A 266004-nucleotide genomic window follows, 5' to 3' on the forward strand; every position below is an offset into this window, starting at 1 on the left:
ATTAAAGCAAAATCATTGACTCTTCATTTTTATACAATAAAAAGAACATTATGAGCATTCGTGAATGAACTCTTAACAGTTTTCTTGTGAAGTATTACTAAACACAAAGAAAGATGCCCAAGAATGAACAGACAGTATTTAAAAAAAAAATTAAATAAAACCAGGAATCAATTATGGTGACTTATTTTGGAGACCTTTATTTCCAGGATTCCATAAGTGCTTAGCATACACAACAACTCTGTGCTGACAATGACAATTATGGATGCACAGCATCCATCACAACTCTTTTTTTACAGATCTATATGTAAATGCTGGACACTGGAAAAGTTCAGCTTGGCTTCATTTTACTGGGACCAGTAGTGGGCCAGTAGCAGAACCTGTGAATTTTCTGAGGAATGTTTTAGATCAATTAGAAGATATTAGTATTCGTGTTATTTCCTTTCATGTAGATGTTACTAAAAGAAGTACAATTTCACCTATGCTGAGCTCACTAAATAAGGCTCTCCAAGGGAATATATGAAAACAACCATAGGCCTATTTCAAAAGACTCATGTCTGCATTCAACAGACACTAAATAAGGTTAACAACTAATAAAAGACAGAAACAGGTCAGTGGCCCTCATATTCCACCACAGTGAACATGAGCCACGTTCTCCAGCAAAGAGAACAGTGAAAACCTACTGCACTATCAAAGAGAGCTGCAAGAGATCAGTAAGTCATTAAAGAAAAACCAAGTCACCATGGACCTTCTATAGGAACTAGAGAGGCAATTATCAAAAGGAAAATTTGAATACTCGGGTACTTCACCTTGATGGAGGCTCAACTCTGCTTGTTAACAATCTCCAAAGACAACACAGTCACCCCCTCCCCACCAAATAGAAAATGAGAACAAAAATAAAATGGAGAAATAGGAGACACTTAATATACAGATGACTTCAATGAAAAAGACGTTTATGTGTATACAACTGGTTTTTAGCCTAGAAAATAAAAGCACCCACCTGACTGTAAATCAATTTAAGAAATATTTACTGGGCAATATTTATTTGTAATATTTGTGCAATTATAAAATAATTGGTCATAAGATTTCAGCCAAAAATTAATAACAGATATAACAAGAAGCCAATGTCACCAATACTGTACTTGATCACCTAATACAACAGGATTTCAGAAAGATAAAAAAAAAACAAAAAAAACCACATTATCTCATAGGCACATTCCACAAAGCATTATTTTCATCAATCATTTGCCTTTGTTATTATTCATCTTCATGGAAAAAGTCAACATACAAGGCATAATAAAAACCTTCAGGATACAACAAAATTTACTAAGATCTTTTTATTTGACTTCTGTTCCATAGAAAAAATATAAATAACTTTATCACCAACTGACAACTTACTTAAATCACTGAAATAACTTGTAACATTTTTTTGTGAAACACTTCTGACTGAAAGTAGCCAGTCTCAACAGCCAGCTTTTTTTTACGAAGTGACAGAAAATACCCACCCTCTTATTACATCCTGATTAGATATCTGCCAGTGCAAATGCCAGGTTTCTTCTGCATAAACAGAATAAAAACTAGTCCTAGAAGTCTTGTTTGTGATGTCTCATATTTAAACACTTACAATTTCATGAGTCACATATGCAAAATTGTGTTCCAAAGTCTTGAAGTTTCCAGATGACGTGGTAAACATGCTTGTTCAGAAAAATTAAATATTCTGAGGAGCTAACATGAATGACATCTACCCACTTACCTGTACTTTGCCAAACTTTCAAACAAAGCATCTCACAGCTTCTTCTGTAAACTACAGGATAAATGTAGTAGGTTCTATTTTCTTTGCCCTATTCTAGTCACTCAGACTGCACCCCTCTCCCTCCAGCAAAACTCTGGGGGTGAAAGGCAGTGTCCTCACACCTGCTACTCTGCCTGGTCACATCTACACTTCTACAATACATGACTTCCCAACAAAGTGGAAAAACAGTGCAGAGGCATGACTTCTGAAAACCTTTCATTTAAAGTATTTTGATGTCAAAATTATAACCCATATAGAAAAAAAAAAACAAAACCAAAACAACCCCTACGACTGTCTGAATCAGTCCTTCAGTTTCACCTTTTGAAAACAGTAATTCCTTTCTTTTTGGCTGATGCAGTGAACAACGTCACGACACCAAAACAGCAGCCTTCAAAGACATTCCCCCTGCATCATTCCATTCAGCTCTGGGCTCCTCAGCACAAGGAACACATAGACCTGCTGGAGTAAGTCCACGGGAGGCCATGAAGATGCTTAGAGGGCTGGCACACTTTTCCTCTGCAGACAGGCTGGGAGAACTGGGGCTGTTCAGCCCAGAAAAGTCTTCAGGGAAACCTTAAAGCACCATCCAGCACCTGAAAGGGGCCTCCAGGAAAGCTGGAGAGGGACTTTTCACAAGGACATGTAGGGGCAGGATGAGGAGCAATGAATTTAAATTGATGGAGGGTGGGTTTAGATCAGATATAACAAAGAAATCTTTCACTGTGAGGGTGGCAAGGCACTGGAATGGGTTAGCCAGAGAATCTGTAGCTGCCCAATGCCTGGAAGTGTTCAAGGTCAGGCTGAACGGGGCTTTGAGCAATTTGGACAATTTATGGTAGTGGAAGGTGTCTCCACCCAGCATAACTGGGGGAATTGGGACTAGATAATCTTTGAGGTCCATTCCAACCCAAACTACTCCGTTACTCCACAAACATTATGCTTGGAAGCAGCAAGGTAACTACCCATATAGCACCCAGTCAGCTGCAGGTAGGTAGAATGTCTAACCAGGTATTAAACACAATCTCTCTCACATCGTAAGTGCAGATGCCTCTTACTTGAGATCCTTCATGTTCAGGTCAGCCGCAGTTCTTGGGGGACAGATTAAAGACATTCTCTCTGGCCTGAATGTTAAGCCAGTTTACTATAAACAGATTATAATTTAGATGTGAAAACATACACCTTTGTGTATGTAAACTCACACTTAATTGCCTTATCAGGGCCTAGACAAAGATTAACCCAGCTGTTTAAAATAACCGTTCTAAATGACTGAAACACTCTCAGTTTCACTATGTTTTGTTCTCTTGAAAGCCAAACAGGTAAGAAAAAGGTTCTGGGAGCCCTACCTTCAAATAATAATTTGAATGTTTCCTTAGGATTTATCAAGTCAACAAATCCCTACACTCCCTCTTAACATGAAAATGATGCAAATCCAGAGTCAGTAACATGATTTAAACCCCAAAATGACACAGAAAAATAGACCCTAGCACTAACTGTGTGACCTTTCACTGGCCTCTTCCCTTACTGCTCCAGTTTCTAAGCAGCTTTCCCATTTGCATCAGATAGTGAGATTACATCTGCCTCAAGTAGCTTTGTTCATTCTCTCATTATATGAGCTGCATCATGGGTCAGAGATTGCCACCTTTCTCATTTGAAGATGACCAGATTAAAACTGTTTTGTGGAAGTTCATGTTATTATAGATGCCTGCTTCCTGTATAAGCTCCAGTTCCCACAAACTGTACTGCAAACTAAAATCTACAATTAAAAAATACCCAAACACCTGCAGACCACATTCAAGCACAGCAGTCTCCACCCTGGAGATCGTCTGAAGTTTTTCAGACAATAGGGCACAGGAAGCTAGACATTTCAATTCACGGTATTTATAAGTGTGAAAATTCAAAGGTCAGTGAAGAAACTTCATTTAGCTCCTAGTGCAACAGGAAAACATAAAATCCAGCTAAACTTGCCCAAACCCACACAACTATACCTTCTGAGAGTAAGTGTGTGATGCGTGTGCATATGCATACATATTCATTTCTCCTCACAGCAGGTCACCTGCCATTGTGAAAGGTTTAAATAGGGAGAAAAAGAGAAAAAAACCTAGGAAGCCATATATACACATACAGGAGATGACAGTGTTACATCGAACAACCAAGCAAACCTAATAGCAGGTACTTTGCACCACTCCTACTCCTTAATAACCAAATTATACAAGGTTCAAGTGGCACAGCTGGAAGAACGATTTATTGTATTCTGAATATTTGTTCTAAAGCTTCAAAAAGAGCAGCCATGTAAAATGAGAACAACATAATTAATGTAGGAATGCTGTAATCCTTGAACAAGAATTCTCATTTCTCTTATCGCAATCATTTGATTTCAGAGCTCTTCCCTGTTATTCTCCCACATTCACTGTGTCTTTTAAAAAGCAGGATACATTTCCCTACCCAGCTGTTTCCAGCCCCCCTGATTTCTGAAGGGTATAGATCCTCCCCTTCTCTTCAACTTTCCAGCCTGAATTTTAAGCATGAGGTGAACCCACATTCTCTTTGACACCAGTATCCAATCCAATCCCTACAAACTTGGAATGGGACTTCTCCCTATTACTTTTCTGCACACAAACATGATCTTTATCACACAGTTCACTGCACCTGATAGCTGAAATCAGTGTTACGGATGTTCTTCCATGAGGAAATTAATTTAAACCATCTCTTATTTTATGACATGTTTTACATCATCCTGTTCTCACCTTTGAAGGCTGGGATTCACAAAGCAAGCCTCATAGTGGGAAACTCAACTACTACACTTCAACTTACTTGATAAAGTAAAAGAACAGTTTTTCCTGAAAGTTTTCTAGCAGAGTGCTTTTATTCTTTAACTTGGCTTTCTCTGGAATTTACCTGTTAAAAATAAACTTCTTTAACAGGACACTGAATGAAAGTAATTAAATTCAGTGTGGTTATGCTCTTAGCCTGTTTATTTTGCTTACTAAAAATAGAGAGGAGTAAGGATGAAAATTAAGCCAAGACATGTCTCTTTCATATAGTTTAAGTATATTTTTACTACATCAGGGCTATAAAGTGTGGCAGACGATCTCATTATAGAGAACTATATTTTTAGGAACAGCACCAAATTTTCAGAATTCCTGTAGTTACTATGAAGTACTGAGGTAGAAACAGTAACTGCTGTACTATGCAGACAATGTGTTTTACCTGCTGTTGCTTCCTTTAGGTGACAACTATCCATCCTTGAGCCTCAGTCTCCCACTCTTTGCAAAACACAATCTGTATTTGTATAGGGACAACTGTTTCAGAGATTTGCATTTCCCAAACAGAGAGGCTGGGAAAAGGTATTGTGCAATGAACTCTTTGGGTTGCTGGGTCAGGGCTTGCAGCAGGACAAGAGCTGCTGAGATTATTCTGGCTGGAGGCCAGAGCAAGATCTGCTCTGACAGAGCAGAGATACCAATCCAAGCTGCTCAATTTCAACCTTTCACCACTGCAGCCCCTTGGAAATCAGGATGCTGCCCACCCCTTTCAATGCACAGCCTTTGCACCTTGCTTCTGGCCACCTCTTGACTTCAACTAGCTCCTCATTTCCCTTGAGCCCAATTATTCTGTCCAGAGCACAAAACATTTAATTCAAAGTAAGAGACATATTCTGTACTATACAAAGTAAATAGAACTCAAATATTAAGGGAACATCATGCATACTTTCACCTGCAATATTGGCATAGATATTTTCAGGACAAATAGGAAAGAAAAACATGTTCAAAAATGCAAAAAGTTATTAACTCGTTCATGTTAACACAAAGCCCCATCAACTATGTTATTTTGAAGGGATTTTAACTCAGTAATGAAATAGATTGAAATTTGCCCTTAAATGCCAAAATGTTTACTACTATTTATTCTCCCAACTATGCTTTCAATACCTGGGGGTGTAGGGAGCTGTTTTAAGGAAACAACACTCAATTTCCGCAAAAGAGGCATAAGGAAGTTGCAATTTTTTTCACATTCCTTCAGGTGTTTCAAAGACGTGTAATCTCTCAATAAAGATTTGAGTGTAATTTCTCAGTGTACAAGAGCGAGAAAGTTTGTGCAGAGAGGCATTTTGATTAAAGATTATAATTTCCTCTCCAGAGTTTTTGTCATCCACACACTGTTGCAGCTGCAATAAAAACAATATAACCCTAGATGACACTGTTTGTTTTTCTAATATAACATCCCAAATTGCCTCCTCTTGTGACTAATTAAGCCTGTTTATTATTTCCTGTTGGGTGGGACCTGGCAGTTGTGTTTACATATTTTTAAAATTTTAAAATTATTGAAGTTAAAATTGTCAAGTATTTTCAGTTATAAGCAGATGCATTACTTGACAGCAGTATGAAAATGACAGAATGTTTAGGAAATTGAATCAATCTCTAGTACTTGAGATTTCACAAGTGTGGTCCTCTAAATCAGAATTGTTGGGTGCATAATTATTTTATGAAATCTAGAACCAAATTTATTACAGCAGGTAACTACCAGATCCGAAGAAAAAAAAAATTATAGCATAAGAAAATTTCCTTAGCAAAGAGTAACTGGACTACCGAAAATATATTGTATTAACTACATTTACAAACAGAATTTTTGTTTTATTCCTTTCCCAAGTATCAAAGCAGTGAACTAATATGTCAAGAGGAAATATTAAAATGCCATAAACATATAAACTGTTTTTCCACTATATTGTTGGAATAAAGTTAGAATGTTTTTGTTAAAACACATTCAAAGCAACTTAAACCAAAGGAATAAACACTATTCAAATATATTGCAAACATATTCTGGTACATTTATAATGCTAAGTAGATGCAAAAATACTGAGGTTCAACACATAAAAACAGCTGTAGTAACTGCATTGTATTTTAGCCATGTAGGGTGCTAATGTTACTTGAACTAACCTGAATATGGTGTTCAAATGCTGTTATTCTTTCCTCCAGATTAAGATGAATCACTGAATATTCTTTACAAATAGCTCTAGTTCATATAAATGCAGTTCACTGAAGTCAAATTTTAACTTAGGAAGCCACATACACCCATTTCATAAGCCTGAAGTGTAATGAATCATTAATATTAGACTACAACCTTTTTTTTTTTCCTTTAACACCAGGTAAAGTCACACAGGCTCTGGGCTCCTACCGTAGACACAGTCCCTCACTTCATGAACAGAAAATAGCAAGGGCTGTTACCAATGCTACCACAAAGGTGAACTAAGGGATTCTCAGATTCTCAGTGTCCTTTTGGTTCTGAACAACCCCTGAAATCATAACATGACAGAAACAATTGCTTAAACAGCACTAGTAAGAGGAACCAAACAGATAAAGCTGAGTCCAGCACCCTCACAGTTACACCCAGTTGTCAAATCTAGAGATGCAAAGTGGCTAACTAAGGTTTGATTTTTTTTTTTTTTTTTGCTTTTTCCGAAGAAACTGTAAAACTCCTGCAGTCTCAATGTTGTACAGTAACCTATGACACAACAAAACTCATTTGGACTAAACTAACAAGATCAAAAAACCCACCTGCTTCCTCTGTTTATACTTTGTGTGCTAAAATCCGTCATGTTTAGGCGGATGGAAACATGATCTCTAGAAGAAACAAAAAAAATAAAGCCAAAGCCAAGCAAAAAAACCCCAAACAAACCCAAACCATACAACTCAGACATACTCTACTCTTGACCCACTGACAGTTTGCTTGGAGGACACAATGAAACAGGGGAGTATTTCAGCTTAGTATTCTAAATGAAGAGAAAAAAATGTGCATCTATTTGTCACTACTTTTCAAAAGAACACAGAAGTTGAAAGGGGGAAATAATGCTTGGAGTAGCAGCAGTAGCTTCCTCCCCACACATGATCTGTCAGCTCCACCTAAATGCTAAACAAAGGATTTTACCTTGAGACTACAATAAACTTGAAACATCTTTTAAGGCCTTACTTTTCAAACTGTCAACAGTGCTTCATCAAAATACATGTTTAAATGAAAGCACTGAAGAAGATTCACCAAATTCTTTCTATGCTCAAAGTTAGATGCAAACTTAGTGCCTGACTGACCTAAGGGCACAGTTAATGACAACCATAATTATGATCTTATCAACATAGAACTTCATAAAATGTTCACAGCTTATTTAAAGGACATCAAATTACAACTTCCACTTCTAAAGTACCTCTAAGGAGCTAAAAATGACCAAAGCCAGGAATGGCTTTTTTCATTACCTGCCTGAAACATTCATTATCTTCTCTCTGTTTTACAACAGCTGCATTATTTTGTCAGAGAACCAAAGGAAAGCTATCAGCATGTTAAAAAAAAAAGGATTTTTAACTGTAGAGTTTTCATAAGTTGCTTACATAAACGAGCAACAATTTTCTTTATGAGTGATACTTTTGAACTTAGAATTTGCAAACACAGGACTGAAATGTAAAAGTATTTTAGCAAGTACAGTTGGAAGCAATCTATGAAAACACAGAAGAATTAACCAGCACCTCTGAAGACCACAGGTGAATTTTCTCAACACTAGCTACATCAAAAAGCCAACTGTAAGTTAGTAAAAGATATGTCTTTCACTGTATCTTTGCAACTTCAAAAATGAACATCTACTTTGCATTACAAGCACCTTCAATAGTAAGGACTCACAGGCCTTCAAACTTAGTTCCTGTCCTTCCAGAGACAGCAATATGCACAATATGAATTCCTAACTGAACATATTTCTGGAGTATGAATGTATTTGTGAGAAAAGGGCATAGGAAGGTTTCGGAAAAGAGAGCACTGAAAAGGAAACTCAAAAATCTATTAATTAGGAAATTTGTGTCAATTATATTCATTTGTATGTATCTACTATTGAAGTCGCATAATGCCACCTCAAGGAAAAAAAAACAAATTAAATTTATTATTGAATTTTTAGAAGTAAAATTTGAAAGTAAACTTACATTTATTATTAATTTTCAAAAGTAAAATACATAGTAACAGAAACAACCATAACTGCTATTTTTTAACAAATGAAGCAGGAAATTTTCAAATGTGCACAAAAAGGAAACACCACAGTCTGCTTTCCACCCTCTCTCCCTCTTCCAAGATACTCCTTTTCTCTGTCCCAGCACTTTTATCCAGCAAATTTTTCTGATTTTGAAATAAAAACTACAAAAACATTACCAAGGTGTTGCCGGAACAAAGTGAGTATAAATAGAAACTTTATCTGCTACAACACTGTTTTTTAGACACACACAACACAAAGTGATATAAAGCTGCTCTGTTTTAGAACCTTAACACTAAATGTATTCATTTCTTTCACGAGAAAATAACTACATTTTTTGATGACTCTACCACTGATATTTCTTTTTAAAGGGTGGAAAGAAAAAAAAGCTTTTTCTGTTTAGTATTTCAAATTAAGCTCTAACATATCTTTCACAGATTTCAGCACTGAGATTCCCCGAAATCTCCACACTCTGTGGCATATCCTGACAACAGTATTTCAGCATAACTGTTAGTTAAATTCTTGGGCCAGGGAAAATTACAGGACAGAGCATCTGCTTCTGGATGGTTACAGGCTGCTTTTTTCTCTTTCATTTTCTCATAAACTGTAGTCATTTCTGAAGATTACAAAACACTGCAGGCAGGATGCTATCTTAGAATGATGTCTTGGTTAACGCTTTCCTAGAACGGGCAGCTACTTTCTTTCATGAAAGAATACAAACGCTTTGACTGAAATACTATTTCAAAAGTTGATACTACACAGTACATAGCAGAGAGAGTCCAGAAGTCAATAAAATCGAAGTGCTCTATTTTCAACCCTGTTCTGTGAGCTTGACAGTGCTGGTGGTAGCACCCTGCAGCATGTAAGGCACAAGGCAAAGAGCAAAGAATTCATCCACTTTCCTCTGTGAACAGAGTAAGTGAAAAGAAGAGTTCTGAAGCACAAAACATGCCAAATATAATTAGTACTTCAAAACAATTTTTAAAAATCATAGCAACAATAATCCGTATTTCCTTAAGCAAAGATTTTGAGCATTTTAAGACAGGAAGTTGAAATGCAGCAGATGATCCCTTGCCTCCAAAGTCTAATTCCCCAAATGCTCACAGGCACTCCGATTTACTTATTTGAATGAAAATACGCAGCAGTAGACACATGATGATAACAGCCCATAAGCACATACCTCACGTCACAGAAACAATATTTCGATTCACGTAAAATAAGTCAGTAGCACTCCTTTACCAAAGTTACCATCAAAGCAGAAAGCACCAGTAGATGAAAACAAAAAAATTGCGATGATGATAAGTTCGATATTCTTGGGTATCAAGGTCAAAAGTAATCGAGCAACCAGCGCAGTAATACTCCTCGTCGCGACGAGAACTTTTCGGTTTCATCACTTACAACAAATTACTTTTAAAAACCTCACTGTTTCGTACCTTTCAATACAGTCTGCGGCACTCTGGGGCCGCACCCAAGACGAGGAAACCCGGAGCTGCCAGTGCCAGCCCGCGTTCCCGTGGGGACCACCTGCACCCCGAGCCCGGCCGGCGAACGTGCCGCGGCCGAGTCTCAGAGGCTCAGCACGTACGTGTGCCACCTTCGAAACCAAAAGCGACACAAGCAGCACCTCCTTTACCTACGAGCACCCGCTATGAGAGCCGCAGAAGCTGGTATTTTTTTCCACTTTGCTGTCCCGGACACCCCTTCCCTCGCTAGGAAGGGCCCTGTAGCACACCACCAGCACAGCCGTCCCCGGCATCCCGCCCGCTCCCCTGGCCGGCTGCAGGCGAATCCCGCGGCAATCCCGCCCGGCGCTCCAGCGGGAGCTCCGCGCCCGGGCCGAGGTCACAGCGCGGGGCTGGAGCCGGGCACAGCCTCCCGCGGCAAACCTGCGCTGCCCCCGCCCAGAGAAATGCCCGCTCCCGCTCGGCTCCCGCGGGACAGAGGGAGCGCAGCCAGGCGGGCACCGCGGTGAGGACAGGGGGACAGCGGAGACAGAAGGCAGAGAGCGACGGGCCAGGGGCCGCCTGGGGCTCACCGGGGCGAGAGCTGGCGGCGCCTCCTCCTCCTCCTCCTCCTCGTCGTGCTGTGCCGCCGGCGGTCCCTCAGCGCCGCGCCATGTAACCCGGCGTGCCGCCGCCCGCCTCCCGGCTCCGCACGGACTTTCCCCCTGCTTCCCTCCCGCCCGCCCCACCGGCGAGGGTACCCGCCCGGCACCGGCCTGCACAGCTTCCGCCCCTGCCCCCGGCCGGCCGCACTTCCTGGCTGGAAATTCCCGCTGACGCTCCGGCAGCGCGGAGGGCCGGGCCGGGCCGGGCGGGGCGGGGCGGGGCGGGAGCCGCGGCCGGCGGGGCAGGAGGAGGCGCGGGCCCGGTGCCCCGGGCGCGCTCCCCAAGAGGCGGCGGGGAAGGAGCCGGGGAGCGCCTGCCGCCAACCACCCGCTGGCCACGAAATCCCCGGGTCGGGGACAGGCCCTCCCGCCCGGCTGAAACCGCGTAAACGTAAACGCGCGGGTGCTTTCATCCCGGGGCAGCTGTCACCGCCGCGGGAGTAATCCTGTCCTTGCCCGCATTCCTCGGACCACGGCGGCATTCGCGACACCTCTGTGGAGACGGGCCCGACCCGGTGGCTGCCAATGTTTGTTTTTATTTTTTTTTATTTTTTTTTTTAACCTCTAAACACAAAGTTTGGAAGGGGAGTAGCTCTGCATAGAGTGAATTTAGCCCCCCTCACGCAGTGCCTGGCTGCTGGCTGGCTTTCCCCGTCACCTCATTAAAGGAGATTTGCCGATTGCTCGATGCCTGATGCTTGGAAGCATCGCCGAGCAGGGAGTACAGGCTGCACAGCACCATTTTCTGTAGATTTACACAGCTGCTGACAGAGCAGGCTCCCAGGTAACTGGACTTGTGCCAACCATCAATAATACGCTTCTTGATACCTGGACCCAGGTTTGCAGCGCAGTAACCAAGTGTCCCAGACCCATTTAACCAAGGCTGAAGCAAGTCAGCTAGTGCCACGTTTAATTGGCACAAATGCTATGTAAACCAGGTTCGGATATCTCTGTGCTGAATCTTCAGAGCTTGGTTTGCTAAGGGTGAAGAGTGCCTCAGATGATAATCCAGCATAACTCCACCGAATGTATGTTTGCACTGACAGTCAGCAGCACGCCTAGGGGGAATTTTGTTATGCTAAGGCCAGCCACATGACATGGGGCTTCACGAATGAGAAAATTTGTAATTTAAAAGAAGGATTTAAAAACTAAACAAATAAAGGAACCAAAGTTTATGACTATTCCTTTTTTGGTGTTGAAGCAAGGAATTGTAACCTAGAGCAAAAATACGTTCAAAGGGAATAGAGTCAAATCATAAGCTACCTGTTGACTGCAACAAAATGGAAGGGAGTAGATCCAGATGTTATGTTTTTTGCCACATCCCTGGGCTGGAGCAGAGACACTCTATTTAAAATGAGGATTGAGAGTGCAAATGAGATCTTGGGAATGCAAAGGATTTTCTCTGCTTTCTTGAGAATTGAAATATCATCCATGTTACACATACATATGTGTGAAGAGAGAGTAATTTTCTTGTTTTGAATTGCCACTCATGCTCTGTGATGCAATTCTAAAAATGCACTTTGCCAGTATAAACTGGGAGTTGAAAATGACTCAACAATTCCGAATAAAATATGTTTTCCTTATTATATGGGAGTATTCCCAGATATTCAAGACTTTTTTTTTATAATAGAAGAATATACACAGAATTAATAGGACAAGTGAACAAACAATTGTTGTCCCAAAGCCTTTGAAGGAGGAAGTCTAGCTGAATTTTAAATACAAAGAAGTTTCGAAATAAGATTCATTTGAAAGGAAAGGTGCCATGTCATAGCTAATCAAAGGTGTGCTCACAGGGCAAAACATGTATGAACAAGTACCAGGATATGAGATGAGGTGGATACGTTCCAAAACTTAAGGAGACTTACCTGGTGGCTTTATTTTAAAAGTACACATATTGGAGTATTCAGACTCAGCTTTCCCTGCGAAATCTTAAGCAGCTTCCACAAAGATCTAGGTTTTACAATAAAACCCTCTTCTCAATTATATTTAAAGCATCAATGTGCCTTTTTTGGAGCTTAATACCATAACTGAAATGTTATTTCTGCTGAAACCCACAGTAGTTCCAGGCTGTAAGCCCACACTTTGGTAAAATTATCTTCACAGGACACTCCAGATAAATGAACAGCTTTATAGCACAGGATTCCCACTTGAAGAGCCAAATTATCCCATTCCAACCACTGAGGAAATCAGGCAGATAATACAGGCTCAGTGGTTTGCAGTGATGAAGTGCTGCCTGTTTCCTGAATAGCACTGGTTTCCACTATTACCATCAAGTAACTTCAGTACCTGGACAAGATCAGCCCAGATGAAGAGCAGATGATCAGACCTGAACCCTAAGGAGCAAATGCCTGCTGTTGAGCTGCGGGGAGCGTTGTGAAATGGCTGTAGCCATGTCTTTGGTAGCTGGCCAGGTGCACTGAAGGAAAGGCTTTCTAGCTGTACACCTAAACAGGCTGTTTCACCTCAGTCAGGTGGGGTACATTTAAGTTTCCTCATATGCAGATGTAATTTAGAAGCTGAGTCTCTTCTTTGCTAGGTTTGCTCTGGGAATACAGATATACAGATCCCTTTCCAAGGTCAGAAATCTTTGGCCTCAGTATTTTTTAATTCTGTAACTAATGATAGATAAACATGTAAGACAAGCAGAGAGTTTTTAAATAAACAATTTTTAATTGATATGCCTGGATTGGAAAAATTCATGAAAGTTTCTTACATTATTTTTCTTCTGTTTCTGAGGTATGTGTTAGAATCAGGATAGTCTCTTTCCATTCCCTTTGACATAGTGGGTTTGATGCTAAAGCAGGAAAAGATAAAGGGAAGTCTAAAATAGCTACTGAGAGACACTCCTTTTTAAAGCTTTCAGCTGCCCATCTTAATTGAACTACTATGCCATACTATCCAAATCTACTTCTGATCAATCCATTATTTGTTTCTCATCCACATAATCCAGAAGTTCTAACTTAAAAACGGTTTTGCTTTACGTAGTGGCCAGTGATCATCTTAACACACTCCAGTCTCAAAGAGGTTGTCAGTGTTCAGCCAATATTTGCTGTTGGCATTGCCATTGTTTCCTATAGCTTGAATCCACCACTAACTCAGGAAGACAATATGTTTAAAAAAAAAGTTGTATTTTTAAGATGTTGTCATCATTCTGAGAATATATATGAAGCCCTAATGAAGTTGACATTAGAAACTATATTTTAAAAAACATTGTAAATAGCCAAAGTGCAAGTGCAAAGCCAACCATTTCACCTGCAGCTAGAAGGGTGTAGAGTTCAATAATTCTGCTGAATCCTCAGGCTGCAGCATTCATGAGAAGTACTTTCTGTCATCTCTGTCAGTTTTGGTGGATTATGAACTGACCTCAATTCATCACATATTTAATCAGATTTAGATGGACACGGCAACACCCTGCAAGGCTCCAAACAGTAATAACAGGAGCCACATCCCAAATCCAGCTCTTGCTCGCTTCCTCCAGAGCCACAAATGAGACATGGGATCTCATGTTACCTCCACTGTGGTTCAGGCATGTAACTTTGGTGAAAGACTAAATTTCTGGTGTTTTGGGTAAGAGTACCAGAGCTGAAGCAGGAGGTTCCAGGACTGAATAGCTTTTGGGGAGCAGGTGCAGGGGAGTTAATTTAGTAAACTTACATAAGAGAACCATGAAGCTGTCAACATGGCTGATGTGTGTAATTAATAGAGAAAGGGGAACCTTTGGAGAGAGCCAGAAGTCAACAAGAAAGGGAACACTGCCCAACATTTACTTATAGCTGTGATATGCTATTGGGTATCACTTCCTAAAAGACATGGAAAGAACCAAGCAAAGAAGGCAATTTGATGTATATAATCTTTGGAATTATTAGCTTAGCCTTCCCTCAGTTTGTCTGTGTAATACTAGGCCTTCTTCCTTCTTTTCTTTTACAGTGGCAGAAACTAAGGAGAGTTGCAAAGCAAACCTCTCAGTTACACCAAAAAAGGTGGTTTATAGATCTCTGGGAACTTGTTGCAAGGTAGCTGCTCTCAGTGGAGCCCAGACCACTGGGAGAAGTTATGAGCTAACCAGCTCATCAGAGCCTTGAAGCTGCTTGATGCAGAACATACATTCCAAAAGTGTTACCTTAGGCTGGTCCTACTCAGCAGCCCAGGTTTAGTGGCCGAGCTGTGTAACACTGTACAGCAGTAAGTGCATGTATTGGCAGAATAGAAACGGTTGTGCTTGTAGAAACTATTTAGAGAACCATTAGTGTAGCACTGTAGCAATGTGGAGTTTGTGCAGCTCGGAGCCCAAAGCAAACTGCTCCATCAAGGGGTGTTACAGTCGACAGTTGTGCTGTCTGGCAATAAATCTAATGAACTACCAGTCAGTTCTCCAGAATCTGAGTCTAATTCAGATTGTGAGTGATTCACTCATCTGTCACTCTGTTCTATAATACCTTGATCATCCACCGAAGCTGGAGGGATGGGTTTTTTGCCATTTGATCAGCATTTTGGCAGCAGGCTCTTACCAGTCCACTGCATTCACTCCCTTCTCATCCCACCTCCCTGTGTTATGGTTAATATCCTGTGATGTAGTCAGTATTTAATATATGAGTTATTTTCATAGTATTTTACATATCTGAATGATCCATACTTTTAACTTCTATCTGATTACATCCATCAGAACATAGTTCAGGGGCCCAGTTGTTTTCCCAAGGGACCCATGTTCTTCCCATTACATAACTGTGACTTTAGAGCCTCAGCAATGTTTCACCCAGATAGCTAATGCAAACAAAAGCAGTTGTTTGTTGCCTTTGACGCTTTCTTTTGTCACTTTCACTAAATACATGCTCAGTTCAATTTATGAGGTCATTTTGGGTCAGAGGTACTGAGTAGGACCAATATTAACACGGTATAGGTAGTGGGATTTAGCTAACTTGATTTATATTGCTGCTATTTTATTGCTGCAGCGCAAGGAAAATTCCAGATATCTAAGTGTTATACAAATATATAGGGAAGAGATTTCTTCTGCTACAGAAATTTCAACATCTAAATATATAATGGAAAATACTATGGAAACTGAAAGTGGCATTCACTACTGTTTGAACTCATGCAGTGATTAAGTCTTCTGCTTAGTCGTTGGTAGAAGTAAGTTCTGGTTTCCCAAACTGTTTCTGTTTCAAGTTTTAAGCTTTTAACACAATTAGTGATATTCCACTTGAAAGTCCAGTCCTGGAATACCTGTATACACCTAGTTTTTTTCTCAGGTTTTGATGAAAACTTAAACTTTATGTTTAAAAAAACTGAAAGTGTCAATGTTCAAAAGGGTTTTTTTTAACTGATGTGATTCTCTTTAGGCAAATTCTGTGGGTTTAGAGGACTTTATAATTTTATAATGATGGGGGATTAACAACAGTGAGTGATAAAATGAGACAAATCACTAGTGTAATGGATCAAGCCTTCCAAAAAAATACAAGATTATGAAAGGATTATTTGGAGGGCACTATGAAAGGCAGGTTGTCTCCTAGATTTGATTTCTCAAAAGTTCATGGTTTTTTTTAACCTTTGCTACAAAACCATGAGGATTTGAAATTTTTTTTTAGCAAAGTGTTCTAGACTTAAAGCTGCAACACCCAACACAATACAAGCACTATCTAAGGTTGTGATAAGATGCAACAGGCCGATGAAAAGCCAGACAGCATGCAGTGCAATGACAGAAAGAGCCCTGTGATAGAGCAGGGTCTCAGGAGTGGAGAGGGACCTCAATCTGTTTTTTACTCTACACAAGAAGTAGGTGGAGGAAGCAGGGTGTTCTCCTTATTCTAGTTTCTTTCTCAGTTCCCTTTGTGATTTACTGTTTGGAAGCGGAAGCCTGGCTGATGGTGGAACAGTCTTTGATTCTTTGTCTCCCTGATGAAAGAGCACGGTACAGAAACTTTTAAGCTATAAAGATCCCAGCATCAAAGCCAGGAGTGTTATGACGATGTGATTCTGTGTTCCCAAGCCTATTGTTTCGGGTGTTGTCATGCTTCTGCGTCCCACCTTGCTTTCAAGGCTAAGGAGCCCCACACAATACCTCAAACATTCAGTATGTGAACTTGTATGGGCTCAGGGTCTCTGCCCTGCTGAGACCTGACCTGAAAGTGCACGTGACTTTTCTCACCTGAGGGCAGGGAAATGGAATTGCAAAGACTTCAAATGTTGCTGTTTACCTAGACGTCCAAATAAGAATATGAGACTACGGTTTAAGCCCTTGGGTGTATTTACAACAGCTCTTCCCAGCTTTAAGCACTGTGCTGCCAACAACTGGCTGCACCCAAGACACTCCCTTTGATAGCACAGTGAGAACTGTGCTGCTTGTGTTCAGATCAACAGCAAACTCTTGTTGACCTACCTGGGTGTAGGGCTGGCGGCTGAGGGAGGATCCCTGCCTTCTCTACAGACTTGGAAAGTGTTCTGACAGTGGGCTCACCAGGCTGCGAGTAGCAAGGCATCTGCAAAACTAGTATTTTCTTGAGGCAGCATTTAGCTTTGCCAGGTGTGTGTTGCTCTGAAAGAAAGCGTGTGTCACGGTGACTTCATGAGTGCATCTGGGTAGGTCCAGCTGGGTCTGCTGGAATTCTGATGGTGCTCTAGATAGGTTAGAATGATGTTCTTGTGACAAAAATGCTGTTCTTATTCTAAGGATAGGGAACAAAAGCCCCCCAAAAAAATGAAGTTTGAAAAGATGAATGGTAGAATGAATTTGAAACATGGAGATTCATTTTCCTCACAGGTTTTGTCACTACATAGATTAATATGTCCACCCTATCTTGATTTCTGTGTGCCACATTCAGACTGTTCACTTGGCTCTGAGGCTCCCTGTGTCTTGTCCCATCCCATGAGAGTACTTGGAGGATGTGATTGTGCCATTAGAAGAAATTAATTTGTCATTCTGTGATACTACAGGACCTGCCTGACTAGAAAGTTTGGACACACTGGTATAGTACTTGCTATTTTTAAAACAATTACCCCAATGACTTCATTTTCAGATTTGAGTGATTTTAGTACTTCTGTGATCAGACTTTAGCGTCTTAAGTAAAGCACCTAGAAAATGAGGAACACTGACTACCTGTAAGAAGTTTGGATTATGTGATGTGACAGTTTTTAATGTGCAGTTCTTCTCTAGAGTAGCCCTATCCTAACAATTCTGCTTGACACAGGTGCCCTGGAGTAGCAACTTTCACACAGAGGAAAGAAGTTTTTCTAAAATTATAAATGGAAAATAATCTCCTCTTAATAAAAAGTTCCTAATGATGGTTTAATGGTGCTGGAAGTATAATCAACTTCATTCATAATATGAAGACAGACTTGTGGTTAGAGCAAAAGTCTCAGAATGGGGTTGTCTATGTTATCTTCGAGTATAACTTCAGGGAAGAGCAATTTGGCCTTATGTTAAAGGCTGGAGGGCGAGGGAAGGGCTAAAATAAAGGTAATAGCCAGTGACCAATTCCTATTTAGTATTGCATGTAACCTTTAAGTTATTTCCATTTTCCAAACAAATCTCCAGATCCTGATTTTGCTCACTTGGATAGCAAAAACTTACTTTGATTCTACACTGGCATGCAGTAGTGTGATTTTTCTGGTTCCATGAAACACCCATAGTGAGTAGCTGCCACAGGTCAGTCTTCTGGTCTGCCAATAGTTTTGCTAAGCTGTGCCTTTAAGAAGAGCAGCTTTGAAACCTTGAAACAAGTCTTACCTAAACTTGAAAGTGGAAGAGACAAGGCCAGTTTTAATCGAAGTATGTATGACTCATCTTTCAAACTTTATCAATGTTTTGTGTGACAAGGTCTCATAAGCAGCATCTCTAGCTGAAAAATCCATTCTCCCTGAAAATGGAGCTATTGATTTCCTCTCTAGAACATGCTCTGCTTAAGAACAGCAAGCTGAAACAAAACACTAAGAACAAGCTGAAACAAAACTGTTGTGAAGGAAGGTAAATCTGAAAACTGGACTACAGAGCTATAAACTCCTGATGCCTTTTATCACAATAACCTGCATAAAAAGTCTGGCCCCACTAACTTCCCTCCAGTACAACCTGAAACTGTCAGGCACTATTGCATCCCAGGCATTTGTTAGGTTTCTGATGTTACTGAAATTGAAGAATTCTCATCCTCCTCACCCATTTTAGAACAGAAATATTTCTTTTGAAATATGTTGAGAGATCATAGATGATCTCTCCCCACAGTATGAGGTATACATACATTTACTTATTTGTCATAAAATACATGAAAAAAATAATTAAATAGTCAAGCAGCACTGCAAATGAGAATGCTGTCATCTCAAACTCTCAGGAGCCTCCTGGTTTTGCAAGGATTCCTGCAGTGTTTCTCAGAATGTGATTCATGTCTTTAACTGAACAGGACAGAGATTCCAGTAGAAAAGCCTGATTGCATGCACCGCATGCCCAAACCTGTTACAGTTCTTTAACCAGGGGCCAAAACGAACCACAAGTGTTTCTGTTTCATCACCTGACCCCTTAACAGAAAAAAACAGCTATTTCATTTTATTATGCTTGTTGTTAAGTTCTTCTAATAGCTATGCAAAGTGCCTCTTTTTCCATGTGCATATCAAAGCCATATCAACATGAAAAAAAATTTAAAAATCAGTTTTGACTCCTTTTAACTTTTAACACAGAATCATGTGCTTCTGTGCCAGGACTGCTATAAGGGCCTGAACTAGACTCTCTGTAGAAAGTGTGTCATCAATAGAATACTTTGCCAGATTATCACTGGCCATTTGTAGAAATGAAAGCTCACATTGATTTTGAGTTCTGATATTTTTTTACTTTGATTTGCATGGAAACGCTTGAAAGATGGATTAGAGAGCCAACACAATGGAAATAAAATATATACGTACATAAAAGTAACATCTCATTAATGGAGACCACCCAAAATGTAGTCCTGCCCTGAAATATGTAGAAAAAATAGACATACTGTGCTTTTAAGATCAACCTTAAAAGGCATTTGGCAATCTGAACAATCTCCAAAATTTCCCAATTTGTTAATATTCACATCAAGCATTAATTTGTTAGGTAAGTATTTCTGAGCTATGAACAGCAGCTCTGGAATCTCCAGACTTGCTGAGGTAGATCTGGAAAAACCTAGGCAGCATGTCAGACTTCCTACATCTAAACTTGTTTAACAGAGACCAGAGAGAAAAAAAAGAGAGGGAAATTCTGAGTAAGTGGAGTCAGTATTTATCAGTGTCTGTCTTGGCCACACAAGAAAGGAGACATACTTGACACAGAACAAACAAAAAAAATCCCCACTGGATTTCCACCTAATCCATGGCGTTAAACAGACACCTGGGTGCAGTACCATGCCTGTCACTGCATGAAGGTTTTCCATAGAAAAACTGGATGTCAAAGAATCATAGTACCAGTAGAAGGTCATGAAGCTAAGGAAATTGCTATTAAAAGAATAGCTTTCTAAACATTAAGTAGATTAGCACAGAGAGGAAACAGTATTTTTGGGGATGTCAGTAAAGACATACTGGCACTCAAGTCACCTAATGAAGATCTATCTCATCACCTGGTAGGAGGCTACTTCAGTCATATGACAGAAAGCCTGAAGAGCTCTAACAGGACTTGAAAAGGTAGTGTTCTCTAGCAGTTAAAGTATGTGGTGTATCAGGAGGACAGTAATATCAGAAAATATCTGTGTTTTTTTCTTCATTGTATGTGGAATGTCTGACAAGATTAACAACAGGATGCGTCTGGATGAAAATTCTTTGGTTTATGGGCTGTGAACCTTTTTTTTTCTTTAACTTTCTTTTTATTTTTTCCTGGAGAACTATAAATGTCTTTTTCTTTTCAGAGAAAAAGTGTGCTTTGATGAGAAATATTTTTCAGAACCATTCTGTTTCTGAAGAACTCATGTACTTTGTGATTCTGTGGGAAGGAATGTGTTTAAGCTCCTGAGGGATTTAGGGCTGTGCACTGTGGAGCGAACACAAAATTGTGAGCCTGGCTCCTAGAAGACAACATCTGTACCCTGTGAGGGGTTTTAGGCTGTGTCTCAACAGGATTCACCAGAAATGAAGGATGGATGACGAGCAGAGCCAGCTCATGTCCAAGAAAATCTTCTGCACAGAAAATGAGCAGAGCAGTTCAACTAAGTGAGCCTAGAGGATATTTAGTGATAGCAGGAGCAATGTGAAGCAGGCTGAGGTGATAGTCTTTTGTCAGGGCAAACAGACTCTGAGAGTCTGGAAAAGACTATTATGAGTTGTCTGTAAGATCGAAGGCAGGAGTCCTGTGTCCAGCTATATGGACAGACTTTTGAAAAAATGTTAGAGGGGAACTGATTCTTGTGGTAAAATGGGTCACAGTGACACAGGGAGGTTATGGCATCAAATTTAGACTCTGATGTAGAAAACCAGAAAGCAGAACTTCCATATGTGATTTTCTGAAATGTGCCTGGTACTATATATAGCGCTAATCAGATTTGCAGAGCAAATATCCAGCTGAGAAAATGACATCAGAAGGAAAGTTTGAAAGGCTTTGGGAAGTGGTCATGTGAAAATAGAGTGTTGTAGCAAGTGCATGCCCTGTAATGCGCAGGGGTCCTTGTCCTCCAGTTGCTTCAACAAAGGATGTGCCCAAGCTCTGCCTTCCCACAGAAACAAGCATGCCAGAAGCTGACAGATTTTGATCCTTCAATTGGTGTTGGGTCAGGATACTATAGGATGTGATCCACCATCCACAAATTGGGCAGTGAATCACTGTTTCTACCATTGTGTTTCTTTATAAAGCTTATACTCCTAAAGCCTTACTTTAAGAAGATGAAGGCAACAGAGTTATTCCTTTAAAACTCTTACAACTAAATTCACTTATTTTTACTGATCTGTAAAAAATCAGTGTATTTTTTTCAAATGGTATAATATTGTTAAGGGACCTAAAATTACTCCATAACTTTAGTTATTTTTTACAGAACATGAAATGCCATAGGCTTATGAGAGTTGCAATTCACTGATTTGACTTGTAAGTTGTTGCACAGTTTCTGCAGTTTCTACAGGGTTCATTACAATTTGATGCAAACCATTTAATTTCTGCCATTGTTGTTTTATTTATGGCAATGGCAGGTTATTTTTATTTGCTGTGTTGCTTTTTTTGTGTTTTAATATAAAACTAGTTTTGACAGCAAAATGGTCCCCAAAACACTGCCCTGAAGATTAGTTGCAATTGTTAATAAATCAATGGTGTCTTCATAACAGACACTAATACCAAACCTAACACTTAAAAACATCTTCAAATATTTAGGCAAGAGCATGGTGTATATGTGTGGGAGAAAGGGAAACGGTCCACTGGTGTAGGATTAGAGGTTCATTGAGCTGGGTTGCAGCTTTCAACCTTTCTGTGCCTTGACTTCATACTCTGTTTGGCAGGGGAGAACTGACTCAAAAGGTGATTTTGAGGTTATATCCAATAATTCTACTATTTGGGGGTTTTTTATTTATTGTAGAATTGAGGAACATAAATCAGAAAAAAAATAGAGAGAGCTATGGATAAATCAATACTGCCTCCAGCCCAAATTCTAATACATTTCACTGAAAAAGGCATGGGAATAGATGGAGGTAGTGCAAGGAAAATGGAACAATGTATGATTGCTCATTTAGTGAACAGTGGATTGGAGTGGGAGCAGCAAAAACCATGGTATCATATAGATAAAGGTAGGTACAGTGTATTTGGATAAAGTACAAGCATTGGTACATGAAATAAGGACATGCAGACTACCCAAATACTGACATCCTTGTGGCTGACCCTTGATATCACAACCACAATGTTCTCTATAGAACTACATGTAAAAAAGTGTACCTTAACTGTATTAAACTCATAAAGTGAAATATAAAGGATTTCATATAAGTTTAGTTGGCTCTTACTAGCTCCAACCTGGTGGCAGCCAGGCTAAACCTGGGTAACTCAGCAGAGAATCAACCTCCTATTTCTAGTGTCCTTACCACTAATCTGGGCTTCTCACTGTTTTTATCCTGAATGTGTAATCACAATCCATAAAAGTGACTTTAAAGATTTTAAGTTATTTTTTGGGGTTAAAAAAATGACTATTTTAGCCCTTGCTACTTGGCGAATATTAAAAAAATTACAAAGTCTGATGATTTAAAGGAAAACTGTACAGTATTGCTTATAGACATCAAAATAATTTCCTGAAAAGATTATAACACATCTCCCTTACTTCCCTCCAACATGCTCTCTTAGACCAGGAACCTGATTGAATCTGGGAGAGGGAAGAGGAATCTTTGGAAATGAGCACATTTTTGCATCCTAGAATTTTGACAAACACCAGAGGGGGAAATTTTTTTCATTTTGTTTTTCTTTTTTTTTTTTTTTTTTTGTTTTGTTTTTTTATTTGGTTTGGTTTTTTTGGGGGGTGTGTGTGTGTGTGTGTTTTTCTTGTTTCTTGTGTTTTGGGTATTTTGTTTTGTTTTTTGTTCTTGACTCTGACTGTCCTCCCACGACCTGTTTCACAAAAAAGGAAGAAAGAATTATTTTACGAGAAGTGTTTGCACGAGGGACTCAGGCAAATAACTAACTGTATAACTACTGCCACCTACAGTCTTACTGAAAAATGGTTTCAGGAGAAATAGAAGCCTAGCATTAATTGGGTCTCAAATGTCCAGCCAGAGGATACTACAATATAATGCAAAAGATGTAAAGTACATTTAGGATTCACCTGTTATCCTGAAATGTCTTTCTGAAGGAGAATCTTAATCAGGTCCTGTTTACCTAGCTTTCATTATGTGATAGTTAGTTTTTCTTGCAAATACTAGTCACAGGATAATAGAATAGTTTGGATTGGAAGGGGCCTTTAAATGTCACCTAATCTGAACCTCCTGCAATAAATGGGAACCTCTTCAACTAGATCAGGTTGCTCAAAGCCCCATCCAGCCTGGACTTGAATGCTTCCAGGGATGGGGCATCCACAGTTTCTCTGGGCATCCTGTTCAGGGTCTCATCACACTCACATTAATTATTTTCTTCCAATGTCCAATCCAATAGCCAATCTAAACCTACCCTGTGTCAGTTTGAAGACATTCCCTCCCTCCACTGCCTGGTGAATGAACTGCTTTAAGAGACACCAGGTGTAAAGAGAAATGACTTACTGCTGATACCACAGAGATAAATGCTGTTTTACAGGTAGGTGAGCAGGTGTGATGTGTGTCCCAAGAAGCATGAGGGTTCCAAAAAGCTTGAAAATGGATCATGATCAGTTCTGCAGTAGCTGTCCCTGATCTTCCTAACACTGGGGGAGCAAAAGTTTGAAGCAAGAGATTAACCAGAAGTACTCTTAATAGATAATGAAAAAACAACTTGCTAAGAGTAAGAATTTACAGCTGTGATCTTTATTCAAGTGCTCGGTTACTGCCAGTAAGAGACAGGGTTTTTTCTTCTCCCCCTGCTCCATTATCTTCCCGAGGATGACAGCTAGATTTCAAAGGATTTACTCTAAAAATTGGCAGAAACCAGCATATGTTTTGGGAAACACACTCATTTTTATGGAGAAGAAGATGCTGAAAATCACTCAGACCAGCTGCATTATCTATTTTTGCCCTCACCCTCATCTTTAACCAGCCAACGTGCTGCAGATGTGTCCAGTGGTGGTGTTCGTATTACCCTGTACTGGAAGTAAGACATGCTCTTGGACCTGTGTCTCATTGGTAATCTGACACCAAATGTAACTTTCTGCAATACCTTTTTATTAAACATGTATTTAACAGTCTGAGAATTTTGTTAGGCTTTAGGCTATAGTAGTAGGATGCTTAATTCTATTTAATAGCACCATTAAAAGTACAGGCTAGTTTTCTATTAATTATAGGAGCTCCAGCTTCAGCTTTTAAAAATGTTTATTGTCACACCATAGCTTTCATTCGTGTCTTAAAGATAGTAATCAATCAAGTCCAACTCACATGGGCCTAACTGGTCTTTCAGGCTTGAATTTGTCACTGGATTTGGACAATGATTACTTGTATGTGTATATTCTTTGCAAAATGAAGAAGGCCTCCAACATAACCTGAGCATACAAATTGGAAATCAAAAATCAACAGGACCATGTTGGCAGCAGTGGCTGTGGCCATCATCTAGAACCACATGCTGCAGGTTTGTGACTGACTGTAGATGGAAGAAATTAAAGCCATGAGCAATACTAGTAGCAACAGCTGAACCATGTGTGACACTGAAATATCTTGTGGCTATGGATTTTTTAGGAAGTCAGGAACTTAGAAAATATTGTATTAGTTTTGGGGTGCTGCAGGAATGGGTTCAACCCATGTCTCTAGCCTTATTTTATGGCAATGAGATAATAATCATTGTAGTTATACAGAGAAACACAAGGATGATTCTGTGATGCTAATGTGCTACAGAAGGATTGGGATAGTTCAGCTCCTAACTTTGGGATGGTCTGTGTGACCTGGAGTGTGCAGCCCAAGGCTAATAAAAGGGCTTAGACACAGCTCCTGTTAGAGTTTAATGAGTATGAGACACTTGCATTTTGTTGCAGATTTGTTCTTTAATCTGTCTGTGCCTAATTATATAATCTGAGATGAAGTTGGTATTTCTCTCCCATGCTGCAGAATTGCCTTTTTTAGTTGTGTAAGCTTTTCATTTAGGACTGTTTTTCACTAAAATGTGAAGATAGCAGTAGCAGCCCCATCTGAATGGACAGTGAGATAATGCAGAACAATCTGTAGGAGTAGTGATAGTAACCACACCCAGACACAGAAGAGTGTTAAGAGCTTTCTGTTCTCTGCTTGAAACATATTTATTTCTCTGACAAGGAGTGAAGGGGGAACTATACTGACATGCTTTTCTTGGAAAGGGGGGCATTACTGTTAAAAAACTGTTACAGCTTTTCATGGTGTCTTAATTGTCTAAGATCTCTCGTGTTTCTATCAATTGATAAATGATTTCTAGAAGACAATGAAGCCAGGAATGCTTTTTTGAATTCTTATGATGCCAAGTGAATAATTCCTGAAAAATAATTTCAGGAGGCTGGATTTTGGTGTTCCATACTGTGCATAAGTCAGTGAGGACATTTTATTGCATCAGTTGTATCTAAAAAAAAAAAAAGTCTTACCCTTGCCATATCACTTTGTTTTCTCTGCTGAGTGAAAAGTCAAGTAGGTCTTGCAGAAAGCTTAAATCTCAGTTAAGTTTGGGGGTTTTTTTTTTTGAACATCCATTTAAGCCCTGCTTATTTTTAATGGTGTCGTCAGTGATAGAGAGCTTCTGTGGTTGGTAGCAAGGCAGAGTGTGACTTGTTCCAGTGGCACTCTCTCACTGAGACCTGCACACGTCAATGCCACGTTGTTTCCTTTCCTCTGTAGATGATCACTGTGTCCTTTGAGTGGCAGTAGTTCCTGCCAAAATTGACAAATACTATACAATTTAATGACATCATATTTTGACATTTGAGAAGAATCAAATAGAATCAGACTTTATTACTACTGAATTTTATATTCTTCATTAGACATACACTGTAAATAGATGCAAGCTGCAAAACACCATCTGTGGGTTGATTGGTTAAATTCTGATCTCATGTGTCTGTGAATTTAAGGCATGGTTTTTGGCTTTTTTTCTTTGTTTGTTTGTTGTTTTCTTCTTTGTTGTTGTTGTTTTGGGTTTTTTCTTGTGCTTTTTATGGTACCAGAAAGACGCACTAAAGGGAAAAAAAGCCCAGTGTTTGAATGTGATGTATTTGTATTTGGGTTCAGAATGCAGCCTTGCCATAAACCTGTAAATGGGTGGCAGTGCATGGTGAGTTTTGCTGAGCAGGTTCTGAACCTGACCTGCTGTTTCATGGGAACATGGTGTGCTGTGCCTGCTAGGAACTCCTTAAGAAGGAAGGAAGGGGTCTCTGTTTCAGGTAGAACTGTTAGGAACCTAGAAATGGCACCTGCCACACCTTCCCAGTTACTGATAGAGCCAATATTTCACACTCAGACTCCATTGCCTTTAATTTTAATGTATTATTATTTTAATGAAGAAAAGGAGGCTCAGAAGAGACCTCATCATCACTCTCTACAAATTCCTGAAAGGATGTGGACATCAGCCACTTCTCCCAGGCAACCAGTGACAGAATGAGAGGAAATGGCCTCACACTGTGCTAGAGGCTGTTCAGGTTGGGCATCAGGAAGAAATGTTTTCACTGGAAGGGTGGTCAAGCGTTGGAACAGACTGCCTAGGGAGGTGGTGGAATCACTGTCCCTGGAGGTATGCTAGAACTCACTAGACAGCACTTTGTTCTGTGGTCTGGTTGACAAGGTGATGATTGATCAAAGGTTGACTCCATGATTATGAAGGTTTTTTCCAACCTTAATGATTCTATGATTCTGTGATAATAGGTTATAGGCTAGTAACCTTTTACAGAGGAGTATGCCTTAATGCCACTCCCAGATCTACATCATAAAGAGGATTCTGCTAAAAAGGAATTTTACTGCCTCGGCCCAGCCGAGTTGCTTAGGAAAGAATGTATGAGGTATTTCACCTCTTTTAGTGTGCTTCAAAACCTGAATTTACTGTACAGCTGTGAAACTGTTGTAGCTCCACCATGATAAGTCACACTGACTTAGATCAACTACAGAAGTCATAGAGTCTTCTCTCAGTGGCAAAGCTTTATGCAGACAACTGGGCTAGTGTCAGATCCTTGATGACTATTTAATGCACTAATTGACTAGAGTACTTAAAACCAGGGCAGAGCTGTGGGCTTACATGGAGGGGCTCCTGGATTTTCTTCACTTTCATTTTTAGGAAGTAAATAACAAAATATAATTACTATAAATTAGATACAACAGGAGCTTTGTACTTTTTTAAGGAAGTCCAGAAATGTTGGACTGAATTTTACCATAAATAGGAGTCTTCCAGAAGGAACTTTGCATTCATTTAGTCCACAGGCTTTTCTTTTTGAGATGTTTTCTTGTATGTTCAGAAAACATGTGACACATAAACCAAATCTTTCCGTCTCAGGAGGGTGATTTGAAAAAAAGGTCAAACGTATGACAAAAGTAGAAATTCACCACAGGACTTCAGCTCATATCTCATTTCTTTTATTTCCTGGATGTGTGAAAGCCAATCACTTGAGGCATTCTTTCACCGTCTTCAAGCTTAGACAGTAGCAGGTTTGCAACACTGCAAACACTTCAGTAATGTCACAGTTGCAAGTGAATACTGGGAAGTGAGCAAGCAGTGCTGCTAACTTGTTAGCGGTGTTTTCTCTTTACAAAGGAATGTTGGCACAGTGCTTGGACACAGGGGTCCTCTCTGAACTGCAGTCATCTGAATATCTCCTAACTGAATGGCTGCAAGTGATCGTATTTCTTAGTATTGTATGTCTAATGGATTAAAAAAAACACATAAAAAAGGACAAAAAAGACATATGCCAGTGTTCCTCTTGCACTGCGGAGTGATACAGGACTTGTTGGAAGTTAGAGTTGGACACAAATAAAGTAAACCAAACGTGGTGCTGATTTATTTTCACAAGCTGTCTCTAAACTGCAGTAGCTCACATTGCTGTTTTGTGAGCAGCTCAGCACTGTGCATAAGGGTAAGGTGTTTGGGGGCAAGATTAAGAGCTGGGCCAGGGGACTGCTGCTATCTCACCATGCCTCCTTATCAGCCAGAGCCCTCTGTGCCTGCTCACGATTGCTGCTGGTGGCTCTAAACACTGAGACTCGAATCTGGGGTCTGTATGGGATGACTCAGGCAAGAGTGTGCTGATGTTAGGGGCTATTTTTACACTGCAAGTGCAGCTGTGACTCAGATTTGATTTTTGGGGTAGGAGCTGGTCTTGCTCTGTCCAGCTTTTAGCACAATGGGGTTGTAGTCTGGGGTTTACGTTTTGCTATCAGAGGACAGCTTTGAGCAATCTGGTCTAGTTGAAAGTGTCCCAGCCCATGGCAGAGGGGTTGGAGCAAGATAAGCTTTAAGGACCCTCCCAACCCAAACAATTCCATGCTTCTGTGATGAAATTCTCATAGTGGGTAATAAGAAAAAACATGTGGGCATGCTGCAATGAGATGTGGAAGGTAAAGTACTTTCAGTCAGTAAAACAATGGTAGTATAAAAATAGGCTAAGAGCACCCTCAGCAGAAATGATAATTATCCAAAGTATTTCCTACCTCCTAACTATTTTCCTTATTTTCAGCAAGTATAAACAAATGTCGTGCACCAGAAGTTTGCTAAAATCCTCAGTGTGGTAAAAGAACTTGAGGATCTTGCAAGGGTTACCATAAGGGAGTGGTAAACCTGCTTTTGAGAGGTCTCTTCAACACCTGACACATTTTGGAACACGTGGCGTTTCCACAATTAAAACATCAATTTTCAACATGGTTTTTAAAACATTATGTCTAACTTTAAGGAAAATCAAGATTTTTGATAAAGAATTCTCAGTGTTAGTTACTTGAATAATACTTTCTCTGCAATATCTATCCAAGAATCACAAGTAATAAACTCTGAACCACAGTAATGACCATCAAAGGTTGGTGGGGTTTTTTTAAGTAATGACTGAATTTTAAAACCTGAATATGTATCTAGATGGAGCATGTGTTCTGCAGATGTCTTTGCTTAATTGTTTATAAAATAGGAAGCTTGAAATCTTTTTAAAATTTGCTAACGTAGAGATTGGCTCAGCTGAAGACCTTCCATGTTTTAGGTAATTTCTTGAAAACTGCCTCGTGAACAGAAACCAAACTATTTCACTTACAGAAAGAAGAAATTAGCTAACGATGGCTGATTAAATCCAACTGTACTGTGCTTTATAGGAAGCCAAAAGTAACACTCCTGATACAAAAAAAAACAATGTAAAAATTCCTAGAGGGGTGAAAAAGGTGTGATGAAAAAACAGTAACAGAAATAGTATTGCTCATAGCAGATATATTTTCAGAGTATATTGCATAGACTTGGATTTGCTCCCAATTATGTTTGGAAACATCAGTGAATCTTCAAAACTTCTGCTAAATAGGATTTTGCATGTATTTGTTATTAAGAGCAAAAGGTCTTATAGTCCAGTTTTCAATAGCTCATAAAAATTGCATGCTTTTTATGCTTCTATTACAAGCACATCAAAGTAATCTTAGAAATTAATGGATTGCATTTTTTTTTTTACTTATGTTGTGCATTCACTTGCAGTCTTTCTTTTAAGTTCAAGGTGAACAAAAGAGACCACTTCTTGCCAGAAAGTGTCTTCCCAATTTGCTTTTCAGAAAACCTTTGATTACATGTCCTGTTGAAGGGCACTGTTGGACAAGACAACTACTTCAGTCATCGAACAGACTCATATTTGAACAGGTCAAAGAGTTCTAGTGGAGGAAGCTGTTTTTCTGACATCTTCATAGACAAACCATTAGTTTCACAAGCAGGCATAAATTAGTGCATTCAGAAAGAAAATGGGAATGAAGAGACACTGGTCTTTCAAATACATGCCTAGGTAAAAATAATATAATATGGTAGCACAAAATCTTCCCCCATGACCTCATGTGTTCTTATCTCTGCTAATTGACTGGATTATGAGGGTTCACTGTTCTTGAGGGTCTTGTACTAAAAACATTATTTATGCAGTAAATGCATAGCAATCAACAAAGTCTAAATACTTAGTGGATTCTCAGTCTAAACTTCTGAACTATCTCATAGCTGTTTGATTGTATTTTCCATCTGGGAAGACACAACAAAATAGTCCAGTTATTCGAGTAAAAACTTTGCTGTTTACTGCTAAAGGAGCCAGCTGTGTGCCTCATAGCATATTAGATTGCTTTGTTACTGAATTTCCTGTTAATTTCCAAAACCAGGTCAGGTTAAATGCATCTGAAACTTGAAGAAGTAAAAGGCTTGAGGGACAGTATTAGTGGTAGCAGAAAAAGAGAAATACAGATTAAGACCTCTCTTACTTCTGCTACTTCACTGATGCTGCTTTCTAGATTTAAGTACATGCATCTCTTTCCTTCCCCAGGTTAAACACTGGATAGCTTTCTGGTCCTTTAAAGCAGGACTAGAGGAAAATCAGGCATTGGGATCCAGTATTCTAAATCTAGGGCAATGGCTTTAGCAGGATAATTTAAGAATCAATCCTTGAACTGGGAGAGATAGTTAAAAAAGCAGCCAGGCCTCTAAGCTGTCTGGTGATGGTGACCCTCTTCAGTGAAACAGTGAAATTGTTTGGAAAGCCTCTTACCAGTAATTGCAGCTGTTTTGTTTATTGCACAAAAGAACTGGTTTGTTCTGTCTGTCCTCTTGAGTCTTTACTGGTACTTAGCAGCTGATCTGATAATATTTACTTTTAAGCAACCATTCTGTAGTTAAGGGCAATATTGCTTGCAATATCTAGATATTGGGAAGAGGGAAAACAATAAAATTGTATTGTGTTTGCAGACAAGTCCATTGTGACCCTATGATATAAACTCAGGAGCACAGCCTGACCCTTAGGGTAGGAAGACAGTGCTGAGGTAAGAAGTGTATGGATTTCTCTCTCTTGCTGTAGAGAAGAAAGGTCTGAAAACCAACTTGGTAATTTGGCCCCTGCTGCCTACTTTACTTTGTGTTTTGTAATTACCTAGTTGCGTTAGTTGCCTACTTTGTCAACAGCATGACATACAGAAAAGTACTGTTCTATATGTCTATATCATGTATCATTCTAGCTAATTGTCATAATCACTTACAAAAAAAGCCTGGAAACACCCTCCCACCCTGCCAATGGTATTGCTCTGCAGCAAAATTTCCACCGAGGTTTAATTTGAGTGCAGTTCTGTAGTGACAGAATGGCTGATGACAGCATAAGGATGAAGTGCTAAATTTTTGTTTAAGCCTGCAATACTATATACCACAGTAGGTACCTGTACTTGAAAGTTCAGAAGCCAAATCTCAGATTAATTTACTTTAACCTAGAAGAAATGCTTTCTAAACTTAGGCATTCATAAAATGTGTCTGAAAGTTTTTATATTTATACAAACTTTAAAGTATCTCCATGTGATTTAGACATAATTGTGTCATAGGTGAGGTGGTTGTGACTTGGAGCCACATGCACACGTCCTGGCATATCTTTGCTGGCTTCTGGAGTGAGGAGTGTAGCTTAAGGACACCTGAGAAACTGCAGACTGAGTCAGCTTGGGTTGTCAGTTTGGTTTCAGTGCCCTCAGTTAGGAGCTGGAGAACTGAAACAGCAGCAGAAGAGAGGAGGTGATGATGGTATGAATTAGAAATCCTGTTTAAGTTGGAAAAGGATGCAGAAGAGGTGTCAGGAGGAGGAGATGGGCTGGAAAAAAAGTATGCTGGGAAATAGACTCAAGGAACCACATCACAGTGCCTAATTTCTCAAGTAAACCCTCACAATAAAACTGAAAAGCCTGATTTATAATGTGGAAAAAATTTTCTTCTCCCCAGAGTTGCTGTTTGTGCAGAGAAGGGCACAACAGGGACAGCCAAGTTTTCAGTTGTGCAAATAAATAAAAAAGTTTCAAATAGTCCTTTTAACAGCATGTTTCTTATAAAACATCCAGCACAGTCAGATTATATTACTAAAATAAATATACAGTCAGGCATAAAGCCAGAGGATTAGTTACAGTTCTGGTTTATCAAGAACAACAGTTCTTGTTTTGGAGCAGAAGGAACTGAAATACTCTAGCACTTGAAGACATGGTAATTAATGGCTCCTTAATAAGTACTTGGTGAAAGGCTGATGTACTGGGTGTTCCCTGTAAGTGGCTGAAAGACACATTGTTGGTGTGGCAGAAACTCAGATCTGGGTTTGTAGCTGAATACTTCCATTAGGTCCGGTTTCTTAGCAAATATGGTTGCCTTTGTGCCTCTACTTTACTGCTAGCACTCATGTGCATTCTTAACTGTGTCTGATATGGGATAAAATGGCCATGCAAAGGCCTTGTCTGCCCTGCCAGTCCTTCCCCAAGGGGTTTTAGAAATGCATATTTTTTCACTAACACACTGGCATGAGTAATCCTTTGCATGGTGTACATATGCTTTTAGAATCTGGATTAGGATGAACTTCTTAAAATGAGTCCTGTAGACTACACTGAAAATAAACTAATGTTCCATTCACATTTGAAGGCTTTTAGACCCTGGAATCTAATGTAACTTTGTGGCATGGTTGCTTTCTAATTAAGGATAGCTTCTGTGGGTTAGAAAGTGTGCTGTGTCTAACCCCAATGTAAATTAGATGTATTAGCTCTTTGCCCAGCAAGTGTTGAGTAACTGTTTTCAGTGTATTTTTAAAAAACAACCCTATCTGTATCTATTTGGTATCAATACTGTAAAAAAAGAACAACTTTGCCAGAATGTACTTCATCTTATCATTGTAAGGATAGATGTTATTAACTTCCATAACAGATTTTCAGTTTTATGAATGAGTCCATCAGTGTTTGACAAACTGTGTCTTGCAAATACATCAAATATACATTGATAAAAGGCTTCCATTATTTGTTATAAGTTGTGGCTTTAATTTGCATAGCTAAGGACAAATATTTCAGATCCTACCAATTTGTCTGTGTTTACCCTGATTTCTTTTACACTTCTGTGCTGTATGTAGCTCTGCGCCTTTAAAGTAACTGAAGAGTTACAATATATTCAGGTTTACAAGTCAACAAGTTCCATGTTCATACTGTCCTAAACCTCATGTAGTTTTAACATTTGTGCAAAGTACACGTACAATTTTGGAAGAAAAGTATCTGTGCTGATCTGTATGAATTAGGACAAAATTGTTTTGCTTTGATGAACCTTAGAATTTTCAAGTAGCTGCAAATAATTTAGTGTGGTTCCAACCTAAGAAGTATAAAATGCCTTTCCTGACAGCAGTGTGCCATGTCATTACAATGCCTATTTTCTGTGGTGAAACCCTGCCCAAAAAAAACCCCAAAACTGCAGCTTGAGGTAGGGTGATAGCATCATGATATTTTTAAAGCTGATTTTTGAATAGGCTTTTATGGAGAATCAATCTCTGGTTTGGTAGGTTACATGCATAGGTCTCCTGACAATGTAACCGTTTAGTGTAAGGTGAATAAGCAGGAGTAGCATCAGTCCAGGGGAAGGTGGTGTGCTAAAAGTAGATGAAGTTGGCTGAGAAGATGTTAAGTAATTTCTCATGACCTCTTTCCCTGATTATGGTAACCATGCTTTGAGCATCGCTGCTAATGTGTAATTAAGAACATCAGTTTAGTAAGCTGAGGTACAAAGCAATTTTAATTGACAACAATCCTTTCTAAAGTTTAGTGGAGACTTACTAATTGAAGACTGCCCTTGTACTGATGTTTTGGAAATGTGTGATCAGGGGAGGGAGAGAAAAGGGAAAATAATTTGCCCTTTTTCTCTGTGTGTTCCTTGTAGAGGAATTCTTTGCATTTAAACACAATTAATTGAAAACAACCTCTGTGCAAGTGGAATGACTTTAGCAGATTTAAGGGAGTCCTACCTGTTGGTATAGCACTAAAGCTGTAGGGTCGCAGTTATTAAACAGTGGAAGCAAGTTCCAGAAGAAGGTGGAGGCATCGTGTCTGATGTTGGAGGATGGAGAGACTGGACTTCATTCAGAAGAAAAACAGTAGGTATACAGCTTCAAACCAGATCTGAAGCTGCAACTAAGCCAGACAGCATGATCTGAACACCTCAAATAATTTAGTGTGTCATGACCTGGAGGATGATGAAGAGCTTAAGGGACATCCTCTAAATTTTCTGGTAAATATTTGTCTATGCTTAATTTCAAATTATTTTTTCTTGTTAGTGTTCTAGTTTCTGAAAAAACTGCCTGCGACTGCTGGCAGTCAGCATAGTTTAGAGCAGTCTTTGGCTGTTCAAGGACAGAAGGGATTTAACACCTTTGTATCCTTTGTGTCTTTCCATGCTTTCCATGAGCTTGGCTTTCTGACTTACAGCCAAGTCTTCCTGTCTGATAACTGCCTGCTTGCTGGGAATGCTGCCAAATGCCAGCACCTGTCAGAGCAGGACACACTGCAGGGACACGACCCCTGCTGTTGATCCACGGGTGCTGGGATTCAGGGCTGGGGGCAGGCCAAGAGGACAGCTGTGAATCTCCTCCTCTTGGCAAGAGCTGAGCCATGTATTCTCTGATATTGTGGGTTTGCTATAATAGGACTAAAAGGCAAATGCCCTAAAGAAGCAAGTCAGTGCTTTAATCATAGAGATGAAAATAAAAATGCAATATAGTTCGTTATGAGCCTTTAATGCATGAAAGGAATTTAATTTTCTACAACTTTATAAGAAGCAGTATAACGTCAGTTTCCTGCTCAGCAGCACACTTGATTATCCCATCCCCTGTTGAGATTTGTCTCTGAGGTTTCCTCTCCACCCTTTGTGTCTTCTAACAGCCCTCTGTGACTGCTCTGTTGTCCAGATCCATGCCTGCTTGCTGTGTCTGTGCATCTGCAAGAAATGATGGAACTGATTTAGGCCTTACACAGCAGCTCTCTTGCTTTGTTATCTAAACAATTTTATTTCTCCTTACAAACTTCAGAGTAGAGGGTGAGTACCCTGTCCTTGTCCAGTCCATTCCCTGTGAGATAAGCTACAAAATCATGGGTCTTTATAAGGTAGGAAGAGGGGTTTTTTTGTTTTAGTAATGCAAAACCCTTAGTTCTGTTCAGTGTTAAACATAGTAGTACTAAGTGATATTAAATTAAAATAATGTGAATTCTGAAGTTTCAATTCAAGAATGTGAAATGGTTTTAAGACCAGAGCAATTGTTCATTTTTAAGAGTTAAGATGAATAAGTATTTGTGATAGTTTTCTGATGGAAGTTTATTTTGGATAAATAATTTGAGAGTGTTTGATCTGTTTAGCACAAGTTTTCTTGATTGTTGACAGTTGTTTTCACATACTGGAGTATGAGAATGACTCCACAGGAAACATTGAGTTGTTTGTTCCTTATATCTTGCAAAAGGACATGAAGATATTTATCCTTCAGTATGGCATTATGATCCCCCCAGTCTGCTTCCAGTTTGTGTAATAGGACCTTATCCTTGCCAGGTATTTCATGAATCAAATGCTATTGCTTCAATAAAAAGACCAAAGGGGAACTTGTTTATATGTGCAGCCTTTGTCTGGCAACATTAAGTCACCATTTAATGTGGGCTATGTTAGGGCAGGTGTCAGCCATTGCATTTTCCCATTATTTGGAAAGAATAAAAACATAACAAAGTATGGAGAAGGAGCTGGAGACAAGTGACCCAGGTACAGTTGCCCTGGAATGACCTCTTTAGTGTCCTGTCCTTTGATTTTTATTAAAGGGGGTGGTGTAAAGCTCTAAGAGCTACCTATTGCTCCAACTGCATCTTCCTCCATCCCTTGTACACCCAAGACAAGGAGGTTTTGTTCAAATTTCAAACATTCTCATATTACCAAGTCAAATGAAGGACACAGAGGAGAGAGGTTTACTTTATAAACAGTAAGAAAATAGTGTGTCTGAGAAGATGGAAGCATAGAGAACTGTTTGAGTACATGGTCACAGTATATATTGGCTGACACTGTGGCAGAACCTCGTCTGCATAAACAAAGGTATGTATACTCACCACTGAATTACTTATTTTCCTGATGTTATTTTCAGTCTACCAAATGGCTATAGGAAAATCAATTTTGAATTTATGCTGTATGTTTAATAACTAAAAGATAAAGCAAGCACTATTATTCATCGCAACAAAAATGTTAAACATTTCAGCAAAAACAACCCCAGGAATGCCATAAAATACTCACAGGATGTGGCACGGGTAATGTCGCACTTCAAAGGTTTTGGCTTGGATATTCCTAAATTGTCACATTTCTTTAAGTGTTACTATGCAAAACCTGTGTGTGTTGTTGGGTCTTGAGTGCTATAATATGGGATACTTTAGCAATACTGTTCAAAGTGCTGGAGGATGTGCCAATACACAGAAATAAATTTATTCTTAATAATATTCTCTAGACATCAGAGCAGAGTAAGGTAGTGCCTGATGCTGAGCTTACTAGGCCTGAGCTGTAATCACCTGCACTGGACACTGCAGGAATAAATTGGCTGGTTCTGCTCTTTTAAACACTTCTGGTTTTGACAGCTTCTGATGTTATCATTCTCTGGGAGATGACTTCAGATTTCTCAAGCACTGTATCAGTGGTTATGTCAGGACGTGGGATTGTTATGTTTCTCACTGTCATATGTATGTTGGCAATGACAAAAGTGTGAAGATTAAAATGCAGGAGCACAGTTGATATCCTTTATTTAATGTTAGATTCTTCTGCCAATGTAGTTCCAGATTCAGCGCTCCCTTCCCAGCCCCTCCCTTCCCCAATAGTTTCTTGATGTTTTCCAAATACTCCCCTTCCTATTGCTTCTGGGCTGTACAACAAAAAGGTCATGGTTAAAGACCATGGTTTACCTCAACTGGTCTTTGGGAGAAAACTTGTCTGATCTCCTAGATCTCCCAAGTGGCAGTGGCCACTTGACCTGATTGCAGATATTTTACTGATGGCAGATATTTCACTGATGAAAGATATTTCAGGGTCATGGCATCTTTGCCTCACATAAAATCATTTACCTATCCTTTATTCACAAGTGTTAGTGATTAATGCTTTTCTTACTTAAGAGATCAGTTGAAAGTTTGGATCATTAAGGGAGGGTAATCTCTTTCCACAGTTAAGTAATGTATTGCTAGAAATAGAAGTGCTTTTCTCATGTTATTTTGAACTAATGTTTAACTTTGCTTCTTCACTCCCAAACAATACAATTACAGAATTTCCTTAAATACTGTTATTTTCTCTGTCCTGAGGTGTATTTACTTTAAAAAAATCAAAAGTAGTTGGTAAAGTGCTTAACATGCCTCTCAAATTTGGAGCTAACAACTGCTTCTCTTGTTTAGGCATTTAATCCTATACAGAGCCTTGCCTTTGTTGAAATATTTGCAGAAGACCTGCTCTGAAAAGCATCAGGGAGTGATGTCCATTAAGAGTTAAAAAAGTGGATTCCATGCACTTGTTTGCATTTAAGTCACTGAACTACACTGTTTGTAAGCTTGCCAGTCAGGACAAACTAATACAGTGCTCCCTTCAGTCACAGGTTTCGGGAAGATGATCTCATCAAATTCAATGTTCTTGAGATTATCAGATGGATGTCACGCTTGAGGTGCTTAGTGCTATTAAACTATTGCTTTCTTGCTGTTTAGTGAGGACTGAACTGTCATTATTTACCGGGATTAGATGGTGAATCTTTCTTTCCTAAGGGATCCCAATTAACTACCAGCAACTATGCTAGGAATCTCAACAACTTGTGGTGTTGAGCACTAGACTGATAATTGCTTACTTATGAAGCTTTCTCACTGGTTGTGGTGTGCTCTTCTGTCCTGTGGTGGTCTGCACTCACCCCCAAAATGAGCCATTTTTAGGGCAGTTGCTTAAGGCCATTTTTTCAATTTGTTCTCTTATAGTTACAAGCATTTGTTTGCAAGGCTTTTCAGTTCAGCTGAAAATAAGAATTACTTTTGAATAAGTTTATAATCTGTTCACAGTGGTATACTCTGACAGCTATACAAATGGATATAGAGAGGTCAGTTCCTCATCTGTAGCAATTTATTATCTGTTTCTACAGACTAGGGCTTAGAAAACTGTGTTCACAGACTAGCTTCACAAGCTCACAAAAAAGGGAATGAGCTGACCTGAACTCTTATGTTCTTTTCCTCCTTTTTAGGCGTGCTTAAGGAAACTCCTTTTGTTGGCCAAACAAATAGAGACAGAGACTCTTAATTTTTAACATAAATCATGATTCTACTTCATCCTCTATTGTTCTTTGCCAGAGAGATTCTACTCTGACTTCTTATACTTGAGGAGCACAAATGGACACAAATGACTTATTGTAGTATATTTACTCTTGAAAGACCTTTCAAAGTGTTAATTGTGTAAATCCTCTACAGCATTTAAGGGTTAGGATGTTTAGAATCCAGTGTGGGAATTGAGCTGTAAAGTAATTGAACACTTCTACAGACAGCTTAAATTAATGGTATTGAACTAGTTCTCTGATTTTTTTTTTTTTTATTTTTTGTGATCTTTTTCATGGGACCTGCTGTTGGAAATCTGTAACTTTTTAAATCTGTAACCTATTCAGGGAGTATTCTTTGTCATATGTTTGTACTGTGTTATCCTTTAGTCAATTTAACACTTTCCACAGTTTTCCACACTGGTAGTAAATACACGTTGGAAGGTTGTGGTGCTTTTTATTTCTGGAGTTTCTTCCTCATTCTTTAAATTATTTTTTGAGGTTTCAGTCACACACTTCCATGTTTGAGTTGTGGTAAACAAAAGTGGTGGTTCTTTAGAGTTTTTTTTTTAGTACTTTGACCTGATGATATGTTAATGTACATATTCCAAAATATTTTTGTAGCATATTTTTTTAGTCTTAGAACCTTTTTGTTTCTGTAGACTCACAACTCCTCTAATATCAGTGCTCTGCTACATTCATTACTCCAGCCTTGGCCTTCTGTACACATTGTGTACAGATATTGTAAAGACTCAGCAGAGCTGGCTGTACTCCTGCCTCAGCAGGTTTTAATCATGTTAGGCTTAAAAGAGAGTGCAAGGTTTTAAAACCAAAACAGTTGAATATGATAATCTGCTGTGACTTAAAAATAGTTTTCCTCAACATCTCCCACTCCCAAAAACACCTGAAAGCACACACACACACACACACACACACACACTCTCACACTGTAAAATCCAACACCATCACTAAATAAAATTCTTAAAATGAGTGTGCCATGCCAATTACAAATGGCATTAGAAATTCTTACATAAAGAGAAAGTGCTCAGATCTGAAAATTGTCTCGCTGGATACACATTAAACACCAGCTTGTCAGGAATAACTATTCCATTAATGTTTTGTAACTTTGTGTACCAGTGAGAGAAGGTTCAGACTTTTATACTTCATTTTACTCTTGCTGTTGCAGACAAATCAGTTGAATAACACTGAAATGCCACTGTGCATGTACACAATTTTCCTTTACTGCTAAGTAAGAATGCCAAGGGAATATATGAATTCTCCATATCCTCTCATACTTTGCTTAACAGAGTGACTTATCTTGGAAAACAGGGCACTGTGGGTAGATGAAATAGCTGAAATATTTTACTTGCTAGGAAATTTGTTGGGGACAGAAAGGAAAAAACAGTGAATGAACACTGATGAACAGCTGCTTGCTAGAAGTCCTGCTTCCTTCTGCAGGTGAGGAACCCTCACAGAGGGGCCCATAAATTCTACAGAGCTCTAGAACATGTTGTTACATACATTGAATTTATTTATTGATTTAAACATATAACCAAAATCATTATTTGTCTGGTGCTTCAGCTCTAACTCCTGAAAGAAGACCTAGTGTCAGGATTACCCTTTTGGTAGGGCTTGTTTTACTCCATAATTTTTAGCATATAAGCATCATCTGAATTAAACTTCTGAAGTCAGATGTATCCATGACCTTTGTGAAAGTGTAGAGAACATCAAAACAATAATAACTTTCTGTTTCACTGAATTGTGTATATTTAAGAGACAAGCATTCTGAAAATCCTTGAACTCCATAAGTTATTAACAGTTTTCAGATTCCTAAGATAACTTCTGGAAAATTTGAAGATTCCAATTATGATAACGCTGAATATAATATTATTTTCTTCTTTCTCTACAAGACCCTTCAGAACCTAGGTTTCAAGGGCTGAGTGTAGCCTACAGGTGTCCTTGTACCTCTGTCTGGATATATTAAAGATTTTCCTATAAATTGCTTAGTGGTAGAATATGCTTAAAAACCTCTCTTATTTGTGTTTATTTATGCACAGTCATGTTTTGTGAAATGGTGCTTCATTGTGATCATGTTGCTGGTCTTGCAGCAGAATGATACTAAATATCTTTGAAGTCAAGTTAACTTTGATTATTTGCAGATTCCTGCAGGTATATAAAAAAGTATACTCAGGATGGAGTTAAAACTGAGATGTTTTCTGTGTTCAAGTAATAGATTCAACAGATACTTGATTAAAAGCCATGTCTCAAATTTAGATACTTTGTAATTTGTGCCCTATTATTTGTACAGGTTAAAGCACCACAGTTTATGTATATCTTCAATTGTAACTTGACATGGTGACAGTACTTAAGAACTCATGCAGGCTTGAAGTACTGTCTGCTAATTAGAATTTTTAAAATGTCAGTGTTAATTGTGAAGAAGAGAATTGACTGAAGGGCCTGATGCTCTATGCTAACCACTGCATCCCAAAATAGGAAGGTTTGGGCTGCAATTGTGGTTTTCCTCTGAAGTAAAATATCTTGTACCTTGTAGCCCCTTTTCTGCCTTCTCATTTTAGTTTTTACTGAAAACTTAAGTTGGATTCAATTCACAGTTGCCAATCCTGGGAACTGGTATAGCACCTGTTTTGTAGATGTGCTAAGCATACTGACATGAACTCAGAGCTCTGTGTTCATGTTTTCAGTAAGGATTTGCTATTTCAAGCACATTTAGCAGCTGTATTTCCAAGAAACAAAGGGAGGGACTGATGTTTTGAAGGCCAGTTATCTAGAGAATTGTCCCAAACCATTGTTTTCTGCCTGGATCCTGTGATGGAAGCTGAAAAGGCTGCTCTGGTCCCTCCCCAGAAATTCTACTTACTCTTTCATCCTACTGGATTATGAAGGAAAGCGTAGAGGAGTCCTGCAGCTGGTTTGCTGTCTCACAGGAATCATCTTGATCCCTGTGGAATCCAACCTGTGAAAGACTACACCAGCATGTTATGTCTCAGATGTCCTGCTGACACCACTGCACTTATCTAATCAAACTAATATTGACAAATGGCTGCTTCTCCTTTATTCTGGGGTAACCCTTGTTCTTTGGATACATACAATTCCATGCAGATATGTCAATAGAATCTGAGCTTGTAGCTTTCAGTCATGTACCGACCATCCCCTGGGGTCCTCTGGTGGATTTAAAGGTCATCAGCAGGTAAGAGGTCACTACTAGGCATGTTCCTACAAAACATGTATTGTTTCATCGGTGTTTTTGAGGCTTTCTGGTTGTTAAACCTAATTTTAGAACAATAGTAAATTTAAATTTAAAAGTGTGTTTGCAAGACTTGGGGAAGCTAGGCTGAAATCCTATTAAAATTCACTTTGAATTTGTAAATGTAAAAATTCTTTTCTAGAATGGTACGGTTTTAAATAAGGTTTGAAAAAGAACTCCAAACTGTTGAACTTCCCTCTCCCCACAAGATGAAGTTTAACTGATAAAAATGTGAAGTGTCTATTTGCTTTTTTCCCAACATTGCAGAAGACCTGTATTTTTTTCCAGAAGATGACTCTTTGGTAAAGGTTATTTGAGCAATGCGAGGCAAAATTAGCAGTGTTCATCTTCGTGGTGAATACTGTTATATTTTTAAGACAGTTTATTACTTCTTATCTCTTTGCACACTTATCTAGGATGCTTTGAGGCTGGCTCAGTTCTCCAGGCACTATCTCACTCCATACCATCCAAAGCTGTAGCCCCACAGTTTCTGGCTTTGGGAGTCAGATGCCTGTTTTACCAACTGAAAATTAGAGATGGCCCTTGGCTAAAACTTCCAGTTTCAAACATCTTTAAGCCTTGACATTAGCAACAGGGTCTAAATAATCTTGACCCTATGCTAACAAAGTGAGTAAAGATAAAAAAGTGTCAGTGGAATTTTACAAGCTTAGTTTTCTAATGAGCAGCTATGAACCAAAGATAATTACATCTGTATATCTCCATTAAAAACAATTCTTATCCTTGTGGTTGAAGATCCTTAAATATATCTATAAACTGAAAATGTAAATAGTGAAGGATTTAAGAGAATCATTACAGAGATTTTTTTTTAAATATTTTTTTAAACAATAATTAGTCCTAAGGAGCAAATGTATCATGTTTCTTGTCAAAAGCAGTGTATTTTATAGTTTCACAGAGAGAGCTAATGAACTGGCTAGTGTAGGTTGCAGAACAAGTAATACCTCTTGCTGGTTGAAATCCTGCATCATGTTAACCTCTTGTGGGAGCCAAGCTTCTCATGGTAGTGAACAGCAGAAAAATGGTACCATAGTGCAACCTAAGGAAAGAAGCAGGTTATGGTTGATTTACCATAGCAATGCCATTATACCTCTTGCACTGCAAGGTCCATATCAGGTGCTTGTAATTCACTATTAAATGATTTGAGTTACAGAGTCAAAATATTTCATGGAAGTTGTGATCCCACTTTTTCCTTTGAAAGTTGTACAGTACAAGTATGAGGTATTTTGTGCCTCAAAGATCCCTTCTAATTCTCTACCTTCAGAAACTTTTCTACTGCGGTTGATAACACCTTTCCAGTGCCAGTCCATGTACCCAAGCTTTCAAAAATGAGTCAAGATCTGCAGACCAATGAGATTCAGGCTTTTATATGTTAAGAATTTTAAGCCAAAGAATGTTTTTTGTTTGGCTTTGGTGTCTCTGAGTATTCTCAGTACACTTGGACTGTGTTTCTAGACCTCCGATCTCAGAATTCCCTTTCGGTATTTAGAAGAGTAAATAACTGAGGAGAACTGCAGGATTCCTGAGGTGGCAATACTGGAGTATCTATTTTAGCATAGTGTTCATCTGTAATTCATGACTGTGAGTCTCTGGAAGTTAAAGTATAGTGGCTATGAGAGTTTGAGTCTCTCTGGTCAAGTTAAAAATGAACTGCTGGGAATTCACTCCCCCCAGTGAGTGAATTATTTAGAGATAATATGTGAAAAAGGGTTTCAGTCTTATCTACCTGGGTACTTCCCCCAAAATATCCATTGCTATATGCCATTTCATTCAACAGTGTTTAGTTACAGGATATAAGTTTTTAATCCTATTTAAATACTTAATTCAAATAAGACTTGAGAGAAAAAAGGTGAAAATATTAGCACAAAAGATGGTTGTGTCTTTTATCTGCCAAATGACAGCATTATAATATGATTTCTATTTTCAAATAGATTTTTTCAGTAGTTTGAATGACAATAAGCAGGGTTCTTCTGACTTTGTGGTAAGTAAATAACAAGTATGATTAAAAATCATGCTAGCTTTGATGTAATTAGCTACAGCTTCAGTGAATTTCTTACAAGAAACCCACCTCAGAGAGGTTTTGGCCCTGTATAAGATTGGAGAAGCTGATTAATTTGTCATCTTGCCCACTGCCTGTCACCATCTGGTGCCCTAGCACTTTGTGGCAGTTTAAATGTAACAGCAACATCTCACAGGTGTAAGAAAAGCAGGAATGAAACAATAGTGAATCAGGAGCGTGAAGTACTGCTGGGCAATACCCATTTGCAGTGTACAAACAGATTGTTCTTTCCATTTTAGAAAGAGAATTTGGCTCTGTTAGTGTTTGCCTAAGATTTATCAGACTTGACATAACAAAGATCTGACTTTCTGATTAGGTCTGTACATCACAAAAATATACACAAAAGCTGGAGTTATTCTTCAAGTGCTGTACATACAGTTTGAAAGGTGTATGACCTTTTGTCTTACTGTTAGTGCGCCCTTCTAGTTCTTGCAGGCTTTCTCAGTGACAGAAAGCTTGGAAACTTTGTATTTCTTTTAAACTAGAGTAATATGAATGCATCACTCCTTGAGGAAAAGTTTTGGCTGTATCTCAAAAATACAGCAGGATTTTCATTCTGCCAAGGATTGCCAACAGAGAATAAATCTTAATGGAATTATCCAGAAATTCCTTGAACTTTTCAGCATTATGCAAATATGGGCCTAAGAATGAATGCAAGTATGAGTTTAATTATACTAATTTAAATGATCTTTGATATTTCTGCTAAAAAAGGGAAGTCTTAATCAATTTTGAGATGAACTCTCTGGCTATGTCCAACAGAGCACTGATAAATCTTGATCCAACCTGTTTTGATTTACCTGTTATAGCCAGGTTGCAGTTACTTCCAATCTATCTGCTGGTCATAAGGCACTTTTCAAATCTGCTTTTAACATTTCAGAATTAATGCAGCAATCAACTGTTACTAGAGCTGCGTTTAGAAACAGACGCACTGAAGAAGAAACTACAGGAGGTGCCAGTTTTGCTACTGGCGTAGCTGCTGCCCAATGAATGTTGCAATTCCCTTAGCAGCAAGGGAATGTTGTGTTGATTTCTCTGGAAGAGAGCCAAAATGCACATGCAAATCGAGAAGTGGGTAGGGTGGAGCATCTTCGGCCTCGGCTGGTGGTAGAACCAGTACAGATGGGGACATTTGGAACAAGGTGTTGCTGAGTTGTACCTGGGCTGTTTCAGCTGCCTCCGACCAAGGAAGATGGAAGTGTAAAATTGTATCAGTGATTCAGGCTTTAATTCAGAAACATTGACAGGTTTTTCAGTGTTAGAATTAATATTATTGTAGATTTTCTTCCCCTCTGCCCAGTAGTAGGTTATGCTGCTGTTTTCCCCTGCAAATGCTTTGTGGATTGTGGCACAGAAGTTTTTAATGAAGGATTTATCTAAATCAGTTCTGCTGCTCATGAACTCTCTTTTTAACCATGCCTTTTTCTACTGATGTTACTCAGACTAGTTGGCACAGACAGTACAAAATTCTGTTTTCGGAGAATTTGAAATCTGGAACTGTGCCTCAGCTCATGTAATTCAGCATAGTTCCACAGTGATCTAAATGAGAATGTTAAAAAAATCAAACCAAACTCTTTGAAAACACGCTGTCTCTGCCCACTACATGGATACGTAAGAAATTCTGTAAAAGGCAGTTACAGGATAACTTAATAGTACAGATCTTTGCTGAGCTGGAGCTGCTGTCCTGCAGCATGAGCATTTTTACCTAAACCACTTGAGCAATAGACCTGTGACCAGTCACAATTTTCTCTGTTTGTTTAAAAGTGCGCACGAAATCACATGCTTTTTTGTGCATGTGTCTAAAAAGGTAGTCTAGAAAGCCTAAAAAGGTAGGCTAGACACAAATCCACGTCTCAGCCTGTGGGAGGGAGGGAGGGAGCTTGAGAGAAGTAGGTTGCCTAGTTGGCTGGTAACCCAAGGACTCATTCCAAGGTCCAGGAGCCTCGGCTCTGGAGATAGTGTTGGTGAGGTGTGTACGACGGGGCCATACCTGTGTGTGGCTGGGCGTGGACCTTGGCCTCCATTATCCCTTCTGCCATCCAGTGGGTCAGGACAGCTGGGTGCGGGGCAGGGTGCCGCATGGCAGGTGGGGCAGGCGGGCAAGCTGGGGCTACGTCTGGAAAGGGCAGCGTGGACAACGACCACGTTGTTTGTGTGACCCTTGGCCCCCGGACCGCGGCTGGTGGCAACCGGGAGTGTCGCATCCTCCCATTCGCCCGCGCGTTGGGCGATCTCGGACACCTTCGGTGGTGGCCCAGGCCGGCGGGGAGCCTGCCCGCTGCCCTCAGCTCCCGAACGGCGGGGCTCAGCCGGCTCCGGGTCAGCGCCCCGCCGGCCGGGAGCTCCGCGCCGCTGCCGCCCGCCCCGCGTCCCCAGTACGCCCCCCGGGGAGGGGCCGAGCGGGCGGGCCCCGCTCCCGCCCCGCAGAGCCCGTGGGCAGGGGCGAGGGCGGCGCGGCGGGGCCGTGCCATCCGCCGCACTCGCCGCGTCCCGCCGGGATGGAGGGGCAGCTCCCGGGCGCGCCCAGCGCCACGAGCTTCGCAGACGATGTGCTGCGCGTCTTCGGGGCCAACCACAGCCTGTCGGCGAGGCAGCTCTCCGCGCTGCTGCAGCGCCTGGGAGCCGCGCCCGCCCTGGGCTCGGCGCTGCCGCTCGCACACCTGCACCACAACCAGGTACCGGCGCTGGAAACGGCCAGGGGCGAGGGAGCCGCGCCGGCGGGGCAGCTCCGAGCTGTCCTACGTCTCGCCGGCCTCGTGTTTCCTCACGGTGAAGCCGGGAAGGAGGGAGGGAGGGAACGAGCAGAAGTCTGCTGGGGCTCTGCGCTCGGGTTGCGGGCAGAGGTACCGGCGCGCCGGTGAGAGCAGCCTGCGGTACGGGAGAATCCTGCCGCTCCTCAGCGAGGAGCTGCAGCTGCTGCTGCTGCTGCTGCCCCGGGACTGGCTCTCCGTCCTCGCTGCTCGGCTCTTAATCTGTCACTTTTCCCGGTTAAATAGCATCTGTCCCCCAGCAAGGAGTGTATGGGAGCCAGCTGGCGTTTCCCTCTGAGACCTGAATAAGCAAATCTTAAGGGCTTGTTAAAATACAGTTGTTACTAGACAGCAAAAACTTGATTATACAAACAGGTCTGCTTGTGTAAAGAAACTTTTTCAGAAATTTTCACGTCTTTAATCTAAGTTGAGTGGAAAATGTACATCCATCGATTAATCTACCAAAAGCTTTTTTTTTAACAGATGTTTTATTTACTGACTGGATCTCACTGGAATATTTATTCTTAAAACATTTGTAATCTGTTTAATGTCTCCATAAGAAATTCAGATCTCATTGCTACTTTTAAAGTCTGTAATTTCAATCACCCGGACCATCCTGGACTGAATTTGTTTCCTTGAAGGGAAATTTTGGGATTGGTGGCTATTTCCATATGTTTAGAAGTCAGAGACACAAAGTTACTCACAAAAACCAAAGGAAAGCCAGAATGACTGTTTTCTCTGGTTTGCTTCCACTCCCTAAGAAACAGAAGAGGGATGGCTCTAGGGACCTTGAGAACTTTTTTTAACATTGAGTAGTAGCTCTCCTGCTTTTTCTGTGAAGGAGACAAACCTTGAATAAGCTCTCTTTGTTTAAGAAAGGTTTAATTGGCACTTCCCTGAAATCAAGGTAGTATTCAGTATAAGCACTGCAGTGTTTGCAGGAGTCGCTGTTTTCAAATCTCACAAATTGAACAGTGTTCCAACTCAATGTGTTACAAATACAAACATTCCCAGCCACACATGCTAAATACAAGTCTGCAGTGTTGAGTATGGCCATGAAAAGCAGCTTTCTTTAAAAGGGCATAGAAAGGAGTAGTTTCTTCAGTCCTTCAGGTTTTCCATCTGCAAGAGCACGTAGGTCTCATACACAGATTTTGGCACAGGCTACAGAAAGGAAAAAAAGTAATGCTCTTTCTCATTACTATCAATGCATGTTCCTCATAAGTAACTTCAAGTTTAACTGAAACAATTTTTTACAGGCCTGTTCTAATTGTGTTCATGTTGAATAATATCTAGGGTATCACACTGAAATCTTTTTTGAAATGAAAACTACTTTTTTTGCTGAGTTACTTGTATTCTTTTTTAAAATTTGCCTTATGGCTGCTCCATCAGCTTGAACCATTAAAGCAAGTGCATTTTGATCCCTCATAGGTGTCAGGTATGTCCCTGACTTGGGGCAGGTGGCTCGTGCAAATGCACACTCACACCACGTAAACCCCGAGTGAGTGATTTTAAACACTGTGAATCTTTGTGCTTACAAGTTGATAATTCAGTGTCTTCTGGTTATGACAGAAGACATGAAGTGGCCTAATACAAGTTTGGGTGTTGGAAGGCACCAGAGGCCTAAGGTCTAGTGATCCTTGATAGAGGAAAGTGAATACCTCTGGAGAGTGAGTCAGTTCTTCCTTAAGGCAGCTGAACCCATTCAGGCTGCATAAGTGCCTGATTGTAGCAGGGCGCAAGGTTTATCTTAGACTTTCAGTTCTTAACTTCTGTGTCCAGAGCTAGTGGGATGACTTGCAGGCCTTTCTTTGAATCAAGATAACATACCCCTGCTCTTCAAAGAGTCCCTCATCTCAAGCCTGAAGGAATTTTTAGTGGAGGGCTTGTCTGTTGGGGACAGGTGATACAGCACCTGGCAGGAAGGAACAGTCTCTGTGATTTTATCCCAGTATTTGTGTTTAGTTTTAATGTCTCATTCACAACAATTTTGGTAAACTTACTAATCTCATGAGAAGATCCACAAGAAGCTCATCCATTTTCTTAGCAATTAAAAGTCTGGATGTGTAAGCCAAAAGAAAATGGATTGATTTCTGTTTTCCTTTGATACCACATTGACTTGAAAAGAGAGAGTAAAAAATTATTTAATTTGTTGGTGATAGTGTTTGAGTGTATACTTGTGTCCTATGATGTCTGTAAAGGTGCTAATTTTTTAATGTAGAAGAAAAGAATCTGGATATTTTGAGCATTATTTTGGATTGAACTGTTGTTAATTTCTTCTGGTTTTGATCTCTTTTTGCTTTCATCATGCACTTTAATAATTATTTTTATTTTGTGTTTGTATTTTCTTCACTCTTCAATTTTTCTGTAATTACCTTTTCGTAATATGTAAGCTGAGACTCCTTGTCAGAGACATAAGAGGTAATTGAGCAAGCACAAATACTGATCAGTACTGTTTTTTCACATCTTACTGTGGAATTGCCATATGTTTCAGTCCTACTAATAGGGGTATAATTAGCAACTGCAGTCTAATAAACATGATGACTTGTTACTTGCTCTGTATTTTGCATTATTATCAAGATGGAAAAGCCATTAAGCCATACTTGATCTTCTGATCACTGAATTCATTGCAGTATGGCAGCTGAACGCATGTGTGCCAAAGGACTAAATTATATGCTCAAAATTTTTGGTCAAAAAATACCTGGAAGGTAAATGAGTATAGGAAAGAAGGCTTGTTAATGTCACCTTTTTTAATGCTTTGATGTAATCAGCAGGTGCTAAAGTCATGCTCCTATTTCCTTTTTTGGCTTTCCTAAATCTATATTTATGCCAGTCTAGATCCTATACCTGAATACTGTGTTTGAATGTAATGAATTTTTTTTTAAACAAAATATTTGGACAAAATTAAATCAATTTTTAAATTAATAATTGTAATCTTTCATCTCAGGATGAGTAAAAATCAAGTAAGTTTAACAGACAATCTGGAACCAGGCTAGTATATTCTTTGATTTGAGGATTTTTTTTTGGTAGTTTTTCACTATTTACAACTTGTCCTTTTGAAAGAATGGAGACAAGAGTGACAGAGTGTGGCTTAGGGTCTTGATCCAACACCATGACCTGATGTTGCCTGGCCACTGGGATGTTAAATAGGCTTAGTTGTTGTACCCTCTAAGTGTCTTATTTCTACAATATTTTCAGCAAATTTCAGTATGTGTGGACAGTTCTCAGCTCCCAGCATGGACAGCTGCCTTGCACATGCTGTGGGGTGTGTGAAATCCCTAAAGCACAGAAATGAATTTGAGCTGCTTCATCTGACTCTTCCTCATGCAGTGCTGCCTATTGAAGGAATGATCATTTTATAATCCAGTTTTTACCTGTCCTAAGTGACACAATGATGTTACCACATTAACATTAGATGTTTTCATTTCTTACAAGTAAGTTTAGGAAGGCACAGCTGTATGTCTCTATTTTTTCTTATCCATGCTCAGACTAAATTAAAAAAAAAATAGAGGCAGAGAGAGGAAAAAAAAAAACCTTGTTGAATAGGCATTCTCTGCATTTATTGTTTGCTGTTGCTACTGTGGGACCCACTGCTCAGCCCTGGGGTGGGCTGGGCTGGTATTTAATCTGGCAACATCTAGAAATTGCAGTGTAGGATGCTGTTCAGTATTTTAGTGCTTCACTTGTGGAATGCTGCAGATAAAACAGGTAGAGCAACAATAATAGCACAGCAGAAGATCAGAGAAGGAACTGATGTATTTAGAAGGTGGTTGTTATGTAGCATTTTTTATTAATTTCTCCAGTTAGAAGAAGCCCATATTGTTTGATCATTTTTGGGAGAGGCTTACCAGGGTAAAGGTAAATATCTATTTGAATAACCTAGTTGATAGTTTAAGTTTTTCTAAGTCTCAATATTCTGTAACCGTGTAAAAAATCTATGATTCAAATCCTCCCCAGTTTTGAGGAAAGCATTTTAAAAATTATTTTTTAACAGTTCAGGGAGGATCAGTTATGTTATATATTTTTTACAATTGTTTATTAAACACTCAGTGACAGTCACATTAGAGGAAACCCTCTCACCTTATCACTGTGATAAGGTCTTGCTGCACGGCAGGGGACAGACATGACAGCAGACTTGGTGAGTCAGGACATCATTTTCAGTCCCCTGTTCCACGAGGCTAAATTTTCTCTCTGATGAGATGGTGCATCAGTCTTACAAAGTAAATATCTTACGTTTTAACAGCAGTGTGGCTGGGTTAATGTATTTACTTATCCTGAAAATATAAATGCAGAGTTTTGCAGTGTGCAAACATGCCTTGTTCCAGTCCAAGGCTTCTAATAGATCCAGTCTTTTAATTAATCCTTTAATTGTGCTGGTGAACTCATGCAAGCTTGTTTTTTAGCTCTTGGGTGTATGTAGGAATTTACTGAGAGTATGAGGTGACTTATAACAATGAATCATTTATAAGAATCATTATCCTCTGGGTTTTATCCCTGATCAAAAATAATAATAGTAATTAAATACAATGCTGTTTCTCAATTTCACATGGAAGAGCTCTTCTCTGATGGTATTTCTCACTTCCATACTTGTGTGTAGGCAAAGTTACAAGTGTCAGGTTTATTTGTTAATGCTGTGTCTGATTTAGTTTCTCTCCATTATCTGTTTTCCTACCTACAGTGTTGTTTAGATCTTTGTGAATTAATGTTAATACTAATGTATTGGTATTTCAACATGCTAGTAATCTATTGTGTATTTTAGGAATGAAATAGTTAAAGGTGATTTCTTTCAGAGATAGTTATGGTATAAATTCTCAGCTCTTACTGGGTCATTTTTCTAACCACAGATGTCCAGAAACAGCTCTGTGAGCTGGAAATAAGCACCATACAGGAACTATTTCTGTAGATCACGACTATCCTTCCTTCTTTTGCTGTGGGCATATTAGCCATGTATTTTGTATTATTCCAAAATGCAGAGTTAACAGTAAAATGATTAGACAACATAACCAGTTTAGAAAGCTCCAGTGGTTTGTGTATTGGTCTGTTAAAGACTGTATTTTCAGTGATAATTTCTTTACTCACTACTTTCATGTAGATTAAATGGAGCAATATGTTTTAAAGAAAAAAAACATCTTCTGTCATAAGCTCTATTTATTTTATACACGATACTTCTTTGACATTAGCATTGGCATTGAAAGATGAAATTATATGCCCTTTGCTTCTATATATTTGAGTCTTCAGGGTCTCATGGCCTTAAAATTTGCAGTGAGGTTTAAGTTCAAGCATGTACCTGAGTACTCTGCTAGATTAGCTTGTTAAAGAGGAAGGACAGAAACATTCTGGATGTAATTTAGCTGAAGTCATTTGAATTGGCCTGCATGTTCTCTTCCTCCAAGTAAATCAAAGAGAGTTCCATTCAGGTGATGAGTTTATGCCTTTCGCCTTTTGGACAGTAACAAAAATATTTATTAAAAGGAGTGGAAGCAGCTCTGATGAAATAAATGACTTGCAATCACTCTGGCTTATCTCTAGGAGTTAATTGCCTTATAAATAATAATGTTGAATTATTGGAGATGTGCTGTGGAATCTGAAGGTTGGCAAATCTGAGAAGAGCAGGGAGTGACCATTTGTGTTTATTTTGCTAAGGCTTCCAGTGCTCTCTGCTTGCAACCACACTGAGATTTGCTACAGGGAAAGTTATGCTGTAATTGATGTCTCAAATAGAAGAAAACATTTGATATTTTTTGTCTTGAGACTCAACCCTGGTATGTGTTTGTTGTGCAGCAATAACTGCACAAAACTATTGTTTACACAGAGAAAAAGAACACTTTCCCTTATTGTAGGAGATAAAGTATGTAAATGAACAGAAAGTGTTACAGGAAGATTTCAGCAGTTTGGAACATTTCACATAAAAAACACCCCCTTTTTCTGTAGATTTATCTTTTATGATACTTTGTGGCTTGTATTTTATCTTTTTGGTTGAAAATGATAAACAGAGGAACCAGCCTTGCCTTGCCCCTGGCCTGGTTTAGCACTGCCAAATACATTTGTTGTTGACCCATCAGACAATGTTATGTCTTAATCTAAAGGTAAAGTGAAGATCCCAAGCAGGCATTTATCGCATGGTTTTACATGACAATGTTTGCCCTTAAGAGTTACTGCTATAAGACAATTGAAAAAGTTTAGATTTAGACCATTTTTAAGGAGTTAATTTGGGGAGATAATGAAGAAGCATTGTTGTGAAGTAGAAGTGGCCACTTACATGAATAAGCTGTCACTGAATTACCAGTCATTTTCTGGCATACTTTGTTACTGAGATTTTAACTGTACCTAGTCTGCTCTTAAATTTAATTATTTTGTAAGTATATTAGGTTTTAAGTACTTTGAAGTTATTTTTCCAAATATATTTGGAAAATATAGGTTTAACTATCCAAATTCTCAGGGCGAAAGATCTGCAAATGTCTCTTAAATTAGTGGTTTATTAATTTGTGATTTATCTAACTTAAAGTAATTAGAATAATTTCTGCTTCACATCAAGCAACCACAGTATTTTCATACACAGTGTACATTGTGTAGACTTCCTCGACAATGCATTACAGTACCTCCATGTTGTAAATCTTGGATTTCTCATTGTATGTCTTATTTTTTTGTTTGCATTAATGTTTTGTCAAAATCCCCTTTGGTTTCAGTGCTTGACTAGTGAAGAAATCTTTTCTTTACATGGGATACCGAATGACAGTCACATATCAAATTCCAGCTTCTCTACAATATGTCCTGCAATTTTGCAACAGCTAATTTTTCACCCGTGTGATCATCAGGAAAGCTTTGTGGACGCATCTAAACCATATTCTTTGCAAGGTTAGTTACTATTACTTGCATTAATGCTGTGACTGGAGTGGAGTTTTCTTAGAGGAATAGTAAGTATTTATCTAGAAATATCAGGAGTGTCTCTTGTTTGGGAAGATATGGTTCCAAAGAGGGAATATAAACTGCTGTTTTAGGTCAGCAGATTATCCAAACAAAATTGGTATCTCTTGACAGTGATCTATTTAAAATGCTATAAGAAATGTGAAAGAACTGACTAAAAGGTATGGAATATTTTGCCTACTTAAGGAAGAGCCTTTCTGACTTGTTTTGTTTGGATAATGGTTTGTGTCTTGAAACCGAAGGACTCATACCTGGTTAACAGAAGAAAAGATGAATCTACAGAAGGGAAGTTTGTGCAGGTGATTTGCAGTGGGAAATGAGACTTGGTGGAATCTGTGTGTATGGAGGCAGGTTAAGTTAAAATTACTTGGGCTGCATATGAGTGGGGGGACTGTCAGGTAAGCCAGTGGATGGTTTACTGAGAAAAAATACTCATATTCTTTCCAAATTCTGACTCCTGCTTCATGTCATCTTCAGTGATGACCTCTCTGTGAGGAAGATTGTTACATGGTTAAGTAGCCTTCATCTTCTTTCTTCCTCTATATTTATAGTGCACAGAACTGTACAGTGCAGTAAAAAGTATTGGACAGGGAATATTTATCTGATTAAAGAAATAACTTGTTGCATTAAGAAGTGTCAAATATATGATGTCTTATTTGAATCAGTATTCTAAATGAACGTAACTGTTCCAAGGGAGTCAGTGGAATTAAAGTTAGAAGTTAGGATGTTGGATTACTAGTGTCTAATGTCAGTATTCATAAGAAGAGCCACAGAAATGCTTTTTGTAACTTTTGAAATATTAGTATTAATAACACTGATTAATATAGGTGGTAATCTTTAATAAGAATTAAGAGATTGTTCCTAAAACATAGGAATGTTTTGCTGTGTGAGTGAAAGATTAGAATTCTAATTGAGTAATCGCTGAAACCATGGTACTAATTTAGTATGACTGCTCTAGATTGCTTGTATTATATGGAGACACGTGTTACCAAGAAGACCATAAGATCCGCATTGGAGAGTAGGGTCTGTTGTTCTCCTTTTTTTTTTTTGTTTGGGGGGGGGGGGGGAGTGTTTGGTTAAGTAGGTTGAACATGGAATCCTTGACCTCCAGATAGCCTCCTAAGCTACTTAGACCATCCCTCTTGTTTTTCTTTTATCTGGCCAGCTCAGAAGAAATGTCCAGTAGCCAGATAAGCAAGGCAGCTTTCTCACTGCCCCTCCCTTGGCTGCAGCACAAGATACCTGCAAGGCCAATGGTTAGGGCATTTTAAACCACCGTGACACATAGTGGTACCTGCTTGAACAGAGATTCCTAGAAAGGCCCAGTGCCCAATGCAGCTGTTGATTTATACACCCCCACCCCATCACAACCCAAATCTGTATCACAGTGGCATTGAGACCCTATGATTTCAGTTACTGCCCATGGAGCAAAGTCCTCCATGCCTGATTCCAGCTGTGACTATGTGAAATTTCTCCCCAGTGACTCCCACTCTCCTAACAATACACTGTCTTCCAGAATATCAATGATGTGCAGAAGAAACCAGTTCAATGAGCTTTAGGAGCAGCTACTCAGAATAAAAATTAAGTGATGCCAAAGTAGAGTAGAAGTTGGAAAGCAACATATGTTAATGTCTTTATTCCTGGGATTTGTAAAACTCCCAAATAACCTATCTGATCTTGGGTCACACTCAGGTTTTCCCCTTACTTGCTTCTCTGAAAGATAATAGGGAGGTGTACAGAGATGCATCAAACAGCTGAAATTGCCCCACAGCATTCCTCATGTCCAAGACAAACACTTTCTGTGTTCTCTGCTTGACTTCTTCAGAAAGGTATTCATGCTCTTCCCCTTCATCCCAGAACAAGGTTAAGGAAGAGCCTGAGCCTACATGTTCTTAGAAGGAACAGTGCTGAGCAGCAGTGTTCTAAGGAGGGCATCTTACTTGCACTCCTGCAGTTTTACTTTTTTGATTTCTTGTGCCTTTGGGTATCTTGGCTGTGTCTTTATTGGGCTATGGTTTAGGGACTGAAAGAATACTAGTAGTTAGGAAAACTCGACTGAGCCATCAGTCTCGGGGAAGAATTAGCACTGTGGCTGAGTGCCCTGCTTGGGTACATAAAGTCAGACTACCCAGCTTTCTGAGATGTGTGGACTCATGAAAAGGCTAGTGTGGATGGAGTCCTAATGAATAAAACCATTTTAAGGCAGCAGTGCATACATGATATTGTGAAATACAGTCATTAATGCAGGAACTTTGGCAACATTGGTTGTCTTGGAATTTTTTCAACACAGTTTAAAATGTACATTTTTGCACACAATATGGGTAGATGTCCATGCACTAAACTAAAATACTCTTGTTCTTCTGTAGTAATCCCAAACTTAGTGTTTTCTGACTCATGATAATGCTGGAAACTCACTTATTATAGATTTGATTTAAAAAAAATTAGTTGCAATCTTAATTGTAATTTAGTTTAATAAAAATTAATCTGTGTATCTTAGTGAATCTACCCATATCCAGTGGTGTGTTTTTCCCTCTCTCCATGTAGCTCTCTCAAAATTGGCAAATGAATGTTATAATTGGCATTGATACATTTGCAAATGCTTTGAATGTTTCTAATGCTTTCTGTTCTTGACATAATATAAAATTCATTTTATAAAAACATTGTGACACTGTGCAGAGTAGAGACATCCCAGCTGCAGATGAGGAGCCTAGCTCAGTGTGTTTGCCAGTTATGTTCCAGAAAATATCTGACCATAATCTGATCTGTTAGTTTCTGCTGTGCACAGAGGGATTTATGGTAACTTCCCTACATACATACAAGCTTATAGTGATACAACTTTCTGGATTATATGAAAATGTTCTCATTTAGGCAACACTGTGTTGGCATTAATTATTTCTGTGGCTAATTTTTAAAGATGAACCCTCTGTGTGGATTACTTCGTAGTTCTGCGGCATCACTTGAGACCTCTTTAGCACAACTTCTGAAGTTTTTCTCTGTACTCACAGGGATTTCAGATGTCCCTGGGAAAAAAAAATTGTCCATAGAGGCACAACTTTGTGAATGCTTACAAACAAAAACACCACATCTCTCCAGCCTACAATGCAGGCTCCAGAATAATTATGGTACAGATTTGTGCAAGTCCTGGTGCCTGAACACTAAATATCTAAGATTATGCTTATGGTGAAGGAAACAAAAATATGCTGAACCCTGGTGCATTTACTGATCCTTAGGAAAGGCTTTTCCCATTGCAGATCTAAATCACAACCTTCTTTTTGAACCTAGAACCTCTTTTTCATGCACTTTTATTTCTCTAGGATAATTAACTCGATTATCAGTTATCTATCACCTCACCTGTTGATAAGCAGTGATGGGCAGCATTTTCAACCAGCAGAATTTCTTTGAATGAGAGGAGGAGTCAGGAAGGTTAGGAATGGAGATATCTCCTCAGGGTGGTTTGAAGGAGTTATCCCCTATCGGGAAGGATTTTCATATCTAATACAGCCAAGACAACAGGTTTTTTGTCATAGAGTTTCTTAGAAGTTATTGCCAATGGGATCTGACTCTGGGACCAGTAAGAAGTTTTGTCTTTTCTCTATACTATAGCTACTCCAGCTATTGGCCTAAGCCTTTATTTTTATACTTCATTGATTGTAGAAAGATCTCATTAATATTAGCAGCAGATAGGCCAGCCCATATATTCTTCTAGCCAATGGTTTCCATTTTTAATATGGTTGTCTCAGAAAGTGTTTTCAGATATTTCCTTTCTGCAGATACACGTCTTAACTGCCTATACATTTTGAGAATTTTGTATTTTTGAGTTTTAATTTCAACCAAGGAATGACTCTTTTACCAGTTCCATGCCAATTTAGCAATTAGAGAAATCCCAAGCAGACTGAAGTGGGTGTTATACTAAAATATTTTGTATTTCTCTTTGTTTATCCACAGTTTGGGGATTTGGGTTCCTGGCTGTGTCTATCATTAACTTGGCATCACTTCTGGGATTGATTTTAACTCCTCTCTTAAAGAAGTCATATTTCCCCAAGGTTTTAACTTACTTTGTGGGCTTGGCCATTGGTACTCTCTTTTCTAATGCAATTTTCCAGCTCATTCCAGAGGTAAGCAAAAGGGAATCATTATTTGGTTTGCATACTAGTTTCTAAAGTGTATTGATTTTAAAAGCATGATGCAGTGGGGTTCTGTGTGTGGGTTGCAATCTCCAAAGAGTTTTGTGTGGGCTTCAGTACCAGTAGTTATGATCCCTCTCTGGAATGTGTCAGTGCTATCAAGAACTATGTCTTGTTATTGGGAAGGACCAAGGGCTATTCTACCTCTAAATAAAAAGAGAAATGCATTAGATAAAGTTGCAGTGAATTTTAATAGTCTACACGGTTAACATTTTGTCCAAGTTTAAAAAATGCAATGAAATTGGAATCTTATACAATTTCTGCTCATGGGAACCTGTGGTTTTGTAATAGAGAGGTTTTTGTAATGGAGAGGTAATGGTGACATTTGTTTGTTTTTCTGGAGATTATTAATTATTATTAAGATTATGGACTAATTTGCATTGCTCTTTTTTTCACTATTAGGCATTTGGGTTTGACCCGAAAGTAGACAACTATGTTGAGAAAGCTGTTGCTGTGTTTGGTGGATTCTATATTCTCTTCTTTGTGGAAAGGATTCTTAAAGTGATACTAAAGCTCTATAACAAGGTAATGAAACCTATCACTAACTGAATGAGCCTTGCCTTAACGTATCTTTCATATTTTTTGAGATACTTGCTAGATGAATAAAATGTATGTAGGGTTTTCTGTTTTATGTGAGGAATTCAGCATTACTGTGTGTTCTGATATATCTGTTTAAAACCTGTACGAATAGGGGAAGAAATCTCACTTTTTTGAGGGAGTTACAAGCAGCTCTGGGAATGGAATCCAGAAGTTGGTGTGGTCAGCTCCAGTTGCTCTCAACATCCAAGCAGCTGCTGTGGTAGCTAAACACATCAGAAAAATGTGGAAATATGTAAGAGGTGGAGAGGATGAAGTCTGCCCATGGAGCTTGTCTTTGGGCAGGAGAAATCAGTGTGACAAATATACCTTCTTGGTCATCTGCAAAGTGCAGCTGTGCTGATAGGGCCTGACTCTGGCCTTCAGTAACTTCAGCTTTGTGTTTCCCAAGTTCCGGTACACAGACCTACTTCAGTGAACACTGCAGTTGTCTCCTCTTGCCCAGGGGTTTGCTTTCTACCCCTGTGTCAGAGTACTTGTCTTCTTTGTGCTCACTTGAGCAAGGCTAAATTATATCTCAGAGAAGGGTGCCTCAAAATCTTTGGTCCTCCCTGCCTATTATTGGTGAAAGGAAACTGCCCTGTCTTCCTAATCTAACCTCACTCCAGTTTTCTTCTCCCAAAGTGCTACTGAAATTTATTATGATTCAAGTAATACTGAAAGTTACAATGATCAGCTGTCCCTCATTTGCAATAGCTAGAAATAGAAGAAATTAATTTGTTTTTATTTATTTATATACAAGGACAAAGGCTAATAAGCTCTATTTGATAAGCAGCCATGAATAGCCAGCAGATGTTGATCACTTTTAGTCAGGCTGGCTTGGGAGGTTCTACATAAAGGTATAAAAATGAAAAGTCTCCCATGTTTTTTATTAGCTGAAAGTAAGAGATAAATTAGGAACGTAGATATGGTTGGAGTTCATTAAAAAAATTAAATGTTCACTGCTGTTCATTTCAGCAATCACTTGGTGTTGAAAGCAAGGCAGCATGAATATGATCTCCCCCACACTTTTTCCTTTTTGTCTTTATTTTCTTATGTTGCTACTTTGCTTTTGTTAGCTACCTACTTGTTTATTTGTCACCTAGACTGGCCATAATTACTTCGAAAATGGAGAAGAGAATCATTCTCAGGATAAGACTAACTCACCCAAAGCACCATCATGCAGCAATGGGGGCACATGTTATGCAAATTCAGCTGTCATAGAGAGCAATGGAAATCTTGGTTTTGACACCATCAGTGTGGTCTCAACACAGGTATGAAAACTGTGTCTATTTATTTATCCCTGCCAATTATATAAGCATATCTGAGGGGTGAGCTTATATGAATTTTTATTACTTTTGTCAAGTTTTTGTAGACTTACAGCTTATAATTTAGTTGAACCCTATGAAAAAAATACATGGTTTTGGGGCAAGCTTGAAAAAGCTGAAAGACTACTCAATTTGTAGCTAACAAAAAAGGCTATGTTGTATCAGTGTTGGAATGAATTGGACAGAGAGATATAATCTAACCAGATTTGAATTTGTATTTAATTTGGTTAATTTTGGTGTTGTTGTTGTTACTGTTTTGCTTAGAGTAATAGTGTGTTTTACTGTTGTGATAATGTTGATCATACAGAATGATCTGTCTTTTGTTCCTGAATACATAAATCCATTGAGTGTGAGAATCTGATTCTTCTGAATCAATGATTAAAGAGAAAAACTAGTACAGTAACCTTCAGGCATTATGTTGTGAGCACTGCTTGTGATAATGCAGTGTATTTGGATACTGTGGGAATCACAGAGGTTTTATGTTGAGACAGAAACCAAAACAAGTAAAAGAAGTCTCTGTTATTTGTGGAGACAGAAACAGTGTGGCCAGCAGGACTAGGGAAGTGATCATTCCCCTGTGGCACTGCTGAGGCTGCACCTTGAATCCTACGTTCAGTTTTGGGTCCCTCACTACAAGGAAGACCTTGAGGTGCTGGAGTGTGTCCAGAGTAGGGCAACAAAGCTGGTGAAAGACTTAGAGCATGGGCCCTGTGAGGAGCAGCTGAGGGAGCTGGGATTGTTTAGCCTGGAGTAAAGAGGCTTGGGGGGGACCTTATCACTCTCTACAGCTGTCTGAAAGGAGGTTGTAGCCAGTAGGGGTTGGTGTCTTCTTTCCAGTATTAAGTGACAAGGCAAGAGGAAACAGCCTCAAGTTGTGCCAGGGGAGCTTTAGTTTGGATATTAGGAAAAAAGTTCTTCACAGAAAGGGTTGTCAAGCATTGGAACAGATTGCCCAGGGAAGTGGTGGAATCACCATCTCTGGAGGTGTTTAAAAGATGCATAGAGCTGTTGCTTAGGGATATGGATTAGTGGTGGTCTTGGTAGCGTTAGGTCAATGGTTGGACTTGATGATCTTAGATCCAACCTTATGATTCTATGATATTATGTAGCAACAAAAAAGCCATCTTTGCTTTTGTCCTCCACCAGTGGGACTCAGAGGGGCCAGGTCAGGGGAGGCCCAATGTGGCCAAGGTTTTTTGGGGCAGTTAGGGTAAGGAGTTAGGTAAAAGGCAAAAAAGGCAGTTAGGTAGACAGGAGGTTGGTAAGCATTCAGCTTTACAAGAATATAGTATTTGAGACAAAACCATTTGGCATAAACTAATGTGTACCCAAGAGAAGTTTAATGTGTCCTCAAAATCGAGAGCTTGTTAAAGAGGGCAAATACAGAGTAGTCAGAAATCAAAATGAAGTCTTTAAAGAGGAAGTCTGAAGCCTGATTGTGCCAAGGTGTGGTAACTGTTTTCAGCCATGGGGATCCATCTATATTCTCTCCTTTAATGCCTGAAGAGATGGACTGCCAGAGTAAATGTTTAATTAGTCATCTACTTTATATTTTCACTTGCAGCAGTAAGTGCAACCTTGGAAACCTTCATGCTCTACCCTAAGTTTGTATCTACTATGCATTGAAATATGGCTTGACAACAGAAACTTTGAAGGAAAGTTATTTGAGAGACAAATTGCTGAAATGTCTGTGTTCTTGAGTGCCCATTGTTGGCCTTTATAACAAAACTTTGCAGTGCCTTTATTTATTGCCTGGAGGCAGTGTCAGGATTCTTTCTTGGCCCTGTGGGTTCTTCCAGAGGACATGTCTGGTTCATGTCTGAGGGGAATCAGACATGCATTAGAAATAGCAATAGTAATCTGAGATATTGTAGGATAAAATAAGAGAGACTCTGTATAATTTCTTAAGTTTGGGAATGAAGGAGAGGCCATTACTTTTTAAATTAAAAAGCCCCATGTCCTTAGAGGAGCATAAATACCAAGGATGTCTTTGGTTTACCATGAACTGTGGAGATACAAATGATGTAGAAACGCACTAATAATAAAAATTAAACCAGATAGTCCAGCTGGATATTACAGAGCTCCTCAGCTGGCATCTTTTTTGATGTTTGCTAAATAACCATGACAAAGTGGAAATAGTCCAGAGGAGACAGACATTGTTAATTTTTTGCTTTGGAAACCTATGTTTGTAGGATATTTTGTCAGTAGTCTGCCTTATCTTAAACATGAAGAATAGAAGAATATGTATTACTTGTTCATCTATTTCTACTGGATACATGATCTAGTAAAGTTCAGAATGTAAATCCAGAAAAACCATTTCATTGTACTTTATATGATTTAGAGAAGTTGTCAAGACATTATTTAAAATGGATTACATGTGAGATGATGCTTCAGAGCTACAGAGTAAATGCAAATGGTGGATAGTCACATACATATCTGTCTATCTATCTATCTATCTATCTATCTAAAACAGAAGGATCTCAGAAACTGATTCCTAGTTTATAAACTATGGTTTTATCTGCATTTTAGAAGTTTGGATCAAGAAAGTAATTTTTAGAAGTAAATCAGTACTGGTATCCTAAATTAATTGAAATTACTTAAAATGTTCTTTTTAGTGGAAAAAATGGGTGAATTATTTAAAATTAAAATTTGTGCATTAGATCAAACTCCCTTTCCTCAGTGAAGCTAGAAACATGTGCAAGAAAGATAATGTGCTATAGGCAGAAATCAGGATGATCTACAAAACAATGCTTCCACCAGTTAGTAGTCAGCTTGAAGGATAGTCACCAGAGAACAGAAAAAAATAGGGAACAGATCTTTAGCTCAGGAAGCTGGATGAATTGGTAGAAGAGCTGTGCTAATTGTATTTGGGTTTCCTTATGCTCATGTATTTTGTGTGGCTTGCTTTATGATACTTCTTTCTTAAAGTGACGTTCAGCTTGTCCGCATGGATTAAGAGAGAGAGAGAGCTGTTACTTGTAAGTGATCCTACCTCAAGTGGAAATAGTACAGGTACAAATTAATAATCTCAAAAAATTAATTGGTACTGCTGTGTTAGAGGAAATGTTGAGAGGAAAGCCTTTAAAAACTAAAGACGAGCGTGTAGTACAAATCTAAAACTTATGTGTTTGAGTCAGCAGGGAAACTCCTCACTTTTTGATACCATTGCTCATTTTCACATCCTAAAAGTATAATTTCAGAACTTCCTGTGGACTGAATAGGAGCTGCTTTGTGGCAGTTTTGGCACTACTCAACCAAGGCTTTGTTATCTATGAGTTCCAGGCAGTGCAATAGGCACCTGAATCAGAAATTCCTGACCTGAACTTTTGTCCTGTCCCAAGGCAGCTCCTACATACAAGAATGTAGTCAGATAAGAGTCCTGTAAGCAAATCATGCAACAGACCTTACAGCTCTGTCCTTAAAGATTTTGTAAGAATTTATTAATAATTTCATTTCCTTGAAGTTCAAAATTCAGTTTGTCTGGTAGTATTTGCATATGGCAAAACTAAAACAACTTGCAACATTATTTTAAATAACTAAAGAAAATTTATTGGAATCCTCTTTTGCCTTCTCCTAAGGAGGAGGTGTTCCTCTGTATCCTTCTAATTCAAGAAGTGGAGATGTGTGTGGATGAGGAGAGAGCACTGCCTTGTTGCCTGCCCTAATTTAAACAATGCTTTTGACAGTGTCTCTCACAACATCCTCACAGGCAAACTCTGGAAGTGTGGAATGGATGAGTGGACAGTGAGGTGTATTGAGAACTGGCTGAATGGCAGATTTCAGTGGGTCAGGGTGTAATTGGAGGCCTGTCACTAGGGGTGTCCCCCAAGGTTCAGCACTGGGCTCTGTGTTGTTTAACCTACTCATCAAAAACTTGGTGAAGGGGCAGGTGCCTCCTGAGCAAGTTCACTTATGACACAAAGCTGTGAGGAGTGGCCAGTACCCCGCAGGGCTGTGCAGCCCTTCAGAAGGGCCTCGACAGGTTGGAGAGGTGGGCAGAGCAGAACCTCCTGAAATCCAGCAAAGACAGGTGCAGCATCCTGCACCTGGGAAGGAATAACCCCATGCACCAGGACAGGCTGGGGTTGATCTGCTGGAAAGCAGCTCTGCAGAGAAGGACCTGAGAGTCCTGGTGGAGAACGAGCTGTCCATGGACCAGCAGTGCCCTTGTGGCCAAGAAGGCCATGGGTATCCTGGGGTACATTAGGAAGAGCATTGCCAGCTGGTCGAGGGAGGTGATCCTGCCCCTCTGCTCAGCCCTGGTGAGACACATCTGGAGTGCTGAGTCCAGTTCTGGGCTCCTCAGCACAGGAGGGACATGGAGCTCCTGGAGCAGGTCCAGCAGAGACCACGAGGGTGATGAGGGGACTGGAGCAACTCTAATGAGGAAAGGCTGAGGGAGCTGGGCCTGTTCAGAGAGGGGAACTCGGTGTTTATAAACATCTGGAGGGAGGGTGCCAAGGGGATGGAGCCAGGCTCTGCTCAGTGATGCCAAGCAACAGGACAGGAGACAATGGGCAAAAACTGATGCACAGAAAGTCCCACCTGAACATGAGGAAGAGCTTTGTTACTGTGTGGGTGACCAAACACTGGAACAGATTGCTCAGTGAGGTTGTGGAGTCTTTCTCATTAGAGATATCCAAGAGCTGCCTGGGTGCAATCCTGTGCCATGTGCTTGAGGAGCGATGTTGGACCAGATGAGCAACTGTGGTCTCTTCCAACCTTAACTAATGTGTGATTTTGTGCTATGTATGTCTGTAGGCACACAGATGTATATATTACTGCTTATGTATTCTAGTAAGTGAGCACTAGTTAATGCTTTATAAGCATTTTTTTTTTTTAATGGGGGAAATACTATAATGCTTGCAAACAGTCTGTAAATACAGTGTGTACAGAAGTTCAACAAATGGGTAACCAGGAACTTTTAGGGGAGCTTAATTTGAGCTCCCAGTTAAAATAGCAGTTCTTTTTATGTGTGTTCAGGTTTTTCATTATTTCATGGCACTGCATGTATAAATTAGTTCCACTTCTGGGAAGAATTAGTAAGATCCCTGGAGTGTATGTGCACTGCAGTTTCATATTAGCCTATTGATTTCATGCTCCGAGCCTTTAATTGTGCAGTCAAAATTAGCCACCACTGTTTTTATTGAACATTCACTTTGTAGAAACTAATTTGAATAGCTGGACTTGACTGTCATTGCCCAAAATTAGAAATAAACTTTATGGAATATCTGAATGTGTCTATAGTGTAGACACATTCTACAGTATAGACACATCATATATATCATGTAGATAGAATTCTGTTACTGTGGTAGCTGAGTGTGTCTTCAGTGAAACCATGAGGTAGTGCCAGTTGTTTTAAATACAAATGCTGCCAGTCACTGAGATCAGATCCTTCTCACTGTACATGCTTATTAGAGCTGGCAGAGGAGGCTTGGGACTGTCTTTATCTGGCAGTGACTCTAGAGAGACGTTCAGACCACTGTGGCCTGAATTGCTTCCTGTCTCAGCTGAAGGGTATCCAGGTGACACTTTGCAGTCAGACGAGTGATTGGGTCCTGCATGTTACCTTGTTGAAACAGAAAAAACATTTGGTACTACTGCTGTGCCATTTGCTTCTTGAACCAAGCAATTTGGTCTCCATATGCAGCAGTGCTTGAGTTTATACTTGGCATTCATTTAAAGAGAGAAGCAAATTCATTGGCTTCTTTATTCAGTGTTTTGTGTCATTGTTTTATTCTATTTTTTTTTCCAGGAAGAAGCCACCCAAAGCAGCTTATGCCAGTGTCTTAAGGGGCGTCCACTGTCAAAGATTGGGACCATTGCTTGGATGGTGACACTGAGTGATGCCGTACATAATTTCATAGATGGCTTGGCTATTGGGGCTTCTTTCACTTTGTCTCTGCTTCAAGGGCTTAGTACCTCCATAGCCATCTTGTGTGAAGAATTTCCTCATGAACTGGGTAAGGAACTTTATTACACATATTATTTGCTGTGGAAATCACCGTTGTAGGTGGTTGTGTTGGCATAAAGTTGGCAGAAGTTGTAAGAAAGTTTAGACAAATTAATAGAAAAAATATTCATCAAAAAGTTACTGAATACCAAAACACACATCTGGCACAGGAAGTTCCCAAGTGCAGGTGGGTGGAAGCTGGGACCATATATTGGACAGGTACTAATTATCCTGTTTATATCTGCTGCATACAGTGTTGTATTAATTAATTTTAGAATCAGAAATCATCATAGGTAGTTGTGTGTTCCTGTGCTCTTAGCTCAATCTTGCATCACTATTTGTTTAGAGTATTTCAGTTTCCGTAGTATTGAAGCGAAATCCTCATCATGTATTTGAATAAAGAAAAACAACACAGGGATATGATGTCTTTTCTTCAGACTTCCTTTGAAATCGGAATATAACCACAATATAATTTTCTGAAGATGGTTTTCTCTTTTTATTCTTTTAGGGGATTTTGTCATCTTGCTTAATGCAGGAATGAGTACTCGGCAGGCTCTGTTTTTCAATTTCCTATCTGCATGTTCTTGTTATGTTGGGTTGGCCTTTGGAATATTAGTAGGCAACAACTTTGCTCCTAACATCATCTTTGCTATAGCCGGTGGAATGTTCCTGTACATCTCTCTGGCAGATATGGTGAGATAAAATTTCATTTTCAGTTATTTATTTATCTGCAAAAAAACCCCAAACATATACTCCACTAAGTCTCTCCAGTAGAATTTAGTATTTTCTCCTTCTCATGCCAGTGACTGATAACAATAGTAGTAATAATAATAATAATAATAGAATATTGTCACTTAAACCCTTAATGGAGGTTTATAAAGCCTTTCGTATTGGTAACAAGTTATGCTTATTCATGAAACACTAAAGCCTTTCACCCCACCATATTATTGAAAAGGAGTTTTAGACAGAGACAAGCCTTTCATGAATTTGGCCTGGTTTAGTCAAAGAATAAAAAGTGTATAAACACTTCTTTTCCAGCATTTTAAAGTGTCACAGTATTTCACCTTATTATTTTAAAAGGTTCACTTGTCTATTTAAACCATGTTGTGAAAAAAAAACAGAAAAAGAAAGGTAAAAAGAATTAAGTTAAATATTACGTTTTGAATTGAATGAAAGGTGTCGTGTAACTACCTTTCATTCAACTCAATGAAACTGTAATGAAATAATTGATTTAAATTAGATCCTGGTTTAAATTAAAGAGTACCAGCCTAATTTTCATGGTACAAACAAAAAATTTTGCTGAGTTCTATTCAAAATAGTATGTCTACCATTTATTTTTCAGTGTGCTAGAAGATATATGGAAAAGAAATTGTGCTAAAATCCAGATTGTATTTAGGCATTGGGGGAAAAAAATATGGATTCACAGGCACTTAGAAGTTTTCCATAATTTCCTCTTATGATGATGTTTTTTTTCAAAATGAGTAAGATCTTTCAAGAGTTTGAAGTTTTATTATGTTTAATTTAGTGTTTTAAGAACAGATGCAACAGGTGAAAAGGTGTTTACATTTGACACATGAGAATCCATTTGAGTGCAGTGCTGGAAGAGTGAGGCCTGAATCTGAAAAGATTTGAGACCCTAGTTTGGTTCCATGTGCATTTAGGAGCTGTCATATATTTATAGTGACTATTTTATTAAATGCTGTTATAGTTTAGGTAATAGTATAGGATTTAATAAGTTGTTAGAGTTATAAACAATATAAATAGTTTATTTTATAAGCTTGCAGTACCTTAATTGCGAATGTTTTTCATTTTGCTTCACTCATATAACAAATAGTAATGTACTGAACTCTGATGTGTAAAATTCATGGCGTAAATTTATAGTAACTCAAGTTTGTTATTAAATCCATCAAAGTAGGTAACATTCTTTTCTTTGTACCTGTTGTTCTGTTCTCTCTGTTTCTCTCTATCTGTCTCTCTCCCTGTACCCTCCTCTCTTTCTTTTTATAGGTTTTTGGATTGTATCAGTTACCTATCTGAATTTTTCTTCCCCCTAAAAAGTCTGAAATAGGGTATTGAAGTGCTCTGTACAGAGATCTGGCTTTCCACTTTCTTACGATTTTCACACACTTCTTGTTCGCTTGTCCAGAAGCAGGTAGGATGGACTGGAATGTCATGCTTTCCTCCTTTTCTTTTTGCTGTACTTTTTTCTTCCAGTATTGGCATAGTCCAACCCCTGCCAGTAGAATCACTGAGTGGGGAGGCTGTGGGCAGGAGGGAATGTATGCTGAGGTGTGTGCACAAATGAGCCTTGCTGTATGGCATGAAGTTAATCTGGTTTTGTGCTGTTGTGCAAGAATGTGACGGAGATATGGAACGATTTCTGGGAAGCTTTGGGCACTTCCCGTTAACCTTAGCCTGTTCTTCAAGAGTTACGTTACCTTGAATGAATGTTTTTGTGTTGTGAGATCAAAGAAATATACAGTTTCTGAGTCACCCAGCCTGAAGGCTTCCTAACCAGGGCTGAAATAAACTGTCTTCATTGTATTCTGGTTATACTCTTCTCAGCAGAACGGGAGAATACTTCAAGGCTTATTTCTTAAAAGCCACTCTAGTTGACTTTACCTGCAGCAAACACATACTCTGAATCATCCCATGCAGGGAACATCATGCCTGTGCTCTTCTGCTATCACCTCCACTGGCTCCAGAGGCAATATCTTTGTTTCTGCAGTTAGCAGGGCATCAATTACCCTTTGCTCTTTTGTTAACCATTGAAGTATGTATTACAGAACAAAGAATCCCTTTGTGGCACTGTAATGTTATATTGTGTCTGTTACCACCAGCTTCACACCACGTGTCTTCCTCTTCTTCCTTGCTTGACCTGATGAGCCCACCAGACCTTCCACACGTAGAAGGTTTCTGATTTCTGAGGGGTTGTCTGTGTTTTCATCTTCACTTCATTTTCCTTTAGATAAAGCAGAAGAATCCCAATCTTCTGTTTTGTAGACAAGGATTTCACTTTATAGCAGTGGAGGAAGAAACAAAACATTTAGCATTACAAGGGCGGCTGCTCCTAGCAATACATGGACCAACAACTGGAACCCAAGAGGCTGCTGGAATCAAAAAGGGAAAATTCACATGAGACACAACCAGATAAAGCCACAGCAGAGGAAAACAAAACACCCTTTCACCTTGCCATCCTTGGTGGAGTAGTTTTTCAGGGTAATTAGGGTGATATTTTCCTGCAACTGCCTTCACCCTCTGTTAGTTCTATATTCAGTCCAGAACAGCAATATGGTTCTGTTCTTAATGCCTTAAATTAAGCATGCTACCACGAGATGGCAATACTTACCTGAAAATATCCCTTTTTCAGTTCCCAGAGATGAACGATATGCTGCGGGAGAAAGTGACAGGAAGAAAGACGGATCTTACATTCTTCCTTATTCAGAATGCTGGTTTACTAACAGGGTTTACTGCTATCCTGATGATTACCTTGTATGCAGGAAATATCGAGCTGTGAAAACGGGATCAGGATTGGAGACATCAAGTAAACTGCAAGTGGAAGACACTTGAAATTCATGCAGGGACATTCACTTAAGCTACTCAGTTTTGGAATGGTGGCAAGGCCCGTCCTATCTCTCTTGCCCCAAATACAGGAAGTTCTTCTTTAGGACTTGCAGTTGAGCCAAATAGTAGGAGCTGTGAGCTTCTGTATGAAGCCAAAAAATGATGCTAATATTTTTATTTCTTCTTAAAATTATCAGACATATCTGTACTGTCATAAGGAAGGGTGTTACTTGGCCAGTAGAATTATGTAATGCATGCCACTACATGCAACTCCAGACCCACTGAAAGCTGCGGTCTACAAGGAAGATGTGTATGTAAAAGAAAATAATACAATTTCATATCCTTTTTTAACTGTGATGAAGGCAAGCAGTTTCAAAACTGGTTAATTTTTATGACTTTTGTTGCAGGATTTGTCTGTGTAACATCTTCATTCCCCACCAAAAAATGAAAAAAAATCAAACCATTTCAGAGTAGGTACTAATGAAGTTAACATTTTTAATTACTAATTAACACTGGAAGCAAAGATACCAGTTCCTGCTTTTGATCTTTTATCTTTATAAATGCACTAGGGAATTGTTGATTTATTTTGAGAACCACTTTTTAAAAAATTATTTTGAATTTATGACTGTTTATCAACTCCATAATGTTTTAGAAACATTGAGAACTTTAAAAATGTTTTGAGTATTATGTATTCTATGAAAATAATAAAGTTTTATACTTACGCTTCACATCTCTCCCCTTTAAAATCCAGGATTTCTGTCTTACAAAGGAGAATTTAGGAAAACAAAAACCTGCTAAAATCAACATTCCAGTATGTTTTCTTCATAATTTGAATGATTTCTTTGTTTGCAGTTGGGTGGAATGAAATGATAATAAAATATACAAATTCTTACCACAATCTGTTGCGTGTGAACTTTCTAAAATCATGATTATATGTATGAGTTGTTCTGAAATAAACAATTCATCTGCTCATTACTAATCTGTTGTAAGATGAGTGCAAGGAAGTTCTTACAAAATACATTCCATTTCAGTCACCACTTTGCTTTGAAGGAAGTGTTGTTATTCTCCAGTAAGTTACATTTTTCATTGATTTTTAAGCAAGTTTTACACCTTCAACAGAGATACTGTTTTTTGATGTATTTCCTTTCTGTAGGAACGTGCAACTATTTTATTTTTAATTCTTTATTAAAATAGTCTTTTCTACCAGGTAAAATATTTATTTTAATACTTTATTTGACTCTCATCTGTAATTACTTTAGGAAAAAATAACTTCTCTAAGTGTCTGTTAAATAAAAGCTTTAAGGCAAACTGGACAGGAGCTGTAGATAGTACTTTAATATATGTTATAAATGTTAAAATATAAATATAGTAGCCAAAGATACTTGCTGTATGGAAAAAGCATCTATTAGTAATTTTGTGCCCTCTAAGGCTCTGTGAGGAAGAATCCACCATGTCTTTCCTTTAATTCTTTCTTTTTTGATTTCTTGGATATAAGCTGTTTGCAAATGTTACTCTTGTGTATGACAATAATGCATTATAGTAACCATGAATTTTCATAGACTTCCTAAAATAATGTGACAATTCCTAGTTCATCAGATTATTTTAGTAATATGTCCAAATGGTACTTTTCACCTTTAAATCCAAACATTTGCAAAGGAGACTTAACTTTTGTTAATTCCCTGAGGAGGAAAAACTGAGACAAGCAAGTCACTGGAATAACCTACTCTTGGATCACAGACAAGAGATGGAACAAAGTCTGATTTTGAGCACGGTGCTTTAGACACAAACCAAATTGCCTTTCTGCTAGTGGGATATTTAGTACATAAGAAAGATTTTTGATTTCTGTATGAGCAGGTTTGTCTGTGTATCTTCGCTATTATCCTTGCCCAGGACATACAAATTGTATCTATTCTAATTCTAAGGCTCCCAGTGATTTCCAAGATTTGTAGAGCAGGGCACTGACGTGGATTTTCTTCTGCAGGCTGTCACTCTATGGACTGGTAGGTGCCAGCAAATAATTTCATATATGCATACACACCACATGCCTGTTGTAGTTCTTGACTTTCATTTTACTATAATATCCCATCCTTTCCAGGAATGCTGTAGGTGCCTTAACAGTTCTTACACTTGATTCACAAGTTCTCTCTACAATCTCAGAAGAAACTCATCTCCTTGTCTCTTCAGTTCAATTCAAAATGTACAGGTGCGTCAAGCTGACAGAGGATGCTGGAATGAAGACTAGAGAGAAAGCCATAAATCTGGCAGTAGATGTAATGCACCTGTCAAAGGCAAGGCTACATTTTTTTGGGGACTTTAATCCATACTACACTTTTTTTGTACCCAATATATTGACTCCTTTTCCCACCCCACCCCCCTCCCCCTTCTTACAGTGCTTTTGAAGAAGATAATGTAATCACATGTGGTTAATATTATGATCATAATGCTTTGTTCTAATTTAAATACCCTCCACAGTTTCTGCATATTCTTCCATTTAAAAGGCAAGTGCTACAGTAAGGTTTGACATACAAATAGGAGATACAGAATGTCACAGGAAGTGAACTGCAAGGAAGATGTAGCTTGAATTTATGAATTTAGGCAATAATGTAATTCTCCATAATACAGGTATTAACTCCTGCTCTTGGGGAAAGCACTGTAAAGAATTCATAGGATCCAAATTCAATTTCCTTTTGAGAAATAATAGTTCTGGACTCTGAGGACAAAAAACATAAACGTTCTCCCTTATTTTGAGTGCCTCCATGGATAGTTGTTAATTTCCTACTGCTTTCTGGCTTTCTTTGGTCCTTTAAATCACAATCATACCTATGAAGTTGCCAAAATTAGCCTTGTGTTTTGTGGAGTTGGTCTTGGCAATGCCTGAGTTATTAAAATGAAAATAATAATAACTAGTAATCCTGTTCAGTAAAAGCATGTAGCTACTATACCAGGTATTTTCTTATGTAGAACAGTACTGGTATAGACAATCAAAGACAAGAAGAAAATTTATTTTTATCCAGCTAGCTTTAGTCAGGGTGAGAAACAGCAGCAGTTGTCTCTGGCTGGGCTGGTTCTTGAGATGATGATATGCAGCAGGCATTCCTCTAGTGGTGAGAAGTGAAAAAAACAATCTAATTAGAGGAAACATGAAATGAGATTATGTGAGTTGAACAGATTTATTTCGCTAGAAAATACAAAATGGCTTTGATGGCATTGGCCTAAAGGATACAGAAACTGCACTAAAATGCACTCTTCCAGTTTCTTTTAGAGATAGTTATGGTATAAATTCTCAGCTCTTACTGGGTCATTTTTCTAACCACAGATGTCCAGAAACAGCTCTGTGAGCTGGAAATAAGCACCATACAGGAACTATTTCTGTAGATCACAACTATCCTTCCTTCTTTTGCTGTGGGCATATTAGCCATGTATTTTGTATTATTCCAAAATGCAGAGTTAACAGTAAAATCAGCTTTAATGGGTGAAAGCTAATGAAGTGCTTCTCTCATGGTAAATAAAATAATAAAAAACTGACTGGAGAAAGGTAAATATTTTCCAAGTTGTTTCTGTAAGAAAAAAATAATTAGTATGTCACTGATTTGTAATTGTTTTTGTTCTTGCAAAAACTTGAAAACGAAATCTTATTTTAGAACATTTCTCTCTGAGGGAATCCCATCTGTGTGTGATGCTAAGATTTTGAAATTATTTCTCAGATTTTCATATACTGAAATTAGTTAGCTCTAATAAGGTTTATCACAGTGTCTTTTTCCTCACTTATTTTCTATAAATTCTATTCTACAGAAAGCTCTTGACCATTTTAATAAGCTATTAGTAAGATAATACAGATGCCCTTTTGGTTGAAAAAATCTTAGTAGTGATTTCAAATAGGTAAGTGCTCATTAGAAGTAAGTTATGATGTGATTTTAAAAATCCTTTTGCAAACAGCAGAACCAAGTGCAAAAAAACTCTTCAGTCATGATGAATGTTGATGTATTAAAGAACATTTTTCTTTGTGGCAGCAGAGGAATTGTCCTCTGTCAGTAGAGTTTTATTGAATTTTCATTTCATTGGTATATTAGAGAAATCAAAGACACAGCTTTTATGAACTTCTATGAAATTAGACGAGGTTCCCTGGCCCTTTTTATTTTTAAAAAAGTAAGTCCATAAAAGTTACTCTTTTTCTAATTATTATTTTTACTGCTCTTCCAATGATAGCAAAGTCTATGATTGCTTGTCTTACCATAAAGAAAAACCATGTAGCAGCTTAAATGAATGGCCTCCTTTGGTAACAACAAAGAACCTTGTTCACCGAAGCATTTGTAACAGATTTCTTCTGTACTTCAGGGAGAACTTTGGGTATGGAGGCAGCATAGAGCTGATTTCTAAATATGACCACACACACAATATTTTATATTGAACTGCCTTCTGACAAGATTGTTTTGTGAGCTAAGGAACCTGCATGGTGCAGTTGAGCTTGCAGAGTAACTTCTTCCTTGTGGGGTGGAATGGGTTGTCCATGCCTCACAGTGAAGGGTTGTGTCGGGAGAGATCTGTACAAACTTGAATAAACCCAGCAATGTGTGTTCATCCATAGTGTGTGCAGGAAGAAGGACAGCCATGTTGATAAGGCAGTCAATCCTAATAAGAAAGCTCTACTCTGTCACATTACAGCAGCTGTTTGTGACACAGTGATGGTGTACTTCCATGAAGGGGTAGTAGTGTGTATTTGCCTAGAATGCACCATGCACAGGATTTTCTGTCTTAAATGTATATTTACAACTACAAACTTATTCTATCACAACTGTGTTCTAACACTTCTGGGATAAAAACTGCCATAGACCAACATCCCCCTCAGTCTTCAGTTCTGCATGTTCATCTTTATGGCACCTTTTTCTTTTTTTTTTTTTTTTTATTATCATGGAACATGTAGAATTCAGCTACAAGGTAGTATGAAACAATTCCACAAAACAGTAAAAAATGGATGACATAAGGAACTTACACTCAGTCATTGAAAGTGAAACTTCAGACTTTTGAGAAGTTAACAATGGTCACAGCAAGCAGAACCTGCATTTTACATTTCATCTGAAAAATGATAACCCTTGGCACTTAGAACACCATAATGTAACACTAGTTCAATGTGCTTTCTACAACACTTCATATGTCATCAGTTCTTGAAGACTTTTTGATCACTTGCTGCTGGGTTGCAGCCTCACTTCTTGACTAACATCCGGTTTCCTAGTCTACTTAGCCATGCTGAGGAGAGGGCTCATAGAATAAAACACAAGAGAGAATTTATAAGGCAGATCCGTGCAGTGCACCTTCAGAGTACTTCCTAGCTGTCAGCTTGGTGGGTGTCCAGATATGTCCTGATGCAGTGTTGAGATGTCACCCACTTAAGTAATATCCTTTCTCCACCCTCTCCTCTTCTGTGTCCACTCTTAACTTCCTCTGGAAGGAAAGTGGCTTCCTAGTAAGGGTAGATGTGTAACTCTTTGCTTCAGGCAACTGGTGTACCAGGGACTGTGATTTCCTCTCCAGAGCATATCTGCCTTGTGATTTAGCCACAAACATAGGTACAAACATAGTTATAGAGCAATAATTGGAGCTGTAACCACATTTGAGTGGTAATTACTTGTCCTGTGTGGGTGTGAAATACCTGCAGAGTTCCCAGCCTAGAGGGTTCAGGAAACATTATTCTTCTGTATTTTCAAAGTGAAACTGCATCCCAGTTTGTGGGATGAAAATACTTGTATTTGTAGAAAAATTTGATCCATAATTACATGGTAGAAGGCACTCTGTGAGCCACAATTTCTGCTTTGTCCTCAGCTATATGTACTCTATTTGTCTCCTAAACAACTAAACCTAACTAAGATTGGTGTATCTGTACTAGCAGGTCAGAACAGGATAGCTTGGTTAGATTGCTGGTAGGTGATGAGATGCTGTATGTGAGGGAGGAAATTTCTTGGCCTTTCTCCCTTTGAAGGGGAAGGGGGGCAGGGCATATACAAAGACATAGCTGATACAGAAATGCAAGTCAAGGCAATCATAATTTGAGAGGCCACAATTAGTAATATAATTGCACCACTGTAGCAATAATCATTGTAATTACTTTTATTTACATTAATTGAATTCTACACTAAATGCTGCAATTAATATCATGGACACATTGTGGCTTGTGGCTTGTGAAGTGAAAGATGGTTCAAAGAAAGCTTTCTCCCTCTTGTGGTGAGCAGTGACTTCCTTTTTAAAGTTACAAAATGTTGTAGTTTTGTACTTTAAACAAAAATAATCAGTTAAAAAAAAAACCCAGTCGAGGATGGGAGCATGTAGGAGGCGGTAGCTCCTCTGGCACTCTTAAGTCTTCACTAAGGGCAAAGGAGGGGGAGGTCTGCTCAGCTGATCATCTGATCATGGTATAAACAGGAGTCATGATGTGGTTCCTGGCAATGACAGGCTCAGGCCAGAGTCTGAAAGGTGAAACCCTCAGCCGTGGCTACAAGGATGGGAAGAAGATGAAATGTCAATATGGGAAGGGAATGCCAGAGCACCTACTGTTGTGGTTGTGAGGAGAATTGAGGAGGAGGTACTTAGGGGCATGTTTTAGTGGTGAACCTGGCAGTACTATGAATGAATGGTTAGACTTGACAACCTTAGAGATCTTTTCCATCCTGAATGACCCTATGGCTGAATACTGAAGGCTTTCAGCTCTTGAGAAACTAAATTATGAAGAGAAGGAAAACCTTGAGCCTGGCAGTGTACTTCTGAAAGGAGGGAAGTGCTCCTTAAGAGTCAGGCAGAGAATTTGAGGGCAGGAATACTGAGAAGGCAGGGCTGGGTTATGTGGGGAATGGATGATGCCTTGAGAAAAGGAAAATAGGAAAACTGCTGATGCTTTATATGGACTGGAAAAGGACAAGTAGAACAGGTGACTGTAGCTTGTCATGCCTACTCTGATTTCTGGTAGCCCCACATAGATTTGAAGAAGCACATGCTATAAAGAGTTGAAAGACGGTACCATAAAATATCTCCTTTTGTGTGGGAAATACTTGGGCTTGGGCACATGGAAGTCTTACCATGCGAGGATATATCAGCAAGGTAAGTACATGTATCTGTGCTGGTGTGGGCTGCAGATGAGACCAGCACCCTGACAGAAAAGGCTCCCAGTGCTCTGGAAGGCAGCATATTCCAGGCCATGCCCCAGCCCAGGTGGTGTGCATGAAGCCATTAGCTGTCGTAATTGACTGCACAACTTCTCTAGCAGGGTTGAGTAAGGCTTTTTGCAGGGCCAGGATACAACCTGCTGTGAATCTTTACAGATTTGATGAAGATGCACCATCAATGGATTAAAGATGGCTCCTCCTGGGCTTTAGTGGCATCTTACTGCTACTCATGCTTCTGGTGGGATTAAATGTGAGCAGAAGAGACACTGCTACCTGAGGGCTGTTGATAAAATAAAACACCTGGCTTTGAAAAGAAAGTGACTGGAATCTGCATCACCATAGAGGACCTTGGAGAGGAGGTTGAACTGCTTTGGATTTCTGTGTAGATTCAAGCAGAGGAGGAGGTAAGAAGGTGGTGCTGGAAACCCTGAGGCAGGAAACCTGGAAAGCCTCTGCCACTGTGGTTGGTGTGGAGTTGTGTTCTTGTTTGCTTTTTTTGAGCCTGCACTGAGTGCTGCTGCTTTTCTGAAATGCTGAGAATGCTGGCTAGAGAGCTGTGCTCCAGCCCAACATGTGGAAAACCCAAGGGAAGCACAAGGCAAAGGGACCAGTGGCAGGTTTCTCCAGGAGCAAGTATACTAAAGAAGTAGCTGCAGCAGGCAGTGCTTCTAAGAGAATACTGGAACAAAGCCTTTATACAACATTGCTCTGAATTGTTGCAAAAAAAGCTGGAAGTTACGTGATTGCTGTGGGGTGTAATTTGTGAAAACCATAAAAATTAGGGCAGGGGAAGTAGCTGCAGGTCACTTGTATTTCTCCAGGTCCATATGTTCAGCTGTGCATCAGTGTACAGCTGAGTCCAAGGTGAGGCTGAGTACCCAAATCCAAGCGCATTGCCCAGCTTGCCATGGCTGTGCTGATGCCAGAGGGTGGCTCAGCAGAGTAGGCAGGGTGTAACACAACATGCCTGCCACAGGAGCTGGCTCAGGAATGGGGTAAGTGAAATAGTGGGGTTGCTATGCTCCTCTGTCAGGGCTAATTAAAAGCAATTTGTTTACAGCTTGTAATTTCCTATCTTTGTTCTGTTTTGGGGCTTGTCATTTTTAAAAGTGGGTGAACTATAATTTCTGAGAACAGGGTTGCTTTAATTTAAGCATAACAATGTTTTATGAAGATGTCATTATTTTTCTTTTATGTGGTTTTGTCCCTTTAGGTGTCCAGACTGGTTTGTGTTTTTGTTGGGGGTATCTTTTTTTTTTATTTTTTTAAAAATTTTTTTAAAAAATTTTTTTCAATGCTGCAGAAGGATCTAGACAGGCTAGATTGTTTGGCTGTCACTAACAGGGTGAAAGGGCATAGTCTCAAGCTATGCTACAGGAGGCTCAGGGCAGACATCAGAAGGAATTCCTTCACAGAAAGGGTTGTTAAACATTGGAATGGTCTGTCCAGGATGATGGTGGGGTCATCAGCCCTGGAGATGTTGAAGAAATGACTGGATATGTCATTTACTGCTATGGTCTAGTTGACATAGAGGTGATTGGTCAAGAGTTGGACTTGATCTTGGAGGTCTTTTCTGCCTGGATGTTTCTGTGGTTCTGTCATCATGAGGGTGAGTCGCTTTGACTTGCTGAGTGCTTATCATGGGGAATGAAACCACTGGAATCTAGTGACATTCAAGGGTGCCTGCCATCTTAAACAGTTGAATCTCTTTTAAATATTTGTGTATTTGGTTAACTTTAATGGATATGAATATAATTTCCCAGGGAGAGATTTAGGAAAAAACTTTTATCACTTCCTGTCTGTTTGCTGTTGGCTGGAGAGAGAGCAGCAAATCACTCAAAACTAATTAACAACAAAGAATGAATAGTAAGGAAGATACTGTATTTAAGATGGGAGAAGCAAGGACTATTGATAGCTCTCTGCTTGGGTTTTTGATCTGTAAGCTGAACATTTCCTGCCACTTCAGGAGTGGTATGAGCAAAATTCCTAAATAGGTATGTTATAGTGGCCTTAATGCAGAAAATAATGTGTAATGTTTAAATTTAATGATTTCAAATATTTTCTGTTTTCACCTCTGGAAAATATGACATCACGGGGGGGTAGGACCCTGTGACTTGCCTCCCTGAAATGGCAGTGATGGAATGATGGTCCACCTTGTGTATCAGTTCAGAGCATTGCAAACTGTTAATGTTTATAAAACACTTAGAAAATGGAGAGCCATCCTGAGTGAGATCAAGCTGCCACTCTGCTGTTGCCACAGAAATAAAAGCATGTCAGTGTCAACTTGCCTCAGATCTGCTTCTGACCCTAGGCTGACAACACTGAGGCCAGTTCCTGGGGTGGAAATTTGAGACTCATAAGAATGGCAGCAGACCTACTTGCTGTCTGTTATTCAAAAAAATGTACAAATTAAGCTAAAGTGCTTCAAACCTTGGAGGCAAAACACTGCTTTGCTTCTGTCTTCTTGGCAGGCAAGTTTTAGGGAAGTTTCTCAGGTTATTAAAAAAAGAGGTAAAATTTGGAGCCTTCTGTGTGCAGACCTGAGAATGACAAAACAGTGTGTGATATGCTGGAAGCCAACAGGAGGAAGAGGGTGAGCGGTGGTGACAAAAAGTTCTATAAGGGATACTGAGTACTCTCAGAGTTCTGCCCTTCTGTGTTTCTACTATCAAAACCCTGTCTGTTGAAACTCCTAAACCTGACTTCTTATGGCTCTCCCTCAGACAGGAAATCCCCCTCCACAGATATGATACAGTTCTGAAAGTCAGAACTCAATGTTTATTGCTTTGGTGGGTGTTTGCAGCCTGATCCTGGGTCTTTCCTTCAGGAGTAGCATTCAGCATGGCTGCTGCTACTAACATTTATTTGTCTGGCAAACTAACTAAAGGCTCTTCTCTATTCCTGACACTGAGATCCAAGATAACAAGGTGGCATCTATCTAGCCACAAAAGTAAACTGTTTTGTGTAGGCTGAATTTTTAAACTCTTTATTTTTCAAGGAAAAGTTAAAGAACACAGAATCTCTTTGATAGACAAATGCAGGAGTACTAACTGGCTTTGACAATTTGGAAGGATGTCCTGTCTATCTAGATCCAAGGCTAGATTGATTATTTGGTTCATATCATGGTCAAGGTAAATGAACTAATGTTCCTTTTTAGCAAGACCATACATTTCACAGCTGAATCCAGCCAAGTAAAAATCTTTCATTAAAAAAACCCACAGATTTAACTTGAAGGCTGGGAACAATATAATTCCCGCAAAACTTTTAAAACTACAACAGGGATATATCATTTATGACATTTTCTATTTGCTTCCTTGAACACTTCCTTTTCATAGAGAAGATGAGACTTTGGTCATGCCCTTTCTAGTTAAAAAAAGTAGGAAGCCACTCCAAGAGAGGCTGTGGGTACCTGCAGACTGGGAAAACAGGACGAGTCAGGAGCTTGGCAACACAACCTGCCTGTGTGGGCTGTGGGTCAGAGCAGCTTCTAAGTCCTGAGCCAAGGTAGTAAATGCTAGAGAGGGATTGCAGGTGTGGGGAAAATGATTGCTGAGTCACACAGCAGTGGACAGGCAGGAATGGTTGAGCTATGGAATATACCAGAAGGCTCAGATCGATCACAGCAAAGATGTGTGCACTGGGATATTTGTGATAAAGGACCTGAACAGGCAGCCTGGACTGGAATAAAGCAGATGACATTAGATCATACTGAGAGCTGAGAGCTCAAAGATGTTTAAAGCCTACAGCAGGTGATTTTAGGGACAGCAAGCTGGAAGAAGAGTTTGGAGTCTGGAAGCTTAAAGCAGAGCTAGATTTAATTGCCAGTTTGCTGATGCTTGCTTGGCTGTTTTCTGGGTAAGAAATGACAACTCCTCTGTCCTGCCTTAGCAACAGAGTGCAACTGTCCTTTCCTACAGAAGAGACTGAGGATATGCTCAAGCTCAGTGCTACTACATAAGTATTGTACTTAAACCTGAAAAAATAAATACTGCAACCTCCCTTGCTTTTTCCTATTAAAAAAAAAAAAGTCTTCCAGAGCTGTACTGATCATTTGCAAAATAAATAGAAGCAAAGGAAATTGGAATAGCAAGTATCTTGTTGAAGATATATGTATTAGCACTTTACGTTTGGATATCCTTGAGTGTTTAATGTCACTTGCCCCTTTGGTAGAACAAATGGGGGATGTTTTGACTATTTATTATTCTGTTCCCTTTGTGGAAACTGTTTGATTTTGGTGCAAAAGGTTTTGGTTGAATCAACACTGCCATTCTTACCCTGCTTACTCTTAAACTGGAATGACATACTTTTTGCCTGAAATTAAGATATAAAAACTTCATCCACCATGCAAATATTTGCGTCAGGAAATAGTACTGCAAGTGCTGTGAGTTCTTTGTGCCAGGTGAAGCTGTCGAAGTTCTTGTTTGTAATATGGAAAGAGAAACTACTGAAGCATTTTGAAGATTTCTTCTGTTCAAGATGTACTTCCAAAAGCTGCTGCTGGACAGGATCACACACACATTTTTGACAAAAATCAAGAGGTGTTTAAGGCAAGTCTTGACATAGTGTTTCTTTTGACCTAGTAATAAGAAGGAAAGAAAGGAAATGTAAATTTTGTTTATGATGGCAACTTAGAAATAGAACTTTCTGTATGGTTTCAAAAAACTTGGATGGATTTTATAAAGGTAAAAATTCCTTGTTTATGAGATATCCTCCATCTCAATAATATAGGAAATAATAAACAATATAGGGAATTTTCCTCCCACAGTTGGCCATTTAGTCGCTGTTTCCAAGGAGTGTCAAGAGGAAAAGAGCTATTATCAACTGCGAGTGAAGCCCTTCTGATCTTGCTGACTGATATAACAGCTGGAGAAACTTGTTTCCTAGCCTCAAACTCAATTTTCTTTGCAATTTTCTCATCTTTGTTGCGAACAAAGAATAATGCTTGTATGTGTTACAGATCAGTTGCTGGTTTTGTAATAGCTGTAGTGCTTTCATTGCCTTTAGTGCTGCTGGCAACTCAACTGATGATTCCATGGGAGAATTGCCACTGAAATACCTGGTTCATGTCTGTAATGTTTGTACATTTTGGATTCTGTATGAGGTGGTTTTTCTTACAGAAAAGTAACATTGATTATGAAAATGCATAATTATGAGCTGAGGGGAAAGAGCTCCTCACCTGGCTTAAATCCACCTTGAGCTCAAAGCAGCTCTGAGATTTTGTGCAGGATCCCTCCTATAAATACTGTGTGTACTGGAGAAGTGTAACACTCTCAATTGCACCACACCAATTCTTAGTGAAGTCACAAACAGAAAAAGACATTGATTATCATCACATGTGTGATGAGTTCTGGCTAATACCTTATTCAGAAATAACCTTTGGAAATAACTGGAAATGGATTCATAATTTGCACCACCTCACAGAGTTTAGACAGGGAATTTGCCAGCAATTAGAACAATGGCTAGATATATCAGGGAAAAGACTTTTTCATTTGATAGACTGCAGATGTTTAGTGCATACACACTGCACAGTTTAGGACTTGGGTTTGGTGTTGCTCGTGTATTTTCCCTAGAAACATCTCTGCGTCATATCCTTGGAGCATGGCTTTAAGGCTGTATTGGTTCATGAGGGAAAAATGATGGTGTTACAAGTGTTTTTGCTAAAGAGCTCCCTTCAGTGGAGTCTTACAGGCCCCTATCTGTCTTGCATGGTCATTTCTATGTTTGTCAAATGACATAGAAAGAAAGGGAGAAAAGCTTAAAATCTGTTGCAAATCTGAAGTGGTTTTCTTCCAGTTATATGAGAGGTCAGAGTTGGAGGCTGAAACAGTCAAATCCCTTTGAAGTGCTGAATAAATAACACCAACCTTAAAGGGATGAAATCTAACAATGCCTGGATCTTTCTGACATGTAGAAGACACATTGTCAGCTACTGGAGAAAAGGTTGGGTTTGGTGTGTTTTTTTAATAATGTATTTCTGCTCTCATCCTTTTTCTCCAACCCCCATCCTGCCATGACCTTTAAGTTTTTCATATGATAACAAGCAGTTTTCCTTTTTTTGTTTAATTGGAGCCAAATAATTTCATGCAACAATTTGAAAATTTATGAGAAATACCCAACTGGACTTTGAGCTCAAATCAATAAATTTAAAAAGACAACTCAAATAAGTAAAGGTACCACTACGAGTGACTATTGCTGCTGTGAATAATTTAAGCTTTTGTGCAACTGCATTTATTTCTCCTTTTCTAATCCCTGAAGCATCATGTAGAGTATAGAAATAAAGACTTTTATATGTCAAGACTCTACAATAAAGTATGGGGAAATCCAGCAACTAGAAGAAAGAAATTATGTGTGTGTGGGCAAACTTTAATTTTGTCTAAAGAATGCAACTTTCTGCTTTTAAATTTCTGGTGCAAATACAGCAAATGTGCAATTAAGCCTTCTAGTAGGTCTGTAGGACTGGTTTTGTAATCCTTCCTTGGAACACAATAAATACAAACAGTAATCACAGGTTTAATGAGTGTAATCTATCATAAAATACCTAACAAAACACTATGTGCAGTATTACCTTCTGATTCATGCTTCAAATATTCAAACTGTATTAAAGGAGCACAGCAAATGCTGAGTACCTACCGAGGCAGGAAGGAGAGAACAGTCTTTTAAATAAGTCAATGGTGTGTATCTGTATGATAAACAAGAAGGCTTATTCAAAATTCATTTTGCTCTCATGGAGGTGAGTGGAAGCATCTTGCTGATTGCAGGTGCTTTCCCTGATGCTGCACTAAGGCCTAATTTATCTAAAGCCTTCTCAAGAGATCACACTGAATATCCAACACGATATTTGGAAGAGGTTGCCGAATTATGAACTGTGAGACTCAGTATTTGTCTTAACTGCATCTCTGTGGGAGTCCTTACCTCTGTCTTTGTCCTCTTATTCACTTTATGTTTCTCACATGTGCATTTTCCTTTCAAAAAAACATGTGGCATACCCACTTTGCATGAATTCAGAAACTGAAGGGAGAGTTACTGTAGAGCCAATTACATAGGCTGCAGTTCTGCACTGCCATTATGCTTGCACCTTCATGGAATACACCAGGGACTAACCTGAAAACTCTTAGCTCTGTGAATCTTTTGGGGAAGCTATTGAAATTGGATAACACTGAAAGAGATTTAAACTGAAGTTTCTGGCCAGAGTTACTCCAACTCAAAGCTTGCAAACTTGGAACTGGGAAGTCTTTTCAGCCTAAGATTAAATCAAACATGGCACTACTTGTGACTTCAGGCAGAACTTGCTGACCTTTAGGTTGCCTTGCCTCTGTTGCTTAGGTTCTCACACCCTGGAAATGTTAGGAGACATTGTTGCTTGAAAAGTAGATAGTTGAAAAGAGAGTGTAAATGTGACTCTCGAAAGATAAATACTTTCTGGTAGGACAGATGCACACGATTATTTTTCTAGTTTCTTCCTGAGCATACAGAATAATATGCTATAAGGGAAGTACCTTACCTTGGTAGAAAGCTGAATTTTGTGTATAAATATTACATATATAATATATATATATATGACATATATATATATATGTATATATATATACACACACATATATATGTTCTGCAGACCCAGTTGCTGTGCCTTTTCTATAGGAAATAGCACCTATTTGAAACCCAAGTTTTGCAACTGCTGCAGGCCATCTCTTTGGCTTTCCTGTGGTTTGCATTGGTTAAATTCTCTATAGAATCAACTGAAGGAACTGACTATTTAAAAAGCTTATGAGAATTTATCTTCAGCTGACTTGCAGTGCAATATTGTTTTCAAGTGATCTGCCAGTCTGACATCAGTATTAAACAGAATATCACACCTCATGGACTAACCATCTGATTCATTGTGACAGTTTTTTTCTGTAATGTTTGAAGTTGTAATTAAGGGAGGAACATGTGGGAGAGAGAATAAAAGTCAAGAGATAAAATAAGAAATTGGATTGCAAAGGCAAGGAAAGAACCTTGTAATTTATTACTCTTAAGAGAAATACGGAACAAATACTCTTAAAAGCAATACTAACTGTGCAAAGACTTTTCCTGATTAAATGACCCCAAACCATCTTGATTAGTTGTGTTTAAATCTGGTGTAGTCTATAAACTTTTTTCATTCGCTTGTAGAAATTTGGCCAATTAACTAATAAGTGCAAGGAGAGATGCTCTTTATGATTTTAATGGATACAAACTCTGGGGTGAATGTGCACCAAGTGAAACTGTAGAAAGGGCTGAGCATATCAGCACTCTGAGCCTGCACATGCTGTGCATTGATCTGAATATTCTTGAGCTGGCCAAAATTAGGAGAGATTTTAAAGTAACATCTGTTGCAAGTTAGCTTGTGCTTTGTGCTGAGAAGGCATTAGTCAGTGCTTGTTACAGACAGATGAATTTTTGAAAAAATTTGCCTTACTGAAGAGCAGTATCAGTGAATTCAGTTTCATTGGACTGAAGGTTAATTAATCTCTAAAAAATAATACTGTTTTACTTGGAAACAGTGGCATTTTCAGTCACAGGTAGCTTTTAAACACCAAAGTGAAGCCCTTCCCTGGAAAAATATAATGGAGCTGTTGAAGACTTTAGTTTATTCTCAGTTATGGTTTTACTTCCTTTTCAGCTATTAAGGTGGAGAAGTTCTGTTATACAGATCAGAGTGAAGAGGTGATGGACAACTTCTGGCAGGCAATTGTCTTCCATCTTTTTTGGAAGCTTTACGTTGAACAAACTAAAATGTCTTTTTATGGCAGCAGTGGCCTCTCTGTTGTTCATATCAGAGACAGTTAAACATTTTGACCACCACAGAAATGGATTCAGTGGTCACCTTGCTATGCCTGCCTGGGATGACTTAGACCCTTAGGTGATAGAGTTTCTTTAAATCGTAACTGTGAAGTACCTCTCAATCCACCTCTCCAATTTCTAAGTGTTCTGAACACAATTTACCAAGTAGAGCATCTTTCTTAATAAGAAAGTTTGACATGGGGACTCTGCCTTAACAAGTCCTTGTTAAAAGCTAGATGTAACTTGCTGCATCCTGTAACTTGTACTTGGCCATGTGGGGAGGGCTGGGGAGGAGTGTCACTCCAAGCATGCTCTTTCCTGGGATGGATGTGGACAGCAACGAGCAAACATTGAACCTATCCCAAGTGACATGACACTGGGGAATTGGCTATTGTCTCACAGTACTGGGGCCGTCCATGTGAGTTTAGTTACTTTTTCAAAGCAACTAAATGGTCACACTTTTTGAAAGGATACTAAATGCTGTGACTCATGTTGCTTAGAGTACATTGTGGAATAAGGCTTATTCCATGACAATCTTGCAGTAGAGTTGTGTAGATAACAGGGTTCTAGTCTTAGTGGGATACTTCTGTTTTCAGTGGCCTTAGTGCAATAAGCTCACATGGAAATGGAGATCCTGGAAAAGACCACTTGCCTGTGAGCTGCCTTGTCTTGTGACATCCCCTTCCCACTGTGCCTACTATTATTTCTCCCAGCTGTTTCCTACTCTTTTCCAGTGGCTTATGTTGTCACCAGCGCAGACAGACTTGGGAAACCATAACGGGAGAAACGAAAATTTGTTTGCTTAAGACCTCAACATTGTTCTTGAATGCCTGGGAAGTACTAAGAGCAGGGGGATTTAATATGATTTAAGACCATTCATTCCAACTTCCTATTAACCCAGGGTGCCTAGCAAGCAGGGAGAAGGCACATTCCTTGAGACCTATGCTTGTACCATCATGTGGTCTCCTCCTCCTCCAAATCCAGACTAGTCTCAATCTCTGAAACACAACCAGAAAATTTCCTGGCTCTGAGAGGGTGGCTCTGCAACAACTTTTGGTTTACAGCACGTTGGCTGTTGCTCAGCAATTATTCTGTGTGGGTTTTACTCCTTGGCAAATGAAAGATCACTTGTTCCTCAGCTGCTGCTGGGTAAGAGCTGGCACAGATCAAGTGCCATGGCTTTGGCTGAGGGGCTGTGAATCTAAATGAGAGATAGCTTGCACTCTGGTCTGCAGGCTGTAATCTCGAGCAATATTCAGGCATATTCATACAGTACAGGCATTTTTCTGTTTTCCAGATAGGGATTTTTTAATATTGAATAAAATTTGCTATCAGTTACTCTTCCAACATGGAGATTTTGATGTCTCTCCTAATGGGACATGAGGTATGCTTGATTTTAAACCTGCCGTGATCTTACTACTTACGTGAGGTGAAAGAAAACAAGACAACTACTAGCAAAATTAAATATGTATTGAAAGTGGACTTAAACCTCTAGCTAATGAGACTTGTAATATTTTGTGAGAGTTTGCACCTACTTTTGCAAACATAGTCTGTGTTCTGTTTAACGTAAATAAATGCAGTGTTCTCACGTTACCTTTCCCTGAAGGCAGCTGTGTGAATACAGAGATAACACTTCCCTTCTCCCTGGTAAACTTCTTTAAGGACTTGCAGTCACCATCTGGAAGTGCAGCTCTGTTTAGTGGAGTCTGATCCCAGCAGTAACCCTTGCATGGTATAAATGACTGGGTTTTGTCAAGCACTTACATCACTTGCAGGGTGACACTGGGACTTTCACCACTTGCTTAGGTAGAAAAGTAACCTCTAAACCGGATAAAATCAGGTAGGACCATGTCTTGGCTTGTCCCTGTTCTGAAATAATACCATACAATACTGAGATAATTACCAGTGTAATTAGGTAGATGCCTCCAACTTGTCATCTTAATTAAAAAAAATAAAAGAGCAATGCCTTCCTGTTCATATACAACAGTAAAATTAAACAGCCATGTTTTTATGCCAGTCTGCACAACTACAAGTGAATATTCCAAGTGTATGATGAGGACAGTTGGTATTAGGCTCCCCAGTTAAACACTTCCATGTGTGCACTGGCTGGTGCTTGACAGACTCTTTTAAAAGAAAAGCAAGTTTGCAGTATTCCATTGCTGTAACATAGGAATAACAAATATAACATCAGGTTTGAAATGAAAAACCAGAGCTTGCAGGTATGCCAAGACTAATCTAGTTGGAAAAGCTTGACAAAAGAAACAAAAAATTAAAGAGTTTGGGGATAGGATAGTTAAATACTTTTACATGAAAAAAATGGTATGAGCAGAGTTGCATTTTTGTATATATATTGCATAATTAAAAAAAAGCCTCTTGTCAAAGGGTGCTAATATGGCTGTGAATGACAGCAACTCTTACTGAAAGCACTTTTATACAAGCAGTGTAGTATTTTTGTGCACAAGCAGCCAGATTCTCTGTATAATAGAGAGGTAAGTTTTACTAATCTGTCCTAACTTCCTGTTGAGGATTATGTTGGCCTCTTGACAAAGTAGGCATGATTTGGAAATGTAGAATAAAGCAGTGAATTTCTTCAATGCCTCCCTGTTGCAATAAATTACACAAACCAGGTGCTATCCTATGTGTAATGAATTCCTTAGAAGATCAGTCAACTTCTTGTGTATGTACCTTTAAGCATGATCATTAAATACCCCAAAGCTCTAACAGCAGTTGAAAGGGAGAAAAATGATAGTTTTTCTTCATAAAAAAATCCAGATATTAGGAGCTGTCTTTTATTCTTAAGGTGAAAACAATATGATGTTTCCTTTTGTTTTAGTGGAGGAAGAGGGATCTAGATGAAGCACGTCAAAACAAAAAGAACATCTGTCAGCCACAACTATGGGTTTTTTTGCCCTATAGTAAATATTCCTTTTCCAAACTTGTGTAGCTCTAAGGGAGATGTGGCATGAGTACAGCCTCACGAGGTCTTACAGTGCCTCAGAACAGGTAGGAAGGGCTGAGTGTGAGTGCATTGCTCAACAAATGCATGAAGTCAGAAGAAACAAAATCCTTGAAGCTTAACCGGTGTTCCTTGCAACTTGTAATTAATTAATTTACTTCACTGCAATAATTTTCTGATTGTTTTCTTCTGGGGCATGACTCATAAAATTAAATGGCAAAGAAATTCCAATGTAGGCAGATTCTGACCAATACAGCATCCAGTGCAATGGGCAGGTAGCCTTGGCACTTACTCTGAATGGGATCTGCTTGTGCTGTTCTGCTAAACCTTTTCTTTGGCTTCCCTTAAGTTGCTCTGATTATTGTTGAGAGATGAGTAGCTGATCCATTATTTCCAAAGGGTGGAGCAGGACATCCTGGAGCCCTCTGTGAATCACTGCCAGCACAGTGCTGGTTTCCTTCTGCTGATTCAGCAGGGGCTGGAGAACAGCTAAAGCTCCTGATGTTTTCAAGATGCCTCTCCCAGCACTGATACCTGGTAACAAAGCCACTTGCTACTCCTGAGCTTACAGTGGATTTCAAAACAGCACCTGAATGTTTGCATTTGGTACCAGGGCTTGTAGTATTCATTTGTTACTTTATTCTTTCATTCTTTCTTACTTTCTTTCAAATTTTAATTTAATCTACAAATGCTGTTTCCCCTATCTTTAAGAAATCAGCCTGAAACATCAAGTACGTCAGAAATAATCGTGTGGTTGAATTTAAACAATTTGGAATTCCTTCCTTATAGTTGTTTTCTTGTATACATCTGGTTCTAGACTAAAATGAGAGCAGAATACAGCAGCCCCTGTTAGTGAGATAAGTGGCTTTTTCCTACTGATAGCTGGGGATTAGCATTCTGTGAGGTGGGGAGAATAACCATAGGCTGATCCCATGGTTGCTTTAAAAAATAGACAAGAACAAAAGAACTGTGATGCAAATAGGTATAAACATTCATTAGAGATTATTTTTTTATCCCCCAAGTTCAATGGCTGAGGCATGTCCTAAGGTATGTTTATGAATGTGTAATTCCTACTATGCATGCATGTCAAATAAGCTTTCAAATTGATGAATTCCTGGAATCAGCTTTATTTTTAGCAACACTTGGAGTGACTATATACGTATTATACGTATTTGCTTTCCATCAAGCTTCCCTTTTGGGTTCACTTTTCTGTATTTTGAAGTTATAGGTGATAGGCATGTCAAGTTATTGCATTCTGTATCTTTAGATTTATTCTGGTGTTAATTCTTTCTTACTCGACTTTCTGATTTTAAGAGTAGCAAACCCTTCCCAGTCTTTCACAACTGCCCATCATGCAAGTCATCTGCACATGAAAGACATGGAAAAGAACAACAGATTTTTAGGACTCTGTATCTGGAGGCAGTTTCAACCATGTTGTCCAAAGAGGAAACAACTATTTTTTTTCTATAAATAACAATGTGTTTTCGGCTTTATCCTCCATTATTTTCTTACTTCAGTGTAAGATTTTTGTTGATGCTTTAGCAAGAATTGCAGATTCAGCAGACCCTCTCACTGATACACTTAAAATGATTACCAAGTATTTCTTCCAAGTTACTCATCCAAGCTCCTGGAGAATGTATGGTTTACTAAGACTGGTAACAAAAATGCACCTGATGATGAGAATGTGAACTCAGCCTGGCATTTTGTTGCCTTGTCACTTCAGCCCTGGAGCTTGTCAGGATCTTTCTTCCAGGCTTACTGTGTGACTTGGTTTATCAGCACACCACACCTCAGTGCTGGTCAGAAGTTAGATGACCCTGTTGGGTCTCTGGAACCAGCATTCCTAGGCTGCCCCACACAGCCTAGATAGCTCTGCCCATGTTTATGGGCTGATGAGGTAAATGTGTGTTAGCCACACTCTGCAGATGGGACCAGGACCAGCAGGTGACTCTTCATTTAGCATTTGAGGCAGGCACTGGGAGCACTCTGTACAAGAGCTGTAACTGAAGGGGCTCTCCATCCCAAGTCTGACAAGAAGCTGAAGCTATGCTGCAATGCCAATTAAGAAGTGGGCTGTTAGCAAGAATGCCATTGATCAAAACCAATTTGCCAAAATTACAAGAGAGTGTTAAGCAGATATATTATCTGGATGAATACTGAGACTAACAAAGGATGTATCAGCTGAAATGTTAATCATAAATTATGCTTTCACATCTAGTTGGGACTGCCGAGTGCAGCTATATCTGCTGAGTTAAACCTTCTCCATTTCTTTATAATTAAAGTATTTTTGGGGCTTTAGTTTACTGCCCTTAAGATTGGGAGATCTTCTTGTGTCACCCATTATTTGCTCCCACTGCTGAAGGACTCCACTTTCTCATATGTTAGCGCTTTAAACCCCCCAACATTTCAAAATCCCTCCTCCCTCCTCTCCTGCCAAGCTCCTGCCTGAACCTTGCATATGTCTGAATTATCTTGATACAGCATGGCCTTCAAAAGCACAGGCTCCTCTGATGAGGCAAGGCTCTGCTGGTTTTATTAAAATGCAGTTGTGTGAATGTAGGGGAGAGAAAGCAAAGGGTGCCTCTGACAAAATGATTTTTTTATAAAATAATTTTATAGCACAGCTGCTGATGTTTCTCTGTTAATTTTGCAGTGAACACAATGAGAAGCTGTTTCATCTAATGCAAGGTACTAATTTGAAGGCCTCTCTCCTTAGGTTGTAGATATTTGAAAAATAAATTAATTTACAGGGGTCCTCTAGAGGTTACTGCATCCCAAAGTATCTTATGAAATTTCAGTTTAAAAATCATGAACAAACCTTCTAGGCTAATATTTCTTTGTCTGCCCAAAGAGATTAACACCAGGCTGAGTTGTTACAACATGTTAATCACTGGCAAGGGTAGTTTCAAAATGAATGGCTTTTAAGACTCATTTATTTAAATATCTTAAACCATCTGAAGAGTGCTCTCCCCGTTACTAGCCTCCCCTGCTGCTTCTCAGAAATACCTTATATTTGCTATTGCCTTTCATAGTGAAAAATTAAACTCCAGGAGGCTTGCAGTGGATGTGGGTAATATGAATTCAGCCATCCAGCCAGGAGGGCCACCTGTGTCCTGGGTGGGATCAGGCACAGCATGGCCAGCCAGGTGAGAGTTGGGATTGTCCCACTCTGCTCCGCACTGTAGTGGCATCAGTTCAAATATTGTGTGCAGTTTTGGGTGTCACAATACAAAAAAAGACATTAAGCTATTAGAGAGCATCCAAAGAAGGGCCACGAGCGCGGTGAAGCTTCTGGAGGGGAAGCTGTGTGAGGAGTGGCTGGGGTCACTTGGCTTGTTCAGCCTGGAGGAGACTGAGAGGGGGTCTTCAACATCCTCACGAGGGGAAATGGAGATGCAGACACTGATCTGTTCTCTGTAGTCTTTAATGACAGGACACATGAGAGCTGTGTCAGGATAGGTTTAGGTTGGATATCAGGAAAAGGTTCTTCACCAGATGGTGGCTGGGCACTGGAACAGGCACCCCAGGGTAGTGGGCACAGCACTGCGCTTGTCAGAATTCAATGGACAATGCTCTCAGGCACATGGTGTGATCCTCAGAGATGGTCCTGTGCAGGGCCAGGAGCTGGGCTTGATGATCCTTGTGGGTCCCTTCCAACTCAGCATATTCTGTGATCCTTGCAATACAGCCGGTTGTTGAGCTGAAAAGGTGTCACACACTTCAGCAACTAGTAAACAATTACAGGTAGAATAATCATAAAATGAAGATTTTAACATTTGGTTCAAGCTTTCTGGTATTCTTTGTCCTTGACAAGACATCTAGCATGTACTGTAATGCTCTTAAGTCAGCCTTGCAGATAGAGACTTTCTATTTGAGCAGCTTTATGCTTTTTAGAAGTTTAAAACAGCTGTTAACTGAAGAGACCTGAGAGAGCCAAATTTCCAAATGACTGTAAGCCTGATGATGGTCATCTTCTCAGAATTGAGCTTGTAGGTGCTGCACCCCTAATTCATTACAAGTGAGTATTTAGTCCTTCCTGCTGTACAGCTGGAGTTCAATGCCTTAGAGGGCTGGAATTGCTGCTGTGATGCCAAAGCACTCAGGTTAGAGGGCAGACGTGTCCACGGGGCTTCAAGTGCAGTGTTTGGATTTGGGGTGAGTCTTTGAGCTTACCTTTCTCAGTCCTTGTGAGAGCACTACTCCCAGGGACTAAATCTTTCAAGGCGTTCTACACAGGCACCTGTGGCAGTGTAGTGGCAGCCACACTGGCTGTGTCCCCCCACTGAAAAAAATCCAGGTGGCATCTTGGAATCCCAGAACAGACTTAAGATACATGCAGTAGCTGCTGTGCTCAGATAATGCACCCTGCTGCCCAAATCTCAGCTGGAGCTTGAACAGCAACAGCATCATCCTTCTCTTGCCTCCTCATTTTTTAAAAAGTGAGAGTAAATGTTGTAATACAGTGCTAGCAGGTAGTCACCACGTTTGAAATGGCATACTTATTTAATGCTCTGTATAATTTAGAAACTTGGTTTCATTCATTCAGGCTTGAAAGCCTTCATTTGATCATTATTCTTGCATGCTTTGCATATCACGTCGCTATACAGTCTCTTGTGCTCACTGCTGGTTATCTAGCTGGGTTGTAACCCATCCCCTCTGCTATGCTGAGACATAATGATTCATCAGAAAGCCATATCTACTGAGAAAATCAAATAGATTTAAAATGGCACTTTCAATCTGTGGCAGCAATGAGGGCTATTACACTTTGGTTGCTGGAGAATTTAATGGAGTGTGTGTCACTGCAATCAGCTGAGCACATCAGCTGGTAAGATTGTGGGTTTCGTCCTGAAGAGACTGTGAACTGTCAAATAATGAAGATAAAGTATGGGAATTATGCTATTCCTGCCATTATGCTCCTTGTCTGTGTCCCGTCATGTCTTTCCTTTGCTACTGCATACATCATGTTGTGCTGGTGATTCTCAGGTTCATCAGGAGGGTCTATGAGAACTTGAAATACTCCTTGCAGGACTGTTTTTGTAGCCCACTGCTGGGTGGGCTGGATTCTTTGATGTGTAAAGCACAACTGTACTGTCTTGAGGCTTGCCCTGAACCCTGAGGGAAAAGGAAAAAAATGCTGCTAGAAAAACATGAGACTGAAAAGAGTGGGCCTGATGTGCCTGGGTGTCACAGTTCTAATGGTGTCTGTAAAAGATTGTTTTCTCTCCTAAATTTTTTGTTGTACTGAATTTCTCCAGCAATGACTCTGTTAATACGTGAGGCATCACATGACTGATTAGAATTTGAAGCATCACACGACAGGAGCACCTTCTGTGAGGGAAGGCTGAGGGAGCTGGGCTTGTTCAGCCTGGAGAAGACTGAGGGGATCTTATCAATGCATACAAATATCTCAGGGGTGGGTGTCAAGAGGCATCATTAGTGGTGGGTGTCATCAGTGTCCAGCGACAAGAGGAGCAGGGCTGCCTCCAACCAAGGGACAAGTAAAAGATGCCTTTTCTGTGGCTATTAAGGCTGAGCTTTTCAAGTTCAAGCTCTTCAATTTCAGCTGCCTTCAGTTCCTTTGAAAACACCACTTTCCATGTTTGATGGTTAACAGTGCTGCCTCTGGATCTAAAATCAGCAACGATTTGATCTTGCCAATAGTCCCCTGGGGGCTGTTTCAGCAGCTTTACAAGAGTGAGCTTGAATACTGGCATATTACTTGTGTGTGTGCTGCACACCTGGGATGGTCCATCTTGAGGCCTTTCAGAGCCTTCTCTTGTTCTGTCAGCACTGGAACACAGAAGCCATTCCTGTAATTGGGAATGTGTGTCTGCAGCTGGGCTGCCAGCAAGGAATAGATGTGGGCGAGTGGCTGAGGGAGCATGAATGAATGATTGGACAGAGGCAAATGCAAGAAAAGCTGTGGGTGGAAAGAGAAGGCTTGGAATCAGCTCACCCACCACTTTAATATGTTCTTTACAATGAGGTATACAAGCAAGAAGATGGAGGGGTCTTTTCTCCCCCAGCTGTTGGAATACAAGGTGGTTTTGTCTTGGACATATTTTTGCTTCTATGCTCCCTTTAGGAATGGGAAAAATGTCCTGGTTGCCAGTGTTCTTAAAATACACTTAAGTTTCCTAAATAAATAAACTACAGCTTCTGTGGTGAGTGCAGGGAGTCTTGCTTAACTCAATGCTCCATGGAAAGCTGCTAGATAAGGAGAGCTTGGCTGTGTGAGACTGAGCAAGCAACTGACTACGGGATTTTATGATATCCTAAAACCCAAAGTGTTTAGCAAATAGATTAGGTCAGTGAAGCAAAACAGACATGTGGATGTTTCATTAGTCTGTTCAGTTTGATGCTATCTGTGACTTATTCATGGGGAGAAAAAAACGATTGTTTTCCACCACTGAGCTGGTTTCTCTCTGGGCTATGTTGTGGTTTGGCTTTGGTGGCTTGCAGAAGTGTAAGGAAGAATACAAAAGGAAATATCTGTGTGGCTGCAGAAGTGTTGGCTGGCATGCCATGGGGAAGAAGCATGTCCTTTTTGGCCTTCTGGGAAGGAAACCAAGCAGAAGGGAGACATAAGAAATGTGTGGGTGGATATCTCTCAACTTTTCTTCCTCAAGGCATAGAGCAAACTGAGATGGGAGGGAATCGAGGGAGGAGGGTGTGCTAGGCTCAGCTATTCCTACAGATGCAGTAAGCGCTCGAGCAAGGTTGAGCAGGAGAGAAACAAACATTACTGTGTGACTTCCTTTCAACTAGGGGACTTACATGTTTTCCTATAGTGCATAACTTGTTCCAGCCCTATCTAATCTCATTTGCTTTGATTTTGGTTTATGTTAATTGGGTATTCTGCAGAAAAGAGTGTGATATCTCAAATGCCCTGTGGTAAATCAGTTTATTTTCACCCTGTTGTTGGTGTCACAGAATATGCACATATTCTTACACATTCCATTCAAGTTATATCTTCCTTGGGAACACCACTCCAATTTTTTCCAATATTTTGCTGAAACATAAAAGGGCTGTTTAAATTAGCTTGGAGGAGTGGAACGTGCTATAATAATACAGAATTTGTTAGAACTTTGCTTTGACTCCTGGACAGTGATCAGAGAGGCTGTGCAGGTTAAATTTCTGCTTTTCTTCAGCAGTATCATAAACCTCTAAATTATGAATTTTACAAGGTAAAATTGTGTTTTACAGCACTGAGCTGTAGGAAGAAATTCTGTTTCAAGCACCAGCAGAAGTGTAGCTTTCTCAAAGACTCTTTTGGGAAACTGATCCATGTTCTGGAGAGCTGATTTTGTTAGTATCCTGATCTCAGCTTAATTTTGCAAGCAGTTTTTGATTTTACTCTGAAATGCCTGCAGTGTGCAGTTTTGTTTCTCTTGCAAGGCATACAATAGGCACAAATCTGACATCTAATATGTAAAACTGGCAAAAGAAATAAGAACTGTGTTCAGTTCACCTGTCAGAAATAGAATGTAAGATCTGGTTAATGACACTTGAGTCAAACAAACAAACCCATAAAAATTAAGGAAACACATGCTGCGTGACGGCAATTGAGTTCAGTGTTCAAGCTCACATAGCAGGAAATACTAACCAAAAGTATCCAGAAAATAAATAATCCTGGCTGTGAAGTGTTATAATGCATCTTTCTCTGGGACTCCTTTTACAAAGTGGTCATATCTTGCAAAATTCTATTTAAGGTGGGCAGTACAAAACAAGAAATGATGCGACAATGCTCAAAAGGCAATCAAATTATCAGAACAGAGGAATTATTTCTTCCTTTTGTTTCTGGAATTACCACAGGTGTCCAATACTGAGAGATAAAAATACTGCAATCCTTTCTCACAGGGGTTAGGGTGATTTCAGCCTCTTAATAAACTAAGATGAGCCAGGTATGGTATAAAGGTAACTTAGAACTCATTTGATGAATTAAGAAGAGAAGAATCCTCTGTAGAACTGAGTAGAATTTTATCACTTGTTTTGATCTCATCACTTCTTGGTTAACCTTACCAGAGCACTTGTATCACTGTTGGGCCTGATCCGTAAGTGAGATTGAAGCTCTTGAACAAGAAAGCAGAGGAAATAGTGCAAGAAAAAATATTCACTACAGTTTGTGGTACCTATGTGCCATTTGTGTAATAAAATCAATCTCAAAGTTTTTAGTGTGTTAGGGCTGGAAGAAGTGAATAATTTTTTTATTTTTTCTTTTAACTGAGGAAGCTTGCTTGGCTACAAGGGTAATTGATCAATAGAGACAGCATCAGGAAGTTCATTTGTTGCTTCCTGTGGTTATAAATTCACTGAATCTACCCTAAAATAGAAAACTAATGTAGTTCTTGACTGTATTGTCTGTGATGGAGTTTTTAACTTAAATGAAGGCTTCCCTCTTGTGCCTATGATGCAATTAACCCCTTGCCTAATCCTTTCCCAATCTCCATTGCCTTTGTGTCTCTCCATACTTCCTCCCCTCGTGTGCTTTGGGCCAGAACTATGACTTGGGAGAATGGCAGCAGCTGTGGGCTCTGTTTGGTGGCTGGCAGCTGCTGGCATTTGTTTGTCTAGGATTTGATGTCTGGGTTTTTGTCTAGGTTTTGATGCCTAGTCAGATATCAGATTTGGGTGGAAAAGGACAGATAAACCTACTAACATGGAAAACATGAGAAGGACGAGGTCACCTGCCATAAGCTATGTGTTCAGTTACTTACTGCTACCTTGTGGTGCCCGACTCTTGTTTTCTGAGTGTGACTGAAATCTAAGCTGTATATAATTTATATAATATCTGTAGGATCCTCATCTCCAAACTGAGGCTATGTGGGTGTTCCTGTGGTGTAATAAACAGCAATGGTATGTGCCACCACCTGCCTTGTAGGGCATGTGATAACCTCAAAAACTACAGTGAAGTTTAACAATTCTGTTTTGTGATCTCCATTTAAGTTTGTTTTTTTTTTTTTTCTTTACCTGTAAATATCTTTGTATGAAAAGACTTCTGATAACAGCACTTAAACCAGCAAAGGAAGGTATTGCAAGCACCAGAGGAGGTGACTGAATTACCTAAACTGATGCTAGGAAAAAGTCCTTCAAATAATTGTTAGACCTGTGTGTCTTGCCTTGAAATGCACTGGATCCAGAGTTACTTTCTGGAGAATTGCTCAACCCGATCAAGCCTCATAGGTTAATGCCCTGAGGTGAAATATTTTGGCCTCTCTTCTGCTAGGACTGAAACCACAGAGTCATAATGAGGTATTTTAGCACAACAAATGATGAACTTTAATGCTGACTGATTAAAAACGCTTTTTGTATTTATTTATTTTTTTAAACCAGACTAGGTGCATGCTCTGTATAGGTAGTTACAGTAAACTTTTTCTGGCGAGCATTTTAGTATTGTATGTCACTTGCATCTGCAAGTGTGTATTTTTTACAGTGTTGGGCAGCTTTAATCGATTCTTCACCTCTGTGGATCTCCTACTGTCTGTGTGTACGGAGGGTCCCTGCAGAAGTGAGCTGAGACTTTTGAAATTATTGTTGAGAATTGACAGTGCTGTTGGTATAGGTCTTCTTATTTCTTGTACTAGAAGTTCAGCATAAACTGACTGCTGCTTCCCTGGGACCACTTTCTGCCTCCCTTAAACTTTTCCCTGCTCTCTCGATGCAGTTCTTAATTCCAGCTACTGCATCCTTGTGTGTCTAGAGTGGATGAGTATGTCCCTCCACCTTGCTTGTTGATGGCTTATCTTGGGGCCTATTACTAGAATGACTCACTTCAGCATTACTGAAATATGACTCTGAAGTTTGTTTGGAAGAAAGTTGGATGCTATAAATGAAGGGGATGAGCAGTCAGTCTCCATGGCTCTGCCTCCTTTTTGTTATTCATTCTCCTTTGAGCACTGTCAGGACAACTCTTGTCATTTTGCTCCCGCTCTTACCACAGCAGATGTTTCCTATGAAGACTGAAATCTATCCTCAGCACCATTTACATTTCTGCACGGATTATAACTTCTTTAGTAAAATGAAGGTAGGACTTGATATTTCTTCTCAGTCTGCTGCATGTTACACTGGCGTTGAAATGCTGTATTTTTTCAAAGGGTGAACATCTAGCAAGGCCATGCCACCCCTCATGGATGACAGGCTACATCCAGATGGTGAGTTACCTCAGCAAAAAGGGGACAGTCTTTGAGCACTGCTGTCCCACTGAAACCTCTCCTGTAATGAGGCTCCTGGCAGATCAAACTTGCTGATAATTGCAGTCAGTGTGGACCTCTCATTTTTCAATGAGTTCGTGGTTCAAGTTTAATAGAATACATATTGCCAGCTGGAAGTGTGGAGTGGTGTTATTGCTGATGGGTTGGCTATTGAATCCCCTAGCTTACAATGAAACTAATACTTCAGCTATTTTAGCTAATATCTTAGAGCACCTACAACAGGGATCTTGCCTCAGGCTCTCAGGCTCCTGTGATTTACTTAATCCTTCATGCACTCCCCAAGAGGCACTTGCTGATGTTCTCTGCTAGTGAAGCACATTGGTTAGCAAAACTTCAGGACTTCTTTGTGTTGGAATGTCTGTTTAGAGACGTGTCTGAAGTTGGGTGGCACACCTTGAGGAAATGTGTGGAAATCCTGCAGCAGAAAACAGACTATGAATACTAGCTATGAGAGGGGCGGGGAACAGATATTTTTGTTTTCCAGAAGTATAATGTTTTTACTTGTAGTTTGAACAGAAATTAACTAAGCTGAGAAAAAGAAATTCCCTTTGGAGAAGGAAAAAAAAAAATTCATCCATCCCTTCATTTGTCCTCTGGGGCCTTGGCTGGCTGCATCAAAGTATGGGTGGGTGGGAATTCTGTGTGTGTAAACAAAACCCAAAAGAAGAAAAGCCCCGCTTTCAACTTGTTGCTTAGCCATTGTGGAACTTAATACCATAGAAATCACATTGTTATGGATAACACACAGTTTTTCAGGAAGATTCTGTAGGCTGGCAAGAGTTGATCTGGGTTTTGGTGAGGTGCATTTTTTGGTTTTGCTTTTTGATGTTCTACATTATAATACTAAGACTCAGAGGAGACTAGAGTGATGGACCAAGCAAATCTGTGGTGTAGCAGAAGTAGCTCTTTGTTAAAGTGACACTGCATGTGTTCCCTATTGCTATCTTTCGTCCTCTTGAGATGGCTCTGCACTCTGCAGTCGAGCTTCTTACAAAACAGGGCTGCCCAAACCTGTAACGCTGCTGCTGCCCTACTTGGGACACCTAGAGCTTGGATGAAGCAACACAAGCAGAGAACAGGAGTTGCTTTGTTATGGGTATTCCTAAACTCCCCTGGGCTGGAAGCTGTGGAGTGTCACATTAGAGATGCAAATACATGCACATAGAGTGCACTTCTGTTTCCTGAGGGGAGCTACCCTCAGGCTTCTGCTTTGTGTGTTTAGCAGTGCTGCTGTATTGTTACACTCTAGTTTTCCCTAGGAAAAAACATACTGCTTCCTTGAGGTAACTGTGCTTTATTTTTGGAAATGTCCAGTTTTGTAGTTTGCTACCACTGACCACAACTCTCTGCATAGCCCAGGTGCCCTCTCACTGGAGCACAGGAGCCACTGGGCCACAGCCTCTCCAGCATAGAGAGCATCCTGGAGGTTTGGGAGGACTGATCCCCTCCCAGGAAAGGTCCCTTCCTCTCCCCCGCTACACAAACAAGGAACAAATGGCAGAAAAGACAGCAGGTACCAACATGAAGAACCTTTTCATTTTTTGTATTCTCTTTTCCATCTATATGTCAACTCCTCATGAATGCTTGCTAGGGGATACACTGATTAGCCAGGTTTGTAAAAATATAAATATTCTTGAGGGGAGAAAGAAGGCCCTCTTAAGGGGGAAATAACATCTTAAATTCATTTAGATTTCCAAATAATTCTCCCCACTCCCATTTCCATGTAGCTGGGTAAGTCTAAAAACATCCCAGCTTCTACCCTATAAAAACTGACAGTCTCATGGCCCTCAGCTCACGGACACTGACTGTATTTCCAGCTCTGGAATACACTACACATTCCAGGGCTTTTGCTGTGGTTCAAACGGCTCTGCATGGTACACAAAGCTGTGTTGCCACTGAATATGTATGACCTCATAGCAATAAGTCTGCAGGATTTGTTGGGGTGTTTCTAACAGAAATGCAGGTTTTCCCCAGAGAAAAAATAATTTACTGGAAATGTTTAATCAACCCATTTAAAATGGAAAACAGACTTTTAATTAGTCTAAATCTATACGCTTTCAAGGCTCTGTCATTATTTTAAAAACCCAACACTGCCTTTTTGGCTTATTTTTATTCCTAATAGATCACTTGGCACAATAATTTATTGGGATTGGAAAAATAGTATGAGCCTTGAGGGCTTGAACTTCAAATCCACTTCCCTCTTCCAAATTTGGTTGTCACTTTAACATGTTGTTAAGGAGAGAAATGTATTTATATTAAGGAGATTTTTTTCTTGTTTTTGTGCAAGAAATAGGGCAAGTTATCTTGCATACTCTTGTATCATCACATGCTCACTTAAGTTTTGTGGAATAATACTATGGGAATGCAGATCATTATACCCATTAACCATATTTATTCCTTTACTGTTGCTGTGTTAATGAAGTAGAAAGCAATTTGGTTTTGTTCTGGATGTAATTTACCTTAGTTACCTTACCAAACACAACGCAATTTCCTTGTAAACCAAATTCTTGGAATCACTTTAATGCATTAGTAGATAATTAGTACTGGCTTACATAGTTTGGCCTAAGAAATTAGCTTTTATGTGAGAATAATTACTTAAACTGGTGATGAAATGCAATTATTCCTAGGAAAGATAATTTTTTATACAGAGTTAATATAGAAATGTTTCAACAAACAGTAAAAGCTAAATTTTACTTACTTTCACTTAATAATATTTATAACCTTTTACAGTCTTGCTCTTTTGTGCATAAAATCTACTTTTAAACAACTTATCAAGCAAAATGCAAAAACTGAAATAACTTCACAACTTATTAACAAAAGTACGCAATACATCTTTATATAATTTGTCAGCTGTCATCTTGGAAAAAGAAAAAGCAAAGAAAAGGTAAAATTCGGGGATGACTTTACAAGAAAACTTATTAATTTGCTTTAGAGATACTGGTCTTCTACAAGAGCTGGCCCTGGTGAGAGAATCCAAGGCACTGGAAGTGCAGCAATGATCCCACAACAGTGACACAGCAGAATGGGCTGGAACCTGAGGCTGTCAGGGCACAGCTGGAACATGGGTGGGATGCCAAGCAGAGGAAGCTGATGTGCAGCTGGCTGGGAAGTCACACTGCAGGTAATGATTAAAAATGCCTGTTATTCAATAGACTGGTCAGGTTTGTTTAGAATAAGATCAAACTGTATTTGTTGAAATGAGAGAATCAAAACCATTCTGTTCTTTCAGGTCCCCCAGCTGGATATCAATTCCCTTATCCTTCTCCCACCACGTGTAAGGAAAATGTGATTCTGAGCTAAGTTAGCTAAGAAATTTGCACTGGAGTTGAAAACTAAACTGTCTGGAGAATAAAACCATGAGCAATAGAAAGGTAAATCATAAATGTTTATCTGCAATTTTTGTAACGGTCAAACACTCAAAAATCTTCCTGAAATTAGTCTTTAAAAAAGAAGTGGTTTCTTTGAACCAAGCTGAAGACAGGAAACAGCAGGAAAACTATGGAGAGGCCATACTTTGCAGAGGAGGAGAACCTTGCAGTTTGATAATTCACAAACAGAATTTATTGAATGTTCTGGATAAACTGTATTTCCAAGTTCTCCCACATCTAATTCACCTCTCTCCCACATAATTATTTTCTTAAAGAGACAGAAACCACCTATTCTGATCCCAGGGGTAATTCCTTCTCTCCCCTTGCATGATTCATCTCACTTTAGCAATCTGGAATTTATAAGCATCTCTTATATTACCCATTTTATTTTAAAAGCTTTTTTTTTACTCATTAAGTGCAGGTGACTTCATCTCCACTCAAGGAAACAGCTCTGTTAGGAACGCCCATGTAGGAGTTGAGCTGCCTCTTGGAGAAGGAGCAGTAGTTTTCCATTTTCAGCTCACGTCATAAGGCTCTTATTTTTTTCTTTTTCCCCCCCTCTTAGCAGAACTTTTGAAGAGGGGGTATATGAACAAGTGATTTAGAGGATAAGCAGCAGCAGAGGAAGTACCTATTGTTTAATGGTGTGGACACTGCACTCCAGTGAGCAGTTGGCTCCAGAAATGAGACATGGACACACAGTTCTTGGAAGAAGCAAATTCCATCTCCTTTATATGAGAGTAGGGTGGTAGAAGAGACCCCACTGAAGATAATTCATTTTCCATTAAAAAAAAAATAACAGTACCACATTGTACTCCCCTCACTTGGAAAAGTTGGAGAGACAAATTGAATCACAGTGACTTAGCTAAGAAAGCCTTTAAAATTACAGCTGTCTTCAGGAATAAATTGCCATTTGCTGCTCCGAACAAATATTACTTCATAATAACAGTTACATAATAGCAACAAAATATTAATGCTATTACAATATCTTAATATAAAAGTAATATAATGAAATATAAATGGAAGCACACAGGTAACATATATTAATAATTAAATCCCCCAACTATTACAGAGGTCATTAGATGCCCCAAACCCAAGAAACTCATTAGCACAACCACTGGAAAATTCTGCTGTTTAAGGAGGCAGTATCATCACCTCTAAGCTTTCCAGCACTGAAATGACCATTGGTCTTGTGTTTAGCCTGGACACATCGTTCTATCTATGGCTTTCAACTTATTGAATATGTTTGATACTGCTTGTGAAATCAGGATGTAGGACTGGACTCCGATACAGCTTTTAGGTGCATACCCTGCCTTAGTGGCAATAACTGGCAGGAATTCTCTTCAGCTGCACCCACAAGTGAGTTCAGTGCCTCACTGATTTCTCATCTGCCCTGCCCTAAACAAGAACAGGTTGATAACTGATAAAAAAGAAGCTCTAGTATAAACCAGACTGTGATGGTAATGGTTTATCTTGTAAAAGCAGAACATCTGTCTGAGATGCACTTCCATCCTCCTGCTACACAAATGCACCCCGATGGACAGTACCTCCACAAGTGCTTGTTTCCATGACAAACAACTTTTGTGTGTGTGTGCTTCCATACACCTGCTCTTACCTCGGGTAATTAGGCATCTGGTCCTTGTCTGTTGAGCTCCTAGTCATAGACTAAGAAGAAAAAGATGCAATCAATAATAATTTAAATCAGTAAGTTAGGCTTGTGCAAAATATCTTTTGAAGTTGAATAATTCAGAAAACACACTCCTACAATGAGTCACTTTTTATGTGCTTTACTTCAAATATGAAGACAACACATGTCCCTGGGAGCAGGAGAGCAAGAGACACTCACAGAAATAAGCAGTTGTTGTGTGGGAGAATGACATGAGGTGGATTTTGTACAAATCTTACTCCCAAAAGCAAGGCTGGTCTCTCTTGGTGGCAATGAGGAGAGGTGAGAGATTGAATATCCATGTGATATTCATTGTCTTGGTGAGCTCCTGCCAGCAGTGGGACCGTGAGCTTGTCTCATGAAGACCTGACTTAGGGACAAACAGGCAGGAAACTGATGTTTGATATTTTCTAGACTTAACCTTTGAGCATCAAATGAAGCTCAAGAGATTGGAAATAAGCCAGGTTAAAGATGTTCCTTCACAAGTTCAATGGACACTATTGTAAACAACCAACAATTAAGTATTTTTAAAACTAGAAGTCCTGACTGAAATACTATTGAAGCCATGAAGGAAAAAAAGCAGCTTTTCTATGACTCCCTCACTGTCCAAACATAAAAAAGTTTTTATGTGCTTCAGGATCCCCTGTTATTTCAACTTTGCTAAGTTGGCTAAAGAAGTTTTAGTGCCTGTGAATCCAAATGCCAAAATTAGGGTCTGTCTTTGTTCATCTTCCTGTTGACCTAGCAGAGACAAGAGAGATGGTTGCTTGTGCTTAAAAATAAGGAGTGCACATTTAGTTTTCAGGGAACTCTACTTAGACACAACCTGCAATCTGTAGAGGCATCAACTGATGAATAAGCAATCTGTTAGCAACTTGGACTAAAAACAAGGCACTGATGAGGGCTGGGGAATGAAGCCAGACATTTTGGATAGCAAATGTAATCAATAACCTGCCACTTTGTAGAATGTGCACAGTGCTCTTCTGGGTGTTTTTTGGATCAAGATAGGAAAGAGATTTGGTCTTTGGCAGCAAGCTAGGCATCTACAGCTTTGGAAATCAAAATGTGGAAGAAGAAATTCTATGGAGGATGCCTTTATTGAAGTGGATAACCTGGCTACTTACAGGACTTTACAGGAGCAGGTCAGTATTAAAATGTCTACAGCAGCAGCTTGTAAAGTTGCCCTTGTTGCGAGGAAGGCCATTTTCAGCATCAGCACCTACTGATTTTAACAGCTAAGAAATAAATGCTTGCACTTGAGTAGTCTGTGGAAAGAGCTCTGACCTTTCCACAGCAGGCCACTTACCTTGCCAGTCTTGTCAGGGAGGCCAAGACTGAATAGATGCAAAGACTGAATTGCTCATTTATCCCATGGGTATATTTGTCATTGTAAGACTACTAAAATATCTAACATTTTTCCCAAGACCTACCTTCAACCATTACAGAAGTTGCTGGCATTGAAATAATAACAGTTGTAATAATACCACCACCAATAATAATAAATCAAACTTAACATTTGCTTAATGCAGTATTTGTCTCCTGAAATCCAGCTGAGTTATAGATGGTCCTCTCTGGCCTCTGTCTTGCTCATTACCTAGCAATGAAGCAGGGACACCTAATACTCAGTTCTTGCTGTTATGCCAAGCCTGCAGAACAGAGCATCAGTCATTCCCAGTTTTGATGAGGAACCTGCCACTTCCCTCCCTATAAATAAGTTCAAGGTTCTACAGAGATTAGCTATGAGGGGATAACTAATTACAAGCAACTCAAACCATCCTATGTGGCTTCTGCAAGCATGTGCATATTTTTAGGGGCTGGATGACTAAATCTGTGGGATGTGACACACAAGGTGCCATAATGTAACTGCAATAGTAGGCAGATTTTGAAATTCCATGTTCAGAAACGGCTAAATGAGATTCACATAGGTAATTCCAATGTCCAGTAATGTAGGTAGGCATGACACATGTTTTTAAATATTCCCATGTGCTAGGAAGTAAGGATATGGAATGCATGTGAAAGCTGTGTTGTTTTTTAGGAACTTTAAAGGAAATTTGTCTAGTAATCCTTGCTAAATATTGTCCCAGCTGCTGCCATTTGTTCTATTAGTGGACATGCACAAACCCAAGACTCTCTAGCCTTACCCTAAGCTTAAGGAGCCATGCTCAAAGATAAAGTATCCCATGGGCAACAGACTATTTCTAGTTCAGTACTTTGATGGTGCACCCTGAAAAATCTGGGCTACTCAGATTTAAAAGTGGAGCTTTTGTCCATAAATCTATGTATTTCCCTGAAATTTTATTTAAGGTATTTGTTTTTGTTAGTTTTGGTTTGTTGGCTAACATCTTGGAAAAAAAATAAGACACTATCAATGTCTACATGTCAGAGCAGACGTATATTATACAGTATTTAGCTAAAGCATTGTCCCTGCCTGTACTTTCTAGAAATGAATGTTCTACATGCCTGTGCCTTATGTAGTTGCTCTTAAAACAGGTTTTTCTAGATATTTCACCCCAAGAAATTTTGGCTTTGCAGATGATTTTTTTTTTTTTAGGTATTATTCAGTTCTATACTAAACTGCTACAAAATGAGACATGAACTTTGAGATAGCATCAAAAGTAATAATGGAAGACTGAAGTGAGTGCCACTTTCATTAATAACTTCATTACAGTGAAAGCAAGATCAAACTTATCAAGAAACTAAAAATTATGTTCCAGAATAATTTCTAGGAGATATTTTCCTTTCTCATTAAAATAACATCAAGTTCCTTTTCTAACAGACTTCAGATGTGATCTCTTTAAATCCTCAATCAAGACTTCAAAAACTGTCTACAAAAATGATTATCCAAATCCTGATTTCAAACATGGGGTTTAGAGAGGGAAGCCTATGTTTTTAAAGATACAGCAGGGAGAGTCTGTACACGCATGTAAAAACCAGCATTTTTTAAATAAATCTGAGGACTGCTGACATTCAAAAATACCACTTTACTAAATGGCATACGAAACAAAATGTCTCTCAAATGAATGCTCCCTGGTCTGCTTTCCTTAGCAATGTCAAAGGAGAAGAGAAAGTGATTGTCATTTTTGTTCCAGGCAATTTATGTCTGCACAAAGAGATCCTCCTTCTGTGATCCCTGTTTACTCTTGCCACTGATATGCCTTCAGTTTTAGAGGAAGTCCTTTTTATTAAGCATTGAAATACTTGATTTCTGTTGTTGGACACAGGCCATAATGCTTCTTCCCACTATAATTCTGCAGTGCAAATCTGCTGATTTATATGCATCCTAGGATATATGACAGTGTAACAGAGGGCAGTGAGGTTAGGATCAGAAGGGAATATAGTGATCATTATCTGAGTTACTGGATAATTTCACAAAATTAACGATTCCAGTGTTGATACTACATTTCTGCTACTATGATTCAATAATGAATTCTGGAGAAGGAGGACAGCTACAGAGACAGGACTGCTGCTGTGGCCTTAAAATGAAACCCTACAGACAAACGCTTTCCAAGAGTCACCCTCATGTTCTCATGAGCTGCAGTGATCCCAAGCCCTCAGGCTCCGAGTACCTTGTGAAGGCTTTTGCTCAGGACACTGCCTCCCTACCAGCCACAGAGGAGAATAAAGCTGGAATATCTGGACTGCAAAGCTGCTACTAGGCCAGCAGGAATTTCCCTTAATTAGTTACAGTACCTCACAAGTTCACACAAATACAATGCTGTCTAAAAGAATAATGAAAGCAGTACTGGGTATTGTTTTTCTCTCTTGCAGTAAGGAAACAACACATTTAGGTGATAATTCTAAATAGAGATATCCAAATGGTACTAAGTCCAATGTGAAAAAACCCCACTGATTTTCCTTTCAGTATGAGTACTGAAGTTTACAGAAATCAAAAGCCTAAGACCTATAAAATGTAACAGATTGTTTTTGTAACAACAAGAGAAAATCATCTGCAGGAAAAGCAGTGCTTTATACAATTGTAGATGACAATCAAAAAGAATCATAGAATATTCTGAGCTGGAAGGCACCTGCAATCATCACAGAATCCAGCTCCTGGCCCTGCACAGGACAACCCGAAAAATCCCTTTTTTCCCCCACAAAGGGAAAAAAGTATCTTAAATCACCAATGGTACAGTTTTAAATAATGACTACAATACTCACAAAAACTGCTGTAGCAGTAGAAAGCTCATCGAGAATTTGCAAACTGATGACTGATTTACCAAAAAAAAAAAAAAAAAAAAACTGAAGTCATCAAGCAAATTGTTCTAAAGAAGCCATCTACCCAAATTCTGATGATGCCGTAGGAAATAGGCATTAGACAGAAAAGCTGAGCCACAGAGACTTGGTAAATTTTCTGCCCCATTAACTCACAGTGAGTTCATCTTTGGGATGAAATCTTGACACTGCTGAAGGCCTGATTATGCTAAAATAAATGTGGTCAGATACCGAAAATGTTCATTACAAATTCAATGCCTGATCCAAAAGGGTTTGGATCAGACCTCTGCTCTACACTTCCAGTTCAAGGCTTGAGAGTCCTTAAAGGCAGAAAAAGCACAACTTACCATTCAGATTTTCATTTTCTTGTCTGTTTCTGATAGTGGTGTCTCTAAGGTGATGCACTTTTTCCTTTAAGTAAAAAAACAAGCATAAAACCAGCAGCAGAAATTAGTAATGGAAGTTTACTGTAGAAACAGGAAGGCACTATAAAAAGCTGAATTCTTTAGCATTCTGAACACCAAGCATCTCTCTCCTGGAAAACAATTTTAAAAGACTGAAACATGTTCATAATGCTAATTTTAGTATTTTTACCTAAGACTTTTGTGGAGTTATTCCTACCAGCAGTAAGTTAAAATTAATCTGGCATTATATTACAGATGCTGGGGTGCTCTTTTCTGTTTCTTGGGGGTTGTTTGGCTTTTGTTTTTTTTTTTTTTTTTGAAAAGTGATTTTTCCTCAAAAATCCAAGTGAATGACAGAGAACTGCAGTAACAGCATGAAGTCAGTTCATCATGTTTATGGAGGAGTAAGAAGAAAACCACACGAAAGTCACATATGCACTGCAGGGTAAAAACCACCACTACAAAATAGCATTTTCCCTGAAGCACTGAAAACAGGCCAAGTAAATCTTCCTTGAAATATGGACATCTCATAGTTCACCAAGAAAAAAAAAGGACTTACAACTTGGTGCTGCTATCATGGCACAGATTAGATATGATCTTCCTCCACAAGAAATGCCTCGGACTGAGAGCAATACCAGCATTTCATCCGCATGCTTGGCTGCAGTTGGATTTGGAAGGTGGCAGCCTAGTGCTGTGTTGCTGGTGCCCAGCTTGGGAAATGGCACCCATACTGTTCCAGGCCCTTGCACTTTTGCTTTTAAGTGTTCTAGTGTGATGACAAAGCTCAGACTTTCAAGCAGATGCAAACACAAAGAGCACTCTCCTTGCTGGCAGCATCTGATAGCTCTTCCACTCTGCCGAGCAGCAGAGTAGCTTTGCTTTTCCTCTTTCTACTAAATGACAATAAATTATTTTTGTTAATGCATGACCTCATATGAAATGAGGGCATAACTTCTTCCTCCATGTGTCTTTTTAGAAGTAATTAATGAAACTTCTCTCCATGACTTGCAGCTTTGATGCAGTTCTTTCAGTGACTCAGTGTGTGGGTTTCTGTAAATCCTGTTTTTGTGCACCTCAATTTACTCCATACACTGAATACAAAGGAGCTGTAGAGCATTGCCAACAATTGTGGATTTCACCAAGTATATTCAACCCTTTCAGGTAAGCATAAAGCCTGATGTAAGTCAATATATTTTAATTGCTAGAATAAATGTATGTTTGATACAGTCATGTTTCTGTTAGCTGACACTGCTCAAGAGCACATTTGGTTTGTTCGGCAACATAAGGTTTCATGAAAGATGCACATCACCCAACAGTTTAAAGCACAAGTATTAGGAGACCAGCATATTTAACTCTGGATTTTAACCAAACTCGGAAAACCTCTGAAGTAACAGTGGAAACGGATATCTAGAAGATCCAGAACCATAATCAGCAAGCTCTCTGGGAGCTGGTTTGCATACAAATCATGATTATGACTTTTGACCTCATATGCAGGAGCCAAAACACAAGAACTTGCTTTTAGAACATCTGACCAAGATTCCAATTAAGGAATGAATTTCAAACTCATACCTGTTGAGTGGATGGTAGTCTCTGCTTTTTGTTCTGCCACAGTTTAAATCTGTCAAGGGCTTCATCCACAGAAATTGCCCCCTTTTTCACCTGTTCCTGCAAGTGGATGAGTTCTTCCTGTTCAGGAGGGATCTTGTGTACCACAGTGCTGTATGTTACTGTCTCAGTGTGGCCTCTATGTGTTTCTACAACAAAACGTATGAAGTGAGAAATGCAACAGATCAGTGAAGATTCTACCATTACTCTTCGGCAGCAGAGCAGGATCCCAAATGTTTCCTTCATTACTACTGCCCTGGTCCATGGATTCTCTGTTAGTGTTGGCTCATAAAAATAATTTCCTTCTAGCACTACAGTTACAGACTGACATTTTAAAGGAAATGGTTGCTATATAAAATACCCAGAGTGCCTTTTAATCCCTTTCTTCTTCAACGTCATACATTACATATCTCAAAAGCTGTAGATGAAATTTGGTCAGGAAGCATCTTGAAATTTCACAAGATTGCCTTCATCCAAGGAAGGAAATACATTATTAAATACATTGTAGCAACAAGAAAACACTGCAGCCCAGTGATCCTGGAGATGATGATACAGTGCACAGCTGAAGGGAGATGTGCATTATCAGATTCACAGCTTGGTCCAGGGAGGTGCAGCATTGCTTCTCCCCAGGATACTGATACTGGAATGGCTGATCCAGAGCATATGAGCAGCCACGGAACAGGGGTTCTGTGCCCTTCATGAGGCTGTTGCACATGCTTCATTGCATGGGGAGTGTGGCCAGGATAAAACTTTAAACCATCAGTATAATTTGGGTCAGTTTTTCTGTTACATTAGGCACCACTATCTTCATTTCAAGTAAGGAAGGACTGTTCAAAGGGGTATCATTAATGGAATTTACAGTAGCAACACTGTAATGTGCTACAATTCAAATAATCACTGGACTGCCACAAGCAATTACTTTTACATGCATCTTGGGGTACCCAGAAGAGAACTGTTGCTCCCCCCACTTCTGTCTTTCCTGGGCTGGAACTACTGCACAGCTGAGCCCTCCTGTCCTTCCTTTTCTTGGGTTTAATCACAATCATGAGAAGGGAAACAGAAAAGTGTGAAGTAACTCTGACTCTACAAATCTTTCCTACAAGACTATAACTTTTAGTCTTCTTTCTTTAATCTGATCTCTTAATGCTGCAATACCATTAAGGATATAAATTGTAGGTGGCAAAACAGATGCTAAATCACCCAAGATCAAGTCACAACAAAACTCTTCTAGTTCTACTGAAAAATATCAAGGCAGTTAAAGAACCAAATTAAATTCTGTACCAGGATTCCTGGCCTCGCAGTACGTCCTGCTGTTGTCACTGGTCACTCGACAGGCCTTTTGCTGAAACACTGCAACAAAATTAGGAATATAAGGAAGTTGAAAAATGGCAATAAAAACCCATCAAACATTCTCAACGAAAGAAGGATACTAATAAAAGCAGGCTGCAATACATTTTTTCTTCTAGTCTAGGAGTATTTTTCAACCCACTTGTCAGTTGAATGTTAATTACTTGAAAAATTGTTCTGTTGCACAGAATGGCAGGATTACTGATGTTAGAAAAACCATTACAAGAAGCTCTGAAGAAAATTAAAAGGATTTATCACTCCAGCATATTACTTGTCTCCAAATTCATCACATAGTACAGACACTGTAGCCTGTTCCTTATTTTAGCTAAGGCAGAAAAACCCCCAATAGTACCCATTGAGAATAGTGACACTGCTGAAGAAAGTGTGTGTGTATATTTGTGTCTACTTTATTCAAGCACTAGAAACAGCAAAGCACAACCCCTCTCTTAGAATAGCCCATCATTCCCACCCTGTGAAGTGCTCAGAGTACAGCCAGCCTGGATACACCCTGAAATGCTACACTCAAACTTTTGCTGGCAGCATATGTAACACCCAGAAGGTGGGAATTGCTCAGTTTCTGACTTAGCCTGTGTGGTAGTAGCTTTCTCTCAAGCCTCTGATTTTCACAAAACAAACTGACAATCTAGAACCTAGAATAATTCCTGCCAATTTATTAATCCTCTGTCACCACTGCAATGCAGCAAATGTGTCAGCTCAATGGAGCAAATATTTTCCTGGGGACTAAGGCCCAGGCCAAGGCAGCTCTGCTCCAGAGCAGGCATGCTCTCTGTTATGTCCCTAGCTCAGCCACTGATAGGCTTTAGCTTTTAAAATACTTTTCTCTGTCATTATCAAAGAATCCTACTAAGTATGGTTGCAGTGTTTTGTTCTCTACTTGAAATAGTATTCTCCTTTTAGATGAAACTGAAGTAATGAGAGCACAAAGGTAATGCAGGCAGCCTGAATTTTACTGCAAAAGGAGAAGGGACATATTCAACAATGTGCCTGATGGGAAAGCACTTTAATTGATAGGCTTTGAAATTTCTGCTGAGTTTGGCAGTGTTGGAGTAATCAGAAATGGAATTACTCTTCCAGTGAAAAGTAAAATTGTTAAAACAACTTTATGTGCTGCGTCTTACTGAAATGATTTTAGTTGGCAGCAAGTATTCAGTGTGGGTGAGGTCAGTGAAAACAAACGCCTGTTTCTGGAATGCCTGGAAAGACAGGAACACTCCACTGTACAACTGCCATAGGTTTAGGGAGAACTCTAGCAATTCATCCTTTCATTCCCACATGCCAATTACTTAGGAATTATTTGAACACAGCATAACAAAAGAAATGTAATCTTGCACAGGGATATATTCAATTATTTTTTAAATGGAAGATAAAGCAAACATGTATTAACATTGCTTCAGTTAAGCAATGTTAATATAGCAAATTTTTGTAAGTGTCAGAATGTCACAATCCTTCATATAAGGATATATATATTTTTTATTTTCTGGGCCACTCTGGCACAAATAATCCGATTAAACAGTTCCAGAACTTCAGTCATACTTACTGTGCACCCTTCAATAACATTTGTATGATCAGAAAGAGAATCCTTTTTGATTTTTAATCATGCTGTGACTAGCTGAAGTACCCACAGATGCTCGTAGGTCAAAATCTACATATTAAATGCCATTTAAGTTTTGTCTACAATAAATTTTTTCTGCAGTTTCTCGGAATTAAAAGAGGCTGAGAGACCTAACAAGTAATTCCACTTCATTCCCTCTCCTCTCTTCAGCTGCTTCAGGATACAGATGAAGTTCTCTGAAAGTCCTAAATACATTTTTATGTCTCAGGCAGTAAGATCCCTTTTTAGGAATGTAATGTAACCTCAATATTCTTCCAGCAAAGCAAACTCAGAGAGACTGAAACTACTGCACTATTGTATATTAGAAAACAACATCGAAAAAGTGGGACAAAACACAAATTTTATGGCAAATATGCAGAACTCTGAGAAAATCCCTAATTTAAGTCTTGGAAAGCGAGTGGGGTCAAGGAACTCTGAATTGCCTGTTTTTTTCTCAGACTAACTAAACATGTTGTTTCAGGTTGTCTGCACATGCAGGTAAATAATGCTATAAGGCTTGAAATTTGGATAATATTTTCATGGTAAGCACCACAAAAGTGTTAGAAAAATTTGAAATCTAAGTCTTTTGTGTGTAATTCTGAACTATGGAGACCATTTTATAGTAACAAACTGCATGAAACTGTGGTGAGTATAATGGGTCTAGAAACAGAGAATGAAAGTTTTTACAATAGCTGCAGGTTGGAAAAAGGATCAAGAATTTGATTTTCAGAATTAATTTAATTTCTAACAGAAAGCTGTAATGTTAAGGAGACGCAGATGCACTATGACATTTCAAAAATTGCTTAGCAACACTATTAAACACAGGAAATCAAAACACAGGAGGAGTTAGATCATGGGAGAGAAGAACTCATATCAGCCAAGAGGCAATGATTAACTAAGATATGATTTCTAATTTATATTTTACTTTACTCATCTAAGCTATGAGAGATGTTGCCTGATTTGTTGAATTGGCAACATTACCTCTAAAAATGAAACAAGAGTTTCCACTATGTGCTAGTGATTCAAACAAAGCTAGACTTATGAACCTACCCTCTGAAAGAATATATGAGCTAATCATATCTAATATATACTTACTTGACACTTTCAGTAGCACAAACACAAAGGAGAAAAGACAGAGATTTAAAAAAAAAAAAAATCAATAAATACCAGTATTTTGAATTCAGCTTGTTTAGGAAATTCAAGATGCATTTATTCATCAGCTTCATTGAGCTGATGTTCCAAACCAAATTATCTATGACTGTTCTCCTTAGGAAACATTCAAAATTAAAATACAGGAAAACAAAATCTTTATATGAACACACAGCTAAGTGATAATTCAAATTAATTAGTACACTAGGGTTGCACGTAGTAACACAACTCAGTTGCAAATTACAGTGGATTTGCAAACTGCCTCCTTGTTCTTAGTAGTTTTTGCTTCATTCATTTTAGAATTGTCATGTAATTAATTTGTGATTAATGGAAGAATGGAGAAGAACAGGTGAATTGCTGGTTAGATAATGTTGCAGGGAGAGACTCCTGCCTTTGCCCATTCAAATTTTCCCACATTATTTAAAGATTTTAACATTTAAACTGTGTATTGATAGTACGTAGGCAAATAAAACCTCCAAGTTCTTTTTCCTGGTAGGGATTTGATTGTAAATTAGATGTAGCACAGCAAGAGATGACAAATACACAGAGAATACTAAGGAAGGAATATAGTAGAATGATGCTTATTATTCAGGAGAGGAGAACTCTGCAGATGTTTGTTCACATCTTTTTAGAACTCATTTTCCTTTTGTCTGTTTGCTAACACACTGAACATCACTCAGCATGAGGACTCGAGAGAGGTCACCAATGCAACGCTAACCAGTAAGTTTTGTAAGAGATGATTAATGACCACTCCCAAAATTTTTACAAAATATTTCACTTATTCAAAATGAAAACAAAAAATTCCAGTGACATGAAATCAACTAAAGAAGTGGGACCTTGCAAATAGACTTTACACAAAACAAGGCAGCTGGGCATGGATTAAAAGCATATCATCACAGCTCATGAATCTGATCTAGGCAGGTCCAGGCATTGTGAAGAAGGGATGGCTGTGTGGTGCAAGGTAACAAAGGCTCAAGTCCCAGAAGCTGGCCTCTGAGGGCAGCATAGGTGTCTGGGTACACCTACACCATGACAAGGCAAAGGGAAAAAGAGCAGTTTTAAGTACATTGGTGTAGGAAAATGAGTGACCACATCTACACTGGTACAGGAATTCTGACCAGGCCTAAATGGGCAGTCTGACACTCAAGACATTTTTGAGAACACACAACAGTCATTTCAACAGAAGAAAGACTACACGATGCCAAGTGCACCTGCAGAAATACCAACCTGTCATGTTGCTCCCTTACTTTGCCAGGGCTTTTCAGCGACAGCATCACATCCACTCTTACACAGGCTATTGCCAACCTCTACCTTCAACAGCTTCTTAGTTGGCTGAGAATGAACCACTCCACTTTCTCAGACCAGAAGCAAAATGATTTTAAAAGGAATTATGGTGTAATGACAATGTGAAAATATTAATCCAAAAATAAACGTATGCTCACAGCAATTCCCTCCACAATTTGCAGTGATATTCTGAGTCTGACAAATATGAGCTCAAATCTGTTAGAATTCCAGCAACTTTGGTCACAGATACGAGACTCTACAGAGATGACTCCCCTACAGTGAAGCAAGATAATAAAAATAATACCAGAACTCTCTTATAGAAGGAGTAAAGAGTGAGTGAAAAGAAGAAGCACCAGTGGTTAGTTTAAGGTGCTGCTCAGAGAGTGCCATCAATGTACTGTGTATCACAGCACCACACACAATGAAAACAACTCTCACACACCCCTCTTCATGTCAGAATTTTAACTTAGTGGATCATGGAAACTGGAAGGCCTTTAGTTACATACTCAAGAGTATTTGCTCCAGCATGTAAAACCTGAATATACTTCTTTAGTCCCATTTTTATGGAGTAGAGAAAAGCAAAAAGGGAAGGACCCTATATATGTTTTTACTACAAATCTGCCATTTGGAAGAGTTTGGTTTGCAACCAGACAGCATCCCATAAATATTTTTCTCATTGTGCACCTTATTCAGTACTTGTTTCAATCTACCAAAGTTCAGATAGAAAAAGATCTGACTGAATGAAGACAGATTGAATATGGTATACCACTCCCACCCAGGTCTGTAAAAACACTGCCAGCTGAAGAGTGCTTCCTAGTATTTCATTCATGGAAAAACACCCTTAAGTTAGGAATACATAATGAAATTCATCTGCAGTGCAGTACTTTATACTCACTGTGGGAGAGTACTACAAAATCCCTCTGTGGGACATAAATGTTTTGCAATTTGCATGGCCTCTGAGGCTTCACTTTGAAAACCCCTGCTTTAGAGCATTTAAACAATTGGCATAATAAGAATTACTGACTCAAGATATGATCACTGTATTTCCCAGTAATCAGCCTGATACATTTCCAAGACACTAACAGCTCTGTTCTGGATTTTATTTATTCAGTTCAGTGGGTTTATGCTGTCTATTCTGTATGTGAAATATTCTGCTTCCCTAAAAATATCCACAGGATGCTATTTCTTCTGCATACCCTGTGATTTTGGTGAGCAATGAGAATTTTATTCTCCACTGGAACAGTAACTGGAAAATATATTTTTCCACTTCCAATTTTTAACCCTAGGGTGACGTCCCAAAAACAGCTACCTTTAAATAGCAAAATGTTTTCAGTGCAAGGAAGGGAAATACATTTCTTCAGGGATTTGTGAGAGGTTTGCAAAGAAATAAAGGCTATAGCATAGGAAATTTATGCTGTTGTGGGTATCCTTAAGGGCAGGTATCCTTGCTGCAGAGAAACCCTTTCATGCCAGTGGTCTGTGATGAGAGGTAAATGATTAAACCAGGACAGTAATGTAATCCTTAACCCTGAGAGAGTCCTAGTAGGTCAGGCTTCAGAAATGGCACAGGCATTGCAGAAACATTCATCTGTCCTACAACTACACTGAGGGCTTTGGTTTCCAGCTCAGTCGAACTTGGTATCAATAGGGAACATTAAAATTGCACACTAAACTGAAAACACCTTCCGATGTTTATTTAACAGTGGTTTTGGCAGCAGACAATTGAACAAAACACTGAAATAACCTTCAGAGGAATACTAAGCACCTAAGGAATGGTAAGGGAGCACAGTAAGAGCACACACCATCTGGACAATGAGCTACTTGGCACCAATTTGCAGCTCCACTAGTTGATGAGCCTTTCACACACAAGATAAAATTCTTGCAGTGGTCTAAATTAAAGAACAAGTGTTCTCTCTGTTAATAATGCAGTCTGTTTACCAGTGTTCAATACAGCAGTTTGAATGTTCATTAAAATTTGAAAGTATAATAAATGAAACTGAGTAAAAGCGATTAGAACACTTATGTTTTAAATCTTTCAACTCCCCCATGTTTCCCAGAATTTATGTGTCAGCAAATTCAAAGCAGATGCTCAAACTGTAAATTGTGGTAGTTCAGTTGTGACAGCTTGCATCACTGAGTGTTTACTGCCCAAGTTTAGAAGTGTAGATCTTGCTCTGAAAGTGACTCTTGTCAAGTCCCTATAGATCAACAGTTTTCCTATCCTGTTCTGCAGAACACCAAGTGGGCTAATCTACAGGGAGCAGGCTTTCTGCCCAGTGTAAACTTGAAATTCCATGTATTTGAAAGCTGCTTATTACAAAGAAAGCTATTTGCTTGGTTTCTTCATTGTTGCTGCTTTCATGGAAGCACCACTACTTTTGCTTAAAGGAGAAGATACTCTTTTGTAATGCCATAACCTTCATTCAATGTGCAGTGAAAGCACTCATGGAAATTCAGCCATTTGATTTCTCCAGATAGATATAAAAATAAATTTAAAAGAGTCACCTGCATGCAATCCAGGAGGCAAAAGGCATTTCTGCTATGCAATGCTTACTTCCTCCCCAAATAAATGAGCCCATCTATGGGTACATAAAGTGCAAGGAAAAAATCCTCCTGCATCTCTGCATGGCACTCTCACACCAGCCTCTTCAATCCTTGGGGCATGAAGCTTCCCATGAACTCCCAAAGTACAAATGAGGATCCATTTGTGAGCAAATGTGTAGCCTTACCACAGTTCCCCTCTGTGCATCGTACTCTATTCTGTTTTTCCACAGGACCCGTGTCTTACTGAATGCCAGAAGGGAACAGTTCTGAAGACAAACCAGAACTGTGCAGTGAAGACAATCTGCTTGTTACAGGGATATTAAATAATTTGTTTTCGAAATTAAAAGGTGATTAGCAAATAGAAAGTACATATAGAGGAGAGAAGGATGACTCAGTTAAGTAACTAAAAGTTGCTCTGCAGGACAGGACTTCTCTTTCCAACAAAAACCTGGCCAAAGGTCAGACAAGTTTAAGGCATTTGAGGCAATACAACTTGTAATGCCTGACATCAGAGTACTGACTAGACACACTAAGGATTTAATTTTAAGTTCTGAGAACTCAGAGACAACTGAAATCAATGGTGCTTTGAATAAGTAAAGTCTTATGTAATGCTGTTCACCTCAAGAATCTTAGTTCACACTGTGCATCCCAAAACTCAGTGGATGCAGAATCAAAAGGTTTATAACAGGAAGATCTGAAACAATACATGGGGCCTAGGAGCAGGCAAAAATTATATTTTAAACAAAATGAGAATGAAAAACACTGAAATTTTGTATGCTCACCCACTTTAAACACTAGATTAAATGAAAGAAAATAGCTGAGATAAATAGCTGCATATGGCTACCTACTTATTACTGCATTATAATGTTCCTGGCAGGGAGAAAGGGTAAGACTACCTCAATTCCAACTTTTCGATTATCTGACTTTGCAATATGTGCAATGCTCTTTTTATATAATAGATGAAAACAAACTCAAAAACCATAATCAATTTATTTGCTGGATGAAAATTGTGTATATGCATAACTAGAGTATTTTACACTGCTTAAATTATAAAGGAAGGGCTGCAGACACATGCAGACTTTAATGATGAACTGGAATGAAGTTTCCTGGTTCATACAGATGGAACAATCTTTTTAAAAATCAAATATAAGCAGTCCTAAAATAATAAATTGGAAATTGGGATGTTGCTGGACTGGAGAGGGAAGCTTTTAACCAATGTGGAGGAAAAAAACTGCCAATCCAAGAAGCAAGAAAAAAATCTTTTAGCTGAAGATATACCCCTTCTGTCTATGTCTAAAATTCCATTAGCTATCTCAGGGACCCCTGGACAAAAATAAGATACTCTAGGTCTGGAACCAAAAGGATAGGTAGTAAAACAGAGACCTGAGTGGCGAGCTGAAGCTTTTTTAAAGTGTTTCCATTTTCCCTCATGTATTGTGTAAGCAAAGGAATGTAAGCCAGAGGCTGATTCCCAGAACTACTGGAAAATAATTTGTCTACCACTCCACGCTTATGAAAGCAAAGGTAAAAAACATATGTGTGTGTGTGTGTGTGTGCATATGAATATATACATACACATGGTGAACCACAGCCCCATGAGAGCAGCTCCACTGATAGCATCTGCCTTAGCCAATAAACAAAGGAGAAACACTCCAGTGCAATAAAAGACATTAAATGCAACCTCCCAAATACAGCATCTCCACTAAGGGTTTCCAAGTTACTGGCCTGTCTATGATGATGGTGGACCAAGATTTGAGACACTGCTCTAGAATCTTCAGTAAAACCAGCCATTTCATGATTTCTGTAGCTGTAACAGGCTCCCCATACCCATCCATTCTTGGATCCCACTGTAATGATTCATACTTCTACCTCCTGAATATGCTGAAGAAAGAGAAACTAAATGATGAATGCATTAGCCCATGCATTCTGGTCCTAACCTGGAGTTATACAGCCTGGAGGAAGAGAGCTATCTAGAAAGAATAAAAGAAGCCACTGACTGAGATAGGCATGAAAGAGGAGGCACTTCTCTCTATTTGGTAGTATGTTTTGGGTAGTATTGATTCTTTTTTAGTGTAAAACATGCACAGCATGAATAAGCAATCCAATGGTGTCTGACAGACTATTTTTTGCCACCTATTCTTATGCATTGGCAGGCTTTTGTAGAAGAGGCTGGGCATGCAGGCAGGATGGATTCTGGGACTTAGAAAGATATGTCTGAAGTATTCACTGAATTCCTATTATTACTTTCAAATTCGGTTTTAGTCTGAATTGGATTACAAAGATATCTGAAATCCGTTTTTGTTCTTGTATTTCCATGAAATATCTCAAAAAAGTTTCCCAGTTTTCATGGAAGTGGCAAAAGGACATAATTTTTCCTAAAAGAAATATAATGATCCTACGTAGAAATGTCCATTTCTAGCATCTCAAATTGGAGAAAATATATTTGAAAGAGGAATCCTCACACAGGCATTTCTCCCAGAAAAGAGAATTCTTCTCATTAGAAAAAAAAAAAAAGAATCTAAGAGAGATTTCAGCCTTAAATAAAACCATTTTCATAAAGAAACTGAAAGAAAGGCAATTCAAATAGCACATTCTAAGCTGCATTGCTGTAACAGATACACTCACAGCTAGCCCACCAAGTCTTAATTTTCTATTATATTGTTGCAATTTTTAAAAAGCTAGATAAAAATCTGTGATACTATCTATCTCTGATGCAAACTGAAAATTATTCAGAGATGTTCTCAGTTCATTTGAAGGGTGAGAATAGATTGATTGAAACAAAGTGTTGGTTTGAAGGCAGCTGAAGGGGGGATCTTAGTCTTTTAGAAAATGTTACGGCTCAAAGAGAAGAGACCAAGAGTCTACATTCTCCCAGAGAATATTTACATGGCAGCAGCACCAACCTTGTACTATGTAGGGAGTATTCTCCTCTCTGCCCAGCGAACACACGGGTCGAGGCGTGGGGGCTGGGGGCCTGTTCATGATAAAGGACCTGCAGTGCTTCCTCTTCTCCTCCTCCTGCTCCTCCTGCCCCAGGATGAGGTCGTACACACGTTCATCCAGTGCCATACAAGTGTAGGGGTGCTCGTCCTCGCTGTCCTCCCCACAGGTACCTTGGTCTTCTCCACAGCATGTGGCTGTGAGTCCATCTCCCTGTTCCCTTTTACTCCTGTCCATCACAGAATTCCTCTCTGAAAAAGGAAGGAATTGTGTTGCACATACAAGGTAAAGAGAGGAGATTACGATTTATCTTAAAGCTTTAGAGTTTCCTAAAGTAGATCAGAGACTTCATTTCACTTCTAAACTAAATCACTCTCATTTTCAGAGGCTTCTGATTCATCTGACTCAGTAGAGAGGACGTCTCAAAGGAATAATTCCAACTTCAGGGCCTCCTCATGATTTCACATCAGATTATCAAATGAAGATGCTTACTGTTGGCCACAAAATAAATGATTTGCAGAAATACTGAGTATCCCAGTTGCTCTCACAAGAGTTACACCAACATGTAAGTAACTGTAAATAACATGTAACTCATGGTTAAGCCAAGTAAGCGGTATCTGTGGCCCTCAGCATTCTGGAAAGTCAAGTTGTTTGTTACCTACTGTAAAAACGACTTAAGAATTGAAGCTTAATTTAAGAAATGTTGGATTTTGTGTTTCCTACCTCTTCAATATCCCACTGGGTTTTGAGGGCTTTACAGATTTACGATAGGCCAAGGTGAAAAAGAAACTGAAAAGCCCTTTACAATGTAGGTAAAATGTATTACTTCTTACAATCTGTGCTGTCCAACCCTCCCCCCTCCAAAAACTTCCACATCTCTCTGTATTAGCTATACTTCATATATTTCATAGTACAACTATGCAGAACTTGCTTTCTCTAGTTTTTGCCTTTTACTGCATTAAAATGCATTGATAGTTTCCCCAATACCTGGGTTTGTTTTGATTTGTCTTAAAACATTCACAAACTGCTAAGAGTTAGAAGCTGTCACTGAGGCTGGTGTTCCCTTAAATATTTATAACCTCCTTGGTATAATTACCCATCTTTCACCCAAAAACAGTAGACCTGTCTGGAATTCTTGCACTGACTCATGTTTCCCCTGTGCTGTAATTTAATGCCTGTACATATGTGTATCTGCTAAACTCGGCTGTGGTCACTACTGGTGTTTTCAACCCTTTGGCTGCTATTTAAAGAATTACCTGTTTATAGGTTCAGAGGAGCTAAACAACCTTTGTAATATTTGTTATGGGATGTATTAATAATCATATGTACAATTAACATGCATTCTGGCTAAGATAAATGTTATAAAACCACAAGTGGTGTGTATACCCCTGCCATGTATAATATGAATAATATTTTGTTTCCAGGTCACTATATAAGTTCTTTCTTTCTTTCTCTGTAGGACATTCTTTCTTTCAACTCCCACAGGGGGCACTCTTAGGCCACTGCCAAAACTTGAAGAAGAGGGGATTTGTCTTCAAGTTGCTCCACAGCAAATCTTAAAGCAAGCAGCTGGCTGAAAATATGTAGCAGTAACTTATTACAGCTCCTCGCTGAAAGGAAGCATCACCCTCATCTAGAGGAATTCTGATACCCCACTCCCCAGTGATGAAACCACAGCTAAACACAGAATAATTCAGAACATGTTTTAAACGAACTATCCCCACAGGAGCATTTTAATATGAACTCTGTTTTACCAGCACAGGAGTTGGCACAGGACACCAGGAAACTTTCTCTGCTGATACCCACATGCAGACAGAGAGTGTTTGGCAGAGAGAGTCACATTACTGTGGTGATGTAGCCATATAAGAACTATTCCAAGACAGGCATTTATAACAAACCTACACCAACAAACCCTGTGTGCCAAAACTGATTCCTATGTTAATTTTATCTTGCCCCTCTTTCTCTTAGAGTTCACTTACAACTTTCTACCTATAGCCATTTCTTTCCTGCACAGCAGAACACGGAATAAAACCCTACCTTTAGCAAGCTATTTCTACCTAATTATGTGAACATCAGAGTGTTTGGTGATGGCAATTTAAGACTCTAATAGATTACACCATGTTTGAAAACAGAGTTAACAGTAATAAGCTGTGGAGAAACTTAAAAAAAATTTGTGTGCACTTATCAGCAGTATCTATGACAAATAAGGGCTTTTTTTTCCCTCCCTATCTACCTATTTAAAACTGGTATTTAAGCTTTAATTATTTTGCATACTTGTTTATCCCAATGAGAAAAATTAATGGTCATTCTTCCTGAAACAGATGCAATAGCTCTTTGAGTTTCTCATAATTTTAACCAAACCTCAACACAAAATTTTTGATTTTTACTCTGGGGCATCCCAAGACTGACAGATGTATTTAAAAAAAAAAAAGGAAAAAAAGGGCAAAGCATTTTTCAGAATTTCTGCCTTTCTTTTCAATTTGCAATGTAACTTTTTACGTCTAAGTAACTACAACGTTGGCTAAAATGTAGTAAGACATTATTGCTTCTCTCTGCATGACCATTTTCTATTAATTCTACCTGTGAAATGTCACGCTGTACATTAAATATAATTAAATATTTGTATATTAAATCACAATAGCATTTCATGTTTTAAAATGGTAAATAATGAAATCAACTTGAAAAAAAATACAGACTTCATCTTTGATTCAAGCCTCTCTTGTAAATCCAGTGCACCATACACTATTTGGCAGCTCTTTGGGATAGGTAGAGCGAGGAAAAGCTGAACCCACAGCCCATACCACTGTATTACCTAACAAACCTGGTCATGAGTATTTTGATGCAGCAAAGGTCACATGCTTGTTTTGCAGAATTAGGGCCTCATATGCACAAGCTTGCTTTGTAGCATTAGGGCATCTTGCCCAGCTACTGGTAGAAGTGATCAAACCAATCCTTACAGCACTACATTGTCTACCCTTGCACATGTTTGTATCCAGGGTTATTTTCCTCCCAAAACTGTACCTTTTGATGAAGTATGCAGATTGTCCTGTTTTGGGATGGCAGGCAGATTTCGAGGGGGAGGAGGGGGTGGCCTCTTGCAGAAAAAGCAATCTCTGCTGATCTTTTTGAGCTCAACCCCTACATTGGCATACAAACTGCCAGGACTGTTGTGAAGGCTGTATGAATACCCCTCTCCTTCATCTTGAGATTCTGTCTCCTCTCTGCTGTCTTTTAGGTCATCCTTCTTTCCCTCGTCCACTTCAACTTCTTGTTGGCATCTTGATCCAACTGCACATTGATCTCTTGAGTTCTGTTTTGCTTTTAATATTAAAGAAAGCATTATTTCATTTTAAAATTGTATCTGGAAGCATTTCTTGTTTCAAGGATTCCTACAGAAGCAACACAATGGCTAATAAAACTTTTATGAACTAATACAGCAGGAAAGCTGTCAAAATCATACCATCGGTGAAGAGCTTTTTAAATATTTACTAAATCAACAGTGGAAGTTTTCATTGTATCTTGCTACTCTGATACACACCATCTTTGTGTGTGCAATGTTAAACTTTTCTAGAGCAGCTGTCAGAATGAAATCACACACATTTTCCCTGCCTCCAGAATTTCTATTACTTGACTTTCAAAGCAGCACAGTGCAAACACTTTGTAGAATAAAGCCATAGCTCACATATCTGCATTTCTGCTTTTTGTACAAGCAGTATACAAGGGATTTAGGTACTAATTTGAATCTCTCTAGAATGAAATAGACATTGCCCATGGGAGTCATGACTGTAGACTTGTGAAAACAGAGCTCTTCTGTCTCTAGTGATCCACAGACCAAGAACAAAGAAGAGGGATGTGAAAGTGCACATTTTAATCACTACATGCAGCATCAAAATTTTAACAGTCAACCTCAGTAACGTAACAGAGTAAACTACACAAGCTGTCAGCAGACTTTACCAAACCCTTGAGGTAGGTTTCCATTCTGAGTTATCCTTTGCTGATGCCTGCCTTTCACCACTGCTTCAAATGGGAGGTTAGGGCATTTACCTGGCTAACGTGGTACAATTCTTGCTGTTTTTCCAGGTGTTTACCCTGAGGCGTTCCCATATACAATGTGACAGAGACAGTGAAAATTTTATCAGAGCAAACCTGTTTTTTCACAGTGTCTATCATCTATCTCTATGTGTTAAACCAACCAGTTCAAACTTAGCAAGTAAGAAACATATTTTTCATATGCATGAGACAGTTGAAAGAAACAAAAAATTGTCAACAAGATAAAAAGAGGAGTAAATTTAGTCTCATAGATGCATGATACTCTAAGATATATGTGAAATATATGCCATTGCCATATGCCATTGGTAAATGCAAACAACCAACTGCAGTTTTCAAGGGGAACACATATGATCACACAGATAACCAACAGCCATGTCACTAATCTATGCTTGGAAGTAGCAACATCAAGCCTCCACACAGGACTACACCTGTAGGCAGTGCATCCCCTTTTGTGAAGGCTTTTCTCTGAGAGCTTGGAGAATTCAGCAGTTTTCTAGGCTCAGAGTGGAGACCACAAATTTCCAGAGTTTAAAAGGAGGGGTGGTTGCACTGTCTCTCTTACTGAGCAAAAACTTTATTATCCCAACTGAATCCTTCAACTGCCTTTTCATTTTAGGACATCTGCCTTCCCTGGAAGTTGCAGTAACATGTGGAGATTGAAAGCGTTAGAGTAACTTGTCATGTCTGCCCATGAAATCATTCATTTGATACAGGACATGATATAATAACTTGATCAGTACCAACAAAGCTGTCTAACAACATGACTTACCCATGGCTGGTGGACTTTCTGAGCCCAACATAACCTCATAAGTGTTGCTGTCTTCCACTTCCTCCTTGCAATTAGTGAAATCACTTGCTGCATAATTCTAGAAAGAAAAACAAAGGAGAGTATTTGTTTAAGTAGCATCATATCCTGTCTTCACATTTTGCTGTTGATATAATATACAACATTGTGCTGGGAGGAAAGTGAAGACAGAAACATCATGCATTTGCAGCTATATAGTGGTATACACACTGCAGGCAATAGGAGTGTGCATCTCTGGATACAGTGAAAGGACACAATATTCTGACACAAAACACCAAGTTTGCACAGCAAGGATTTAAGCTCATTGACCTTTCCTTAGCACTTTGCTGGGCTGTCCAGACAGTTCCCAACTCTGCTCACAACTATGACGTACTCAAAGATTAAGAGAAAAATCAGCAAGAGAAAAACATGAAGTCCATGGGGCATGACTGAAGAGTTCAAGGGTGCAAGAAATCTCTGGGGAGCTCGTTACCAACAGTGGTTTGTACCAAAAGCCATGTGTGCACTGAAAAACCAGAAATGGGACTGCAAAACATGTTTGGAGTTCTACCTCAGTGACCAAATGTGTCAGAATGGTGTTGTGTTCCTCTAGAAAGCTGTTATGCTCCCACAGTGCTATGCAAAATTAGCCCAAGGAGGGTCAGAACAATCTGCTCTCTAAAACATTATCAGTGTATTTCCTCAAGCCGAAGAGGTGCAAACTTCTGCTCACCAGTGAAAAGCAAACCTGTAACACAACTATACACAGTTCTGCTGTCTAGAATATAGAACACACATTTGTTAACTGCTGATTTTCAGAAACAACTGGAATTTCAGAAAGTCAATTTTCTTAAAGAAACCCTTGATTCTCATGTAAGTGTTATAAGAAACTATCCTCTATAGACACAATGGAGCCCTCAATAATTAATCAGGAGTTTTGAACCACAGAACTCCAGGGATTTGAATACACCAACCCCAAAGCAGGTAGGGAGGGATACATCATGGTCCATATATCATCTACACTGCAATATTAATTATGTAATTAATTAATCAAAGTAGAATAGTGGAGAGTGAAGTCAGGAGGAAGAACTGATAAGCAGTTACACTCTCCTGCATGGCACAGAAAATGATTTTCAGGAGTTCATGCCATACTCTGAAGAAGTTTGTTCCAAGTATCCTGCTGCCTCATCTATCTACAGCCACTGCCCAAGGACAGAGCATGAAAGAAGAAAATATTTTGAGAAATAGAAGTTTTTTCTGGGGAACTGAGAATACCTTCTTCCCTGCTGCTGTTTTACACAGCCATCTCCTGAATACCAGTCTGAAGACACTGCAAGCACCAGACTGTGCAACAGGTGCCTCTCCCTGACTTGCTTTGCTGCTTTACAAACACACCTGGATCTTTCCACAGACATACCTCCAACAACAGAGGATTCATCTCTGCCTCCTGTGTCCATATAATTGTACATCAGAGAGAGAATCTTGATTTTCTTGAACTTCCCTATTATTTGTGTAGTTCCTTTATGCTTCACAGGAACCTCTCAAAAACCCCAAAGTTAGGGCTTTTCAGAATACTTATTTTTAAAAGATTTTGGCCTGCATGTGCTAAATATAAGTGTACATTGTGGAAGTAAAAAAGGACTTTGATATGCTTCCTGTGAAGAGAAGATGTGTGTAGAAGAAATCAAGCAAGGGGAGATCTAGTTATATTAAGTTCTCCTGCTATGACACTGGAGTACCACACCCAGGAAATTCTTTTAAGATGAAATTTGAATGTTTCAGAAGACTGAAGGTCAGCTGTCCTGCTAGTTTATAGCTGCTCCACTGATTATGCTGAGTTGTAGGGAATTCAGATGCAATTCAGAAGCTTAGTCCCTGACTACACTTTCTAAAAGTCTTCTGGAATTGTGAGACACAGAAAAGCTGAACAGATGGAAACAGTCTTTAACTAAATATGTTTACACTAGAAAAAAATTCTATATAATGAATAAATTATTGACAGAACTCTCCTCTGACACTGAGCATGTTGGCACCATGCAGCTGAAAATTGTGCAGTGTCTCCAAAGGCAGTGGAAAGTGTCCTTATTTAAGAATGCAAAGCAACATAACTAAATTGGAATAATGCCATGGCTCAGCTTGCAAAACTTGCCATGATGCCCTGAATGAATGCCTATTGCTTTTTAAATTTGAAGTGTCTTTTATACTGGCTGTGTCATGTAACCTGAATGCAGCAGCATAGCTGAACTTCTAAGTATTTTGAGCCTACTTGGCTGAAAATGGATCTTCAATTTACTCTAGAGATTTCTTACGGATGTGAAGCCACCTTCCAAAGGAAGAACTAGCTTAATTGATAACCAGCATTACCCAAAATAAAAAATAAGAACAAAGCAAAACAAAACAAACAAACAAACAAAACCCCAAAAAAAATCCCAAAAACAAAACAAACAAAACAAAAAAAACCCAAAGCAAAACAAAAAAAAACAAAAACCAACCAAACAAACAAAAAAAACCCAAAAAAAACACAAAAGAAAAGCCCTGTATAAAAAGTTGCTGGTCTCAGCAAAAAAATGCTCACAAGAGACTATGGAAAAGGGGGAAAAGGGCTCTGAATGGTTTAAACTAGTTTATGAGTAAGCAAAATAATTTCCTTACCTCAGGATGCAACAGGAATGCTGGCATGCATTGAAAGTCCTCTGAGAGACTGAAATTGTCTAAGATTAAATGCCACCTCTCAACGTCAAAATGTAGAAACCTAATTTTCTTTCACTTATGTATTTTAACTGTCTTGATTAACTGACTTTCAAAAAGGCAAAGTTTTTTAATAGCTTCAAAGCTATTCCTCTTATACAAAGCCTGAACTGATTTATCTCAGTACCACACTAAGGAATTCATTAGTAAAATTATTACAACCATCTTGTCAGCATTTTTTGCAATTCTTTTCTGAAGAGCCATCTTTCTAAGGCATCTTTCTAATCTTTTTTTGAAAGATTTTCTCCTTGTTAAACTGAGACAGATTCACCCATGCTGGCAATGGCTGACACCACTGAAATTCAGTAAATTTACCTTATACAGAGGTATATACATATACCGAGGAGTGAAACATTAAAGAATTCAGAGGAATCTAACCCAATAGTGATGTTGTATCAGGTTATGGCAAGAGTGAGATGCATCTGGACATCAGCACTTCATTTATAAACAGTTACTCCCAGGTAAACATATCAATCACAACACACATTAGCCTTTATGTATAAGATACAAATGGATATATTTAAAATATATCTATACCTTATATTTCTAGAAACAAAGTAAGAACTTCTGATTTGTGTAGGGCAATTTGATCTTCTTCTGGATTCTAGGGCATTTCCAGCTGCTTGTTGGATAGAATTCGTGCTTGCATGTAGACATCCCAAAAATACCCTCCAGTCACATTAAGGCCTGTTCTTCCAAGGCTGAGACAAATCTGGTTGCCTGATTTGTTTATAACATGTCACCACAACATTCCTTCTTATCCCACTCCCAACATTCAAAGTTTGCAGTTCTGCCAAAAGACGTGTTGCTCAGTTGTCAGTCTCCCACTACTCTATAGCTCAGTGTTTCAGAGCAGAGGACAGCTAAGCCATAGCAGTCATACAGGCACAGTTTTAGGCATCCTCTTCTGACTATTAAGCATTAAGATAACGTTGCCAGTCACTGCCAGTCACCTGGAGTTAAACCGGTGTTGATCACCAGGAAACAGCAACTTTTACCATGTGACTTCCTTGAGATGCACCAGCCTAAAAGATTCCAGCAGCTGCCCTCTCCCTCTTCTGATCTGGAGCCCTGATCCTCCTGGGATTTTAAGAAAAAAGTTGTCAAATATTGGTTAAAGCTACCACAGTCAATATGGGCTTCCTAGAAAGGTTGCAAGAGCATGTAGAGCACAGATCCAAGTACAGCAGTGCTTTAAAAAGTATCTGATACCAACTAAGCAAGTATATGGATATGGACTCTTTGGAGTCAGGGCATCCTGAAGAAAATAAGTATTTTCTCTAAATATCATTAGAGAAGAAAATCAAGAGGAGATGGTCTCATCTGCACTTTTTCTTACAGCACTTTTTGTTTAATTTCTTCTCTTCAGTGCACATCTCAATGAAGCAAACAGTCCTTTCTGAAAAGTAAAATCAACAGCTTTGAAAACCTAGAAGTTGATGTGAACTGCAAACACTTCAAAATTTCATATAACTGTATTAAGAGTGTGCCCACTCATAAATCACTACACTAGATCATGGACTTGGAAGGAATTTGAAAAATCTATTATTTAAATTGCTAATAGGGTGCCAAATAGTACGAGAACCAGGATGACATAAATTAATAAGCCTTTCCATTTTCAGAACGAATTGTTGAAAAATACCCTTATAAAAACATTTCTAATTACTTCTGATTTCTTGTTAGCTCCATTTCATTATGTGCCTTGGTCTTTCTCACAGTATTCTTAGGAGTCCATGCTACAGTTCTATCTTGACCCTAGTAACCTGATACAGCTTCTACTTCCTGTGGACTTCCTTCTGGGTTGTTCTCTTGTTACTCTTTCAACCTTTTCTTCATAATGAGGTAAGTATGCACTTGGATATACTTCTTATGCAAATAATATGCTGCTATTACATTGTTATTTTCATTCCTGACATAGAAATTAGATACAATAACATATCTTAGATTGCTCTCACCAAAGTTACCCTGTCTGGACAACTTCAGAGATTTCCGCTTCTTTGTTTACACATAAAAAGAGCCCACTAGTAATTTCCTTCACTTAAAATGTCAAAACCTTATCAATGCATTTAAAAACTTGTTGGATAATGTCTCCTGCTGTGTTCCTTTCCAGACAGATGCTGGTGACCTGGACCTCAGCAAAAGCCTATGTGCTAGTACACAAAAACATAGAAAATGTCCTCCCACTGGGAGTGAATTTAAGCACAGAAGAAAATGGGATGCAAATAGGGTAAATCATTTCAGGACCCCAAGACAGAAGAAGCTGTCTTCCTTAGCTGGATGTTTCCTCCACTTCTTTGTCATAGGCATACCAGATTTGCTTTCCAGTGTTCTTGCTTTCAGAAAAAAATGGACTGAAACACAGCAGCTGGACTTTATTTTCCCCAGCCCCAGGTGATTTGCTTGTACCACTCCTCAGACCTGTCAGCGCTGTCTGCTTAGACACTCGGTGCAGCAACTGAAGCAAAAAGGATGTATTTCCATTTGGCATCTATCTTCACAGTTTTTACTCCTTTTCTCTCACCCTCACTGTGATGCAGCCTATACTATTCCCATTATCACTGCCTGCCAGAGCTTTCCAGCACACAGAGGTGAGAACTAGTACACCGTAGGAAATATTTTCCATTTGCACTCTCAGTTCTTCACGAAATGCAAGCAGGCAATTTGGCAAACACTTATCTTTCATTCAGTTCCAACTGCATCCCTGAACCTAGTGACCAGCTATTCTGGTTATAAACATTTTTTCTAACTCTCAAGTCTGCATTAATTACTAATATTCATATATTCTACAATATAAAATATTCATCAAAGTACTGGAAGTGTTTAAGTATTTATGACTCATTTTTCCCAGGATCCTGTATGAGCACCTGGAGAAATGACTGAAAAAGTGAGCTTCATAAAATTGATCGTATGCATGAGGACAGCTCCACCATTATTGTTCATTAGCTTTATTAATGTCAAACACCTTTAGTACCCTATTAGCTTGTTTTGATAACTCAGGCATGCAAAAAAACATGAGAAAACCCTAAAGCATAAGGACAATGAAACATTCAATACAGTGTTATAATCCAAGGCAAAAACCAACTTGGTTGTAAAGCCAGGCAGGTGGGAAGAACAGTGGTGGAAAGAAGCTTTCCTGCGTATGTTCTGCCATGCAATACTGAAACAGAGGTTTAAAGCAGTGTGGGATGCACAGCCCAGGGGCTCAATCTAGCCATTGAAACACTTGGACTCGCCCTCCTGACCTAAGCAAGACTCTAAGAAAGAAAAAGGCAAGAACAGCATAATTATCCTTCCAGCCAGACCTGCTGCTGCCATCTGCTTGCTCCCCACGTGTCAGAGCAAGCTGATGTGTAACACAGTCTGCCCTTTGAGCCAGCCCTGTGTAACCCAGCCTGCTGCCCAGCTCAGCCCTCGGTTTTGCTCTCTGCTGCAGCACAGGTGAGAACGCAGAGCCCCAGCCCCGCACACACCTCACACTCATGCACATCTCAGGCTGTGCCCGGGACCTGCACACGCAGCACCGCTGAGCCAGAGAGAGCAGCGCATCCAACTCCCAGAAATGAATTAAATGATCCTTCCCTGCTCTACTTGTTTACAGGAAAAGTGTAAGAGGGCATTAGAAGTCCCTGGGACTTTTCTCACTGATGCCTTTCAGTGTTATGTTTCCCACAATTTCCCCTCAGTTTACTGTGCCTTATTGAGGCCTTGCAGTATCATTACCAGATGTCAGAACTCACAGTGTCACTAACGCCTATCAGCCAGTTGGGCAAGTGGCAACTGACTTAAAACTGTGTGCCACACAAGTTAGACCACAAAAAGAACAGGTATTTAACATCAGTACCTGGAATAAAGCTGCTCATTCTAGGAACAAAAGGCAGTGACTGATCTGCTACTCAGAATGACTTCTCAGAGTAGCAGGCAATCATAATTTACTGCAAACCCCTCATGCCTTCCTCACACAGTTGCTTACACCATGCGGGTTTTTATTAGATGTCTGGAGATAATAAATACAGCAGTGCTCTTGAATCTTAAACATATATGGCTCCTATCCCCTTTAGCCTTTGACATACATCCTTACACTAGGCCTTTAAATCCCAACAAAGTGTACAAGGTCAGGATGGAGAGAGCTTTAAGCAACATAATCTAGTGGAAAATGTTCCTTCCTGCCCATGGCAGGTGAGGTGGACTAGATGATCTTTAAAATTCCCTTTTGTTTCTACCTGAGCAGGACACAAGATTATTGAATCCTTCAAAGGCATGTTCCTGCTGTGGAAAACTGCAGCATTATCATTCCCAGATTTCTTTTTTGGAGTCACAGGTGTGTGCATAATTGCTTCATTTATCAGTACAGGTTTCAGTTTAACCCAACATTTTCTACTTTTTTTCATGTTCATTCAAATCAGGAGTTTCACAAGATCTGGTGGACAAGCATACTTATGTATTTATTATATTAATCCTAACAAATTAGAACATAAAAAACACATATTAACTAAGGTACAAAGCCAAGCAAGGACACAGAATGACAGTAAAAATAACACTGTGACATCACAGTTATTTGTGAAATTCCCTCTGCACAAAATTTGTCAGAAGTCTCAACTGCTACCATGTTTTCTGCAATACCAAAAGATAACAAAATGCCAGAGTTCCCACTCCACTAACTACCAAAGCTAGACTACATAGAATGAATGAAAAATAAAATGCTCCACTGCCAAAATCTAATGATTTTGTGATTAGTCTGGAGCAAATGTATGACTGAAACAAATAATTTGTACTATATTAAGAAACTAAACAATTAAAACATCAATGAACACCCAACTCTGGGCTCAGACATTTCAGTAACAGCAAAAAGGAATCGTTTCATTTGAAATTATCTATTATAATCTTAAATAATTTCCTTCTTGGCTCCCTTATTAAACCATTTCATCCTCATGTCTGCTTTAACTTCATTACAAGCAGATCTACTGCACTGCAATCAGCCAGCATCCCTGAACTGATCCCTACTTGCAACATTATTTTGTGCAATTTCACACTTACTTTGTATGCTTGTCTATCAAATCATAGCAAACTTTCTGCAACTTTTTAAAGTCCTGCTTTTTACTAAGTATCTGGGGGAAAAAAAAACTGCAGGAATTCATACCAACTGGAAAACAAATATGCAAAAAAACCCCAAAACAACCCAGAGTAAGTAAAGGCTTAGTATGTTGGTAACTGTTCACTTACTATTATACAGCCTTCATGACTATGGCTGTGAGGGAGGAACATTTACTGCAAAAGAAACAAAAGAAGACTTCTAATCACACAACTAAATTTACTGGCATATACAAAAATATGTTTTTTAAAATCAAATTGCTGCAGTCTCAATGTGAAGAATTTGTGCTCACTTTCTCTCTTCTGTGCATTTATGCTGTTCTCTAATCTAGCTACTGAGTATCAAGGGATTTTTCTTCTGAACATTCAAAAATAAAATTTCTCCTCAGACTCATTTTGGCTCATTTCTCCTTTAATGACAATTCTTGTTACTTCACTTTTCACACACCCACACAATTTTTTGAAAGATTTTCAAATCTTGCAGAATACTGATTCTGCTGAACACAATATCCTCTGCTGTTTGACAGGCAGTGTAATCATTGCAAACCCCACAAAAGCACTCCCATCTCTCACACAGGTTGATTTTTTCAATCTAGCAGGGTAAGATTTTTTTCTCGCTTTTCTGATTTTCTTTTTCCTGGGCAAAGCAATAACCATTCTCCAGAGAGCTTCTCTTCCACTTGATGACTGCGATTACATTGCTTGAACTCTCAGTGTAGCTACTAAATTACCACTCCCTTAGCAGATCCAGCACAGCAGAGAATCACAGAATCATTTAGGTTGGAAAAGACCTCCACGATCATCAAGTCCAACCACAAGCTTAACACTGCTAAGTCCCACTAGGCCCTGTCCCTAAGAGCTGTGGCAGCTGGCAGGACCAAAATATGAACCAGCTCCACTTCTGCCAAGCCAGTACCTGCTGACCATCTGTCTGCTGAACTTCACAGTTATTAATTTCCCCTCCGCTTATTTCTTTAATGCCTGGGAGATTTTGCTTTACATCTGAGATCAGTTCATTAAAATACTAATTTCAAGCAGCAATTTTCTGCTGGTGAGCGCTGCCTGTGGAACCAGCAGTAGCACTGATACACTTTCAGCTGCAGGAGAGTTCATAGATGCTCAAGAATCTGGAAGTGGAAGAGTAGGTTGAAGATTAATTAAGTGACTGACTGACAGGAAATACAGCAGAATTTTACATTTTACATTTTGTACATGTTGTACAAAATACAACAATTTCACATACCTGTTAATTTCTTTTTTTTTTTTCCCCCTCTCCTAGATGGCACACATGAAAGCCATTTTTTAATCCAAAATCCAAACCAAGAAAAAGTAATTTGCTTTGAAGATATCTTCGATTCTCTTAGCAAATTATATAAGCAGGTAGGAATTTTGCCTTTGTAAAGCGTAATTATGTTTTGGACAACATCATCCAGGAATGTGAAGTGTTTCAAATATAGCAGAGCAAGAAACAGCTGGACAGAAACACACCCGAAAGTGTAATGGGCAAATGGAAGAGCAACACTTGTGGAAGGCTTAAGATTAGCACAAAAGAACAGCTAATGCTTAAGTAAGAAGAATAAAAAAAAAGGCATTTAGCAAGGTTTTGGGCTCCTGAAAGAATCAGCGATTATCTGGAAGGAAAGGAAGAGGATGTAGAAGGCACTGAGTAAATGCATCAAATGTGGTGACAGCCCAGGCAACTTTCAGTTCCTTTTCATGTAATGAGGAAAACATGGTCTGGCTGAGGAAAAGAACATTCAGTACTGTTTGTTTCAAAGCCCTGTGCTCCAGATTACAGACAAGGATGTCATGATCTGGACTCTAAGATAGTTGCATAGATGCTCCTGGCAGAACATTTATGATTTATCACTGGTCTCAGGATTTCCAGCATCAACACACCATCATTTCTCATTTTCTACCCTGCAGAATGCTACCCTAACATGCAAGCAGCTGCTATATTTTGCATGAGAACTACATTTTAGGTGCTGAGAGTCACAGTATTGTCATTTGAACTTAAGTAAAAGAAAATTCTAAGTTCTCTGGTGACTTCTGAGATTCTGCTCTTCTGTGCTGAATCTTGGTAAATGCTCAGAAATTTTTATTCTTTTACAGAAACTAGCAGGAGTTTTGCTCTATCTAGGCAATTTTTAAAAATATATTCAAGGGGAATAGGATAAAGTATGTAAATCTGAAATACCATGGTATTTCTAGACTATGTTCCACATACATGTGCTAACAATAGTTAAGAGTTTTCAGACACAGGCTTTTACTCAGGTTCTGAAAATCTTTGCATTCCTAAACAACAGTTAAGCTAAAGAATTAGAAAAGCAGTTGAAATAGCAGTTATTACCTGTACTGCATTCAATGATGTCTATTAAAAACACAGACTATAGACAAAACCAGCAAAAATTATCTAGTGAAGCAATTCTGTGGGAAAACAACTGCTACAGCATGTGGTGGTATCAGGCACTTTATAATTTAAAAAAAGCATGAAAAATGTAAAAGGCAAACATAAGGAACATAAAAACAAAAGTAAACATTTTTCCCTCTCAAACAGGCAACATGTAAATGACACCCCTAGTCAATCAGACAAATAATTAGCCTCTGCAGAATTTAGTATTCAAATCCAAATAAGATCCTTCTCTTATTTTTTCTTGACTCTAAATGGATCTAAACACAGTGCATGCATTTGCTTTCAGATTCAACTACTGTAAATTTGTCAGTAGTACTCTGGCCATTTTGCATTATTCTTTCAGTTCAGGTACACCTTGAAATTTATGAACTGAAGGATGGTGATACTGTAGTTAAAGAAAGCAAATGAGACAATAGGTTCTCCCTGAGAGTTTATATCTTTTTTTTTCCCAGAATAGTTGATAATTTTTTCATTCTATAGGCAAGTTTGAGGACTTGGTGACAGTCAGCCAACTACTTTGAGAACTCTGGACATCAATTTAAGTAAAAGCTCCTCTCTCTCTACCAAAAAGACAATCCATGCATTTGGTCAGTGACCTCTACAGTACTGTGTTCAGACAAATAATTTCTTTTTAAGGTGTTTTGCTGATTTCACATATTTCAGTGACAGCTGGTTTTATTTGATGGCTGTATATTTATTACTTTCAAACTGTATCTGTTGTATCAGAAATACAGTCTGCATTTACAGAAAACAGCTAAAAGGAACAGAAATCCAATCTAATTTGGGTCCATTTTGCATACAGCACATAAGCAATATGAAGTTCATCTTCCTGGCTTCAACAAGCCCTCCGACAATCCAGACCCCAAAATAGAGAGAAGGCAGCAGTAGAGAAAAAGAATGCCAAGCTTCTTCTAAAAAGTCTAACAAAAGCACTTGCAACTCAGCAAAATAAGATTATTTTCAGTCATCTGTTTTGTAATATAAAGTCACCTTGTGTTTTACCTGAATATTTCCACTGTAGAATCACAGAATAGATGGGGTTGAAAGAGACCTTAAAGATCAGCCCCCCTTGCTGTGGGCAGGGACCACTTCTCCTAGACCAGGGTGCTCAGAGCCTATCCAACCTCCCTTGAACACTTCCAAGGATGGGGCATCCACAACTTCTCTGGGCAGCCTGTTCCAGTATCTCACTAACCTCACAGTAATGAATTTATTCCTAATATCTAATCCTAATATCTAATCTAAACCTATCCTATCCTGCTGCAGTTTGAAGGTATTCCCCCTTGTCCTGCCCCTACATGATCTTGTAAAATTGCTCTCTGTCTTTCTTGTAGGCTCCCTTCAGGCACTGGCAAGCCACAATCAGGTCACCCCAAAGCTTTCTCTTTTCCTGGCTGAACAATCCCAGTTCTCAAGCCTTTCCTCATAGGAGAGGTGCTCCGTTTCTCTAACCACCTTGTTGGCTATGAAGAGAATCCTGATGTTTGAGCAAAAAATTACACAAAATGAAACATGAGTTAACAGAAGATGCAACTGAAATAAAGAGAGGTTTATTTGTTTTAATTTTATATGGTATTTCTCTCTGAAATGATCCCATATCTTAAAAAAAAAATATAAATACCTAGTTCTCTTAGCTTTGTTTGCTTACTGAACAGTAACAAACTAACATCGAGCAGTCACCTGTTCTTTCAGAGTCTTTCTGAGAGTAGATCTATGGGATTTGTACCTGGGATCACACACACTTGTGAAACCTGCTCTGGTATGGGGTCTCTGTTGTTGCATTCCTTCCATCTTCACCACAGCCTGATTTCAATTGTAACTGCTTTCTATGTAATCCTCCATAGCAGATAAATTACTATATTCAGTATTGTATCATCTCAGGATTTTACATGAACAAATATGGGTTGAACAACACAATGCACTGAACTGTGTGCTATGTGTCATAAAATCTGTCTCACCTGAGGAAAGGCTAAACAAATACAAGTGTTTTTGCATAAATCCGAAAGAAATATATTTCCTGACTGATGACTCAAATACAATTAGTGGCTGCTTGAAGAAGGTAAATGTGTACCTGCTAAAAGCCATAAAAATCACCTTTGATAGTATGACATGCATTAAGACCTACTTCTGCTTAAAGAGAGTCATAAAGACAAATAACTATGTAATTTCTGATGTATGTAATTTCTATTCAAAAAAGTAACAGTTTTTCTTCTCTATTTAGGTTGGGGGAAGCCAATCAAACTGGAGTAATCAGCCTGCTTCTATGCTAGTAATGTCAGTATTGGGAAATGCTTAGCAAGCACAGCTCACTAAAACTGTACAGGACAGCCATTTTAATGGCAGCTGCTACAAGATTTTAACTTGACATGAATACAGATCTCAGATATTACCTTTTCAGTGAGCACTTTCAGCTCTCAAGACAAGAAAGAAGGAGCAAATGGCAAAAAAGAGCCAAGGCAGAAAAAGACTAAAGCATGAGAGAAAAAGGCAAAGCAACCTACATCTGACACTCAGTGTGGGGTTTCCTATAGCATCATGTTCTTATTTAATACCAGCAGTGTTTGTCTACTGCAATTCACTGCTCAGCCATTACATGTTTCTAATCCAGAGTCAGGATCCACAAGTGTAGTTATTGAGGTTTATAATTTACAGCAGTGGGCCAAGCTTTGCATTATGCAGACTCACCTGCTGCATTAGAGTAAAACAAGATGCTAATGAACCTGGGATGTAATGCATTAGTGGACTGGGTCTTCTTCCTGCTCCTATCTCTCTTTCCAACACCTTGCAGCCACTACTATCAATAGCATCACACTATATAACAGAAAAGCAATTTAAGCAAGCTGAGGTAATGGAGTTACTATTAAGCAATTGGATTCTACCTTTTCACTTTCATTTTTTATGAGAATTTCTGTTTTTTTCCCTAACAGGACAGACAGTAGTTTTTTTTTAAATAGCTCATTCCCTTTCATCTACCCTGCCCCTAGCACCAGACAGAAAGTAGCTATTGAGTGTAAAGACTGGGTAACTTTACAAGAACTAGGGAGCTGAAAGGACCCAAGCAGCAGACAGACGAGTAGCAGCCAGTTACAAAACGAGTCCCATTTTATTCTTTCCCCTGGGGCCTCTGCCAGTCATGCTGTGTACACTCTGCTGCTTGTCCATGCTGGGCAACACTCCTGGGGCAGATCTTCATTTCTAGTAAAATGTGTGTCAACCTCAAATGGACTGCGACATTTTACATGAAGCTCTACCAACTAGATTTTTTTCTACATATGTGTAGGAAAAATGTCTGAATCTACAGATATACACAATGCACCTATAAATATGTATCTGCGGAGGAAAAAAAAGTTGCAAATGGATTACTGCTATCAAGTATCACTTGAAGGTCACTTGTCACAACTGAATAAAAAAAAAAGATAGAGATGGCACTGTATTTATTACCTGTTGTCCACAGCACTCTGGTATTGCTTTCCAATTGACAGCTTAGTGTCCTGCTTTATCCTTTTGTTTCTCTGTTAGAATATAAATTTCCTTTTCTGGAAATTAAGTAAGACATCTAAACTCCATCATGCAATTCCCGTGATGGGTAAATCTTGGATATTTATGTTTCACTGAACAAACTCACAGTACGTGCAAATTCATGCTGCAGTGTGTGATGCTGAGGATATTTAGAAATTGGACTTATTGTGGATTAATTTTAAAATAATATCTAATGCTGAAGAGAGGTTATTGTCACAGCAGGCAATTGTGGAATATTGAGTGAACTCTGCTGGTTAAGGAGGAATCAGTGAGCAGTGTGAATAGGAAAACTTAAAATTCAATATGTTTTGAAATGTAGTGAAACCATAAAGAAGAGACAATGCTATTGCAGGGGAATTACATTTTAAAGAATATGAAAACCAGCAAGACCCAAGTGTATTTCATATTGGGATTTCCATTCCTGCCTAAAATGCTTGAAAGGTTTGTATTCTCTGAGTGCTGGTTGAATTGTTGCATTGATGAATGCTGAGGAACCCAAGAATAAAAAAAAATAAAAGCAATTTTTTTGCTTTGTTTTGAGACCTAAGAGGTAAGACAGATACAAAAGACCAAATGTTTTGCTTTAACAAACTGGTTAAAAATACCTAAACATTCCTGAAAAATATGAAGTCACATCAGAGATTAATATGAAGCTTGTGATGTCCAGGCCATCTGTACTTCAGCAAGGTAGTCAGGACAGACTGACAGAAGAGAGAGGTACAGATTGAGAGATAAACAAGGACCCTGAGGCCTGAGTCATGAGTTCATTGACTTACTGCAGTGTGGAGCACCAGGCTCTGACTAACTCATGCTGAACTAGCAAACTGCAAACCCCACTCAGGAAGAGAGATTATCAGTACAGAAGATTTGGGCTTTGACCCTTGGTCATAGCTGCAGTTCAGTGTTCCATGGGCAACTTGCTCACACTTCTTACCCGGGGGTGATTGAGACTATTGCACTTGGGTTTCTTGTACTTTAGGAGAGCTTAGGTTAATAAAGGAAAACAAGATCACAAGTACTGAGCACACCCCAGTTGATTTAATAATTTCTTCACTATCAATTCAAATGGGATGTCTTCCCTTCAGAACAGCAGGTTCTGCAATCATACAAGTGCTCTGTATGACTAATGCAGTGGAAATACCAAAAGAGTAACTTAAATTTTGACACTTTACTAACAGCCATTTTGCTAATGATTACAGTAATTTGGCACATCCAGAAGAAAGGAGAAAAGCACTGACATACAAGCAGATTCTCTTGCTTGGGAAGTTCTTCCGAAGATCTGTACATGACTCATAACCTGCCAGCATGCTGCAAAAAGCAAGTCATAGAATGGGACTCTATAGCCCAAGGGACACACACCTCACATCATTCTCCCTTCCCATCAGAGAAGGCAAAGTTGGAAAAAAATAATAAAATAATACCTCTCTCCTGCACAGTTTTGGAAACAGTGGGTGGAGTCCTCTGTGACCTAGGTTTGTCTGTGATGTGAGTGAACAGAAGAGACAAAAACATGTTTAAGAGAAGGATGACAGAACAGATGAACACACACTACAAAAACTCAGTGTCTATCAACAAATGGTTCAACATAAGAGACTGAACCCAGGTTTTTATGCTTCAGCATTTCCACTGTAGAAACTCAGGATGGTTATTTATTGACTCAATTAAAATCTTAATAGATGAATTACAACCTTGTTTCTGTGACAACGCATTGATGTTGCTGGGGAGAGGAAGTTTTAATACTTTTACATTGTAGTATACCAAGGAAATTGCCAAAGTTAACACAAAAGACTCATCTGAGACGAAAAAGAAATGTTACCTAAAGAGATTATTTAAAGAAATATGATGGTGTTTTTCATCACAACCCATGTCTTCACACTGAAATAGCAACCATGACTCTTCAGCCTGATTTAGTGAAATACACAATTTAGAAGCTTTAGGGACAGCTTTTATTTACATTTTTATATTTCACTTCATTATGCTCTACATGTTCATGTTCAGCTATTGAACTAATCAGGGCATTTAGATCTTCCTTCTTCACCAGTGTAACTTTTTGATTGCCTTATATAATAAAACACTGTCAATGTTCAAGATGCAAATTTACAGTTTAGAAAAAACATGCAACATCTAAATTGCTCTTGGTAATGTAAAAAAAAAAAAAAAAAAGAGTAAACTAGAGCTCTGCAGAACTCCAAATATTGGCACAAAAAGGGTTTGGGGAGATGCTCTCTTGACTCCAAACAGCTTGAGAAGCTTAAACAAATAATTTTTCCTCACAGTTCTCAATGCAGGACTGCATATCACAAAACTCACACCCAAGCTATGCACCCATTGAGTTAAAATGGAGGCAAATTAACTAGGAGAAACCTATTAAGATCAAGAGAAATAAATTTTAGGGAATGTTTAGAGCTGTCTCATGTTTAATGTCTTGAAGGTCTCTTATCTAATCAATATACCAGAATATCCTTTACCAGCCCAGTAGATTTTAAGGCAATGTCCTATATATCCAGAACAGAAAAAGTGGCCAGAGAAAATCTTCGTGTAAACCTTTTGTTTCACAAAGCATTTAGCAAGGATGCCAGTCTTTCAAAGACATTGTGTTTTTCTGTCAAATTAATCCTTGTGAATATAGATATCACAACCTGAAATACTGTGCATACTCCAAAATAACATACAGAATGTATTAATGCACAGTAATTACAGAAGTTCATCTGTGCCATCACATCTTGTGGAATACCTGATTCACAGAGAAGTCTCTGTGGGGTGTATATGAACAGGTTTTCACTGAATTACAAGGTAAAAATATTTCAATAAACTTAATTCTCTTCTACATTCAGTAGTAAAGCTGTCACTGTTATCAACTGTTGCAATGTTTTAAGCACAGGAGTCAACATGCAGCAGGCATTTTCACAAAAGAAAAAAAAAGAAAGAAAAAAGCAAAAAACTGAAAAATTGAAAAATAGGAAAAGAAAATGAGAAAAGAAAAAAAAAAGACAAGAAAAAAATTCCCAAACCAAAGATTTACCAGAAAAATGGAAATATCCATCAAAACCAGAGAAAATGAAACACAGAGACAAAATGAGAACCATTAAAAAGAGATAGCAATTTATAAAGTAAGAAAAAATAACATTCAAACCAAGCTGTGTTGCTTTTCAACATAATAGAATATTATGCCTTCTCTTCAGTCAGTATTAAGAGAAGATGTCCCTCAAATCTCAAACCTGGGAAGTTAGATAGTTCATGCTCTTCATATGAAAAGAGAGCTTTTTTTGTGCACATATGGGATATTTATGGCACCACTTGTGGCATCTGTGGCTGAAGGGAAACAGTTCTTGTGTTACAAGCCATACTTTGAAAATGTAGTAATTCCTTAAACATCAGTGGAACAGTGCAGCCACCTCCAGTACTTCACACTTAGCAAACCAAGCTGAAGACAAGCTTTTTGTTTCTTTGTTGGGGTTCAAAATGGAAAAAAAAAACAACAAACCAAACATTAAGAGTATCTGGAGATAGCTTCTGTGACCCTTGAGAAAGAGTTGGAAGCACCAGAAATGAGAAAAACCTGTGGGAGCTCTAGTGAGCAGTAGAGGAGCCATCCTGATGTACTGAGTTTGATGCAGAAGAACAATTCTCCACACACAAAATAAAAAGTAGCAGCAGACCTTCCTTGACCAACAAAAAGAACAGTACTATAAACACAGGGAGGCAACTTCCTACAAATAGAGAGAAATACACAAGCCATGCCCCAACACCTACTGAAGGAAACAGGTTTTGCACTGAGAACTGATGCCATTTTTACCTCCTGTCAACCACAAACATCACTACTTAAACTTCCTCTTCCAAAACCAAGAATTAGCACTGGAAAATTGCTTCAGTTGTGAAGAAAAGCATGTTATCTTCTATTCAGAATCACAATGTGGATAACAACTCCCTGCATTTTTATCACTGCAGATATAGAAAAGCAGTTCTGGTAAACAGAGAGAGAAAACGGCTTTTTTTCCCTTCTCCTATAATATTTTAAGATGATTTTTTAAAACAAGCTGGAAACTGAAATGTGTAGTATTGAAAAACCGCAAAACTTAATAAACAAAAGAAGAATCAAATTCTGTTCCTTTTCTGAAAAGTAGAGTTCTTATCTGTTTATACAAGGTGCTATATGGTCTCAATTATATCCTATGCCAGATAGCCACATCTTTGCTTTGGTGTCCCCCAGTGTTTAGGCTGCTTGCTTTGATCTCTTAAATCCCTACAAAACCTCCCATTTCTTTCTCTGATGCTCTTGCTTGATAGAAGACTGATCATTGCACCTTTCCCAGAATTGCAGTGTGAGGGCTGTAGGAGCAGGGCTGGCTCCCGAGTCCCCGTAATTCCTTAGGCATTAATTTGTCACAAGCTCCCACCTTGTGCATAAGGGGGCAATTTAAAGTTCATACAATCTCTAAATTTTTCAAGGTGTCTAGACTTCACCTAATGAAACAACATAAAAGAAATTACAAACATCTGTGAAAGAACAGATGCTCGCATGCCCCACTGCACTGCAAACTCCTTGCCATATTTCAGCATTCCTTCAGCCTAGGTCAGAGGTTCAACACACAGCTTTTCTAAAGAAAAGGGCACCAGTTTTCCCTTTTTAAGGCAATCTGTTCACTTCTCCCCCACAAACCTCGCTACTTCAACCACTTTTGTTTTATAACTCCCTCCTCCTCACCTGGGGACTCTTCCATCAGCCTCCTTAGGTCAGCCAAGTCCCACCAGCTGATCTGTTGCTAAGTTACTACTCCTCTGTGTTTCAGACTCAAAAAATGATCTGTCTGGGGCAACAGCCAACTTTTTGTAAAATATCACTCTAAATATGCGTTCACTGTAGTAAAATGACCTGTTATTTTGCTCTCTGGCATTGCAGATACTCTCCCTTTTCTCCCTGACAGATTTTATAACAATACAGGAAAAAAAGACTGCCAAGAAGGAAACCAAGCTCTATATACACAGGCTTGCTGTAGACTCTTCTCCCAGCACTGAAGAGAAGCCCTGTGCTGCACAACAACTGAACCCAGAGCCCACCCTCTCCCTCCCATTTTAACAGCATAAGGCAAACCTGGAGAATATGCTCAGAGAAGGCACTTTTGCTTTACATGAAGCTAATCATGCCAGCTGCATTTTGCTGTAGCAAATGGATGATTTGTACGTATGGGCTTGTTCTGCTGTTTCCACCAGAACTCAAATCCATTACAATTTAACCTCCTCACACAGCATCTTTCAAAGTTCCTAGATCTTACATACTTTTTCCCCAAAATCTGCAGTTACAGCCTGATTCTTACTCCCCAGTTATTAGTTGTAAGCCCCCATCTCCCCTGAATTATTCTAGTCCCAGAGCATCCACGAGTGGAGAATCAAGAAATTAAGAGAAAATGAGACTTTTTCCCCTCTTCCTTGATTCCTGCAGGCAAAAACTGTCTACAACAGGAGATTTGGTGAGTGCTAGACTCGTGTCTCAGTCTTTGTTCTTAGAGAGGCTGTCAGTGTTTCCAGACTGGGACAAAACGTTTTTCAAACTCCTCCCTATGGCTAGCCGTGAATTTTACAACTACTATACAAAATTCTGCGCTGCTTTTGTTTTGGATTCCTCCCTTTTTTTCTTGCTTGGGATGGCAAGAACACTGGCTGCCAGTTTACCTTGCAGATACACCACTCAACAAAGATGTTGCCTTCTTTTCTCCAACTAACCACATGGAAATTGCTACCTTTTTTTTTTTTCCCCCCCAACTAAGCACATGGAGTAACTCATAAAACAAAGACAAAAGGTTACTTGTTAAAGATGTGTAGCAAAAATCTTGCTTGTGCCCTGTCTACCAAGTAAGTCAATAGAAGCTTTTCAACTGCCTTCAGCAGGAATTTGATGCTACTCCTACAGCATTAGGAGATTAATTTAGTAGACAATTTAGGAGAAAATATTATCAGGTCCTTAAAAAATGGCAACTTCAAAGGAGTAGAAAGTTAGTTTAGCAGTAAGCTGAGCTATGATATTAAGTGCAAAGTTCAAAAATTAGTATCTATTCTATAGAATATTATTTCCAACAGCCTCATTTTTGACAGATAGTATTATATTCTTGTCTTTTATAATGCAAGTGTTCATAAGATAAAAGAATACTGACAGTGAATAAAGGCATGAAGACTCTGGTCTCAACGGGGTTAAAAACATTAAGAGTATTAAAAATAATCTAGCTGATAGAGATATACAAAAGTGACCTAAAATACCTAAAAATGACAGAAGGCCACAGAATAAACTTGCATGTTCAACCATTTCAAGATTGTTGTTCCAGAGGCTATTTTTGCCTAGAAAGCAGTTTTTGTCATCTGTCTAGACCACTTTGAGTGACCACAGAGGGGACTGACCGGCAAGCACAATTGCTCCCTTCCCACATGTACATCCTCGTTTCCCACCAAGAGGACTTCAGAGACCCTGCCTAGAAATCCAGACTGGGACACACACTGCAGGGTATCTGCCCTGTAATGTAAATTCAGCCTTTATGTATTTTTCAGATGCTGTCTCACAAGAGACTCTTACTCTGCAAGCCATGCATTTGTCACTAATGTATCCACAGTCACAGAAGGGAATGAGGTCTGCAGGTTGACTGGAAAATCATTCATTACCCAGAAGGAGAGGGCCATGAGGCACTGTGCGTATCCAAACTCACTACCACTGCCATCAGCAGGAACTGTGTGCCAGGTGGGAATTTAGGTCAGGGCCAGGATTTTTTCTCTTTTATTGGTGTTAGGACTCCTCAAGATTACCAACAAGGTGATGACATTAAAAAGGACAGTAGAGCACAGCAAAGTGTGTGTGATTTATGAGCTTATACCAAATGCAAAGTTTGCCCTCCTTCTGAAAATAAATTCCTTTTTGTATTTATATTGTGGTATTCAACACATTGCGTCTGTTCTACTTGTGCTTCCACCTCTCAAAATCCTACCTCAGTTAGCACTGACAAACAATAATGAAATTGCAATAAAGCATTACAAGGAGAGAAAGAAGAACAATAAAAAAGCCATCAGGGTTTTCACTGAGAAGAGATAAAAGTTCCACAAGGGACCTTACTGTTTCTATCATTCTTATGCTGAAAGCTGGAAGTTCACACAGTAAGGAGTGATACTATACAAACCTAAAATAGAAAGCTTTCTCTAAGCAGCAATTATAGCTTAAAAATATTGAATGTTTGTGACTGTGCACACAACTCTTGACTGTATTCTATTCTGTGGGGTAGATCCTTAGATAGTGATTTGGAGTCCTGAAATCAATTTATGTCATTTGAGGAGCAGCCTTATGAGAGTGTGACACTTTTATTAAACTGAGAAACCAGTGCACTTACTTCTGTACCTCTTGACTAGAAGTCCAATTATTATTCATGGGATTTAATGGACTATAGTTGAGGCTACTGGTATTGTTCAGTGTGTTATTTTAGCTGTTTTGAAACTGAGATACATAACACAACTTTTATAAGAGGTTGCATAACCCACTGTCCCATCACATCCCTGTTTTCTTGGCTGGTTACATTAACTCCCTAATGCGCACACACACAGACGGCTAATATTGACCCAGTGGAATGATATTTGCATTACCAGTAAGATTGTTTTTGTTCCCTGTGAAAAATGCACTTTTATCCTGAATTACTCTATATTAAGGGAAAATAAAGAGAAACAAATGCAATGACTCCTTGAAAGATTGGTGTGTGTATCTTCTTGGGCCAACCAGTGTCAGAGCTGCAGTCAAACACATGCCTTGCATTTAGCTTTACAGGTTTTGATCAACTGAAGTTGCTTCAAAGCTCTGTTCATGTTCTCTTCTGATCTCAGATTATCTTTGTATTCAGCCTACATTTTGAGCTATGTCACACACTTAGAGACCTCTCTTACCAAAATATCAATTCAGTGTACTGGGAAGAAAAGTGGCATCCTAACTAAAGCAAGATAATAGCTAGTCTCTCTTTTTCTCAATATTCAAAGAAACTGCAAATATTATCTGATGTAAAGCAGTCTCTATTAAGCTCTTGCTTTCTATACAACCAAGGACACTTAAAACTTCAAAATCAATGTGAAGTAGCCACTGATGTGCATGGAGTGTCACATGAATAATCTAAATATCGAAAAATATCTGAATATTTTTATATTTAAAATATCTAAGAATATTTTAAATATAAACATATCTAAACCAGATACAAAAATATCTAAACCAGCTCACTGAAGGCTTATGCAGCATAGTCCAAACCACAGCCAACATTCTCTCCCTGTCCAGGTGGTGAGTGCATTCCCAAATCCTGCACATAGAGCATGAGGTTTGCCTAAATTGCCCAAAATGAAAATGCCTCATTTCCCTAAAAACACTAGAGTAGTGAAACCCCCTCCCAAACCTAGTAGTAAAATCCAGGTAAGGGTAGATAGACATCAAACACTGAATCCTACAGGGAACAACGTGGGGACTGTTAAGGAAAAAATGGGAATTAAATGCCACTTTCCCATTTTGAGGTTAAGAGAGATGGAACTGTAGCTCCCAGAGTAACTTTCTGCAGAATACTCTGGCTACCTATGTGCCTACTTTGATGTGCAATGGGAAGCTGCATTTTCCACTTCTCTCATGGACTGAAGCAATTTCTATTCAACACAGCTCAATCCAACTCAGCTTTGCCAAAGCAAATAGCTGAAGTGTAAAGTTTAAGAAGTGCATGGATGTGAGAAGCACACATACACCCTCACATCTTCACATCACTTTGCAGCAACAAAGGGTAGACCTGTCCTGCACTATTACATCACCAGCTCTTTAAAGCAAAACACTTTGGGCTTTGAACAAAGCCCCTTTGTTAAATAACAATCCAACAGGAAGAGGACCCTTATTTCATGCTTTCTCCATTAAAATGCAAATCTCTGCCTTGACACAATGAGATACAAAATGGAACCCTGTACAAGAAATGCTGCACAGCAGAGCTTGTGTCATCTTCTGATAATGACTGCATTTGTAACCCTTTAAATGCTTCCACTGTTAACAAATCTGTGGACACATCTTCAGGAGAGAATAGTTTTTTATATAGTCTTAAGAAGAAAGACATATACAGCAATATGTGAGCTCAATTAAGTTTTCTGATCTAAAGCAATAAATTCCAAGATCAATTAACAGAAACAATAAAGCATGTAGTGAAACATTATTAACAGGAGGGTTCTAGCCAATAGGCTCTTCTAATCTGGGGATCTGACAGTTCCATAAAAATATCAGATGAACAAAAAATGGCAAAATTAAAATCACAACAATGGTAATATATAATAAACCGTGTATTTCAAAAGATCATGTTGCAAAATGAAACTTTGCACCAAAATCTATTGATAAAAAAACCCCACCACACACAAAAGTCTCTCTGTAAAGTTATCTTTTACTTCTTGTTCTTGTACATATGGAAATCAGGAAAGCCCCAGATCTTAAGCTATACAGAAAATTGGCTAGCCCAGCTACAGAATTTACACAGTCACCTAAATAAATCAGGAAGAAACTTAAACCACAGGAGACCTGTGGTTAAGGACACGGCACTTTATGAAAATCCACAGCTAGCACTCATTTCTGGATGTCTGTCAAAGAATATTGCTGTAAATGCTGAACCGGTTTCTCACAAGAGGCATGATTCTGCTCTGCTCTTTAAAATTTAAATGCTGTTAAGTGTCCTCGCTTCTTTTTAGTTTGAGGATCAAGTAATCACCTTTATAAAGGTAAAACCATACAGGAAAATTCTGCTGTTAGAGCATCAGAAACAAGTGAGAATTAGTGAGTCTGAACCCACTTTCTTTTTCCATCCACCAAGTCAATCAAGGGTCAGTGTCAGAAGGGGTTTGATATAAACTCCAGGTGCAAGTCCTTTTTGTGACAGCCTGGTGTAGCCCCCATGCACTGCCCTGTTATATCCATGTGTACTACTCACCTTTACACTACTACTACTCACCAACTCATCTGGCATCCCAGGGCAAACAAACTGTCTTAGAACATGTAATTCCATTAGGAAACCAAAGTGAACAGGCTGGTTCAAACCAGTTTCAGCAGGACATAAACACCTCTGACACTCCCTTGTCAACTATTTTTTAGCTCAAGAGAGCTCCTGTTTCACTCTACTTATTAACCCACCATGGCTTTCTCTTCCAAGTACTAACCCAACCTCTCACTGACCTAAGTGTCTCACTGACACTTTTAAACTTTGAGCATTCACAACATCCTGTGGGAATAATTTTCAGAAGTACAATGCCTGCTCTGTGAAAAACAACATTTTCAACTCAGCTCTTGCTGGTTTCACCCAGTGCTCCCTAGCTCTTGCCCCAGACAGATGTTGCTAGAGGGATGCCTACCTGCCCACTCCCTGCCCCTCAACATGCCTCCATCCCCCACCAACAGATGCATTGCTGAAAAACACTACTTACGTAAAGCAAGTTCTTCCAAAAGCATGTATTCTGACAAAACTGCATTAGTATTGCCCCAAGATTGATAAAAAAATCCTAATTTTACCGATACTTGCCATTTTTACTGTGATTAAAAATTAATTAGACCTGGCTCAGTGCTCAAATAATAGTATCTCCTTTTCCAAAATAAACTATAAACTCTGGAGCTGACAGAAATATGCTGCCCTGAGAGATGCGACTTTCCTAAGTAAATTGCACCAAGCAATAAAAAGATCTGTAACAATACTACTGTATGCTAAAATCTCTTCTTGACAGTATTGTCAAGCTCTTGACAGAACTGTATTTTATTCATGTGAACTTCAAAAAGAAGTAATAAAAATCCTTCTGGTAGTTTCTGAATTATAAAATATAAAAATGCAAACAACATTCTTCAGTTCTATCCACATTTAAAATTCCTGCTCAAAAGATATAATAAATTATTTTCCCAGGACCTGGATTATAAAGCAACTTTTTAAAGTTATAAAACCATGGAATAATTTTTGTCAGCATGACAGTCTTTCACCAATAAAATCTGCCTGATAACTTTCTCATCATACAAAGCAGCAAATCTATTGTGTTGTGCTGCACACTCCTTAGAAAACTCTACTTTTTATGTCAACAAGGTAGTGTGGGGTAATATGAACAAAACACACAATTATTTTGGTTGCTTTACCCTCTTACTTCATACTTGGGCTCAATATCTTAGTATTTCCATGGTAGTAGTGAATAGGGCAAATTATAATTTCAGTGTTTCTCTGGAAATATTGTGTTAGTCTGCACTTGCTTTTATTGTCAAGAAAAACTTGCGTCTTGAACTTGCCTATGTTGTTTCAGCCTAACACTTAGCTGATTTACAAACCAGCAATTTCACTGCAGACCAAAGGGTTGTAATGAAATCAACACCAGTCCTTAACAATTCACTTCACTGAGCTGTCATGCAGGATCAGTTTCTGTTTCTTCACCCTTGAACACCCAGAAAATGCAGCAAACTCCCTAGACCAGATTTTCCCCACAAATTTGAATGAAATAAGCCAGGAACATCGGCACCACAATTGCCATCATTGTGTGTAAGGGTCAATGGATTTCTCCTATAAATTCCACTCTGAAAAGTCGGGAGCTCCTTTTAAGGTAAAACATCTAATTGATTCCAATTTCACTTTTATTGGCAGCCTATCAGTTAAAAACAATACAAAGGTTATAGCTCAGCTATAGGGATGAAATCAGGGAAAGTTTTTAAAAATCACTCTCAAAGAACTTAAATATTCAATTCCCATCAAAAAATAATTTTTAGAGTCAAAGATGCTTTTGCAAACCTGCTGCATGCAGCTAGACAGGAGCCCATGAATTTTGCATGCTTTGCTTTCAATTTCAGCAGCAAACTGCAATGAATCTGGGACAGACTTTTGCTGAATCAGGTCTCCTCATTTTGCAGGAACAAACACTTTTGGAGCTGCCATTAAGCAAGGTACCATAACTTCATTTAAAGGGACACAATTTCTTTTGTTCCAGATTACATAGAAAGCTATGAAACATTAACATGCCCAACTGCTTCCTGCATCAAATCCAGGTTTTGAGAGTGAGACATCAAAACACACCTGCCAGTAAAAAGGTTGCAAATGAGTACAATAGAAGCTGGAAATCCTGTTTCCATTTTTTCATAGCACTGTCCAGACTTTTTGATATCAGCCCCAGCAAATACCTGCCACAGTGAGACCTGCTGTGACCCTGAGACAATGCCAGTGAGCTCCATTATGAAAAAACACTGTGAGCAATGCAGCTGTGTTTTGGTGCTAGTATGTCCCCAGCTCATTTTTCTGCTGAAGTACACAAAACAATATTAAATATCATTCCACTAGAATAGAGCACTGCATTAATTTAGCATTTTGTTGTGAAATCACACCCGGTGAGAATACATTTACTACAGTTTGGCCTTGGAAGAAAGAACAATCAACAAATGGATTTTACAGCTAGGAGCTCCCTGAATCAAGAAAATCAGAAGCCTGGTCTTTGGTATTCTTCAATGAAGTAAAGCACTGGGATATACAGTGAGCTCAGAAATCATCATAAGAGAGGCAAGACTGAGTATTGTGAGTGAAGTGAGCAAATGGGCTTTCAGAGCCAGTCCCCATTCAAAACAGACATGGTGCTATTAATCTCTGACAACTTTTTTTGTCCTTGCAACCGAAAAAAATGAATGTATGGCTTTCCATTAATTAGGCTGGAGTGTTTTTTCGGGGAAAGGGTATAACAAAAAAACCACAACCTTTTAATTGGACAGCTTGAAAGTGTTCTGAATGTTAATTCCAAATTATTACACATTGTAGTCTCTTAACCTTTCCCAGTGCATTATTTCTCAAGATACCAAATCTATAAAGTAACTGTGTAAGAATTGGGAGCAGATAATTCAGAAATTTCCAGGTGTTTCACAATTTTTTGATAGGCTTAACAAACTAAGGCTAGAAATACCATTTCAGGCTGACAACATATGCAGCCACCGTGATCACAACACCTGACAGATCTGGCCATCTGAATTAATCTTTGGCCTGGAAACGTCAGTATTTGACTCTTCTCTAGTTTTTCTTTTAGTCACATGGGTCCCATGGGAGATCACTTCAGAAGCATTACAATTGAAAAGTTCTTCTGACATCAACTTAGCCTTTAATCACAGTAATTTAAGGTTTATATTTTGAAGCTGCACCTATTTCAAGCCACATTGCTGAAAGCATAGGACCCAGTGAAACTAACTTTTGTGAAAATAATTGGGCTAGATAAGTATTGCTGTAAATATGGACAGGAACTGAGTGGAAAATAGGTGTGAGATAAGCAGGTCTTGAGCTGATCTAATGTTCAGAGGGCAAGGAAGTAGAAGAGGAAATGAGCTGCACCTGTGCATTTTTTCCCTTATTTTGTGTATGTGCTTTCTGTGTTTATAAATGCTAAGTGCTCATCACCCATTTAGAGGCAACACTGCTCACTTCAGAGCCTGAAGAAGCAGATGAGCTTGATTCCCACCTAAGATAGCTATTTCACACACACACTAAGTGCAAAATCAGTTCTAGTCACACCATCCTTCTATTGAATTTGTTTTGACCAACTCAGAACAAATAAACAGCTCAAAATACTATTTTTAATCACCACTGAAGAGGCTCAACATTTGAGCCTAAATTTTGCTCCAATGAAATGTTTAGAGGTTCATACTGCTGGAGTTATCCTGGGGAGACACTGTATAGACCTATTTCCTATTTATGAACTATCTAAAGATCAAAGGACTCCACTTGAAATAAACTTAGATAAGGAACCACATACAAATAAACAAGTGTCTTACTATTTATAAGGAAATAACAGTAGCAATGAACATAAACTAGAATGTACTTTTCCCCATAGGTCACAAAAGAGAAAAAAAAAGACACCTTAGAAAAAGGTAATATTTCAGTATAGCTTCTTTAAATGTATTCTATGTTCTATTTTAGCTGTTACATTGTACAGTAGAGACATTTGATTTTAGCTTTCCTTAATGAGATTATATTGACCAGGGGGTGAGGGAAGCAGTAAGAATTACCCAATTTTATGTGTGTGCATCTTGGTTCCAGGTAAGGCATGTGACCTGTTTATTGTACATTATTAATATATGACTACATGACTATATGACTAAATGGAAATGGATTTAGTTCTGGTCTCTGCTCCTAAAGGTAAGGTTAATTACACTAATACTAAATCTACAACATAACCTCCCCCAGAACTGGCCTCAAATAACAGGAAACAGAGACAGCTGGAATGAGGGGTGAACTTCCTGCTATCTGGTGTAGTTAAACTCCAAGCAAAGCTTTTTCCTCATTCACATGGAAGAACTTGTGTGTTGAATAACAGGGCATGAGCTCACATGGGCATTCATCCCTGGAGCACAAACCCAAAGTGCCCTGCTCCACACCTGTCACTTCTTACAAAGTCTGCAGAAAGCAAACACCTTTACAAGCTAATGGTAGTTAAATTCCTTTCCACCAAATGCTAAACCTTTCATCATAGTCAGTTGGAAATGGACTGCTAAACCTAAGATCAGGTTTGCTTTTACAGCTGTGGTGAAACTTGCATGGAAAAAATCATGCATTTTTTCAGGATTACCAAATCATCTATGTAAACTATTGCAAATGATCAGAAAAAAAAGCCTTTGTACTGACATTCTGAAGATACTTTGGAAATACACATAATACAACAATGTAAGTGGCTACCATCCATTATATATTTCCAGCTGAACATAATAAAATTCGAGAAATACATATTCACTGGTAGTACATTATGATAACATGACTAAAACCAATTTCTTAAACTATGTTCTTGCCATGCTGCCTTTGCATATACCCAACCTGTTGTTTAGCTCAGCTGTTCAAACTTCTTCTTCTAAACTGATGTCTTAAATGTGGTGGCATACAGAAATAACCATGTGAGATTTAAGTCTTCTCTGCATTTAAAAGCACCAACAGTGGTAGGTAGTTTTCCCTGTTTCTTCAGCTCTGCATTTTATAAAAGCAGAAAACACTTCTCGCACCATCAAGGCAAGCCAAATGAGCTTTCCTCTGTTACAACTGATTGTGTTGCAGCACTTCTCCAGGCAGCCAGGAACAAAGAGGCTTGTCAAAACAGTGATGACTTCCTCAGACCTGGCATTTAGGACCTACTTTGAAAACTATCACTCTGCATGCCCTGAACAAATTAATTCACAACACTGACAATTCATGTGTATTAAAAAGGTAGATGCAATTATAATTTTTGGATAGGCCAGCATTGTTTCTCTAACATATACCTTCTTTGCACAAGATCTAAAGATAATTTTTATTTTTTAATCTGTTTTTCTGGTGTCAATCCAAAACGGACTTGCTTTTCTTTTAAGTATTGTACAATAGAACTGTTTGTCAAGTAAGTGTAACTTTTTAAAAAAGTATTCTTTTCAGATTATATAATACCAGCAAAGTAATTGCTATTCTGTAGAATAATAGGAAGAAACAATCCTGAGAAAATCCACTTATAAATACTTGCTATTTTTGTACAATACATACAATCTTTGGAACATGTCATTAAGACATGTGTTTGAACCTCTCAACACTTTATTCTTCTGTCTTTGAGATTCCAAGTAAGCCACAAAACTGCAGTCTGTATGCAGCTGTCAGAGGAAACTAGCTCCACTGAAAACTAAGCAATTATTTGATGCTTATGTGGAAGAAGGAAGTAGAATACTAAATCTTGGTTATACCTCCCAAATAAATCTCACCTAAAATATTTTGGTAGCCTAAAGGGTTGTAACAATTCAAATAAACTAACACCAGAAAAGATACTACTAGTTCATGCTGAGTGGAGCAAATGCAGGATTGTGTTCATAACACACACAGGAGTTTCACAATAGGTTGTTTTCCACACGGCCTTCAATAAAATTCTTTGAACTTTAGACTTAGAAGATATATCACTCCTCAGTGACATGCAAGGTAAAAACCAAAATAATGTTCATCTGTCACTAGAGAAATACCTCAAATTTATCACTCCTTGTTCTAGAGAGCTGTAGAACAGAGTGCTTGTCAAGTATGTTCACCTGCCACATCACTGAGAACTTTCAAAAGACTACAAAGACAAGTAACACACAACACAATATTCAAAATATAAAACTAGCAAGAAGTGCTCGCCTTGCATTCACAGATCACTCACTACTAACTAGTGTATACAGGCCAAAAGAATTATCTATAACCATTAGGAAATTCAGGCAAATGGATGTGTGGTCTCTGCAATGTTCTTGAATCAGTCCTTGACATATCTTATGGGAAAAGACCCAAAGTGTTCTGTGAATGGTTAAATTCTAAAGTTATATGTAATTTGCTGAATTATGATTACAAACTCTCTAACAAAGCTCACAGAAGAAATATAAAAAAACCCAAAGCAGACAAATGACAAATGCTGAATTCATACTTTTCTTCTTTAGTTTTACAACACATACCTTTTTCTTACCTAGTATATGAGTAATTATCATCTAAGACAAGAAACAGGATGTAGGGGAGCAAAGCTCCAAGCTCAAAAGCCAAATCTCTACTCTTCTGCAAACTAAGCTCTATTGTTAAGAATGTATTTTTCTACAAATCAGTGATCTATTATTTTAACTTTTTCTTCTTTTCATATGTTACCTTTAAGAAAACAGTAAAGTGCCAGTATTTGGGATCCATTAGGCTTGCTAGAGTTGTTTAGTCAACTTAATATTTTTACTGTTAGCAGTTTTCCACTTCAGATGTAAAAATAAAAGGCTAAAGACAGAACGGGAAACTGAAAATATTAAATTAATGTAACCAAATCCTAATCTGTACGTAGAACTATGACATATTGAGTATTCAGTGGTCAGGGAACATGAACTGGAGGTATTATAATTTTCTGGCAGCCAGCTCATTGTTCTGTGTTTGTGCATAAAAATCAGTGCCTACAAGCCTTCCAAATATACGGAAGAGAAAATTAAACTCGTCTGATATTTAATTCCCAATGGTATCTAAGTGAAATGCATCATTCTGAAATCCGATTCATGCCCTTCTGATTAGAAGAACATTACTTTCAATATGTTAAAGCACACTAGTATAACTGATATAAGGTTTGCCTGATGCAATGAACTTTTGCAATCATCATATCATTTTGTGAAGCAGAAAGTAGTTTTGGGTTATTCTGAAAGAGAAAAGATAACTCTACCAAGTTGATTTCAATCCCTTGGCCAAATGAAAAAGTTTTTAAACATTCTTAAAATGCTGTTCTCTTACCCAATTTATCAATCAATGCTTTAATTCTTTTAAATCTACTACTCTTTGGCAGACTGCAGTCCATTGTTCTTTTTTCTTAATGTACTAGGTGGAGGTAATGTGAGTCTCCCTATTCAACTGCTTTATAACACCAAGTAAACTCTGAACAGCAACTACATCAGTGTCTTAATCTAATCATCTCCATCGAGACATGAATGGGAACAGACAAGCACACAAGTGCCTTTCAGGGCCAGCACTCCACTTGGAGTTCTTCAGTGAAGAAGCCTTGTAACGGAGTTTTTTACCAAGTCATTATTGGAATAATTCATGGGGACCATCTGTCCAAGCAACTCTGTAGCTAAGCCACCTGAGTATGGTCTTAGAGGAGCAGCACACTTCTCTGAGCATGGCAGTCCATCCACATTTTGATACCATTGACTTTTTTCTTTTACGTCATTGTATAATTAGCAACAATGCTGTGCTTGGATGCATCACACTGTTACTATTCTGGCACGTATTTAAAATACTGCATGTATCAAAACTCCTTCCCAGTTGCTTCCCCCCACCCATGAACTGCACTAAACCTTTCACTTCCTGTTTTTGTTTCGTAAACATAAGCCCCTTAGAAGCTAGGTTCCATCTATTTGTATTTATCCCTACTTCTTGAATAATCCCCCCAGTCATTTATAAGAAGTGAGTGTGCAAGTGTGGACACGCTAAGTAAATAAAGGCTCCAAAGCCTCTTAGAGTACAGAAATTTCAGAAAAGTACAAAGATTTACTATCAAGAAAATCAAAACAGGAGAGAAGTCCTTTTTTGCCCTTCTATCGGGCTGAACAGTAAGAATCTCAATGAAATGAGCAGAAAATAAACCATAATATTAACACATACTACTGCAAATCCTGCATCGTGGACAAGAACTCTAGAGCCCTACATGCTGTCACAGACTAGAAACATTTTTCTGCTCTTGACTCCATGAGTCCATAGAGGGTGATTTCTTCAGTTCAGTGCTGCCTCCTGTCTTTCCCCACGATTTTGCTATATGACTGCATTTTTCCTATCAGTCAAGTTACTAGGCAAATAATGTTCTGAAAAGCTGCTCTATATATACCATTTTATATTAATAAAAATTAATCACAGCATCCCAATATAGCATTGCTTGTATTATCTTCAAGTGTTTTCATGGTTACCTGATTAAAAGAGTTGTAGATTTTATTTTTTTAACATTTAAAAACATTCAGTGCATGTCTCATAGAGACAGTAAATAATCAGTTGAGGCTGTTTTATTTGTTTGTTTAGCTGTGAGAGAGAAACTACAGATTTTTCTCACTGTTCTTCCTGTAAACTGCAGATCAGAAGTCCATCACCAAAAAGATCACGCTTTGGCCCTTCCACTGAGATGTTCAACAAAGACATCAAGTAACGGAACTGGTGACAGCATTCTGCAAAATACTACAAAGAACAAAAGCTAAATTAAATTCTAGCTGCCACCTTTCTGCTGATCTCTGCTGACCTGAATAGCTCATCTAGACAGATAGCACTGCAGGTAGAAACCATTTAGCTTCATACCACAAATTTCTACATAAATCTACCTAACATGCAGTAAATCACTGAGGAATTCACTCTTTGTACAACAGCACTCCTCTTCCTTCTAGTTTAATTAGGCAAGGAAATTAAATACTGCGTAATGCAGACAGTTACTCCCCTACAGTAGTCTAAAAGGATGACTTGAATACAGAACAGCTTAACCCCTTGGGTAATGGACAGCCAATCTCAAATAAAAGTAAGGAGTTGGTTAGAATCTAAAAAAGCAGGAATAGTTCCCACATTTGCTGGACTACATCCTTCTGGTGATGTACATGTTATTCTAGTATCATTTGTCCACCCCCATCTCTGCTGCTGTCAACACTGACGATGAGTGCCCAGCACTGTGCTGTGCTGTACTGCTTAGCTAGAACAGACATTTGAGCTGCTGCTGTCCATCATCTGTTCCCTCTCCACCTACAAACTCAAAAGTGAAGGGAAGAAACTCCCTGCCAGCATTCATTTTCAGACTTCAGAAGAATGAAATCTGAAAATATCCAAAGCAGTTTGGTTCTTCTTTCTGCCCCACCTTTTGTCTTCTGTATCTTCCAGCTTCAGAGGGTTTTCTTTCTGCCACAGTTGGGAGTTACTCAGTCCTCTATGGGATGCAGGAGGTGAGAAAGGGAATAAATGCACTGTTTCAGATACACTCGAAACCTTAGCCACGCCAGCAACATTTTGGTAAAGGCCTGAGCTGTAGCCAGGCCAAGAACTACTCTAGTTTCAATCTGTTCTCTGAAAACACATAAAGGAGCAGAATGACTCTGTGACCATCAATACACAGGAGCTTGGAACACTGACCATGCATGCAAGACAAGAATAGCAGATGATTTTTTCCAAGAATCATTTATCAAGGAGCACAGGAGGTTGTGAGTTACAAGGAGTCTCATGCATACTTTTCCCACTGCATGTAATCTGACTGCAAGGCAATGAGTTTATCCCAAATGAGCCTTCCTTGAGCTTTCCCTGCTAGGCAGTCATGGCTGCATGGTGACTGTCTCCTCTTGAACTGGGACACCTGTCAAGTTTGGTCCTAGAGACAGAGACCTTTTTATCTATGGCAGAGTAGTGGTAAGTCATCAATATAACACATAACCTTGTAGTACAGCAACTTTCCTTTGTGCCTTGGTAGTTTTGAATCCCTGTTCAAATTACTGTGCTGCGCAGTAAAAGTGAACTTTGCCATTGAGCTGCACTCCTACAACATCATATTGAAACCACTTTTGCTAATACTTCTGACTGTGATGCTTTCAGCAATTTAAATCACCCCTATGCAACTTCTCAATCCTCTTCTTCTACCTGCAGGCCTTATGGGAAGCACTGTTCTAGCACAGGCATTTCTGTAAGACACAACTGAAATTGGAGGAAGTACATTGCCTTAATCCTGGGGACCATAACAGTTCCAGAGCTGAAGGGTCAGAAAAGCAGCATTAGTACAAGATGAACAGACAATGAACTCTGAACTTCAAATATGAACTCAGGTTGTACAGTCCTACCAAAAAGAACCCTCCACAACATAACAGTTAAGTTACTGCCTTACCTGAATGTTGTCTGTGATTTATATCCACTGGGTGAGGTCTCCTCCTTTGCATTTGGGGTACACTGAATATGCTTCCCAGAAAATCACATCATCTGTAAACCAGAAGACTGCCTGCACACTCCTCAAGATCCTCAATGCACCATCCAAACTGAATAGCCCACAAGCCCATGAGTAGTCCATGACCAGAGGACACATATGTAAACCTCTGCCTTAGAGTTTCCACCAAGGTTCAGGAGAATCACGCTGTAGCATAATGGCTGTGTGGTTTTGAACAACACAGTATGCGATTCCAAACACTGGAGAATATCTGACTTCTCATCCCTATACTACTGACTAACATCACCAAAGCAAGCTTTTTACAGGAAACAAATGCTCTAGTCTTATCTTTTTGGTATCCTTGTAGCAAGAGGAAGCACAGTGGAGTACAACTTGTCTCTCTTCAGCTCTGTGCACAGATATTTACAGTACTGTAACCAATAAAGAGCAAACATGACACAAGCTGACCCACTCAGTCATATGTGATAAAACCCTCGGTATAACTGAATGAACACGTCCAGTTTAACAACATGAGACATGAATAAAGAGGATACGATTCTAGCTGCACTCCAGTACTATGTTATATACATTTTAGAATTATGAAAGTTTTCTTTTCATACTTCAACTTCTGCAGAGGTTAGAGGAAACTGTTTTATTATTCAGATAACTTCTGACTCGGGTCAGGAACGTCTTCATCTCCAAATGAGAAATAACTCCAGCTAATGTTGAAAGATTCTGCAAAATCCTTTTACTTCTGAAAATTGGAAAAATGTGATAACTGCTCTTCTTTACTAAAACAAGAATGTAGAAAATGGGAATCTTTTAGCCTCTCTGATGGAATGAAAAGAACTGTATTACTGGCATTAGTTCCACAATTAGGATCAAATTAATCAATGCTTGAGTCACGTAAATCAGAAAATTCTTTTCAATAAGTGATAATAAAATAAAAATGAAAATACTTATAAATGGCTTGAACAAAGTTCTGTGAAATCAGCATTAAGGCTAAAAGGTAAAATGACAACACTTTCTGGTTAGAAAAGTTTTAATATTAATTTTCCCCTATTTTCCTACTATTTAAAAAATATAGGGGTAGGGGAAGACAAACCCTTGTTGATAAAAAAATAACAGATGACAGATGTCTTCTGCCACCTATCAAATCAAATACATGCTCCAAAATGTATTTCAGCCATGAATACTGAGCTGCTGTCATAGACATCTCTCAAACAAGCATGCTTGAGACATTCTGACAAAACTACTTCCCACATACATAAGCCATCTGAACATATCTGGACCAGTTCAAACTGTGCTGCTAGAACTAAGATCACCAGTATTGTAAAATCTGGAAACACCTGCTTAGAAAACATCACCAAGTCCTGTGAAATCAGATTCTTCCTCAGCAGTATTTCGACAGTCAGCATCAAATATTTTTAGCTGAAGCTATCTTCAGAATCACAGCGTTTTGAGAATGTATAAGCACACAGAGAAATCTTAAATAAGGAACCAGGCCCTAATCAGTAAGAGTATTTAAAAAAATGCAAAATAACTTAAAATTTAGAACCCCCTCATATTCTCTGAGAGCTCTCCTATTTCTTACAAGTTTACTGGGATCTTTGCATTGGTTTTACTGAAGCCCTGCGTTGTTTTGCTCACAGATAAAGACAGATAGGAAAAAAGCCCCAGTGAACAAATATGCAACACCTGGGAGTGAAGTTGCTCAACTAGCAATTACTAAAGTATCCAGAGAAAGGCATTTTGTTAAATATTGTTATAAAGCAGAGAGAGATAGAGGCTTTATAGAGAAGACACTCCTTACAAGCCTGTTTGCCTTGGTTGTAATCTCTTATATGGGTGTAAATGAGAGTCACTACTAAAACCTGCCATGCTAGTGTCATAACAAATAATGCTGGCGACTCCATAACAGGATATTTTACTCTCTGAAAGCCTTACTCTGCTTGCATTAAGTTCTAGCCATTTCTGGTGTTTCAGCATTTTCTGCAATACTCACAGGAAAGAAAAATTAAAAAAGGAGAAAACACAAAACACTTAATAAAGACCTACAGTAGTTTTTTTTTTCTTCCTAAATACTGGGGATTTTTTGTTTTCAGAAATATATCTGCAGCAGGTTTGTATGTCTAATATTTCAGCTCCCTTAGAAAGCATCTTACAAACAGGAAGTTCTCTATTAATACATAGGCCTTTCTGGAAAAGCAAAAACAAATTCTTTGTAACTGAGAAATCAGTAAAATTTGCTAATGGTAGGTAGATCTACATACAGTAGGGTAAAGACAGACTAACTCCAGGAGTAAGGGAAATGAAATTAAAAGAAATATCCAAGGGATTTGATGAATAAAGCATAAGGATAATACATTATTACCATCACTAATGTTAGAGCATATTACCAATGATTGGGCATAACATGGTGCTATATTAGTTAAAATTATTGTGGATTCAGAGCTAAAACCCAGTAATTCCTACCATTAGGCTAAAACCCAATAATTTGAATTTAAATTCACATCTGTCAAGCTTCTTTTTCTCTCAGCCTCCTCAATTCTGAACCATTAAGTGATGTAGCTATTTCCCCAAGCAATTGAATCAGTGACAACTAGTATGCATTCTTCTTATCATAAAATTCTGCAGAACCTCCTGTGTGATTTAGCTCCATTTCTAGTGCCAACAGCCCTAATAGACTCACCAGAAGAGTATGACTCATCTCTGTTTGTGAAATGAGTAACCCAGAACAGAGTGGGGAATCCCAGGCCCCAAATACTTATTAGCAAACATCAGATTAGCAAATTAAGATAGGCAATGGTCTCTAGACTGGATTAAAAAAACACATACTAGCATGCAAAAATGGAGCCAGAGGGAACGTTCTGCACAAGCCCGAGCAGTTCTGATACTAACAAATTCCATATTACTCTGAAATCCTCATTAAGTGTGTATTAGTCTCCAAACTAATAAGTTTCTAAACTGCTGCAGTATAAAAATCACTAATTCAGCTATGCAATTTATCAGCATCAAAAGACAGTGGTAAAGATTCTGCTGGCCTACCTGCAGGCAGTCTTAAATTTCTCTCAATGTTTGAACCCTGGCCTTTTCCTGTGATCCCAAATAAGAAGGATCTTCTGAGCATATGCTACAACAGAAGGGAATATAGACCGGACAGCTGTGCCTAGATCTACAGCAAACCATTCCTCCCCTCACACTGAAGCAGAAGAAGCACAGGGAGTCTCCTCCCTCCATTGCTCCATTGGCAGGAGACATGGCAGATCCAAAATATCAGAAATTAAAACCGTAATGCTCCTTGAGGTCAAAACCCCTTCCTTATCCTGCACTTTCACCAGAGAGAGAGGGGCTCCTGCACTAGCTACAAATCTTGAGCTCCTACTGCAAGAATCCCTGCCAAACTTAATTTGTCTGTTTAGTATGAAATGTATAAATGATACAGTAACAGTTACTGAAACAGCTGTGACTAAGTCATCAGCTACAGTAAACACCATTTAGAAAGCCCCAATCAAAACATCTTGATAATACTGCAAGATTTGGGAACTGCAAACACAGAAATACACTTGCACAATCTGCTGCTCTCTAGATCCTTTAAAACCCTTCCTTTCTGAGAAGGAAGAGAGATGGGGCAAAGCAGAAAAGTGGCAGGGAAAGCAATTCCTTTCCTTTGCCTCACTTTTTACCTCATAGTCAACTAGTTTGTAGAATGGAGATTGGAGAGTGATAACATCTCCTCAAGCTCCTCATATGCAGTCTGACCTCTCAAAAACCCCGTGCCTTCTCACTGCATACTTGTCAACACACCAGCCACTTCCTCCAGTTTTGTGAAGAACAGCCTACAGTTTCTTACGAAAACAAGAGGTGAGGTAACATGTGCAAATCAATTTTGGACATGACTCAGAAGCCAAAAAAAGTGCAAACCTTTTTCTACTGACTACGTGTTATTGGTCACAGCTGTACAAAAAACAAGGAGGAGCCCTGTTAGGCTGTTTCCACCAGATGCAAAATATAGCTTCCAGGACTAATTTTGTTTAGAAGCATTTCCTTCCAATACTTTGCATTTAAGTTGTCACTCTTTTTCATCACCTAGATCTAGCTATTCTTTGCTTTTAGATAAAGACATAGCAAATTACAGCATATATAACAAATCATCCAATTGTAAGCGAACAGATAAGCCAGTACCTATTCAGTTGTCACTGAAGTTACTATTTCTGTAATAAAGTTGCAAATTTTGTGATTGCACACTTAACATAATTAAGCTATAAAATGTTTTCAAACTGTCACTGTAATACACAGTGGAAATCATAGAATGAGAATTCTATAGGTCCTTAAACCACTTACATGTCCACTGACTTTGTGGCAGGGAAAAGCACAAAGACAAACGGCACCAGGCAAAACATACCAAAAAGAATTGCAAAAGTCTATCTAGGCAGACTTATTAAGTTTCAAAATAAATTTTATTTCTGCAAAACCAGTTTTTACTTCCTCAGTCCTTCACACTTAGAAGTTTGAGACTTTTCATTTATCTGAGCCCATATACACAGGTATCCTTTTTGAATACATCTGATGGGCAAACAGAGGCTTACAAAAGTAATTTTAGCTATATTCATCTCTAGCTGTCCATCTCCAATCTACTACTAGATTTACAGCAGGACTAAGATTTGGAAGCACCTAAAAAGTACTGGTTGTCAAATAACATCTTCCTGTCTGCCAGCTTTTAATACTGCAGATTTACCTATAGTGCATAAAATTATTTTTCTATGTTGCCATATAAGTGCTCAAGTTTTTTTTAAAGGAGATGAACAGGTTACACACATCCAGACACAGGAACACCTTGCACTGCCAGCTACAACATGCCACATAAAATTTCTTGAGGATATTATGTTTATTTAGCTGAGGATATGAAGATACATAAGTTTAATCACAAGATACAGAAGATTCATCACATGTGGAACAGCTGCTGTTCACCTAAAGAACAATGTATTCCACTCAGAAGATTAGCATGATCAAAAAAAGTGTACCTGCAACAAGAAACAAAAACTTCTGGTAAGAAGGCTACTTTTCCCACAAACTCACAGGAAAGAAAGACTTGAATTTTAATGACTGAATTTAGCAGTCATGTTTCCCTTGCTATGAAGCGGGTTAATCTTTCCAGTAGTTTTCTTGAAAAACACATTGATTCACTTGGAAAATGCATTTCAGTTGCAAAATTTCTGACAACATCCACACTAGCATACAAAACCAAAACAAAAAGCTCTTATCCCTCTTTGTCCATCACTATTAACTGCAGAACCTCTCATTTTTTTTCCCCCTCTCCCCTTTTCTAGGCTAGCTGCATCATTTTCCCAGAGCATTGTCTGCTTTTCTCTGTAAAGCCAGACGACATGGCATGTATCATACAAACAGATTTCTTCTCTTCTGAAATAATGCTCTAACTTGTGTTACCCTCCAATTAGGTAACTGCCTAGGTCAAGTCCCTCATGTTCAAAAAACTATCAGGTCCCTGTGATCCGAACATCAAATCCCTGGCTGCCATGACATTCCTTGAGGTGTGGCAAACAGACAGAAATATAGCTGCTCTTGGAGCAGATCACTGCAGCTTGCTAGCACAGAAAATGTCAGGTGAAGCTATGCTCCAACCATTTATTATTTTCCTCTTTTTGTGTGCTAGTAAGTAACTTGAGCAGTATTGGACAGGGTAGCCCATCATTTCACAAGGGCTGATTTGCTGCCTTTTTCCAAACCTAGAAGCTATTTCAGGGGTACATTCCAAGGGTATTATTGTTCAGATGTATTGTGAACCCCATTGAGAGCATTAAGTGGAATTACAAAGGGGAAGAGAGAGAGAAGTTGGGCCCCATATCTCAAATGAAAAAAGAGAGACTCTTCTGATGTGAAGGCGTAAAACATTTCTCTATGTGGAGTAAGAACATGTAAGGCTGAACAACAGCTCTGTCATGTTATAATTCCAGCAGCTCTGTCATGTTATAATTCCAGCAGTCAGCACTACTAAGTCAGAGAAAATTAACAGTGGACTAAAATAGCTTTACACCTTCTTAACATATCTACATGTCATATATAATTAATACAGCAGCATCTTATACAAACACCATCATTTTATTAGCATACATAATTTAGGTAGCAATACCAAAAAACCTCACATACATAAAAAAATCTATGCATACATAAAACAAAAGTTCAGACTTCTACTCCCTTTATTTTTATCAAATACTAGAAAATAACCTCCCATTAGTTCTGTGTAGAAAATAAAATGTAATAGCCCCTATTGTGTTCATCTTTTCTTAGTAAGTGTTGCACTATCCTGATCAAGAGAAAAATGAACATAATTTTGACCAAGACAAGTGACAAAGAAGAAATGACAGTGAAAGCACCTGAACTACCACAAGTTTATTGAGGGCTTGGAACTATGGAACAAAGTCATAGCAAAATGCAGTAGGTGCAAATAAATTGATTCACTGAATAGATATTTTAAATAATCAAAACAAAGATTTACAATGAAAATAGCAACCAGGTCTAACAAAAAAATTACTCAGTTACTTTGATAACTTTGTATTCAGCTGGGGGTTTGATTCCTTATCTAACAAGTCTCCTGGGACAGAATCGTCTACTTGCTCAGCCCAAAGAACATAAGCTCCCAGGCAAACTGTAGCATTGTCACTTGCCAAAAATTATAAAGAATTGCATAGGTACTCACAATTCCATTACTATTCTATTAACAGATAAAGTATCAGAAATCTTCGTGTGGGGAAGACAAAACAAACAAAATTATCAATTACCAACCTAAATTTTAGATACATAATTTCTGTAAAATAGAATTGGTTGGTCGTATAGAAATCAGTGAGTATTAAATTTCTGCAATGATTCCTCCTCCTTCTCCCATGAATCTTGGCACAGCCCATGGATTAGTGTCACATCTACTTTTTGCCTTCTGCTCAGCACTGTCCTATCCTTTGCAAATAATCTTAGGACTCTTACCTAATAATTCCTTTGCATTCCTCCATTTATTTTTTGTACTTACTCCAGCCCTTTTCATATAAAAAGGTTAGGGAAAGAAGTTTTTTTTCTGAAGAAGGACTGAAGAACTTTTCTGAAGGAGATTTTCTCCATTCCAAAGTCCTAGTATCTTCCATTGAACCTGTGATGGTTCAGAGGTCTAATACTCCATTTGTTGAGTAGTCTCAAAGACTGGACAAGTCTGCCAGAGTGCAAAGCACAGTGCAAGACTAAGGTGAAACAGGCTGGTTTAAAGATGCCTGACACATTAACAATTTTTTTACCAGCTTCCAGTACCTGAAGTTGAAGTTATTATAAAAAGACAAAAGAAGGGGACTGACAAAAAATTAAAATGTGTCTTCAAGAGTCAGTGCGAGGAAAAATTTAGCTTTTTCACATAACTGGGCTCTCAACAAAATATCACGTTACCCAGAATTACATCTATTAAAGGTTTCTCCCAGACCATAAAGACTTTTCCTGGACAATATTTAGGCCTCTTCCATCTCAGAATAACCAACCTCACTCAGTCAAAATGTCTAATCATCACGTACAGACTGAAAAAGGGAAAGAGGATCCACTATCACAAAAGAGACAACAGAATTTTGTTTTCCTGTACATACTATTCAAAAGCTGCACATCAATATTTTTGAGTGTTGTAAGTATTCGTTATTTTTAGATAGAATAAAGCTCTTATGGATGATAGACACTATCCTAGCATTAATGGAAAAAACTGACAATGAAACTGCATCTCACACCTATGAAAAATCCACAGCATATCAAAACGTCAACATAATGAGAAACAGATTAAAAAAGCCCAAAAAGAATATGAATTTTTATTGAGGCAGGTATGTTAGATCCTCATGGCCCTGCCCTGTTTCAGAGATTATCTGAGATGGGAGTAACACAGTGGCAAATTCAGACTCAGGGGCTTACAAACACACAGGAAGGCTCTGCTCTGACATTCACTCCTCTCAGCAGCTACAGAGAACAAAATTGTGGAATAATACATATTAAGCTTGTGACTCAAACTTCTCTATCCTTCTTCTGTATACAGACATAATACACAATCTGAATGGGTCAGGGGCAACAGTTTTGTTGGGATTTCTGAACTTAGATTTCTAGTCTTTTCTGCCGACTATTAAGGGTGGCAAGAACAGAGGGTGTCTAACCTAATTTGTATATTTACCAAATAAACTTCTAACTTTAATCTTTAAAAAATTAATACACTTTGAGAATGCAATGCTTAAAAGAGACAGGAACTGGGATAAAAAATTAGTATACAGTTCAGCAATTAACCATTGATATAAAGGATGACAAACATTGGCATAATTTTGTAATGTGAGATCATTCTAGTTGTAATTCATAATATCACATTTTAATGCATAAACTTCCATGCATCCGAGTTCTAGGAAAGATCACTGTGTACTTTTACATATAAGCTACACTGATATGTGAATATTACATCTAAAGCGACACTCAAAGGATAAAATTAAGAACATCTTTAGAATTACAAAGTGCTTTGCTATAAACAGGATTGCAAATTTTATGAGCCAAAGACTAGAATAACTTTGTTAAATTGACTATTGACACCAATTTAGATATAGGGATGTTCATATATACTTCCTCTCAATGCTGAGATAACAAAATAGAGACATCGATAACCATGGAAGTATTCACTCTCCAACTCACTCAGGGGCCATTCTAAATTACATTTCTATCCTCTATACTGTCATGTTATGAGCTTGGTGTAATACCAATAGAATCAATAAAACTGATAAGACCATTACAACAATCTGTGTACCAATCTAACACACAACTTCCTCCAATCAGAAAAAAATCTGTCGATTAATCTACACTTACTATCTAACCAAATATGCAGTATTCAATTAATATTTCAATGTTAACTGAAATGTAACGAACACAATGCAGTTCCAATGTACTCTATAGGCAAACTTGTTTCTTTGTTGTATTATTTACTAAAAACCTAGTAGGAAATATAATCTTTCTCTCTGCATTACACGGATGCATTTCATATTCACAAAAGAAAAAAGTTAAAAATAAAAACACTAGCCTTTAATTAATAGTCTAGAAAAAAAGGATATGATCAGTTTTCAGTAATCGTGACTGCTTTCAAAATTCTGAAATAGTGTATTCTGTATTTTCCAGAAGGGTTTTTTTTCTTGTTCTGTATGTGCATTATTAACTCAGACTTGCACCTGGGTCTGTCTTGTTTAACTGTTATGAAGAGAAGAAAGAATTCTATAAAATTCACTAGCTTTCACAGTTAAAACTTCACTGTGTTGTCAGTGATGATAGGTGTCCCTGGGACACAGTGGTCAGAATTGACTGCAGATCTCTATACCTGTACTAGATTTTGTCACCTTCAAGCCTCTTTTCCTTGCAACACAAGACTAATTAATCTGTAAAGCACCTTGCAGTCCTATAAAGTCTCCATGGAAACTTCTGTTCAATCCTTTGACCCATTTATGTAAGACAGTACAGTCTATCAACTGACAGCATTTCTTAAAAAACACATCTAATTAAAAAGGACCTTTGAAGATTTGATTGAGTGATCCAATTAAGAGTCAGACTTACTCTATTACTTCCATGGTGGTGCATGGAATCCTCATTTCTGTTTTCCACAGTAGACCAAAGGGGACTTGCTAGTGTCTTCCATTTCTGCCTACTTTCATTCTTTTATTCAGTTGGAATTCAGAAGGCCACAGGTGGCCAAATGCAGGTCCTAAGCAGTTCTCTAATAATTCATGGATAGCTCCCAGGTCACGTCCCAAGGCTATACAGGAGCAACAGAAGAATCTGAAATCTCAGGACCAAGTAAAATCATGCCAACATGGCTCTGAAGGTTGGCATCAACAGAGAGTGCTAAGATCCAGTTATGTGCCTCACATTCACAGTGAGAGCTGCAGGGAGCTTTTAACAACTGCCCAAGAACAGCTCCCAAACCTCCGATGTGTGAAGATGAAGATTCTGGCACGTGGCTTGTCAGGTTGAAGAGGGCTGTTCGTTTCTGCTACATATACAGCATAAATTTCAACTACAGGGATTGTGATGGCTATTTAACATGTATTATAAAGCAATCTATTAGCAGTTACATTGGCTTTTCCCCCACAAAAGCAGACATCTTATGTCAGCTGCTGCATGTTCTTTTGAGTTTGGTAGAGTGTGGGAACTCAGAAAGCATTTTTAAGCTCTCATCAAACAGAAGAAATGAGAATGATTATTACTAGACACCCTATAGTTGTAGCAATGAAATACTAAATCATTTATTGTAAAACATATGGGGACAGACGGAATCGAAGGCAAAATAAAGAGTGTGCCTTCTGTGCAGGGCTCTCAGAATTATAAATTGAGACCTTGGAGGGCTGTGTTAAACGGAACTAACACTATGCAGGGCAGAAAGGGATTTTCTTAAGTAGTTTCCATATAAAGGGCTTGGCAGATTTGAGAAATGCTTTTCCCTAATGGTCATCTTATTGATGTAGAGCCCAAAGACAATTTTTCTAATTAAGCAATAAATTACTGCTGTAGCAAGGCCTGCTAACACACCATCAGATCTGTGCAGAACACTGAAACTTCAGATTGCTAAGGACTCAGCAAGCCTCTTACCTAACTTTAGTAATGAATTCTTGCTTCTCCACCTAAATTTTTCTTAGGGCTGTGAGATCAAAACACTTCCCTCAGACCTCACAATGTCACTCAAAATGTAGGTGGTTTTGGCTCGCAGATTACAATTACCACAATAATTTTAACAGCTCCTTACTTCTCCTACTCTTCCATCATTTTCCACCATTAAAGAGCTTTATTACTGTTTTTTTTTTCCTCTGTGGTGGTCTTTTTCTATTTGTATTTTTTTAATTATGTTTTTTTTTCCTTCTGAGGGGCTGGACAAAGGTAGTGCTGATATGCTATCTTTCTTTGTGCCCAAGAACTTGTAAGATATGACAATGTCTGATTCCAGATCACTGGAAGGCAGCCAAAGGGCATATTCCAGATAATTAGGCTGGCAGCACATGCTACATAAAGGTAAATGTGCTTCTTGACAGCCATGCATATGCCTTCAAATTGCTTCAACAGAGGCAAGACCTGAAACTTGCTTCTAGACTTACCACTGAAATGCCCCAGCAATCCTTCCTTCTGCAGAAAACTGGCGAGCAGACGATTTCATAAAACTTCACTTTTTGCTTTGCATTGTAATGGCTTCTGAGAAGTCTGTATTAAAGGATGAAGACCTCCACACCTAATAATACAGTTATTATTGATAATGTCAGTGAAGGAAAGCTGATTGAAAGGTGAAAGGAAAATCTGTTAAAATAAAAATCTGTGGGGTGTCCTCTCCTTGGGAAAATTTCTTGCTTAACTTCATGCAACTGGTTTGTAACTTGGGTAGAGGACTCATGCCCTCACGATGAAAGAGACTAGAACATAGTGACTAGAAGCTCTCAGAAAAATCCACAAAGATCTCTAGCCTTTTACAAGCTTCCTACGCTTCTAGCTTCAGCAGTGTCTAAACAAGCTGAATAGAAAAATGACACATTATACAGAACAGTATTTCATACCCAATTTGGTCACTTTCCATGACAGAGCTTAGGCAGAAGCAGCTAATTTTCTAACACATCCTCAAGCAAGTGCAGAGTCTTCATCTACTTCAGCTTATTCATATCTACACAAATTTGTAGAGGCAGAGACCAGATTTGACATAAGCATGCCATTGATTTCTACAACAACAACATAACATGGTCACTTATTTTCTCTCTCCTATAAAGTATTGCATTTGCATTTTTCATTAACATAAACAGGTTAGCCAAACATTTCAGAGCTATCATAATGGAATCCTTTTGCATTTTCCCTACTTCTAATTCACAAGCATTTTGTATGAAATTCCATTAGTATTCAAGTTTCCATTAAAAACTGTAAAAGCTTTTACAAATAGTGAATTCCAAATAACTGACTTCCACTGTGTCACTGCTACAGTTATAGAATATCAAAAGATGAGACAAAATACCAGACAATTCTTCGGAAACATTCTCATTCATTCTAAATTACACACAAATTTAAATGTGCATCTTATACAAAAGCAAGGTTTCCAAATCTGCAGTTCCACTTATCAATCTTTTTGCAACAAGGTTGCACTCAATTGCATAGTTATTGACAGAAGATGCAATCACAGTTAAGGTGCAAGGTTCTAGCCTGAATAAAAGTCAATGGTATAAAAATCAATACAGAAACTTACAAAATGTGTGTAGTTGTGTAATGGCTGGCTTTGCAAAATGAAAAATCTAGCCTTTCCTCTTTGAAGTCAATATTTTCTATGCTCAGTTCCTACCTTATCTCTTCACTAAATCATAAATTGCCTGACCTCAAAAGGCAGTATATGCTAGCAAGCTTTTATTACAGGGAGCACATCCCTCTGAGAGCACACAAAAAAGAAAAGAGGGAAATCTTGTCATCTAGTAAAATAAATTCCCCAAACCAAATCTTAAACATAAAACACCAAGACTTGATAATAGGAGGCCTCTTTTGAAGAATTTCATTTGTGAATATCCACTCAGTAGGGAGTATCAAAGAATACAGTCAGTCACTTATTCATTTCAGCTATGTAACTTCCAGTGTACCAAAGAATGCATGTAATTGACACTTCTGAGCACTAAAATATTGTGGCAAGAATTGAATCCCAGCAGGCTTCACCAAGGACTCACTGGTGGATTAGGAGTTTCAGAAACCAAACTAATCTTCTTCTCTGTCACACAGTCTAAAAGATATTTGAAAGCAATGAGTTATGGGCCAGTGCAATACTGCAATTTAAACTAAATTAAAGAAATATTGACAGCAATCAGATTAATTTAAGATTCTTCATCTTTCTACATGTGATCCTTCCCCAGCTGAAAATTAATAGCTCAGGAAGATATTGCAAATAGATGTAAAACTTTGTTTCTTGCTGAGGAGCTCCGCCATATTACATAGCCTTTTACAGAAACACAAAGCTAAAAATAAATGGAAGAATAATACTTCTGTGTTCAGAAAGCGCTGATTCCCAATGAGCTTCTAGAACTTCCAGCAAATTAGGAGAATCCTTGTTGAAGGGATTCTTGCAGTTGAAAGATTTCCTATTATTTGGCAATAGTAGCTGCAAAGCCAAGTAAGATTCTTTCCACATAAGAGAGACAAAAAGTACTCTCAATTTCCACAATATCCTGTTTTTATAGACTGTTTTCTATTTCATCAAGCTGAAGATACTTCAAGAGATTCTGCATTCTGATTCAACCATGCACTTCAAAGTAAGAGATGAAAGTGGAGAGGTGTACAATGATGAATTACTTCTCAAACTACATTTCTGCCCAGCCTTTAAGTCTGCTATAATTTATAAAAATATAGCTTGGCATTTCAGGAAGAAAAATTTCTTTCCTCTCTTCCTGTTATCTAAAACATGCATCTTCCACAAAAAGGCTCTGAGTGAAAATTATGACCAGCACTAAGAGTGTTTCTCTCTGCTGCTGAGGCAACTTCTCACAGCAGTGCACTCAGTAACTGAGGGTCCAGACTTTGCAGGATGTACCTCAGAAGAGTTAGAATTGCTGTAACTCTCCCTTCTGGAAAGAAAACAAGCTTCTTCAGAGCAGCCATGCAGGGCAATTTTAATCTATGCTGTTCTAAAGGAATTTCCACCAATATGTAGAGAAAAAAATACCTATTATATTTTCAAAAACTGCCTAAGGGATGCCTCAAGCAGGCAGACAGAAAAGTTAAACAGGAAATCCAGACAGAGTTCTTTCTGCCAGTGGCAGAGGAAGAAAATTCTTCTATCAGTCTCCTGTTCTGCTGCATTGTTACAGACCTGTGACAGGACAGGTTAAAAGAAGTTCAGTTAACCTGCCTTTTCTGCCTTAGACTTCTGGTAACCAATTCTGAAATGTCAGAAGGTATTTTAAAAATAAGAATTAATTTGTGCTGTCTCAAATGTGTGGTGACAACATGAAATGAGGTTTCAATTTTTATATTTAAATCACTTTTATGCCACCCTAGGAATCTGCTTTAAAGGCTGAAGCCAGCAATCAGAAAGTATTTGCATTAACCAACCAATAAAACACTTTCTGAATTGTGGGGTTTTTTTAGAACCTGTGATGCATACCAGTGGTACACAGTAATCTTCCTGGCTATGACACATTCAGCTACACAGCTCTTATTAAAAGAAAGGAAAAATTAGAAACCCAAAGTGCTGGAACAAAGAATTAAGCCCATGCCAAAGCACAAATGCCTAAACTGGCTACCAGTGTGACCTCTCATTTTAAACGGTTAGATCAAAAACTGAACACACTCCTTGCATTACTCACCTACTTGAGAAATTATTTCTAAGCATTATTTTTAAAGTCTTCCTTTATGTGCTGGATAATTTCAGTGATTTCATTATAATCTGGAGGTAGAATTTTTACATGGACTTAGAAAGCCACAGCTGGTGGCAAGAAGAACAAGCTTGTGTCAAAGCATCTTTCAGAGACAGAGCATATGCAGAAGGCGAACATCTAGAGTTTGAGTCAAACAACAGAAACAGAGTCCTGATATCCCAGAAAACTACTGTCACTTACCAAGGTACTACCTGTCACAGGTACTGGAACAGCTGACTGCAGATATGTTTTAACCTGTGGTTAATGGAAAGCATTTGCTAGTGGCATTTGACCCATCAGCTGGATTTGAACCTCAAAGGCTCAGAAACAAGGACCCCTGCCAGTATTCCTGCTGAATGTCTCTAACTAGTCTTAAATTGACACACTTTGATTCAAGCAATTCAGCCTATACGCAATTATGGAAAACATTCAAATATTCAAAGGTATAGAGGAATAAAAATCAAAAGACTAACAATTCAGGATGTTATTGCAGAATGTAAATGATGTCCCTCTTTTATGCTACAGAATAGGGAATTACTTTATCTGAACTATAATGAAACACACAGAAATTAGAAATGAATCCCCATTGAGGTGGCTTTGTGCTAAAATGCAAAAAATTACAATTTGCTTAATGGACTGCTGGCAAATTTGAAACTGGGTTTCCTTATAATCCCAACTGAAGACTCTTTCAGGCACAGTTTTACCAATTTAGTACCTTTAATACAAGTCATTCAAGTATTGTAGTGCTCCATCACCAGAGCAGAGATTTTCAAGGAGTGCCTGAAATGCAGGAATTCTGACAGAGAAGGCTGACACTACCATGGTGGAAGCACAGATATATATATAGGATATATATAATGGGTGTGAGGTTTTAGATTTAATGACCCTGCACCGCACTTAACACTGGTACTAAAAGCATAAAAATCTCTTTCATCTGTATTCATACAGCTGAGGAGCTTGCCTCGTGATGTGGGATCCTTCCCTTGTGCTTTGCTTTGACACATCAGGAGATCAGCTCCCAGCACAGCCACCAGGCACTCCAGATCTGTCTTTTGTGGCTGTAACACTCCTCACATCGACACTGTCAGTGTCCAGCTGCAGAAAGGGGTTTTCCCTTTAAACAAGGACAGGGCACTGTGCCATTCAGATGAGCCCGTGTGAAAGCCAGCCAGTTCCCATGACTCACCTTTGCCAGCAGAGCCCTGAGCACTTTCCATTGAGCCGGCTGCATAGGGAACCTGGACGGTCTTACCAGCAAAGCTGCAGCAGCTAAAAGCCCTGAGCACTGATCTGCTCAGCAGACACCAAAAATGGCTGCACAGCCCAGTGGGCTGGAAGGTGGAAATAAACAGTAGCTGAGTCGCTGTGACTTCATCTTTTGATGCTCTCTCTAATCATCTCAGGGAATTCTTACTCCCCTAAGGATTCTCCAACTCAAAATGACACTTTTGGGTTTTTGGGTTTTCTCCAGCAAATAAAAAACACTTTGCAGGATTTTGGAAAAATCAAATGTATGTTTTAATGCATTCATTTTCCTGAAGCCCTACTGCTCTTTAAGACAGAAGCAATGATTTACTATGTGTATTTTGGGGCTATTCCTTAAAGGAACAACCAAACACAATTAACACTTAAAACAGTGAGAGGTATACCAAATGCAAAAGTACTTCTACTGTAATAATAAGTAATGTCAACACTACAGCTGTAATGGGAAGTTCCAGGAACACAGTTGAACTAAATTCTTCTTGGCTCAGAGCCATGCAAATATTTCTTTTCCACATTCCCATCAATTACAGAGGTACAGTAAGTGTTTGTGTGCTTAAGTACATTATTACAGGGGACACAAATAAGCCATTTTTCTTCCAGTGGTTGGATCTAAAATTTCTGCGGTATCATATTACATATTTGGCAGACTTGAATCATGTTCAGATTTTTAGTTGTGTTGCACTGCCATAAGCCACACCATTTGAAACTGAGAACAGGCAGAACAACTGCATCTCCTATCCAGACTAAACACATTTAGAGCGTCCATAGAATAGTTTTTACTTCAATACTGGTATAAGTATTCACGCTTGGGAAAGCTGAGAACTATTACTGTTAACTGTTCACATGCAAACAATAGCAGGTATGCACCATGAGGAGGTTTCCGACCAGTGCAAGGATGACCAAAAGGCAACTACAGCAGTTAGAAATGGTTAAATGTGAAATTATTAACATGGCGATCCAGGAAGATAGCACGGTTTTATGGACAGCTTTGTGCTAGAGGGTAAAGAGGAACATATTTTCTTGAGTTAAATTAATTCTCAACTGCAGTATCAAAAACTGTAGAATTATCATATCTGTATGTATTACAGTAAGCACAGAAAGAGTTGGACTAGGTTTAAGCTCTCAAATGTCACTACAGTACATTCCTTTTTTACTGCAATTTTGTTAGGTTTTATTTGCAATAATTTGGATGGTAGAACTATGTAGAGACCCTTATTTTACTATTACCTTTCAGGTGGAAAGGCAATTATTACCCCAAACCTCTTCTGCATACCCAGCTGAAGAAAGCTTTACTCCATCTAAAGGTTATAAATGTACCCTTCCTTCACAGTAGCATGAAGAACCAAGGAAGGGAAACAATTCATTTTTGAATGGTGAAGAATGGCAGTGCTAAGAAAGTTCACAGCCCCTTTCAAGTGACCTTCAAAGAAGTCTTTATCTCCAACACTAGGCAGCTGGTCAAGACTACTTAAAGTATAACCATTGTTTGGGTGCTGAAAGCTCCAATCTAACCAGGCCACATAAGATTCTTCTGACTCACTGTTCTCCTTTCCATGACATGCCTAAAATTCAAGCGGTTCAAAAGACCTGATCTTCACCATCAGTGCACAAAGAAAGTGGCTGTACCCTATCTTGACCCTTCTTTCTGAGACAGGAGTACAACAGTATTTTCAGACAGAAGGACTACAACATATTAGTCTTTACAAGAAGCGATACCATGGGATCTCAGTAGTACAACATCTTAGCCCCTGGTTGTAGATGACATATGGAAAGCACATGGACTTACTGACAATTCTTTGATTAATTTTCTTAATTCCTTGTGCCCGTGCTTCTTTGCAATACTTTCTGGATCATCTCCATATTTATTGGTTATTTTGCAAGCCCGTGTGGCCTCAGGACCACTGAGTAGAAACGTTGCAAGGTTCTTCAAGCCAAATCTGGCTGCACAGTGAAGCAGGGTAGGAAATTCTTCTAAATGGCTATCTGTAAAATGGAAACAAAATCTTAAGAAACAAGTTCTGCTTTTATAGAACGCCTTCTTCTATAAACATCTTCTGAATATTAGTGCTGTGTAATCACCATTATCAAGCTCCCAATATTGAACTAACACTGAAGGAATTATTCTTTCAATTAACAGTTTTACAGTGCCTATACATATATCAATAAAGAACATTTGGTGTAACTGAGAAATCTCATTTTTATCCTGACAGAGTGATTTTAAAGCAATTCAGTTCTATTGAGAAATAAGGTTTCTTGCAAAGGGCAGAAAATTCTACAGCCAAGACATGCTTTTGCTTAGGTAGAATATTTTTGAGTGGAACATTTGACATTTTCACAGGTTTATGATGCTATCTTTTGTTATTAAAAATAATTTATGAAAATTCACAGGACTACCAGACACTTGGAAAAATTTGCTTATCCCTGTAACAAAAAAATCAGTGAATTTAAAGATGAGTGTATTAGATAAAAGTTTTTAGGATTCATCTGAAATAGCATTTTATTAATTTCTATCAAAAACCATTTTTACATTGGAGAACTGGGACATTCAGTTTACCATTTCAGCATCTTCCTGCATTTTTACTGTATGAGTGACCACAAGTCACATAGAACAACCAAACAAGCGACAACCAAAAAAAAAAAAAAAAAAAAAAAAAGAGTTCAAGCTTAAAAAATATTTCTCACTGCATTCAGACTCTACTTTGTGATTACGTGTGGTTTGCTGTGCACCCACTGGTCTATAAATCAGTATGCAGTGTATCTCTTCTGCAAGCATGCATCCAGCCTGCCCCAGGCACCATCAACTTTCTGTACCCTGACAGTCTTTCCTACCCAGTGCATGAAGGAATGCTCCCCCTAGTTTGCTTTGAGCCTGGCTCCTGCTGGGGTTCAAATGACAGTCCCTAATTAGTCTTATTCTCCATCACTGTCTGCCCTCTATGCAATTCTGGTGATTTACTCATTCCCATAATTTTTTTCTTGAAGAGCTCCAGTCTAGTAAACTGGGCCCTATAGAGAACCAACTCCACCACACACACTGCTCTCCCCTCAACCTTTTCCAGCTTTACTGTAACTAATTTGAGATGACAGGAGAAGAGCTGCACATAATACACAACTTTTGGTGAGCCATGTTAATTCATGCATTGCCATAATTGTGTCTTGTTTTGTTCTCTATTTCTTTTCTAATAACTCCTAGGATATCATTGGCTTTTTGATCTGCTGCCTAGCAACAGGTTGATTCTATCATCTGTGTGGTGAAACTGTGTGGACTTATTCTTCAGCACTAATAGCCTGCTCAGATCCTCTCATTTTCAATGATACCGTAGGACTGCTTTTTTTCACTTGCACCATTTTGGTTTTACGTGTAATGAATATCATCTGACATTTTACTGCATAATTAGCAAGTCTCTAATTTCTCACCCCCATTAGCCTTTTTCCTTACTACTCCGAACACTTTGTATCACTAGCAAAAAAAGACTTTTCCCAATTGCCTGCTTCCTGATTTTGGTCAGTTATTCATCCATACCCAGTCAGTTACTGACTTAACCAGGTTTACAGACTCTTAAAAAAAAAAACCTACAAGAAACTCCTAAAGCCAGACTTCACATCACAGAAGACTTATTTTATTAACACTTCTATTAGTTTGTCACATAGCAATAATACATTAAACCTGCTTCTAGATCACAAGGTTGACTTAGAAACTGCATTTTGGCATCAACTCCTGGTTTGGTCACACCTCCTAGTACTAAAAAATGAAATACTGTATTGTTAGAAACATATATATTCTACTTTAAAGTTTTCTCAGACTTCTTGAAGAATGCCAGTTACTTCTGGTAATATCTTTGTGTTCAACCTGCCTGTTTTTGCAATAACTTCATAGTCCCTTCAACTCCAGACAGTATTTCCACGTCTCCTATCCAGGACTACAGCTTATGAATTTACATTTCTTCTGTCTTCCTTGAGTTTTATTTTAGATCCCTGTCATCACTTGTCCTACAGGTTAGCCAGCACATTTTCACCCCATAGTGTGCTGGAAGAAGTTATGACTCCTTTCAGAAATCTCTTAGCTGCCAGTCTTTAACAAACTTTCTAATTTTTACATTCTTCTGCATAGTGAAATTGGCTCAGAAGTGGTGACTTTGTGTTCCCTCCCCGCTTTTTGCTCCAGCAGAATCATAATATGGAAGAGAGTAAAATCTCAACCCATCATTAAGTACAAGGAACAAGAGCAGTTCTTGGACTAGGCACAGCTAAGTACGAACTGAGAAAAAAATGTTAGGACAATTTTGACTGCATTTTGGCTAAAGAATATTCCAGCACTATTCCACTTCAATATTATTTTGTCAGAAGGTATTTGACTGGGCTACAATTTAATCAAAAGTCTCATTAACAAGCCTAAACTGATTTTAAAGCAAATTTAGTGTTGTCTGACTTTTATTTCCACCAGCCAAAGAAAAATCTAATCAAGAAACTGTAAACACACAGCACCTGTGTAAATCAAGCCACTTGTTTTAGAAGCCTTGGCATGTTGAACTTTCATCAACAAGAGTATGTTGTAGTTTATATTCCCTTCTATTTGCAGTGTGCTTTAAAATCCTTTGGACTACAATAGGCAATCTTAAAACTGCACAGGGGCTAAGGCTTATGAGACAAGTAGATGCTATACAACTTCTTTACTCAATATTGCTCAATATTTTAATTAAAGTTCAACAAACTGGGTTTAAGCCTGTCATTTGAAGAACTATGATTTTTAGCCCAGAGTACACGCAATTGACTTATTTTTGTCTAGATTTTTCTAAATGTAGGAAAAAACATGATTCTCTTAAAAAAAGTGTTCAAACCTAAGCTAATATTTAAAAAAAACTTCCACAAATGCTCAAAATGCTTTTCTTGAGCTTTGTACTTTGTTTTAGTACTTGTGGGTTTTTCTATTTGTAGATGTCCAGCAATGCAATAGGTGTTGAGCAGTAATTTTGAAGAAGAGTAAATTTCATGAACGTTACTCAATAGTCTGCACCCTGTTGGGAGACACCAGAAGGTCAAATACAGTCAGTAAAAACACCCCACAGTATTAATAATATGCTCCAAATGAATTTCCACTCATACTAATCAAACCCACCAAAAATGACTGCAAATCTGAAAAGCAATCAAGTCTATATTACCAATGGACTAGATGCTATGATTTCTTCACCAAGAGAAAGAGGAGTAGTTGGCGTTTGCATGTTTGCACTCTTAAAATAACACAAAACAGAGGTAATCCAAAATCCCTTCAGCTCCTTGCACTTGAGCTGTTTTTTCTGATCACCACTCAACTCCTCCCTAGCTGAGTTTGACATTCAGGCAGGACTCCTATGCTTACATACTTTGAACATTACAGGAAACTACATCACTAACAAAAGAAATACCTCAGCCAGCCATGGAGGGTGGTAAAAAGAAATAAATTTATAAATCAATTTCTTACAACAATTTTTTTTTTTTTACATTGCTCCTTGTAGTATGCAGGAAAAAAAAAGGTTGTTATCACGCAGGAAAACTTTAAAAGCAACATTTGTGGTATAGTGAGATCTTGTACATACAACTCGAAAAGGAAATTCGTGGTTCAAATGGAAAATTTTAGTCTCTTCTCATGAACCTGAAGTTTGGTGTCATCAAGTTGTGACACAAGGCAAAAAGTCATTACGAGAACTCACAGATGACCGAGTTTCACTAACATAATACAGTTTTCAATACTCTGATTTTCAGGCACTCAACTGGCAGCACCTTGCACTTACACAAAGTAGGACACAATCTTCCAGGGCCAAACTTTCCCAGTCTTGGTGATAAATCCTCTCCCAAAGCACTGAACTACTTGAGGCCACCTCAATACAACTGTTGTCTTGGTAAATGCTATACTGACAGTGGAGATGGCTGCTGTTGTGCTAGCAACCTCAGCAACATTTCAATGACCACTTCTGGATGCAGCTGTGCTACCAGTAGTCACTCTCTGCTAAAAATAGCTAATAATGATTAGCTAGTAACATAAGCTAATAGCTTTGCCTCCCATGAATTGAAGGGAAAAATATGTCCTTGGACTTGGCCTCTCAGAAATTTCTCCCCCAAATCCATAAGTAATTATGAAATATGGTAAGGTTAAGGACCTCAAAAGAGATGACTGAAGCCTCCTGGTCTTTGTTTTTTTGCCCTTATTCTGAAAAGAGACACCACTAACTGTTTGAATCCCTCCCAAGTCACCAGGAAAAGGTGAAGAACTTCTCTCTTTCCACCAGGTTCTACAGCAGAAATCAATGATGACTATGGGTACCACTATCAACATAACAGGCAACAAAAGATCTATTTGTGGGGGTTTTTTAATTATAACTGTTCTCTAATTTCCAATTCTCAAAACTGAGCTGAGCTCTTAAGACAAACTAGATGTTCTGCTGTAAAGAAAATTCCATCATATAATGTATAATTGCTTTAAATAAAGTTCTGTATTCTACACAGTAGGAAGAAGCTGTAATTATTTGAAAGCCCATGTGTGTCAGGCAAAAAATACCATTCTTGAACTTACAAGTTTGTCACACTGAACTGGTGAAGATCACTGGAAATTTTGTCTGCTGTGAAACTGGAACAAGTGGTACATTTCAGCGAACTATACAGAACTGAGCAGAAGCAGTAGTTCTAAGGGCAAAGTAGTGAACAGCTTTTACTCACCATCAGTCCTTTAATGGAGAATGTTAACAGGGAAAAGTTGTGGCTGTTTGGCACCTACACTAAGAACTAGTTAGCTGACAATGACAAGCTGAAAGGGAAGGTTAAAGGGAAAGTCCTCAAGTGCCACATTTTCAAGTGCTTTAAGGTGGCTTCTTCAACTTTCAACTTAGATTGAGGCCAGTGCTTGCTTTTAATTAAAGTTCTATTTGACATACACAAGGTTAAGAGGGAATTGCTGGGGGGTTTTTGTATATTTTGTCCTGTCATAATCCTTTCTCTTCTCTGCAGAGAATTCTGGAAAACCTCAACTATAAAACAGAGCATGAAATCTAATATTACTGTATTGTAGCATTGTCTTAGCCTGTGGGAATTTTCATAAAATTGCAGTAAGGAAACAGAACAGCCTACAGTGATATTTCTGCACATCTTGTAAGACATCCTTCTTTTATTCCCCGAATTATTGAATGAGGACATGATTGTTTTTCTTAGCAATTTAAATAGCACCTAAGATGACTTCTACAGTGCCAATACCAGTACCTTCTCCCTCCCCCCATTATTCTGCTAGAAGCTAAAAGCCAGACTCTTTCTTCTTTTGGGAGAGATGTTTCAACTTGGAAAAAAAGAATTACAGAAATTAGGATAGGATTTGCTATGTTGCTAGCAGTTCAATGCAACAAAAAAGCACTGTTTTCTACAAAGCAAATTCGGGACTTTTCATAAGCATCAGCAGTTGAGTTTAATAGAGAAATAGTAATAGCTATCTCATAAAAAATGAAAATTAATTAAGAGTGGAAAATCAATCAGGTTTTCCTCAAGTCAACTGTTATTCTTGGACAGGAAACATTGCAACAAAAATTCCCAAATCCGAGTATTCTGAGAATCAGGGCTTTCGAAGAAGAAACATATTCTTCAAAAAATAATTTTAAATGTAAGTTGGGATTTGTTAGTATGCTTTGACTGGATTCTATTACCAGAATATAAAGGAATAATTTACATACAATATACCCTGAAATCAATTCAGTATGTATTCCGTATCAATCCAGTATGGAATGTAAAATATTTCAGACAGTATTTCCACCTTAAGCTACATACTTTCACAAGGGATGACACCATCACTAAAAATCCCAGACAAGTTTTGGCTTTGTCTTCAGTTAATGCTGTTTGTTAAACACAGTATTTTCCAGTGGTTTATATTCAGTCTGCATTTAGCTTCCTCATCTGCATCAGAGTTAATCTTTTACACCTTTGCCACCTATCTTGACTTTATTAACCCAGACATTAACTGCTCACAAGCACTGCATTATCATACCAAGAAATGTTGAACACCCATTTTGTGGATGACAGTTGCTCCTTAAAAATAATATAAGCAAACATTCATCTCATGATGTTTTGATCTAATCAACTATCTGTAGAGGAAAGCATCATAATTCAATTACATCATGTCTTTTGTATTTACTTTCACACTCCCAAGTTTTAATCACACAGCTGCATACTTTTTGAGAAGTCAGACCATGCAATTCATTAGTTATCCAATAAATTAATCATAAGTTCTTCATTTTTTGGTTCATTTTGAGGTCATATTGAGATCTTTCAAGTGCAGCAATTTATCAGCTGTACCCTGATGTGCAAAAACATTCAAATGAAGCTTCCATGTAGAACAATCCAGAGAAAGGTTTCTCTTCCCTCTGCCTCATGCTGAAAGCTTGGGCTCCTCTCATTCACTACTGCACATGTCTAGAGGCTGTTTGGTATGCTTTTATGGCAGTCAAAGACATAGGTTTATATACCTTTCAGGCAGAAAAAGGATGAGAGTCTAAGCCTTCCACATTCTGAGTGCTTCCAGCACTGCAAACACATCTTTCTTTCATGAAGAACCTTGGCATCTAACTTTGCACCTTCTTTTTGGGCCATACACCAAACCAGTTCATTTTAAGGCTACTATTGGCTCAAGCAGACAACTTGCTCTTGAAACACACAGACTTCTTTTCAGGCCACAGCAGGTTTTTAGCATTATTCTCAATATTCAAAAACATCACCAGATCTAATAGTCATTAGAGAAGTGAAAAACCTTTTGCTCATCAACTAACATTTCAAATTGGGAAAGACTCTTGAATCTGTGTTATCCACCCCAATCCTTCAGTCTTGCACAGGAAAATGTCAAGGATAGGCACCCCATTTATTTGCTTCCACTAACTTTGACATTTAAGTTCATTTTTACATTACAAGGTGAATCTTATTTATCTAATACAGAGGAGTGAATTGCATCAACAAAGAAAAGGAAAGGAAACATGATGGTAGTCCCAGTAGTGCTACCTTGAAAACTTGTTCGAATGTGGTTATGAGAAATTGTAGGTTTACTGATTGCAGAGAACCTATTTCTTTGTCAAAACCATAGTCCAGCTACACAACACAGAATTCAAGCAGCTTCCTGAGCACATCTTTCTCAAGTACTTTAGAAAGAAAACACATTTTCTTGAGTATCGTCTTCCCCCAAAAGTTTATTTAAAAAGCTGAGGTTTAATAAACATTTCAAATAACATCATAATGATGCTTTCAAAACACAAGCTAAATAACCACATTCTTGGCTTACTGAGAACCAGTTTGAATCCCTAGTAAGTGGTTAATGAATTCAGCTAGGGCCCTCCATTTGGTACTGAAAGCAGCTTCTGTTGATGTATGACTGATTTGTGCATATAAATGGATCTACTTTATAGAGAAACCCTATTTTAACTCACTGAGATGCCTTATTTTAAAAATTAAAAATAACAAAATTATATTTTTGCCAGAAGTAATGAAAACCATTAAGTGCATAGGTACTAAAAGTGACTGGAAAAGTTCAGTGCTGTTCTAAGATCAAAAGCCATCCATTCACTTCAGATAGAGAAAACTTTCAGATTTTTTCCATATTTTGAAAAAGTCAACTTTAAATTGCATTGCAGAAGAGCAATTAGTAAAAAACATATCATGTACAGGCATCTCCACATGATTCTCATGGCCTGTTTTCTCTTTCAGTAAAAATTCACTCAGCTGCAAAACTGTCACTTTGTAGTTAATCCAGAGCTGATCAAAAATCCAGAGAAGTATAAATACAAAGTACTGAGCCACAAAGTAATGATTTACAGAATTCTCCCATTTTTTTCTGCTTATGTTGTCTTTATTGTGGATTCTTCCATTTCACTAGAGGTTTTCAATACTTAAGGGTTGTCTTATTAACATTTATAAGTAATAACCATAGCATCAGTAATAAAAAGCAATACATAGAACAAATTACTCACTAGCTTGGTGATGGTGCTCTTCTTCACTTTGGAATGAGCTGAAGTCATAAGTAGATATTTTGCTTTTCAATAATGAAGTCAGAACATTGTCTACCTTCTCTACAGAAGAAAATTTCAATGCCTGCTTAAAAGAAAGAAAGACCAGAAAAAAATAGTGCATTTGTTACATACATATTTTTAACTTTATCCTCAGAGTGCTGGTGAATCAAATTACTCAAAACAGTATTATGGCAAACTCTCTTTCAGTAAGAGCAGCACAGTTTTTCAAAACTACAGAAGAGATTTTAGTACAAAAGAATCATGACAACATGATCCAATGGTACATAAACATGCATTATAACATATTAAGTTCAGCCATGACTTAAAAACATCTGGATAAAATGAAAGGACAGAAAGATCTATGTTTTACTACAGCAGTAATTCAGGGTGAGTTTAAAGATTATAGTAGCTCTGTTACCCAAAACTTGTACATTGAGATTGTGGAGTTTTAAACATAGAAAACAGCTTCAGTTTCATCAGCCAAGTCATAACACTGTTGACAGCACAAGAAACTGCTATCAACCAGATAGATCAGCTTCCTACTAAGCACACAGTCTTCAGACAAGAGAAATCCACGCTGACTGCCAGGAGATTCTTGAGTGCCTCTTTCTGGACAGAAGGTTGAGATCTACACCTAACAACTTTCAAGTTCACCATAATTAAATATTTCTTTGCCTGGCCTGACAAGAGCAGCCTGACTACAGAGATTTGAAGAGTAAGGATATTTTACACCAAGTACTACAACTCTAGTCCAGTCTGTGCTGCACCGGGCACCAAAAGGAGCACAGCCACAGCAGAGAAGAGCTCAGGGAGAGATGCTTTACTCTGCTCAGGGTCAGCAGTCCTGTATTAAAGTTTGCCTTTCCACAGCTGGACGGTTGGGGGTCAAGACAACTCTGGGATGACTAAAATGGAACATATCTTCAGATACGCTTAGCATATGAGTTTAAAAAAGAAAGTCTGTAACTAACATGCTGAGGAGAAAATGATAGTGGGATATACTGATGAAACATGAAGCTTAATTCCCAAGACTGTTAAAAGAGAATAAGAAAAGTAAGTATGACATGATTGGAAAATACTGAGTGCAGAGACAGGATATAATTTTCATCCAACTCCAACCAAGAATTAAAAGAGACACTTATGCAGGTAGGAAGCCAACAATATGATTGTTTGTTTTCCCCATAATTAACCCTGGGCCTTCCAATATTAAGATATGTAAAAACCATTGCATTTTTTTTCATAGTTCACTCCCTTTCTGTGCTGTCACACTACATTCTCAGTATTTTTTATTCCATAATTATGAATACATGTAATAATCTCCAATAAACAAAGCAATAAGCATTTAGAAAAGATTCCACCTAGGAAAAAAGAGGCTTGTTCTAGAATAAAAATCTAACCTGAGTATGACTTACTGTGTGAATTCAGAAACTATATACAAAATCTCCCAAAATATCTATAAAACCCCCAAGCTATTAACATGAATAACAACACTATGTTTACAAGTTATTAAGAGGAATAATATCAAAATTCAGTTAGGAAACCATTCTATTCTCTCTCATTCAAAATAAGTCTTCTTAGATCCATTATCATTACACTACCTTGACAGAGTTCAATCTAGAGTAGGACAAAAAAACAAATAACAACACAGGAACTAGCTAAGATGAGTGCATATGGCACATCCTGTGTCATGAAGAAAGAGGCTCAAAACCATTGGTTTCACTGAAGAAACTGTATAGTAGATATCCCACAATGCAGAGAATAAGAATTTAGGTAGGCTTCTAAATAAACTGATCTTGAAGTAGTATTTTTAATCTCCATTTTAAATGGCAGGGATACCCCCTACACATTGCACTCCCTTTCTAACCCTCTCTCTTCAAAAGAAAAGGAACAAACAAAACCCTCCCCAACAATACCTGCCTCTTCTCTTCTGTCCTGAAATTCCAGAGGAGCAATTTCAGACAGAATCCATTTCAGACTGCACTGTATATCCAAGATAAATAAGCACTACATAGTCTCTTTTCAGCAAGCATTCTGGGACATATTGCTTACACATCTCCTCTACTTTTTAATATGAGCTGCAACCAAAACCCTTCCTCATCCCTTTTATTCAGTCAGAAACCTACGAAAGAAGAGCCTTAAGAATGCATAGCTCTTATTTCATGCTTAGACAACTAAATTTACATAGAATAAAACAGCATTTCACAACCTAAGATGGAAAAAGTTTTTGAACTGAGAAGAGCTTAATGAAGGAACTTCTAGCAAAATTCCTCATACTTCAACAGGCCTCCCCTCCAATGACCAGCCTATCCATTTCTATGAATTACAAGTAAAGAACAAGGCACTTCTTATGCAAAGTTATCAGTACAATTTGCTTCAAGTTTTCCACCCTAACTTCTTGTTTTTTTCTCTTACTCTTGGGATGTAAAATTTGAAGGCTTAAGCAACAATCTAACAAGTTATGTTGTTAACTAAACCATAGTGGGGAGCTTTGTTGTGCTATTCCACAGCAAAGATACAAAACAAAAAAAAAATAGTTAATAAAAAAAAAAAGGGCAGCTATGTCTTTTATCTTACATACAGGAGGGCTTGTTCCAGCACTTATGTGAAGATAACTAAAACAACAGCAAAACAGAACTAGGAATAGGGCCACTCTGCACAATCCAGCTCCATATCGCAAAGGGCACCTCCCCAAGAAACAATTTGGTTTAGAGATTTTTATTTTACTGCCCATTCCTGCCCCAGAGCACTCACAGACTCAAAATCTGCTGTGTTTATGCATTTTAAGGTACCCTACATAGATGTCTGTAGGCCCATGAAATCTTACTAACATTATAAACCAGAAGTTCCCAGGAAAGTTTCACCAAAGCCAACAGAAGCAGAACTGTATTTAAAGTTGAACTTAAAGTTAAGCACCTTGCAAGAGAACTATAAGCCACTCAGGAGTTTGAGAAAACCCACCTTCTATCCAAATAAAGATTTACAATACTAGATAAAAGAGGCAATAGTGCTAGCTCCACCCTATGTCCTTGCAGCCCCTCAGAACTAAGCTAGTGAGTTTATAGACAATTCTTCCCATATTCTCTGAAGCACAGGCAACAATTCCCTGCTCCAGTACTTGAAATCCTTCCACAAGCCTTACTGCTTGTCCCAGTACCAGCTCCCCAGCTGTAGGCACTGTCTCTATTCCCTCACCCCCTTCCAGAGCAACATGACACAGCTGTGAGCAGAAAAGCCTCAAATGCTGATCATCACACCTGGGCTTCCCAAAACATCCTTGAAAAAGAAGACCACCAATCATATATTTTGCTACTTTTGTGAAGGAGATTACCTACATTCTTTAATAACTGCTAATCTAGCCCTGAAAATGTGTGCCACTGAAACACCAGCATCCACAGCCAGTAAATTAACATATTCCACATTGGCTTTGGCAGTACTAACAAGGTTACATTTACATAAAGATGAACTTCTTCATTAGTTTTTACATATCAGACACTCCTTTATAGGCACTTCCATATCTGGATTGTTTCTGCCAAAGAGAATGGGCTGGGCTTAAAATGAGTCAGGTATTTCTCACAATTTTATCCAGTAACAGATTATGGGCAGCTTTCATAGGTAGAGGAAGAGAAAGAAACATTTTAAAATAACAGCTATTGATGTGGCTGAGAAAACTGAAATATTAAACACAGTTTCAAATGAAGTATCTCTGGGGATCAGGTAGAGATGCATACAAAATATCACCACATAAATCATATAGTTATTTTACAAGTCTTCATTTTTTTCCCATATCAACTGTAACTGGAATCTGTTTAATGACTATGATAAAAACATTATTTAAGATACCAAGTATCTCACAATCACAGGAGTATTATTCAACCAAAGTTTGTCATAAAAACTTCCTCGATCTCTCTAGATATTTTAAGTCACTCAAGCTGACATGAACTTACCAATTTCAGTAATAAGGATATGATCTTAGCTTCAATTTCTAATTTTTTTTTTTTTGGAACCTAATAAATCTATGCCAGGAAATCCCAACACTAAATAATTGAATCAATATTTCCATTTGGTAGAAACTCCGAGAGAAAAATCAATACAGTATATAAATCCAGCAGAATGCTGAAATGATTAGTTGATGTAAAGTAAAACATGAAATATGAAAAAGTTTAATTATGAATTATAAAAACCTTAAAATCAGTCTTTATATTAGGTTACTGTAAGAACATAAACTCCCTAAGAGAGTTTCTGGAATGCAGAATTATGTGAAAGTGAGAGAACCAAAAATCATGACCTTTAGCCAACTTTCACCCTCCTATATCCTCACAGCAAATCCATTCAGCATTATGATTCAGTTATTACAACCCAAACTCTTCCTACTTTAACATTTCAGGTTTTTCTTCTTTCCATTTCAGGTTTTTCTTCTTTCAAAGAAACTTTGAAACTTCATGCAAAGAAACTAATTTTATTTATTTATTCAATTACGTTTTAAATATTTATTTGGTTGCTTAAAATGTCTTGCTGATGTTGGTAAATGCTTTTTAAATTTAGAAAAACTGAAACAGAAAATTACAATCTTTCAGATGTAGCAACTAATTTTATCCAAAACCATGATTTGTAAAATCTTAGATTATGTTTCATCTAAAACCTTACATCTGACTGTCACTAAAAGGAATGGATAGCTGTAATCCTACAGTTACCCAGTTGCTGGGTTTTGTCTATCTCTTTGGCTTTACTGGGGGACAATGTGAAGCATCTCAAAGGAGCTGGAAAAGTTGGCAAGACAATACAGAATGTAATGTAAGCATTTTACCAAAGCACTATGTCTTTGGTAAAGACATAGTGATGAAAGCCATTTGCTTTCATCACAGAATTTTAATAAGGAAATACTTCTCAGATGGCAAGCATCTTTCCCTTGAATCACAGTGATATTGCTTTGATCAATAATTGCTGTAAGCTTTTCTATTTTATATCAGTTTTGTTTTCCATTGTGTTTGATTGTTACTTTGCATAGATAAATGACTGCTGCCCCAGGATACTTTTGCAAACAAGTTGATAGTCTCAAAGGTTTTAATTATCCTGGTTAAATAGAAGTTACTACTCTTGCTGCTACTTGATGGGAATTCTAATTAGTATCAAGTCTGTTTTGTTTTTCCTTCTGTGAACATATTTTAAAGATTAAGTTAAATTATGTTCTGTAAATTGCATCTTTATGATGTAGCTTGTTGACATTAAATCAGGAGCTCATTTTCAAAGTTCACAGAAAAATTTTAGCTACTTAGGTAGTTAGTGTACCTCACTCCAAGGCCCAGCGGGTACCATTAAATGAGACAAACCTTCCAACACACAGATATACTTACAGAGGAATTACCATTGGTATACTTTGCCACAGAGTCGTCATGACATTGTGTGGACTGTAGAGCTTACCCAATTAAAAACATTTTCTTGACATTAGTTTTTCAGTGACCAAAACAATAAAAATAACAGCATATAGCATCGTCACCTCATTTAAACCCGTGCTTATTATTCAGAGGATTAAAGGTGAGGAAATGTTAAACACACTTCATAGTCAAACACTACAGCTGTATTTCCTGGTGTGCACTACTGCTCGGCACAGAATTTATTTTGCATTTGAATATGATTTGAATTGCATGTGCTTTAATAAGTATTAGTCATGCTGGTTAAGTGAAGGGTCAAACTCCTGAATAACACAAATAAGTCCCCAGTGGAAATATCTTGTGTTGTAGGTATCTAGGTTACCATGTTTATGATAAATTTTTAAATCATTGACATACTTCTTATACATAGAGGTTTAAATGAAAGCTGTTTGAAGCTTACTTAGATATACTTCAAAATACAGGCTAAAAAATGATGGATACCATACAGAAGTTAAGAACACATTTGTTCTTAGAGTTGAACCATTTTTCTTCTGCAACAACCTGCTTTCCTAGAACAGAAGTAACTTGTACTTGCAAGGAATCTAGCCTCATCCTTAACAGAACACTAGTAATGCAATACATTTTATTTTATTAATCCTTTTGTTATGGGTGTAATGCCTTAGGTGTGGATAAGGTATATTTGTCACAGGAAAATGAGATTGTCTGCACTGGAAACACAATCTGTTATTTTTATTCTGGCTTTGCAATTACAATATAGACATTGTGCAAGGTCTGCTTGGGCTACCCACCATTCAACAAATGATACTTGAGATTCTGTCCTTTCTCTTTTTATGCTTTCTTCTCCTGTTATTTCTTATGTGCCACTGGGAAAGAGCACTGCAGTCTGCTGTGCTGATCTGAAACACAGCTCAAAACCTGTTTTTTTTCTAAATATATGCAAAGAATCTGCATGGCAACCAGAAAATCACACGAATGGTAATTCAGCAGCTGTAAATGGACTCTACATGAACAGCAACCTACTGCTTCCCATACAAGCTATGACAGAAAGATTTGTTTTGATGGTGAATGAATAATAACCCTCCAAATACAATATGGTTTATGATTACTTGCTTCTATTGGTTTCAGAACATATGAAAACTAACACTTTAAATGGAGAGGGACTTCACTAATATTTGTTCTTATTCTCAACCTTCGGAGTGCAGCATGTTGCTCACTGGGTTTATACAGCACAAAAGATGTTTAAATTACTCTCTAAACAAAATAAGAGAACAGAATATTTGTTTTCTGTCACCTGACTTGCTTACAACTAGACATCTCAGATGCAGGCCTCTTAATCCTGAGCCTACTACTGAGCCATTACCAATTACTGTGCAATCAAAAGATAGCATACTATCTCTTAGTTCATTTAGGCATTTACATTCTATTTTTCTTTAATTAAAATTTGCGAAGTCAACTTACCTGACAAGTGAAAGCTATTGGGTCAGCCACTTTCTTTAAAACAGGTTCAATTTCCTCTAGTGCAGTATAGTACTCAATCTGTGCTGTCTTCTTAATGACTCCCCCACAGTAGACATTTACATATACAGGGCCAGCAGGAAAATCTTACAAAACACAAATCAGAACACCAGCTGAAAATATTTTACAGTCCCAGACCAGAGATTTCAGGGAATGAGTAAAAAGAACAGAGAATATCACAGAAGAAACAGAGTTGATGAACTGACTGGATTTGCATTTCACAGATGATTCAGTGTAGTCAGTTTTTTTATTCAGGTCTTTAACATCTCAAAGCTGACAAAAGAAAATACCTATCTTTAAATCTGTATAAAGCAAAGCTATTGTATTCCTTCACATTAGAAAGGAGATGAAAACAGAATGCTTAAAATTTTCAACTGTCCTTTAATAGACCGATGACCTGTAATCAGCTCCCTTATGCCTACATGTTAAGGAAAAGTTCATTTATAACAAACAGTGCAATTGCTATTCATCTTATGAAACATTTTTCTTAACTGCAGTCAAGGTTCTCAAAATTGTATTTGAGCTAGGCTGCAGAAATTGCAGTATAATTAATCCATTTCCAGTTGTTTACCTTGTAGAAACCCAGGAGAGGCACTTGCAGTCTGTTACTTAAGTATGACTCGCTCTGTGCATACAGCACAAGCCTACTTTATGAGCAGATTTCCCAATCCATTAGGGTTTGTTCTACTAGGCATTCTGCTGGACCATATTAGCACAATCTTCTTAAAATACTAACTCTGCCCACAATGCAGTGAAAAAAGGGGCAATTCTGAAAATGGAGAAGAGGAATAGGGCCAGAGAAACTAGACTAATAGTACATCACATTAAAACACTTGAATGGAAACTGCCCAAATATGGATTTAAAAAAAACCCCAACAAAAACAACAGAACACAGCACTTTTGTAACATCGTATCAGATGGACCTAAAACAGGATACTTCCAAATTTCTACTTTTCCAGAGTTCAAAAAAGAATAAACATCAAACACAAATGATAAGAGACATAATTAAACTTGGCTACAGCTCTCTGCCAATTTTTCCATATTTCATTTACTTTTCACATTTTATTTCTTCACCTACTACAGAAGCCTTTTTGTGAGCAACAGCATTCTCACAAAAAAAAAAAGGGAAGAATATTTTAAGATCTGTGCATGAAGAGTGGAGCTTTTGCTGTCTGAAATTCAGTCACAGATGGAAGTTCCTTGTTTGTTATGCATTGTGTTTTTTTACAGACAAACTCTCTGCACCATCACAATGATAAAGAACTCTCATCCCATATATGGCCATCGTCTCAGGACAGTCTTCAGGACAAAAACCACAGAATCAATTAGGTTGGAAAAGTCCTCCAAGTTCATTGAGCTCAACTTCTGACCAACCACCAACCTGTCAACAAGACCACGGCACATGTGCCACATGCCATAATTTCTCCAATACCTCCCTGGGTAGCCTGTTTCAATGTTTAACAAATGTTTCTGTGAAAAAATTCCTCCTGATGTCCAACCTGTACCTCTTCTGGCACAGCCTGAGGCCATGTCCTCTTGCCCTGTTTCTGGCTGCCTGGGAGAAGTTATCAAATCTCACCTGGCACAGCCTCCATTTCACGTAGGTTGTAGAGAGTGATCAGCCTTTTCTACAGGCTGAACAATGCCAGCTCCCTCAGCCACTCCTCATGTGAGGTACTCTCTAGACCCTTCTCCAACTCCACTGTCCTTCTCTGGACACAGTCCAGCACTCCAGTGTCTTTCTTAAAGCGCTGGACCCAAAACTGGACACAGCACTAGACTGGTGCAGTCTCACCAGTGCTGAGTCACAGAAATCGTCAGGTCACAGAATTAACCAAAACATAGCTCCAAGAAGCTGGAAAATTGTAGCCTATGTGTATGCATTTCCTCCTATCTAAGGTTATATTGCAATCATTTTGCAATAAAATGTTATGTAAGTTCCTCTGGGAATTCACAGCATGCAGCCCAATAGCAAACTATACTCTGAATACATAGGTGAGAAATGTTTTAATTCTTAACTCACATAAAGAATGGGGATAGGTGTGCCCCTTAAATCAGCAAAGATCTTCTAAGAGAAACTCTTAAATAGTTTAAATTGTTATCAACTAGTTATGGATGGAGCAATAGAAAAAATCATTACGAACTAGCAAAAATGTGTGATATAGAGAAATAGCATGAATGTGAACAGAGAAAAGAAACTATTTCCTGCATCAGTAAGAATTATGGAGAAGATAATACACAGATTTACTGCATTAAATATAAAATGAGACATTTAGTAACAGAGTAATAAGAAAAGAATATTAGATTTGCATTTTATGGCAGTAATTTTGAAGAATGTTAATCTGTAACTAATCAATGACATTTTAAGACTGCCACCTGCCATTTGACCACAGAAAACCAACCTAATAGAACCTAGATTCCCATAAATCACAAGGTCTTGCTTTCTGCATTATTAAAAGTTATGTGTGCAAAACTCATGTACAGAAAACACCCACAAAATAGCAGAAACGGAAACTACTTATGAGAAAAAGTGAAGGGAATTAAAACATTTTAATTTTTCTTAAAGGAAAGAATATTTTTCTTACCTAGGGCTTTCACATATTTGACTTTCTTGTTCCAAGAGGCTGTCCATGTTCTAATTCGTTGATTATCTGTTATGAATTCAATTTCTAGAGTTTCTTCATCTATTTCTTCTTTCAACAGAATGAATATTTCACTAGGGTTCTACAAAATTAAAATGTGTTCCCATTAGTCCTTCAGAAAATTCTATTGGAAGTGTAACATTATACTGAAAGTGTATTGAAAGAACTTTTCCTTTACCAACAACTTAATGCAAAAACATCGTACTACCAAATTACGACAGTACCTCACTGCTTCCTTTAGTATTTTACTTATATGAAAGACACAAGTAATGTAGGATTTTAAATTAAATTAAATCAATTAAATTAAGCTTATTTAATATTCATAAGAGTATTTTAAAACAGTATTTTAAATGCATATGTACATGAATAGTTACATTTTCTAAGGCACCTCTACTTTATAGTCTAGAAGAACAACATCCATCCTGATAAGAATACCCTAAAATACTTTAGACTCACTTAACCTCTTACAGCAAGGTGACAGTAGACAGAAGCAGCAGGTGATGCGTGACAATAACCGTCCACTACCTCCTGAACCATAGGCAAAATCACTTCCCTAGAACTGTACTGATTTCAACAGTGAAATAATGTAAGTCATCTTTAGAAGACAGAGAGCAAACAAAATCTGTGGCATTCTGTGTACACTGCATCCTCCATGCTTGTCCATGGCCACTCACTTATATAAAGGAATGCAGTGCTGGATTTTGTACTTCCTCTGTTTATGCTGGCACATGTTTCTCACAGCCACTCAGATTAAAAGCACATATTAAAACTTAAGTCCATGGCATATGCATGCAGATACGTACATATAGATATTTATGATTTAATTTAAACTCAAACTAGGTCCGTGTTGACACAAGCCCTGTGTAGCTCATGGTATGTGCACATATGTCTGGATACATACACCCATCCTGGTTTCTTGCCAAGACAAATTCCACATCTTCCAAGAAGTGCCTGATTACTTGCTCCCTCTGAAGTATAAGGCCCACATGACACTAATACTTCAAATCAAGCTGCTAAATAACTCTAATAGAGCTGTCTCCAAACTACTTTACTTGCAAATCTTTTGACTGCAGTGTGGATGCAACACAAAGGCAAAATCCCACTGCAGTCTCAATGGACTTTCATTTTGGTCCCTTGACAATTTTGGAAACAAACAGCAGACATAGTATGAAAGAGATTGAAGCAGGAGGAGGAGAAGAACAATGACTGTTATCCTGAAGATTTTAGCATCTGAAAGTCTTACCTCACATGATATTCTTCTTGGAAGCACCAATATCGACTGCTCGTTACTTTCTAATCTTTCAGAAAGTACCTCTGCTTTAAAAGTAACATCTGTTTTTTCTGATGCTCCCCTAACATCTGACAAGTTAATATCAGAGATATTCAGGTAATCTGAAATAAATAATGTGAAATGAAAACATTGTTAATAATTCTAAATCAACAAAACATCAATGGCAGTGATGTGGTTTTCAATCTATTACTCATATGGCATTTGGAGTCACATGAAGGACAGCACATGCAAGCCTGGCAAAATTCCCTTAATGTAAATGTGATGAGATGTCCTCCAAGAGCTTGACTCTGAAGTTTTGATCCTGCAGCCTTGATTTACATGAACAGGCTCTGCACATATGCTTTGCCCTCCTAAAACAAAAAGGGACATAGCCTTTAGACTGAGATTGTTGTGAACAGCAAAGTCAGGGAGATCAGCTAGTTCTGTCACCTCAGTATTCTTATACACCAGGATAAAACATTATCTTTACCACTCTTCCTTTACTTATATGTAAACAAGCACATGCTATAGGTTTACAGCATCAACCTACTTGTCTACAGGAAGTGTTTGCATGAGGGCAGTGATACCTTTAACATGATACGATGACAGTAGGCACAGATTTCTTTGACAAAGATTCCATTGTCTTTGCCTGCCTTAATGGACAAAAGGATGGATGGAAGCCATACATTTTTTAACAGGATAATCTGTGTTTCAAAATGCTATGCCAGTTATACAGGTAGCTTTCAATCAGTTTCTTTTCTGTTTCGCTGTACCAGAAAAGGCCCAAGAGCCTTTAGCAAATATAGTGAAACCTTCATCACATCGCAGAATTTTAATCATGAAAAAGAACAGACATCTGCATCTGCAGGGCTCTGACTAAGCCTGTGTTTCAGCAAAGGTATCCTTTACCTGCTATGTCTCAGCTGTATCATTACTCCTCCTTTCCAGACACTCTATTACCCTGTGTGAAACACTCCCGCTACCCATCTCAAAGGACTGCAGCAGCTCTGCATCATGGAGGATTAGTCAGCACACTGCAGTCGCCTAGTTAGGTTATTGATATAATTTTGTGCAGTTCAGAATTAAAAAATCTTGACCGGCTAGTAAGACAGTATCCTGAGAGACATCCACACTATCTTTTATTACGGTAAATTATGGAAGACTCACAATCAATTACATTCAAGCATACAGAAAACTTCTGAGGTACATCTATTCCTCTTAAATGGACACAGAATATTAAAATAAAGTAGTGATGGGCAGAATACAGAAGAGTAGCAATCTGGCTTTGCTCAAAGATGTACCACAGCCATTTTGCATTTCTTTGAAAAGGTGCCCAAGTGACTGAGGTACACAAACCATACAGTGCTCCTAAGCAGCACGGAAACCCTTCCAGTCAGTGTCACTACTGGCAACCTACAATTAGCTTTCTCACGTCTTGCTTGCCTTTACTTCCCCCATATGAACCAGTTCATCTGATACGGAATGTTTCCTTGCCTTACCAATCCTGCCTTGCTTAAGGCATAGATTTAATAAAGTACCACTATAATAAATGTGTTTTCTAAATGAAGTTATGCCATGGCATCCTGTTGTTGAATCTTTTTTATCCAGGGATATGCTTTAATTGTGGAGGGACCGAGGGAAGGAAGGAAGGAAGGAAGGAAGGAAGGAAGGAAGGAAGGAAGGAAGGAAGGAAGGAAGGAAGGAAGGAAGGAAATCAAATGTCCTTGAACATCTAAGTTCAGCGAGTTCAATGACCATCACTAGCTAGTAAAATCTGCCCATCCTACTCGTTCTTATATTCTCATGCCTTTAAGACAAAATAATTCTTAACTAAAGCTGTGAATTCAGTGTAGATTGTTAGAATTACATTGAACCTACATGTAGATGTACTTTACTAAAGTATCATTAATTCCACTTGCTTTAATTTACTTTAAAAATTAAATAGACTACATTGAACAAAGGCTATTTTGTTTCTGAATGAGAACCCACACACAGTTCCATTCAGTTTAACTAATCCAGCTCAGAATATAAGTGCAATAATTTCTCTAATTATCACTGTGAAGACTAGACTTTATTTAGCACTGCCCTTCAAAAATACGAAGGTCTGAACTCTTGCTGAGGAGAAGTTATGATACTTTACAGCAGCCTTACAGTACCTAAACAGGGCCTACAAGAACCATGGAGAGGGACTTTTTACAAGGGCATGTAGGGATAGGACAGGGGGGAATGGCTTAAAACTCAAAGACGGTGGGTTAAGATTAGATACATTGGGAAGAAATGCCTTACACTGGGGATGGTGAGACACCAGCACAGGTTGCCCAAAGCAGTTGTGGATGCCTCATACCTGGCAGTGTTCAAGGGACAGGTTGGATGAGCTTTGAGCAACCTGGTCTGGTGAAAGGTGTCAATGCTTATGGCTAGGGGATTAGAACTAGATGGTCTTTAAGGTCCTGTCCAACCCAAACCCTTCTACAATTTTGTGATTATGTATGCCCACAGCACATACTGGGAATGTATTCACATTTTAAGTTATTTGTAAATATTACACAGAATTCACCTGAGAAGATAACTCATATGAGGTACATGCTGCTTCTGAAATTTTTTTCCACCGCTTTAGGCAAAGGAGTCTTACAGACACAAGAAACATTCATTTATCAGACTGACAAAATGGAAGGAATGAACAACAAATCTGGACAGCACTGGATTCTCAGATGTCAGCCATCTGCCACTGATTGTTCTTCAAGGATCATGTAGATGCATTCTAATCTATGTAAAGTTCATGACTTTATTTTATACAGTCTGCACTCTACTTATCAAAGATGATAGTAGTCACTTTCACCTTTTAATGCCAATAATTAATCTACTGAGAACATTAATCCTATTGCTAAAAAGTTGGTTTAAAGTAGGATAACATTTCCTTCCCCATCAATGATAGTATTTTAATATTTTCAGTTTAGATGCCTAGGGAAATCTAAATGCAATATCAAAACTTCAACCCAGTCACTACTGTGATAGCACAACTATCCCAATAATAGACAATTAAGAAATGTGGCTCTTACATCAAAGACTTTGATATTAAAGAGGATTAGGATTCCCCTGATGACTTAAAAGCGGCTATCAATTTATTACCGAAAAACCATCAAGCAAGACCTTTTTCACTAAGTGCAAGGTCTACCAGACAATCAATGAACCATGTACAATAGTCCAAGAACCACAGGGATCTACATTATCACTACAATACAGTCACCAAAGTTTGGAGCCACCATTTCCAGCATTCACATTCCTACAAACAGTTGCACATGATCCGTCCTAAAATGTGGAACGTGAAACAATCACATGAAATGTTGTCAATGCTGAACAAGAAATACACCAGAGATTAAGCAAGCCTCAGCTTGTTGGCATTAACTGAAACAAAGTACCTCATAAAGCTATTAATACTACAATAATACAACTGTGGCAACACAAATGGAGCAAGGATAGTCAATATTTGTTTTATGTAGGCAGAACGTGTTGCCAAATGTTCAAGTCTCTTGAACATTTAAATTTTGGACATGTTCATTATTTGTCCTCTTTACACTCTTGGTTTTTACCTGAAAGTAATGGCTAAGGATCTACACCAATTCCTGAGGCTTTCAGAAAAATTCAGAATTTATAACTGAGGGTGAAGATTATTGTAAAAGAAACATAGAAGGAACATCATTATTATGCTGAACTATGTAAGAGAAAGGATTTATTAGAAGGTATTTGTTGTTTAGTGAGTGTGTTCTTTTAATGTTTTATATAATGGTGACCTATAGCAGTAACAATTAAAATAATCAATGAATAAAACCGGACCCTTTCTTGTAGGACCAAAGTATAAGAAATTATTAACGATATCCAATGATGCACAGACAACACTATGAGCCAGAAGCTAAAAAGGAAAGGAGAAATCTATGATAATCTTCCTTTTTGTAATCAGGGCAGCACTACTGAGAATTATCATCTACTATAGAGGGTAATGCTTAATTTCCATCAGGTGACTTTTTTTGGCTTACTTTTGACAAATATCTGCTGATGATGTCCACATTGAATGGACTGATTTTAAATTTACATTCATTTAAAATACTAAAATTTTAGAACACACATTTACTGTAGCTTAATTGGGGACAGCACTGATGTTTTCAATTTCACTTCGGTGTTCTTTCCTAATTCACGTAACTTCAATACATCAGCTTGGTGTATTTTACATAAGACCCTTTGGAACACATTATTGCTTTCAATTTAACATTTTGAACTAAATTCATTACTTAACTTTGAATTGTATTCCTCTACATAAACTGAGAAATTTCATAAAGTGTCTCAAGTCTCCTGTGTATTCAACAACTTCACCACAGCTTCTAAACAACCCTCCTGCCATATCCAGCTTCCCCCTCACCCCCAAATTCTAATCTTTCAAATACTCTCTTTAGGCATCCTTACTGCAGCCTACATGAGAATTAGAAGTGTTCTCTGTCTTTGACTACTTGGTAGTTGCTACGTGTTTTGAGTCAACAATGTATGTGACAGATTCAGGGCATTAAAAATAGCAGAAAACAAACTTATGAAAGATTTATGTGTTGTCTAAGGCTAGCCATGAAATGAATATCTCAGTCAATATTAGGCTGTTTTTACAAAAGCAAAATGCCTACTACCTTTACAAATTTCAGTTCTTCCTCAAGTTTTGCTAAAGCAATGCCAGCTGAAGAACTGAAACTGCAGTACAAAAGAGGTCCTCAATTAGCCCTAGATCACACAAGAGGATGAGAAATATGGGTAAATCAAGTTAAGCAGATGACAAGGAATGGGAGGGTAATTTAGCACATGTGGCCACCTTGCCACCTGAAAGAAAAGTCAGGGTGTTCCAGTGTCAAAGATTAAAATAAAGAAGATTAGATCCTTTAAGTTCAGGAGGCATCCTGTTCAATATGGTAGGCCCACTCTCCAGTACCATGTGAGCTAAAGGCAGAGGTGGTGCCACTGGGTTCTGAGAGGTAGAACTGAAAAGGTTCCCATGTATAAATGACTTCCTTGCAATTCAGAAGCCTGAAGTCAAACAGTTCTGTGAGTGCCCATCAGAAATATCTACAAAAGAAGAACCATATAGAAAAAAATGAAGTAACTTCCTGTAATGTTAAAAAAAAATCAGGAAAAAAGACATGCAAATCCACGTTCTTCTCGCAAACCATCATAAGTGCACATTTATGAAAGATAATCCCATTAAAGTGCGGGTATCTGTAAATGCTGTATGAGCTCAGCAGAGAGTGCAGCAGAGTGGGATTGAAAGGGAGCCTCCAATTGCACAAATTGCTCTATAAATTACCTGAGAAAGGCTGTGAGAAACAGGGAGGCAGAAATCATCCACCACACTGTGCTTCCTTCAATGGGACTGTGTTCCTTGCATGAACATGGGATTTACTCATTTTTACCATAAGTACTCTCTAAGGAATTATTTCAAAATAAATCCCGCTTTTTGCTCTTCTGAAGTTTTCTTTTACAATGGTGAGAGAAGGCTTAGGAATGAAAAGGTTTCCAAAAATCACAGAAAATTATTACTACATACTCAAATGCAAAAACATCTGACTTCAGTCTTAATTTCTTTGTTTTCTATGATGAATAAATTCCAAACCAAGATAAACATATTTATTAGTGAATAAGCTTTAAATAATGCTACTCTCTATTGTGAACCAACTGTCTTTTCCAAATACACTGACAGTTATTTTTTGTTTTTCTCAAAAGCATTCTCAGCCCCAGTTTCTCCTGCATTGCTGAGTTCTTCTGTCAGAAACAGTAGCTTTCTGTAAGCTGGCCTATTTTGCCCATCTCTCCAAAATATTTCTATTACTTTATTTATGGTGTACAACTTTTCTTGCAAATAAGCATCAAACTGACAGTTCCTTTAAAAGATATCAAGAACAGTTTTTTACTTTTCTGAATATTATATAAAAGTTGGTGTTTATGTCATCTTAGCAACCAATGGTACTGTAAGTTCCATTAACATCTCTTTATCTCCCATAACAGCAATCCCTGAAACCTCCCCACATCTATTATTTTCTGAGTTACTATACACATGTAGGCATAGATTGATTTTATGTGGAGGTACATGTCCACCTGTTCTTTTATTATGAGGTATGTTTTTGTACACAACAATTTATTACTCTGATATAACTGTAGCCTAATGGAGTCATCATGAATGCATCTAAAGAGAACAAGAGAATATTATTATGTGTAGCCTTTTTGGAACTGATAGTAAAAAACAATAGATCCTTCCTTCAAATAATTCACCAAACTGCAAAAGGCTATTTACCATGAGTTTGTCAATAATCTTTAAGAAATAACTTGCATGAAAACGTAGGCATTTCTTTTCATAAATACTTTTATATGATTGTAACTCTATATTCAGAGGTAATCTAAAGTTATAACAATGATCTAGTTCTAAGTGGTCTGTGATTTGGAATAAATGCTTGATTTTGTCAGTGCTTTAGCTAGGATGGATATATTTAGATGCTTTTTGGAACTGATTTTATCTTTTACTGCATATCAATTCATGCTATTAATTTTTTCTGCAATGAAATCCATGACTTTCAGCTTCACCAGCAGCACTAGGAACTTGATGACTCTGATGAGTTTGACACATAGCAAGACTGTCCCAAAACGTTTCTATTAGGCATACTGATTAGTTTGGAAATAACAACTACCTGTCTGAGGTCATTTGGGTACTGAGCAGAGTTGTTGATGAAGCCCAAGCCTGTTATTTCCAGTTTCTGGATTCTGCATACTCATTCAAGGAAGAAGAAAACTGAAGTCTGTACCTCTGTGTGTGTCAGTTCTTAGTTACTGAAGCCTAATTTTTTATTAAAGAGTCCTTCCATCCACTTCAGACTTACTGGAGTTCTACCACAGTATGAACACTTGGGTGGTTTTGCTCCATTTCTCTGTGCTATCAGCACACACACTTCTCACCTCTGTTTCAGTGAAGGATTTCAGTGAAGGATTATCCAGCACCAAACATTGCCCAAAATGAGATTTGCTGCTGCAGCTGAAACAGTCTACCCTCCTGCTACTGACTCAAACTAGCACTGAAGACAAAAGTATCGATAACAGAGGCATCCAGGGTTGACCAACATCCAAAATTTGTTAGTCTGATAAAATGCTCCTGCAAATTCCATATTATTGCAAAGGGGGCAGCTGCAGCTGCCTAGTGGCTCTTTTATCTTTAAACTCCAATTCAAGCCTCTCATAACTGGCCTAGCTAAAACTGCACACTGTTCTTGGATACTGAAGAGGCACACTCCTACATTTAAAAATACACACATGTAAAAGGAAACAGAGAGAAGTGTCTGAGAATCAAAACATACTTCAGGGAAGCACAACATTCAAGCTGATAAGGGGATAAAGTTTCTACAGGTATCACCCTCAATGAATGAAGAAATTCCTCAAGGACTGAGTAGCCAAACTTTCCCCTCTTGGCCAGACTGAAGCTATTCTCTTTATGAAGATTATTCCTTAGAGTCATCAAAAAAGGACATGGATGGAATGTCATGAAGTTTAACATAACTGAAGTCCTTTAAAAGCTGCATTGGGAAGGCTGGAGGGAGAGACACTGGCAGCAGGCACTCTCAGCCTCCATCCTGCTCAGACATATCATTAATAATATCAAAATGTGCACTGACACAAGACAGACATACTCCATGTTACAGCATCCCTTAAATCAATCTGGTAACAGATGCTGGCTTGGACTGCAGCAGGTCATTTACCAAAGAGGGTGTCTTAGTTTCAGGATGACAGCAGAACTTCAATATCTGCACAGGGCTCTTATCAATGTCTGGATTAAATTTATGATGCTGTTCTTGATCTGTACAGCTCTAAATTACATAGGATTTGTCTGTCTGAGAGACCACATGTCTCTTGTGCCATGCTGCCACAGCTGCTATAAGCAGAAAGACTCAAGCCAGAAATGTTTGGTATTAAAGAAGGGAAAAAAAGTGAGTTGTCATCAGGACTGACTCACTGGGGACAGGCTGCTTTGCAATTTACTCCCACATTTGGTTTGAAATAACTAAAATCTATTGACCCTTAAAGTGGGCTAAAAGGTACACTGCTTTCTTAGGAACACAAACAAGAGTGGTATTTTTGACACATCTGAAAACCATACTTGTTTTCTAACTCCTTATTTAACAAAACTCCTTTTGTTAGAGTTATTAATTGGAAGGTAATCTGAAGGTCATCTTTTAAGACAATGTCCTTTAATCCAACACAATAGATAAGTTTTATTAAAATGGGACTTTAGATAGCATTATAGGAAAAGAATAGCATAGCAGATGTACTCTTGGAGCTCTTAATCTGCAGAGGGGATTTATTCTGCTAAAAAATGCTGGCCTTTCTTCAGTATAGCTTGGTAAAGGATACAGATGTACATGTATGCACATACATCTTACCTCGATGAGACCCCTGAGCAGGATGAAAACATGTCTGCTGTTAAACTTAATAGGCAGACAGCTATCACCCTTTAAAATCACCTTTTGTGCTCCACTTACCCACGCCTAATTGCTTCAGTTAATTAGTGCTAGGATACAAGCAAATGTTAGAAAAGACAAAGCTGTTTCACAGAAGGGGAAGAGCCTTCTTGGATGCTGAGTATCACCTAATAGGTACCTAAATCTGAGTTTAGCTCTATTCTGCAGTTCCACAATAATATATTCATGTTTTATATTGTGGTGACAAGACTGTATACCCAGATCCTAGTACAATTGCTTCATTTATCTACCTTAGTACAAATTTGGGGAACAGAAAATTTCCTGAGAAACCATAAGGGATAGTCTCAAAATACGGCTCTGTATTAATTACAAGTCCTCTCTTCTTACACAGAAACAAAAAATAAAGAAAGCATATGACAACATTTGTGAGTAGCTGAAGAACTGATTTATTCTGTTATAACTTACAGGACTGAATCCTCATATATTCATAGTATGGTCATTAGCATTCCACAACTGGATCTTTTCCCTCACTCAGCAGCAAATCAATTGTTTTCACATCTGCTTGTAGGTCGTATTTCCCCAAAGGATTTCGGTGATCATATTGCTTTTCCATTTTCCAGTGTACTGCCTGACCTTTTCCCTCAAGGCCTTGCACAGTTCACTTTAGTCAATCACTTCTTATTGATTGTTAGTGCCTGCTTATTCCCCATCTATCTTTGCTTTAATGAACAGAGGGGTATTTTTTAGTGATCTTATTTTTAATATGTTCTGTCATCCACTCACTGTTTTTTCCACCCCTGTTGCTTTAGATTTCTCATTTAGATTTATACTTCTGTTAACTTTCACTCCAGTTCAAGCTAAAATTCCATCTTCTTTCAGCTTATCCTTTCTTTTGTATGATGCTTGTATATACAAAACAAACTTCAGCTTTCAGCAAGCCACTATCGACTTCAGACCTCACCTAAAGCACCATTCTTTTGGGAATTTATAGGGTTCTGGCAGAAAACTTTTCTTGGTTTATAATTTCTCCTGACACTTCAGTTCTGTGTCTTTCATACAATTTATCACTGCATACATTTGCTTTTTATTAGGAAGAAGCAGAGAGAAGAGACAGTTACTGGAAACACCTCTTCACAATTCTTCTGAAGTCAAACCCTGCCTGTGTACCTGAAGATTCACCTACACTCTGAAGGGCACAAATACTGCCATCTTATATTTCTTGGCTTTGTAAAGACTGATGCACCAAATCTCGGAAATTCCAATCGTTTCACTTCTTGGGCTACTTTTCTCTCCAAAGCTCTGCAGTGGTACCAGGTAACTGTTCCCTGTTGCATCACGACAGAAGGAATGTTGACCATGCATTTCCTTACACTTGTTTGGGAGTCAGCCATAACCTCCTATACAGAATACCATTACTGGGAATCCCTCATTTCTAATTGGCTCTTTCACTCATCACAACAATCTCTTTGGTCTTCTTATCAATAACCAGACATCATTAACCATCAAAGGCCACTGACAATCAGTGTTTTCAGAATGACTGCCAAAAGCTGACTGAGAATGGCTGTTCATGAAACTTCTGCTAAGATTTCAAGTAAAATTTTTGCTTTTAATACAAGACTTTCTTTGCTGGCAAATCCCCGTATCGCTTTATTTCAGTATCAGCCATTCAGTTGACTGTAAACTTGAACTTCAAGCTGCTCTTCAAGCAGCCATAAGAAAACAGAAGTAGCTTGGACGACCATCTCCTCAGCTCCTTCTTTTCTTGGGACTCTGTTTTCTCTAACCGTTCCCTATTTTACAGTCTCATTTTTCGGAAGTAACAATGATGAATGAGAGAAATGGTGGCATCAACTTATTTGGCACCTGGATGATGAGCCAGAAAGCCTTCTTTATACCAACACACTTCTTGAATGCACTGACCCATGGCACATTCAACACAGGATCAAAAGAGACATCCATAGAAACCTTGATAACAGGTCTCTAGGGTCAAACCAGTGTAGCTTTACAGCAGCCTTCTGCTTGAGATCACACTATTACATCCAAGATGCCAAGAGACTCACAAAGAGACCCTTATCAGGATATGGATGGGGGTTGAATAGGAAAGAGAGCCACTAACCTCAGAGTCCAACAGCACAGAACTGCTATGCCAGGAATCCTGGAATAACTTACTTGTCCCTTTCCATTGGTAAGTATACTGGTGCCATCGAGCCAATTACTTTGCAACAGTGTCAACCCAGAAATAAAGTTCTCTTTCTCTAAGAACTGAGGACAGAAAACATTCTATATAGCTGTTTACTAAAAGCAAGTTAAGATTTTCCCAATCTGTAATTCCTACTAGAACCTTTTATAAACTTCCACAGCTACAAATAAACCAAAATGGCAAATGTTAACAGGGGCTAAAGCTGTGATGCAGATCTTCTCCCAGCCACTGGCTGACAGTGAATGATGCTGCAAATGTGATGTGAGTAGGATTCATGTAAGTGAAACTTAAAATCAGCTCTCTCTTACAAGCAAAACTCCTCATGCTGGGAACAGGAGAGGAAAGCTTCCCATGTATACCTTTTTCTCTACACTGAAATCACAATAAAAAACCCCAACCCTTTTGTATCTCCTCCCCTTTTCACACTCCTCAAAAGATTGTGTGGGTATTGATGTGGGGGTGGATGTCTGAGAACAAGGCATGTTCCTCTACACTGTATGCTATGGTATGAATGGCTGATTGGTTTTCATGCCTAACAAGATGTAAGAAAAAAAAAATATTTTTCTGAAAACTACTGGCTTTATTCTGTGAAAGGCAAGGGGAATTCAACTCACCATCTGCAAGAACTGTTTCATAGATGCAAGACACAGAGTCTCCAGGATTTTCATCCCATGGTTTATCTAGGAAAAAAATAAGAAAGAAGATAATATCATCACACTGATTTCCACTTTTTTTAAGATTAAAATCTGTATGCATTTTAAATGTAAGATAAAACTATTTAAAGCTATTATTCTGCAGATAGAAAAAACAATCATAGAAGAAATCCAAGGGCTAGTACAGAGGAACAAGCCTAGAGAACAAGTCAGAGGAACAAGCCAATCTTTAGATGCAACTGTATTTTTCAGTAAACGCCCCTTTGACTTATTTTTTTTCAATTTACCAGAGCTGGTGAGAAATGTTTACTTGAGGAAGACATTTCCCTGAAAGTCAAGATAGTAAGTAATGGAAGAGGAGTTGGGATTAAAAAAAGGTAATAGAATCATATGCAGTAAAGTGAGAAACTGAAATGCATACAGACATTGCAGTTTGGAAGACAAGTGTTCAGTGTTTAATAATATGATAGAACTGGTTACAGACAGTATCACAGAATTATGTAGTGGTTTGGGGCAGAAAGTACCCTGAAGAGAATCTAGCTCCAACCCCTTAGCCATGGGCAGACATACCTTCCACTAGATCAGATTACTCAAACCCCATCCAAACTGGCCTTGAACACTTTTAGGGATGGGGCATCCACAGCTTCTCTGAACAATCCATTCCAGTGCCTCACCATCTTCATTATAAGGAATTTCTTCTTGATGTCAAACTTAAACCTACTCTCCTCCAGTTCAAAGCCATGCCCCCTTGTTCTATCCTCGGAACCTTCAATGCTCTGATCTGAACAACCCCGGCTCTTTCAGCCTGTCTGGAGGAGACGTGCTCCAGTACTCTGAGCATTTTCATGGCCTCCTCAGGGCTTGCTCAAGCAGGCCCATGTTGTTCATATGTTGGGAGCTTCCAGAGTAGGATGCAGCACTGCAGGTGGGGTCTCACCAGAGCAGAGCAGAGCAGAGCAGAGCAGAGGGGCAGAATCCCGTTCCTCACCCTGCTGCCCACGCTGCTTTGGATTGAGCCTAGGATGCAGCTGGTTTTCTGGGCTGTAAGCAAACATGTTGATCTTCTCATCAACCAACACCTCTAAGTCCTCAGGACTGCATTCAATCCATACTCCACCCAGATCACTTTTGTGCTTGGTATTGCCCCTACACGTGCAGGACCTTGCGCCTGGCCTTGCTGGCCTTCATGAGGTATGGGCTCATTTCTTGAGCCTGTCAAGGTCCCTCCAAATGGCATCCTTTCCCTCCAGCACATGGACAGCACCACACAACTTGGTGTCAGCAGCAAATTTGCTAAGGGTGCACTCAGTGCCACCAAAAAAGATGTTAAACACCATCCAACAGAATCACTGAATGAGTCTGGTTGGAAGGGACCATTGTGGCTCATCTGGTCCGAAGCTCCCTGCTCAAGTAGGGTCACCCTGAAACACATGACACAGGATTGCATCCAGACAGCTCTTGAGCACCTCCAGTGAGGGAAACTCCACAACCTCTCTGGCCGTATGTTCCAGTGTTCAGTCACCCGTGTAGTGAATAAGTACTTCCTCACATTTAGGTGGAACATTGGTTTCTGCTCATTGGTTCTTGTCCTATTGCTTGGCATCACTGAGCAGAGCCTGGCTCCATCCTCTTGAGACCCTCCCTTCAAATACTGATAAGACATTGATGAGGTCCCTTCTCAGTTGTTTCTTCTCAAGGGCCAAACTCTCTCAGTCTGTGTCCTGTAACATACTGTATTAACATTTTCAGGACCAAGTTCTGGAATCACAGCCTTTTAAATAAGTACACAGAGACCCTATCAAGAGAAAAATCTGATTCTATTTTTCTACTATGAACTTAAATAGGTGTTATACTTCAGTTTTAAGGGATAAGTGACAATTTCTTTAATCTGAACTGCAAAACAATCCTTATATTACCCCATTTCAAATAAGATGGCACTAATCTAACACAAGTTACATTGTGGGGAAATTAAAAATAGCAATTTTGCTATAACAAACAGTTGTGTGCAAAGAAATATACAAGGGGTACCTTTACAGAGGTCTTCTCTAGATGCCTTCCAATCACAACTCTTCAGTAATTGTGACTGGCAACCACTGTGCAAGACTTAGCCAGACTCAATAATACACTACATGAAGGGCATATAAGACTAAAGATGCATACAGCATTACCTGCAAAAATACTTGCTGGGAATCCTAAATTATTTGTCAGCTTTAGAAACAGTCTCACAACTGCAATTAAATAGTGACTGATGACTGGGCCGTAAACAATACATAAATTTGGATGATGTCCATTTCAAACCTTGAAATAGTAGACTAAAAATGATAAATCCATTAATTTATTTTTAAAATAAAAATATAAATAAAATAAATAGAAGCAAAACTGAAGTATGTTAAATTAGTAAAGGCTGTTGCAATGATGCTAATGTTCTAGTAATCTGACTTCTATTACTAACTAAACTTTTAATGAGTCCTAAATGCTACTAAAATTGCTAAAAATGCTAAAAACAATTCTAAAAAACATGCTAAAAAACTTTAAGATGTCATCATCCAATTACTGTCAAAAATAAGAGGAAAAAACATCACACACATGACACACACTTCAGAATTTAAGGGTACAGGTTACCACAACTAGCTACATAGATTAGAACATGAGCTTTTAAGAAACCTAACAAACCTCACAAATAAACCCTAACTAGCAAAGTCTTCTCTGAATTTTGCAGAAAAAAAGGGAAGAAATAGCAAAGAAGTCAAACAGTTTAAGCAAAAGAGGATGAGAGTCTCAGCATCTTATCCACGGTTGCCACCTCCGGACAATCACTTCAGTTTCTCCTCTGCTTTGAATTAGCCAGGATCTCATGTCAGATGAAAGAAGTTAGTGACACAAATCAGTTTTTTGTTGGCAGTCATTACCAACCCCCATCATTGCACTGGCATCCCTTCTATGTGGAATGGAGAAGCACAGCATCTCAGGAAGATGTAATACTCTGATAATTTTAGCAGTCCCTGCAGAGCAGTTCAAAGACTCACTGGCAGGGCAAAATGGAAATGAGAGCTATACTACAGCACACACAACTAACAAAATGTCCCTTCTGCTCTTGTGCTTATGCTACAGTCACACATTATTTTCATTTTAATAAAAAAATAAAATCAATTGGCATTTGAGGTGCACTGCAATAAGCAGACGACATCATTACCTTAAAACATCAACAGTGGTAGGCACTGTCTGAGTGTAAATACATTGGAGAAGGAGTAAACAAGAGGCATGTCTATGTAGTCTCATTTATTGAAACCTCTCATGGCAGTGAACGAGGCCAGAACCACCCACCTACTTACCTCTATTTACTCAGTCTTGCATGTTCAGGGAGAAATCTTCACAACCAAAACTCAGGTCACACACACAAGCACGCGCGCACACACACGCACACACACACACACACAGAGTAATTAGTATTCAAAAACAAGCAAGACCAAAAAATCTAGTAATTTTCTTTCATCTTCAACTTTGGGTTATTTTTTAGCACTTTAGCTTAATTTTCTCACAGACTCCAAGTCAGTCTCAAAATTTCGGTGAAGCACTTGCCCAGTGGAGCCAATTGTAAAGCTCCCACTTAATCAGGGGCTTAGCTCATCAGCACAAGTCTTGCTCACAGCCTAAGGAAATCAATCAGCATTCATTACTTGTATTTGAGTACCAATGTGGAGAGAATTTTACAGGAGAACAAGCAATGCAGTGGAGTCAAAATGTTTACTTCATTACTTCAGTATTCAGTGTTATACCAAATCACAATAAAATTGACGTCACTGTATTAGAAATGAAACAGGAAATAGATACCACAAAAGTTATGATAAAAATATAATTATTCCTTTCTCTTTTGTGTGGTCTGCACAATGGAAATTAGCCCCTCAGTATTTGAAGCAGTCTGAAGATCTGCATTAGTTAAGCACTATTTTATTTCCCAATCTGCTTTTCTCACATTTACTTATTAGAGAAAAACACCCTATATTAGTATCTTGTTTGTCCACACTTATATCCTACCACTAGTTGCAAAAGTAGTTTTCTTAACATTACTCTGGTCATTAAAATTGTGTGCAGATACATGGAATACCTTTTAGGTAAATAATCAGAAATTAATGCCATATTGCTGTCTCAGGTAAAAGTTATGAATTTTTGCTGAGAATCTTTCCTGAGCTGTCAAAGACTCTGGGTACCATTTTCTAGTTGGGTTATTTTACTTTATGTACTTCTCACTTTTTAATATAATAGCAGATAATTAATGGATACATGTAGGTTTGATGAGCTGTTCTCAACCATCAAATTTTGTAGAAGTAAATTCTCTTCATATTTTGTCATTAAAAGAAAAAAAGGGATACCACTGCTTGGGGAAAAGGATGGAAATGGAAGTGACAAGAGTTGCTTTTGCTGAGCTTTAAAAAATGAAACCTAATAAAACCACAAGCAGACTAATGGATACTTATGACTTCTGTACCAAGAAGTCCCACCAGAAGTCTAATAAAAGTGTCAGTGCACTTTAGAAACAGTGTCACAGAAAATTATTTGTATTAGGTAAGACTTGTTTTCTTTTTGCACCATTAATACTGAGGACAACTACAGGAGAAATGGACGACATTTAAGGATCTAAGTTAACTACCTACAGATGCAAATATCTACCTACAAATCCTTTACATAAACACATGGTTACCTGAATTTGAAGTCTTTCAGGATAAAATAGAAGAACCCCAGCTATGTTTAGTACCCCAGGATACTGAATTAATACATGGAAAATATGTCAATTTAATCTAAAAAAAGCAGATCAAGAACAACTAATAGAAAGACACAGGAGAAGAAAAAGACAAAGATGCAAGCAAAACATATGTTCTGATTCTACTTTCAACAATATTGGGAAAAGATGATAAAGAAACATCAGAATTCTAGAGTCTCACTGGGCCATCTTAGATGTTAATATAGAATAATAAAACTTCTGAGTGTTCTCTTTCTCTGGTGGTGATTTTCTTATGGCAATAGGCACAGGATGTACAAAATTCAAAACCAACACGGAATCTGAATGTGGTATTTTCAAACAGTGAAATATTTTACAAACAAATCCTGCAAAAGGAATCTTTTGACAACAATAAAAACATTTGTGTTGCTGTTCATGCAGAAGGTGAATACAATAAAGTCAGTCAGCATCCTGGAAATACATGTTAGAAAGGTCACTCTCCATGTCTTAGTTCTCCCTTTACTTCTCCAAGCACGTGTTCAAACAGGCATGACAAACCATTCAGATTTTGTGTTTGAACCACATTACAGACAAACAAGCTCTCTGCTGTGTACAAAACCCCCTGCATCTTCTGTTTTATTTTGTTTTATTTAATATTTTAATTAGTTTTAGTTTTTGCCTAGAATGTTTGGCATATATACTATTTTAGAGCCAGAAGAAAGTTTTAGCAGATGAAGACCTGTTTGCTCCAAGAATATGAAACCAGCACCATCTGGTAACTGAAATAATTGTGGGGGCATATAAAATGAGACTTACATTGCAATTCTTCCATCTCAAGTTGTAGGGATGGTGCAAAGAGAATAGCACCTAGGAGAGAAGAGACAGCAAAAATCTTACCTTACCTGTGATCTTTCCTGAGTATGGGGAAATGTGTAGAAGGGTGGTGACTACTAGCACCAATGCTATGCCATTGTTAACATTCTCCAGGAGAATGCTAAAATGTGAGATAACAACCTGGATTTATCATCCACCTTCAGCTGTTTTAACTGCCTGCAGGCCATTCCTGAGCCCTGGCATCCATTAGTCCCAGGATCTCAATGGCCTGCTGTCCTATGAGATTAACAGAGTTTAGTTGCAGTGGAAGGCATGTGGTGGGGGCATTGTAATTAAAGCACATTATTAAGGTTTTAGACTGGTAGAGTGATAGCTCTTTCCAATACTGAGGAGACAAGAAGCTACAAATGCTTGGAAGAAAAAAACTGAACTGAAAACCATGAAGAATATACACAAAAGTGTTTTCATCACTATCTCTAAAAGGGTCAAGAATATGAGAGTCTAGGGATAAGCACTGAAAACAGAAGGGACTGAAGACGGTACATATAGAGATACAGGAAATCTTGTGTGTCTGGTCCCAACAAAAGGCAAAAAAATATGCTCCAAGGGAATATATATATAATATAATATTATATATATATATATAATATATATATATATATATATATGTATATAACCAACAGCCCCTTAGAAATAATTTTAAATACAAGGGAAAAATCTTTGTTCCCAGATGTGCAATCTGTCAAAATCCCTGTCACAGGTATCACAAAGGCTAAGATCTTAACTGGATTATACAAAAGACTATCATGTATTATTAAGATACTATTATCTTTACGCAAAGGTAAATAATGACAAACCACGCACATCTTCTTTCCTCAGAGCTCAAATCAACACTCAGATGAAAGCAAATCTCTTACTTAGAACACTTTCACTGTGCAACAGAGAGCAGGGCAGAGAGGTCTCCTATCAAGCTCTGATCTAAGATGGCCTGGCTGATGGCCAGGACACACCAGTACACAAAAACCAGGGCCAGAGAAGTTCTAAGACACAGTCGTGGAAGAGGGCTTAGCCTTGAAGCACCAGGCATCATCACCACTTCCACTCCTGGATCTAGCTCAGTCCACTGAACTTGTCTGATCCCAGTTACAGTATATGCATCCCTAGTAAAGATGTACACACTGAGACTGAGGCCTTCAGTAACTATTCATTAATTCAGCTTTCTCCTAATCTCTGAAATTGCTGATGTTGGTCACTGTCAAAGCAAAGATCATTTGAACACCTACTAAACATCTGACATTACATTTAAGTCCCACGGGCACAGGTAATAGGTATTCTTGTGAATGCATTGACCTAAGCAAAAGCTTCCGGTGTCTTCTAGAAAACTGTTTATTGTTGCAGAAAGGTTTCTGTGCATGTGTCAACTGACAGTATCTAAGCACAGTTAGTTCCTATATATATACACACACACACAATATAGACCCACTGTATTCATCCCATTAAAAAACTGGCAAGAAGCTCCAGTCTGAAGCTAAATATTGGACATAGACAGAAATTGCAAACATTACCTTTTGAAACCAAAACAGACAACTGTAATGAGCCGAAATTGCCAAGTCTGAGGTAAGTACTGAGGAAAAGGTTATTCAACACTGAAGAGAAGATGGTTGGGGAGAGGGAGTCTAAAATATTCTTTAAAAACACTAATCTCATACAGGCAGACTGTGTGTAGACATATTCCGGGCAGGTTTTAAAGCCCAATAGTATACTTAAGCTTACCTGCTTGAGCACAAGGCAGCAGGGACATCCAGCTAAGTCATTCATTCAGCTGGAGTCCCTCTATCCCAGTGTTCAAAAGAATATTCTTGGTTGTTCATGGGCATCCAAAACTAGATTAAGCTCTGAGTAAGAATCCTGAACTGCAGGATGTCTTTCTCAAGCACAGGCTCCCATTCCAATAAAATGGCACCTTGCACATAACAAAGAGAGAAGCACAGTATTCTGCTTGGTAGACAAAATCTTGGCTAAATAGCAAGACCTGAGAGTAGTTAAGAGACATAAAGATTGCAAACAAGTAACAATATATTACCTTGTTGAATAATTCCTTTAACAACAGAAATATATTCCTCAGGTTTCTGATCAGTAGAAATCTCTTTGCTGCCTCCAGCTAAGGTTAGTATCTCATAAAGAATCTCTGAATTCTCCACTCCACAAAGCAGAATGACCACATTATCTGAAGGTTTCAGAACTTGCTCCAGAAAATAACTTCTTTTTTGATTCAGGCAGTTAAGGAGTCCACATGAAAGTATAAGGAGTTTACATTTATAAGATGGTAAACAGAGTAGCTCCTGGTTCTTGAAAGATGAATTCTCTAGATCATAGAGTAAGATTCCTTCTTTGTTCACTATGAGTCCAAAAAGAGATTTTAAATACAGAGCCCACTCTTCTGCTTCTTGTTCATATATCACGAGGATATCCTTTGTATTTTCTAGAGATAAGAAAACATTAAAAAATATTTTCAAATGTGTTTTAAATCCATTATAAATACCAGAAGACAGACTGTTTGTTTCCCCCCCAAAAAAACCCTGAGGTGCTGAAGAAATTACCTTCAGCAGAAATCAGCTCATCACCTTGAAATGACAACAATCTCCTTTTTTTCTAAAACCAAAGCAGAAAATTTGTCCACAGAAATACTGGAAAAATAGCTCAGGATATTATGTTCAGAATAAATAATATTTCAGAATAAATATTGAAACTGCAGTGTAGGAAGCAGAGCACCTTCACACATTCTGCTCACTCCTAGAATCTTGACAAATAGGTGATAGTATTAAAAACAGAATACTTAGCTTTTAATGACAGAAGAATATATATTTGAACACATGAACATGATCCAACTTCATTAGAAAACTGATTGGTATCTTTAGGGTATTTGTCAGCACGGTGTTAGGAGAGTAATTTGTGATCTTTCTTTTCTGTCCTTATTCTAAGAAAATTACTTGAGACCTGACAAAAATAAATCTAGAACTGTATTTTTTTTAGTTCTCTTTCCCTTTAAGATGTAAAACATGATGCTAGTAAGACAACTAATACCCTTTCACAGTGTTACTAGGGTGACAGTTCGAGACAAAGGCAACAGGCACAAGCTGAAACACAGGAGGCTGCCTCTGAGCATCAGGAAATGCTTTTTTTTTAGCGTGAGCACTGGCACATGCTGCCTGGAAAGGGTGTGGAATCTGTTTCCTTGGAGCTACTCAAAAGGTGACTGGATATGTTCCTGGCTCTGGGTGTACACGAGAGTTCCCAGATGACCCATCCAACCTCAGTCATTTTGTGGTCATGTGAAACCATCAAAAACTGCGATTTGATGAGCAACACAATAACAATATACATCAAGCCAGGGTAGCTTAATATCCCCAGAGCAGTTCACAATCACAGCCCTGTGGAGCAACCATGTGAGGCTGAGGAACAGAGACAGCTTCTGCACTTTACTTTCACTGTGCTTCATGGTGTCTGCCTGCTGGTCGGCGTCAGGCAGCCTGACTGACACTTGCCTGCAGTGCACCACAGCTCCTCTGAGTGCCTAAGATGCTGTACTGTGAGCAACAGGAGATACGGAAACAGGGGACGTACACAGAGTTTCTGGGGTACACAAAGGATGTGGGCAGGGGGATGCACTGTCGCAAACACAGTCCAGATGTAGCTAAGGAGAACAAAAATATTGTCAAGGATCCCACGTAAGTCCACATATAAAAGAAAAAATGGAACCTGTATCTCCAGTCCAGGATTAATGCTTATATTATTTGTCTTCCTTTTAGAAGAAATTTTTTCTGCACTTTGTTCATCCATCCATTCTTTCAGGCATCGGGAGATGCCTGAAACAAAGTTTACCCAGCAAAAAACTGACTAAAACTTGTAGAATAGGGACACTATCATTTAATCTTTTGAGTTCATTACATGTCTACAAACTGCTTAGAGGACAGTTGCCATATTTTCAAGATTTGTAAATGCTCACCCTTTCACAAAGTTTTCTGTCACAGGAAATTACAAAGGGCCATGCTCAACATGGTAGCAGGTGATGATATTTCAAGTTAACTAGCTCTAACCAGTACATTAAAGCAGGCTCATATCTGTCAAAATGGACTTGGAGTGGTGTATTTCCCATGGTAAAAGCAATCTGAAAAATACCTGTTTCTGATGAAATGCTGAAGGTTAAGAGCAGGAAAAATAGCAGTGTATTTCTCATTTAATTCAGAGCAAAATTGTTTGGTTTATGATGCTGCGATAAAAAAAATCTACTTGATGCAATGCTATTTTCAGAATCTCATCTGATCTTCCATAAGACTCATAGACAGACATGCACAAAGTAGAAACAAAAATATATGAACTGCTGCACAGTTTCAAACGAGGAAACTGTATTAACAGTGTTGTAAAGCCAGAAGCTCTTTCAGTCTGACCACACAGTTTCATATCGCAGAAAATGGAACAAGCAAGTACCTTCTATTTTCAGTCCCTATTAACTAAAAGCACTGTAGTCGTTCTTTAAAAATAGGGATATAAAGATAATACTTCCATCATAAGGAAAATTTAATAATTCATTCTTTACACTCTGTTTGAATTCACCTAGTTCTAACTTACAGTCATAATATAATTTCATATATTTCTGCAATCCTAAGGGAGCATCTGTTCTTCTGCTTTCAGGAATCTGTCCCCTAAGGTCTTCAGATTCCCATGAAGTGACTCTTAGACTTGCCTTCATTACAGTTTGTAAACTGGGATTAATATTCTTCCCAATACAATGGAAACATTATAGAACTCTTCCTATTTTTTTTCTGTAGTTTTGTGAACCCTCCTGCCTTTTCAAAATACTTTCAGAGAAAACCAGAACTGTGTACAGGGTAGGGGCTCTGCCATACAATGCATGGGAAGAAAAAACAACCCTGTGTATGCACATGGGCTCATAAACAATTAATTTCACATTCATTCACCCCTGTGCAAATAGAAAGTACAAGGCTTGAGTACTCAAGAAATTCTAGAGATAAAAGTGAGAAACATGCATTGAAAGGATAAAAGAAGACAAAGTAATTCCACTTCCATACGGAATATCTGCACCAGTCTGTGGCTTTGATCTTAGCTAAGCAGGAATGAGAAAGGGGTTTAACGATGTTTATTGAAGGGTGAACTGCATTTCTTCTTAACTATATTGATTTTTATGTATGAGAAAGAAAGCTTTATTTGTACAAGAAAGGGGAGTTAAATATATCTAACACCACACTTGATGGAATAAAGGCTCTGCAGCACACATCTCATAGAGCTCTAATGCAATATGGTTCCCCTATTTAATTTGTCTTTTCTATCTATCTACAGAGGAAAGAGCCATGCTGTTGAGCAGGGGTTTTCATACTGCACTTTGGTGCAATGTTTATTGAAGCAAGCAGCAAGTGCTATCAAGTTACCTAGGGGAAACCAAATGTGGGTATGATTTGAATTATAAGCTTGCATTTTTTTTCAGGCATTGATCTTCCTTCTATATTAAGAGTTAACGTCAACATTAAGCAGGAATGTAAGGTTTACCTCTTACTTCCCTCAAATTGTATTACAAGGCAAAATATCACTATTTTGAAATACTTGTCTGAATTGAAATGTGGAGTCCAAGTCTATGCCACAAACAGCTATGATGTCCCCTATCAAAAATCTACTCTATGTGCTACTAGCTTTTTCCTGTCATATAGTGCTTTCGCCTTCAGAGATTCTACTAAGATGCATATGCAGGCAGCTTACTTGAAAATTAAAGCCCACCAAAACTCTGCCTTCAGAACAGTATTATTTTAACCTGAAAAAAAAGGTAAAAAAAAATTTAAAATCCAGCTTCAATGAAACACTACCTGGTACTGAATGTACAGTAACATTGCTCAACTTTTCAGCCAGAGTTTTTTTGCCCTTCATTACTTTTGCCTCTTAATGAATAATTCTTTGAATTTACTGCACTTGAAATGTAATGTAAGTTGAGATTAATTTTGTTCCCTGGAAAGTTAATTTAATAGAAACTATCATATCCTGACAAAATTAAGCTGTGCTTCATCTGCTCCTACCTGGAAACTGACTCAAAGGTAGAAATAAAATGTATTATTAGTTCAGCAATGAGAAACAGTAAGAGACTATACGCAGTCATCCATAACCTGAAAGGGGTTCTTCTGACAAGCAAAACTCTTCTCTAGTTACTCATGCATGGTTGCCCAAGAAAGCACATCTCAGCTCAAGAAAGCACATCACATGTCATCTGAAGGGCTCTTTGAAAAAGCCTGCTAGATCCTATGAGACTACTGTGACCAAGAAGGAATCAAGAACTTGTGCATTCAGCACAAAATAACATGTATTTTATGGCAAGAGTTATAAAATATAGTAGGGGAAGAGGGAGGGGGAAAAGAAAGCAAGTCTATTAGAGAGTTAAAGGAAACCCCAAGAACCCTGAAATGCACCAAACACACCAGGGATGCAAAGGAATTGAATTGAAAATTTGGGTCTACTAGGTGCTCTTCAACAGATATTTCAGTATATAAACCTTGCAATCTTGTAAAAGATAATTTTTGTATGCTTAGAAATAATCAAGAAGCACTTAGTAAAACTCATCTTCTAGAATAACACTGCACAGGTGTCAATTCATTTACTATCTTTTTAAAGGTCTTTTAGATTTGTAGGAGTTTGTAAAGGTTTGCAGGTGAAATGCTTTACTTCTAGATATCTTTGACCTGCATTTTACTACAGTTGTTTCCAAAAAACTCAGCACTAACATACTTTGTTTGACTTAAATAAGGCTGATTACAATTAGGGTTTAAAAACTGGATCTACAGTCCCACTACCTTAAGATGTTTTGGTGTAAAAAAAGTCAGGTTTGAACATCAACTTTTACCCAAGTTTTAATGGAAAGATGGATCAGGGGTGTCCGGTGTTTTTCAGTTAGGGTACTGCAGCCTAACAATGGAATTCTCTGGTTTTCACTCAGCTCCCCATGAACTCCTACAACCACATACCCAGCCTACCACAGTCAGCTCTAACAAAAATGAAATGCAAGTCTGTTTACAATCCTCACCTCAATCCCATCAGTCTTTGATACCAGTGTGAAGAAAACACCCTCTCAAATTGTTCTCCACCACTATGCTGAGAAAGGACAGGACCAATTGCTGGACAAAGGATAAAATTTGTCCCTTTTATTTCTTCCTGTCACAGATGTCCTCTGATGGAGAATGGAAGGTTGTTTGATCTTTTTAAAGTATCAGCCTTAAAACAAAAGACATTTGAGAAAGAAATGTATGAACTCCGTCAGTATGCAATGAAATACTGTCCATCAGCAAAAATTTGTTAAAATAAGTACAGTAGTTAAATACCTCAAAGGAGAAGAAGAAAGGCACACAAGTTCTTGCTCACGTTCTCATAATATATTGGTGTAAAATCTGGGCAATATAAAATGATATGGAATTGCATACATTGCATCTTTAATTATTTTTGTGAATAGCAGACTATACTCTCCAGGTTTACCATGAGTATCTTTTCATGCTAAAAACTTACACAAAAAGAAACAGTATTTTTTTTCAGGCAAGCAGTGCCAGGATAGAGCTATTCAACACTTTACAAGTTGACTGCACTCACCTACTTCACCCCATAGGATGAAACTGTGGAGATAGTTAAGGGTCATGACACAATGAAAAAAACAAGGAACATGAGAAATATAAGGAAGCATAAAATAACACAGACTCCCCTCTTTACTCAGAGATTTTCAAAACTTTTCTTCTAATCTCAAGAAGAGTAATTTCCATCTGGGCTGTAAGGAGAATGAGAATGACAAGCATACATAACAGTTCAAGTGAGATTTTAGAATCTAAAGATTTTAATCTCTTGGGCCCTTTGCAATCTTTTGACAAAGATTCAACCATTCATATCTTCACACTGCTTGCCCTGATCACTTAACAGTCATATGATAACTGGAAAAAGTTTCACCAGCATTTCAACAACCCCTGCAATCTAACATTTGGAAACAGAATGAGAACATTTAATTCAGCATTAATGAGTGCCCCTCACCCATCCAGAAGGAACTGACTTTCCCAGTCAGCACGCCTCACATACATCCAGTAAATGTGTCTCAAAATGCAACTCCAGCTCTTGGTTGCTGGAATTCTGCAAAGCAAATCCCCTGAAGCAAGCCAAAATGCATTCATGGTGGGAAGGACAGCAGAAAGCACTTTAGAACTACTTGCAGATAATGGAAACTGTTTTCAAGGCAGTTCATGTTGCTTCTCTGAGGTGTTCCAGTAAAGAAAATGAAAATTATAAAAGCCACTTGGAAACTTTAGAGTGAGATCACAAAGTAGTGAAATTGCTGCAGCGCTGTGGTACACCTGTTTCAATTAAAGCAATTATCCTAAAACACAGGGTATTTCTGCCCTCACTGTATCAGCCAGCAGTGGCTGCACATCTATTCTTAAATGCCTATTTAACTAGCATGTAATAAGAACATTTTCATTGTTTATGTGCCTTCTGTTGGTAATTGCTAAATTGTATGTGAGAACAAATACTTGCTCTATCTGTATAAGATCAAGCTTCATGTCTTCATCCTTCTTCTTGCTAAGTTTAGTGAGGTCTGGAGTGGGCAAAATTAGGTTCTACAGAGAGGAAAAAATTTTGTACAGATGGCATCAGTTTATGCTTGATCTAGCTGGCTTTCCCCGTAAAGAAATTCTACTGATCTTCCTTAGAGTAACAACGGGAACACAGAACCAAATAAATTCCTGGGGTGTCTTCCCACAGCATCAACTGGACAAAGGTAGACCAGAAAGACACCTGACTATCAAACATGATAAAGCTAACATTTTGCCCCAAAAGCTGTTTCTCATTAAGCAACATGGCCTTATTATCTGGTTTAGGCCTTTGTCTCTGATCTGTCCTATGGATCCTTACATCTGAACACCTACTGATGCACAGGTGCTCTTGCTTCTAATGAACAAGGCTAAACAATAACTTGGGATGTAGGGATATAGAGGCCAGAACTCATTTTGCGATTTCAAGGCAGACGTCCTCCTTTATCACAATTGCAATGAGGCAAAATTTCGTGTCATTGCAGACACTTCCTTGAGAGCAAATCACACCTTCAGTAGATTTTAGCACAAAACAACCAGGTAATTCAGAAATTATTTAGACATGAACAAATCATGAAGAGAAAAATATACCATAATGACAGCATGGAGAGCTGAAGTAATATACTACTATTTAGGAACAAGTTTTTAAGGTCACATGAAAAGCTGAACAAGTCTTTAAAGTCACAGGAAGATCTGAGCAAAGTGTATAAAATTTGCATGAACAGATGCTATTGCTACCAGAAACAACTACCACCTGAAGATTTCATTTACCCTGTCACTATAAGTATGGTTTTATAAACATGAAATTTAAAAAAAAAAAAATGGTAACATGTTAGGGCAGACCAAAGCATCCTCTTTTTTATTTGAATTTTTTTTTTAATTACCATGGTTTCTCTTATTAGGATCTCTTTAGATGTTCCCATCCTGACTTAGTGCAGACAGTTTTGGATTTATGATCACATTTAAACTCTACTCACTTAAATTCAATGTAGTTGCTTTTTCTTTTGCCTTCTCTTGCTTTTCTTCTCTGTCCCCTTTGATTTCATTGTTACTTCAATTTCTCATAAATTCTTTAATTTATTCAAAATAAGAAACAAAGAATGGAATACATGCTATGCAGATATTATTTATGGAAAATAGTCTCATGAAATTCAGTACTTTTACCTCTATCAAAAAAGAGTATATATCTCAGAAAATAGTGCTTACACAACAAAACAAAACCTACTAATCTTGCAAGAAATAATATTTTGTGTAAGTTGCTGTGATTCCAACAGCTATGGTCTGGGAAGGTCACGCTGTAGCAACTGATGTACAAAACAAGAAAAGTGTTTTACACCTTAAGTAGTCTAGTCTGTATGCCAAGGATTTGACAGACACTGATCATCAAGCAGTGTTTATCAACAAACAGCACCATTTATTGCAAATTATGCTCAGAGATTTCTGTGTTCTCTCAATTTGTAATGTGATAAAATACACTGAATTAACTGTAGATGACATCCCATCAATTCCTAAATTACAGGTTACCATTGACACTAGAAATTTGTAGAAATCTGGCTGAATTCTCAGAGCAGTCATAAAATAGTTTGGGTTGGAAGGGACCCTTTAAGACCATCTCCTTTCTAGCCCCTGCCATGGGAAGGGACACCTTTTACTAGACCAGGTTGTTCAGAGGCCCATCCAACCTTGAATGTTTCCTTTTATGGGGTGTCAACAGCTTCTTTGGGCAACCTGCGTATCAGGAAACCCGTATTTCAGTGTATCATCCACACTTGGGTTTCCAAAACTACTGCTTCCTTTGCCACAAGTCAGCAGAGCACTGAGGGAGGGATTCTGAGATCCCACAAATTAGATGGCTTGATCTTCTGCTTTTGCAATATGATTTTAAATCCATTTTTTAATGCATCTCATTTACTTGAGCATTCAATCCAGAAATTTAAGTAAATGTGAGAAGCAGTTTTTGTTTGATGTATAACATGTTGAAGTTATGAGGCTGTAGAATAAATTGTCCTCCAGTTTCAGCTCACTTCTTTCCTCCCTTTCTGACACATACACGATGGTCACTAAAAATACCCAAACAACAACAAAGGAATAACCCGAGACAAAGCTCTCATTGGTGTTGGACAATCACTTTATAATTTTGTTTTAACCTTTTTAACAGCATTTATGCTAATATTGCACACAGAAGTAAATGAAGTAGAAAATCGTTATATAAATGTGCAGCTTCATAAAATGAGCAATGATAGAGGTACCAGTGAGTTAGAAACCAAGCTAAATAAAACACTCAGGAACAACTGCAGTGGAAGGCTGACTTCTCTATATTAAACCCACCTCTGGTCTCTCTATATTGCCTTAAGACAAAGATTCTACAGACTAGCTATATAGCTAACTACTTTTATTTCTGTCCGTCAGATAAAGAAAACAGCTTAGTTAAATGAATGCCAACCTGCCTTCACAAGCACAGGCCTGCAAAATCGACTGTGATGCCCGAATACTGCTACAGCTTGCATAAGATTCAGAAGACATTTTTCCAATAAGAATACCTCCTCAGTGTAAGTTTTAACACATGCAATTATCTTCCCCCTTAGCAAAATAAATTCCCAAAATTATTACTGGTCTTAAAATAAAAACAAATTGGAAAGTTACCTGGATAACAATTTTGGGTCCTCCTCTAGTAAGGAGACCTTGCAGAAAGATTTTGTATAACTACTACTGCTTTAGACCACAAGGATGCTTCCTGGAAATAAACCAGTTCTGTATCTTGAGTTTCTTGCAAATAGATTTACCATACAATACACACATACCTGCTATACATTGCTGTCATTACAGAATAGCCTCACTGTGGGATGATAGAAACAGGAAAAGTATATTTACAGAATTATGTACGCTGGAAGAAAAGTATCTCACCAGTACTTCCACCTTTTCAAACACTATCATCCATTTCTAGTTAGAAAGGTACAAAAAAGAAAAACAAATCTCTCCTGAACTGTTTTTGAGACCAAATTAAACCTTATCTCACTACAGTCAGAGAACCTGTGTAGTTCAAATACAGTAAAACTCAGAAGCCTGAGGCAGACCGGCCAGGACCAAAGAATTACAAAGCATCCTGCTTTTTACATCAAGTCCCTTGTTGTTTGATTAAATCTATGTAACTAAATTTTTACTTTCCTCTTGAACATTCAGAAGACGAAAAGATCTTAAAAAAAACCAGGTTGATGCTGTCATAGGTCTATCTCCATTGTCACTGTACTTGTATTTTACTGGTGTCCAATGTAAGACTCCTCAGGATCCCACACATCCCACAGAGTTTAACACACACCGAGTGCTAGCTGCTCAGCAATAACTACCTGCACATTTGGTAAAGGTATGAAACACGATGTGCAGCTTAAATTTTCCTCCTCTGGAGTTTATTCTGCCCATGTTCCATTTTCCATTTACTGCAGATTAATGTTGTAACTGCACAAACATCTCAAAACTTTAGAATCACACCTCATGTGGACTGCCTGCAAAGGCCATGGGACCAGACTAGAGCAAAACTAAAATAAATGCTCATCAACATACCCTGCATGGCTCCCAGGCCCTACTGCTGAACTCTGCCCATCCTGTTTAGTAGGGAACACTACTTACCAACATGGAAGTAGCCTTGCAGTATTAGGAAATGAAGTCCTTAGAGTGCTCCCTGACCACATCCACTCAGTGCTAGAGTACACTGACATAAGCGTGAAGCTGAGCTCCCACCCTCTGGGGCACACTTGCGCCAAAGCAGGTGCCTCAAGAGACACTTTTGAACATAGCTACTTTTACTGAATCTATAGCTGGTACAGACTGCAGTGCCATATGCTCCTGTAGTGTTTAATGCACTTACAGGTTCCTGGCCTGGCTAATCAGGACCACAACAAAATGAAACATTTCTTAAATGCTTATTATGATATCAAAATTCAGTGATCCAGATTTTAGCAACATACCAATAAGAGAAATATCCACAAACAAAACAACATGTTCAAGAGTCAGTTTCAAAAAATGACAGTGCTTATGCATCTTGAGAGACTTCTCATCATTCTGATCTTTCAGTAAGAAATAAAAACTTACAAAAGTAGAGGAACTTAAGTTTGGAAATACTCCTCCAAACACTTCTACTACTTTAATAAAGACTTAGATATCCAGTACCGGATTGTTATTTTGTTACACAAGAGAGAAAACTTTTTCACCTATTAAGCAAAACAGATTGTTCAGGGGAGAGCATGTACATTTGGAAATTCAAATGTTACAATGCTTATCTGTGGCATAATTGTGGTGAGAGAAAGAAAATAATTTTTAATTTTATATTTATAAATATGAAATATTTTGAAAGGATACCTTTTAACTATGTTATTTAAGGCACAGTTGTGTTCAAAATTAATACTATTCATTGTTACACACGTCATTCAAAATGAGCATGGACTCAACAGCACGGGGGAGTATAAAAACTATGGTATACGTTATATATTTGCAAGCTAAGATATAGAAACATGGTTTGCCATTTTAATGAATTCTATAAGCATCTGTGTTGAAATACAGGCTGTAAGTTTGCCAGTAAAACATAGCTGTTTTTAAACTCTCTTAGAAAACCAACTGACAATAGCTTGGCAAGGACACTAGCAGAAAATTAAAATGAAACTTTCCTGAATGTACCCTTTAAGCAGAAAATTCTTCTGTTTCCAAACTTCTAAATGTAGAATCTGGCCTAAAATTTCACTGAAACTACATTTTTCCCAATTTAATTATTACAGACTATTTCGTTCAAGGCCAAATTAGATTTGGCCTCCTCTAAAATAGCTTGTCTTGAATAGGGAACAGAATTGATAAGGGAGAGAAACACATTTGAAAGTTTTAATGATAAGATTACTCTGTTACAAAACCAAAATGCATGTATAAGAACCTTAAAGTTTTGATTAAAAACATTGGCAGAATTTCCTTTGATAGTGCACAGCAACAGGCTTTGTTGATTGAAGTTATTCTGAGACACACTAGGCTGGGGAATTGGCTTTCCATGTTTACAGGTAGGAAGTCTACAGCAACCAGAGACTCAGTGAAGTATCTACAAATAGACATCTCAGAGGGGTGGAGGAAAAAAGATATATTGAGTTTTGTACATTTTTATTAGATTTTCCAGATACTATGGAACATGCTTTCCAAGCAAGACCACTTGTATTATTTGATTAAATCTTTATAAAGTTTTCTCATAATATCAGCCTATCTTTAAAAAATACTGTTTAAAAGATTCATATTAATTGGAAATGCAAATTACCTTTAGATACTAAAAGTAATATTAAGCTGCTAGAGTTTACTTTCTGGACAGAGAATAATTTAGTCACTCGTAAAGATGTTGGTCTATCTGGCTTACTTAAAGGCCTTGCTTTTGTCAGAAAAATCCACAAACGCCAGAGGTTTATGTCCACAAAGGAGACAGAGGAGTCCTACAACTTTATTCAAATACGTGAATAAACGGAGAGAGTCTACTGGGGCACACGCCCACGGGGTTTTCCCTCCTGAGGTTTCAGAGGGCGCAGCCTCCTTTTATCCTAAACTCCCAGCTGCATGTTGCCCTCTTCCTTTCCCCATCTGAGGTCAAGGGAAGGTACTGCCTTCCTGAACCACCTGACCCGTTCTCCCCCTTGAACCTACTACTTTACCACAAAGTTCAGAAACTCAGACTTGTCTGAGACCCTTGTCTACGACCCTTGTCTGCTTCAGGAGCCAAGCTCCCTGAGCTCTGCAACCAACCTGCTGCCCAGAGTTGGTAGAGACATTAAGATCTACTTCAAACATGTAAACACCCATACCTTCACCCATCAAACTGTTTATAAAGACATTAGCTTTCCTCTCAATCCCTCCTCTTCTTATTTATCAATTTGACTTTACAAACCCTAGTTATTATTAACCCTTTCTAACAACTAGGAACACTTGAAACAGCCCCTCCTGACTTTTCCAATCTGGTCCCTGCACCAGGAGTGGCAAGTAAATACAGAGAATAAAGTAGACAATGACAGTTCACTAGAATATGTCTAGAATGAATCACTAGAGGTCCTTGCCATCGGAGTCAATGGCTCCTAAGTACTGATAGCTGAGGTCTTCCATCCTTTTCTTCCAGCTGAGAAGTCCAAATCTCCAGGGTGTTAAAAACCTTGATCTGAGCATGATGGGTCCACCTGCCCTCCTGGTTGGAGGTTATGAACAGCAAAGGCCAAAGGAAGCGTCTGTACTAAGGGGGCTTCCTGTCCAAGTCGGACAAAATGACCTCAAGGGACCCCTATCAGGGACTCCAATGAGCTCAAGCCAGCACAAATGACCGCAAGTAAGCCCTGTGACCTCAAGCAACCCCTGATTTCCTACACCCTCAGCTCTCAGTGGGAGCAGCCTGCAGCACCCCACAGCAGATCATTACCAGACTGACAGGGGCAGGGATGCGAAGCAGACTTTCCCACAGCTTCCTTCCCAGCCTGGTCCCTCCATTCATCTTCTTCTCAAGGAGCTGGCTCCTCAGCAGAAGGATCTGAGCAAGCCAGGGAACTCACCTGGCTCACCTGGTAGCCCTTCAATTTTGCTGCACCCAGTCAGTACAGAGGTTAAACTCAGTTAAAAAAAACCCCAAAAGTGGTAAGTATTGTTACACAAAGTATAAAGCAACTTAGTGGACACAAGCCAACTTAATGTTCACGTCTCATTCCTCCTAGCCTCTCCCAACCCAATACAATGCATTTGAAGGGAACGGGCATATATATTTATGAAGATAGCACACACAGAGATAATTCACATACACACGCACACATTCACTGATAGCAGTTGAATAAAATGCACCTTCTCATCTTTCCCACTTATCAAAAGAACATTTGAAAATTTGTTCCCCTTTGGCATAAAATTCAAATTATACAGAGAAATCCCAGTGTCTGCGAGGAAACACTTCTCGGTTCAGCACAGGCTTCAGCGGTGTGAGCCCCTGGCACAACAGCAGATCCTGACACCCTTAACAATTCATTTCCAATCCTCTTTTTTATAAATTACTCACTGATTCCTTCCCAATTGCTGGTCTGGTGCCTATTTCCTTCCCTTTGGTACAGGGGTTCCCTGCATTTTTCCCCATCAGGGGTTATAAAAACTGTGTCATTATCCTTGCCTGTACCTTTACTGTTCCTTCCTCCCTTCTTTGAACCAATCCCTGGAAGGGCCCACTCGGCCACCTCTCCAGCACCTGCTCCTGCTGTGTGTGGGCTCTTACCCTCCCTCACTTTGAAGTAAACTTGAATGGAGACTATAACTCACTTGGATTGTTTATTTCAGTTCCCTCAAACAAAAGGCAATTGAAAATTCATTTTTCAGAGGACATTTTTTTCCTCTTAAAATAACTCCTCTAAACTGAGTTTACAATGGGAGCAAGGTGTTCTAGGCAGACACAGTCTGCTTGTACAACGTGAGATATGCTGGCCACCTTCTTGGGAGTTTTTATACATCAGCCTAATCACACACTCCTTGCCAGCACTACACAGCTCAGTCACAACTGAATTACAGGAATGCTACTGCAAACATTGCAAAAAAAGTCTTAGTAACAAAATTCCTTAGGAAAATCACTTCTGCTTGAAAGGTTTTATATTGAATGTTGGATATTTATTAGTTTCCCAGAGTATTTAGTATTTTTGAAGGGAACCTAATCAAACTCAGAAGATGTCTGGTTTCTGCTGTTAATGTGGCTTTGTTAATTTAACAAATTTATTTCTGTCACCATGAATATTATAATTTAACAAAAAGCAAATGCCCAAGTCTTTTCAATCACAAATTTTAATAAATCAGAGGAACACCACTCTTGTGGCTTCTAACTAAAGTACTGCTTGTTTTCATTTAGTGCTCACTATCATATTAGCATTAAACTGCTTTGAAGCCTGCACTGAATATAGCCTTTCATTTTTACAGAGGACACAGCACTGCCTAACATGAAGGCTTTTATTTTCAGTCTTCAAATAACTACAAATCGTCCATGTTCAATTCATTCCAGGCATACCATTATTTTTTCCTTTCAGCTATTTAAACAGTAAATGTTTCACAGATAAATGAAAATTATGAAAAACAGAAGGGTACACTATATGAAAATATGTTTAACATATATTACCTTTTTTCTTAAAAGTTTAATTCATAGATGTCATTCTATTCATTGTTCTGTTTTTCCCAAAGCCTTTAGAATTTTTGATATTTTCCACTAGAAAATAAATAACGTTTACTATTTCAATTGTACCTCTAATCTGATATTAAAAACAAACAGACAAACAAACACCACTTTTTATTGACTACAGTAAACAAACTTGAATTATTTATTCTTCACAACTTAACACTTACCCTATAGAGAGAGAAACTAAAAAAAAAATAGTATTTCCTTTTGGGTTTTGGTTTTTTCTTTATAATCTGAAGCAAGTATAACAATAAATAGTGAGTGAAAAGATTATTACTTCATTACATTTTGGCAGGAAAATACTTTATTTGAGAGACACAACACATGCATGTCCTCATCACTGAGAAATGTGGAAGATAAAGCACATCAACACATGATTTGAATTGTATGTGACAGGGTGAGAGTCAGGTTTGGGGACAGGGAGTTGTTTATCTTAGTCTGACATTTTTATTATAAGGAAGCATGCCTAGAGTAGGAGATCTAGGGCCTGGTATTAGCTCTTTGATCTAGCTGCTCTATTCAGTTGCACCTTAACTTGGTGTCAGGGCAAAACTCTGACAATCAGGAAAGCCTCTCTCCTGATGCTGGTTTCCCCAGAAAGGAAACCCAAGGATTCAGGCCTGGACAGAAGCTGTGGTACACTCCAGAAGAAGGACAAGACACAGCCATACATTTTTTTCAGCTATGAAAATCTGCAAGATTAAGCAGCTCACTTTAAGTAAGTTTACCAGCAGGTACAGAAAAATAAACTATGAAACTTGACAAAGGCATTGCATTTCAGCTTCATGGTGTTACATGAATTGTCTATTTCTTACATAGAAGCAACAGCAATGAACCTTAGCCACAGACTGCAGCTATTGATAGACACCTGCGTAAAGATTCAAGTCTTTACCATCTGTTAAACATGTGATCCAAATGCAAACAGGTGCTTTCCAAACTCAGCTGTACCTCTGCTTGAACTGTCTCAATGTCAAACATGTGTAAGACACTTCTGTAACTGTACACAAAAGCTCACAGAAACATTGAAAAACAAAGCAATGATGGGGATGGTAAGATCAATTTGCTTTAACTGTCAGGCCTGTGATAGCATAAATTATACATTATGGCTTCATACAAAGCCTTGCTTTTTTACAGTGCAGGGAGACAATAAACACTAAACTTCAACATCATTACATGAAACAGATTCCAGTTTAAAACTTAAATCTTGGTATTCGTGATTCCCTATCTTTGCAGTGGTTTCAAAAAATATTTTCAATACCATTCTGAAACTATTACTTCTGTTTACATTTAATAAAACATAGGGGGTTTTTATCACAGCTCACATTGCAGTAGTCTGATTTTGATTTTAAAAAAAAGCTCAGGACAACTTTTTTTCCTAACAATAGTCAGAAATCACTGGATCTCCCTTGGAGATGTAATTACATCACAAGTTTTGCTGCTGTTTGCATTGGGGTGCTTACGCTTGTTAGAGGAGAAAACATTATTATCTACAAGCAAATAAAGGTGTATATAAATGAATCAAATCCTCTAAGACCAGCTTCAAGAGATATAGAGATCGGGAAAGAGTCACACTTTGGATTTTGAGTCCCTGGGCACAAATGTTCTTCTTTTAAGGAACTGAGATTGTTGCTTTCTTTCTTTTTTTCATGACATCAGTAATATCAGCGATCCAGTTTTTGAAATGTTGGGTGGTCAATTGCTTCTATGCAAACTTCAGTAACTGCTGCTTGCAACAGAAGGGAGATGGGAGAGGATCTGCATAAGGAACACAGCTTGTTAGGATCAACTTTTGAATCTGAATGAGCATCCCAACACTTCCAAAGGCAAATTATAGCTTTGAAGTACTTCAGTTCTGGTTTCTTTGATACTCAAATTACTAATACATTATTAATAATATTAAAGTTACTTAATAATTAATATTGAATATTAATATTAAATTAGCATTATGATGTTATTACTGAATCTGCTTCAAAACTCCACCACTAGACCTCCTGGATTTTGAATCGAATCATTGTCTGAGAACTCCTTTTTTCTCTAAAAGTGAAGGAGCTGAAAAATTATTGACTACTAAAAATTCAAGCACTCCCTAATTCTTGAGAAAAACAAAAATCAAGTAGTACTTGTGTCTGTTCACTGTCTAGATTCCCTTCCAGAACACTGCTTGCATAAACATGGACCCAGAAACAGTTTAAGACACAGAAATGTACAGTGTGGAAATAAAAGATACGCAAGGAAACATCTCAATGAAGATAATTATGTTCCTGAGAGTGGAGAGGAGTGATGACTCCAACAAAGCATAGCAATGAAATTATCCTGTCAGCGCCTCTGGTCTCAAATGAAGGCAAATGTCATCAGAGATCATGCATTATAGATCTTTTATCTCTACTAGCTACAGCAGCTTTAATGGAATTTGCATAAAGTTCATTTGGTTAGGGTCTTCTGCAGAGTCCTTACAGGTAACAAGCCTGTCTCTCCCACCAAGCATCCCAAACAGCTTTCAGATTTGAGCTAGACTAGGCCTTAAGCAATCCACTTGAAGTAATCTCAGTACCTCACAGGTCACTATCTTCCATCAGGAGAAAAACAGACCTCTATGCACCTCTATGCACAACAGACCTCTTTCTATAAAAGAAAGGTTTGATGCTGTGGCAAACCTGCAGGAGAGAGGTTTGTGTGTGGAGGTCGCAGGTGGATGAGGCTTAGGCAGGGCAATACATGAAAAAATGACAGAGACAAATGATGCCAGAATAGAAGGCCAGCACATCCTCTGCTGGCTGAGCCTACTGTTTCTTGTTCCCTTGCCAATGTGTGGAACTGGCTGCGAGCAGCTGGGAAAGCAGCCATCCCTCTTCAGTGTTCTTACATATTTACTCAGCAATTACTCCAGCTATTTTACATGCACACTCAGGATCTGACTGCCTTTATTCACCAAGATCCAGACTCTAAACTATATGCCCCTAGGTCATGCACAGTTGAATCCTGTCATTGATACAGAATGATCATTGAGCATACTTCTGCAATTATCAGAATACTGCCCTGCTAACTGTTCACATCCACAAACATCAGTTTACCATTGTGATGACATATGCATATTTGGAAATGCTATTAAATGTAGTTTTGCTCATAGAAGTGACTTTCTTCTTTAAACAAGCTCACAGTACTGAAAGTTGGATCTAGATAGAAAACAACCGGTAACCACACCCATTTCACCACCAGCCTTAGGGAGAAAGCAAAGCAATACCAAGTTTCGATATTTAATCTTCAACTAACTTATTATAAAAGAGCTAGAAATACCACTTTGCCTTTCTTCCCTGTTTTTTTTATCTGTATAATGAGAGTAGTAGGTGAAGATGGCTTGCAAGCTAATGTCATTACAAATCTGTGCTCCATAACTAGTAATTAATGATTACTCTGATGTTATAAAACAGTAAAAAATATAAAGTACTTGGTAAAAAACCTGTCTTCACATCTGAATCAGTCATTTAAAATGATGAATCAGAACAGACTCAGGCCCTCAGACTTCTCTTTCTTGATTCCTCATTCAGAAAATGAGGATAAAATATTGTCCCACCTAATAAAAAAAATCACAAAAATAAAGCTAAGCTCCCCACAAGCAAGTCAGTGAAACCTCTGGTATCTGGCTACATGTCTTTCATTTCCTTGTTATTGAGTGCCCAGCTTGATTTAAGTGCTGCTGAGCCTTGCAAACACACATAAAGAACATGGGAGCAGTAAATAGTATTTCTGTGAATAAGGGAACACAACTGGGAAGAACGTGCACAGGGACATGGAGTCCCATGTTTCTGGCTAAGATTAAGGGCTGCCTCTGATTTACATGAGGCCTTCGTAAGTAATTTTACCTTTTCATCAAATTTTTCCACCAGTCAATGGGATAATGTGTTCCAACAATACCAAGGGAGTAACAAAACACACACTAACAGTTTTGAGGCACCCAGATATTGCAGTAAACACCAATAAAGGCATAAACAAAGAATTAATATTCCTGTGCAAAGTCTAGCACAGTTTTGCTGTGCACTACAGGCGGGATCCCATACAGAGAGCTAAGAGACTGCAAGGGGATGATCAATTTTTAATTAATGACATAACACGTGATTGTCCAATTAAGACTATCCCAGAGAGGATACACTTGTAGGACTGAATTAACATTGCTCGTGCAACTTTCATTCTTTAATTTCCTAACTTCTTAGTGCTGCATCTCCTCCTCTCCAGCAAAGCTAGGTCAGTACTGCGAGTCCGTACGAGGCGCACTCGATACTGCGTGCATTTGAGGGCTAGTTTTCGAGTGGAAACATGTGTTTCCACACCTTTTCTGGGTTAAGTAATGGTGGCCTGTCCACGGGGGTCGAAATCAGTAATTTTGTCCAAATGGAGGTGTAGGATTGGTCGTCAAGCCCACGCCACACGGCCACGTGGTGCACAGAAGTGAGAATCCCACCGAGAGTCCTGCCTCTCTTGGACTCGGGTACAACCGAGCGCTACCAGTGACGTGGCCCTGTGACAACATGAATGCACCTGTCCTGTCAAGAAAACCCGCACTGTAGCCCATATGCACTCTGGGGTCGGGTACAGGGCCTTGTACTCCACCGCTCGAACGCCACTGGGTTGCGACCAGCGCGGAGCCCCTAAGTGGCAGCACTCAGCATCGGGTCCCGGCGCGCCCACTAGTGCTGAAAGTACACGAAATGGAAAGCATGACAGGCACACTATGCTCTGCTGCACAGTTGTCTCAGTTGACATGTGTTTCCCTCCAAACACAGAGGCCAACTCAGGCTGTCCCTGGAAAACGCAACGGAGCACACCAGAATGTGGGGGGTCCCTGATGGACCATGGCAGTACTACCCCCAAGCGCTGCCACGCTTTACCCAGCGTTTCCTCCCCTCGGGTCGGGGCCTGGCGGCGTGTGCTACATGACCCCTGGCTTGAGAATCATGCACTGCACACAAGCTTTTGTCACGAGGATACGTCCGTGTGGCAGGTGAGTCCACCCGGAGGTCGTCAATTCCTGGCTGGCAGCGTCCATAGTTTCATGCGCTGCCAGCGCGTCCGTCCAACTGACTGGCCCGTGGACAAGGCCTCTGGGACCAGGACACTCCCATGGAGATGGGCTGCCCTAATCCGGCACGTTTGTTTCACCGGTTTTTGTGATACTGCTATTGGGGTGGCGAGTCCCAAAGCAGGGGGGGGCAGCACGCGCTACATCCCCACTCCCACTGGGGCAGAAGTCAGCTTAGTTACCCTTTACGGGTATCCAGTGGGACCACGAGGAGGTGTGACTTCCACAGCCATGCCCAGTCAGTAACAAGCCACTCTCAAGCTCCCTTAAGAGAGTCATAGTTCTTCAAGGGCACGGTCTCCACTCCACAACACAGCACCAGGACACAACACCTATGGGAACCGCCCCGCCCTCGCAACCCGCCCCACACCGACCTGCCGGGCTCATGGCTCCGATGCCTGCGCTGTACCGGTCCGAAGGCTCTGTCCCTGTCCGAGGGCGCTGTCCCTGTCCGAAGGCTCTGTCCCTGTCCGAGGGCTCTGTCCCTATCCGAGGGCGCTGTCCCGGTCCCAAGGCTCTGTCCTTGTCCGAGGGCACTGTCCCTGTCCGAGGGCGCTGTCCCTGTCCGAAGGCTCTGTCCCTGTCCGAGGACTCCGTCCCTGTCCAAGGACTCTGTCCCTGTCCGAGGGGTCTGTCCCTGTCCGAGGGCTCTCTCCCTGTCCGAAGGCTCTGTCCTTGTCCGAGGGCGCTGTCCCTGTCCGAAGGCTCTGTCCCTGTCCGAGGGCTCTGTCCTTGTCCGAAGGCTCTGTCCCTGTCCGAGGGCTCTGTCCCTGTCCGAAGGCTCTGTCCCTGTCCGAGGGCTCTGTCCTTGTCCGAGGGCGCTGTCCCTGTCCGAAGGCTCTGTCCCTGTCCGAAGGCTCTGTCCTTGTCCGAGGGCGCTGTCCCTGTCCGAGGGCTCTGTCCCTGTCCGAGGGCTCTGTCCTTGTCCGAGGGCGCTGTCCCTGTCCGAAGGCTCTGTCCCTGTCCCAGGGCTCTGTCCTTGTCCGAGGACTCTGTCCCTGTCCGAAGGCTCTGTCCCTGTCCGAGGGCTCTGTCCTTGTCCGAGGGCGCTGTCCCTGTCCGAAGGCTCTGTCCCTGTCCGAGGGCTCTGTCCCTGTCCGAAGGCTCTGTCCCTGTCCGAGGGCGCTGTCCCTGTCCGAGGGCTCTGTCCTTGTCCGAGGGCGCTGTCCCTGTCCGAAGGCTCTGTCCCTGTCCGAAGGCTCTGTCCTTGTCCGAGGGCGCTGTCCCTGTCCGAGGACTCTGTCCCGGTCCGAGGGCTCTGTCCCTGTCCGAAGGCTCTGTCCCTGTCCGAGGGCGCTGTCCCTGTCCGAGGGCTCTGTCCTTGTCCGAGGGCGCTGTCCCTGTCCGAAGGCTCTGTCCCTGTCCGAGGGCTCTGTCCTTGTCCGAGGGCGCTGTCCCTGTCCGAAGGCTCTGTCCCTGTCCGAGGGCTCTGTCCCTGTCCGAAGGCTCTGTCCCTGTCCGAGGGCGCTGTCCCTGTCCGAGGGCTCTGTCCTTGTCCGAGGGCGCTGTCCCTGTCCGAAGGCTCTGTCCCTGTCCGAGGGCGCTGTCCCTGTCCGAGGGCTCTGTCCCTGTCCGAGGGCTCTGTCCCTGTCCGAGGGCGCTGTCCCTGTCCGAGGGCTCTGTCCCTGTCCGAAGGCTCTGTCCCTGTCCGAGGGCGCTGTCCCTGTCCGAGGGCTCTGTCCTTGTCCGAGGGCGCTGTCCCTGTCCGAAGGCTCTGTCCCTGTCCGAGGGCGCTGTCCCTGTCCGAGGGCTCTGTCCCTGTCCGAGGGCTCTGTCCCTGTCCGAGGGCGCTGTCCCTGTCCGAGGGCTCTGTCCCTGTCCGAAGGCTCTGTCCCTGTCCGAGGGCGCTGTCCCAGCCGCGGTCGCCGCCTCCAGGACGGAAGCTCGGGGCCCTCCCCGGCTGCTGAGGCCGCGGGGCTCCGCTGCCCCTGGGCCCCACCCATATCCTGCCCTGAGCGCACACACACCCCCGGCATCTCCCCGTCACCCGCGGTAAGAGCCCTCTGCTGTCGAGCTGGGCTGGGTGTGGGGAGAAAACGAGCAGGGAGTCGAGCCTTTCCAGCTGTGCTAGTGTTGGGGTTTGGTTTGCTCTCACACTCATCCTGTGGAGAAAAGCCCCTCGGGGACGGGAGGCATCTGGGAGACGTACCCCAGCGATCAGGTGTTCTGGTGTGGTATGATTAGCACCTCCACGATATTATGCCGTTTGTTTATTTATTTTTCGGAGTGGTGCAGAGTAAAACAGAAACTAAAAAAAGTCAAAACGAGCAGCCCACGAGAAACACTGCAAACACTTCAGCTCACTACTGCACCGGCCACCAAAGTTATCCAGGAGACATCATTCAAGGTGGTATCTTCCAAGTTCAAAATATAGGTCAGACCCACCACAAGGAGCCCGAGTTTTCCCATAAAACAGGGTTACAGAAGAATGGAAAGAACCTTCTGAAATGGGTTTTCAAAGGAAGCAAACCTTTTCAGACCACTTTATGCAATAGATATGTGCTTCTTGCCTACCCAAACTCATGTGTTCACCTTCCCCACCTGAACTTTAATGCTTTGGGGCTGATTTTAGTGAAACTTGGCAAAGGTTTTAAAGATCTCAGAAATGCAGAGAGACTCTGCCTGAACTGAAGGAAAGGCTGCAGAATGAATTCAAGCAGTATTAGAGGAAGGAAAATTCACATAAAGGAAGTCCTTACAGATGTCTAGTATGATGAAACAAAACCTTCAGAGTTTGCAATCAACTACAAACCACAAGTTGCAGAAGGCTGGACTTCAGTCAGGGAAGTACTTCTGTAAAGACTTTGTACACTGCAGGGGCTGTGTCCAGCTGAATTATTTGGAAAACTGAACCTTCTGACCAGTTCCTGTTTCTATCATAACAAAGGTAGATACTTTTTAATTGCTATTATTTGTTATGTTTCAGGGATTCTTTTCAGTCACTTCTGCAAAGGTGTGGGTGGTTTTGGTAAATTTCTGACTTGGTCTGGCCAGCCACTCAGAGGAAACATCTAGCTACACGGACACTGGGAAAATCTGGACTAGATCCAGTCAGGTCAGTGTACATGTGCATCAGGAGGAGAGCCCGGAATGCCTTCAGTTGTTCCTTGCTGCTCATTTTTTACCTTCGGATTTTATTCATTTAAGTATGTATCGTATTCATTTAAGTACCGTATTACCAGATGCTATCTGGGCAATATCTCATTCCAGTACTGCATTTTTCGTGCAAGGAATACAGTGTCAGTAGTCTTGAACTGTGAGCAGGATACGCACAAATGAGATACCTTATAAGGGAGGATCAATATGTCAAAGAAAACATTCAGAAACAGTGCATGTGACTATTTTTTCACAGCAGTAATAATTGCTGCTTCCTAAAAGATGGGTTAGGTAATTCAGTTGGGATGATTGAGTGTTCTGAACTATGAGCATGTTCACTGTGGAAATAGGAATTCATTAAAAAAACCCAATCATTAAATACAAATGTATTTAAATATAAAAATAACTAAAATGGAACTTGGAACTCTCATTCCAGTAAAAGCAAAGCAAAATCAGGGGGTTACCCTGGGTGTCACAATGAGGGACAAAATGGATTGTGATAACCCAATTGTTTACATTTTGAGAGGCAACACTGTGGAAATGAGTCCTAAAAGGAAGAATACAATTTGCTGTACTCTAATTTTAAACCAACCAACAGGCAGGCTTCTACTAGTCAAAGAAAGAAAAGCCTTCAGTAGAATGCAAAACCAAGAGACCCTGCTCTGCATGAAGGCCTTGCTGACGTCAGTGTATATGGCACATGTGCAATGGCCAGGGCAAAACCTGTGCTCTCCTTTGGTGGCCAAGGTGCTCTGTGTAGGGGGATCCACATAAGGCTGGAAGGAACCGTCTGGGACAGGTTACTGAGAAGATGGAGATGGAAGGTAGTACAGGAGTTGTGTTGTTAGATCCCAGTTTAAGGATCTAGGATAAGGATAAGGATGCGGATAAGACTTGGTGAGGACTGTGGTGGTGTTAAAGGACTGCTTGGTGTGGTGCAAGTTGCTTGTGATGATGGGTGCACTTCCACCTCTCCCTGTTAATGGTGAGGCTGAGTCTTCTGGGTCTGTGCTTTTTAGTTGGACCCAGCTGAGCCTTTGCTACTGAGCTCAACTACAGGGGTTTTGAGCTGGGGTTGAACAGGGTTTTTCCTGAGCTGTGGTGCTTCCATCACATCTTTTGAGACAGTGATACTGGCCTGTCCAGGACAGCAGTGAGAACAACCACGGGAATGGTGAGCACCCTGCTGATCTCTGAATATTTGCAACTCATGACAGCGTTAGGTATACTGAGGGCTACAACCAACAGAATTATTTCTAAGAGAAAAACAGCTTAATTCTCTAACTGCAGGGTTATTGCCATCAATTTATACTGCTTTTACCAGCCCAGTCAAGAAGATTCTCTCTGGTGTAATGTCTGCATATGGCTAGATATTACCACCAGTGTCAGCAGACTCGTACTTAAAATTATTTGTGGGAGTCTGTCAGAGGCTGAGATCTTCTCTACAAGTCTAGCAGAAGAATTAGGTTTCCCCAGTTCTTCAACTTCCTAATGATTGCACTTTATATGTATCATAAAGCCATGGAATTTATAATTCATGCTGGAGGTGTAAGAACACTGTAAGGACACTCACTGTTTCTAGGCAAGGAAAAACTACTTAAATTATTAAGCAACCTCAGAGCTTGTCATGAAGCAGTGCTGTATTAGAGGGAAAAGAAACAAAAAATCCATGTTAAATCATGAAAAACGTCTTGGGAATGATGTTAGTGTTATGGTTAAGTTGTCTGGCTGCCCTTGGTATGAATTTCAAACTTCAATTTTAATAAATTCACTTGAAATATAAGCTTACTTCCAGACATCCTAGATCCATAACACTAATTTGGGGACAATTATGTACTTCTGTAATGCTTTTTAGCTTTGGATTCTCACTGATCTTGTCAAAACTAATTTATTTCTAATGCTGCTTTTGTTTTTCCCTTTGTGAACATTCTGCTATTGTTGGAATACTGGCTTTTCCTTTGGCTATAATTAAAATTCAATACAGTCTAATTTCCTACACATCTCACTTATTGGTTTTCCACAGGTCTGCTAAGGTTTGGAAAGCCTTTTTTTCTTTTAAAGAGCTTGAAATGATTTTGAAAGCTTTATTCACTGTTCATTACTAACTTTTTTTTATTTTTTTGCAGGTTTCATTGTAAAATCCACTGACAATATTGCTGGATTATACTACAATACAGATAATATTGCTATAATTGCTAACATAATCAGTTGGAAATATTGCATGTCAGATGATATCGTTAGTTTTGGTGTTTTAGCAGGAGTTTGCATGTATTTTATATTCATGCTATGTAGTCATCTCAGTTTTTCTGCCCATGCACACAGATACTGCATTTCAATGTTCAATGTTACTACAAGAATTAACATGAAGTTAGATGAGTATCCACTCTTCTTGTCTAGTGGAAAAAAGGAAAAACCAAGTGCATGATATATTTCTAAATATTGGCTAAATCTATATGAAGATGTAGAAAAGAGTAAAGAGTGGTACTCAGCTTGTATGACAGCTTTCAAGAAAGCAAGAAAAATGTGTTTGAGACCTTCATTTTGTTATTTAATTTCACATGCACTAAAATAAAAATAAAGCAGAACATGATTCTAAGAGAAAATGTTACTGTACACAGTAATGCTCTCAGTTGAGAAAAAAATGGGTCAACTGAGATAAATCTAATAGCTTCTTTCTTTAGTACCATTATGATTAAACTGGTTAATGACACAGGTGAAGCATAAGATAATATAAGTGGCCCGGAATATAAAAGCACTGCCAGTATGTCATGAAAATGATTTGCGTCATTCTTTAATTTCATTCTTGTGTGAATAAAAAAAGCTGTTTCCTCCCATAGCGTCTTTGGTGGTCACAACATTGTTAGGTAGTTTTGAAAAAACTTTAGATACATTATACATGACTGGTTTTTAAAAAAGGTTTTTACAGGTATAACAGAGAGCAAAAATAAATTCTTCACTCCCCACTCCCCCATCTATGGAATATAATTTCATTTCCAATTACCTGTTACTGTGATTGAAGCTTTGGAATGCATGTACAGGTTACATTAATCCTCAAGATTTTGCTTAACAAAAATCTATGTATTGGGATTGCTACATTTAAGCCTTCAGTGGTAATAAACTGAGTTAATCATATTGTGATTAGAAACCAGTTCAAATGCTGTTTACAACATAAGAAAGTCAATGCTCTGATATAATGCTATATAGCAAGATGCTTTTACACACTTGGAAAGCTAATACCTGATGTGTCTTGTAGTAATTGTTGGTCAATATGAATTCGTAATGTCTGCCATCAGGGTTGTTTTATACCTCTATTTGAAAATGTGTGCTGAAGAACTACACCACTAATAAATAACATGATGCAGTGCCCAGCAGGATGTTAGAAATAATGTAGATTACATTGATTAAGTAGACAACAGTGTGGTTTATGGATTATAAGTAGAGCTTGGTTGTAAATGAACTGCTGGTTTGTCTTGCCACATGCAATCCACAGACAAAGGAATAGAAGGCAATAAATATTTATTGAGGTCAGTTCAGGCCCCCAATAGCAGTGTGTTTCTCCACTCCACTGGAAGCTTCACTGGATGCATACGTACTGGATTTGTTAGATCTAGATTACTCATTGTCTTTGAGCTGTGTTCTTGGCTGGTGCAAGTCAGGTTTATTCTCTCTTCAGTCTCCTCAAGGTCCATGGACATACCTTCATAAGCATTACTCTTTCCCCTTCTTTTCTCATATTGTAATTTTTGTTTTCAAGACGCTAAAAGATTTGCGAGTATTTCCAACAAAGTAGTGACTGTTGGAGCCACACCAGATTAATGCTTGTCTCATCTCTAAAATTAATTGTTAAGAATGGTCTGGAAGATAGGGGAAGGCAATGCTTGAACTGCATTCTTGAAAAATAGCGGCTGGCAAACTGCAAAGGACTAATTTTAGACAACTTAATGGGATGGTAGCAACATGTGGAGATCTAAAGCCAATGAGGTATTGACTTTGATGTTTGGAAATGCAACGAGAAATGTCCAATAATGAAACCAGAGCAAAAGTTGGTTCCTGACCAATAGTCAGCACTTGCCTCTTATTGATCATCTGTGCCTGAGAGACTAAGGTGACCTATTTTTCTTCCCAATAGCGATACGACATTATGCAGTCCTGACATTTTATTTGTGGAGAACTATTTGTTACTTTTCACAGTGTAATTATTGTAATGTAATGGTTTGTTAAAACAATGTTGATTTACAGCCTCTGCCTGGTAGTTCAGTAATGATCATACCTTTAACCATTGACTGTAGAATTCATTTAGTTCAGATTATGGTCATTATTCTTCAAGTATGAAATTCATTTTCAGAGACAACTGAAACAGTATGAGGAAAAAAAATAACATGTCTGTTAAGGAATATTTCCTAGTAGCATAAAGTTTAAGTACTTTTTGATAGTTTTCAAAGACAACTTGTCACATGGCAAATGAGTGATAAAGAACCTTTCACTGAAATGATCTTACACACTTTTTAATTGGAGTTACTCAAAAACAGGTTGTAGAAAACATTTCAGAATGAACAGCTCAGTCTTGGCAGAACAGACAAAATAGACCCTGTGACCTAAGAGAACTTTGCTGAAATTACAGTCTAATTTGCCAATATTTTGCTTTTCAATTAATGAGAAAATCCACCAGTTCCTATTGCAGAAGCAATTTCAGCATATATTGCATTGCCATTTGCCTGTAGCTAACTACTTGCTAAAATATAGTTATTTTTCATATTTGCCTGAGCTAGAGAGTTTGAGGTTTCTCAGGCCTTTTTTAAAAGATAATTTTTTTTGAATGGCTGGTAAATGTGCTAGAGTAGATTTTTGTTTTGTCCACTTCTTTTTTCCTCCTTCTGACTTTACAGATCTGAAGAAACTGAAGCCAATCCTTAAACAAAGAAATAGAAGAAAGGAGTGAGACAATTCAAACAGGAGACTGAGATTACTGAGCCAGACTTAAAAGAGCAGACTTGCTTGTAAGGAAACCTGAAACTGGGGAAAGATTTGAGAGGAGAAATGATGCTAATGAATATACATGGAATGGTTCTTTAAAACATTAGAACAGGAGAACATGGGATAATTGGGACATAAAAAAATATATAAAATAATTGGGACGTAAAATAATTGGGACATAGCTGATGTCTTCTATCTCCAAAAGTCTCTTGGTTCACACTCTGCAGAGCACTTTGCTGGTGATACTGTTGATGTCTTTTCCTAGAGTCATGGCACTGAATCATATGGATAGAGGCTGAGGTTAGAGGAGATTTTGGATAGGATTGCTCTTGAAATCTGGTCACTGGCCCAGATTTTGCTGGCATATCTGTCTGGCAGTGTTGATTCCATACTCCTGGCTATACTGTTGTAGTACACGTGTGTGCATCTTGTACAAATGGCCAACTAAGTAGTGTCAGTGTCAGGGAACTGAATGGGAGCTTCAGACAAAGTTTTTGGCTAAACAGGTGTAATTAAGCATTTATATGGCTTTGTCCTCCTTCAGGATTAATTATGGCAAACCAGGTATTCAATATGAATAAATTGAGTGCCTTATTTAGATCCTTAATGATAATGATTTGGCAAAAATGAAGAGAATAAAGGTAAAATTGTAAAATAGCTAAAAGCAAAAGGCCAGAAGGTCAAAATAACAGAAGGCTGTAAATCGGAGTTATTAACTGCACAATAAAACTAATATAGTGCACTTTTTACCTAATCAGTTTTATCAGAGCTAGCTTACCAAGTAATGACTGTGGGCAAATCTCTTTGCTCAGCCTCAAGAGTTAGCCTTGAGGGGTGACTCCACCCAAGGGAAGGATCATCACACACCTTGGGGGAGGAATGCAAGAAATCCCCGCCATGAAAAAGTGTGACTGATCTTTTACAGTACAAAGTGATTGACTGTCAGTCATACACATCTTTAGATTGTGTTGTCATGCCTGCTCAGCAAAAGATGCTTTTTTGCTGGAAGAGCTGTTATCAGGTCTTTCATTTCTTCTGCTCAACACCTCTGACTCTCACTTTCATCTTAGTGTTTGCATATCCCTGCTACTGTTTGCCTCAGTCAGGAAGTACCGTTCTTGGAACTGTGATGCTTGTGATTTGAGATAATTTGTTCAAGCTGGTCTCAGGACTCTTCAACACCAAACCAGCAGGCCCTCCTTGCTCAGTCCACTACTATTAAATTGTAATTAATAATAATTATCAGTTCCTGGACCATTCAGCAGCCAAACTACATGCAGCTAAGTAGGCTAAGGTGATATTTTAAATTGAGCTGTACTCTATTCAGTCCAAATTGTGTGTTCTGGATGTTTAATGGTGCTGTGCAGATATTCAGACTTGCTTTTTTGCATCTTCCTGCTGCCAAAATACCTTGCACTGCCTGTAACTGTAGAGTGGTGAAAAAATGTGTGTGTTCCCTTACCATCGGAGGCCACCTTAAATATATCAATAGCTCTGGCAGTTTATGTGGCACAAGTGACTGGAAATGGACTGTCCCTTCTAGAATGTTTTTACAATAAGAAAGAAACAATGTCTTCTCAAGGTTACATTGTCCTACAAATGGTGGCATTTTGGGTCACAGTGGGATTCTTCCTGCCCAGTTGTAATTTTTTTCCTTCTAATCTTCAAAATGTTCTTATTTGGTGTTGGGATTTCCCAGGCCAGGTAGGATGGGGCTTCAGACAATCTGGTCTAGTGGAAGGTGTCCCTGCCCGCAGCATGGAACAATATGATTTTTAAGGGCTCTTTCAACCCAAACCATGCTATGACTTCATAAAGGAAAGTTAAGTGCATGAATCTCAAGGATTTATGTTTCTCTTCTAGATTGCTGGTAGGTCACGCTGAACTGTTGTTTTGTTTTTTCCAAAATAATATTGGTCTAAGATAATAAAGTTCAGATTGTAACTTTAAATCCCCATTTTTAAAAATGCGATTTTATATCTCCTTTCTGTGTAGGTTGATACTCCTTTTCTCACTTGGCTGAAAGTTTTCTTTTGAATTCTGATCTCCTACCTCACAGTCTCACTACATACAAATCATCTCAAGTCCAGATGCATCAAAAATATTAATTGGTTTATAATCTCCTTGCCTTTATAATATTGGAAAATATTTCTTTTTTTAGTCAGTCTGATTCTCTGTTGAGGCTGGATTGTTTTCAGTACTTCTGAGGGGAAAAAAGCAAACAGTATTTTAGGAGTGTAGAACATGGAAGAGGGGCAAGTCTGAAAAAAAAGTTGTACTTTCATTTGTGCTACATCCACTCTGGTGGAGCTGCAGCAAAGCAATCGTACATATGAGTCATTTTCCTCTGTCCTGGGAAGAAAGAATCCAGATGGTCTGTCAGACTGCTGGAACTTCCAGCCTCCCAGAAATGACTTCTCCAGCACCTGAGGCAGGTGGGAGGGCTGACTGGATCCTGCTGGCATCTTGTCTACATTGCTTTGCACATACAAGTGCAGAGACTGAGATGTCTGAGACTGACTTTCTTTTCACCATGTACCCTGATGTCACTATTGTAGGCTTTGTGGCTTGATACAGAAAGGGAGAAAATACAGGATATTGTAACTTTGCCGCTTGCAAGAGATAGGGAGAAAATATAGCATTGAAAGCAGCTTTTAAGAGTTTGGCAAATACAGTATGCATTTTTTCTATTTTTCCTTTTTGAAGTGTCCATATGTAGGTAGGTGCTCGGAAAATAGGACAGCATGATGAGAATGACTGTTAATATTCAACATGCTTTATATGCAATAGCTTTGCATGTATTTGTATTTTAAAAAATACTTTTTTGGCCCTCTATTTTATAGAACTCCTGTGGTATATTGCCATAATCAGTTTTTCTTAAGTCCAGCTTGGAAACCCCTTATTGTTAAATAATATACTTCCATTCTGATAAACTTATTTTTCTCACATTATCTGTCCCTCTATGTATTCTATGGGTAAATTAGCACTTATCCAAGAAGTGGCCTGATCATTTTTAAAAGCCCAATAGAAGAGAGGGAGAGATGCTCAGTGAGTAATGCTTTTGCACTTTTAGCCACTTGTAGCAAAAAGAACCCAGTGGAACCTGGCATTTTTGAGAGCTATGAAGCTCTGGGTAGCACTGTTCCATTTTGGAGGGTACACAGTAACATCTTACACTTTTATTGGAAAATAAAAGTGACATAATTTTCTGTCTGAATATATAATGTATGAATGACTGCTTTTGAGACACTGATACATAAATTATAGATAGCCTTTCAGTTTCTGCACTATGTATTATTAATTAAAAACTGAAGATCTTCATCTATACTCTGATATCTAGGCCACTGGAGAACGTATTTTAGTGTTGGGGACTATATAACTCATGCAGAATGCAATAAAATGCTGCCGTTTTGTTGTTTATGGGTATAATTTTGGTACACAAAATGGCCAGAACCTTCTCCTATTGGAACCTTCTCCTATTAGAGTGGACAGCAGGTGTTCTGCTTTATGAAGAGGAGGCACGAACAAGAAAGAAGGTGATGTTTTATTTTCCTTTGCACACACAAAAATAATATGAAGAAATATTTGTCTCGAGCTTAGTCTAAGTTATGTCATTTCCCACATGTCACAGTTTACACCAGGAAATCTGTCTTTCTGTCCTTCATTCTGTCTTCCCATCCCCTCTCTTTGCAATAGATTTTAATGTTGTTTGATGGGTGTTGTACTTGCCTGTTAGAGACATTCTGGATTACAGGTTCAGAGGGCAACTGGTGAAGATGCTCAAAATTTCCAGATATTCTTAATAGCTAATCTTCTGAAGTAAAATCAAAGAGGTGCATAGCAAAGCACCTAATCACAGCAAGCCATAGTTAGCATCAATTCCTTTTAAATTAAAGTGGAAACAGCCTATCATATGTTGAGATGTTGGCTACTGATGGTAGATCCACACCGAAGAGTGAACATGGAGAATGTCCATTACTTGTTTCTTGTAATCTGAGGATGTACTAGAGCCTTAGAGCCATGAATTTGAATGAATAGCCTTTGTCATGTAAGGCAAAATTAAATAAAAGCTAATATCTGGCATATGTCTACAATCAGAAATATAACAGTAATAAGAATGTGTCTGCCCAATTCTGTACTTTATTTTTAAACTAGTTTTACATGGAGAACTACAGATGGTTTTGTGTTTGTTTACATTCTATGAATCAGTTGTAACTGCTACTGTAATACGTGTTCATGTAGCTTTTCATTTTTACTGACAGAATGCTTCATGCTGGGACTGTTGCACAGCTGGGCTATAAATCTCATGCAAAAGTCAGGCAATACAAATGAAGATAAATGCAAGATATAAAGCCCAGACTAGAATGAGAGCTTCATTTATCCTATAGCTTATGCCATGGGAGCAGAGAAATCATTGTCTGAGGAGCAGACCACCTTTAGAACCTGTAGAGATCTGAGGTGTTTATTGTCTCACAGACCAGATCTTGTCACAGCTTCCTTAAGTCAAATTTCTGAAGATCCAGGGGAATTATCACAGCAAGACTCAACTTCCCAAAGTGCATACATGATAAGTTAGAATAAAAATTGATATCTAATTATTACTCATCTCAGGCAGTAAGAGTAACAACCATTTATTTTCTTTTAGTGATAAGAAGGAAAAATAGGTGCCATCTGCTGTTGAGCCAGTTTTCCCCCCCTTGAATACTCCTGTGCTTGGAAGTAGCTTCCTTATTAACTCCTTCCTTAAATGCAGACAGCTTGTTTATGAATCAGAGCCCAGCTACCAAACAGCCCTCATGTTAATATTTGAATTAGTTACTTTCTCATGAATAGTCTCCCTGCATCTCACTGCTGACTAAATGAAAATGGACAGAAGGAGCTGGGGTAGGAAGCTTTTGTGATTCTCTTGGACTGTTGTGGGGTAGCTGCTGGGATTTATAGGTTTCTTAGCTTCATTTTCCTCAGAAAAGAAGCTGATTCAGAAGTGTCTGTTGTGGTTTATGCTGATGGCAGGCTGCCCTTGCAGTCAGCACAATCAGAACAATGTGATCACCCTGTAATGCTGCTTTTAACTTTGACCCACAATGGACCCATATTTGGCTGCTTTGCAGTGGTTGACAACAGGGGGACCCCAACCTGCAGGATTTCCAAAGCATCCAAAGATGAAGCACAATAGTTGTCTCCATCCCTCACTAATCTGCTCCCCTCTGCCTTCTTTACTCTTAACTGCTGCCTCCTTCTGATGCCTTTCAGAGGAAGTGGTAGGTGGTGGCTGCCGGTGTTGCCCTGAGTGTGTGACCAGCTCAGGGAAGAGGGCAAGGGCTGTGTTAGAGTGAAAAAGAACGTGGCACTATAGGGCAGAGGAAACATCTGAGGTTTTTCTATTTCCACATTCCGGGAAGCCAGTGCTACCAGAAGTTGCCCTTGTCATACCCTGTGAGTAACCCTCAGAGGCACAGTGATTCAGAGCCACCCCTCTGAGTCATAGGTCAGCAAAGTGACTTTTATTAAATACTTCTCATGCAGCTTCTAGCTAGAGTGGCATCAAGGTCAAAAATTATGCAGATCTGAAAACTGATGGAAACACATCTGAAGTTACAGTACTTAGAAATAAAAACTTTGGAAATGACATTGAATTGGGGATATTGAACTTAGGACAATGCTTTAGATCTAGACAATGGATGGTATTGGTCACTTTTGGTCACTTTTACTTCAAAATTCTGATGCTAACTACTGTTAGGGACAATGTTCTGGACTGTATGTACAGAAGTCAAATACAGACTTATGATGCCTTTCCTTCCTGATTTTCTGTGCTTCTGAAGACAGTAGATGTTCCTTTTTCTCCCTTATCAGTAATACATCACACTTTCTTTTATCAGTTCCTACATGCAATACAGCTGTATTTCTCACCCAACCATCCTAGAAGCAATTTATGCTATATTCTGTTGCATGTGCAGTTTTATGATGCATGTGCAGATACAAAATCAAAGGACTCAGGCAATGATGACTTTCCTGTTGTGTTCCCTTGCTCCAGAATAAATTGTGCTGGTCTTTCTGCAAACCTGGAGCAGTTCTGTGGACCTTGGCTTTAAATATACTGTTTCAAAACATTTTTTTAAAAATAACTATCGTGGCAGCAGGATGCTGAGTGGTGTGTGGGCTGTGTGAAAGTGGCTCAGGGATGTGAAACTCCAGCATCATGGCTTGTAGGGATTATTGGACACCAAGCAAATAATGCAATAAAAGCTATACAATGAAAACAGTCAGTTGCTGACATTTATGACAGAGAAGAATAACAATTGTTCCTCTGAGCCCTTTCACCCATTATGCTTGTGCAGCATGTGGAAGATGAGACACAATGCTCAGCAACTGTATGCAATATTGTGTATTTGAAATCCTCAAAGCCAGGATTTTATCACCAGAATTAGAATTATGGTGCATACTGAGGAGCCCTTTAGTCATATGGTTTTTGGCTGTGGTTGTGGCCCATGCTGTTTTAAGAGAAAGAATAGTAATTATTGTTGAGATAGACAGCGTAGGTGGAAGCTCTGGTGCAATGTCTCTTTCCTGGTGTTTCACTAAAGCAACTAGAAATGGAAGATTTAGCTTGAAAAGCCAGGCAATAGTAAACTAAAAACAGTGGCATACTTGTATTCCAGACAGCTGTTCTTTCTGGAATTTTGCTTTATTGATCATTCTATTTCTCTACTTTCTCTTTTCTCTACTTTTGAAACCTATGTAGCTAACCAAGTCCATTGACAACATGTATGTATCCAGAAGGATGAAAAGTTAAATGTCAGAATATAAAAATGTATGTTTATGTATGTTTGTGTAAAAAATGCTTATCTGCATGCATGTATATATATACATATATTTATTTATATACACTTTAAAACATTTTTAAAACAATTGTGTGCAATAATTGATATTTAACAGAATAATAGTTTTAGTGGCAGTCATTTATTATGTCTTAATTGGTATGGTGTTCATGAACAATTTGGTGCATTTCTTGCCATCTCATTTCATGTCACACCACAAATCTTACCTATTTTGTATCTGAACCACTCCTGTTTGGGCAATACCTGGAAAGTGTTGTAGAGCCTTGTAACAGACTGTTTTCCTCCTATATCTTTGATTCAATAAGGTGAGGGCTCAAAATTGAAATACAGTAGAGGAAATTTGGTGTTTGAATTGAGCCCTTCTAAGTAACTTTATGTATTTATTTTGTTTCTTGTAAATTGCCAACACCACATACATAGATTTATGTATATCTGTGGATACTGCATAGATGTGCTGTACACATATGCACACAGGATGTTTGGTTACTCATAATGATTTTGTATGCCTCTTTTGTTTATCCTCTAAAAATTGAAAATAAGTTTGGGTTAGGCAGTTAGAATTATGGATATGGTAGACAATTATGTTTTAGTAGAGATCTAAAAATGAGAAAATAAGAATGCTATAAATATTGGCCATATTTTTAAATGAATAGACATAGCACTCCTTCCCACATCCAAAGCTGTTACTTTATATTTGGAAAGAAAAGTGATACCTCTATGAAACACATAAATGCAACTACTTTGCTGAGTTACCTCCTTACTCAGTGAAGACCATATTCTGTCCCCTTCCCATTTCAGTTAAACTATAGGGGAAAATCCTTTCTTTTCTTAAGTACAGCAGACAGTTCCCATTATTAGTATGTTGTAATAGGTTCCAGCAGGTGTTTCTAGCAACGAAACATCTCAGTCAGACATTCTTGTAAAATACACACAAATAAATGCAATTTGATACTGAAACATAACAATGCACTGAAATACTTTGGTCACAAGTGGTGTGAAAGGTTTAAACTTGAAAACTTTCTCAAACTTAGAGAGTTCCAAACTCCAACTTGAGTCCAGTGGCACCAGTACAATTTGGAATGTGAAACTACTGCAAGTCTTAGGAGATAATCTGATCATTTAAACATTGCGGGAAACAAAAACTTTTAATTTAAGTTCCAAGTTGTTAAGTTCTTAAATTATCCTATTTCCATTTTTTTTCTGTTTGTAAATTTCTGTTCTTTATTTAAATGGGTTGATGGCTGTAGCAAGGCAGGTGGGTACAGAGCATCACTTACATTGTATGTTAGGTGGGATACAGTGACACAATATTTCAGTGTTTTAGTGTAAGGGAGAGAACAGCAGGACCCCATAAAATACAATAAATGTGCAAAGAAGCATCATCTAGGTGAAGAGATATGAATGTCTGTAAAGGGGCCATGATGTCAGATCTCAAAAAGACAGGCTTGTGTTCACATGGCTTGGGGCCCTTAAAATACCTCCTGTACTGCCTTCAAAGTTGTCTTATTACTTGGATTAGGAAAGTAGGGAACTGAAGATACCGCTGACTTGTCTGAGTCAAATCTTTTGATCTGAGCAATATAAGATCTTCCAATGTAGAAGTTAAAATGCTCAGTGAAAAACATTCTTTGTTTTCTGTGAAGTATTTTAGTAACACTTGAAATGTCCAACAGAAGAGTCAGATGGAAAAAATATAATAAATCCTTTGTGTGGTGTTTGCCACCCCTTGGAGGCTCTGAATTCTGGATTGCTTTGGGTAAAACACATCAGTACAGCACCACCACCTGCAGCAATGAAAAATGAGAATCATCAGAAAATTAGGCAGAGAGGAACCCCACAACTCTTGCCTGGCCCAGAAAACTCACATGAAACTTAAAGTGCACAAGATCTGTTTAAGTCTTTCTAATTCCTTTGTTCTCCAATCCTGGATGCTCTTAGAGGTAAGTCAGAGCTGCACCATGCAAAAGCTTCAGTTTCTTGAGGAGTGAAAACTGTGATTCTCCTGGACTTTATGGACTGCAATATTTGACCCATAAGAAAAAAAAATATTGAATACTATGAATATTTTCCAGTAATGCAACAAATTGGCAATGTTGCAGAAGCAATTAAACTGAGGCTGTTCTAGTAATGGCACAAGGGATGTTCTGTGGTCAAGATGAGACATTGTTGGACCTTTTTTTTTTTTAAATTGAAGATTCTTAGCTCTCAGTCTGCCAATCTTTGATGTTGTAGCTGGTGAGAAATGGAAGAAATATGCTTGAAATTATAGCTCCCCAACAGATTGAAACTTTTAATTTGAAAACTGGCCCAATCATAATGACTATTTCTTCAGAGGGGGAGAAGCCTTTTAACAGTCTGTAGCTATTTTTCCAATTATCTGAGGCATTTATAGCGTAGCATGACATTGGGAAAGGTACATAAAGGTCTTGAGGACTTACAAAATAGAGTAAGCAAACATGTTTTATGGCAGCCTAGGAGTAGCTGAAGTCAAGGGTTAGGAAGACACTGGACTGCAGGATAGCTCTTTTGTTCCCATTAATTGTCCGACTCAAGACATTTATGTTCTGACTTTTTCCATACGTCCAACAGTTACTGGGTTGAGAAGAAATCATAGCCTGGATGTAGGCCTCTAATGAGCTTATTTTCCCTCTGGCATGCATGGAGGGAATACATGGCCATCTATTCATACTGCTCTGTTACACTCAATAAGAATTGGTTGTATTGGCTGCCAAGTTGCAATCCAAGAAGGCTACAAGCCTCTCATCAGGTTTTAAAGGCCAACAGTAGTTTCATTGGTGGATGTTGTCTAATAGGTTGAATTCAAGATGCAGACATCTCACATACACATTGACCTTTCTGTTTCCTCTTTTACCACTGCACAGAGTTTCCTTCAATGGCCTTCTGCTGTCATTTCCCATCCATCCTTCATCTCTAGCCCCCTTTTGTCACTTCCCTTCTGATGTTTCTTCATTCCTGTGTTCTGCAGGAAAATAGACAGTTACCATCATAACAACCATCAATACTATTAGAGAGATGTTTCTTTGATCTTTTTCCAATAAAGTCATCACAGGAATTTTCTAATTTCTTCTGAAAGAAATGAATCTTACCATGAATCTTACCACTTTCATAAACATCAACCTGGCATTTCACAGGGCTGCTTGAAAAGAAATTACTGAATTCATTTAGAATGCTATGGCTGTAAATGCAAGGTATTTGAAGGACAAATCTTCTTCAAAAAAGCATCCACTGATCAGTGATGGTGAAAGTTGTAAATGTATTATTAAGCTGTGTTCAATTTTCTTATTTTTAGAATAATTAAAAGTATTTTTTTTCATGCATACAGACATTTTTGAAGCAATATCAAGTATTTGGAGAATTACAAGTATGGAATCCACCGCTTTGTTTTTTTATTCATTCTGCCCATACCATGCCTATTAAAAGTGAGATAATTCCTTTTCTGAAGTCTCTTCCAGTGTAGGCAGATTAGGCCCTACACAGACACAGAACAGAAAGAGAAACAGGATGGAATAAATACTATAAATTATTATTTTCCCATTTTATTAATTTTATATGAAGTTGAAATAGTTGTTTATTGTCCCCTTGTCTACATGACTACTGCAACTTTTTTCACTGTCTCCATTCACTTTGAACAGCTTCATATATTTTCCACATTGAAGCAGCAAAATAATGCCCCATGAAGCCTGAAAGGTTTCAGTGGAACCTGGGAAAACTTCAGTGATCCTCTTCAGGATCTACAGGAGCGACTCAGCTGGTTTCCCATTTCTCCCTGTCCCTGTCCCTGCGCAGTTTGTGAAGTTGCGCAGGCTCCCTCTGGTGGCCCAGGGCCACTGGCCAGGCGAGAAATAGCGTCTGCAAGAGGGAGGTAGAACATAGGAATTTGATAGAGTGGGTAGTTCCTAGATTTGGCTTTTTATTTGTGGGGGCTGGAGTTAATGATCTAAATTTATATAAGCATATAAATAAAAATATTACATATAACTAAACATAAGTATAATATATATATATATTTTGTGATAGTCTAACAGTGTCTAAGGGAAGACTCCTATTTTATTTAAAATTTTTTCAGTATCTTAGTTGCAAGCCAGCAAACCAAGCATGGTTACTTCCTTCCAAAGATTGTGAGACCAATGAAGTTCATTTTATCAGTTTTTATTACCAGGCACTTACATGAGGGTTGAAAAGGAAACAACCATCTTGCTACTGATTCCCCTTTCCATTGTTGGTGCTATCCACATTTCTTTTACGTTTGCTATTATGCTTTGCAGAGCTGGAAAGTTTAGTGAGTTTAGTAATTTAGATTCCATATCAGTACATTTGAGTGTTTGTCCTTTCCTTTGAATGGCTGCTGTGTGGACCACTGACAACCCTTTTTCTTCTTTCCTGCTTGGGGTAGACTGTGAGTGGGATGCAGGGTGAGCTTTCACTTGTTCACAGTTTGCAGTAAAGATAAAACATGATTTTTAATCAGGGCATGGCAATATTGACCAGAATAAGGCTCTCAGGGCATCTTGAATGCTTTCATTTCTACAGGACATTTTTCTAACATTTTGTTCTTTGTATCTTGTGTTACGTAAGTTTTAACAGCGAAGTTCAAAGTCTGAATCTAAATTATGAACCACTTCTTTTATTGTTTTTTTTTAGGCTAATGCAGTGCCTATTAACATCAGTGGTCTTCATAAAAAATAAATCATGCTCTTATATAACATATTCAGAACAGAAAAGAGAAAATATAACCTCCATTCATTTTTTCAGAACTACAACATATTATTTCTCCTACAGTGACTTACTTTCACTCTTTGTGTGTAGTAGTGTATGTCAGTGTTTCAGAACTTCTACCATACTAGATTTTATCAACAGATATTTTGTTATTAACTATAAATTCTGTATTGGCAATCGTAGCAGAAAGGAAATTTGGTCTTAAGATCAAGAAATAGATGTTCCAAAAAATATGTCAGGAGTCCAAGGTCCAGGAAAAGCAATTTAACCTAGTGAAGGGTATTTTGTAGTGTGTTTTTTATTGCTAATTTTTAAATTTCCCTAAAAATGATGATGTTAGTCCAGCGTCCTGCTAAGTACAGACTGGTGTTGCCTTTCCTGTAGCCAGCACAGCCAGTGGAACAAGTCTGTAGCAGTGCACTTCTGGGAGGGGATGCTCAGCCTGCCATGGGGGAAGATGAGGGGAACAGACTCAAGGGCATGAGAGAACTGTCAGGAGACACTGCACGCAGGCACTGCAAACTGCACTCAGGCACTGCACTGGCTACATCTCTCTCAGAGCAGCACAGAATGTGACTTTTGCCCATATTCAGTGGAATTCACCCCAGTGGTTGCTGCCACCCAGGCTCCTGCCCTGAGCCTGCAAGTTGGCACAGCACTGCATGGAGTGACTGCACTTTTGTGAGTGTGAGGACAACTCAGTTACCTTTGCCATTATAACAATCTTTTCCTCTTCTCACTGTCATCTAGAAAAGCAAAAGCAAACAGACAAATACAAAACCCCCTCACCAAAGCAAGCAGCAATTACCCAGTATAGATAATCCACATCAATTGGTTACTTTGTCTCACAAGTGATCTGAAAGCACATTTTACTTTAGCATACACTGATACAACTACAGAGAATTCAGTGGTGAAATGATGCCAAAAGTCTGATTGTGCTGAAGCCATCAGGTATGAATTGACCATAAACCTGACTGAACAGTCCTAAGGATTTTATGAAACATTCTTTAGAAGAAAGTCTGTGGGGGAAAATAAGAAAACTGAAAAAGCATATACGATACTTTGAGTTTCTACATGCTGCAATGTTTCTGTAATGTGACTAGGTTTGTTTTACGAGAATTTTGCTTTGCTCCTAAACTTTATTTTTAATGAAGCTGAAAGAATCATAAAAACAGAACTATAGTGTTTTTAAAGTTCTTGATTAATATTTAAGCATGCAAAATAACTCTGATGTACAAGGATGAGTTCTGAACATTGCCAAAGCTTTTAGTGTATGAGATGATGTGTTGTGTGAGAACTTTTGTTTTCCAAATATGTTAGAAGATCTCTGGTTGGTTTCTGGGCTATTTTGGAAAAATGAATCTATTAAGCCAGTAAGACCCAGTGTGTCCAGGTGTGTTTAAAATAAAGGAAAATATTTGATCTCTTCCTTTCCTTAAAACAAAGGAGACAGCAGCTCTGTGTGGCAAAGGATCATTGTCCATGACGTCCATCAACATGTTCTATACCCACATGAAATCTGACCTGCATGTCAAAATAATTCAGATGATTTCCACCCATTTCAGCAGTTTCTGGATAGATCCAAAACTTCCCGAGTGAAACTTACTTTTTCACAATAATAGAGTTCTCCTGGCATTTAAAAGCCTGTTGGGATAAGTAAAATCTAATATATTTACTTCTATATTCAAAATGTTTAAAGAAACTGAGAATGAACTCCAGAAAACCATCAGCTAGGGTCCACCTAAGTTTCTGTTTGTAACTCTTAGGTCCACAAAAATCTCATAAGGTAATGAGCTGGTTTGCCACAACCTATAGGAATCTGAATATGGTCTACACATCTTAATCAATTAAAAAAGGAATGTTTCCAATACATCTTTAAAGTCTCTTCCACATGCTAGCAGAAGAAGAGAGATCTCTGTGAAGGACTATATCTAATTCATACTTTTATGAGAGTGAATGCTATCAGGTCCAGCTCTGCTAGATGCAGTAACTTAGTTAAAAAACAGATTAAAATCAGAATCCAGGTAGAGTGGGTATATCTTCTTTGATAATCTAATATAAATTAATTCTCAGTGGAGATTAATAAAAACCCTCTATGTAATTTATACGGAAGGAAAACTCTTATCTGTACTATGTTGAAACCTTTCTTAAGAAAACCCTGTGTGTGGCTGTAGTTCTTTATTCTGTGAACAGACATATATAAAGAAGAAAGCAGGGGAAGTCACATCAAAACCAACAGGAACAGCAGGAGGACTGAGACAAGTTTGAAATTTGTAGTCTCATGCACTCATTTCTTTTTTAATTGCTTTGATCTTTTGAAAAGTCCATGTTACGCACTGAAAATCTGGAAGACAGGGCACCCTGACTACTGTATGAATTTATCAGCTGTAGTAGAGCTGAAATAGATAAGCACTTGTGTGTGTGTGTGTGTGTGTGTGTGTACTTTATTAACAGAAGAGCATGAAAAAGTGAAAGTAAATATACTTTTATGAGAAAGTTAGATTTTGTTGTTTATACTGTGTTATGAAAAATTATTTTCCAGTCTGTAATGTTGTGACTGGTTAGGAATGTGGTTTTTCATGGGATAGAAGAACAGGGGTGAGAAGGGGATATAAATGCTATGGTGTGCTGCTCCAATAGTATTTTCCCAACAGCATAGCAGCACCAGTTGATTGCTCTCACTGCACAAGGAGAAGCACTCCTGATTCCTGCATGGCCTCTGGAATGGCATGGGAAAGAGAACACATGGTTAAACAGCAGGCTGAGGGTATTTCTGAGACTTGCTGTGTGGCAGCTCCAGACTTACATGATTTACCAAAAGTAATTGCTGTCAGAGTGCTTTACTGCTTGTTTGCTTTGCCCTCTACTGTATCCTTCACTGAATGAACATTGTATGACAGGAAGGAAAAGGTGCCGCTTAACAGGTAGAGTACTGCTTATTGAAAGGAGAGGAGAGGCAGGTGTGGATTCTAATCCTTCCATCCAGAATTCTGTATTGTTTCATGAGGGTTTAATAGAAAACTGCAGAACAGGGCATTTGAGTGGGGTCTGGGCCTGTAACTGCTGCAGGATTGTGTTTGTTCTGCATTCTCTTTCTCTTGCTGTATTTTGAAGATGAGAGGCCATGCAGAAAGCAGTCAACTATCAACAGTGTAGTGATCAGATCACTCTTAGGTGAGGGGGGCATTTGAAAAGCTTTCAAGAATGTAGGAGACCACCACCAAATTTCCAACACACAATGGAACCAAGGTGGGAGGGAATACTGAAAAAAATATATACCATGTATTTTATGAATTATGTGCCCTTGGAGTATGTTATTTTAAGCAATGTACCTTCAGTAATGCTAATTAAAGACAAAAAATTTGAGCAGAAATATCAGGCAGATAATACTTTGCCAGGACTTGTTGTGGTAGCCTTACAGTGCACAACTTACAGAAATGAATAATTACTGTCAAAAATCTATTTCTGCACTGCACAGGTCTGAAGGCATTCTTGCATCACCTGAAAAAGCATTGCTTTCAAATGTCAAGCACTGGCTGAAAGAATATAACCATTTAACATATTTTTAGGTCACTGTAGGGACCCCTAAATCACAGGTGATAGTTCATGTGGAATACTTGCTGGAATCACAACCTTTCCACTTCATATAAATCCTCCAACCGCATGGTTCCTAGCCAAAGTGAGAGAACACATGAGCCAGGCTTAACAAGCAAGAGTTATGAGGGATCCTATTTCTTTCTTTAGGGAATAAATGAATAAGCCAAGAAAACAACTCAGCAGGTCACAGGAGAGCAGATCCTGGAGGAGTTACCACCTGTCAGCAGATATCTTGGCTCAAAGTTAGAAGCTGTAGTGTATGTGCAAGATCAGCATTTGGTAAGTTAGCCAGGAGACCACCTCATTCTCTGTCAACAATTGGATCACTGAATTAGCACAAATAATTTATCAAGAGTACTTTAGGAAAACATTTAGAGGAGCATTAGATCAGGAGAGAAAAAAGAAAAAACAAGGTAAAATGGAGGTGTTGTGCAGCTTCTAGGCAAGGTGCTAAAGGGGTGTTATCCTGCAAGTGGTAGTCTATGGAGCATGCTCACCTTGCAGGCCAAATAAATTGCAGAGAGAGAATTATCCCACAGGGAGCAGATAGTTTCCTCCAGAGAACCAATGAGAAGGTAAGGACAAAACAGAGTTACTGAAGTGGTATAAAAGAGTACTTTAATGAGTAAATAAAATCAAAGATCTGATATTTTGTGTTGATGTATAACTCTTTAGGACCATTCACAGCTTGTGAAATAGACAGCAACATGATGTAGCTAGAAAAAGAGGCCTTTTTGGAAAAACGATGCCTTCCTGGATATGCTCAACCACTTCATGAATTTGGGTTCACTAAGAGGAAATATCGCCAGCTAGTAATGCTGAGACCTCTTGTGTGCAAGGAAGGGGTTTGCAAGCCTGGGTATCTAAGTGTAGTCTTGCAGTGGCAGCTTTTTCTTATCTCTTTTCCATGGGCTCATGCTGGGAATGCTTTAGAGAAAGGAATGAGGTGTTTTATTGGCTCAAGTTTTTGGAATGCTTTAGAGCTTTTTGCTGAGGAATCCAAACCCTGGCAAAGAGTTCTGTGTCAAGCTATGCTGAGGAGGTGATGATGCAAACTGGAATGTGGATTGTACAGAAGGTTGGGGAGAGGTGCCATTTTCCTGCTTGATGAAGTATGGGAGAGGGCCACCCCTGCCTCGGGGAGATATGGAATGGAAGTCTTTATTCCTCATGGCTGTAATGAAGGTGTCCCTACAAGTTTCCCAAGTACATAAATTAAGAGCAGCCTCTAAGATAGGCAGAAACATTGTGAAAGATCCAGGTTATAGGAGAGTAATCTCACATTCATTACAGTTAGTCATTCAGTATAATTCTTGGGTCAGAATTAGTGGTTACAGTTCCATGTTTGTAAAGATAATTAAAACCGCAGCCTGGCTAGGTCTTGGCTGCCTTGTCTTCTTGCTCTGTTTGGCAAAATGAAATCTGCAAGATTAATTTGCCTCAAACATGCTAAATGCGCTTTGTTTTTTGCACAGCTGGGCAGTTCCTGAATGGCTGAAGGCACTGAGCCCTCAATGCAGCACACACAAAATGTAAAGAGACAGCTGGGTTACAGGCAGCCCATTAGGCCTTGTTGCTGTGTTCTCTCCATGCACCGCAGTCATCCAATGTACAAGCCTTTGATAATGTTAGAGGGGCCAGCATGCAGTGCACAATTTCATCCTGGAAGGAACAGAAAGGAATCATCCCCTGTATATAACTTCAAATATCTTGGTTAATGTTTCACAAAAAGGAGTAAGAATATTAAGTAAGATTAAATTGAACTAGGAAGAACTTTTTTGTGCCTGTGTGTGTTCTTTTATTAAAGGAGAACAATTAAAAAGCATCCTTTCTGCAAACTGGTCAAATTATATCGTAATTTATGTTCATTATTAGGCTCACGCCAACTGGTATTATAACCAACTTCATAAAGTAGTCCTTTTGGAATTGTGTCACTCTTTTAATTATCAAACTCATCATGCATTTTGGTCATTTGTGTCTGTATTATATATCAGGAAAAACAGGCTTCATCTGAAGTTGCATAACTGATGATTGTTATCTGTAATGACTTGTAGTGAAAACAACTAGTGGGCAGTTCCAGTCTGCTATTACCGTATGTATGTCAAATTATTTCAGCTTGCACTCCTCTTGTTCTTGATCTCTGTATTTGGGATTAAATTTTGGTGTGCTTTTTTCCAGAATAATTTCCAAAATATATGTTTGGGGCAGAGCATGAAACTGTTTATAATAACAAAGAAGTAATGATGTTAATACTAACAGAGAAATTCACAGGCATTTAACCTGAGAAATAACTGCAGTTTGCAAAAATCAGGATAACAATTCTTAAGCATTTTATTAAAAGTCTTCATTCACTGCTACATGAATATAAGTACATCATATTCTGTTGTTGTGATGTTTTCCGACAGAAGTTGCTTAAAATTTGAAATATTAGGAAGATTTAGGAAGATCTGTGAGCTTCAACCACTTTGTAACAGCAGCTGTTGTAAATAAACACAGTAGTGCTTATGTAGTATTAAAGAGTAAGAAATAAGTCGAAATATATACATCAATTCTTTTATAATACAAAGACAAAATTTAAAGTTATGGGAAGATACAGTTAAGCTCATGAAGTAAGGAGACACAAAACAGATTTGTGATCCTGCAGTGGATTCACTCAAGGCAAACACTGTTGGAGACATAAGCATTTGGAAGTTTCCAGAGGTATGAGAGCTTCTTGCAGGCTTGAACCTGACCTATTTTGTTCACTGCAGTTTAAAACACTTGAGACTGCAGAGGCTAGAGGAAAGGTTAGTGTTTTTAAAATTATAATATTCCAGAGTTGCTGAGACCAGCGGTAAAAAATAAACCTTTAAGACAGAGCCTATCAGGCTGGAAGAAGTTTCTTAGAGAGATAATTTTCATTTTTGTCTGTCAAATTGCTTCTGCTGCTTCTACTTTCCTCACTCAGCTTGCCAGCTCTTACAGGTACACATTACACCACTTTCTGTCATAATAGCTAAAACAAACTCCACACCTTGGCATTAGTCTCTGTATGTTTGCTTTATGTCTGCGTTCAAAAGTAAGTGTGGGGATGAAACAGCAGATAGAAAATAAGCATATCAACCAGTACAACCTGTGAGGAAAAAGTGGTTTCCTTGGAGGTGCAAGACAAGAAAACTAACCTTAATATTCCCAGGCAAAGTAGTCATGGTTTGCTTGTTTGTTTGCTTGTTTATTTCTTTGATTGGACCTAAAGGGTTATTGAGGTACTGAATACAGAGAGAAGATATTTTCCTCAGCAACTATGCCTCCAAAAGAAGGTTTTGGCTTGTTTTCTTGCACATTTTACAACATATAATAAAATTATAGCACTGGTAGAAAACAGATACCAAGCCTAGTGATCTCCAGTGGGATCCTGTTGGCTTTAGCAGCTGTGGTTGCTTTGGAGGCCAAATCAAAATTCCTCTTGGAGGCTCAGTTGAGGTGGTGCAAGCTGATTGTCTGGGCCAAAGAGGATGATCTGGGAGGCACAGTTTCCCATTTCCTTTAAACCTCAGAGAACACAACCCTTGGTGGTTGAAACAGCCCAGTGTTGCCTACCAAGAACTATGATCATGGTTTCAGGGGAAGGAAATACAAGGCCTAATGCATTACTTTTCCCATAGCAGTGTAAGTCAGTATTTTGTTGTAATTAAGGAAAACTGTCTTACAGTAGCACTGTGATACAATCTGGGAGATAGTAATCCTAAAGCATTTGCATTTCAAGTTACATATTTGAGTAGACTGAAATATCGAATATTTGTCCAAAGAGAGAGAGAATTTGGAATTATTTAAATAAGGGATTTATTACCCACTCTTAGTTTTCATTCATCTCGGCTACTGATTTAATAGCTCAGGTAGAATTCTCTAACTTTAAAGATTTAGTGAATTTATGGATTAAAATATTAAACTAGAATGAAAAAATGTACACACTCTGTAATTGCAAATTGTCTGAGGGTAGGCTATTGCAAACAGATTGGAGGTCTCTTTTTTGCTGCTTCACTCCTCAGGTGAGAGGATATATTTTCAAAGTTTATGACTTTAGATGCACAGGATTGGTAGGGAACTATTAGTAATAGTGAATAATACTATTTTCTATCTGCTAAGCTGCTGTGTTCTTTGAAACACAGTACCGATCAATATACTTTTAATTCCTAGGCTGGGGCATTGATTATATGATTAGACTATAAACTATGAAACCTCAGTAACTCACGCCACATCCAGAAGATGGATTATTTATCAATAAGCAGATTCCCTGGCATGTTGATTTGGCTTTCTGGTTTCCAGTGTGCTCAAACACAATGAAAAAGAGAATCTTAGTATTGATCTTTTAAAAAAAATCACCACCAAACCCAACAACAACAGCAAACAAACACCCAAAAACTCCAAAAACCTGCCCAGGGTGTCCCAAGTTGCCATGACATGAAGAAAGAAGAAACCCATTGATGGAGTGAAGTGGGAGTATGTGTTTCAGGATGTTTTCTGGAAAAGGTATGACAGTGTTCTGTAATGCTCTCAAGACAAATATTTGGCCTCTGTATTTTATTCTTGTAAAATTAGGTTGTAAAGAAAAGAGAGAAAAAAATCATTCTTCTAGAAAACATTCTAGTTCAGTCACATTTTCATCACTGAAAAAGGAGAGAACACCTATGTGGTCCACCTAATTTGATCTGAATTTAACAAATCAAGTTTTCCACCTCAGAAAATCACTTCAAATACCTCAAGTTTAGGTAATTCATCTATATGCAGGTATGAAACCAAGGCATCTTGTGCCAATTTGTACGTTTGGATGGATGCTCATTATGTCACAACCCCTACAAGGGTTCTGTACCATTCTTGACTGACAGCTAGAGGGGAAGAATGGATATTCAAACACATTTAATGTGTATCTTTATATTGATCCTTAAACCTTGCTCTAGTGTTTGGGAAACTTGACTAAATCAACCAAGTAGATGAACACAGAACCTCTTTCCTTCTATTGTATACAAACCAAAAGCACCTGGGAAACACTGGATCTCTGTGGGAAATGCCCTCTGCTCTGCTTCCTTTGGAAAACATTTTCTGCTCTACATAGTCAAGGAGACATTAGGGCAGAAAGAAACAGTGGTATTAAGTTCACTGGTATCCAGTGGTATCAGCTGTATTCCAACAGTCAATTAAGTCAGAGTTATCCTCTGAAATATCAAGGTACAGTTCACCCCTTGTCATAGTCTCCCTTGTGTCAAAACAATTCAAAGGCTTTTGACAGGACAGAGGGCTAATTCCAAAATGTAAGTCTGTATCAAGGAGTAAAATACTTGGTAAAAAAGACATCTATTAATTTGTGTGATTGTTGCTTAATTGCCAATTTTTTTTTTTAATAGGCTGCTCTATCTCTTGAAAACCTTTACAGTATAGGCTAAATGGTATTAAGGAAAGGGTAATTTTGTATTTTCTCTTTTTTCCCCCTGTTTCCATTAAGTGCACAATAAGTGCCATCCTTTGCATTTGCTGGTTTTGTTTGTCATAAACTCAATGTGATTATTGACATTTTAGGCCTCTGAATCTAAAACCATGGCTTTTTTTACTTGTGTAGTGCAGTTAATATCTAGATGGAAGATTTTCAGTTCTGTGTTGATGTTGTAACAGGGTTAGTCATGTATGCATGACTGAATCCATCTCCTTTCAGGTTAAATGCAACTAATACCGCATCAAGGAACTGATTAACATCCCTAGTAGGGAGAAAAATGGAGAATTCAGCTTTCTAATAGAATTACACTGGAATACACTGAAATTCAAGATAATCCCTTTCATCAAGTTACATTTGAACAGCTCTTTTTCTCCAAATTAGTGGATGAGTTCTTTTTAAGAGCTGCATATTTACTTGTCCCATTTAAAAAGACTAATTTTAACAATGTGTGTATTTATGCTTCACTGGTCTACTAAACATGATTATCTTGCAGTTCAGTGACTTTTAGATGTGCATTACTCTAAGACACTTAATGGTAGCATTTGTCCACTGAACTCTCAGTCCTTATAAAACTTGGATACATGTCCTGATAACTGTCCTAATATCTGCCTTACATCACACAGATCAAGAAAAGGTCAAGCACTGTTACCTGGAAGGGGTATTATGTGCACACATGGTGTTCTGCAAGAATGATTAATACATTATAATATATTATAATATAATATTATAATATATTAATAATATACATGATTAATACATCCACAGGTAATGTCTCTGACCCAATATATGATGAAATAGCAATTTCTTTTTGTTTGTGATGATGCCCTAATCTTTCTAAATACTTTTCTAGCTGCTAGTTCCTGTAGTTAAAAGAGCTATGAGGTGCATACTATTGTATATGCCTTATATAGACCATACCTATAGTTGCCATTCTGTCTAAATTGCTTTTGGAAGTCTCTCTGGGACCATGTTAACACCTTCAACATCCCTGAAAATGCTTGGGAGAGCACAAGTTACTAAAGGGAAAACCCACGGTGGGGGTAATTTTAGTTAATCATCTGTAGAGATGAGAAGGAGCCAGGCTTGAAAACATCCTCTGTCACTTCCTATTGTTTTTAGTATAGACTTACCTTTTTTTAATATTCTAATTGACTTGACAAGAAGATTGTGGAAATGTTCTGCCTCAAAAGAAGTCCAGTCTTCTCCACCAGCTTATGGGTGAGTTCAGAGAGTAGGGAAAAGACAGTATTTTCGTCATTCTTCTTTATGTGTTTTTCATTACCTAATTTTTTGGACTTATTTACTGAACTGCTTTAATGTGTGCAACATGTACAGTCTAATGTGAAATGTCAAGGTTCAACTGCAGTTGCAAGAGTTACCAATATCTTCTAGTATTCAAGACATAAAATAGGGCCTATTTTTTGTGACTAGCTCAAGCCATGCTGAAGGTTGAACTTAGTATATTTACAGTTAAGTAGATACTGAGAAGTGGAAGACTAAATAGCCAAGGTTTCAAATACTCCTTTGGAATTTCTGCAAAGAGAGGAAGATTCCTTCTTCCTTGTAGAGTATTAATGTTTGAGCCTAACCTGTTCTTCCTCTTGAATTTTCTCATGGTGTTGTGCAGAGCTGACATTTCGAGCCCTAAGAGTTTAGCCTTGTTGTTCCACATCTTTATCAACATCTCAGTTTCTATCCAGGTAAGTTTACTTGTGTTATACTGTCCTTTATATTATCTTCCCCATCTTGAAGAAGAAGATGAACATATGATAGAGGGTTCCTTCCTTTCCATTCTGACTTTATTTTTGCAGTTGTCCTACAGGATAGACAGTCTAACAGGGAAACCAAAAAGAAAGGGAAGGCAACGTTTCTTTGAACTATTCATCAAAGTTAGTAGTTCATAATTATAACAAAGTAAAGCAGGTATTTAAACTTATGTGAAAGTCTATAAGTAACGTTATAAAATCATGCAATAGTAAATATATTTAAGCATCAGGACCTTAAGCAACAAGCACAATTATGTGTCTACTATTTATTCACAAAGTGCATTCCAAATAACTTGCATTGCAATTTTAGGGGGGGAAAAAATCTATGAAAATGTCATTATTATCTTTTAATAAATTTACAGCTAGAGAAAGGGTCTAATAGTAATAATTTAACTGTTCAAAGTTCTACTTGGTTTCTCCCCTGAACTTAAAATTAAAATATTATTCATGTCTTTTAGCTCGCTCATTATCTCTATTCCCTAAATTGGTTCCCTAAACTGTTCCCTAAATTGGTGCCTGGAGAGACTACCTAGAACAGAGGCTAGGCAGTGTTAAAGGAATAAAGTAGGTATTTATTGAAAGGCTTTAAAAGGATACAGTTGGGCAGTACAAGAGCTCAGCCGAGGCTCTATCCAAGATGGACCCATGATGGATGCTGGGTCATGAGTTTTCACAGTTTTTTAACTTTTTGTCCAGTTACACAATGGGGTTAATTGTCCAATTACAGCTTCAGGTTATGAAGTC

At 38.7% G+C, this 266004-nt stretch overlaps 2 protein-coding genes across 2 annotated transcripts; one reads left to right on the plus strand and one right to left on the minus strand.

Moving 5' to 3' along the window:
- The first annotated feature begins 46488 nt into the window (after window positions 1-46488).
- SLC39A8 (solute carrier family 39 member 8) lies at window positions 46489-70154 on the plus strand. Its single transcript, XM_062493815.1, has 8 exons — window positions 46489-46665; window positions 53427-53595; window positions 57610-57779; window positions 58251-58373; window positions 59531-59698; window positions 65508-65715; window positions 66214-66398; window positions 69076-70154. Exons 1-8 carry the CDS (start codon window positions 46489-46491, stop codon window positions 69220-69222), a joined length of 1347 nt encoding a protein of 448 aa, XP_062349799.1. The 3' UTR covers window positions 69223-70154.
- Window positions 70155-104943: 34789 nt separating this feature from the next.
- On the minus strand, window positions 104944-216394 carry BANK1 (B cell scaffold protein with ankyrin repeats 1). The gene is made up of 15 exons (XM_062493654.1): window positions 216379-216394; window positions 214979-215377; window positions 207306-207371; window positions 195973-196121; window positions 194673-194811; window positions 192031-192173; window positions 185144-185267; window positions 176965-177161; window positions 125340-125436; window positions 123542-123838; window positions 120484-120792; window positions 110926-110994; window positions 109609-109793; window positions 107983-108046; window positions 104944-105017 (listed from the first exon to the last, which is right to left on the minus strand). The coding sequence occupies exons 1-15, from the start codon at window positions 216392-216394 to the stop codon at window positions 104944-104946; spliced, it is 2328 nt and encodes a 775-aa protein (XP_062349638.1).
- Window positions 216395-266004: the final 49610 nt, after the last annotated feature.

The sequence above is a fragment of the Cinclus cinclus genome, chromosome 5 (assembly GCF_963662255.1).
Source record: "Cinclus cinclus chromosome 5, bCinCin1.1, whole genome shotgun sequence".
In the NCBI taxonomy this organism is placed as follows: Eukaryota; Metazoa; Chordata; class Aves; order Passeriformes; family Cinclidae; genus Cinclus; species Cinclus cinclus.

Bases quoted from the DNA above. Each gene is read 5' to 3' on its own strand.
- SLC39A8 (XM_062493815.1), top strand. From the start codon at position 46,489: ATGGAGGGGCAGCTCCCGGGCGCGCCCAGCGCCACGAGCTTCGCAGAC. The intron at 53,596-57,609 runs GTTAGTTACTAT...GTTTATCCACAG, and splicing joins TAAACCATATTCTTTGCAAG to TTTGGGGATTTGGGTTCCTG. The intron at 58,374-59,530 runs GTAATGAAACCT...TTTGTCACCTAG, and splicing joins TACTAAAGCTCTATAACAAG to ACTGGCCATAATTACTTCGA.
- BANK1 (XM_062493654.1), bottom strand. The intron at 177,162-185,143 runs GTGAGTAATTTG...TCCATTTTACAG, and splicing joins AGAGCACCATCACCAAGCTA to ATAGCCATTTAGAAGAATTT. The intron at 105,018-107,982 runs GTAAGTTGTGCT...CTTCATTGCTAG, and splicing joins AGAAAATGAAAATCTGAATG to GTAATGAGCAAGACAGAGGC.